This window comes from Pelodiscus sinensis, chromosome 3, assembly GCF_049634645.1.
Source record: "Pelodiscus sinensis isolate JC-2024 chromosome 3, ASM4963464v1, whole genome shotgun sequence".
Lineage (NCBI taxonomy): Eukaryota > Metazoa > Chordata > Testudines > Trionychidae > Pelodiscus > Pelodiscus sinensis.
This window is the reverse complement of record NC_134713.1, coordinates 62631532-62919889: the sequence shown is the minus strand read 5'-3', so window position 1 is coordinate 62919889 and position 288358 is coordinate 62631532. Positions and strand designations below refer to the sequence as shown.

Genomic DNA, 288358 nt, shown 5'->3' with positions numbered 1-288358 from the left:
CAGTTGTGTGCACATGCAGTGGGGAGAGAAGCAGTCACTCTTCTCCCCTCACCACAAAACCCTAGGTCTGTTCCCATTCTCCTTGGCTGCCCCTTTCTTCCTCCCACTGTGTGGAAGAGAAGGGCTGGTACGCTGGAAACTGATGCTGTGAATGTGGTGTGAGATGTGCCATGCTTGGCAGAACTGCAGGAGGCACAGCTGTTCTCATGACGATGCTCAAGGGTGAGCAAAGGAGGACTCACATGTACATCACACCCTGCCCCAATCACAGGAGAACTAGGAGTCAGTCAATGGCATTGATATCATACACATTTGGAGCACGGCAGAGGAAGCTGTTCCTTATACAATACATTTATCATTGCAGAAGGACACAGACTCATATAGTGCTGCTGGATCTTTCAGAGTGTTCGATAATTCTAACTCAAAAATAGCTACATGCATTCTTACCTCAATTTCCCCAAAATCCATCTCTGGCCTGCAAACAAAGAGAAACCAGTTAGCATTTTTCCCATTGGAGGGTGGGGAGGGGAGAGTTAGAAGCACCTGAAAATAGAGGCTTAGAAACCAAACACTTTGTCAGCTAGCTATAATATCACTGCCAGCTCCAGTAATAAAAGAGAAGATAAAAATGAGGGAGTTTGTAGCCTATAGTGTGGCTTTTATAGCTACTCCTGCATTAGAGGGGTATGAAACTTAACACTTCAATAGCACTAGTGAAAGAAAAAACATTGAGGAGTCAGTAGCACCTTAAAGACTAACAAATTTATGAGGGCATTAGGGCATAAGTTTTCATGAGATATAACTCACTTCCTCGGATATTTGAAGAGAAAAGGAAAAAAAGGAAGAGATACAGAGATGGGAGTGTGGCATCCATGCTAATTAAATCAGAGTGGTTGTGGCTCATCTCCAATAGTGATGAGAAGGTGAAGTACCTGAAGGCGAAATTACCTACTGTACTGTGAGAATCATTTCATGTTTCTATTTAAGCCTCTTTGCAGGATGCCAAATCTGCATATGAATTCCAGCTCAGCAATTTCTCATTGCAGTCTATTTTTTCTCTATGGAGGACAGAGAGGCAGAGTATGCCTGGAGGACCTTGGAAGAGGTACCTACTAGAGCAGTAACTTCTATACCCTTCTAAAATAATTTTTTTTCCTGAAACATACATGGTAATACACAGCACATGGAGGCTGCATCTAGACTGGTAAGTTTTTCCGCAAAAGCAAGTGATTTTGCGGAAAAACTTGCCAGCTGTCTACACTGGCCGCTTGAATTTCCGGAAAAGCACTGACAATCTCATGTAAGATCGTCAGTGCTTTTCCGGAAATACTATGCTGCTCCCGTTCGGGCAAAAGTCTTTTTCCGAAAGACTTTTGCGCAAAAGGGCCAGTGTAGACAGCACAGTACTGTTTTCCGCAAAAAAGCCCCGATCGCGAAAATGGCGATCAGGGCTTTTTTGCGGAAAACCGTGTCTAGATTGGCCACGGACGCTTTTCCGCAAAAAGTGCTTTTGCAGAAAAGCATCCTGCCAATCTAGACGTGCTTTTCCGAAAATTCTTTTAACGGAAAACTTTTCCGTTAAAAGCATTTCCGGAAAATCATGCCAGTGTAGACGTAGCCGGAATGTCTGGACTTAAGGTTTTACCAGTGTTAGCTTGAAATAACCTGACTAGCTCACTTTTTGCTTTAATAGCCATGAAAAATAGAGGTCAACCCAAACCAATGCCAAATAAAGCCTCATGTTTCAACACTATGTCTGATATAGGGCCAGTATGTTAACTGGAATAAATCTGTGTCGCTCTATTAACTAGCATTTGGTCCTCCATATACAGTTATTCTATATTTATTGAGCTATCTATGGTATTATTGTAAAAGTAATCATGACTGTTTTTCCTTGTACACTGGAGATGATGCTACAAATTCTGTAAGAGTTATGTTTATGAAAAGCCCCTCCCAAAAAATAGCCAGAAGGAAAAATACTGAGATTAGCGGTGCCAGCAACACTTACTCGTAGTAAAATCTACAAACTGTATGCACCATTTCAAATCTCAATTGTTCTATTAATACAACTTTCTATACACTTGTTAATCTACAGTGAGTAAAAAGTGAACGTAGTCCCATTAAAACTTCAAGCAGCCAAACCCACAAGAGGGTGAAAGCATAATTACCAAGAGGAGAAGTGAAATGCTTTTCTGACAGCCAATTTCTTTTATTTGTCACACCTGTTCTCCTTGGAGTTATATGCTCTGTACTGAAAATATATCACCACCAAATCAGGCAGAGAAGTGATATGGACAGGCAAAAGAGGTAGAAGAGTTATAAATTAGCCAGATCAGAACACAAATAGCAGCAAGATCTACTTAGAGCTCAATAAATGTTTTTGAAATGGCCAGCAAAGTGCATGACAGAAACAAGGTTCTTACAGGCAACTTTTGAAGACAAATTATGCAGCAGAGCTAGGCTATCCGCTGTTTTGAAGATGACAGTTCTTCAAAGAAATAGCAGCATGACATTTTGGGGATCCAAAAAGTAATTTTAAAAGGTTACATTGAATTTCTTTTCATTAGACATTATACTAGGTAGAATCTGTATAAGAAAATCAGAGTAGTGGATGACTGACCTTTACTCTGACAAAAAAAATTTTTTTTTAAAGAGAAGCCACCCTATTGATGGAAGTTAAATCAGCTGTTGAAACAGAATTACATATAGAGACAAAACAGTTTCTGATTGGCTGGATCCTCTAAGACTATAATTCAGCAAAATACTTAAGCACATACTTAATTCCATCCCTATTCAGCAAAGTGCTTGTTTAACTTTAAGCATATGCTTAAGTCCCATTAAAATGAATTAAACTTAAGCTCTCATGTGGAAAGTGTTTTGCTGAATAGGTCTGGGAAGTGTTTGTATGGTTAGGGACATATTTAAGTAACATAAGAACATAAGAATGGCCATACTGGGTCAGACCAAAGGTCTGTCTAGCCCAGTACCCTGTCTGCCGATAGTGGGAGTGAATTGAACAGGTAATGATCAAGCCATCTCTCTCCTGCAATCCATCTCCACCCTCTGACAAACAGAGGCTAGGAACACCATTCCTTACCCGTACTGGCTAAAAGCCATTTATGGACTTAGCCTCCATGAATTTATCTAGCTCTCTTTTAAACTTATCTAGTTCTCTTTTAAACAAGTAGTTTCCTGAAATACAGCCAGAATACAAAAAAGCTAATTGCTATCAACTTGGTATAGCAGAAATAAGATTACTGTAATGACTTCTTTTCAAATAAAGTAATTCAGCCCAGCATTTTTTTACCATAATAAACAAGAAGGAAATTGAATTTACAGGTTATATAACTTGTGCTATTCATTTATTGGGTTATTTTTTTAGAATGGGTAAATATACACAGAGGCCAAGCCTGGTTTTCTAGAACAAAAATATTTTGAATGTATATAAGAACAAAAAACATCTGAACTGTCCAAACTATGTTTTACTTGTCTTACTCAACAATACTGCAGTGTTAAAATTCAATCCCAGTACAAGGTTTTCTGAGTCAGTTACAACATGAAAGGATTTTTTTTTCTTGTGAAGAGACAAAGGAGGCTCCTGAAAATGGAAAACTATAAGGATTCTGTCTGCCAAACCTTAAATATATTAACACTAGCAAACAGAACTAAAATATATGTTTTACTAAGGGACCTTGAAGATATCACAGTCACCATGAATAAGAACAAATCTTAAATGCTTTATGTAGAAACCTGAGTTTTCAACACACTCTTAGAATGAATATACGTCATTCAAATAATGCCTGATGCACTTATTTTATTTCTGAAGTTTTTCATGGAAGTTCATAAACTTTTCAGGGGGAACATGGATTTTGGAAGGCCAGGACTGCTACACGTGAGCAATCCTAGGTGGAATTTCCTACATGAGGAAACAAGGTGTTTGATGAGTCAAGTGAAGTCTGACTGACTTGCTAAGCTTAAGGAACAGACAATATGGAGAACTGTCTGATCTAGTACTTCAAATTCAGCACCTGGGAAGTATGGCTGTGGAGCCACCATCATCAGGAAACACAACTGTCAAATGGATTCTTCAGTGAGATACTTCATAGCAGGGGTGGGGAATCTAAGGCCTGGAGGCCAGATGCAGCCTCCAGCTTGCCTAGAACTGGCCCCCCAGGGTCAGTGTTCACCTCCCACTATCTGCCCCACAGGGTTGGAGCACACAAAATCTACATGACCCAGTTTTTAAGTTCTAAGGTTTCAGTATAACCTTTTCTACATTTCAGTGCACAAATCAGAACACAATCTCCTCCGATCTTTCTCAGAGATGATTACTGTGATCACAGTTTATAGTGTGTGTCATCTGAACTTTTCTGCACTTGAGAAATGGCCACTTCTTTGGGTGAAACAATCACTTTTTGCCTAAAATAAAGTACCAAAATTCATATTTAGGTGCTTGAATAAAGGACTTATTGGCCCTTGGAAAATGGCACCATCTTAGTCCTTGAAAATACTTGAAAACTTTGTCAGCATTCCAGTCCTTGGGTTAATAGTTGACTGGGCCTCTCAGTTGCTAGTGAACAGAAATCTGTAAGCTGTATCCAAAGTGCTACACAGACTGAGATCAGCATATGAAACATCTATTTCCTGGTTCTTTATTAAGCTCTCAGGCTATAAGGCACTGCCGTTCCCGCATAAGTCCAGCTATGTCAGAAGACAAGAATTCACAAACCTTCCCCTCACTAAGTTATCCTATTCTTTCTCCTTTCACTGGGACAGAAATTCCAATTTGCACCATCCAGCTGATCACTGGTGGCCTTAGACATGAGGGAGGAGGGCTGCTTCCCAGGGCAATGTGCTGATGGAGGTGCATATGAATAGTCTCCTCTTATCTTACCTGGGGCCAGCCAGCCAAAAAGGAAGGGAAACACAGCAGCCAGCTCAGCCAGGGCCAGGGAGGACAGAGGCACGCACTTGTCTCAGGTAACTTCTCTGCTCTGCTGGGAGCAGCAGCAGGGTGGGTGCCCGGGGAGAGGGGACAGAGGGTCCCCTGTAGAAGCCATGTGGGAACAGGGAGCAGGTTGGGCGGGAAGAGGCTCAGAGTGGGCAGCTGAGTTTGGTGGGGGTTGAAGGGGAGTGTGTGTCTGTTCCCATCCCATCCCTTCCCTGCAGAGAGGTGACACATGGGGGGACATGCACTGCATTGGCTCACATTACCCACACCCAGTTTTCTGCTAGGGTCTGCCTGCCCAGCTCTCCCTCCCCGCCTCTTCTGCTTGCTGGAGGCAGCCTGGGGCCAGGAGAGGAGAGAGAAACAAGTATCATGTGCACCAAATAGCTGAGACTGGAGTAGTAGGGAGGAGGGAAGGCTGCTGCGTCAGCTGTACCTGAGTGAGGTTACGTAAGGGAGAAAGGAACAGTTGTTTTCCCATAGGACAGTGGTTTTCAACTTGTTTCAGTCCACAGACCACCAGGCCAATCAAAAAAATTTTGTGGACCACCTCCTTTTTGAGACATGATAAAAAAGAGCAGACAACGAACATTTTGGTTTGAAATTTATTTCTTACTAACAGATTTTTGGATTCTCTTCTCACTGACAAGCTTTTCAATGTTTGGAGTGGTACTTGATAATGCACAATGAATATCGCTTTCCACTGCAAGCCAATTCCTCTGTTTGGACTTAATGCGCAACAAACACGAAAATCCAGTCTCACACATATAAGTTGATGCAAATGGCAAAAGAAATCTGACTATGTGTGCTGACAGATTTGGGTAACTCCGGGTCATGCTGGCCCAAAATTTCTCTATGGTAGGCTGCTGGTACACGTCTTGAGCTGCAAAATTAATTTTTAAGATCCAAGAATTCCTCCTGCAGATCTTCTGGAACACTATTAACATCTGTTGTAAATGGATTCCTGATGAAAGATAATCCATCCCTTGTCCTGTCCACCTCCGGAAAGTATCGTTGGAATTCATCTCGTAGCTTCCGTAAATGATCGAGAATTTGCATCCGAATGGCTTCCTTTTCCCCAAGCATGCCATCCACATATGGAAATTGAACCAAATTATTGCCTTTGACTCTTACGATCCAGAGTTCCAATTTGTCAAGAAAAGCCTTGATGATGCTTTGGTGAGAGAACGGATTTCCACCTTTCCCTTACAGCTGAAGATTCAGTTTGTTCAAGATTCCAAAAATATCGACAAGATACGCAAGTTCTAAATTTGACTGCGTCAGCACATTTTGGAATTCCTCTTTCCCTTGAGCCTGGAGAAATAAATCCAACTCCTCTCTCAACTGAAAAACTCTGTTGAGTATGTTCCCTGCTGATAACCACTGTACAGAAGTGTAGAACAGCAACACATCAAAGTCGGAACCCTTGTCCAGGCAAAATCTTTTGAACAGCCTGATGTTCAGAGTTGATGATTTGATGTGATTCACCACTTTCACCAACCCTTTGAAACGGCGTTCAGTTGATCAGGCAATGTTTTTGATGCCAAAGCTTCCTTATGAATGAAGCAATGAACTTCGGTTACCATTGGAGCGCGCTGTTTCACCAGCGTTTGGAAGCCCAATCTTGAGCCCAGCATGGCAGGTGCACCATCAGTGGTGGCACCCACAAGATTTACCCAATCCAAACCATGTACTTCAAAGAAATTGTTAACAATTTCCATCACATCCTGAGCCTTTGTAGTGGTATCAAGAGTCTTACAAAAAAGAAACTCATCTTTGAAGTCTCCCTCAACCGTGTATCATGCGAACACCAATAGCTGAGAGCACAATGTGACGTTGATCGATTCATCCAATTGTATGGCAAACAATGGAGACTTCTTTATTTCATCCACAACTTGTTCATTGATGTTCTTTGATATCTCATTTATTCGTCTTGATACTGTGTTGTTAGAGACGGACATATCATTCAGCTTCCTTGCTGCTTCCTTGCCAAGAACAAGCCACACCATTTCTTTTGCACAGGGGAGCACAAGTTGCTCTACAATGGTATGAGGCTTCTTGGCCTGTGCAACTTTGTATGCAACAATGCAGGAAGCGTGCACTGCATTGCTTGTCTTATTGTAGAATGCACTTGTTGGGTCAAGGCGCTGCCGTTTCAGACCTGATAACAGCCGCTCAAAATAATTTTCATCCTTTTGCAACAAGTTGGGGATGACACTTTTCGAGATGGAGTTTCAGCTTAGCCAGCTTCATTGAGTCATTCCCCAAGACCTGGAAACAAATAACACATTGTGGCAAATCCATACCTTCTTTTTCTTGACAAGTGAAGCCGAATTTGATGTAGTCTCCGAATACTTGCACTTGACATTTCTTCCTGTCGTTGCCATTTTAAACAAGCTACACCACACCCGTAAAACAGCACATATAGGACAAACGACACAATAACCACTCAGCACGACGGCAGTAGCTACACTGATACTCAGAGCCTCAGACAGAAGTTACTGGCAACACAACGTGGTTGCATCCTAGGTGACGCTATAGATGATGTGCTGTGTGCTTGTGAACACGGCATAAAACAGCCTAAGGGCGGTGCCTGCTCATGCCATGTGACTTTGGACAATGTTCCTGTGGACCACCGAAAAAGTCACCATGGATCACCAGTGGTCCATGGACCACCAGTTGAGAACCACAGCCATAGGAAAACTGAGGGGGAAGGGCTTAGCCAAAGGACTGTCATAACAATTCTCTTTGCAAGGGGCTGAGACAATAGCAGGGCCTGCACTCAGTGGAGTAAAGGACTGAGCAGCTTCCTTCGTGTGCTCCAAGGACTTGCCTTATCCCTTAATCTCCTGAGACTCCAATTCCAGCCCCTGTCAGTGGAGAATGCCATGACTCACAATCTCAGCTTGTCACAAGCAATGTCAACAGTTTGCAGCAACAAACACATTTTGCTGAACAACATTTTGTATTTGTTCCTGTTCATTAGCTTAGTGTTTAGTTCAATGTTTCGTTTCTGGCACGTCATTATTTTAATAAAATTGAATCAAATTTTGTGTCTTTTTTAGTAAATTTATGAAAACTTTTGAGATTACCTTATTTCTGAAATTTTCACTAATGCTACTACATACTTAAACTGAAGGGGCGCCAAAATGCAAGTTCGCCCATTTTCCCTAAGGCTGACCCTGCAGCTGATGGTAAGTGCCACAGGATCTGGAGCTTGGAGGGCAACCAATATTTCTCCTTACCCCCAGCTCTCTCTCCAGGTCCATTAAACACACTCCTGTGAACCAACTGTTATTCTAATGGAGGGGTTCCCTGTAAATAAAGCTAGAGTAGCACTAAGAGAACCAGCAGGGGTGGCCCGTGAGCCTAGGCGAGCTAGGCAGCTGCCCAGGGCACCGCTGGCTCAGGCGCCTGATGATGACGTCACCACGGGGTGCCGGGGCACCCTGTGATGACATCACGGCCATTGACGGCCATGCAGGCAGGGGTGTCGATTGTGCCGCCCCACCTAGGGTGCCAGCTGCTGCAGCTGGCCTCGGGCCGCTCCTGAGAACCAGCCCTCACATAGACATACGTCTTGATTCTGCATCAGTCAGATGCTGAGTCCATAAGACTAGCTTTGAGTCCTGTATTTGATGATGTATTCTATCATCTCCCCCACCCACAACACCACCTTTGCATTCTAACAGGCTCAGCTCTCAAAGCGTACATTGCCAACCATGAAAACTTGCAACCCAGCCTCAGAAATAGCTCTCAAGCACATCTAGTATCTGCCACACCCTGTTCAGGACACTTCTGGGTCCTTCCAGTTGAATAGCTCTACCTTGCTTTCTGGGGGTGTGCAAAGACACAGAGTATCTGACTCAGCTCCATGTCTCCTCCCCACAGCTTCTCTTCTACTCATGAGGCAAAACAAAGTCAAACATTCCAGCTTAAAACATGTGGGCTATATAAAAAATTGAAAAAACACAAATTTCTCTTTTAAAATGAATTTTTTTCCACAGAAAATAATCCCTTTTGCCAACCTAGCAGTGAAGGTGAGTCTCATTTTGGTTGTGCATCTGCAAATGTCATTGAAAAATTGGGCACTCTGTTTCCACTGGTTCCAAACTCTAAGGTACTCAGTACCTCCAGTTTCCACTGGGTTCAGTGGGCGTTGAGAGTGCACCGCATTGTTTGGGATGAACCAGATTTAAACAAATGGAAGAGTTGACTAAATTAAGCAAAGAACTGGCTTGAGGGAATACATAATGTAAGAGGAACCTTAGCCATACATGGTTGTGCTTCTAAGATGTGACTATGTAAAGAAAGAAATTCTGCAAGCATATGATGGCTACATTCCATTTCAGGCAGTTTCAAGGAGTATCAATTCCCTTCTGGGTTAGATGAAGTTGTAATGCAGAGACCATTATGAAGCTCTTTTAAGTGATTATGGAATGTCACTCAGGCTTCGTATGTAGGCTGTGATGCTAAAAATACTATCTTAGACCTAGCTAGTAACAGACTTAATATTTCAAATACCAATAGTCTATAAATGCTATTCCTTGGAGAAATATTATATATTTGTTTTCTTTTGGATCTACAGCTGGGAGAGCAAACTCTGCAGAATTTTATGACCTAGCCAGTTTTGTCTCCCTTCTGGGAGCTATGGATTTTACCGTGTTGACAGCTGTGCTCAACCTCAAAATTAGAAATCATTTTGGGGAAAAAAGGCATTTCATTCTCTTCATTTTGTTAAAAAATAGTAGACTCTAAAGATACAGGCACAGTTTTAGAAGTAAATTGAAGACAAAAGCTGACAGTTTTTCAGACACATAAAACCAAAATCACTGTTCTCTTCAAATGGTCTAGTTCTTTTGATAATCTGGCAATATAACTTGCAAGGAAACTAAATACTAATGAACACTGAGCTTAAATTATTTTTTAAGTATGTATGTAGTGCAAAGAGCTATGTAATCTGGTGATCTAAGCACAAGTTTAGGAAATAAGCTCCTGGGATCTATTTTCAGTTCTGTCACTGAATAGGTTGTGTGGCTTGGAGCCAAAGTTTTCAAACTTGGATGCCTAAACCTAGCAGGCTCTACCATTTATTCTGTGGGGAGGAACAAACCTTCCATTTGCCTGACAGAATGATCAGGAAGATCCTTGAAGGAGAGCCTTGCCAAGAAATCTTTCAAATTCCAATTATTTTACCACAAGAGGTTATCATTCAAGCATCTAAATTCACGACCCAATTTTAAATCTTCCAAACACCAAACTTCTTCCCAGAATTGTGAATGCTTACAATCTCAGGGGAAAAGGGGTGATTTCAGTCACTTATTCCAATGCCCAAATGTGAATGTTGGTGCCTAACTTTAGACAGCAAGGGATTATCTATGGCTCCATTATCTAGGTGCTTAACTGCCATTGACTTTCAGTAGGAGTTGGCATTTAACTGCCATTTGTGCCTCTGAAAATCTCTTCCCAACTATGAGAGTTTTGGCCCCAACTTCCAACCCTGAGTTTCCACATCCATAATAAATAGGAGGACAGTCATAAGCACAGGGATATTGTGAGGATTTATCAGTCAGCTGTAGTAAAGGACTTTATAGATCATAATACAGTGATGACCTCCATGGCTAATTTCACAGGGAATGAACAAGCCAAATGTGGGATCACTGTCTTGATCATCCCAAAATACAGTATCCTTATCAACAGATTGATGAGTGTATGCATGAATCGGCATGTATTTCCTGTGAGCATAGACACACTGCTTTCGTCACTCAGCCCACTGTATGACTAGCACAGCCTTTAAAAAGAAACCACCTTTTTTCCACACGCACAAATATTGTATGTGCGTGCCTTACACATAAGGCATTGGCCAAATGGCTTGCCCACACAGTTCTGAAATGTACCCTTTTTAAGTCTTTTGGTGCCAAGGAAATGTTATTGACTACAAATGGTGATAAAGAAAATTGTACAACCCAGTCCATACCTATAAAAACCAGCAGCTGAGCGTAAGTGTCTATTTGAAGGAATACAGATGAATCAGTAATGATATTAGAGTGATTAGCCAACTGTCTTAATTGATATGTACAAAACCATATGTGCTTATAAGCTTACAAATGCTAACTCACACTTATCACCATCTGTCCAAAAAAGCCACAGTAAATTTCCTTTTCCTAAATGCAAGTTTGTTCATTTTAAAAAGAGATGTGGGGGGAAGTATTGTTAGCCAGTGATGTACTGTATCCTTCACCACAGGCATATGGTTCTCTTTCAGAAGGAATTTGTTTCAGGAAAAGCAACTTTAAGGGCAAATCATCATCCAGACTAGTGCAAATGTGCTCAGAGAACTTCAAAAACTGTAATTCCAGAAACTAAAATAAAATCAGGTTCTCCTACCATACTCATCATCGTAATATTGAGCAACATTCTGGTTGTACATCAATTCTATCATCCTCTCCACCATAGGAAGCAGAGTGTGCAGCAGAATATCTTGTTTGGTAGGGTTGGATTTTTTAAATATACATGTTAGTATATATTTACATTAGCAAATGCGAGCTCAAAGACACATGTCTTGGGTTTGGAGTGGAAGGTGATAAGGTGCTTGGGGTGGGGGGGGAAACAAACAAAGAAAAAGATCATTAACACCAGCTCCCTTTATCAACTGTTTTCTCCACACTGTGGGTGTGTCTAGACTACATGCCTCCTTCGACGGAGGCATGTAGATTAGCCAGATCGGCAGAGGGAAATGAAGCCGCGATTAAAATAATCGCGGCTTCATTTAAATTTAAATGGCTGCCCCGCTCTGCCGATCAGCTGTTTGTCGGCAGATCTGGGCAGTCTGGACGCGACGCGCCGACAAAGAAGCCTTTCTTCATCGGCACAGGTAAACCTGGTTTCACGAGGCTTACCTGTGCCGATCAAGAAAGGCTTCTTTGTCGGCGCGTCGCGTCCAGACTGCCCCGATCTGCCGACAAACAGCTGATCGGCAGAGCGGGGCAGCCATTTAAATTTAAATGAAGCCGCGATTATTTTAATCGCGGCTTCATTTCCCTCTGCCGATCTGGCTAATCTACATGCCTCCGTCGAAGGAGGCATGTAGTCTAGACACACCCTATGTACAGACCTTTGTGGATGTATATCAAAAACAACAACAAAACGATGGTGAAAATTTCAGAGGCCCCAGAGTCACATAGGAGCCTAACACAAAGCTTGACACTTTAAAGTTGTACTGACATAGCAATGTTAGTTAGTGGAGCGATTCTGTGTCTGCATGTGTTTGGCTGTTGTCAGTATAATTCTTAATTCCCTCACAGAACCAGTAGCAGCTATATCTCGAAAAGCAATTTTTGGCTGGTATAACTTGTACCTACACTATTAGGCTGTATCTAGACTGGCAAGTTTTTCCGCAAAAGCAGCTGCTTTTGCAGAAAAACTTGCCAGCTGTCTACACTGGCCACTTGAATTTCCGCAAGAACACTGACTTCCTACTGTCTGAAATCAGTGCTTCTTGCGGAAACACTATGCTGCTCCCGTTCGGGCAAAAGTCCTTTTGCGCAAAAGGGCCAGTGTAGACAGCTCAGATTTGTTTTGCGCACCAAAGCCCCGATCGCGAAAATGGCAATCGGGGCTTTTTTGCGGAAAAGTGCTTTTGCAGAAAAGCGTCCATGCCAATCTAGACGCTCTTTTCTGCAAATGCTTTTAACGGAAAACTTTTCCTTTAAAAGCATTTGCGGAAAATCATGCCAGTCTAGACGTAGCCTTAAGGTTTTGCCTGTACGCCAGCAAAGATTTTAGGTGCAAACAAGTTCTAAGTCCCATTTTCAAAAATGGTGTTTGAAAGCAGGCGCCTGACTCCCACTAACTTTGAAAGAGAGAGATGCTCCTAAATCACTTGGGAAAATGCCCTTGTTTAATTGTTTGTTTACCCTATTGGTCTGCAAAGGGAGAATAATTGAGTTCCACTGTGCTTTAGTCTGGTAACTTTGGCACAGAGCTTCAGGGGACAGAAATTTAAAGTTTGAAAAATGTATAAGGATTCTCCAGACTCTTCTGAAACATGGAGGACACCTTCAGTAGGCGGTGAGACAGAGGAGTTATTTAACTTTCAGAAACACTGACAACATTGTGCATTAGCAGCACCATAAAGATTGTATCTGTGCTGCAGGAGGAAGCAGATAACTGACATTGCATTGTGTCTAGATGACATGTAGACCTGATGTAATAGTAATGGCAGCTCGTCATGTTCCTTCAGTGACATTAAAGTCAAAGCATCTGATGGGGATCTGCTCTAATCATGTTAGACAATACTCATTTTCCACCAAAGGAAAGAGGATGTGGACAGGTGGAAGCATAAGAACAGGAACATTATTAGTCAGGCCCAGTAGCTCTCAGATGACAATGGATGCTAGGATGCCTGCTATAAGTGTCACTCATTGCCAATTTAACAAGTGTATCTGGACTAACCCATCACTGAGAAAAAACAATGAGGGGTCCTGTGGCACCTTAAAGACCAACAAATGTATATAACCATCTGCCAAGTGGAACCAGCAGCAGCCAGGCTCAGGTTCAGTATCTGAAGTTCTTCTCTATCCATCCAACACAGAACTGGCTCAAACCCCCACACAGTAACCTGGAAAATTCACACAAACCTCTAGGTGCCTCTGGGAGGAAATGCTTCCCCACTCGCAAGTACAGAGTCTGGGTATGTCTACACTTGCTCCCTATTTCGAACTAGGGATGCAAATGTAGCCGACCAAAACTGCTAATGAAGCGGGGATTTAAATATCCCACGCTTCATTAGCATAATCTCGCCCACGCGCTCGCCAGCTGATTGGAACCAGGAATTGCGCTCCGGGACGTGTCTGTTCGAATCAAACCCCTTGGTTTGAACTAACATTACATTATGTTAGTTCAAACCAAGGAGTTTGATTCAAACTAACGCATCCTGGAGCGCACTTCCTTGTTCCAATCAGCTGGCGAGCGGAATAGAGTGCGGGCGAGATTATGCTAACGAAGTGTGGGATATTTAAATCCCCGCTTCATTAGCAATTTCAGTTGGCTACATTTGCATCCCTAGTTCAAACTAGGGAGCAAGTGTAGACGTACCCTCTGAGTGTAGGAAAGAAACTTTTAATAAAAGGGAGGGAAGTAATTTGGGAAGACACCACAAACAGGGTTCCTAAACAGCTCCCTCTAAACTGTGCAGCAGTACAGCTTAATAAGTGATTAATCAGCCCACCCAGTCAGAGGCTCAGGGCTCCATGCACAGAACTGACTGACTGGGCTGATGAAACTGTGCTGCCACCCAGTTTAGCGGGAACACTGTTCATAAACAAAAACCATGAGTAACAGTCCCGCTCCATGTAGATTGGGCAGTGTCCTTTGCTTCTGAGGTTCTTAATTCCAGCAATCTAAATGCCCTCTTCACATGCCTAACTCTTCTCTGTACCTCACTCACAGTTGCTGCCCTTGCTCAGGGCAGACTCAGGGTTGACAGGTGCACCCGCAGAGTTCACCTCCCAGCCTGCGTGGGGGCTGATAAAGAGGCATCTTACACACTTTGCTGGTCACTGCCTGCTCATTGCTCTCTGCTGCTGGCCTGCTGGGCATTCATTACACCTCCGTCACCCTGCTAGCCACGCATTACAGCTTTCCACCTGCTGGGTGCTCATCATGCTGCTGCTGCTATGCAGCCATTTGTCACATTATGCTGCCATCAGTCTCAAATGATTTCAGCTCCCAGTGATTTCAACTCTTAGCAGGCAGGGAAGAAGAAGCACATCTTCAATACCATTAATATAAGAAAAGAGGTACCTAATGATACCTATTTAGCTCTGTTCTTTGAACAGTGGGGGGAACTGGTCAAACCAGTCCAGGCAGGAGAAGCCATATAGCATCTTGACCAGAATAACCTTTCCTTACCTGCATAGGGCTCTGACAGTTGAGTCATTTGCAAGAATCTGTCTGCTGTGAGCCCTTTCCTTTGGAACAATTTAGCACAGTCCTACTTTTTCTGTATTCTCACAAAATTGCAAACATTGGTAACAATATTTTATCTATCCCTGCATAAAATACAAACATAGCTGATGCTGGGTCACAAATTAAGTTGATTACAATGAGCAAAATACCACTCCATCTGCTGAAATCTAATACATATAAGCAAAGCAGGAGCACACTGTATTTACATTGACATACCCAGGCTATGTCTCCACTGCCCCAGGTTAGCACAAGAAATATGCAAATGAGGCAAAGCGTGGAATATTGCAGCACCTCATTTGTATAATTAATGAGGCTCCGTTTTTGCACAAAACCTCCCTCTTGTGCAAGAACCATTCTTCCACATTTTTTTTCAGGAAGAACGGCTCTTGTGCAAGGGGGGCTTTCGCGCAAAAGCCTCTTGCATAAAAATGGAGCCTCAAATTATGCAAATGAGGAGCAGCGATATTCCACACTTTGCCTCATTTGCATATTTCTTGCACAAAACGGGCGCAGTATAGACATAACCCCAGGGTATCTCCACACTTCCAGATAACTGAAAGTGATTCATTCCTTCAGTTCCTGCTTACAACTATTCTAGCTTTCACGGGCTGAAACCCAAATAATTTATGCCCAGATAAATTGGTTAGTCTTTAAGATGCCACAGGATTCTTCGTTATTTTTACTGAAACCAACTAACAAGGCTACCCCACTGAAACTTGTCAACACCGAGGGCTTGTCTCTACTACCTGGTGGACTGACACTGTAGCGATAATCCACCAGCAGATAATTTATTGTGTCTGCTTTATTGCCTTTGCAATTTTATCTGCCACTGGAATGGAATTAAAGAGCAATTTTCAGCATAGCTAGTAATGATGAAGCTCCGAAATTATTCTTTACGTTCAGTGTCTTAAATGTGAAAGTGTATGAATTAGTTTCATACAATAAAATGCAGCTGTAACTGTTTTTAATATATTCAGATACAAATAATAAAAGTGCAGTTACAGTGCAATCAAAGTGCCATTTCTGTTCATTTTAAATGCCACTGTAATTAAACTGAAAAGACAGTAACATTTATAAACCTGTATGATTTCCTATGAATTTTTGTTTATGTTATCAATGTAATATTTCCAAGGCTGCCTTTTAGAAGAAAAACCTCAACTTCTGATATCTGATTTACTGGGACGCATGTCTGTCATCAGAAGTGCTCCTATGACTTAATTCTAGTGCACCCTCATTTTTCTCCTATAAATATTCAGGAACTAAAAGATAAAGAGATTCGGCAATAGGTCGTAGATACCATGATTTCCTTGAATCTACTAACACATATTACCTGTTGTCATTCCCAAGCACCATCCAATAAGAATATTTTAACAGTAGGCGTCAAAGTAATTTACAAAGGTGGGTCAATATCATTATCCCTGTCATACATTAGGAGCTGAGAGTGATGGCAAGAACAAAGCAACAGCCCTAACTCTGATTTTCTGTTTTTCTCAATGACAATTATATCTGTGGGGTTAAATTCTGCACTGGCACACACTTACATGGAATATATGGGCTAGTCTACAGTACAACAGACACATTTATGCCAACAGAGCCCCATGGAGACAAGGCAGCTCATAATGGCAAAATAAATAATTTTGACAATTTATTTATACCATGTTCTCAAAAACAGAAGAGAGGCTCCTTTACTGGTGAAGCTGCATCTACAAATTGGTTTTTTCCAGCAAGGCCATGTTGGTCAGAGACTTGGGTTTTTTTTACACCACCAACTGACATAATTATACCCACAAAACTTTGTGGTATAGACCCAGCCTAAATTGTCACAGAATTTACCTACCGGAAGGCGGAATTTTCTTATTTACCCTCTGCTGAAGTTAACAGGTGTATATTAATATAAGGTTATGTTTTTACATTTGGTGATCATCTTATCAGAACTTCATTTTTAAGTTAACATATGTATGCACAACAGGTTCACCTTCAAGTAGCATTTCAGCACCCTAACCTGGTTTGCAGCATTACAACATTTTCACAGCTTGCCTGTCTTATTGATCACCCATACACTTTTATAGAAATAGCATTTAATACAGCTCTACTGTCTTAGTACAGCCTCCTGTCCCACTGGAGTTCCATATGGTGGCTTGCACAGGCCCTTTTGAATACCATGCAGTGAGGAATTAACTCCCTGCTTAGAACTTGTGTACAAGGTGGACTAATGAAGCAGGGCTTGGGAATGAAGGATCTGAACCCTATAAAGGCAGCTATCTGATGGCCAAAGGAAAGAGCAGAAGCCAGGTTTCCTAATCTTCTGTTGAAGGGCTGGTGTGTAGCTTGAGCCAGGCTTTTTGTGTTGAAGGGAAAAATCTTTTGTTTTTTTAGTTATAAACTGGGCACCTTAAACCCCAAGGCTGTGTCTACACTGCACCCCTTTTCTGGAAAAGGGATGCAGATGAGACAAGTCGGAATTGCAAATGAAGCAGGGGATTTAAATATCCCTGCTTCATTTGTATAAACATGGCTGCCGCTTTTTTCCGGCTCGGGGCTTTGCCGGAGAAAAGCACCAGTCTAGACGGGATCTTTCGGAAAATAAAGCCTTTTCCGAAAGATCCCTTATTCCTCTTAAAATCTGAAATAAGGGATCTTTCGGAAAAGGCTTTATTTTCCAAAAGATCCCGTCTAGACTGGCTCTTTTCTCTGGCAAAGCCCCGAGCCGGAAAAAAGCGGTAGCCATGTTTATACAAATGAAGCAGGGATATTTAAATCCCCCACTTCATTTGCGATTCCGACTTGTCTCATCTGCATCCCTTTTCCAGAAAAGGGGTGCAGTGTATACACAGCCCTAAGAGGGAGGGGAGACTTTCTGGACAAGAAACTGTCCTCCTGTTGCTGAATCAGGCAGCTCGCTTCATCAGCTTGAAACACAATAGGTCCTGCATGAAATCTGGGGTGTGTGCACTCTTAAGATGTTCAAAGGGTTAACAAACAAAAATAGTCATAACAACAAGCTCATAGACTTCAGCCCTTGTTCTGCTGTAATCCCCAAACTTGGTAGCCGGCCTTTGTGTAGGTTATTATCATCTGAATGTTGTACTATATAGGGCAGTGGTCACCAGCCAGTAGATTGGGATCTACTGGTAGATCTTGGAGCCTCTGACAGATGATCCTAACTGGTTTGGCCAAGAGGCTATTATCAAGTGCCTGCACTTCAGCTGCCTCTCCCCCCACTGCTGTGCATCTCCTGTCCTTTGCCTTGGAGCTGTCCCCTCACGAGCCTCCTGCTTGTTGTGCAGGGCAGGGGAGGGACAAGAGGGGAGCTGATCATAGAATCACAGAACACTAGAACTGGAAGGGCCCTTGAGAGGTCATCGAGTCCAGTCCCCTGTCCTCACAGCAGGACCCAGAACTGTCTAGACCAGGGGTCTCCAAACTACGGCCCGGGGGCCGGATGCGGCCCGCGAGGCCCTCTCATCCGGCCCGTGGAGACCTTTTTGGATTCAAAGGCAGAAGAAGTGAGATTGTTTCAAAACCCATTTGAAGCAGATGTGGCCAGTTGCCCAGATGAACTGCAGCTGGAAGTCATTGAGTTGCAAGCAAATGACCTCCTTAGGGACAAGTTCAAAATAGGACTGGTGGGTTTTTACCAGTTTTTGCCCAAGGAAGACTTTCCTAATGTCAAAACTTTTGCATCAAAGTACCTTTCAATCTTTGGAACAACATACCTGTGTGAACAAACATTTTCAAGAATGAAATACGTGAAGAACAATTTGAGAACAAACTTGTCCGATGATAATCTCAGGTCACTGTTGATGTTAGGGACAACAAATCTAAAGCCAGAAATGTCTGCTATTTTGGCATCCAGGAAACAATTTCACCATTCACACTAATACAGGTGTTCATGTGTAGTGTATGAATGTGTTATTAAATAATAACTGAATAAAATAATATTAAATAAATAATTAAAAACAACATCCATGTTTTGATTGTTTTTTATTTGGACCTCAAGTGTGTAGTCGGCCCCCGAACTGCTGTTTGATAGTTAATGCGGCCCTCGGGCTGAAAAGTTTGGAGACCCCTGGTCTAGACCATCCCTGATGTCAAGGTGACTCCTCTCCTGCTTTGTATCCTATCCCCACAGAGCAGGGAGGAGACACAACAGGACTTAGGATGGAGTTTGCTGGCTGCTTTTGGCAGTGGTGCAGGACCAGGACAAGAGTGAGCCTGCATTAGCCCCACTGGCCCACCACCCAGGAGCCACCTGAGGTAAACAGTGCCCAGCTGGGTCCACATCCTGAAACCCTACCCCAGTCATGAACCCCCTCCTAGACCTCTAGCCCCAAACACCCCTGCATCCAAATGCCCTCCTAGAGCCTGCACCTCAAATCCCCTCCAGCACCCCAACTGCCTGCAGCTCACAGCCCCTCTCACACTCCAAATCCCTTAATCCAAGGCCAGAGCCTGCACCCCAACCCTCTGCCCCAGCCTAGTGAAAAGGAGGGAGGATGGAGGGAGCAGGGGCTGGGCCTCAGAGAAGGGGCACAAAGAAGACAGGGCAAGGGTATTTGGATTTCAGGTAGATCTTGGGTTGCACTTAAATTCAAAAAGTAATCTCAAGCATAAAGAGGTTGGAGATCACTGAGGCTCTGTGTAGACTGCAGGCTTCTTTCAGAAGAAACTTTTCCAGAAGAGATCTTCTGAAAAAGCTTTTTCCAAAAGAGAGCGTCTGCACAGCAAAATGCATCTGCATCTGCTTTTTTGAAAGATAGCGTCCACACTGAATGAACGCTATCTCGCATTTCAGCTGTGATTACTATGGACGGAGTGCCCACCAGGGCACCTATGCTTTTTCCTCTTTCCTCTTCTTTCCAAAGAACTCCCTCTTCCCCATCCATACACGCCTTTTTCCAAGAGCTCTTTTGGAAAATGGCTTTTTCCTCATAGGAAGAGGTTTACCAATGTCGGAAAAACTCATGTTCTTTCGATTTTTTCCCAAAAGAGCATGATTGCAGTGTGGACATAAGTGAAGCTTTTTTTAAAAAATGGCCATTTTCCAAAAAAACTCTGCAGTGTAGACATACCCTGATATAGGAGGACTAGTCTTGGATACTTTCTTGCATCCATGACTCCCTCAGTTTGATAGCATGAGCAAAGTGTTCCACTACATCAGGCTTCTTGCAGATTGATAAGATTTTGAGAGCAGCTCTATGCAACAGTGCCTGAAAAACACAGGAAGAGGTATAAAACAAATTTTATGAAGCTGGACTGACACGCGCTGAAGGAAATGCCAGTTTTTATGGACTAAAGTGAAATACTTCAGGGAAATAATTCTTTGCAGTATAAATAAAGAACACACATCCTCCTACCATAACAGCTACCTGTGAAATAGCTCTACCAACACTTTATAACATTAGGCTATTTTTTATTATCTTGCTTCACTCTGTAGTAATGCCACAGGGGAAAAACCATATAGACAAACAAGTGTCTAAAAACATTTTCTCTTAAGACCACTGGATACCAAAACCTTTTTCAAAATTAATAAAGAATGATTGAAGTCATAGACTGCTCCTGCACTGAGATTTTGAACTTCCTTTCAGTCTCAGTACTTATGTCTCTGATCTTGGCATAGGACTGTGGTTAATTTAGATGTGTCCAAAAGGAGATAGCTCAATAATTGCTTATGCAAAGAAAACGTTATCTGCTTCTGAGCATAAAGTCTGTTGGAAAAAAACCTTAAAATTTCAGAGAAAATATATTGCACCCTTCTTTGGACTCCTTTAAGCTGGTTATTCTTTTGCTTTGAAAATGCAGCTCTTAAAACTGCTAATCATCTCAGAGAAATTAAAATTGAACCAAACAAAGAGGAAGTAAAAAGGTATTATTCATGCCCAGGCCCAGTCGCTTTTTGGGGGGAGAGACGAGAGAAGTGTTGCTTTCTGACTTGAAAGCTTATCTGGACTGAAAAAGTCATATGGCTCAAGGAGATCCATAGCAAAGGTGTCCTTCATGGCTGAAGAAGTAGAATACACATGCGCCAGTTGGATAGTTTGCCCTTTAAATTATGTATAAGTAATGTGGAGAGATAAAACATCATTAGAGTGTCTGAATGTCAAGCTTATTTCACCATCAATTGTGTGAAGTACATTTATTAGCTGCTTCAAATTAAATTGCAAAATTGATATTCTAACACAAACCCACCAAAATAAGGACATTCAGATTTAAAGCCGAATGTCACTCTTTTTATCTCCTTAGTGATTTTAAAAGCAAAATCTCTATGGACCAGATGTGCACAGAAAACGCAAGGGTCAGACCTAATCACAATCATTGCTAGTGGGTATAAGAGATGAAGGGATGCTAAGCCTTCCCAAACAGCTAGCCTGCCACCTTTGGGGCACGCTGCTGCCAGAAGGGGGGTACGTCTACACTACAGCGCTAGTTCGAACTAACTTAGTTCGAATTAGTTAATTCGAACTAAGCTAGTTCGAACTAACGCATCTAGAACTAAAAACTAGTTCGAACTAGCGTTTTGCTAGTTCGAACTAGTAAGTCCACATTGAGTGGACTCTGAACAGGGCTTAAGGATGGCCGGAAGCAGTGCCGGCAGGGCATAAAAGGAGGACTTAGAGCATGGAGATGCTGTCTCAGGCTAGCCGAGGGCTGCGCTTAAAGGGTCCCGACCCCCACCCCGGACACACAGTTCTAAGGGGTGCCCCGCTTGCAAAGAAGTTCTGGCTTGGAGTGCCCGGAGTACCCACACTGGGCACATCACACCACTCGGCCATCAGCCCGGCTGCACTTGCCGCAGGCTGCCATCTGGGGAGAGGGAGTAATTGGGGGGCTGCAGGAGAGCTTCCACCCCCAGAAGCCCGCAGAGCCAGCCCAGTCCTCCCCATCGGGGGCTCGTACCCCATTCCTCCCTCACCTCCTTCCACTTACCCTTCCCTAGCCCCCCTTCTTATTGATGTACAAAATAAAGATAACGTTTCTTCCAACATTGACTCTGTCTTTATTGAACAAAACTGGGGGAGACTGGGAAAAGGAGGTGGGAGAGGGGAAGAGAAAGGCTGGGAGAGGGGAGGACAACTAACATGATCAGGGGTTGGGAACAGGTCCCAGATGAAGAAAGGCTACAGAGACTGGGACTGTTCAGCTTAGAAAAGAGGAGACGGAGAGGGGACAGGCTAGAGGTCTCTAAAAGCAGGGGTTGGGTGGAGAGGGTGCATTCAGAAAAGTTCTTCCTGAGTTCCCATAAAGAAGGACTAGAGGACACCAAAGGAAAGGAATGGGTAGCAGGCTTCAAACTAGTAAGAGAAAGTTGTTCTTGACAAAGCAAATAGTTAACCTGTGGAACTCCTTGCTGCAGGAGGCTGTGAAGGCTACAACTAGAACAGAGTTTAAAGGGAAGTGAGATCAAGTCATGGAGGTTGCGTCCATGGAGTCCTATTAGCCAGAGGGTAGGAGTGGTGTCCCTGCCCAAAGTTTGTGGAAGGCTGGAGAGGGATGGCACGAGACAAATGGCTTGGTCACTGTCTTCGGTCCATCCCCTCCAGGGTCCCTAGGGTTGGCCGCTGTCGGCAGACAGGCTACGGGGCTAGATGGACCTTTGGTCTGACCCAGGACGGCCATTGTAAGCTCAGGGCTCAGTGTCAGGGGTCTCAGTGGACCCCTTTGATTTTCATGCACACCTGGTCCTGGGTGGCCAGGCTGGCAGCTCTCCTGCCCTAGACGGCCACTTTCCTGTGCCTAGTGCGGAGATCGTGGACGAGGTCCACAATGTCCGCACTAGCCCAGGAAGGTGCCCGCCTCTTGCGGTCCAGGGCAAGCTCCCGGGAGCCGCCAGCCTGGTCCCGGCAAGAGGGGGTGGGCTGGGGGGCATCGGGTGGGTGGCTCTGTGCCGTGCCAGGTGCAGGGTCTGCTGGCTGGGTGCTGGCAGGCTTGCACCTGGCACGGGCACCGTAGCCAGCCCGTGCCCCTTTAAGGGGTCTGGGGCCGGGAGGGGGGCATAGAGTTTCCCTGGTGTTGGCCAGAGTGGCCACCAGGGAAACCTGGGGAGGGCTAGCCTCCCACTAGTTCGAACTAAAGGGCTACACAGCCCTTAGTTCGAACTAGCTAGTTCGAACTAGGCGTTAGTCCTCGTAAAATGAGGTTTACCTAATTCGAACTAAGCGCTCCGCTAGTTCGATTCAAATTCGAACTAGCGGAGCGCTAGTGTAGCACCTATTAAAGTTAGTTCGAACTAACGTCCGTTAGTTCGAACTAACTTTGTAGTGTAGACATACCCGGGTAGAGTAGGGTTCTCGGGGAGGACACTGAGCGCCATGGTCTGGGCTCAAATAGTCTTCCCAAATGGAGCATTCACATTCTGCCTATGATCACAGTCTCTCCTAACACTTGCAAAGGCAAACTCAGCCCAAAAGGGCAAGGGGTGGGGAGAGAGAAAGTGAGACTATGGTGGGATCTCCCTCAAACCAACCAGGAAAAGGGATGGGTCCAGCAGGCACACTCCCTTTAAACAGCAGGGAATTCTGTGACTCTGGGCTGCATAGCGCTTCCCAACCTCTTGGAACCCCACGGGAATCAAGCAATTCTGCACCAATACAAGCTGATTCCTCACGTGAATCTGGCCTATGCTGTTTAGAGAGCCCTGTGGCAGTATTGTATACCTGAACAGGGGCGGATGAGAGTGCCGCAGGGCCTCGGGCAGCACAATTTCGTGGCCCCCCCCCCCTCCTTTGACACACCGCATGCGCGGGGCTTCTGCAAGCGCGGGGGTTGGGGCAGCCGCCCCGTTCGCCCTGCCCCAAATCCGCCACTGCACCTGAAGAGAAACACGGGGTCTGTGTCTACACTGGCCACTTATTCCGGAAAAGCAGCCGCTTTTCTGGAATAACTTGCCAGCTGTCTACACTGGCCACTTGCTTTTCCGGAAAAGCAATGACGATCTAATGTAAAATCGTCATTGTTTTTCCGGAAAAACTATGCTGCTCCCGTTCGGGCAAAAGTCCTTTTCCGGAAAAACTGTTCCGGAAAAGGGCCAGTGTAGACAGCACAGTAGTCTTTTCTGCAAAAAAGCCCCGATCACGAAAATGGCGATCGGGGCTTTTTTGCGGAAAAGCGCGTCTACATCGGCCACGGATGCTTTTCTGGAAAAAGTGCTTTTCCGGAAAAGCATCCTGCCAATGTAGATGCGCTTTTTCCGGAAATACTTATAATGGAAAACTGTTCCGTTTTAAGCATTTCCGGAAAAGGGTGCCAGTGTAGACGTAGCTGGGGTGTATAATAGGCACGTGAGTAGTGACAGTTCCAGATACTGTGCGCATCCATGTTTTCTTTATCCTGACTCAATACTATTGTTAGCATGACAGCCCCCTTCACAAAACCCATTGGCTCGTCCCCTGAAGCCAATGATAAAACTTTCACTGAGTTCAACAGAAACTGCCTTTCACTGAAAATCTCCCCATACAAGCTTAACATTATGGATGTCCAAAAATAAACATGTTAATTTTTAACTTAGATCAGTGGTGGCCATATACTGGCCCACGGGCCAGAACTGGTTTGCAAGGGTTAGCCTCTGGCAGGTTGCCACTGCTGTATTTACCTGCACTTCTGCAGGAATGGACAACTGCAGCTCCCATTGGCCATGGTGTGTTGCTGACAGGCTGCTAGGGGTTAGAGTTGCTGAAGGAAGGTTGTGGCTACACACAGATATTCCGTATGAGACCTCATGCTGTTTGGCTAGCTGTGAATGACCCACGTTGAGAACTTCACCAGCAAAGCATTATGAGGTACCTCAGGTTGCAAGACAGGTGGTGATTCTCTCACTGGTCTGGATTGCATCCTGGGATGTCATAGACAGTACCTGCTCTGAGAGCTTAGCATAGACTATGAGTTATTGACAACTTATATGACACAGCCTACATACTGTTCATGCCTTGCCCAGGCTGCTTGATAGATCATCATCATAGGAGGTTTCTCCTGCAAAGAAGCATGTTCCTCTTTTTCACCTATTTTAACTTACATTTTTCTATTCAACTTTGCCTGCTAGATATTTCTAAAACCTTAAAATTCTTGCTTTGGAGGAAACAAAAAAGTGCTTCTCTTTGAAAACAAGGTAAAGAGCCCACCTATTGCATGGGGCACTGAAAAGGTTTTAATTGCAAAGGAAATATTTGTCTTGTGACAAAGTGTTTAAAAGATGGCAACTTGCCCCATCAGGGTTTTTGTTGCTTCCAGCAGTCTTTTGGCAACACTGTTCATGGTTTTAGATACAATACTACACAAGCGTCTCTGAAAAAATAACTTATTGGACAATATATCAAATACCATGTTCTGAGTTACACCATCATCAGTTTGTGATAAAACTCAACGTTTAAAGGAGTTAGATTCATACCAGAACATAAGAAAGTTTGAAACACCTGCTTCTCTTTCTGACCCTGCACTAGCATGACTAGCATTATCTATGCCAGTTCTTCCCAAACTTTTCAGGGTCATAGAATCGTTGATTCATAGAACTGGTAGGGACATCAAGAGGTCAAGTCCAGTTCCCTGCACTCATGGCAGGACTAAGCACCATCTAGATCATCCCTGACAGATATTTGTCTAGCCTGCTCTTAAAAATCTCCAATTATCAAGCCCCCCTTTACCTTGTTCGTACTCCCACCTCTCCTGAGCTGGGGCCAGGAACATTTGGGAGGGGGCATGGCTGGGACCACAGCTGTGGGAGGGCCTGGGACTGGGAGTGGGGCTGGGATCCAGAATAGAGTGGTAGAGATTGAGACTAGGGGAGGGGGTAGGAGCAAAGCTGCAGCCAGGCTACAGTGGGGGCCCACAGCCAGGTGTTGCTCTGCTCCTAGCCCCACCCTCTCCTTCAGCCTCAGCCTGGGAGCTGGAACAGAGCCACAGCAAGGCTGTGTCTACACTGTACCCCTTTTCCGGAAAAGGGATGCAGATGAGACAAGTCGGAATTGCAAATGAAGCGGGGGATTTAAATTTTCCCCGCTTCATTTGTATAAACATGGCTGCCGCTTTTTTCCGGCTCGGGACTTTGCCGGAAAAAAGCGCCAGTCTAGACGGGGATCTTTCAGAAAATAAAGCCTTTTCCGAAAGGTCCCTTATTCCTCTTAAAATCAGGAATAAGGGACCTTTCGGAAAAGGCTTTATTTTCTGAAAGATCCCCGTCTAGACTGGCGCTTTTTTCCAGCAAAGCCCCGAGCCGGAAAAAAGCGGCAGCCATGTTTATACAAATGAAGTGGGGGATATTTAAATCCCCCGCTTCATTTGCAATTCCGACTTGTCTCATCTGCATCCCTTTTCCGGAAAAGGGGTGCAGTGTAGACACAGCCCAAGGGTCTAAGGCTGGGGGTAGGAGTGAGACTACAGTCAGGCCCCAATGGGGGCTGTAAGCCAAGTCCACGTCCCGGTGCGGAATCGCGCCAAGGACAGGAACAAGCATAGGGATAGGGACAGGCATCGGGCTGGATAGTGGGGCCTTAGCAGAACTGGAGGCAGGTTTGAGCTGGGTGGCGCTCCCTCTCCACCTTCCATGGAACTGGCCAAGGCCCAGTGTACTCCCCTGAATATTTCAACCCACAGTTTGGGGACCTCTGATCTATGTAGTTGTGCTGTAGGTATATTGGTCCCAGGATATTGGAGAAGCATGCGAGTGAAGTAACATATCTTTTATTAGATTTATTTCTTTTGCTGAGAGACACACGCTTTTGAGCTTACACAGACTTGAAAAGAGCCATATGTAGCTCAAAAGTTTGTCTCACCAACAGAAGTTGGTCCAACTAGAAACAATGAGATCAGATGGAATAAAAGAAGAGTAAGAGATACATGCTTGGAATCAAGCAGCAAATTATTAATATCTGAAGAAGGGGGTCTCAGTACTGTGAAAGAGCTCGAAGCTACTTGAAAGCATAGGCGCTGGCACTAGCAGTGCTGGGATCTACTGCACTGCGTTGTTTGAAGTGGTTTCCAGCATATACAGAGTTTACAGTTTGGTTCAATGGCTCTCACCACCCACATTATCCAAATTGTTCCAGCGCCCCTGTTTGAAAGCACAGATATACAAAATTCTGCTGTAAACCAGATCCAACAACTGTGCAGTAACTGCACTGCCTCTCTCTGGTACTTGCCAATATTTGATGCTTCATAGAAAAGCACATTTAAAAATCCCCAAATGCAATGTTTCTGGCCAATTGCTCATTACTGTTTCTGGAGGGGAAAGTTCTTCTCTGATCCCTGTGGTAATGAATTTATAACGTGAAACGTCCTCTATTTTAGCAATCAGAGCCATAATGTTCCCTCTAGCCTCTTGTAAAATCCAGTCTTATTTTTCTTATGACATCCCATGGTTTTAAACTACTGTGTCACTCTGCTGATTTCAGTAGAATTACACCTAATTTATACCGGTGTAAATAAGATTAGAATCAGGCCCCCATTATTTTATTGCTTAATATCAGTACTATGTATGTCATTTTCATCATTTACCTAGCATATGATGCAGCAGGCAGTTGAGAAAAATAATGTCTAGGGTCTAAAATTACTTGACTTCCAAATGATGTTTGTTTTGATATACCAAATAATCCTATTTTATGTGTGCACACGTGCATCTATGAAAGATGGAAGAAACAATATCCTTTATCAGAAAGGCATGAATCAGGATAAATGTAAAAACATTCAACTTCAGATGGCTATCATTGCGTAGCCGATGTGTGATACCATCAGATCTTTAATATTTCATCTTTTTAATCTTGCTTGACCCTGACTAGATAAAGTCAATCTGAAAGTGATGGCTACTTTATAGACATTATAGCCCTGGGACTGGCTGTTTGCTAACACAATCTCCATTAAGTGGTGGCTATGTTGAATAAAAGGTTTTATTGAGACCAATAAAGTCAAGGTTGGGCCTCATTAAACACATTTGTATTTATTACCCCCTTAGTATAGGAAACAAATACAATTACCTCTCCTTTTCAGAAGATTTAACTGACAAAAAAAGCCTGCTGTGATTTTTAAAATGTAAGAATGGCCATACTGGGTCAGACTAATGGTCCCTCTATCCCAATATCCTGTCTTCCAACAGAAGCTAGAGTCTGATGCTTCAGAGGAAATGAACAAAACAGGGCAATTTCAGGTGTTGTCTATTCCCAGCTTCTGGCAATTAGAGGTTTAGGGACTCTCAGTGCATGGGGTTGCAGCATCCCGGACCACTTTGACTAACAGCTATTGATAGACCTAACCCCCTCCATGAACTTACCTAATTCTCTTATGAACTCAGTTATACTTTTGTGGTGGTTCCTTTTAGGAGCCTTGGAGTACATGTTCAGAATGCTACATACTATGTACACATGTGCAAGTGAGGCATTGTGCATCTGTTTCTGTGCATTAACTGCTACAGGAAAAGTTAAAACCACATAAATGCGCAAGAGTGCATTGATTTCTATACACAACACATTAGGCACCAGTGGGGAAATATCAGAAGGATGGAAAATGCATGCCTACTAGCATCTATGATGCACAAAGCACTTTGTCCTTTCAGGAATGTCTGAGAAGTTACTGACACTTTGTGGGTGCTGTTCCATTCACAGAGAGTAAAGCTAAATGCAGATTAAGTTGAATCAGTGGAAGTTTATTAACCTCTGTGTACAACTCTGTCCACGTGACTACATTGCTTCCTCCCAGCCTATTTCTCTGTTCCCCTCTTTCTGTTGTCCCATTAATAATAGTCCTTCCAGATAACATGGGCCCTTTGACTGTCATTCTGCTTATCCTGATACAGTAGCTACCAGAAACAAATAATAGCCAAATTTGTTTTCCTTCTGATATTTCCTTTCCATTTCACTCTCTCCTCAGTCAAATCTCTTCTTGAGATACACACCTTCCAAAAACCTCTTCAAAGATAAACCATTAAAAATAGCATTACCCTTTTTTCCATATTAGTCCAGTTTTGAGAGTGAACTTTCATCTGATTGCATTGTTATATTTGCATGTCTGTACTGAGCAATACGTTTAATTTAGAACATAAATCCTTGTAGACATGAAACATCTCATCTTCTAATACAGCATAGCGCCACACAGAATGATAATACTTAAATAATCCATTGTCATCTCATGAGCATATAGGACCTCTAGCCCATCAGATAGATAGATAGATAGATAGATAGATAGATAGATAGATAGATAGATAGATAGATAGATAGATAGATAGATAGATAGATAGATAGATAGATAGATAGATAGATAGATAGATAGATAGATGATGGGCTAGAGGTCCTATATCCCCTTCGTCATGAACACACTGGCTTTAGGATTGATAGCAGGGAAAGAATTATTATCTAAAATATGCAGGCCCCTCCCACTTCAGCTAACGGGAAATCTTCAAAAGTCCTAATTGAGTCTGATGACCTCCAGGCACATTGTCAAATTTGGCATTTTCTTCTACTCATTCAAATACTGAGGTGATGACAGAGAAAGTTGTAAAGGTGGGGAACTGGTGGAATAGAAGAGGCATACAAGTTTTTAATTGTCTAGCTCACTGGTTGTAGTTTAAAATCTAGTACAAATAATTAATATTCTAAGTGCAGCAATACCATTTTAGTTACAACAAGGGCACCTAGGATGTATGAACAGGAACCTCTTCTATAACTTTTATGCACAGAAGTGCAGTAGCAGTATTAAGGCTGGCAGACTCTCTTGGCCCACCACAAGAGGGCAATATAACCAAGCACACCCTTGAATAGCTCTGACCTTCTAGTCAGAATATAAAAAATTGCGTGGTTCAATCCTGCAAGGTGCTGAGTGCGCACTCTGACCCTGATTCAGAAAAGCCCCTAAGCTCATGCAGAACTTTAGGTGTGTGACCAGTTCCACTGAAGCCAATGAGACTACTCATGTACTTAAAATTGCACATTTTCTTACAGAGCCATGGGACGGTTTACGGCAGCTGCCCCAAGCTGGCGCTTTAGAGAGCCCTGTGGCATTCACCTCAACCTTCCTATAGACAAGGCCCAGGGCAGCCAGGGAATTACTGAGGGGTGTAGCACAGGGCCCACCCCCTCTCACATACTCACTGAGCTGGAGGGAGCCAGAGTGACCTGGTATGCTGCTCTGCTCAGCCCCACCCTGCCACTGCATTCCACTTTACTGCAACAGCAGGAAGCAGAGCACCCTAGCCCCAGGGCTAGGAGGAAGTAGAGCAGAGTGGAGCAGGCTGCCAGGTTGCTCCCACCACTATGCTGAGTACTGGAGAGGGGACTGACGCATGCTGCCACCCCATGCCAGTCCCTCCCTCCCCCACCGATAATCCCCAGGTTCATGTTGCTCAGCGGAGGGTCCTTGAGCAAGGAGGCAGAGCAGGGGCAGGAAGGGATGGGGCAGTTAGAGCAGAGGTAGGCTTGAGGCAAGGGGTGAAACAGAGGCAGGATGGGGGTGGAGCAGATGCTTGGGGGTGCCACAGGCCCGCACTCCCTAGGGACAGCTCTGGATGCTTAAGTAGACTCTTTTCTGAGGGAGATGTAGGCACCCATCTGTCGCCCTGACATGACATCTCTGGAAGTATGCTCCCTGAGAAATTGTTGAGAATTATCTGACCCTCTGACTACTACCCCATGCTACTCATCCATGTGGGCACTAATGATACTGCAAGGTGTGCCCTTGAGCAGATCAAGAGTGACCACAGGGCTCTGGGAGTACGGGTGAAGGAGTTTGGAGCAGGTGGTGTTCTCCTCAGTCCTTCCTGCCAAAGGTAGAGGCCCAGGCAGAGACAGGTGCATCCTGGAGGTGAACGTCTGGCTGTCAAGATGGTGTTGCCAGGAGGGTTTTGGCTTCCTTGATCGTGGCATGCTGTTTCAAGAAGGATCATGGGATGCTGTTCCATGCTAAGCAGGGAGGGGGTTCACCTTTAAACTAGGTTTGATGGGAGCAAGTGATCAAAGCCCACAGTAAGTGAAAAACATGGAGACCTGGGAAATGGGTCAGAAATGAGAGGGAGCATGGGCTATAATAGCAGAGATAAAGGAGGGACAAGGCAGAACTGCAGGGCAAAATCAAATTAGTATCTTAGATGCTGTATACAAATGCAAGAAGTATGGGTAATAAGCAGGAAGAACTTGAAGTGCTAATAAATAAATACAGCAATGACATAGCTTCAACTATTCAGACATATGTTGGGAAACTAATACAGCATGGCATGGACTGTCAAGTAAGTTCTTGGACTGCATTGGAGATAATTTTTTTTATTTCAGAAGGTTGAAAAAGGTACTAAGGGGGAAGCCGTTCTAAATTTGATTTTAACAAATACGGAGGAACTGGTTGAACATGTGAAATTGGAAGGCAGCTTGGAAATATAGAAAGTATGGCAAGAGACCACCTTGGCTTAACTGGAAGATCTTACAGGAGCTATAAATAAAAAAGGAGTCACATAAAAAGTGGAAATTAGATCAAATTACAAAGCGTGAATGTAAGCAAATAATACAAATATCAAGGGCAAGATTAGAAAAGCAAAGGCACAAAATGAGCTCAGTCTAGCTAAAGACATAAAGGGTAACAAAAAGACATTCTATAACTATATTAAAACCAAGAGAAAGACCAAGGACAGTGTAGGCCCATTGCTCAGTGAAGAGGGAGAAACAATAACAGGAAACTTGGAAATGGCAGAGGTGCTTAATGATTTCTTTGTTTTGGTTTTCACCAAGAAGATTGATGGTGATGGGATGCCTAACATAGTGAATGCTAGTGGAAATGGGGTAGGTTTAGAAGTTACAATAAAAAAAGAACAAGTTAAAAATTACTTAGAAATGTCTTAAAGTCACCAGAGCCTGATGAAATGCATCTTAGAATACTCAAGGAGCTGACAGAGGAAGTATCTGAGACTTTAGCTATCATATTTGAAAAGTCATGGAAATTGGGAGAGATTCCAGAAGACTGGAAAAGGGCAAATATAGTGCCCATCTATAAAAAGGGAAATAAGAACAACCCAGGAAACTACAGACCAATCAGCAGGGGCAGATGAGAGTGCTGCAGGGCCCAGGGCAGTGCCACGGGGCCCCGGGCAACGAAATTTCGCGGGGTCCCCCCTTTGACACGGCGCATGCACCGGGCCTCGGGAAGCGCGGGGACCGGGGCAACCGCCCCACTCTCCCTGCCCTAAATCCACCGCTGCCAATCAGTTTAACTTCTGTGCCAGTGAAGATAATGGAGCAAGTAATTAAGGAATTCACCTGCAAACATCTGGAAGATAATAAGGTGATAGGTAACAGACAGCATGGATTTGCAAAGAACAAATCATGCCACATCAGTCTGATAGCTTTCTTCAATAGGCTAACAAGTCTTGTGGATAAGGGAGAAGCAGTGGATGTGATATACCTAGACTTTAGTAAAGCATTTGATATGTTCTAGCATGAACTTCTTATCTATAAACAAGGAAAATACAACCTAGATGGAGCTACTATAAGGTGGGTGCATAACTGGCTGGATAACAATTCTCAGAGAGTAGTTATTAATGGTTCACAATCACGTTGGAAGGGCATAACAAATGGGGTTCTGCAGGGGTCTGTTTTGGGGCCAGCTCAATTCAGTATCTTCATCAATGATTTAGATGATGGCATAGAGAGTACACTTATTAAGTTTGCAGGTGATACCAAGCTGGGAGGGGTTGCAATTACTTTGGAGAATAGGGTCATAAATGATCTGGACAAACTGGAGAAATGGTCTGAGGTAAATCAGATGAAGTTTAATAAGGACAAATGCAAAGTGCTCCACTTAGGAAGGAACAATCCATTTCACACATACAGAATGGGAAGTGACTATCTAGGAAGGAGAACTACAGAAAAGGATCTAGGGGTCACAGTGGACAACAAGCTAAATGAGTCAACAGTGTGACACTGTTGCAAAAATAGCAAACATGATTCTGGGATACATTAACAGGAGTGTTGTAAGCAAGATACAAGAAGTAATTCTTCTGTTCTACCCTGTGCTGATTAGGTCTCAGTTGGAGTATTGTGTCCAGGTCTGGGCACCACATTTCAAGAAAGATGTAGAGAAATTGGAGAAGGCCCAGAGCAGAGCAACAAAAATGATTAAAGGTCTAAAGAACATGACCTATGAGGGAAGACTGAGAGAACTGGGCTTGTTTAGTTCAGAAAAGAGAAGACCGAGAGGGGACATGATAGGGGTTTTCAAGTATCTAAATGGGTGTTACAAGGAGAAGGGAGAAAAATTGTTCTTGCCCTCTGATGATAGGACAAGAAGCAATGGGCTTAAACTGTAGCAAATGTGGTTTAGGTTCGACATTAGGAAAAACTTCCTAACAGTCAAGGTGGTTAAACACTGGAGATATTTAAGAGCATGTTGGATATACATCTAGCAGGGATGTTCTGGACAGTGTGTAAGGGCAGGGGACTGGACTTGATGATCTCTCAAGGTCCCTAATTTTTTTTAAGTACATCACTGAATCAGAGTCATACATGTTAATCTAGACATTAAAAACAAGACAATGTGAGTATGTATGCAGTGCTGGTGTAGCTGTGGTGGCCTTGGAATATTAGAGAGACAAGGTAGGTGAGGTAATGTCCTTTATTGCAGCTGTTCTCAACCTTTTTCTTTCTGAGGCTCCCACCAGCATGCTATAAAATCTCCACAGAGCCCATCTGTGCCACAATAACTGGTTTTCTGCATATAAAAGCCAGGCCAGCATCTGGGGTAGCAAGCAGGACAACCGCCCAGAGCCCCACCCCTCAGGGGCCCCACAACGCTACATTGCTCAAGCTTCGGCTTCAGCTTTGGATGGTAAGGGCCCTGAGCTCTAGTCCCATGTGATGGGCCTTTGACTTTGTTCCCTCGGCTCCAGCAAGTCTAAAGCCTTTTCTACATTACAAGATAAAGTCAAATTTATTAAGATTGATTTTTTAGCACCTGATTTTGTAAAATCAAAGGTGCATGTACGCAATGTACATCATCAGCATCTCATAATGCACTCATCTCCTTCCTCCCCCCTGCTAGAAAGCAATGGCAAGCAATCTTTTTGCTCCCTTTTTTTCTTGGTTATCTGTGCAGGTTTACTAAAGTCTAGCAGGGCAAGCATGGACTCTGCTCAGCTGCAAATGGCAGTGGTAATCACAGCAAACACCTCACACCTTATGTTGCAGTGTGTCCAGAGCATCACAAGGAGCCACCGGAGTGGCAAGGAAGACTGTGAGGAGGCCTTGAACAGACACTTGTGTGAAGCACTTGAGTGGAGCAATTGGCAGATGCTGGTGGCAGTTGATCCTGTTGAGCAGTGCCATGAGACAAGCACAGATGGGTGGGACCACATCGTTATGCAGCTATGGAGTGATCAGCAGTGGCTGCAAAATATTCGCATGTGTAAGGCTACTTCTTATGGAAGTTTGCAAATTGCTTTCCCCCACCCTGAAGTGCAAGAATACCAGAATGAGACCTGCTCTGACAGTGGAGAAGCAAGTGGCAATAGCTTTATGGAAGCCTGCAACTCCAGACAGCTACCGGTCCATTGGGGATCAAAATACAGTAGGGAAATCTACAGGGGGAGCTGCTGTGATCTAGATAGCCCAGGCAATCAATGCCCTTGTGCTTGAAGGTAGTGACTCTGATAAACCTGCAGGACTTAGTGGAGGGCTTTGCCACAATGGGGTTCCTTATCTGTGGCAGGGTGCTAGGTGGAACACATACCCCTATCTTGGCACCCAACCACCTTGTCAAAGAGTACATAAACTGCAAGGGGTATTTCTCAATGGTGTTCACTGCTTTTCCCATAGCTTCATAACCACGTGGGTCCACCAGTCTGTGCTTGTCTCACGGCACCAGAACCAGCATTCCAGTGTGCTAGCTGCCATCAGCATCTGCCAATTGCTCCACACACGTGTCTCATACATGTCTGTGTTCATGGCCTCCTCGCATTCTTCCTTGCTCCAGCAGATCCTGGCTAGGCTCTGGACATACCACAGCATAAGAGATGAGGTGTTTTCTATGATTACCACAGCACTTTGCAGCTGAATGGGGTTCATGCCTGCCCTGCTATAGCATCTGCATGGACAACCAGGGAAAAAAGGACATGAAAAGATTGTTTGCTGCTGCTGTCAAGTGTGTGTAGAGGGGGTGATAAGTGCACTGTGCCAGGCTGACAGTAAGTACAGTATCTAGAACCATCTGCTGCACTGTTTTTGTCCCATCAGGCACTGAGAGCCTAACCCAGAATGCAAAGGGGCAGCAGAAACTGTGGGATAGCTACCCACAGTGCATCGCTGTCTAAGTCAACAGTAGCCACCCTACCGAGGATGCACTACATCGAACTGTTGTGCACCTTCAACTTTGCAAAATTGGGTGCTAAAAACTGACCTTAATAAATGTGACTAATCTTGTAGCCTAAGCTTCTTGTCCATGTCCTCAGAGGTTAACAAGAACAATATTAACCCCTCCTCCTTGCAAGAACTTTTATGTACTTGAAAATGGTTATATCATGTCCTCTCTCAGACTTCTTTTCTCCAGGCTAAACAAAACCATTTTTTTTCAGTCTGCCTGGGGTGGGAGGGTGGACACGAGGCCCAGGGAAGCTTGGGACACTAACAAGGGACCAGTTGCCACAACAGGGGTCAGGTCTGCCCCTGCATTCACTGGCTGCAGCAGGGAGCAACCCAGCCCCAACCCTCTCCACAGCCCTGGCTCCCAGCCGTGTCCCTCAAGGAGTGGATTTGGGGGAAGGAGTGGGACTGCCCTCCTGCACTCACAGGAGGTGGGAAGTGGAGCGATGTGGCTGGGACCCATCAGAGTGGAGTGGGCTGGGATGGGGTCACTGCTTCTCCCGGCCATTGAGTGCAGGGCTAGGCCTGACCCCAGTTATCAGTGCCAGGCACCCCACTAGATTCCTAGACCACATCACTCAGAGGAGGGAGTCTGGGGGAAGGGATAGAGTTGGGGTGGGGCACAGCAATAGTGGGAAAAGGTGGGTGGCACGGAAGAGGGACTGGGATTTGCAGGAAGGCATGAAGTGGGTAGGACAGGGGCAGAGCAGGGGAGGGAAGAGGCAGTATCAGGAGTGGATGGGGGGGGAAGGGGGTTGTTGTCCTTGGCCCGACACGCCTTTAGGGATGGCTTTGGTAATGAACAATTATAAGTATAACAGCACATAGGAAGACCTAGGATAAAGGGCACTGAAAGATGTATGGGGCTGACAAGGCAATTCCGAGCCCAGATCTGTCCTGTCCATACAACAGACTGGGGCAACTGCCATGGGCCCTGCACTTTGGGGTCACACCTGTTCCCCTTGCCTTCCTCCTCCCCCTCGGACCAGATGTTTACTTCTTTTGCTTGCCTGATAGGTGCAGGTTGCTGAAGTCTTTGCAGCAGATGACCCGCCACACTGCTGCCCTTGGCCAGCTCCCAGAGTCACCTGCTGGCTATCATAGTAGCTGCCTATATGGTGGCCTATGTGTAACAAGCTAATGGCCTCGGTCAAATGTCTATTCTCATCAAAATTTGCACTGGTTCATTTTCACAGCAAAGACTGAGGGTTAAACGACCATGCACGGATCTTAGTACTCCCTGTGATCCCATCCACTAAGTGCCACTCCAGCAACCTCCACAGGGCAGGCTAACCCTGCTCTTTACCTTCCAGGCTTCCGACTGGGAAAGACAGACAGAACTTCCCTTTTCTTGGGGTGGGACCCTGTACCAGCACAGCCCCACTGTACAGGGGCCTCTTCCTAGCACAGGTGAGTGCCAGGCCAGCCAGTCTCCATCCATGTCCCTCGCCCATCACCAGATACTGCTGTCCCCCCAGTGCCCTAGACCTCTCCCTTCCCTCTCTCAGCACTGGCTGGGATGTTCTTGCTATGAGGGGAGCCAGCCCTTATCACCTTCCCCCTACCACCCCCCCCCCCCCAGCAGAGTTCTCCTTGCCTTTTTTCAGCTCTCAAGCAGCAGGCTCCAATCTTGGGGTTTACCTCCCTGCAGTACTAGGACCTAGGTTCCCACAACTCCCCAACCACCCATCAAGGCTGGCAAATTACAGAAAAACAGCAGAGGGTTTCATTGACTCCCACCATTTTGAGCTTTAAATTAAAACTCAACCTTTCTAAGTGCTCTAAATCCTGTATGGTTATTCTGATTGCTTGCAAATCTGCCTCCTGGGGGATGCAGAGTCACTAATCATCCAAATTTGGAGTCATTTGACCAAGGCCCCCCCACCTCCGGAATAACTTATTCCCCCCCCCCCCCCAAAAAAAAAACAACAACCCTGTTCCCTTCTGTATTCCAGACAGTGAGATACTAAATGCCTGGATGAATCACAGACAGACCTCATTGTCTTCATTGAGACAGACGATGTGAACTCACCCCACCCTCAGTTAACATAACTAAGGATAAGTCAATCTCAACCCCATCAGACAAAAGGTGTTTTGGAAGAGATGCCTGCTGGAGAGTGCAGCAATTTGTGAGTCATGGGTGGTGGCAATTTGACTTTGATGAGCTTGTCTTTATGGGGGCAGGCAGGAATTAGGCATGGGAATGCTCCCTGGGCAAGGAGCAGTATGGAGGGGCGGGGTGGAGATACACTGGGAGGAATATATACCCCAAGTCAAAGGAAAATCTAGTAACAATGGCTCAGCTCAACTTCCTGCAGCTCTGGGATCTGTCCCAGAAGTCCTAGTGCTGCACACTAGTGAATGCAGCACCAGTGAGGACATAGCAGCTTGAGTGGTAATTTGCAATGTGGCCACTCTTACTTCTGTTAGGCTAACTGGAGAGGAGTGTCTTAAATTAATTTTGTCTACAGTGAAGTCACACCCAAAATTATACACGGCACTCCTGGGGCCATGATTACTCCCTTAGTACAGCATAAACTTAAAAAACAACCCAAAGTCTGGTAGCACTTTATAGACTAACAAAACATGTAGATGGTATCATGAGTTTTCGTGGGCACAGCCCTCTTCTTCAGATGACCGGAGAAGCTCCTTTAGTACAGTGAAGGGAGTTAAGGAGGGAAGCTCCATCCAATAAGCTGATTTCAGGGAAAGTCAGTATAAACTGTGTACAATCTCAAAGCATGAGTACCATATGGTAGTGCCCATTCAAACTAGCTCTGAAAGATGCTTGAGCAATGCGTTCTTAGAGTGGTTGTGTGTTATGACACTCTAGGCCTATCATGTAGGCTCACGAGGAATGTGTCATGGCAGGTGTGGAGAGGATGAATTAACATGCATGTTCATTTCTTTTACTTCAGCACAGTCTGTAGAGAAGTGGAATTAGGAGGCACTGGATAGCTTCTTCCTTGTTTTTAGAATTCACATAGAGTGATTTTAAATAATTAAATAAGCAGAAATAATTATTCGTGCAGATACTACATTAAAATAATGAAATTGCATAACGTTCTTTGTGGCAACCCTTGCCTGCAGCGGTACTGCAAATTTCAGATAAACATAGCAGACACTGCAACCATCTCTTGGAGGTTAATCAAAACCTCTAACACAACAATAAAATATTCTCACAGCTAGAGCTAGAGAACTGTATTAATATTTACTAACAGAGATGAGTATATTTACATAAAAGAAAAGAGAAGACTTTTTAGAAGGCAATTAAGGCATAAACATGGGCTGGAAAGAAAATAAGATAAATGTTTTATATACTGATACCTGCACTAATATACTAGCCTATATAAATGTACATTCAAGGACAATAATGGAAGGCAAGGCTCAAGTGTGGGGTCAACATTTTTTAACATGAATGTATTCTGTAAACTAAGTTTCTTGGTTAGGATTTGTGATGTGGCACACAGACATTGGGGCAGCAGTGGGACTCTATTGGTGTGAACTGCTGGATGAAAAATTACTTTGAAAATAAGCAGGGAATGTGGAGATAATGCCCCATAAATCTATTGCCAAGCTTTAAGTGGTGGGGCTTCAATCTGGAAGAAGCAACAATAACAAATGGTGATGGATTTCTACATGAGATCTTGTAGAGCCTGCAAACTATTAGACCATTTGGGGATGGTCAGAAGTTGAATGGAAGACCTCCAAAGTAAGCCTCTGTGTTATAGGAAATGGTGTTGGTACATATGATCTCTCTTCCATGCATATACTCTGGGTTTACATTGATTTAGGTTTGGTCTACACTAGGAAATTGGGTTGGTATAATGATGTCATTTGAGGCTGTGAAAAATTCCAACCCCTAAGTGACTTAACTTAAAACAATTTAACCCCTGGTGTAGACAGCATTGCCTCAACAGGAAAATTCTGCCATAGACCTAGACACTGTCCTTCAGGGACATGGATTACCTATGCTGATGGAAAAACTCCTCCTATTTATCAACATAAGTGGCATCTTTCTGAATCCTGAAGCACTACAGTTGCACCACTGCAGTGTTTTAAGTTCAGACAAGCCCTTAGATTGCCCCTAATCCAGTGTAGGCAGAGTTAAACCTACATAGAGCATCCAAACACAGGGTTACACTAGTTTAACTAACATCACTCCTTCAATGAAACTAGTACAATGTTGTGTCTAGGTCAGGTAATATATTTGTAACTGCTAATGTAGCTCCTTTTCCCAGGATGTACAAGCTTCTTACTCACCTTAGGAATAGTCACATGCTCAAAATTAAACTTGTACTTAAGAACTTTTCTGGATCAGGGTCTTAACTGTATTGTAACTGTGCCTTCACAGGGCATAGCTGAGAATTCCAAGTTCAGGACAAAGCACTGAGAAATAGGGCAAATACATCCCAAAATGCTGCTGATTAATCTCCCATGAGATATACCAAACCAGTCTCAAAAATAAACTTTTGTCTCACTACAATGCCTAATAAGAACTCATAAAAGCAGTTTCCTGAGGAATTCCCATCTTTGTATCACCGCCAGAAACACCGGATTTAGAGGTGAGTGATTCTTTACAATCAGTCTGATCCCAAAGAACCAGCCACATGCTCAGGTCAATATGTAAACTTATTTCTGGAAAATGTGACTTATAGGTACTTTTACTTATTCAAAAATCATTCTGGCTACATCTAGACTGCACTCTAAAATCGAAAAAAGATAAGCAATTTGCGCTATGCAAATTAGGTATATTTTTTCAATGTATTTTGAAATTTGGTGTTGTGTAGATGCGCCAAATTTCAAAATAGTCTCTTTCGAAATTAAAGTGCTCTTTCAAGCCATCCTGTATTCCTTGTAGAACGAGATTTACAGGGATGGCAAAAGAGCATGTACATTATTTTGAGAAAAAAATCGAAAAGAAAGAAAGAACGAAAGAAAAAACTGAAATTGATTAAAGCAATAATTGCAAAGTTATTGGTGCAAGCTTGTAGCAGTGAGGAAATAAATTTCTGGCTTAAGTTTCTGGTAGCTTCCAAATCCTTGGAAGGACCACAGTCTCTTTGTTAGAACTCTTCCATTAGTAGTAGGAAAGAGGCAAAATGGAGGTGTTTCTAGGGCTATTATATCCCTCTTACTGTGGAAAATTACAGTAACAAGATGGAGTATGTATGGAGTCCCATGGGCAAATCACATGTCCGTGACTAATTCAACTTAGTCACAGTAGCAGCCATTATCTATACTTCAGTTGGAATGACAATATTATTTTGTGGTATAATAGCATCTAGATGGCCCAAACCAAAACAAACTGAGGGTAGAAGAAAGGAAATATTATTATTCATTCTTTGAAAACTCACTAGTGTACATTCTCTGTGTCTTGGAAAGTTTCCTCTATCAAAAACAGAGATCACACTACTGTCAAACTATAGTATTGTGTCTACTGTTAGGGGGACACTATGAAGTTAAAAATCCTATATACTGTAAACAAACAAGTTTGCTTAGAAATGTTAACTAATAACATTGGTTATTAAATATGACAGCATTTTCAAAAATCCGGTGTGTATGATGTATGTTGCTCTCATCTTGGATTAATGAAAAGTCATCAAAGACGCTTTGCTTTTTTGGCGTCACTCTCACTTTCAAAAGGATCTTGGTGCTCCAACATTTGGTTTGCTTTTGCCAATGCTGTAGGAGGATGTTTATTGCTTCAAACACAATTGTTTCCACTGGGTTTCAAGAAGTATGTCTAATGAGGAAAGTTTTCATAGATGGTTTTAGTTGTGTGTCTTTTTTTTAAACAAAATCTAAGGTTGGGACTAGATTTGAGATGACGGTATCTCTTCAATTTTCTTATTGGATGTGGAGACTAACAAGCTAATTTGCAGCAGTCTTATCTGTGAAGTATCCCTTCAATAACAAGTATTCTCTGTGCAGTGGAAGAAAGGAGTTTCAGAACTATCAACTATCTAACCAGTCTATACTTAAAGTTGTCCCTGAAGTTAAAGAAAACCACTAGACAAGACTTCAGGTCATGGAGTCTCCTCTACCCTGTTAACAGCATCAGCCCCAATTAGAATACATGGAGTTGCCTGATTCTCATTTCAGAGTGCAGCTTAAGGTTGTTTTTCATATTCAAAACATTTTGTTATTCAAACCGAAGGTGCTAATTTTGTTTCAAATGTAAGAAACAAAATTAGCATCCTTGAAAAGCATTTAGCAGCTTTCTGTGTAGGGAGGATACAAGCCAGAGGACAAAAGATTGACCATACCTCTAAAGAGCTGAAGGAAAAGAGCAAGTTTGGAATTATTTTTACCTATTCTTTCCTATCTTCCTGACCAGCACTGCGTAAAAGTACCTATAAGTCACGTTTTCCAGAAATAAGTCAGAGGAAAACAGAGAAGATAAGAAACAGAGAAGTACACCACCATGGAGTAGCATGCAGATAACAAAAATAAGCTGTAACTTATATACAAAGAGGAATTAAGAAAACGGACATGTTTTATAGGCAGAAAGATGTTGGGGAAGGATAAGGAAAACAGAACCATTTCTTTCAGGTTAAGATACACAAAGTCACATCCTGCTCCTAGTACACAGTCCAAATAACCATGTTCTATGCTGGGGATTTTCCATGAGGTTCAGAATCAGAACTCTCCCCCACCCTTCATGGAAGAGAAGCAGAATCTCTCCCTCATTGCTACTATAGCTTCAGGCCTAGAGTAGATCTCAGAGTCACTGAAACCCTTTCTGTAGAAAGAGAGGATTTGTGGATGCTCATGATCCACCAGCTAGCCTTCACTTCCCTCTCTAATTCATCTAATGAAGTGGGTTCTACCCAGGAAAGCTTTTGCCCTAATAAATCTGTTCATCTAAGGTACCACAGGACTCCTCGTTTTTCTACTCCCTAAGTTGTCCTGCATATCCAAGCACAGATAACCCCTATGAAGCACAGAGGATGCACATTCCCAGTGTGAAATGCACTGGACCATTCTACACGAGAGATCCACTTCCTGGACACCACCGTACAAATCAACAATGGAAAATTAGACACCACTCTCTACAGAAAACCCACCGACTCATACAGTTACCTACATGCATCCAGCTCCCATCCAGAACACACCACACGATCCATCGTCTATAGCCAAGCCCTTCGATACAACCGCATCTGCTCTAACCCCACTGACAGAGACCAGAAGCTTCAGGATCTCTACCAAGCATTTATAAATCTCAACTACCCACCCAGAGAAATAAAAAAGCAAATTGAAAGAGCCAGACGAATACCTAGAAACCATCTACTTCAAGACAGACCCAAGAAAACCAACAATAGAACACCACTTGTCATCACCTACAACCCCCAACTTAAACCTGTCCAACACATTATCAATAAACTACAGCCTATATTGGAACAGGATACCATACTCAAAGAGGCTCTGGGAGACAGACCCATAGTCTCCTATAGACAACCACCTAACCTCAAGATGATTCTTACCAACCACCACAGGACATACCACACTAATACCAACCCTGGTACCTTCCCTTGCAACAAACCCCGTTGCCAGCTTTGTCCACATATTCATTCTCCTGATACCATTATTGGACCTAACCAAGTGAGTTATAAGATCAAGAACACATATTCCTGCGCATCCAGAAATATAATCTATGCTATCATGTGCCGAAAGTGTCCATCTGCTATGTACATTGGACAAACATCTCAGACACTTCGCCAAAGGATTAATGCCCACAAAACAGATATCAGACAAGATCACAAAGAGAAAACAGTTTCTTGCCACTTTAACCAGAAAGGACACTCTCTAAATGACTTAGCCACCTGCATTCTGCTACAAAGACCTTTTACATCTGCACTTGAAAGGGAATCCTCTGAACTGTCATTCATGTTAAAATTCGACACTTGCCAACAAGGACTTAACAAGTCTTTGAACTTTCTCACCCATTACCAAGACAGTTTCCCCAATTATCACCTGTAATACCATTAACTCACAAACATCCCACTCTCCCTACCTTTAATATCAGCAATTCACAGACACTTACCTTCCTTCCTCCCCCTTCCCACCCCCCCGCATCCCCCTTCTGTTCTGCAATGTGATTTGTCCTTTTCATATTTGTTCATTTTTTTTAATTGTATCCTTTGGTATATATGGTTGTGACTACTTTCTTCCACTATTTGATCTGAGGAAGTGGGTCTGGCCCACGAAAGCTCATCATCTAATAAACCATCTTGTTAGTCTTTAAAGTGCTACATTGTCCTGCATTTTGCTTCAACTACCCCAGACTAACACGGCTACATTTCTGTCACTATTCCCAGTGTGGGGAGCCAGGAAGCCAGCCTGTCAGTAGGTGCAGTTCTGCTGTAGTCAGCGCTATGGATGTAAATGAGTAACTGGTTAACCAATGCCTGACTTGGTCAGAGCAGCCTCCCGCCCACCACTGGCCAGAGCAATCCCTCACCTGCGCTGCAGTGCAGTGGCCTCAGCCTGGCCTGATGAGAGCCGCCTCCTGCCATGCCATGCTGTAGTGGGGGACTACTCCAGCCCAGCCAGGCCCATCAGTCCGCACCACAAGCAGGAGACTGCTCCAACGCACACGTGCACACCCATCCACCCACACACACGACACAATGGGTGGTTAATATTTTAAATGCTATTTTACATCCCTAGTCAGGACCTTCCACATCTGGAGGATGGTGAATGGGAGCAGAGTTTGCCTCAGAAAGAATAAACAACTCGCAAATACTGCTCATGAGCAAACAAGTCACCTGGGCTAAGCTTACAGCCATTTGCAATCACTTTCTGGGAACATTCATGGGATACATTTCACAAGCATGAGTTTTGCAAAAAGCAAATTCTTCACCCACATTAAAAAAAAAATCATTCAGGCTAAAAGTTGGGAAAAGCATAATGGCTCTATGAAGAAAGGCACCTTAAAACATGCTCTCTATAAACTGAAGATTCCCTTGGCATGGGAAGCATGCACCTTTTAAAGTCTTCTACATAGTTACATGTGCCTGACAACTGCTTTTTGTTCTTTCCTGAAGTCAGCACTTAGAGCAGAAAAAGAAAGGCAGTATCAGCCGAGCAAATAAGCCACTATTGCTATTGACAAGAATTTGAAAGCTGGCATTGCAGGCTAGAGTGGATGTGGATGTCATGTTTGGAATCCGTTCACCAGCTGCAAGGACAGAATTCATAGTGACATAATTTGGATTGGGCAATCAGTCACAGAACAAAGGCATTAGCTATGCAGCTACTCTACACATTCGCACTGTTTACTTTGCCCAGTGCCTAGGTTTATTTAAGCTCTGTCTGGGATGTGAAGTCAGCAAACATGTTCAAACCACACTTCAGACAGATTTTCCAGTTGTTTTCTATGTCAGGGAGGGATATATGATTAAAGATCTGTTTACATTTCAAAACCACCATTTTGCAATGGGTGGACATAGGATAGTCATATTACTTTTGACCAGTGCTTCAACTGGTGTTCTGTCTCTCATAGCGGTCAAGAAGAAGGTGTATGAAATGCCAATTTATAATCATGGAATAACTTGCTCATTTATTACCTGAGTTGTAAGGATTTATATTCCTCTTACATGTTTAATTTTATGTAATGTAACTTTGTACACTAAGCTCTTCATCTCAATGATATTTCATAGCAATGAGTACCATGGGTTAAATTTATATCATCTTAAAGTATTTTCTTTCAGTTTAAAGTGTTTAAAACTAAGGCTATGTCTACACTGCAGAGCTTTTCCAGCGTACTGGAGGTATCCTGAAAAAGCTCTGCCGCATCCAAGGAACACGTCCACTTTTCGGGACAGTTTCTGAAAAAGCAGACGTGTTCTTTCGGCATCCCTGTATTCCTCATTGTATGAGGAATAAGGGATGTTCCGAAAGAGGAGGTTTTCCCGAAATTTGGCCTCGTGTAGATGGGCCAAATTTCAGAAAAGCCTCTTCCGAAATTAAAAAAAAGCGGAAAAAGATATGCAAATTGCTGTTTGCAATTTGCATATCTTTTTCCGATATAACTCTGCAGTCTAGATATAGCCTAGGAGAAGACCATTATGAGGAATTGTATCTCAAAGAGATTGTTCTTATATATTCAACAACCCCTATATATGCTTCTAAAGGCATATCTATTTGGGACCTTATTTGTGCCTGGATTACACTAAAGGGAAACAAGGATATCCTATTTTCCCAACAGATTTGTTTCCTTGCCCCTGTCCTGACCCTATTAGATTACTAACGGGAAGCTTCACACTCAGCTGCAGGGAGTTTCCCAAATTGTGATTGCATCATCGGTTGCTTGAGTTTGGACCAGATTTTTCTAAATCATTGTAACTATGTAACTTCAGGGCTCCTGACAAATAACTGCATAGACCCTGGAAGGGGCAAGCCACCAGAGATTTACTGCGGGAATTCATCAGGCACTGTTGACAACAGTAGCACCAGTCAGCAGGTTCTGACTAGAACAGTTAACAAAAATACCTCAGATAAAATTGATCACTACAATCCCATGCCCGACCTTTCTCCCCTCAGGATGCTCTGGCATATTACAGTGTCTGGTTGCATCCTGGCCCCAGCCAGGCCTGCTTTCAGGGAGCTAGCAGAAGCTATCTGCTCTCTCTCAGCTGAGCTGGTTCTCTTCTTTCAGAACACTCTGCCTGGCCCTGGCCAAGCCTGACCTCTCTTTCAGGTGAAGCAGGATAAGCCTGACTGAGGCCACAGCAATTCACTGACCCTTCACTAGCCAATGTGGGGAAGCAAACGGTGATGGTCTTCATCTGATTCCCAGTCACTAGAGAACATATGAAGAGATCTGGAAACAAAGAATTCTAATAGGGGGCAGAGGGGAAGGGGAGAAGTAGTTGGGCCAGGTCAGAGAAAAGATCTGCTCTGGCCTAAAAGACTTTACCTGAAACAAAAACTAGGATGAGAAATTATTATTTGTGACAATTTCTCTTAGTGTATTAGGCTTAACTGTCGTGTTTTATTTATTTTAGCTTAGTAGCTTCCTTTGACTTGTCTGTGAGCACTTGCAACTATTTTAATCATACTTTTTATATTTAATAAAATCTCTTTTGTTTATTATCAAACCCAGCGTAGATAATTGTTACCGGAGGAGAGGACAAAGAGAGAGGAACTGTGCATCTCTCTCATTCATTGAATAAGGAGAGCAAACTTTATGAGCTCTCTCTTTCTGTAAAACTCGTATACAGAATAAGATGGATTTATTTGGGGGTTTGGTCTTTTTGGGGGCTGAGCTCCTCAGTGCTGTCAAGTCTCTGTAACTGAGCATTCCCAGAGCTGAGCTGTTCTCAGCATCTGTGTTATTCTGCTGAGGGGCTGTTACCCTAACTCTGTGCCTTGGCTGGGGGAGACGAGAGCTTCTGGCCCAACAGGACAGGACAGTGGGGCACCCCAGAGGGCAAGTAGGCGGGCTTAGTGGTATGACCAGCCCATTAAGTGACAGTCTCAAGGTGATTTCTGTGATCCCACCAATCACACTCCCTCTTAGCTATTATCTTCCATTCATTTTCAATACGTTGACTCCCACCTTTGATCAGCCCAGGATGCTTCCCTGGCCCATCTATTAAATCTTGAAACAAGCACCTCTGTCCCTTGCTGTCCCACACACTGTGGGAGTTCCCCCTAAACATCCACAAAGCTACCTCATTATATTCCTTCAAATCCCTCCTTAAAAAACTCTTTTGCCATGGTGCCCACAAAAACTTGGATAGCAGTTAGACTGCTGGTACGCTGAATCCACCGCCTCTCATGCTGACCAATATTGGTTGGGTTTTTTTAAAACTGTTCCCCTGTTGGTCAGTCTATCTCCATCAAGTGTTTTCTCTAAAAATTGTAAGCTCTCTGGAACAGGAACTTGGTTATTTTGGCTGTGTATTAGTCTCATGGCTAGGGCTCTGTGGTGCTACAGTAATTTAAATAATTAACAAATAATTAAGGCCTGTGCAGGCCAGTGTAGATGGACCCTTGAAGCATTGCTGTGGACACTGGTTGTCTACTTCAGAGCCTTTCAGTGATTCAACAGCCAGGAATCATCTTCTAGCAATACACCTCCTTACTGAAAAGTTATGTAAATTAACATAGTCTAACTTCCAGCAAGAGGGCCCCACATGGTGCCGCACAGTAAGGTCACTTTTCATCACAAAAAGAGCAGACAGATAACTGGTAATTTACATAATGCTTGACTTCCTTCAATGATTTGATGCTCCCACTATGCAGAAGTTGCCTATTCTCTTAGAAGCTCTACATCTCTTTCATTTACTTAGGAACTATAGCTTTCTAACAGAAGCATATAGAGGATTTACAGGACCTTGTCTGAAGTAGTTTTCATCCCATACACACACTTCTGCTATGGCTTAAACAATATTGGGCAAGAGAGACCAGTTCCTGGTCTCCACAAGGGACCTTTTACTACTGCTGGTGGGGTTAAACCAATGGTAGGAAGTAAGTCTATGTTAGACACAGCCAAAACCTAAGATTAAGTCGGTGAGATAATTGAACCAGCTTCTGCTAGTGAAAGAAACAAGCTTTCAAGCTTGCATGGAGCTCATTCTGAAGAAGAGCTCTGTGAAATCTCAAAAGCTTCTCTCTCTTTCACCAACAGAAGTTGCTCTAATAAAGTGTATTACCGCACCCACCTTGGCACGCTCTCTCTTGCACCCTGTGACCAACACAGCTACAACAATACTGCATACAGCTAAAAACTGTTGACATTTAAAAACCTTTCCTGCCATCAGTGTCATACTAGGGTGTGCATTGCTCTTGTTTCACTTCTCTGGTATTTGAACATCTTGTCACGACTTATTGTTAGTAGCAGGAACTTATAGAAAACTTTCTACCACCCAAGATGAGTAACAACCTATAACGTACACTCAGTTGTAACTTAATAAGGGCTCAGGAGAACTGAAGTTGGGAGAGTGCACCGGGGAGGAGCCGGGCTGTTCTGCTTCCTGCTGCCATGGGACTGACCCTGCTGCCAGTGCCAGACCTCCACTAATCCCTTGGGCCTTGTTCCTCAGAGAGAGGGCTTGAGGGAAGGGTGGAGTGGGGGTGGGGCAGAATGGAATGGGGGCAGAAAGTGGCGGGGCAGGGCCTCGGAAAAAAGTCGGGATTGCCCTGGGCCCTGCACCCCACTGGGAACAGTGCTGGCCATACCACTGCAGCTGCACCAGTGAAGCACTTCAGTGTAGTCATTACCTACATCAACAGATCGAAGTATGTAATCCACCTCCTCAAGACACGACAGCTAGGTCAGAAGAAGAATCTTCTATCAGTCTACCAATGTGTATACAGGGGTTAGGTCAGTTTAACTACACTGCTTGGGGGTGGGATTTTTCACACCCCTGGCCCTGAGCAACATAATGTAGAACAGGCCGCAGATTTAAAAAGTTAAATTAAATTTTACAATATCACATATCAAAATGTGCAAAGTACATATCCTTAATCACATTGAATTATTCCTCAGGCAGCATTTTGCTTACTTTGCCTATCTGTAAATTTGAATGACTATCAACGGAAATATTTTTCTTCAGTTTGTATGTGTATTGTAAACCAATATTTACTGATAGAAAGCAAATCCTTCCTAGCCTAACTAGAACAAATCATTCTTTGTCTACTTTTCCCTTAAAAAAGAAAACTCATTTCATGCTATTTAAAAACTAAAGCTTTTTTCAGGTCCACAAACAGCTTTTTTATTTTCTAGGATTTCTAGCCTGAAATATTTTACAATTGTGCTTTTTAAATGCACACACACATGCACAGACACACACGCACACACAAAGTAGTTTGATAAACAGAAGAAGTTTGCTCTCTAGTGGCTGAATTTTTAAGTGGCTCTGGGAATAACAGGCTGTTTTAGAGAGAAAAGGTTTTCATCAAAATTATATTTCATTACTTAGCCCTTGTGCATACGAACCCAAATATTTGCTCTTAGCTTCTATTTTATGCCGAAGAACTGTCAGGCACAGTGTGTAATTTTAACGGTAGAGTCCTAGGGATTTTCTGTATGGAAGAGGGTCATTTGGGACTTCAGAAGATTCATATTGGGAAGGGGATTAATCTGGACCTGAGGAGATTCACAATTAACTAGGTGATTAACTAATGTTGGAAGAAATTGCTGCATCAGCCAGTTAACAGGTGGTAAGATAGATCACAGGGGCCTAGGACCTCACCAGGGGTTTCTTGTTTTCACATGACCTTAGAATATGTGTAAGCAGTCAGCCAAGGTGGGGGGCCAGCTCTGCACTCCCAGAAGGAGCCAGGCCTGAGGTGGAACGGGCAGAGCTGGGGACAGCTAGCCCTCAGTGCCACCCCAAGCACACCGCGCTGCACCCTGGTCTCTCCAGCCAGCCCTTAGCATTGTTTGGAGTGTGCCACGAGGCATTCTTATCAGTGATTTATGCCAATGCTGTGACGGCGGCCATGAGTTCTTGGCTCTTTTGTATCACCAGGCTCTAGGGGAATTGTCCCCTTTACTTCCCCTTCCCCCCGCATCTGTGGGCCTGTGTAAGGCCAGCTTCATGTTAGATCACTGGAAACAACTCCAGAAATGATTTTCATAATTGTCTTTATTTTTAAGGTTTTGCCTTAAAATATACATTTTTCCTTTGCTTCTTGTTTAGGTTCTAGGCCCCAACCACCTGGTACCTCAGGGTGGACCAGCCTTTGCCACTAACATCACCCAGGACATTTCACAGCTTACTTGTCTGTTATTGCGACGAGGAGTCCTGTGGCACCTTATAGACTAACTGAAGTGTAGGAGCATAAGCTTTCGTGGGCAAAGACCCACTTCGTCAGATGCATGACATGCATCTGATGAAGTGGGTCTTTGCCCACGAAAGCTTATGCTCCTACACTTCAGTTAGTCTATAGGGTGCCACAGGACTCCTCGTTGCTTTTGCAGATTCAGACTAACACGGCTACCCCTCTGATACTTGTCTGTTATTATGATTCAGTATTGGTAGCACCTAGCAGCCCCAACAAGACAGACAAAGGCATGGAGAGGAAACAGATGCAGAGAAGTGAAGTGATCTGCCCAACACCAGATTGGTGACAAATTGGTGATGGGGCGGGGAGGGAAGAGGAAAGAAGGGGCAGCCGCCCCAGGGCCTGGAAGTTTTAAAGGGTTTGGGGGTCCTGGCTACTGCTGCCAGTACTGCAGCAATGGCAGTGTTCGGAGCCATAGGTGCTTTAAATCTCTGCCGGAGTCCTACACAGAGCACTCTGGCACCCTGAAGGGCTGGCTGGGGGAGGCTAGCTCCAGCCCCACCCCTTCTGCCTGAGGCTCTGCCCCTTCTCAGTGCACAGAGCCCTGCCCCTTCCAACCTTGCCCAAGGGACCAGCAAGTCTCTCCGCAGGCCCTGCTGTTCTGTATTTGTACTGAAAGGGAATGTGGCCTGATTCCTGTGTGCTGATTAACTTAATGAGTGCAAGCGATTCTGAGCTGGCAACATGTTATGCTCACTTTGCCCAGGGGTGCGTGTCTACACAGGGTGTGTAAGGAATCAGACCAAGCAGAGCTATACCAGTGTGAGAGGAAAACCAAACACAGAGTTAAGAGGATAGACAGAAAAGATCCAATATCTCTCCACTCTCCCTGCCACCCAGCTACTGCTGCTCTCCCTTTTCTAACTAAAAAGAACAATACTAAATCCCCAGAATTGCTATGGAAGCTGCTCGGACCCGTTGGGTTCATGGGCAGCACCTTCATATTAAAGATGAGGTCAATGGCAGGCCACACTTCTACCACCCTTGTTTTATTGCTTTTGGTTAGAGCATGTATTGCAAGTTGAGCTGAAAACAAGCCTTTAGTGTCACAGGGTGAGCCGTAGAGCTAAAAAGAATCAGAGAATATTAACAATTACTAAGAACAAACTCCCAAGCAAGTCCAATATCATGGAGTTTTTTTTCCCCCTCTTCCATTTTTTAATAGGAAAGGCTACAAGTTTAAATGATTCTTTATCAGCCAGCTAGAGAACGGAAGAAGATACATGCGAGACGGCAAAATCTCCCAAGTCTCACCTGCTCCCAAGGTCTAGTCCCGAACATAGTTGCTATTCAGCAACACATTCCTTCCTAATTAAACTGTTATTAGCTAGTGGTTGGCTGGGGGAGGAGGTTAAATCCCCATGCATCAACTGTGAGGCAGAATGGCATAGAGATAAGAGGGGTTTAGTCAGCACCTGCTGGAATCAGTGAGTGCTTTGCCATTTGTCTAAGACAGGGTAGGAATAGGGCCAGCAGGAGTATTAACTAATAATCTTTGAGCCAAAATCTGCTCTCGTGCTAGTGTCCATCTGGAGTAACCCCTCTAAGATGCTTTCCCACTGCTCTCTTGCTCCTTTTGGGGTGCTATTCACCCCAGTGGAATGGTCCTGGTGTACACTTAAAATTTAGATAGGCCAAGGTACGTTGCTCAGGGTTAACATAGTTAAGCCAACCTAACCCCCAGTAGAGTTGTAGCTAAATCAATAGGAAAATTTCCATAATGTCACAGGTGGTGGGTATCAGAGACCAGCTAAACTTCCCCTGACCCAGGCTGCAGCACCACTCACAGTCCACCTGAGACCCCACCCTTGCTCCTCCTCTCCTCTGAAGCCAGCAGGAACTCAGCTCCAGCTGCCAGCCTGACACTCTGGGTAGAGACACTGCAGCTCAAAGCTCTGATTGGTCTCTCCCCTCCACCTGCATCTGATTTGTACCTTACAGCCAACAGGTCCCACCCACTGAGGTTCTAGCTCCCAGCTCTGGGGAGGGGCATAACCACTCAGGGAGATACTGAACGACAGCTGACATTGTGTGCTGGTCTGCACCAGCTGCTCTGCCACCACGACAGGGAGTAATACTGCTCCCTACTGCAAGAGTGAGGCCTTAAGTACCCACAGATGCCCTCCCCAACACCACAAACCCCTCCAGAAACCCCAGGACATACACATACCTTTCAGCCTTTGACCTTCAGCACCTCACCAGGTACACACGCGCACACACACACACACACACACACACTTCCAGCATCCGCCCAGAGTTTGTTTGGGAAGCTGAGTTTTTAGTAGCACTGATCACCAGTACCACAGTCTGACCCTTAAGGGTTAGTTCATTGACAGCACAGTAGACTGAAGATTCTCAAAGATATTTAGACACCTTACACTCCATGACTTCAATGGAAGCCAGGCACCTAAATATTTTGGAGGAGCTGGACCTTAGTGTATGAAGCTATGGGTAATTTCTCACCACTTCTGTACTCACCTTTACTGCTCCTATTTCTAGTCAGCTGCTCATTTCTCATACTGTCCTGAGTTGGCCCCACCCAAGCAGTGGACCAGAGACCCTAAGTTTGGCTTATTTTCATTATGACCTGCTACTGCTGCAGTGTGTGTCTGATTGTTGCCAACTCCCACACTATTAATTATCATAAGTCTCATGCTTGTAGGTTATTAGTGTCTCACATTCTCCTGACAGAGTCTAGAGGGGAGGAAGGAGAGAAGAGAAGGGAGGAAAGGGAGAGAGGCAGACAAGTGACTAGGGAAAAGGAGGAGAAGGGGAAAGAATCAGGTTCTCCACCCCTGGAGCCAGGAGAGTCTATATGGAGGTGTTTCTTTACACGCAGAGGAAACATCCATCTTTAAGGCTGAATTTTTATCTTGAAGCAACTCACACCCCAATTTGGGCATGGAAGCAGACCACTTACAGCTCCAAAGGCAGGCTATAGAGTTAGTAAGTTTTGTGGGTACTAACTCTTTGTTTAAAATGTTTGAGGTTGACAGTATGGTTACTGGGAAATGAAGAAGCAGCTTTGGAAACTGTTTCTGGGATGTTGTTTAATCAGCCTACTGGAGATAAGGAAGTGACACAATCACTTTCTGTGACTGTCTCCAGCACCCATTGTTGCCCATTACGGGCTAGCTCAAAGAAGAACAGTCTTGGCTCAGCCCCAGAAGAGGCCACTGGTTCATTCTTCTGGCAGGAGGTGGGGATAATATTACAAGTAATGGGATCTCTAATAGTGTCTCAGACCAAACAAACAAGAGACATCACTGGTATTTGTAAATCTGAAAGTTCTTCTTCAGTGAGGATAGTTATTTCAAACAGCTTCAAAAGAAAATTTACAGGCTCACCCCAGCCCACATTGCTCCCAGAAGATCATCAGCACGTCCCAGAAGCCTCAGATCTCTCTGCCTCTTGCGGAAGGGTTACTATTTATACACTCCTGTTATTTCCCATCAAGGCTTGCCAGCAGCTAGGCCTACAAGTATGGCTGCAAAATGATAGACTATGTTTCCCAGCCGGCCTTGTTCCCCTGGTATAGGCACCATCTCCGTGGGAGCACCCACAGAAAAAAATTAGCAGGTGCTTATCACTCATTGCAGGTGGGCAGGAGCAAGTTCCCACTGATCCCCAGCACTTCCTGCCCACCACAAGCAGCCGTGCTAATCATCTTAGCTTTCTTATTGCACAAAGCCAAACACCCTTGCCCCATCTCCTGACCTGCCTCTTATCTGAGGCTCTGCCACTGCTCACTTCATCCCCCCTCCCTCCACCGCTCACTGTCCCCCACTCTCTCTCACTCACTCACTTTCACCAGGCTGGAGTAGGGGGTTGGATGCAGGAGGAAGTGAGGGCTCCGGCTTGAGGTGCAGGCTCTGGGAAGCTGCTGGAGATGAGAGGTTTGGGGTGCAAGTGGGGGCTTTGGACTGGGGCAGGAGGGGACTCAGAACTGGGACAGTGCTTTGGTTTGGACCGCAGGAGAGACTTGTGGTATGGGAGGAAGGTCCAACCTGGAGCAGAGGGTTGAGGTGATGGAGATGGTTTGGGGTGTGGATTCAGGGAGGTGCTTATCTCAGGCTGCTCCTGGAAGCAGCCAACATGTCCTCTCCTAGGCAAAGAAACCAAGGGATCTGCTTCATGCTGCCTGCACTCGCAGGTACCACTCCCGCAGCTCCCATTGGCTGTGGTACCTTGCCAACGGGAGCTGCAGAGTCTGCACTCAGGATGGGGGCAGTGGGCAGAGACCACATGGCTGTCCCTACTCTTTGGAGCTACACATGCAGGCTGCTTCTGAGAGCCGCACGCAGCCAGGGCAGCCAGGAAGGGAGCCTGTCTTAGCCCTGCTGCACCAACTATCAGACTTTTAGTAGCCATGTCAGCAGTGCTCATGGGAGCCACTAGGATCGATTTTCAGCAGGCGTTCCAGTTGAAAACTTACATCCAGTCTCCCCCTTGCCCTCAGGAACTCCTGCCCAACATAGCTGTTCTGCAGTGTGCAGGAGACACTAGAAGGGAGGGTAAGAAGCAGGGACAGGGTGCGCTCGGAGGAGGGGGTGAGAAGAGGTGGAGTGGAGCAGGTCCAGAAAAAGGCATGGAGGCTCAGGGAAGGAGTGGAGTGTGGGCAGGGCCTTGGGTGGGCAGGGGTAGGAAGAGGCAGTGCTTGGAGGAAGGGATGGAGTTGGGGTGGGCCTGGGCAGAAGGGGCAGACAAGCATTCTTCCAGGTAGAGAGGAAGTCAGCACCTATGCCCTTTGGTTCATGCCAAAGGGAACCATTGTGATCATCTAGTTTGGCCTACTTAACATGGGATCATAGGATTTTCTGGTATTAATTCCTGTTTGAACTAGTGCATATATTTTAGAACAACATCCAAATATCCAATGGTGATTTAAACATCCCCATGATGGAGAATTGTTCAAAAGATTAATTACCCTTACTAATAAATGTGTTCTTTATTTCCAGCCTGAATTTGAGTAGGTTCAACTTCCAGTCATTGTTATATCCTTGACTATTAGACTGAAAAGCCCTCTGTCATACTTCTGTCCCTTAGGTAGATACTTACAATCTGTGATCAAATCACCCCTTAACTTTTTCTTTATAAGCTAAATAGATTGAGCTACATCAGTCTGTCACTCTAAGGCACATTTTCCAATCTTTTAATCTTTCTTGTGGCTCTTCTCTGAACTCTCTACAGTTTTTCCCAAATCCTTAATCAAACTATAGGCACCAGAACTCAACACAGTACTCCACTACTGATGACACCAGAGTCAACTATGGATGTAATATAACTTCTTATGCCTACTCCAGATTCTGCTGTTTATACAGCTAAAGATCATAACCATGACCTTTAATGCCTCTTCAGTCACTGCTTCTAAGGATAGACTCCTTCATTATGTATGTCCCATGATCTTTGATCCTAGATATATAGCGTTATATTTGGCCTTATTTAAATGTGTATTGTTTGCTTTGGCCATTTACCCATGATCCAGGTCACTTTCTGTGACCTGTCCTCGTCCTTGTTTACCACACCCTCAATCTTTGTAGCATTTGCAAACTTTATGCATGATGATTTTGTTTCCTCCCAAGTCATAGACAGTGTAGGGCCAAGAATTGACCCCTTTGGAACCCCACTAGAAACACGCTCACTCAATATGATTCCCCATTTCTGATTACATTTTGGCCTGATATATGTCTCAGAGATAGACAGTCTGGAACCACCAAGAGTCAGTCTGATCCCTTGCCAATGAAGGAAGAGGACAATTCTTGCCCTCCCACAGGTAGAAACCTGGCCCTTACACCAGAATATGCAGCATGGGACCCTTTAAAAACAGACCTTTTCTTCATGACTACTTTCTACCCCACAAATGTTTTAGAAAGCAATCCTTGAACAGGGTAATGTAGTCTCTGGAGAGTTCCCCTCAAATGCCTTAAAGAACTTGCTGATGAAACATGAAAGCATCCCAGGTGATGAAATGTCTTTCATATAGCTTCAGTTTCTTAAGAAGGCTGGCAGATATAGTAAACAGAAGTGTGCATGCATGAGTGAGTGGGAGAGAAGAAGGAGGCAGAAGTGGAAAACATCTAAGACCAGGCTCTGATGCCTGAAGAAGTCCCTGAAATGTGCTGGAAAGATCCTCTCCTATTTCCTGCCCAGGATTTCTAAGCAACTGAATGAAATACTGCCCACAGATAATCTATTCCAAGTTTTACATAAGAGATAATGAATCCTGAATGGGACACATTGTAAGTTTACACCTGCAGCATAACTAGAAATATTCAAGAAAGCTGCTAATTCTCTACCTCTGTTGCATATGAATTAACACATTAAAGGCTTCCAAGACATAACAAAAAAAATTACAAATCCCGGGAAGGAGGTGAAGGGGGGGGGGAGAACTAGGGGCCAATTTTTTCTCTCACACCCTGGCTGTCACTGATGTAATAAGAATAGGATTTGGCCCTATTTATGTAGGCATATTTCTTCAGATGAGCTTTTCTTAAGTAAATTTTGACATTTCATTGTGAACCAGAAGGATTACCTGGATTTGCTTGGGTCCTTAACTCAAATAAGTTTTGTTTTTCTCCATTTAAATCATTGTTCTGGGGTGCAGCTGGGAATGAGAGGTTCAGTATGCAGGCTTCCCCAGGGAGAGAGCAGAACCCCAACTCTCTTTCACTGCAGCAGCTTGAGGCCAGGTGAGAAGCACCTGTCCATGGCCACTGCAGCTACAGAAGGCACAATCAGGGGAGGTGTGCATGTCCCCCAGCTGGGGGACAGAGACGTACCAACAGGCAAACTCTCTGCAATATATAGTAGATAGCTGTCCCTTTTTCCATCCCTGTCCCCTGCTGGCCCAATGGGATTATAGCTGTCCTGGGCCCCATCTCTGGCCACTTGCTGTCCCACCCCATGTTCATTCTTCAGTATAACTTCCTCCTACCAGTCTCCTCCCTGTCCATTTCATGAGAAACAATCAAATTCCAGGCACATCCCATTTTCCTGACACAACCAAACCCTGACCTTGTTTTAATTTATGATACCAGAAAGCATCATACCAAATTTGGTGGTCCTACCTTTTACTGTTTAAGAGGAGTCTTGAACAAACGCACTCACAGAACGATGGACAGACAGACTGACACACATTTCTAAAATATGTAGTAAGACATTGATTGTGAACCAAAATCCTTATTCCTCCCTCCCCTCCCACCCTCAATATACAGCTTTAGCTTTCTATAGACCTAAATCAAAGAGTTGATCAAGATGCATAAAAAAGCAGGTTAAAAGTAAGATTGCTGAACTTTTCCAGGTCATGGTGCATGTCATCAATTCATACTCAAGGGAAGACTGGAGATTTCAGATAGATGTGCCTGGTAGGAAGATAGTGGCTTAGTACAGTGTGTAGGTGACACTGCATTTATTTGGTCTCTTTTTGCCCCCCTAACAGCCAAAGTAGCTATTCAGAAGAATGCCTGACTTTATTACTGTGAATGACTAAACACCAATTGAAACATTGCCCTTGATGAAGATATTCTTTTTACTGTACGGGTTGCTAAGGAAACGGGATTTCTGCCCATATGCTATGCATACTTATCCCAGTTTGTCTTTGTCTTTGAGTGCCTCTAGGAAATAATAAAGAAGGGAGATAGGGAGGTAGAACTTTCCAAAACATAATAAGCATCACTTTGAAATGAAAATGATTGTTAATGAGAAAGAAAGGGTGATGGGATATACAGCCTCTCAACTCTAAGCCATGGCTTAGAATTCAGTCCAAGTTGGTAGTGACTGAAAGATGCTGCAATTTGATAGGCATTCAGTAGCCGTTATGTAGCATGTTCAATGCTCTCCATCATTAGCATCACAGGCTCTGATTGCCATCTTTGATGCTCATCTCAGCAGAAAAGCTAAAGGTACGTGGACATTGGAGACTTGCCACTCTCATTCTTGGTTGGTTCTTCCACAGCAAGGCTGAGACACATTTGCAGAGTGCTGAGGTGGGGTAAGGAAAGGACTTCAGTCCAGGCTATGAACTCCACCCAGCAGCTTGCACACAGAAGATCTAAACTAACATGTCTTCCTGCAATTACATAGCTGATGTAATAAAATTACTGAAATTGTCTGCAGTAGGATGTTCAGCATCAGGCCCAGAATCTAATTTCCTTCAACTGAAATGGAGTGCAATGACTATATGCCAAGACAGAGCATAGGGGAAAATGGGGAAACACATTGCATGTGTTAGATGTTGAGTATCTGAGCCCTGGTTAGGGCTGTCCCCCTTCTTGGCTGAGTTGAATGTAGACAAGTAATTAGGATGCTAGCCTGGAACTCAAGTGAGCTTGGCTTAATTTCCTGCAGTTATAGATTTCTGTGACCTTGAGATAAACACCACTTTCTTAGCTCAGGGCGGATAATTCTGTTAAAGCAGTGGTTCCCAAACTTTTTGGCATCACGCCCCCCCCTTTTTGATGTTTGAGAAACCCTCATGTCCCCCCTCCCAAAAAAATAGCAGCAAAACTTGGGGTGGGATTGATGGGGGGGTATGTGTAGCTGGGTCACCTCGTGTCTCCCCTGGAATTTCTTCATGACCCCCAGGGGGGCATGCCCACCAGTTTGGGAACCCATGTGTTAAAGATTGCAAAGCACTCAGCCTGGTAATGAAGAGCATATAACAACCCAAGATATACTACCTTTTTGATTAAAATGCTGTAATTGTGGATAGCATTCTTCTGCCCATCTTCCCCTGCCCCACAAACAAAAAAATCACCCAAACATTAACATCCATTCTTCTTATTGTGCTTCTAGGTTGCTTTGGATGGTCACCACAGCTAGGGTGCCACCTACCCAAAAAGGACCTCCACCCCTTCAATGAGCCCATCCACTGACAAAACAATCATCTGCAAAGTGCTCAGTTATCTCACAGGGGTGAGTCAAGGAAGCCTGTGAAAGATAAAAATAAAATAAAGACAGAAACAAAGGGGGAAGAAATATAGGCGAGAGACACACAGGAGCCGGACGTAGAAAAGGTAAAAGACAAACATTATGAGAGAAGGGGCTGGTTTACACTGGGATGCTCAGCCCCTGGTACAGCTGCATGAATGGAGCTGTATGCCAGTATGGACCTTCTTAATGTAGATGTGCTGCACTGGTGTAACTGTGATTTATGCTGCAAAGCATCAGTGCAAGGTATGATTTAAAATAATTTCAGCATGAGTGCCGGGGGTTTGCAATGATACAACTAAAATCCTGATGTACACAAGGCCAAAACATGTGAAGGAACAGAGAACTATGTTTACTCTTCATATATACCCGTCACCTTCTGCCCCCACTTTATTAAACATTTATATTTCCCCATGTCAGGGTCATATTACACTGCAGAAGCCCTCATCAAGAACTATATACAAATATATTTAAACAAATATTATTCAGTCTAGTCCATGTTTCATAGCTTGTGGGTCTGTTTGGCCTGTAGTTTTTCAGTTTAACAAGCTCCTGACCCTACGAACACTTAAGGTGAAATCCTGTTCCCGTGGAAGCTAAGGGGCTTTTTTTTCATTGATTGCAGTGGGCCCAGGTTTTCACTCTTTATGCTTACTCCTTGCCTACATCCACTGATATCAGGGGGACTACTCATGCTGTGTAAGCACTATGACTGGCAGCAATGTTTGCAAAATCAGATCCTCAGATGGGAAATGACTAACCAGATGATGAAAAGCCAAGAGGAACTTGACACTAACAATCAAATAGAACTTTCTGCACTTTTCTATTTTTATAAAAGTGTTCCCTTGTTTCAATTAAATTCCCCTTAGACCTGCACCAAGATAATTCAAGGTATGGATGTTTTTAAACACATTTCATTAAAATAGTGTAAAATCCATTGTAGCAGCTCTTATTGTGGTGCCAGAGGGCTTTATATTGATTTAGTTTCAATTTATTTCCAACCAACTTAAACTAAATACAAATAAATCACTCAAACTGAGATAGGAGTTGTTATGAAGGTTCTCATGTGAGTTTAGTGAATCCATTTTTAAACTGATATAATTCAACTGGTACACATATATCATATGGATGAACCCTCAGTGACAACTGTTGGGGCAAATTTAGCCTGCAGAATCCCAAAGGTTGATTTTGATCTTGACTGTGTATGCTTAGGAATTATCGTGCAGTGGAATTATCTTGGATATGTAACCATTCAAAAGTTTAATGTTTTACAACATTCAGAATAGAATCTGAAAGTGCTACACATTTTCCTGTCTCTTAAATGAGTATTTTCCCTGCAACTTTCCCTTGTCCTGTCCATGAAAGGATGGGGGTGTTAATATTGAAGAGAAGTCATTCTATTTTGTTAATTAAGGAAACTAAGTTCATGTGTGATGCTAAAAGTCAGCTCTGGAACTCTGACTATTCAGTGGCATTTACTCTACTGTTTAATGACAGGATAATTTTTCTAGCCCTTTTAAAATCATGAGTACATAGTCCTTAATGTTAAGCAAATGTCAACCTCTAATTTGCTAATTCTGAATGTTTGAGCAGATGGATGTGAATTTCTCTTAGACTATTAGGAGCTGAAGGTCACGTCATACTGTATGGTATTTAATTTCCCTTAAATTTCCAATAACATCTTGATTTGAACTATAATCTCTTGTATTTGACCTATAAGCTTGAACAGTCAGATGTTAACATTACCTACTGAGTTATGACAGTATGCTTTAGGGGTTGAATTAGTAAGAAAATAAAGCATAGTCATCATCTGCTCATAGAGAAAGCTCCACTTGTTTGAAGTGCAACATTTTTCATAGTATAGCCAAAGACTATAACTCAGCACTAACCAGGATCAAATAACCTGTTAAACGCAATCCTTATCTACTCCTATTGATAAATATAATAGTTAAAATACGCTAGCTAATTCATAATCTATTATTACCCCTTGTTGGAGCAAGGGAGGAAATTCCTAGATGACCCAGAAGTAAAGGTCCTGGTCACTGGAAGATGAAATGAAAATGCATGCTTGAAAATAATCACAGATCTCAATGAAATTACCTTTTGTAAAGAAGACCTATGTGCTGCAAATACAAACCATAGCTGTAAGACAGGCTGGACACGCTAAAATTGTTCCTTTGGAAACAGTGGTGCTGTATACACATGGTTAATTGTTGCAATGACAAGCAAGGCAGCCATTTCATGCAGGTGATTTCCTCCTGAGGATTTATCTGACACTGTAAAACCAATTGTGACGGGCAACCCAACTATAACTCCTTTGTCTTCTGGCATAGCCGAACTACCATTTGGAACTGAAGTGTAGATGGTATCAAATTATATTTTAACGGTGCCCTTAAGACCTCTGCTGTAGCATTAAAACAGGAATGGGGAACTTTTTTGGGGTCAAGGGCTGCTGGCCCACAGAAAAACCAGTCAGGAGCCACACACAAATGGGAAGCAAAAAAACCCCCAAACCTCTCACTAACGTGGCCCCCAACTGAGAAAGAGAAAGATACTCTCCACATTCCCCAGAGTCTGGGGTGGAAGAAGAAGGGAAGGGGCAGGCTAGTAGATTTTGCGTGCTCCAGCCCCTGGCCTTAGGTTCCCCACTGCTGCATTAGGGGATGCAGTTCAAGTATGGTTCATTTCATCTGCACTGCAACATCAAATAGTGTTTTGTACATGATAGGAGCCACCCATGTTTTAAGTGCATTTCCTGGCATAGATAGTTCTACTGGATGGGCACTGAATTGCCACCTATTGAGTCTCCAGTGTAATGCTATAGCTATAGTATAGGTCTGGCTGCACTGCACTCTGTAGCCAAGCATTGTATAGCAACACTTGAGGGAAAAGAGAGTTTTACACCCATCATTCATTGTAAATGCAATTGCCACTGTTGCAACAATTGGGAAACAAAAGGACAATGTTTTAGCTAACCTTGAGCGTTTGTGCCTTCTATTTCTGTTGCTTGCTGCAACTGTTAGCATTTAAGTGCCCCAATTAAGCACTGAAGATAATACCTCTATGAGAAGAATGAAGTGGGATGGGTAGTACTGTACAAAGGTTAGAAGGACTTTGGTCAGCCGTTACCTAGCTGGAAACTGTGTTCTGCATAGCCAGATTAACCAGTAATAGTATATATTGCAACTGCAGTGAATGGGATAAAAAAATCTAACTACTGTAGTTTGTAAATGGAATTGGAAATGGAAATGCTACAGAAATCAGCAAAAATCTCTGAGAGGCTATAAATTTGAGATCTGTGATTATTTTCAAACATGCAATTTCATTTCATTTTCCATTGAGTAAGATATTGACTTCTGGGTCATCTAGGAATTCCCTCCCCTACGCCAACAAATATATAGGTTAGAAAAAAGGAGGAAAGAAGGCTGATAATTCTAAGGTCTTCGTTAGTAAAGGAAGAATAGCCTGTAAACCACATGCAAAAAACAAGACACAGTCCAGAAAAAACTCATATCAAAGAGCAAACTGATCTTGTGCACAGACATGCTAAAACCACCATCTAAAGAAATTTTCACAATAACATTATTTCAAGGAGCACTAAGTCCATACTTCAAAGCTTTTTGTTTTTGTTTTAAGAACCCTAGACTTATAAACTGGAATCTTGTAAGGACTGGAATTAAGTAAGGACTTAATATCTTGGAGCCCAGCACCTGCTCACCATGGCCTGTGGGAGAGGGGAGCCCCTGGTGCGGCCCCATGGTGCAGCAGGTAGTGGGGCAAAACTTTCGGGGCGGGTGGTGGGGTTGTTGCCCCCGCGGCACCTGCAGCCCTGGGCACGAGCTGGGCCATCCCGCCAACCCTAGGTCCCGTGCTCGCCCTCTCCCACCCGCTCCTCACACGGGGCATCCCCAGCAGGACCTCACCGCCCGCCCCGAGCAATGCCGGGTAACTCCAGCTAGTTTACTTAAATTTAAGCATATGCTTAAGTGTCCTGAAGCATCAGGGCTCCAAACCTCATAGAATCATCGAATATTAAAACTTAAAGGAACCTTGAGAGGTCATTAAATCCTGTCCCCTACCCTCATGGCAGGACCAAGGACCATCTCTAGACCATCTCTGACAGGTGTTTGTCTAACCTGCATTTAAATAGACTTAAAAAACAACAAACCGTCCCTGTTACAGACTAACACAGCTACCCCTCTGCTGAATTTAAGTATCTCCAGTGATGAATCTGTAACCTGACCTAGCTCCATCCACTTCAGTGACTCTTCCAGTTGATGCAGAATTGTTGGAGTTGTATTGGTCCCAGGATATTAGACACAAGATGGCTGAGGTAATACCTTTATAGGACCAAATTCTTCTGGTGAAAAGGAGAAGCTTTCAAGCACTGAGTGTATCACATAAGAACGGCCATAATAGGACAAACCAAAGATCCATCTAGCCTAGTATTCTGTCTTCGGACAGTAGCCAAAGTCAGGTGCTTCAGAGGGAATGAACAGAACAGGTCATGTGATCCATCCCCTGTCAATATCTACTCCCAGCTTCTGGTAATTAGAGGCTAGAGGATAAATTAAATGAAAGGTGGAACAGATTGTTTAGCATAAGTAGTTCACACATATTTCAAGGGACTATTCAGGGTGAAGTGGCCCATTAATCCCTCTCAAAGGGGCTGGGAGGAAGTACAGGGGTGATTTGTGAGTTATAGATGCTTGTAATCAGCCATAAATCCAGTGTCTATTCCAGTGGTGGGCAACCTGTGGCCCCCATGTACTGCATGCAGCCCATCATGGTTCTTTGTGTGACCTGAGAGACATTTTGTTTACTGTTGCCCTCGCGCAGGATTGTCAGGTTCCACTGGTTTCTGTCCATCATTTTTTTTTTCTACCAGTATTACCTAAGTGTCTCACACATCCAGAAAGGGCACATGAAGTGGGATCCAGGCTGAGTGCATACAACCTTGACTATGACTGCCGTGTGCCCTTTCTGCATCCAACCAGAGCGCTGCTACGGTTCAGTCGTCATACCCCACAAATTCTAGCTACGCAAGTGCAGTTAGCTAAACTACCCTAACCAGGGAGACCTTCTTGATTATAACAAATGGTCTGGTAGCACTTTATAGGCTAACAAAACATGTAGATTAGTGATAGAGATGCAGCCGTGTTAGTCTGGTCTAGCTGAAACAAAAGACAGAACTATGTAGCACTTTAAAGACTAACAAGATAGTTTATCAGGTGATGAGCTTTCGTGGGTCAGACCCACTTCCTCAGATCAATTTGTGGAAGAAAATTGGCACAACCATATATACCAAAGGATACAATCAAAAAAATGAACACATATGACATCAAATCAAATTTTAGAACAGAGTGGGAGTGAGGAGGGAAGGTTAGTGTCTGTGAGGTAATGACATTAGGGGTGATAATTGGGGAAGCTATCTTTGTAATGGGTGAGATAATTAGAATCTTTGTTGAGACCCATACATAAAGGCAATGTCTACACTGGCATGATTTTCCGGAAATGCTTTTAACGGAAAAGTTTTCTGTTAAAAGCATTTTCGGAAAAGCGCGTCTAGATTGGCAGGACGCTTTTCCGGAAAAGCACTTTTTCCGGAAAAGCGTCCATGGCCGATCTAGATGCGCTTTTCCACAAAAAAGCCCCGATCGCCTTTTTCGCGATCGGGGCTTTTTTGCGGAAAACACTACTGTGCTGTCTATACTGGCCCTTTTCTGGAACAGTTTTCCGGAAAAAGACTTTTGCCCGAACGGGAGCAGCATAGTTTTTCTGGAAAAGCATTGATGATTTTACATTAGATCATCAGTGCTTTTCCGGAAATTCTAGCGGCCAGTGTAGACAGCTGGCAAGTTTTTCCGGAAAAGCGGCTGATTTTCCGGAATAATTTGCCAGTGTAGACACAGCCAAAGTGTCAAATTTAAGCATGAATAACAATTCTGAAGCTTCTCTTTGAAGTCTGGAGTTAAAATCTCTTTGAAGCAATATGCATGTTTTAAGGTGATTGAGGGAATGCTCAGTCTGGCTGAAATGGCAAGCAACAGCTTTCTCTCTGTGAGAGAGTCTTATGTCTGTTTTGTGTGCATTGAGGGTACGTCTAGACTTCATGCCTCTGACGACAGAGGCATGTAGATTAGACTACCTAGCATAGGAAAATGAAGCGGCGATTTAAATAATCGCCGCTTCATTTAAGTTTAAATGGCTGCCATGCTGAGCCGATCAGCTGTTTGTCGGCTCAGCGTGGCAGCCATTTAAATTTAAATGAAGCAGCGATTATTTAAATCGCCGCTTCATTTTCCTATGCCGGGTAGTCTAATCTACATGCCTCTGTTGCCAGAGGCATGTAGTCTAGATGTACCCTGATTCTTTGGTGAAATGTCTGAAATGTTTGTCCAATGTACATAGTAGACAGACACTTTAGGCACATGATGGCATACATTATATTTCTGGATGAACAGGAACATGTGTTCTTGATCTTGTAACTGGAATGGTTAGGTCCAATAACCATGGTGACAGCAGAGTAACTATGTGGACAAAGTTGGCACCGGGGTTTGTTGCAAGGGAAAGTTCCAGGGTTGGTATTAGTGTGGTATGTCCTGTAGTTGTAGGTAAGAATCATCCTGAAGTTAGGTGGTTGTCTATAGGAGACTATGGGTCTGTCTCCCAGAGCCTCTCGGAGGGTAGTATCTTGTTCCATTATAGGTTATAGTTTATTGATAATGCATTGGACGGGTTTAAGTTGGGGGCTATAGATGATGACAAGTGGTGTTCTATAGTTGATTTTCTTGGGTCTGTCTTGAAGTAGATGGTTTCTAGGTATTCGTCTGGCTCTTTCAATTTGTTTTTTTATTTCTCCAGGTGGGTAATTGAGGTTTATAAATGCTTGGTAGAGATCCTGAAGTTTCTGGTCTTTGTCAGTGGAATTAGAGCAGATGTGATTGTATCTAAGGGCTTGGCTATAGACGATGGATCGTATGGTGTGTCCTGGATGGGAGCTGGAGGCATGTAGGTAACTGTATGAGTCGGTGGGTTTTCTATAGAAAGTGTTGTCTAATTTACCATTGGTGATTTATACTGTAGTGTCCAGGAAATGGATCTCTCGTGTAGAATGGTCCAGGCTGAGATTGATGGTGGGGTGTAGGTTGTTAAAGTCTCTGTGGAATGCATCCAGTGTTTCTTGGCCATGGATCCAGATCATAAAGATGACATCGATGTAGCGTAAGTAGAGAAGGCGTAAAAGGGGACGGGATCTGAGGAAACGTTGTTCTAAGTCAGCCATAAAGATGTTAGTGTACTGTGGGACCATACGGGTATCCATGGAGATGGTACTTTACAGACTAACAAAACATGTTGTAGATGGTATCATGAGCTTTCGTGGGCACAACACACTTCTTCAGACTCCGGTCATCTGTAGAAGTGGGCTGTGCCCACGAAAGCTCATGATACCATCTACAACATGTTTTGTTAGTCTGTAAACTGCTACCAGACCATTTGTTGTTTTTTAAGTTTATCCTGTACAGACTAATTTGGTTACCCCCTGAAGCTTCTTGATTATGACATCTTGCAACTTACTGAGATTAAGAAGGATAGTCATGCAGCCCACTCACTAGCCTATGTTGCCCATCACTGCTCTAGTCAGTCCATGATTTTTAGGCAATTGTCTACACTAGTACTTTTGTTGGTCAGTCAGGGATGTGCAAAGAAACACAGATACACAGGTTTCACTGAGAAAAGTGCCAATGTGGACAATGCTATGTCAGCAGGTGATGTCCTCCCACAGACATAGCTACCACGACTCATTAGGATGAGTTAATTATGCTGACATGAGAGCTCTTGGCATAGAGCCACTATACTGGAGAATCTACAGGGTACAGCTGTGTTGTTGTAAAGTCTGGAGTACAGACATAGCCTTCATGTCTAGCAAAATTGTGGATTTAGGCTCTTGTCCTTTGAAGGTGTTTGTGCAGGTTTGCTTTGAGGATGTGAACTGAAAGATCAAATGTAATATGGTCACTTTGTAAAAAGTGTTTGTGCAACAGGTAATGTGGTATTTTTGTCTTTGTGTGTGTGTGGGTGGGTGTGGGTGTGGGTGACTGAGTGTGTGAGTGAGTGAGTGAGAGAGAGAGAGAGAGAGAGAGAGAGAGATTTCATTTAATAGTGTATTGATTGTCTCTTTCACCCATATAGTTGTTATTGGGGGTATTTAGTGGCTTACTGGGGTATGCCATATGATGTATTCCAATCTAAAACAACTGAGACCTGCCCCTATAGAAACCCCCATTCTGCCAAATATTAAATTCAGAGCTCAATCCAAAGCTGACAGCTTAGGCTGTTTCAGTTTGAAACTCACTATTTTGATTTTGAGTGTGGTGAAAGAAAGCGTCAAAGTAGCAAGGCCAAGAAGCAGCTTCCCAAACACACTGAGGTTTAGAACAAAAGTCACCAAAAAGCAAAGCATTTCCAGGAAGGGGCCCTAACTGCATCATTCACTCTTGACACAGCTATGCAGTTGTTGCTCAAGCCAGTCCTTGTCATGCCAAAGCAGCCTGATAGTATCAGGAACTACACACACATTTGTCAAGCAGGATGACATCTAGAGATAGCTTTGAACCCAAGGGGAAGGAATTTAAAAGAAAACAAATCACCATGGTTACAGTGTATGAGAAGTACAACTCTGTAGTATTTCTTAAATGTAGAAATTTGACGTTGGAGACCTTCATTAATATGGATTACCTCTAAAACAGAAACAATTTTACAAATCTAGTGAAATGAAAAAAAAATCTCACATCAGCTGAATCCCAAGAAACAGTACAGAGGCTTTTTAATACTTAAGGGTAGGTGAAAAGAGCTGCTTTGAGTCAGAAAACTCTTAATTTAATAATGCAGTTAATAATTTTGCTTATGGCGTCACAAGTTCCCAGTGTGATCAAAGCATTAACGGATAGATTCTAACTTTGTGTATGCAAATGGCGGGCATGGAGTGTGGGGACAGCTTTGCTCCTCCTTGCACCAGTCCTTTCTGCAAACTACCCAGCTACGTGCCGGAGTAAGGGGCTTCTGCACACCCTCTGCTGCCCCCTGAAGGCAGGAGGTTGGAATCATGTTTCTGCCACCTTTCACAACGCACTCACCTAGGCTGCGGGGGGGTGTCTCACACATCATTGGATCATGACCCCCTTCTGTCAACAAAAGTTACTACATGACCTCGGGGAGACGACAACAAAGCCTGAGTCTGCCCCAGGTTGGGGGGGGGGGTAAAGCTGAAGCCCAAGCTTTACCAAAGCCTGAGCCCTGCTGTCTATGGCCTAGCAGTGCAGAGGTGCACACAGCTATCTTTGTCCTCTGTTTTCTTTCATCTGCATCCTGCACTGACTGCAGATCTGACGGCCACAAAGATCTGGATGGTAGTCACTGTCGAGAGATGACTGAGTACTAAACAAAATTAGGGATCCATGGGGGTGCGCCATATTTCCAAAACTCTCTTGAGTAATGTGGTTAAAAGATGAATGTTTAGTAGGATTACCATATTTCAAGTTCTCTATCAGGCTACGTTTACACTACCAGGTTATTTCAAAATAAGTTATTTCGAAATAGTAACTCCAGAAATAACTTTCAAAAGAAACTCATTCCTCTTCACAAGCAAGAGTTATTATTTCCAAATAACAAACCCATTACTTTAAAACAACAGGCTTGGTAGTGTGGACACTCGCCTTGTCATTTCAAAATAAAGGGAAATGCAGGACAATGTAGCACTTTAAAGACTAACAAGATGGTTTATTAGATGATGAGCTTTCGTGGGACAGACCCACTTCCTCAGATCAAATAGTGGAAGAAAATAGTCACAACCATATATACCAAAGGATACAATTAAAAAATGATAAAAAATTGTATCATTTAATTGTATCCTTTGGTATATATGGTTGTGACTATTTTCTTCCACTATTTGATCTGAGGAAGTGGGTCTGGCCCACAAAAGCTCATCATCTAATAAACCATCTTGTTAGTCTTTAAAGTGCTACATTGTCCTGCATTTTGCTTCAGCTACCCCAGACTAACACAGCTACATTTCTATCAAAATAAAGGGAGTTATTCTGAAATAACTTCCCAGTGTAGACATGCCTTCAGAGGGCACTAACAAGGAGAAAGAGTGCTGAAGAGGCAACTGGATGCAGTTTCATACCATATCATGCCACCCTTACATCTGCACTGCTGTTGGCAATGGTGCTGCCTTCTGGGTGCCTGGCCAGCAGTCACTGCTCTCCTGCCATCCAGCTTTAAAGGCAGTGCTGCCGCCAGCAGCAATGCTGAAGTAAGGTGGCAAATATAGTAAATATGGACACCACTGTTAGGGCATGCTGGGAATTGCAGATCTGTGCGAATCCATGTTGGGAAAAGGATGAGCAAGGACAAATCATGAAAATTTGTTCATCTTTCAAAAATCGGCCAGGACTGCAGTTGGAGGACCTAAAAACAGGTTATGTCCAAGAAAACCCAAAAACATGGTAACCCTAATTTAATGCCTTGAAATCTTTAAAAAAAAAGTCATTCCAAGTATATTATCTCCCCAAAATTTCATTTGGTAGTCTTGCTGGTGAAGGGCTTCTCTCCCAAGCTAGAGTTTATAACTGGGGCAGGGACTGTTCTTGTTTTTGTTCTGCTTTGGTATAGCACCTAGCACAAGTCCCTGACTGGGGTTCTAAGGTGCTATGATAATACAAATAAATAGTAATTTGAATAAGAGAATCGCTTCTATGTGAAACCACACTTCATAAAGGGCTAGCCAAAAACTCAAAAAGAAATAACAAAATGTTTTTTAAGTACATTAGAAGCAGGAAGCCTGATAAAAAACCTGTAGGTCCCCTAGATGATCGAGCTATAAAAGGAGCAATCAAGGACGATAAAGCCATTGCAGAGAAACTAAATGATTTCTTTGCTTCAGTCTTCACGGCTGAGGACGTTGGGGAGATTCCTGAATCTGCACCATCCTTTGTGGATGATGAATCTGAGGAACTGTCCCGGATTGAAGTGTCATTAGAGGAGGTTTTGGAACAAATAGAAAAACTTAATGTTAACAAATCTCCGGGACCGGATGGCATTCATCCAAGGGTTCTAAAAGAACTCAAATGGGAAATTGCTGAGCTATTATCTGTGGTTTGTAACCTATCCTTTAAATCGGCTTCCGTACCTAATGACTGGAAGGTAGCCAACGTGACACCAATATTTAAAAAGGGCTCTAGAGGCGATCCTGGCAATTACAGACCGGTAAGTCTAACTTCAGTACCAGGCAAATTAGTCGAAACAATAGTAAAGAATAAAATTGTGAAGCATGTAGAAGAACATAATTTATTGGACAAAAGTCAACATGGTTTCTGTAAAGGGAAATCCTGTCTTACTAATCTGTTAGAGTTCTTTGAAGGGGTTAACAAACATGCGGACAAGGGGGATCCAGTAGATATAGTATACTTGGATTTTCAGAAAGCCTTTGATAAGGTCCCTCACCAAAGGCTCTTGTGTAAATTACATGGCCATGGGATAAGAGGGAAGGTCCTTTCTTGGATTCAGAACCGGTTAAAAGACAGGAAACAAAGGGTAGGAATAAATGGTACATTTTCAGATTGGAGAGGGGTAACTAGTGGTGTACCCCAAGGGTCAGTCCTGGGACCAATCCTTTTCAACTTATTCATAAATGATCTGAAGAAAGGGGTAAGCAGTGAGGTAGTAAAGTTTGCGGATGATACAAAACTGTTTAGGATAGTCAAGACAGAAGCAGACTGTGAGGGACTCCAAGAAGATATCACCAAACTGAGTGATTGGGCAACAAAATGGCAAATGAAATTTAATGTGGATAAGTGTAAAGTAATGCACATCGGGAAAAATAACCCCAACTATAGGAACAGTATGATGGGGGCTAATTTGGCTACGACAAATCAGGAAAGAGATCTTGGAGTTATCGTGGACAGTTCTCTGAAAACTTCCACACAGTGTGCAGCGGCGGTCAAAAAGGCAAATAGGATGCTAGGAATTATTAAGAAAGGGATAGAAAATAAGACCCAGAATATCTTACTGCCCCTGTATAAAACTATGGTACGCCCACATCTTGAATACTGTGTACAGATCTGGTCTCCTCACCTCAAAAAATATATTTTGGCCTTGGAAAGGGTTCAGAAAAGGGCAACTAAAATGATTAGGGGTTTGGAATGGGTCCCATATGAGAAGAGGTTAAAGCGACTGGGACGTTTCAGTTTAGAAAAGAGGAGACTGAGGGGGGATATGATAGAGGTCTATAAATTCATGAGTGGTGTGGAGAGGGCCGATAAAGAAAAGTTATTTATTAGTTCCCTAAATAGAAGAACTAGAGGACACCAAATGAAATTAATGGATAGCAGGTTTAAAACTAACAAAAGAAAGTTCTTCACACAGCGTGTAGTCAGCCTGTGGAACTCCTTGCCAGAGGAGGCTGTGAAGGCTAGGACTATAATAGAGTTTAAAGAGAAGCTAGATAATTTCAGGGAGGTTAGGTCCATAAAAGGCTATTAGCCCGGGGATAAAATGGTGTCCTTGGCCTCTGTTTGTCAGAGGCTGGAGAGGGATGGCAGGAGACAAATTGCTTGATCATTGTCTTCGGTCCACCCTCTCTGGGGCACCTGGTGCTGGCCACTGTCGGTAGCCAGGATACTGGGCTAGATGGACCTTTGGTCTGACCCAGTACGGCCGTTCTTATGTTCTTATACAATCAGAGTGTGGTCAGACTGTGAGAGTCTTTTGTGGTGAAGAATCTTTATAATATGATACTGTGCTAGGTAACTCTCGTGGGTGGGAGTTCCATGGAAACAACAAAGCTGGAAATCTCCATTTCCTGCTTGCTCAAACAGTATCAATTCAACTCAGCTGAATTCATCGTTGACTCTCTATGTCTGTCCTAATTTTTCTACTAAGCTTATGATCCCCTCATACATTACTTCTAAGACAATATTTCATTCAAATTATACTGGAGTTGCACCCAAAAGTAATATGCCCTGTATACAGAAAGCAGGGATAAAGTTGTTATACAGTGTCAGAAAGTTAAAAGCAGTATCTTGCACTTCTATCATCCATTTTGTCTGAGGATGTCAAAGAACTTTTCAGATAGGATTATAATGACATTTGTGTTATAAATAAACTGGCGGGCACCTGTAGAAGATACACAGGTTGGTATAATTGTGACAGCAGAGCTAGCTACAATTCCTCCCTCCTCTTTTCCCGAACACTCCTTTATTTTTCTGTCCTCTCATTCCTTCTTCACCTCCACCTGCTCTTTCTGCTGTTACCCTATGAAAAACTCCTGGTTGAGTGGTGCAATTAAGAATATAAGAACATAAGAACGGCCATACTGGGTTAGACCAAAGGTCCATTTAGCCCAGTATCCTGTCTGCCGACAGTGGCCAGCACCAGGTCCCCCCAAGGGGGTGTACCGAAGACAATGATCAAGCAATTTGTCTCCTGCCATCCTTCTCCAGCCTTTGACAAACAGAGGCCAGGAGCACCATTCCTTACCCCGTGGCTAATAGCCTTTTATGGATCTAACCTCCATGAATTTATCTAGCTCTTTTTTAAACTCTGTTATAGTCCTAGCCTTCACAGCCTCCTCTGGCAAGGAGTTCCACAGGTTGACTGTGTGCTGTGTGAAGAAGAACTTTCTTTTGTTAGTTTTAAACCTGCTACCCATTAATTTCAATTGGTGTTTTCTAGTTCTGAGGGGTTTTTCTGACAGCGGTAAACCTCTTTCTACAAGGAAGAAGCCTTTTTCCATAACCCCTCTCCTCTTCAGCCCACCCTCAGAGCCGCCCAGAGCATGCCACACAGTGTCCCAGCGGCAACTGAAAGGGCCCAGGGCTCTTCTGTGGTAATGGCAGTAGTGTCCAGAAGCCTCAATCCCTTTTGAATTGCTGGGCCCAAGAGCAACTTCCCTCTTTTGCCCCACCTATTGGCAGGCCTAGCCCAGGATATTATTTCTCCAAAATGATAATTAGTTAAGTTAAATACGTGTTACCAAAACCCAGAATGTTTAATAATCTGACTATAATATCCTTAGCTGTCATGCTTGATTTTTCTGCTATCACTAGTTCTCCAGCCACTGCAGAATCTATCAGGACCTCAATTTCTAATGTAATTAGAAGCAGAAAATTAAAAAGTAAAATAAAAACAAGACTTTTCAGACCTATATTTTGAAAGAACTGTATATATGGGTGTGACTAAAGCTAGAAAGCTCTTTGGGTTACTTGTAACCACTGGTCATCATTTATTCCCCCAAATTTGTTTACCAATATAGCACAGTTTTGTTGGTTTTTATACCATAATATTGCAACATCTTAGCAAACCCTAATGATGTAAGGCAAATCTCAAGATAACTTGTCAGAACTATTTACAATTGGTAGGAAATGCACAGGGACTAGATGGGAATTTAAATTAACTGAAACTCTAAACAAAAATTGGAAGGAAAATTAGATTCCAAAAACCTTCCAGTCTCTATTAGTGACATAATGAATGCTCTTGATTTGAGTTTCTTGATAAAGAGCAAAAATTCCATGATAAATTAATGTAGCTCCTGGGATAAATAGAATCAATACTGTAATACCACTGAGTTAATTCCTAGATGACATTGATTGAGAATGACTGCATAGAATTTGAGGTCTCTTTCCATGCATAAACAGATATTGGTAAATGCAAGACAGATTTCCAATTAAATGTTATTTCAATGCAGACTAAAACTAAATAATGTGTGATGAAGGGAGTAAGCCAAAAGTTATTTATATCGAAGACTGCTATGCATGTAGTTTAGGATTCTTGAATAGAAATATTTGAAGAACTTAATAAGGGTACGTCTACACAGCAGCATTATTTCGGAATAATGGACATTATTCTGAAATAATTTTGCAAGTGTCTATACAGCTTATTCTGGATTCTGTAAACCTCATTCCAAAAGAAATAATGCCTATTCCAAAATAGCTATTTCCAAATAGTGTGTGTGTAGACAGGGCAGATATAGTTATTTCAAAATAAGGCACTTCCAGGAAATCCCACAGGTGCCCTGCTGGCCGCTCCATCCACATTCATCAAAACTCTATAGTTTCCTTCCACTGCAGCCCTTAAAGCTGCAGGCAGAAGGGAAAGGGCTTGTGGCAGGCATCTGGCCCTGACAGCACTGAGCCACCCAGCAGCTGCCACTGCTTAGCATTTGGGCAAAATGAGTGACTCTGTTACTTCCACTGAGCCCTCCACTGCTCCCAGGGAGCAGTCAGCCAGCTCCCAGAACCCTGCCAGGTAACGTAAGAGGTGTGCACCTTCCTGGTCTGGTGTGGAGATCCTGGCCCCCATTGAGGTCTGGGGTGAGGAGGAAAACTTCCAGGATCTCCGCACTAGACACAGGAAGGTGGACGTCTATGGCTGTATGGCCCAGAGCCTGGCCATAAAGGGCCACATCCGCACCCAGGAGCAGGTGTGGATGAAGGTAAAGGATCTCTGCCAGGCCCATGCCAAAGCCAAGGAGCACAGCTCCCACTTTGGGGCTGAACCCTACACCTGCCCCTACTACTTTGACCTGCACTGTTTCCTAGGGGGTGGGTCAGTCTCTTTCCCCTGGTAGTAGACTCAGGGCTGGAGACGCCTGTCATCGCCCTCCTGGGGACAGAGACACAGCGGCAGAGGAGGAGGGGGAAGAGGAGAAGCCGGATGAGGCCAGCACTAGTACCATGCTCACCCTGGAGCTGGTACCCCACACCATGAATGTCTCCTAGGCATTGTCCAAGGCCAGGGAAGGCACGTCAGGAGATTGTCGATACTTTCCTATATGCACAAGGTGGAGGTGGTGGGTGGCAAGGGGCTGGGGCATGCTCCTTGCTCCGCCTTCTCAGCATGACATCGTGCCCCCTTCTCCTCCAGCAGGCAGGGATACAAGTTCTCTCCCCGTGAGATGCCACCACTGCCAGACCCAGCATGTGCGCGGCATGGAGGGAAACCCAGCCACCCCCTAGCCCACCTCCCACCCGTGGGCTCCCAGTCTGGCTGGAACCTTCCCATGCCTGCTTGTTCCTGGGATATGGTAATAGTGAAGCTCTGCACTTGGACATTGTGCCCCTGCAGGAAAGGACCAGCTGTTCAGGCCAGTGTTCCCTGTAAGCTGCGGGGCAGCACAGCTTCACAGGTGATTAATCAGCCCTGCCCAGTTAGAGGCTCAGGGCTCCCTGCATGGAGCTGACTGACTGGGTGGGGCTGATAAATCACCTGTGAAGTTGTGCTGCCTCAGGTGGCCTTGCTCCAAGCACTTTGCCTTCATCTGAGCTGAGAACTGTTGGTCTCAACTCACAGTTGAGGGCAAAGCTTCAGGCACAGTGTCTCCAGGGACGACTGACTTTTTCTCTGTTCTCCACAGCTGGACCAGCTACAAGAGGGGGACGGCTGACACCACCCAGGGCAGCTTCCCAATTCCAAGTGACCCATCAGTGTGCAGGAGAACCCAAGAGGAATTCTAGTGGGAGCACATCTCTGCACTGTGAGCCCTGCAGGACACCGCGGACCGGAGACTGGAGGAGGACATCCAGCTGCAGTGAGAGATGCTGAAGCAGGGCTGCAACATCTGCCCGGCTGTATAAGCACTCATCGCTGGCATGGTGCCTGCCATAGTGCCTGCTGCTGCTTCTGCCCCAGCTCCTGCTTCTGCTCTTAACTCCTCACGTGACCTCCAGAGCCAGGCGCCACTCCCATCCTCAGCCTTGCTCCTCTCCCTGCCTCCTTCCCTTCCCTTCCACCTCTCTCTTAGTTTCTTTCCCCAGTTCCTCCCCGGTTACTTCTACCCCAAATAAAAAAACAAAGAGTTTATTTTTTCCAAAAAGTATGTTTTATTGTCTCTGGGGTGCAGGAGGGGTGTGGGGTAAGTGAGGGGTGTGGAAGGAAAGGCAAAGAGAGGCAAAGCACAGGCCCCCAGTGGGGAGGCCCAGGGGAGAGTGTCACTGGGGTCCTTGTGAGACACTGTCCCCCAGGGCCTCCCAGATGTGCACCCCCACCTCATGGGCCTGCCGGATGGCGCCCTTGAGCAGCTGCTTGAAGGCTCTGCTAAGCCAGCCAGCCTCTGCCTCCCACCCAGGCAGGAACATCTCCCTCTTCCTTTCACATATATTGTGAAGGACACAGCACGCAGCCACCACTTGCAGGATGTTCCGCTTCCCAACAATCAGTCGGGTGAGGAGGCAGCGGAACCTCACCTTTAGACGCCTGAAGGCGCCCTCCACCACTATCTGGACCCTGCCGAGCCTGGCATTGAAGCGTTTCTTGGTGTGGACAAGGTGTCCAGTGTAGGGCTTCATTAGCCAGGGCAACAGAGGGTAGGCTGCATTCCCCACAATTTACAATGGCATGTCCACAAATAGGGTTGCCAGGGGTCCAATACTGACCCGGACCGTCCGGTAGTTTCGCCTCCTGTCCAGTAAAAAAATTCAGAAAATACCAGACACCTAAAATGTCTGTTTTCTGGGTTTTTTCCCTTCCCAGCCCCTGGCTCCCTGGGCCCGGTCCCCGGCCCCCTGCTTACCTGGTGCCACAGGGAAGCGGCTTTTCGGCTTGACCAAGAAAACAAGATGGCCTCCGGCAAAAAGCCTAAAGACCCCAAGCAAGGGGAAGCAACGTCTTCCCTGGGTCTTAGTGCTCAACCTTTCCCTATCCCTATTTTGAATCTGCACACAGTTAAAGGGGCCATGCTGTTATAATGCTGTTTTATTTTTTATGTATTTATTTTTTGCTTAATAACTCTTGGGGTCCTTTTTTTTTCCTTTGCTCAATAACTTTGGTCTCCCCCTTTTTTTTCCCCCTCCACAGAATTTTTCTCCAGTGGTTTTTATTTTGGGAGGGGGGGTCAGTATTTTTGGTTAAACCATCAGGCAACCCTATCCACATCCCTGACCCTGATCATGCAGTGAGGGAAAAAAGTTCCAGTGTGAAAAAAGTGGAGTTGCAGAAGACGCGGACATCATGCATCTTCCCTGACCACCCAACATAGATGTTGATGAACTGGCCATGGTGGTCCATGATGGCCTGCAGGAACATCGAAAAGTATCCCTTCTGGTTGATGTATACAGTGGTCTGGGGCCGGTGGTCTGGGGCCTGAATGGGGATGTGGGTGCTGTCAATAGCTCCTCTGCAGTTGGGAAAGCCAATGCCAGCAATGAAAGGATCCACATTGCCCAGGACGATGACCCTGCGCAGCAGGACAGTGTTGATGGCCCTCACCTCCTGTAGAAGGAGACAAACAGAGAATCACAGAGTTGCCAGAGCCCTTAGGAAGTCCCCGAGTCCCCTCCCCTTTCCCCCCCACACACACCAGGAGCAACCCACTAGTTACCCCATTCCCCAGCAGGGCTTTGTGAGGGCAGGACTGAGAAACCTCCTGGGGAGGGGGCTTCCACTACCACCACCAACAACCCACTCTTTCCCTTGGGTATCCCTTTCCAGCCCTTCACCACCATCCTGGGACAATAGCCCAAGAGAGCCATACCTGCATGACCAGACCCCAACGGTCAATCTCCCCACGCCAAAGTGGTTCCCAATAGATCGGTAATTGTCTGGTGTGATGAGCTTCCAGACGGAGATGGTGACCCGCTTCTGGAAGGGAATGGGGGTCGCATCTGGGTGTCCCAGCACCTGAGGGTAGGGCGAGCTACTCACACAGCTCCAGAAAGGTCTCCTTCCTCTTTCCGAAATTCTGGAACCATTGTTTGTCATCCCATTGCGCCATAATGAGCCAGTCCCACCAATCAGAACTGGTGTCCTGATACCAGAAGCAGCAGGGCACAGTGGAGTTCAGCTGCATGAGCTGTGCCTGAAGAGAGATGACGAGGATCTCCATAAGGAGCTGGGGGTTGTGTTCCTGCAGGGCAAGGAGAGCAGCCTGAGGAAACTGCTGCAGTAGCTGCAGCACGACAGATAAGAGCTGTCGAGTGCTTAGAGGTAGTTCTGGCCCCATGGCTGGAGAGCTGAGGTGTCTGTGAGGGCAACCACAGCAGGCAAAGGAATGGGTTTGCTGTCCCTCAAGGAGGTAGGCAAAGGAGAGGAGCCTGAGACACAGCTGTACAGAAGGTCCCTTTAACCTCAGGCCTCAGATAGCCTCAAGCAGCAGCTCCAGGAAGAAAGTGCTGCCCTGATGCCCTGACTGAAGTTCTCCTGGGTAGCCTTAAATGTGATTCAGTGTCCAATGAGTATGGATGCTCTATTTTGAAATAGCTCAGCACTATTTTGATGGGCATTTGCTGTGTACACATGCTATTTTGAAATAAGCTATTTTGGAGTATTTGTCCTGAAACAGCTTATTCCAAAATAAGTGTGCAGTGTAGATGTAGCCTAAATGTCCTCAGAAGAGTTGATCTTCTATGATATATGAGTTGATCTTCAATAGCTATGTTAATGGAAGAAGCCCTCCCGTCGACATGGTGCAGTCTACACTGGGACTTCAGTTGGTATAACTGTCACTCAGGCAGAGCCATAGGACAGTTTGGGATGGCTACCCCAGGCACCAGGCTTTGGGGGGCCCCACAGCAGCTGCCTTGACCAACCTATGAACAGAACCTGTGGGGCCCAGAGCAGCTTGAGGGGCTTGGCATGGGGCAGCAGCAGGGGTCAGCCCTGCTGCACTCACTGCGGTGATGGGAGATGGAGTAACGCCTGTCTGCTCCGCCCTGTCACCCGTCTCCCAGTCCTTTGTGCTCTACTTTACCGCAGCAGCATGAAGTGGAGCACAAGCCCTGAAGAAGAGCTATATGTAAGCTTGAAAGTTGGTCTGTCTCTGACGAACAGAAGTTGCTCCAATAAAAGATATTGCTTCATCCACTTTGTCTCTCCAATACAGCCGTGTAAGAGTGAGTTGAATTCTAGTTCGGGTACATGGGTAGATTTACTGAGTTTTGACTGGTGATGTGCAAGCTAGAAAGTAGATCTGGTAAGGTACTTTTTAACAAAACCATTTTTCACTGAGACCAAGCTGTTTGTGGGAACATACTAAAGTTATATCAGGTCCAGAATGAAATTTCTGGTCTAAACCAGAGAAAGCAAGAGTGCAGTGCCCCCGAAATGCCAATAGCTGTGGCCACTTGGCCAGAGAAATTGGTTCAAATCTTTACCCTACATGAGGCAGAGCAGGGACATAAACACTGGCTCCCACATCTGCAGTGAAAGCTTTGAAAGGTCTCACTTTTCTCATTGTTCAGAGGATGGGGAAATTGTTTCCCACTCAACTGAGCTTTCAGACCAGGTTGGGTTCATAAAACTGAGAGAGAAATGTACATCTTATTACTTACAAACTGAGCAAATTCGATCTAGAGTTGTTGAGAAACAATAGGTAGGGAACCCTATGATGTCATTTATTATATACAGTCATTTTTCAGACTAGATTTGCACTTTGAAGTCTTTCCACTGACTTTAATGGGAGTTGTATTGAGATGTAAGTGACTTGCCCAGACTTACTCAGGAAGCCTGTGCAGGGCCAGAAATACAACCCAGATTTCTTCATTCCTAGTGCTGCACTTAAAACTCAAAATCATCTCTCCCCTTCTCCAGATGTGAGACAAACAGCAGCTCGATTCCTTCTCTGATGAAAAATTGAGACATACACACACATATATTACTGCTCCACTTTCAAAGAAGATCTTTTCAGAAGCACTGTTCCTTCCCTAAGTTGCTCCGGAGTGGCATAGCTATTCATCACTAGGCACAGTCTATGTGCATTCACAGTATAAGTGTCTGCACTGTGTAAATCATTTTATTAACTAATCATCAATAATATACATTTCCATATATCTTTCAAATATACAGTTCAGCTTCTATATAAATACATCATATTTATTTGGGGATTTTACACTCCAATCCCTTAATCTAGTTCCTGCTAAAAAAATGGATTTGGTTTTTTTTGGTCATTGATTTCAGTGGGAATAAGACTGAGCATGCATTGGTCTGTAGAGTTCTATGCCAGACATTAATAGAATCATAGAATACTAGGACTGGAAGGGACCTCGAGTGATCATCGTGTCCAGTCCCCTGCCCTCATGGCAGGACCAAATACTGTCTAGAACTTCCCTGATAGACATTTATCTAACCTACTCTTAAATATCTCCAGAGATGGACATTCCACAACCTTCCTGGGCAATTTATTCCAGTGTTTAACTACCCTGACAGTTAGGAACTTTTTCCTAATGTTCAACCTCCCTTGCTGCAGTTTAAGCCCACTGCTTCTTATTCTATCCTCAGAGACCAAGATGAACAAGTTTTCTCCCTCCTCTTTATGACACCCTTTTAGATACCTGAAAACTGCTATCTTCTTTTTTCTAAACTAAACAAACCCAATTCTTTTAGCCTTCCTTCATAGGTCATGTTCTCTAGACCTTTAATCATTCTCGTTGCTTTTCTCTGGACCCTCTCCAATTTATCCACATCCTTCTTGAAATGCGGTGCCCAGAACTGGACACAATACTCCAACTGAGGCCTAACTAGCGCAGAGTAGAGCAGAAGAATGACTTCTCGTGTCTTGCTCACAACCCACTTGTTAATGCATCCCAGAATCATGTTTGCTTTTTTAGAAACAGCATCACACTGCTGACTCATATTCAGCTTGTGGTCCACTATACCCCCTAGATTCCTTTCTGCTATACTCCTTCCTAGACAGTCGCTTCCCATTCTGTATGTATGAAACTGATTGTTCCTTCCTAAGTGGAGCACTTTGCATTTCTCTTTGTTAAACTTCATCCAGTTTACCTCAGACCATTTCTCCAATTTGTCCAGATCATTTTGAATTATGACCCTAACCTCCAAAGCAGTCACAACCCCTCCCAGCTTGGTATCATCTGCAAACTTAATAAGCGTACTTTTTATGCCAATATCTAAATCATTGATGAAGATATTGAACAGAGACGGTTCCAAAACAGACCCCTGTGGAACCCCACTTGTTATACCTTTCCAGCAGGATTGTGAACCATTAATAACTACTCTTTGAGTACGGTTATCCAGCCAGTTATGCATCCATCTTATAGTAGCCCCATCTAAGTTGTATTTGCCTAGTTTATTGATAAGAATATCATGCGAGACCGTATAAAACGCCTTACTAAAGTCTAGGTATACCACATCCACCGCTTCTCCCTTATCCACCAGACTTGTTATCCTATTAAAGAAAGCTATCAGATTGGTTTGACATGATTTGTTCTTTACAAATCCATGCTGGCTGTTCCCTATCATCTTGCCACCTTCCAAGTGTTTACAGATATTTCCTTAATTACCTGCTCCATTATCTTCCCTGGCACAGAAGTTAAACTAACTGGTCTGTAGTTTCCTGGGTTGTTCTTATTTCCCTTTTTATAAATGGGCACTATATTTTCCCTTTTCCAGGCTTATGGACTCTCTCCTGTCTCCTATGATTTTCCAAAGATGATAACTAGGGGCTCAGATACCTCCTTTATCAGCTCCTTGAGTATTCTAGGATGCATTTCATCAGGCCCTGGTGACTTGCAGGCATCTAACTTTTCTAGGTGATTTTTAACTTGTTCTCTTTTTATTTTATCTTCTAAACCTACCAGCTTCCCACTAGCATTCACTATGTTAGACATTCCTTCAGAGTTCTCGGTGAAGACCGAAACAAAGAAGTCATTAAGCATCTCTGCCATTTCCAAGTTTCCTGTTACTGTTTCTCCCTTCTCACTGACCAGTGGGCCTACTGTGTCCTTGGTCTTCCTCTTGCTTCTAATGTATTTATAAAAAGTCTTCTTGTTTCCCTTTATTCTCGTAGCTAGTTTGAACTCATTTTGTGTCTTTGCCTTTCTAATCTTGCCCCTTCATTCCTGTGTTGTTTGCCTATATTCATCCTTCGTAATTTGTCCTACTTTCCATTTTTATATGACTCCTTTTTTTATTTTTAGATCATGCAAGATCTCGTGGTTAAGCCAAGGCGGTCTTTTGCCATATTTTCTATCTTTCTGACACAGTGGAATAGCTTGCTTTTGGGCCCTTAATAATGTCCCTTTGAAAAACTGTCAACTCTCCTCAGCTGTTTTTCCCTTCAGTCTTGATTCCCATGGGACCTTACCTATCAGCTCTCTGAGCTTACCAAAATCCGCCTTCGTGAAATCCATTGTCTCTATTTTGCTGTTCTCCGTTCTACCCTTTCTTAGAATTGTGAACTCTATGATTTCATGATCATTTTCACCCAAGCTACCTTCCACTTTCCATTCTCATAAGCAGACTAGGGAATGTGGGCTAGATGCAGTTACTCTAAGGTAAATGGGCAATTTGTTGGAAGACCATGCTTAAAGAATAATTATCAGTGGTTTGCAGTCTAATGAAGAGGATGTATCTAGTGAGGTCCCACAGGTACTACTCAATGTTTTCATTAATGACTAGGATAATGAAGAGGAGAGTGTACTTATAAAATCTGCAGATGACACCAAGCTTGGAGGGGTTGCAAGCACTTTTGAGGATGGCATTAGAATTCAGAACAATCTTCCTGAATGGGAGAATGGTTTGAAATCAGCATGATGAAATTCAATCAAGAGAAGTGCAAAGTACTTCACGTTGGAGAAAAAAAACAAATGGATAACTATAAAATAGGGGAATAACTAGCTGGGTGGTAATACTGCTGAAGAGGATCTGGGGGTTATGGTGGATCACAAATTGAATGAGTCTAAATATGATGCAGTTGCAAAAATAGCTAATATTTTGGGGTGCATTAACTGCAGTGCTGAATGCAAGACCTGGAAGATAACTGTCCTGCTCTACTCAGCACAGGTGAGGTTTTATTTGAAGACATGCACCCAGTTCTGAGCACCACACTTTAGGGAAAATTATGGATAGATTGTGACAGTCCAAAGAAGATGAAAAAATGATAAAAAGGTGAGAAAACCTGACCTGTGAAGAAAGGTTAAAAAAAATGGGTCTGTTTAACCTTGACAAAAGAAGACAGAGGGGAGGAGACCTGATAGTTATCATCAAATATGTTAAAGGATGTTTTTAAAAGAATGGTGTGAATTGTTGACCACATCCACTGAAGGAAGAATAAGAAGTAACTGGCTTAATCTGAAGCAAAGGAGATTTAGGTTAGACATTAGGGAAATTTTTTGAACTATATGGGTAGTTACGCTCCAGAATAGGCTTCCAGTGAAGGGATTCCACAGCATCCCATGGACATTGCAAAGAACAGGCTGGACAAACACCTCTCAGGAACGGTGTAGGTTTCCTTGATCCTGCCTCAGCACAGGGGGCTGGACTTGATGACTTCTCCAGATACTTTCTATCCCCACATCTCTATGATCTTGCTTTCTAATTGTTATGCCTGCTGTTTCTGTCTGCAAGGAGGGAAGGAAGCTGCTACTGTAAGAATATCACACAGGGATGAGGGAGACCACCCATATTCATGAGTATTATACAAAAGAATCAGGAGTTATTTGGCCACCATGTGATTCATTCAACTTCTCTAACAAAAGTAAAACATCTAATTCACTTGTTATAGTCAGCTGCCCATAAAAGCTCTTCTCAGTCCAAATAACTAACATGGATAGATGATCACAAATAGTTTAGAAAAAAGTTTGATGTCAAAGTAAAATAATTAAGGGTTAAAATGACATATTGGCATGGGCCTTTAGTGAATCTAAATTGATCTGTTTATTGTTGGTCATTGGTTCAAATTCAGTTCATAAGCTTATCTCCAAATTTCATTTTATATGGTACCATAAACAACCTCCCACTCAGCCTGATCAAAAGCTTTTCCGGCATTGAGAGACTAAGCAACAATCCATTCCCTTGTTCATTTAGCCAAGTCAATGTTCTTAATCAGTATAAAAACATTAGAAGCCAAATAGTGGTTTTTAATAAAAATGGTTTGATCAGGTTCCAAGTTGGTGGCTGCAGTTTAAGCAAAGAAACATGCTCCGAAAAATTGAAGGCAGACATTGAAAACTGCAGGACTATGCGAAAGCCACGTAGCCTATTGAGGGCTGCCCTTCCTACCCTAGGAAAAGAGATTTACCATAGCCTTTCATTCTAATCCATCACAAACACTGAACACTTTCTAGTTCCATACTGCTGAGCTCTCATTTGTCTCAGCTCCTTCCATTAGAAAATAATCAAGCCCCTGGGCTTTGCTAGAGATCAAAGTAATGATTGCTTCAATTGTCTCAGTTTAAAAATCTATCATTTCCTTTAACTTAATTGCTGCTGCTTATTCAGGCAAGGCAGTTTTATGGAGAAAAGAAAGTCCACAGCAACTGAGAATTATGGACAAGAAGGGCTTTTTGAAGTTACTCAGAAAGCATAGCATCTGCCTTTCTAGACATTTATATCCCTCAGGAGTCTCATCACTACTGCACTCAAGTGGAGGCAGGTAAAATGCTTTCAGGGGCACTGCAGGGAGCATGTTCATGACACTTAACACCTGCAGAACAGTCATAGCATGCACTCTTCTCTGTGCAGGCCCCCAGTCACCAGGCAGGAAATAGTGGCCAAGCCCTTCTGCCACCCAGACATATTCCCTATCAACAGGTTGGTAATAGAAGGGTGGATAACTGGGATACTGGTAAAGCAGGTGCCAGCTCTTGCCAAGTCTAGGTGACAGCTGAGCACTGACAAATTCACAGCTGGAAACCAGACCAGATCACCTGTCGGGTAATATTGTTCAAGAGAAGTGTTAGACTTGTAAGGATGAGTTTAGGTTCTATAAAATGCTTGTATGTTGCTGCATGGATTTGTAACGCCAGCTCTGGAGCTTAGAAAATGAGCCTCTAGCACAGCAGTGGGAAACCTTTTTTGGGTCGGGGGCCAATGGCCCACAGAAAAAAGTGAGAGGAAAAAACCTCACTGATGTTGCCCCTGGCTGAGAAGGAGAAAAACACTCCCCACATTCCCCTCACACACCAGTGCCTTGGGAAACGGGGGAAGAGAGGGCAGCCTAGTAGATTTTGTGTGCTCCATCCCTGCGGTGGGGCAGCAGGGAGGCTGGATTGCCAGCATCAGCTCCCCAATGCTGGGTGGGGGCTCTGAGACTTGGGGGCCAGATCCAGTCAAGATGGGGGCCTCCTGTAGCCCCCAGACCTGAGGTGATGCCCCCCCCCCCCCATTCTACCACATGAGCTAAAAGCCAGATGGCTCTCAGCTAAGGCAGCAGAGCAGACTCATTCTTCTCTCTGTAAGCAGTCTCAGGGCCTCTAGATGGGAGAATGAACCACACCCAGAAGGAGTGTGGGTTACATGTTTACCTTGTCTGTAATGTTCTGAACATACGAACTTGAACAGGAAGAGTGGCTTCCCACACCCATCCAGGAGCACTAGCAAAGCGAAGTGGGCCACTGTAGGACAAGAGCTTTGTTGGTTGCGACGGCTGCATCCCTTTGGTTGGAGTTCTGGAAGAAGGAAGTAAAGAGCTGACATCAAGATTTTTCATGTCTTTGTTGTTTGGACTCTCACAAGGGCTGGAGCGAAGTAACAAAATGCAGAGATCCCCAGGGGGTGGATCTGGGTGAAGCACTGAGAAGACATTTAATGCTGGCATCAGAGCTGTTCCATCCATTGGACAGTTCAGAGCAGCCACCCTGGGCTCGGTGCTTTGGGAGGTCCTACAAGACTCAGAGCAGCCTGGGAACTAGCATCTGTAAGGTCAAGCGTTGACACTGGCCCTTTCTCAATGCAGTCGGAACATGGATCCGCCCAACAGGCTTACAAAGAGTGCTGCCTCCTGCAGATCAGTAATCTGGCCTGATATGCAGAGCTGGGTATGGTAGCAGCCATTCTCCTCTCACCTCAATGGGGCCTGGTGCTGACAGCAGCGGTCGGACTTGCCCCTGTACTCACTGGAGTGGCAGGAAGCAAAGCAACATGGCCCCAGCCCCTTCCGCTCCCCCATGCAATGTGGCTGGCAGCCAGCAGAGCAGAGTGAGCCGGGGCCAGGTCACTCGGCTTCCTGCCATCGCAGGCACCAGGCCCCTCACTAGTCCCCTGGGTCATGTCACTTCGGGAATGGGGTTGGAGAAGGGATGCAATGAGGGTGAGGAGGAGGCAGAGAAGGGGTAGGAAGAGGCAAAGAAGAGCAGGGCAGATCTTGGGGGAAGGAGTAGAGTAGGGGCAGGAAGAGGTGGGGTGGGGATGGGGCCTGGGAAGAGGCAGTGTGTGTGTGAGAGCGGGGGAAGGATCTGCACAGCCCTATGGACAGCCCCGGCTGGCATTATTGCTACTTGGTTTTCATCTTTTAGAACAACAGACTGAACTCATATATGCACATATACTGCCTGCTTTAGCCTGGTAAACAACTCCCATTTCTTGTTCCTAGTTAAAATAAATCCTTTATTTGTTTACTATAGGACTGACTATCAGCACTGTCTTTGGTGGGAGAGCTAAAGTACAAACTGATCTGGTGTAAGTGACTGGTCTCTTGGGACTGGAAGCAACTTGAATATTTCATGATCTTTGGTGTCAGTGACCATTTATCACTAAGTCCAGGTTGCCTGGGTGGCAAGACAGACTGGAGAGCCTAAGGGGACTGTCTGTGACCTGATGGTAAGACTACTACCATCTAGGGCAGGGGTGTCCAAACTTTTTTCAAAGAGGGCCAGATTTGATGAAGTGAACATGCGTGAGGGCCGACCATTTTGCCTGACATTCTTTGAACCGTTAAAATTAAATGCAAATTAACTATTTTATGCAAAGTTTATTGCAAACGGCATACTTTTCATTTCATCACATGGATGACAAATCTAAACAGGTGTTAAATCACTCTGCCTTTCATATCTGAAGGCCAGATGAAAAAAAAATCCAGGAAGCTGAAATATGTCAGGAACATTGTAAAGTACATTACATATTATTGGTAATAAAGGTTGTCTGTAACTTTTAAGTTCAAAAAATATGAACAGGAACATAACACCAAGTATACATGTTGTGTCCAAATATATTTGTAACTGATTTAGACCAACTGACATTAACTGAGATTTTACAATGTATTCATCTCAATACATATGGATTAGTTGGGGGCCATAAAAGATAGATATTGCCAAATTACCTGTGGGGCCGTATTAAACCGGAACACGGGCCGCAATTGGCCCGCGGGCCGGACTTTGGACATGCCTGATCTAGGGAGTTCACATTTGTTACTGAGTTGTCATTATAGTGAAATCTAACTATAGAACATCCAGCCATTTCGGGGTATCTGCCCTGTTTCTGAAAATCTGCCCTGCGGCTGGTACTCACAGTTGTGAACCACACCAGACAGCATGACAATGATTTCTTCCCTTGAGCTCCTGCACTATAAGCAACCAAATTATATCTGCTTCCTGAATGGAAGAGTAGCAGAGAGTGGGCAGAGGAGATCCTTTAATCCCTCTTTCCCACCTCAGTCCACCCATGATAGAGCAGCCATAGGTTTGGCACATTTTATTCTTGGTTACTTCAGTTGAGAAGTCAATGGTCCTGATTACAACAGAAAATCAGTTGTACCAGAGTTCATCGGGCAATGCAATGCAGATGGTACCTAACCATGTTTTAGCCATGACCCCTAATTAGGGATGTAAAAAGAATTTTAAAATAGTAACCATGTAACCAATCAAAATTCCATCAGTTACACGGTTAAACAGGCTCTGCGGGCGGCTGATGCCTCAGGCTCCTGGCCCCGCTGGCCACGTGGACTCCCGGCCCCATGGTCTCCCGGTCCTTCTGACTCCCACTGCCAGCTGTTGGCCCTGTGGGCTCCCAGTCCCACAGACTCCCATCCCTACTGATTGCTGGCCCTGACAGCCCCACTGGCCTCCCACTGCCAACCCTGTGGGTTCCCAGCCTCACAAGCTCCCAGCCTTGCCAGCCCTGCTGGCTCCCAGCTACAGGCCCCGTGCTCCCTAGTAGAATTTAATAATGAACAGGAACAGATAAGCATCAGCTTATCAGTTAACCTTTTACATCCCTACCCCAAATAGTGTTAAAGCTCCCAAGTTCTTAGCATGACTTGGAGAAGCAGTCAAGAATCGCATCTGTATTACAAAATGGAACTATATTTTAATAGAGCCTGAGGGCAGCCGTGTTGTAACTAGGTCTCCCGGTAGCCTCCCAATGTGGATGATTTTGCATTATTGTCAGGATCAATACTGGAAATGGTATTCAGTTTGCTAGAATATTGGCTGCCAGAACCCATTTTACTATGAGAAGCCTACCTCAGCTCTGGGCTTCTATAGAGCTGTAATAAAGAACAATCATCAAACAGAAAGCATTGTCTGTTGAGCCGGGAATGAGAACCAGTAGGGAAAATGAGGACAGTAATGAGATAGAATTACTTTTTTTATTAACTCTTGATTTATAAAACATTTAGGACCAGTTAACTTAATGCGAATTAAATTTAGACCCAGGTAATTAAGCATCATTCTGTTCGTGATAAATGAAGGTAAAAAGACAGTGATGTCGTTTTAGTTTCTCACACTAGGAAAAATTAATGTAGATTAGAGCACTTTTGTATTCATTGTCTTCTCTCCTCTTTTAAAAATGCAATACAAAGAAGTTGGAGATAAGGCCATTACCTTCAGCAAGCTGGTTCCCTGATTCCACCTATTCTAATATACATGTCAGCAAAACACACAGAGACAAAGTGGATAAAGTAATGTCTTTTATCGGACCAGTTTCTATACGTGAGAGAGACAAGCTTTTGAGTTACACAGACCAACAAGGCTACAACACTGCAACATGGGAAATCTTTCAAACATAGCAGGAAGACCCTTTTCTCCCACCACTGAAACAGTCTGTAGGAAAAATCCTACCTGCCACCATCAGTTTTGTCAAATAGATCCCTCCTCCAAATAAGGTAAAATCTCTGGCTTTGAACCCTTTTGAGAACCATTTGGGCAGATCCTTATATCTGTGCAAAGCCTCAATGGTGGGTTTTGTAGGGGTACACGGATATGACTATATGTTGGTCAATTCAGGGCTTAATGGGACCTTGTGTGACAGACAAGTAGGGCTATAATGTCCGCTAGGAAGCTGGAGACATGAGGAAGGACCCAACTAACAGATTTATGCCAATATGGATATTCAGTTTAGGCCTACTTATACCTTGGGGGTTCAAATGTGTGTGAATGGGGGGTTTTGTTCTAACAATATCAAGTAAAAGGCCAGAAAGGTATCTGCTCCTTCATGCTATCATTAACTGGCTTCTACTGCACTGTTCCACTTTCCTGCCAATTCACACATAGAGCATGATCCAGCAAAACCTTTTGCAGATGTCACTCTATGGGAGGTCCTTACTTTGGATGTGCAGCCCTCCCTGATCCAACCTGTGCACACCAGAGAATAGGAGAGGACAGCAGGCTGAAGGAAGTTTTAAGCTGCTCAGTACTTTTGAAAAATCAATCCACTTACCTAGGTGCCTACAGATGGACTAAAGACCCCAATTTGCTTTAAGCACGCATGTTTGAAAGTCTTGGCTGATTGTCTGGAGATGATGTGTCAGGAACTCATGCCTTCAGCTCCCTGAACAACAGTGTTGCCTCTGTTTGCAGGGCCTGTCTTGGTGTCATTACCAGTTTTATAGAAAACAGTGTTTTGCCCTGCTTTTTGCAGACCTTTACAGATAGGCTGCCTAATGAAGCCTCAATTGAGCTGGTGAAATTGATGAGACCTAGACAGAACACATGTGCCCTGAAAGATCCCACCCCAATGGGTCTGTCGCTTGCTGCTCTCTCTCTAAACCTTCTGCCCTGTGAGTCATGAAGCCAGCTCTCCTCCACCCATACAGTTAAATCCACAGGGAAAGAATAGCCAATTTATTTGGCTGAGGAAAGGGAAAAGAGGCACCGTTTTCTCTCACTTTTCTCTGAACATCTCCCCAAGGCCCATTAAAACTATCTCCTGTAGATGCTCCAACCTTCCCTCGTCTCCCACCTGTTGCAGCAGACATCTCAGTTCTTCACTTTGGAAATCTCATCTCTCTTTCCATGCCACATACAGTCAGACTATATCCAACACCATGTCTGTCTATCCATTTGTGGACCCACAGAGTATGGTACAACCCAGGTCACTCCTTCAGCATCCATTAATCCTATTAACCAGCTAGCATGATTTCAGGGTCAGAGTTGAAGTGCATTGGAATTCACTGACCACCATTCACACAGTGTAAGGTTTGAGTAAGGAAATTTCTAATAATCCATACATTGTCCTTGTGCTGCTGAGCTGTCTTTCTCTGCCAGTTATGATTTATGGATGTAATGAATCCAATAAAAATATATTCTTCAGCAACACCTATCAGAAGTCTGGATAGTAGGGGCACATCACCCAGCAACCTGCAAAGAATGTTGTATGTATTCCCCTAGTCTGTTGTAATATGATCTACTCTACTGCGTGTATGTGCAATATTTTTTCACATGTTTTTTCTGTACATTGTACCTGACTGCACAGCTGAAAACACTGATGCAGGGCAGCTCTAGGATCATCAGTCCCCAATATACCACGACCTAAGAAGGGATCCACAGAGAAAGCTGGTTGCTTCGAAATGGTAGCTATCGACTTGCTGTCATTTCCAATATATTGATCGCCTTCTTTACTAGATAATTAAGGGCTTGCTCCTCTACTATCAAAAGCAATACAAGTCTGGCTATTGACTTTGGAAGAAGCAAGGGTAGGGTCTTGTTTCTTTTCCTGCTTTTATTTCACCCAATAAAGGGAATTAAGAGGCAAGATGATGAAATAGCAAATTAGGCTGAAGACAGACGCTAACAGATAGTTCATAGGCTTGAAAGAAATTTTCACTGTTTCATAGTTATCTACCACAGAACTTCTTGCATTGTTCTTTGAAGCAGTAAATATTGGCTCCTGGCTGAGACCAGACGGCATAGAGATCCCTGTGTTCCCATAGATCTTTTCCAGTGAGGACAAGGTATGTCAGATCTGTGCCTCAGTGAAATTGTTGTGACCAGCAACCTTTTCTCTATCAAAGCTGCATTGATATGACAGCAGCTGTGCAGGGAGGAGGCAGTTGGAGGAATATGACAGAATGACCTCCTCTGAGTAAGTTGATACACTTTTCTCTTGTAATTTTATGTTAACTTTACACTGTGTCAATAATTTTAGCAGCTGTGTGGGCATTTTTTAAACTTAGTTAACTTAGCTTTTTTTCTTTCATTCAAGGACAGAGAAACCACTGAGAGAGACAGCTTGAGAAACAGGAAAAAATTTTAATTCTGAAGGCCTGTTTGAGTAAAACTTTGGCCCTGATATTGCGAATCCTTATGAACATAATTTGTATACATTCAATAGGAGACACCCACATGCATAGAGTTACTCTGTCATGTAACTGTATGCAGTATCGGGGCAAAGATTAGAATACACGGTCAAGATTTTTACAAGTAGTAACTTGGGGGCCTAACTTGAGACACCTTCAGATTTTCAGGAAGTGCTTTAAAAATCAGACTGCTTAAAAATGTTTCACTTTGGGAACTCAAAGTTGCAGCGAGATGAGAAACCATTTTCCAGCTGACAAAAACATTCCTACCTGGCTGGCATCATGACAAACCTGGGGCCTTTCACATTTTGACCTAGGTTGACATCCCTGCGGTGTCTAATCCTGAGCTAGAGAAGCGAACCTGGGATTCCCTACCCCTTCGCTGTGTGCCCTAACCTCTGGGCTCTTGGCTACTCTCAGATAGGAGCCAACACTTGCTGCTTCGAAGGACAATGCACATTTTAATCAGAAAGTCCATTCTGGGCCCGAGAAGCCTTTTTGACAAATCAGCAATTTCCAATAAGCAAATCCCCTTTCCTGAGCAGCTGCATCCAAACATCATTAGACACTTTGGGAAATCCTCACACTGTTTCCAGTGGTTTTTAGGAACCCATGTAAAAACTACCAGTTTATTCTTCCTTCATTCAATCTGTTTTTCTCAAATACAGCTATTTCATTCCAGGTCTGTGTTTTGAGGTGCTCATTGTTGCTCCTCTCAGCTCCTTTTTTGTGAGTGTAGGGAGGCAGCATGTGGAAGGGCTTAGAGAGGCATATTGAGCAGGATGAGGAAGAAGAGAAGAGGAACCTGATTATCCACCTGCCGCCCACCATAATTATGTACACTTGGATAAAGTAGATGTAAAATGCTGTCATCACAGAGTGGAGAAATCTGATTTGAGAGCTAGGAGAAGCAGGCTGAATAGAAAGAGGGAACAAAAAGAGGACCAGGATGTATTCACATAGGGTATGTCTACACTGCCACCCTAGTTCAAACTAGGGTGGCTAATGTAGGCATTCGAAGTTGCAAATGAAGCCTGGGATTTAAATATCCCGGGCTTCATTTGCATCTTGCCGGGCGCCGCCATTTTTAAATCCCCCTTAGTGCGGACTCGGTGCCCGCAGCTACATGTGGCACGGAATAGGTAGTTCGAATTAGGCTCTCCAATTCGAACTACCGTTACTCCTCGTGGAACAAGGTGTACCGGTAGTTCAAACTGGAGAGCCTAATTCGAACTACCTACTCGGTGCCACGTGTAGCCGCAGGCACGGAGTCTGCACTAAGGGGGATTTAAAAATGGCGGCGCCCGGCAAGATGCAAATGAAGCCCAGGATATTTAAATCCCGGGCTTCATTTGCAACTTTGAATGCCTACATTAGCAACCCTAGTTTGAACTAGGGTGGCAGTGTAGACATCCCCATAGTTACTTGGCTACAGTACTGTTAAATACTATTCAGAAATTTTGCTACAGGTTGTACCTCCCTTAACCTGGACTCCCTTGTCCAGCAACATCCGTGGTCTGACATGGGCCACGGGTGTTCCTGGACCACAGAGCCCAGGTATAGGGAGATCTGGCAGCGGGGCAGGAACGCCATATAAGGGGCACCGGCGACTCAGCCAGGAGCCCAGTAGTGGGGGAGGGGAGGATAGGTGGCATGGCAGGGAGTTCTGGCCCCAGCAGAGCTCCCTGACCCCAGTGGCCAGTGTTAGCCTGGGGAACTTCAGCCCCAGCAGCAGCCAGGGAGCTCTGGCCTAGGCTACAAAGCTGCATCCCCGTCCCTCTGCCCCAGCTGCAGAGCTCCAGCCCCAGCTGTGGAGCCAGGCAGCTGCGGAGCTCTGCCCTAACTGTGCAGCTCTGGCCATGGCACTCCAGCCCTGGCAGTAGCGGGGCCAGGGAAAGCTCTGAGTTGCTGCTGGGAGAGATGCTGAGGCAGCAGCAGGGGCAGGCTGGAGCCCAAGCTCGGTGACAGCACAGCCATGAGGGGAGGGACCTTCCCTGGTCCGGAAAATCCCCTCGTCCAGGACCAGTCAGGTCACCAGGGTGCTGGACCTGTGAGGTCCAACCTGTAGTTTGGGCTGTTGTAATATGAATCAGGCAAAACTGTCAGATGTGCACAGATCAGTTGCACGGTGGGGAATTGTCACAGGAGGGCCTGGCATCCTCTCTGTCATGCTGCTGGGGAGAGGGGCAGACCAGACTTAAATGCAGTGACCCCTGCACAAAGTCACAGCACCCAGAACGAGGAGCCAGGCCCAGCTCCATGGGACAAAAGCTACTGCTGTGGCACAGTGCAGTGCTGACTGCTCTCTAGCCACCACCAGATGACCCCTCTGTGGTAATTTTTTGGGGAAGAATGGGGGGAAGGATGTCTCTGTTTTTCATCCTCCAAAATTTCTGTATGGCCCTGAATGCAGGAGCATCCAAACTTTTCCCAAATGAAGTCTACAATGGCTGCTTGCCAGGAATGTAACTCCTATAAAATGGAGTTTGTTATAGCAACCCACACCTTCAATAAAGGGTTGCGACCTATAAGTCTTTGTTTAGAATTGTTTCACAACTTTATCAAATGTTAACTATTTGAACTACATTTTTCCATGATAGGGGGTGGGAAAAATTAGCCAAAATAGTTCAGCTGTATCTGAAAATGATGCTAACAGTAATACAGTCCCAATGCTTTGGAGCAGGGACTTGAAATCTGACATGCAGAGTAGGGGCCTTTGTGTCAGGGCTGTGCCTTTTGCCATCCCCATGAAAATCGGCCCAAGATTAGCCAGCCAATAAGACTTTGAAACTTTACAGTTGGCATTTGCTCATTTGAGACTTTCAGTTTTAGTAGCTGCCAATCCTGAAGATTCCATCTTCACTGAGTATGCTCAAGCCTGGTCCCTGTTTGTAGTGCTGGCCATATTGCACGTGCACCATCCCCACAGAGCAACTAAGCATGGGGCTGGGGACTGGAGATGAGGAAGGCAGGCTGGAACTGGTTGAACAAGGAATCTGGAATAAGGAGCCAGGTGGGTAGAGTAGGACTGGGAACCAGTCAGGGAAACAGAAGGGTCTAGGAACCAGTTGGCTGGCCTAAGGGGACCTGCAATCAGATCAGGAACTAGGGGAAGAGGAGTAGACTGTCACGTGCTGGACAAGGAGGCAGGGACTAAGAACCAATGATGGGGGAAATGAATGGGCAGGAAGAGATCTGACAAGGAATTAGGTTATGAGGAGAGGTAGAACTGGAAGAAGCTGGGCAAGGATACTGGAAGTGGGTGTGAGGAATGGGAGAGACATATTGGAAGAGACTTGAACTCAGTGGGCCTAGAGCAGGAGACTAGCTTTCTTTGTTAATGCTCCCTTTCTGATAGGAGTGCTGCTGAGTTTCTTAGCACCCAGGACACCAAGACAGAAAGAATGGGGTTTACAGTGCCACAGGAGGTTAAAAACATCTTGTTTTGGACTGAACACTGAGAAAAATGTATATGGACCCTCTGAATGAGATTAACTATATGAAAGCTAAGATGTCATTTTAATCATAATCCTGTTCGTGAACACATTTTAAACTTCTCACAGGATTATGATAAGGGGTTGCTCATCATTTTTATAAATGACAAAGTGTTCCCTCTTTATCAACCCCTAGCAGTGTACAAATTAGCAAGTTAAAACATAAAAATGTACACTGCATTCAGAACACTCCTCCACCCGCATGAAGTACCATTTGTACCCTTGATAAAAATGATGAACGATTCCTAACAGCTGCGCTAAATACTTTAACCTAACAAGGGAAAGACTGAGGGAACATTATTTCAAGAGCCCTACCAATTGAAACAAAGGTTCTCCAGCAAATTTCCAAACCTGTTAAAGTACCACAGAACTCCACCCATTAGAGAGAGAGCTGTGGAGCCAGTGAATCATTACCACTGTGCAATAATTTCAACCATTAACACGCTGGCCTCACAATGATCTCTTCTTCCTCATTGCCCACATGTCTTTGGTTTCTGACACCCTGATCTAGATGAAGAGAAAGGGTAGAAACTCAAATGCTGAGAGCAGAAAGCAAAGGCTTATACAAACAGGATGAAACATTAATTCCTCATGTCAATGTGGAGGCCACATTGTATAGCAAGAGAATCTTCTGTTCCACCCTCCACTGATGCTGCAAAACCTCCCCCGCAAAAGCTATCCAGGGCGGTAAGCCACCTCATTAACCCTGAGTGCCTACAAGCTGCGTCAGAACTGAGCCATGAGTGCTCCAAAGAATTATCACCCCACTTCGCTAAAAAGTTCACATACATGCATGAATCCACTCTGCTTGGGCCCACCTGCCTCCCTGGAGTTCAATACGTACAATCATCAAGAAGTTTTGGACAGCCTACATGGATTTTCAACTCTTGACTTATGAATTTGATCCAGGCCGTTCCTGGCTTTGGAAAGACAGTCATGATCCTCGGGTGCTACTCCTGGCTGAAAGAGCCAGTGCTTCACTCAGAGGGGGAATCTTTTCTCTCTCCTTGAAACATGCAATAGTCTGACCACCAATGAAAGAATCCACCCTGGATACTTCAGTTCTCACCAATTACTGCCCCATGTGAATGCCCCCTTTCCTAAACAAGCTCCTGGCAAAAGGCCAACTACAAGCTCATCTAATTGAAGCTAATGTTCTAGACCTGGTACAATCTGGATTGAGGCCAGTACATGCCACTTAATCCACTTTAGTGGCACAGATGAATGATCTCTTGCTGTCGATGGATAGAGTAAAGATATCCATTCTCATCCTCCTGGACCTCTCTGCAGCATTCAACATGTGACCATGAGACACTGAACTCTCGACCTGAGGGGGGGTGGCTGAGGTCCAGGGTAGCGCACTAAAATGACTTGACTCCTTCCTGGAGGGATGAACCCAACAAATGGCGACAGAAAACTGCACCTCCATCACTAGACATCTCCCTCAAGGTTGAGTTCTCTCCCCAGTCCTTTTCAACAGCTACATGCACCCTCTAGGCTGGGTGAACTGGCCAGATTACATGGATCGAGTGCCAACTTCCCCATAAGCTGGGAGGTGGCTCAACCTCCCATCCCCACCTTGTCGCCTCCACCACTCCACTTCTTCCTCCAAGCTCCCCACCTGACCTCTTCCTGCCTCTGCTCCGCCTCTCCCCACCACCATCCTACCCCTTCCCCCCAAGTCTTTGCCTCTTCACCCAAGCATGCTGCATCTCTGATCCTTTGCCCTTCCCCCAGAGCATCCTGAATGCTGCAAACCAAGTGTTTCATGTCAGGCAGGAAGTGCTGGGAAGGAGAGGGAGGAGATGGTCAGCGGGGCTGCTGGAAGGCAAGAGGCACTAGGGGAAGGCAGTAGAGAGGGAGCTTGGCTGCCAGTGGGCTCTGAGCATCTGCTAATTTTTCCCAATGGGTGCTGCATCCCTGGAGCACCCACAAAGTTGGAAGCAATGAAGTGGCAGCAACGTGAAGATGATACTCAGCTCTCCCTGTCCCTCATGTAACCATATGTAATCACACCATTATCATCAATATGGCCCCATGCTTGGATGAGATCAGCATATGGATAAACAGCTGAGAGAAGCTAAACCCAAGCAAAACAGAAATGATCCTGGTGGGCAGAGGACAACATTATAATGTTCACAGCCACTGTCCAGTGTCTTTTGGTGGAAGTTACTCACCCACAACTGGTCCGTTCAGTCTGAAGTGTAAGCGTATTCTTGGATTTGTCACAGATGCTAAAAGCATGTAGCAACATCCCCAAGTAATGCGTTCTACCATCTTCAGCTGTAGGATGCAGCTCAGTTATTCATGCCTTTATCACCTCTTGGTGAAATTACAAGAATGTGGAATACCTGGATATGAAGCCTTTTGCCCCTAAACTCCAACTAGTGCAAAATACTGCAACATTTTTCCTCAACAGTGCAAGCTACTACAAGTAGATCACATCTGTCCTCTGCTTTCCACACTTATTTCTCTTAGAGTATAAAATCTAGCTCAAGATCTTGGTCTTATCAGCCATGTCTACACGAGGACATTATTTTGAAATTACTAAATTCGACTTAAGAACCTCCAATTTAATAAATTCAAATTTGCGTGTCCTCACTATGGGGAAGCATCGAATTTCGTTTGAGGCAGGGTCTGTTAATGTGGAAGCCCTACCTCGAACTCAGAGCCCCAGGAAGCACTCTGGGGAGCTATGGGAGGCCTTCTGAAGGCCAATTAGTTCGAATTAGTGGCACTGGAGCGTCCACACTAACATTATTTCAGACTAACAAGTTTGGAATTAACTTTATTCCTGATGAAAAGCAGGAGTACAGAGTTTGAATTCCATGGCCATTATTCCAAAATAACAGGCTTGGTAGTGTAGACGCACCACTTACTCATTCAAACTTGAAGGGGGGGGTGTATTTCAGACTAAGGTCCTAGTGTAGACCAGAGCATCTTTACTTCAAGATGCTCCATTACCTGAGTCCAGCACACCTAAAACACCACCTAAAACTCCAGGATGAAGACTGTGATTGTCAGCTTTGCAAAATGGAACTTTCCACAATAAGGATAAATCTTATCTGCACAAAAGAGAAAACTTTCTGTGGTCAGCTCAGACAACTCCTAGAGAAATTAAGGACCATCACAAACCTCACCGCCTTCCATTCCAAGTGCAATGGGCATTTCTTTACCCTTGCTTTCACTAATACATACAGCAAGACACTCTACTGCCTGCTTGGGGAGAGGGTGAGACACCAAGTAACATGTGATAGTCCCAGATGCATAGTCACATTGCTTAATGCACTTCCAAAAGGTACAACGGTATACAACGATGAGCAACGTAGGAGAGCCCACACAGAATAGAGTAGGGGAAATTCTCTGTCTTTCATGAATCATAGTCTCTCTGACACTCTTACTTTCCCAGTGACATGGTAACAATTTGTGCACATTGCTCTAGTCAACTACATGGGTAGTTTAAGTAGCTTTTCGCCCTTGTACAAACCAATGTTCTTGTTCCTTTAAACCCTTTTAAAGTTTGGTTCCTGTTTCTACATAGACAGGACGTGCACAGGGAAGCGAGAGTGACTATTTTGTTTCACTTCACTGCTCTGTGCAGCATGTCTTAAAACTTTAAAATTGTGAAAGGACACCAATATATCCTATGAATTAGTGAACCTCTTTTCAATTTGGAGCAAAAGAGATCCTTAAAAATGCAATTAACCCCTAAGTGCAAAATTACACACAAACACACACCTGTCTGCAATTGGAATTTGCTCTGATTTTAACAACTGATGGCCAACAATTGGTGTAATGTAACCAGTGTAGACCCCATCTGCAGAAAGGAAAGTCACAATTTTTATCAGGAGAGCTCACCTTGTAGGCCAATAAATAAACAAATAAACGGACCATGTTTAGTTGGCTCTTTTGTAGGGCCCTGCTTGTATGGAGAATCTTTGCTCCTGAGGCTTTCAGAGATAGTGATGGGGTTAGTGTTATGTAGCTGTTTTAAGTGCTGCAGGGTGCTGTTCCTTTTCTGGCCTCTTTTCATTGAGAAGTGAGAAACACCTGGATGACTTCTTCCTTCATCTAAGATCCCAACTACATAACTTCAAGACTTTAGTATGACTCTGCTATGGAAACAAAATGAGTATGTACTTTTAAAAAAAATTGTAATAATATACAAAGGCAACCAGAAAGCTTATTTCCCTCTAAGGGAAGAGGAGGAAAGTGGGGGAAGGTGCTGGCTTGCATTTTAATTTAAAAATAAGATTATGTCTATCACTTGACATCTATGGAGAACTGATAGGCTTCTGATCTCTCTTGGGACTGAAAGTTTAGCATTTGAGGGTGGTAGGACACTCAGTGAGACTGTTTAAAAATTTTGGGGTTTTGTTTAACATATTTAATGTGAATGTCTAATAAACATTTAGGAGAATGGTGCACTTTGCTAAAAAGTGATAATTCAGCCCCTTCATTGGAATTGGGGGATCAGAAAACTCACATTTAATAGCTCCACAAGCCTTCTAGCAGAACTAGGGAAAATCAGATTGATATTCCTAAATTAAAAGCTAAACATATCTCCACACTAATTCTCTTCAAGACACTTCTTTATACATCATAAAGTAGCAAAAAGGGGTACAACCCCCTTTTATGTTCTGCACATTACTTCTATATATTATTGATTATCTGTATTACCATAGCACCTAGAAAACATAGTTGTGGACCAGGACTCCATTGTGCTAGGCATTGTACAAACAAAAAGCAAAAATCATAGAATCCTAGGGCTGGAAGAGACTTCAGGAGGTCGTCAAGTCCAAACCTTAGCCCCAAACTGGACCAACCCCAACTAAATCATCCCAGCCAGGGCTTTGTCAAACTGGGACTTAAAAATCTCTAGGGATGGAGATTCTACCACCTTCCTAGGTAACCCATTCCAGTGCTTCACCACCCTCCTAGTGAAATAGTTTTTCCTAATATCCAACTTGGACCTCCCCCACTGCAACTTGAGACCATTGCTCCTTGTTCTGCCATCTGTCACTAATGAGAACAGCCTCTTTGGACAAGTAGTTAAAGGCTGCTATCAAATCCCCCTCACTCCTTCTCTTTTGTAGACTAAACAAGCCCAAATTCCTCAGTTTCTCCTTGTAAGCCATGTGCTCCAGACCCCTAAACATGTTGGTTGTCCTCTGCTGGACTTTCTGCAATATGTCCACATCCCTTCTGTAATGGGAGGTCCAGAATTGGATGCAATACTTCAGGGCTGTGTCTAGACTGCATCCCTTTTCCGTAAAAGGGATGCAAATTAGACATATCGCAATTGCAAATGAAACGGGGATTTAAATCCCCCCCGCTTCATTAGCATAAAAATGGCTGCCGCTTTTTTCCGGCTCGGAGCTTTGCCGGAAACAAGCGCCAGTCTAGACGCGGATCTTTCGGAAAATAAAGCCTTTTCCGAAAGATCCCTTATCCCTTATTTTAAGAGGGATAAGGGATCTTTCAGAAAAGGCTTTATTTTCAAAAAGATCCACATCTAGACTGGCGCTTTTTTCCGGCAAAGCTCCGAGCCGGAAAAAAGTGGCAGCCATTTTTATGCTAATGAAGCGGGGGGGGGGGGGGGGTTAAATCCCCGCTTCATTTGCAATTGCGATATGTCTAATTTGCATCCCTTTTTCCGAAAAAGGGATGCAGTCTAGACACAGCCCTCATGCAACCTCACCAGTGTCAAATAAAGATGATCTCTTCCCCAAAAGCTTGCAATTTAAATATAAAAGCTTGTCTCTCCTCTTCCTTTCTTTTTATCACATGGCATCTCTTAGGCTGTGTCTAGACTACATGCCTCTGTCGGCAGAGGCATGTAGATTAGACAGATCAGCAAAGGCAAATGAAGCCGCGATTTAAATGATCGCGGCTTCATTTACATTTACATGGCTGCCGCGCTGAGCCGACAAACAGCTGATCAGCTGTTTGTCGGCTCGCCACTAGTCTGGACGTTCCCCCTGTCGACATCAAAGCCCTTTGTCGGCAGCCCCATTATTCCTCGTGGAATGAGGTTTCCCGGGGCTGCCGACAAAGGGCTTTGATGTCGACAGGGGGAACGTCCAGACTAGCAGCGAGCCGACAAACAGCTGATCAGCTGTTTGTCGGCTCAGCGCGGCAGCCATGTAAATGTAAATGAAGCCGCGATCATTTAAATCGCGGCTTCATTTACCTTTGCTGAACAAACAAATCTACATGCCTCTGCCAACAGAGGCATGTAGTTTAGACGTACCCTTAGAGTCATGTGGCTTGGCAAGAGGCAGAAAGAAGCCAGATGATTATGATTATTTATTTAGCTCCTAAGAGCATGCTAGGAATTGTTGAGAATTGTGGGAGGAGCTGACAATGGATACATTGTGCATCCATTCCTTAAAAAAATCTACTAAGAAAAGATAAAGGGCCATCCACCCTTTTGTGTATTCATATCATGCAATCTAACAAGAAATAAATATCAGACATGAAGCAACTGGTTTTCCACACCCTCTTCTACTTCACTGACATCCTTCTGTGTCTCAAAGCAAAGATTAGGTATACAGAATAAATTATTTACTATGTCATCTGTCACTTGAGCTCACACATACACAAAGGGTACAACTAGGCTTCATCAAACCTCTTGGGTTTGTTTAAAAAAGGATTCCAAAGGTAATAATTCTGATTTCCTTCACCAAAAGTACTAGCAATATGACAGAAATATGATGTTATCATTGAAGCAGGGTGTTCCTTAGGTTCTAAGCCAAGGTAATTGGCCTAGTCATATCCTTCTTTACCAGATTACCTCAGGGTAATTGACATGTTGGAAGCCTAAACATTGATGAGTCAAAGCATGAAAACCAGAAATATTATTCTGAGTCGGACATGGGCCTGACAATCTCTCACCCACAAATTAATTGCTGGTGGTTGGAGCGGTCCACAGATTTAACTAAGCCTTTTCCTTCCTCCTAAGGTGATCAAACCTAGAGGCTTCCAGATTGGGAATCTTTTCCTTCAAATAGGTTGCTAGGAGAAAATCCTTCAGGAACTAGGTATAGAAAGCTCTTGGGCCAGCAGGGTAGGCTTTCATTTTTGGACTTTCAACAATTTCATCTAGATTTCTTCAATGAGACAACTGCTCTGCCGCATTATAAATATGTCACTTTGAAGGCAATGGCTCCTTCTGATCTTCCACAGATGAAGTTCTTAGACTGAACTCTGAAGAAAGACAAATAAGGAGGCAACTTACTTTCCCCTGGGCACAAAACATAACCTTCTCTCATTAGTTAGAGATTATGGCCCTACCATAAAGAGGTACAACTTGCATTGGTATGAATACTTCGGTAATTTACACCAGGGCTGAATTTGACTTTATAGTTCATGTGAGAAATATTCCCCAGATCCACTCTCAGAATGCATTTTTACCATGACAAAATTAACAAAGACCCAAAAGATTGTCTGTAATTCAGGAACAAGCTTTGCTTTGCTATTTCCCTGAATAAACATCCTCAGTATTTATAAATTTCCTTCTACCCTTCTACACCCTCCCCCCATCATGTTCACCATTAAAAGGTTACATAAAATCCACCCTAAAGCTTTAAAAAAACATACTTCAGTTCAGGGACATCCTCAGGAAGTCTACGTTTCGATTTTGACACAAAAAGAGGCAATCATTCAGTATTCCTTCAAAGCAGCTACCATCATGCCACATTCAAACAGATACTTTTTCTCCTTAAGTTTTATGACTTCACAGTATATAAAATAAAGTTTTTTGCTTCTAAATTAAAACAGAAATGCCAGTTACAAAGCAGCTAATGCCAAATCAACCCTCTTTTCTGTAGGTTTCCATTTTCATTTTTTAAAACTATCTCCATATTTGCTCTCTCATAAAGATGACAAAGCAGCATTCATCTGTTTGACAGTAAGATTTACATAAAGTCTTTAGTAGCAACAAGTTGCCTTAAAAGGCAGCCCTCATTATTCTGATACTTGCTCTTCATCTTCAGAATATAATTTACAAATAGTGTTTTGGTACTTTCTGCACATGTAATAGCTATATCAGATTTAACAGATGTCTGTCATTCCATCAACAATATTCCACAATCCAGTGATGGCAACCTAGACTAGTGAGTGGGTCACATGAGTGGCTCTCCATCTCAGGGGGCTGCAAGAATGTTGTAACCAAAACTGTCTCCCATGATAGGGTAGTTTTGCTAATTGTGCTTGTGTGCCTCGAATTTGCGAGGTGTGCCGATTGAACCATACCAGTGCTTTGATTGGAAGCAGAGGGAGTGCATGGCTCTGACTGTCAGTGTTGTGTGTGATCAGCTCACACTTCATTTCACATGCCCTTGCTTTACATGGATGTCACTTTAATAATACCAGTAGGAAAAAAATGACATGGACGGAAACCATCGGAATCTGGCAACCTTGCATGTAGACAACAGTAAACAAAATGTCTCATGAGCCACACATAGAACCCTGATGGGCCATGCAGCCTGTGGGCCATAGGTTGCCCACCACTGTTATAATCAGACACTTATAAATCAGCACAAGCATCTCAAAGCTGGCCTGCTTTTTTGCACAGACATTTTGTGGTTAGACGTGTTATACATCTATATGTCCTACCTGTATATTAAAACCCACATACAGCCGTTTATTCACATTTGCATATATACAGTCATTATCTGTGAATAAATCTATGATACTTCCGTATGAATTCATATGAATTTTGAATAGCATTGGTCATACAAGTTCATAAAACTGTACAACTGTACAATCATTACAGTCTAAATAAGCAAATACAAATTAACTACTCTGTGGCTTTTAGTATATGATATAGGGAGAGTCTGTGGATATGATAGGGCTGGAATAAAGAAAATGTCATTCAGATGCAAACAAAGACTACAGAAAGAAAAAAAAATCATATAGTAAAACGTAGCTTCTGTGAATGGCAAGAGGGGGTCACTCATATTGTACTCAAGTTAAAACAATCTTTGATATCACAAACAATCCAGTAAATAAGACACAGATTATACTCTGCAGAAACTGATTTTTCTGAGTCTTGGGGAGGTACAGTATATCCAACAGTAATGAACCAAGAATGGTTAGAATGCAGTCCGGAGAAATCTGCACTCCAGATCCACGGCAAGAAATCAAATGCCTGGCAGCCCTGCAGATTCTATTTCTTTGATCCACAACAAAAAGGGATAAGAAGACTACGTGTACTCCTCTAGTTTTCACTCTCTTCAGTGGAAGAAGTCATGCTGATTCTGGGCTCTAAGCAAGAGCCCTTGGGAATTTTGTTCTTATGCTTCCCACATAACAGAGCTCTACTTTAAAACAAGTCCTCAAGATTTTCTGTCACTTTCCTTAATCTAATTAATTACATTAATTCACATATCTTTGGTCTCATTCCCGAAGTATCCTTATTCCTTAGCATTGTGGATCTTTTCTCATTTCATAGTTGAATTTCAAAGGAGTCCGTTCTGGCCTTAAACCCTTTGTTTACTTCAGCATCTCTTTGAACAAGTTGTACTCCTCTGAATTTGCTGCAAGGGCAAAATATTTCCTTTAGTCATCAAAATACTTATTCTGAAATGTCTCAAACTTATGATCAAGTACAGAAATAAAATTCCGAAGCCCATCTGTTCTCCTTTTAATAGCATCACTGCTGGTCATTCATTTCAGATTTCATTTAGCTACCTAAAATTACATGTTGAAGATAACAACACAGAAAAATGATGCTGAATATTTGCGTATGTTATCTCGCTTACAGCCAAGAGAAGCTGATATTGTATTTTACTTGGGAGTGACTTATAAGGATCAAACTTTCAATTAGGCCAACCACCAACCACAATTAGGCCAACCACAAATATTTCTGCCACTCTCTTTTCAACAGGGGTTGACTGCTGTAAAGGATATAATCCCTCAGATGCTTTGGATCTGCTCAGCAGAAGAAGTTGGTGTGCTTCTTCCCATCTTTAATTCCTAACAAGTGGGGTTCTGCAGCAGACCGTTTTGGGACCGGTTCTGTTCAATATCTTCATCAACGATTTAGATATTGGCATAGAAAGTACACTTATTAAGTTTTCAGATGATACCAAGCTGGGAGGGGTTGTGACTGCTTTGGAGGATAGGGTCATAATTCAAAAAGATCTGGACAAACTAGAGAAATGGTCTGAGGTAAAGAGGATGAAGTTTAATAAGGACACTGCAAAATGCTCCACTTAGGAAGAAGCAATCAGTCTCACACATACAGAATGGGAAGCACCTATCTAGTAATGAGTACTCCAGAAAGGGATATAGGGGTCATAGTGGACCACAAGCTAAATACAAGTCAACAGAGTGACACTGTTGCCAAAAAAGCAAACATGATTCAGGGATGCATTAACAGGAGTGTTGTGAGCTAGACACGATAAGTCTTTCTTCTGCTCTATTCTGCATTGATTAGCCCTCAGTGGAGTATTGTGTCCAGTTCTGGGCACCACATTTCAAGAAAAATGTGGAGAAATTGGAGAAAGTTCAGTGAAGAGCAACAAAAATGATTAAAGGTTTAGAAAACATGAGCTATGAAGCAAGGCTGAAGGAATTGGGCTTGTTTATTTTGGAAAAGAGAAGACTGAGAGGGGACGATAGCAGTTTTCAGGTATCTAAAAGGGTATCACAGGAAGGAGGGGGGAAAATTGTCCTCCTTGATCTCTGGTGATAGGACAAGAAGCCATGAGCTTAAATTGCAGCAGAGGATGTTTAGGATGAACATAAGGAAAAGTTTCCTAAAGGTCAAGGTGGCTAAACACTGGAATAAATTGCCTAGGTGGACTGTGAAATCTTCATCACTGGAAGATATTTCTGGAGATATTTAAGAGCAGGTTAGACATACATCTATCATAGGTGATATAGACCATGCTTGGTCCTGCTATGGGGGCAGGGGACTGGACTTGACCTCTCAAGGTTCCTTCCAGTTCTAGTGTTCTATGATTCCTCATCACTTTCACCATCATCACCTGTGGCCATCATTCCAGCACTTTTTTCTCCTACCATCCCTAGGCTGGAATGCCACTTTTATCATATGTTACGCTGACATTGTTATGTTTGATGAATATTCAGTAGGGCATGTTTCCTTTTTCCTTATTTGTATTTCCTCACTTTATTAACGGCAAAGTGTCTTTTTCCAATAGGTCAGTATATCATTGATGTCAACTTATTATCATATGTATCAGTTCATTACCATGGGCCTTTTGTGGTTGTCTATCACATATATTATTTCTGTCCTACCCAATTATTCAGTCTGGTCTCAACTGGTTATTTCAGATTTTTCTAAGTAATGATGTAGCTGCTCAGTTTGAGGGTATTCTTGGAAGCACCTATGTCATGGAAAGTCACTCTATCTCACCACTCTCTAATCTAGGTGAAAGGTCCGTGGGAATGTCTATACTGCAGTGTTATTTTGAAATAACAATATGAGCATCTACACAGCAAGCCTGTTATTTCAAAATCATTTCAAAATAAAGGCTTCTTATTCCGGAATAATAAACCTTCATTTCACAAGGAATAACACCTACTCTGAAATAGTTATTTCAAAATAGGGGGTGTGTAGACAGCGCAGCTGTGGTTATTTCTAAATAAGTGGCGTGCGGGGCTTCTCACAGCTGCCTTGGTGGCCACTCTGCCACTCTCGCTAGAACTCTATAATTCCCCTTCCCCTGCAGCCTTTAAAACTGCAGCCACAGGGGAAAGGGCTTGTGGCACCATGTGAGCCCTGCTAGCACCATGCCAGACAGCAGCGCCCTGCTCTGCCTTCCCTGCTACCATGGCAGACACCAGCACTCCATCTGAGCCCCGCAAGGCTGCCAGCCTAGCTGCAGGCAGCTCCCAAGCCCCTGGCTGGGGGCGAAAGAAGAGGGTCCCATCCTGGTCTGTGCAGAGATCCTGGATCTCATTGAGGTCTGGGGAGAGGAGGCAAACGTCCAGGATCTCCACACCATACACAGGAACACGGACATTTACACCTGGATGGCTGACAGCCTGGGCCAGACTAGATTCACAAAAGGGTTGTCTCATCAACCTCCTCTCCAGGGTGAGATGGGGATTAACTACATAAAAGCCCCATCTGTCACTGTAGCAAGTATCTACACCAGGGCTACTCAACATGTGGCCCGTGGGCAGCCCGTAGTGCAGTTTGGGCTTACGTGAGGCTCAACATGCAGCCGGGGAGCTGAAACAAAACAGTAGTCAATATAATGGTCTTCTGTTGATATGCGTTTTAGTAGTTAAATTCCTGAACTGTCATTGCTCATTAAAAGTGCTGTCATATGGGTGGAAATCAGGTAAATATTGCATTGTATTAATATCAGCAGAACTGACTTAAATGGGGCCTGCGTATTATGTAGTCTTGCCTTCATTTTGTATTCAGGCCTGTCACTGTGAAATAAGTTATTTGCATATATATTTGAATGTATATGCAACCACACTTAAGCTGCGGCCCTCGGAATGTGCTGTGATTGTGAATGGTATATCATTGTGGCCCCCGGAGCTTCCAAAGTTGAGTAGCCCCGATCTACACCATTGCAGAACAATGGCACAGTTGCAGCACTGTAGCTGTACCACTGTCACATTCATAGTGTACACTAACCCTGAGCGGTAAGGAAAGGAAAGGCTTGGGTTGAACAATTTGTGTGGGAGCAAAGACAGAACAGGCAAAGACTAGGATTGCCAGATGATTTCAACAAAAATACTGGACACACTTGACATTACATCACAATCTACATTACATCTTATTTAGAAAATACTGGACATTAATATTTTCTCATTTATATTTTTTCAATTTGTTTCCCGAGCAGAAAGCTCAAATACTGGACTGTCTGGTTCAAAACCAGACACCTGGCAACCCTAAGAAAGACAGAAAGGCAGGAACAACACTGCGCAGGGCTTTGAAGGTGGGGACAGAAGATTTAACCTGCTGGAGAATGCAACTAATACCCAGGGAAATGATTAGAACAGGAGAGTGACATAGCCTGACAACAGACACCATTTTAGCAAATGAATGGTTGATGAACAAATGGGGCAAAATGATTATCGGAGAGGAGACAAAAGGTTACATGTTTCATAGATATACTGCTTTGAGATACTGTGATACAAGGGCCTACAGAAGCATAACATAATAGCCGAGGCAGAAGATGACCTAGAGGTTTGGATCAGAGCTTGGTAGTAAGGGAGAAAAACAGGCAGGAGTAAGGTGTTGTACGAATAAGTAACAGGTTTGGCAGCAGCTTACATATAGTGGGAGAAAAGGAGTTACATGTGTCACCATATACAGTTTAGTGATGGGGAGGAGAAGGACAGAATTATCAACAATGATAAAGAAGGGAGGAAGAATTAAAAAGCAAAGACTGTAAGGCAGAGTAATACGCTGTATGGGACGTCAGAGGCATGCATAAATGTGGGCCTGAACAGTGAGGGAAAGACAGAGGTGGAGAAGTAATTTCAGGAGTCATTGACATGATGGTACTGGTAGTGACAGCCGTAAAGCACACAAGGAACCCAGGGATAGGGTGTAGAGAGAAAAGAGGATCCTGAAACTAAAGCCCTCTGGGATACCAGAAAACAACAGCAGCAGCAATAAAGGAGATCAGGAGGAAGATGGTGGGGCACACGGAAAGAGCAGTCAAAAAGACAAAAACAGAACCAGGAGAACACAGAATCATGAAAGTCCACAGTTCTTACTTGCTCATTGTAGTCAAGTTGGTTCAATAAAGGGCTAAGTTTTCAGCTCTATTGTGTTTACATGCAAATGTGTCTATACAGACAATAAATTTGCACACACAAATATATGTGTATTTCTCCTATTTGCACACACAAATATGGTTTTCTGTGAATAAGCAAAAGTTAGGCTGCCTGAAAGTTTGATGTTTAAAGAAATGTCTGTCATTAACAGCCAGTCATTGATTTAAATTGTGTTTATATTCTCAGATGTGACAGTAAACCACAGTGGAATTTCTTTGTTAATAAACTATTTTTCTAACTGCCAATACTGCAAACCCAGTCTAAGGTCTGAGTGTGTTTTCTCCTTTACGCATCACAGATAACAGTTATGGCATATGAGATACTACCCCTCTCCTTAACAGTAGCCTTCTACTCTTTGACTTGTAGAAATAGTTGAAATCCATAGTTTTCACTGCATCTTAGCCCTTTAACTAGCTGCACAAATTTGCTCAGGGACTTCTGTGAGACTGCTTGTGTGCTTAAAATTATGGATTTGATCAAGTGCTTTGCTGGATCAGTCCATTCGCCTTTAATTTTGCCATCAGTCTAGTTTAATTTTGGATGTCTCTGTTCCACACTCTGAATATTAAGCTGTGCTGTACAGTTCCCTTAGCTTATTGGAAATGGTGTCTGCAAAAAGTGAACACATACTCCTTTGGAAGCTCATGCACAAAAGGATTTGTTTCCCTTTATGCTAAGAAGTTTAATTGTTTCAGCTTCAAAGACTAGCGCCAATTTGAAGTTTAGTGTAGTGTTTCTCAAGTTTTTAAGGTGGAAGGCCCCTTACATGAAGTCAAAAATGGTCACTACCCTTCTTACACTTACATATTGACTTTTACTTGTATATTATCATGCTAATAAGGAAAAGCATGCTACATAAGGAAAAGTATGTGTGCTTGTGTTTCAAAGAGGTTGACAAAGAACATTTGACCTTGAAGGGTAAGGGTGTGGCCCCAATCCCAGTGCTCCGATGCACTGGGTGACCAGCCCTACAGCACTAGATGACGCAGCCACAACACTCCCAACCCTCGTGCTCTGGGTGTCACGGTTGTAGAGCTCCCATGCTCTGGTGTGCTGCGTGGCATGGTCGGAGCACCAGATGGGCAACATGACCCAGCACCAGCTGACCCAGTCCATGCTGGAAGACAAGCTGGCAACAACCTCAGCCAGCCTGTACTAGGGCAGGGCACCGTAGGCAGGGGCCTGTCAAAGTGGCAGAGCATGGGCAGTGCCATGCCAGGCTGTTTGGGGAGGCACAGCCTGCCTCTTCCTACAATCAACTGAGTGATTGGGCAACAAAATGGCACATGATATTTAATGTGGATAAGATGTAAAACATAAATTGAGAAATGCACAGGATTACCCCCAATTCAAACCTATCACTGCAGTAAAGCTTTGACTTGTTCTTATTAGCTCATGGAATGGTTTGTTTTATTGTTTAAGTCAGTTATACGCCATATGAAGCTTTGTCTACATGAAGAAATCTATCAGCATACTATCCAGGCATAATTATACCAAAATAGTTACACTGGTATAACTTCCACCATGGGCTTATCTAATTTAGCTTACTTCGCAAATAAAGCTAATCTGAAAAAAAGGTTAGTTATCCTTAATAACAATGTCCTTCTTGAGAAGAATAATTGTAACAGTATAATTACTGTATATTGGAATATTATTGCTGGTATTTTTTCTCATGTAGACAAATCCTTAGTCACATAGTGCCTTGTTTTACATGTTCACTTGATTGAAGAAAGACTTGTCAGAGTCCACCTTAATGAAAAAATGTTTTGACTAATCCAGTCAGTCCATAAGAAAAGACAACAGTAAGATGAACTAGTTTGCTACCAGCTTTAGTTACTGTTAGGTTTGTGCAAACCACGAAAACCCTTTTCTGGTTATGGAAACCCTATTCTAGTTATTCCAGACCTAATGTGCTCTTGTTTTCAGAGAAAGTTACTTATTACTTACTATTTATTCATATTGCAAAAGTGCCCATAAGTACAATCAGGATCAGCCCCATAGTGCTAGGAACTGTGCCGACATGTTGTCATTGGGATATTTAAGTGTCTATTTAGACTGATATGACCGTCTTTTGATTTAAAAGACATTATTTATACATTAATGTTGGCCTGTTAAACTAAGATTTACTTCCAGATGATGGTTTTATTCTGACTTCTAGTCACATCCTTTAAAGAACTGTTTGTTTGATTTGTTAAAAATAAGATGAAATCCAAACCTAAGTAATTCATGAAAGGGACTATTTTTCTATTCTCTAAAAATGTTACTAATTTACCAAGGATATACTGTATCTTTATCTTTTGTTGCTAATAGTAGTTAAATAAAAGCTGAGATAGATAATTAAAAGCTGAAGATTATTAATATTTTTAGGCCTATCAACTGGTATATTTTGCACAGTGGTAAATTGCAATTCATTGTGATTATGAAGTGGAATATTTTGTTTTTCCACAGAAAACAGTTTTTAAAACTATTCCCCTACCCTCCATTAGTTTCTTTCTACAAGTTAGCTATGTAAATAATTGTAAGAATATTACTTTATCATTCTGAAAAAGCAAATTTTCAATTAAGGCCTTTCCCCATTATTAGTTTAGGACATACACCTGTGTTCTTTTTTTTTCCTATTCACACATTATTGCACTTGTGGATATACTGACACTAAAAGTTTTGAGACCACAAATTTTACTTAAGAGTTTTTGTGCAGTATATTTTAGTTGTTGTAAAGCACTTGTAATATCATACAGAAATGCTTTTTGTGCAGCACCCAAGCAGGAATGCCATTATATATAAAATCACTATTACTGCTGAGAACAGGTAACACTCTTCTCCCCAATCCCAATCCTAGATTGCCAGCCCCAACCACATTTATAGGGCCTTTTTTCTTTACATTTCTTATCTTCCTGATCAGCTTTGTGTTCCAGGAAATCTTGACACATGAACTTGCCCCTCCCCCTAAGCATGAGGCCCATTTTCCTGGGTGCAAGTGTGTTTTATTCTCTCAGGACTAAAGCTCCCCTTGCATGCTTGAATGCTATTTATCTACTTTCTGTGCTAGAGACCTAGAAGGCTACCACGCTCAATCACTTGTCCTTTAACCTGCATCTCACACTACGGCCTCTGTGGGATTTAAATTCTACCCCGGAAGCTAGGGCTCCGTCGCGCTGCACGGCGGGAAGTGTCGTTCACCCCGCTTTTGCATCGTGCCGGGAAAGCCGGTAAAAAACCACAAGTCCCCTGAGCCTTTGCGGCGGCCACCGCCCTGCTACGCAGCCGCAGTGAAGAGGGCTGGTTTTTGAATCAGCGGCGTTGTTATTGACGCCATATTGCTGGTGTGGGAGAGTCACAGAGGGAAGCGTCGGTGCCGCCGCTGCCATCGCTTTTCATCGGCGGCCCCTGGCCGGCGAGCCGAGCCCCGCGCCGCACCTACCGGCCCAGCTGCCGTCCCGGGAACGGCCGGGGGCGGAATTCGCGAGGACGGGCCGGGCGCAGAGCGAATCCGCCGGCGAAGGAGCCGCCGGGGGGGCCGGAGCCGCTCCCGGGAGAGGGCGATAGGGAGGAGGCGGAGGCCCTGACGCAGCTCCCCTCCCCCCATCCGCCCCAGACGGTGGGGAAGGCGTCTCTAGGCTGGGCCGGCTGCTGCCGTCTCCCCCACCCCTCGCACCGAGCCCCGTCCCCCCGCTCTCCCCGGCCCGGCCCGCCGCCCCCCAGCCATGGCTTGCGGCGCCACATTGAAAAGGACTCTGGATTTCGACCCTCTGCTGAGCCCGGCCTCCCCGAAGCGGAGGCGATGTGCGCCATTGTCAGCCCCGGCCTCCTCGGCCGCCGCCTCCTCCTTCGCCGCCGCCTCGCCGCAGAAATACCTGCGCATGGAGCCCTCTCCCTTCGGGGAGGTGTCCTCCCGCCTCACCACAGGTGGGTGCCGGGGACGGGGCGCAGTTTGGGCGGAGGGGGGGGGGGGGTCTCGGCCCTGCCTGGGAGTGCGCCAGGCGGGGGATGGAGCGGAGGGGGGCAGCTGGGTGGGTCTTGAGCCTCCTCCAGCCATTTTCTCTCGGGCCGCGGGACTGGCAGCGGCTCAGACGGGCCGAGTCCGTCTCTGCTTGGCATCGCCACGGAGACGACACAATAGAAATGGCCGTTTGCAGCAAAGGGGGAGGGGGCGAGCTGGGCTAATGCCGGGCGGCGGCGGGGGGTGGGGAAGGGTGCAGGCTGAGGCGGCAGGTCGGGGACGGGCTGGGCTGGGGGATGGGAAAGGACTCATTCTAGGCGGGGGAGCCGGCGTGTTGGGTTCCCATGGGCCGCAGGATGCGGCTGGGGAGCCGCAGGGGCGAGTCAAACTGCGGAAATCCCGGGGGCGTAGGAGGTGAACATGTACGAAGGGGCGTGGAGGAGGCGCAATCACACCCAGGAAAGGTGCTTGGGCTCGAGGCCCCTCTCTCTGGCCCCCCTGATCGATTTGTTGCAGCCATTAGCGCCGGGAGAGAGTGGTGGTGCCTTGTGAGGCAGGCGGCGACACCTCCTGCTGTTCAGATATTGGCTGGGAGGGAGGTGGGGAGGGCACGTCCTGTCATCAATCACCTGCAAAACGCCACTTGGGCAAAAGCGAAAGCGGATACAACAAAGGGAAAATGTCGCGTAGTATGTGGCACGGACCCCTCAGTCTGTGGTGTCTTTAAAGTTTCATGGAAAAAAATCAAGTGGTGCAAACGATTCTTTTTTTTAAACGCTTAAGTTGCCTTCGGGGCGAAATAAAATGTAAGCAGCGAGTCTCCTCGCATCGCAAAGATGTTGAAGGATATAAACCCTTTCATGCTCTTCACAAAGTAAGAGAAGATTCAACTGGTGTCCCTAAGACTTAGCTCTGGGCATGTTTGTGCAGTTGTTTCAATTTAAAAAGCAACTAGATCAATTTCACAAACAAATCTAGGAGAAAATGAATTTTGGCTGGTTGTGCAGTCTTGCAGACTTCTGTCTGTTTAGCCTGCAGCTTCCAGTAATACACTAAACAGCGTTTGTCATCTGCTTGCAGTCAGTCATGAGGGTTGTTTTTTGTGTGGTGTAAATCCTTTGTGTACAGAAAAAAGTCTTTTCTAAATTGTCACTAACTCAAGTCCTTTATTAAATGTTACCCCTTTTGATAAGAATTGCTGAATTCCTATACTTCTGGTGCTAAATTGTAGTTTTAATTGTGTATTTTGAGTTTTGTTACTAGAACAGTTTTGATTTACTGTAACTTGCCCTGATTAAATAGTCCTGATTCTACAGACTTTAGTCAAACACTGAAAAAATCAAGTTTAAGGGATCATGATATTATGGTATTGTATAAAATCTACCATTTTGAATTTGGTGACTGATTATATTTTATTTCTTTAATATAAATATTTAGGGCCTTGAAATGGATCATCAGGCAGCTTTGTAAGGATGACCCTACAGTAAAACATTTACATGTCTGTGTGTAATCATTAAGAACAAGCTGAGTTCACTTATCATTTTAAAATATGAGTTTCTGTTTAAATACTATCATTTTAGTTGAATAATTTCTAAGGGGAGTAGGAGGATCCCTGCTATGAATAATTAATGTAAATGTGATTTTAAAAAAAAGCTGGTTAGGGTACTGCACTGTAATAGAGTAATGCATCCTACTCAAGGGGAGAAGAGTATAAATACAATTTCGACGCTTGGGCCTAAAATCATTTTCTATCTTAATAATATATGGTCTTTAGAGGGCTTTAGAGACTAAGATTTATTATTGGCTGATAATGTTGAGCATATGTAGTTGGTTTGTCTTGGGTCCTTCATCTTTCTTTTGAAAAAAAAAAGGATAATTTAAATTCATAAATGATTCTACAATGGCAAGAATATGCATAATCCAGTAAATGTTTCTGAAGAGAACAATTTCTTAAATTTGTTCAATTAGGAAAGATTTCAACGCACTGGTTATTGGAGAGGAAATGTCAATCTAAGTGATTTGTACAGCTGATCCATATTCATATCCGCTTTTACTTATGGATATTTGTATCCATGCACTAATTTTTACACTGCATCGTTAAGATAAAACTTGAGAGAAATTTGCTATGAACAGTTTCTCAATTTTAATATCAAATCTTGAATAATAATTCAAGCATTGTAATTGCATCTTTTTTTTTACTTTCCAAGCAGAAATAAAAACAAGTAGTTCTTAAACTATGTTTTCCACTATTAGACTCTAAATTATGATTTCTGGTACAGAATAGTTGGTTCTAGTTTGAAAAGGAAACTGGTTTATCAGAGTAATTATGGTGACTTTGTGAATTACAATGTAGTAAAAGATAAGGTACAAATGAATAAAAATGTTCATGAGTTACTGACTGGTCTTGAACAATCTTGCTCAATTTAATTGGGATCTATGCATGCTCACACACATGGGTGTGCTCTGACATAAGATTGCTGTAATAATGTTGTGAAATGGGAGCTTTTGCTTTGCATATCTCTTTAATGTTTACTGAGAATATTGAAATTCCCCCTAATTTTATGCTTTTGACTGAACATACTAATAGTAACATTTCTAAGTGCATTATTATCCTGATCTTATTTGCCAATACATTATTTGAAAACGAGAGGCTTCCATTTGAAAGGCATGCTGTAAAGAACGGAGTGCCTGTAGGTTATAAAACATAGAATGTTCCTAAAATAAATAAGTAACAAAAATTACAATTAAATTTTTGTACTTACTGACAAATACTCACAATAGGTGGACTTTAGTGCTGAACTGTTTAGGTTTTCAACACTCTCAGCCAAATTTGTTTTAAATTTTAATGGAAATATTTGTAGTAATTTGAAGCCTAAATTATGTGTGTGAAACAACTTGTTGCTGCTGTTTAAATCAAGATGGTGTTTTATACCACAAGTACATAGTTCTTCCTTTTATTGCTTCAGGGGGTAGCCCAGTTAGTCTGTACAGGATAAACTTAAAAAACAACAAATAGTCTGGTAGCACTTTATAGACTAACAATACATGTGGATGGTGGCATGAGCTTTCGTGGGTACATCTGAAGAAGTGGGCTGTGCCCACTAAAGCTCATGATACCATCTACGTGTTTTGTTAGTCTGTACAGGACAAACTTAAACAACGAAGTCTGGTAGCACTTTATAGACTAACTTGGCTATCCCCTGCAGCAGTAAAAGGAAGAACTATGTACTTGTGGTATAAAGTGCTACCAGACTATTTGTTGTTTTTTAAGCTCTTCCTTTTACTGTCAGTGCTGTGCTTTTTAACTCCAGTTTATGGGTTGTGCATGAAGTATGTCAATGCTTCATTCATCTTTTCAGAAACAAATGTGTTATCTGGAAACAAAATGTAAGTTGAATGGCAATAGTTCTGCAGGAATTCACATTGTGTGCTAGTTAGAGGAGACACCAGCTGTCTTAAGTATAACATACTCATAGGCAAATAAATGATGTGTCTGTTTGGGAGAGGGATGACTTAGGGTGAAATTTATATCTAACAGGAGATGTGTTTTAATATTTTGTGATGTTAGTACAGCTCTTACGTCCTTTTTAGTTTCTCAGTGGGTTTGGCAGATGAATTGTGTTTTGTGGTTTCTCATCTATACCCCATATAAATTTTATATATGGTACTATTATGACTGTTCTCAATCATTCTTCTCTTCTATATCATTAAGTGTGTTGCCTCTGAAAGGAGTTATTTATCTTAAGCTTTTAAATCAAGGTTAATTTATGTTCATTATTTGTAGTGTGCAGATAATATTACTTACAACTATTCTGGAAGGGAACTAGTGTTATCTTAATGTAAGTAAGATTCCCCCCCCCCCCCTTCTGAACAGATTAGGTCTTTGTTCTTCTAGTGTTTCTCTGTATACACAAAATATTCTTTCTTAATCAAATCTTAGCTAGAATATATGTAACAAGGGATTTCAGGCAAGTAGAAGTACAGAACACACTTTAAATTATTTATTTTTAAATTCTTTGAAGGGCTAACATTAAACAAAAAAATCAGCAGTGGTGCTCACTTTCTTTTATCTGGAGGATTTCCCTGTCAACTTGGGTTAAAATAATATATGCTTTATTGTGGTACCTCCAACAGATTAGGTGGTGGCTCTTATTAATGTGGGTGATTTTAGTTATTCTGAAAATAAAGCATATAAATGGTAGTGTCTTGAGTCTTTTTTATAGAGTGAGACCCAGGGTTGTTTTTTTTTAAAGAGACAGCCATTTTTGCCATTTTTTTGTAGTGGGTTTTGTGTTTTGGGCGCACAATGAAGATGAGTCCACCAAGTTCAAAGTCATTTGTGATCTGGGCATAACTTAAACTTAGGTGTTCCTTGGTAGCTTGCTGTACTGTATCCCCCACCTGTGAAACTTTAAGCTACTGTCAGGTTTTTTTTTTCAATCTGATAAATTTAAGTGGTGGGAGGAATGATGTATTATTTTATTATTTTAGATGTCAGTACAGGTTTATCTTTGGTTAGGTTTGTTGAGGAGAGTAACATATTAAGGGCAAAAATAATAATAATTTACTAATTGACAATTCTAGGATTTTGTTTATAATTAAAAGGGACGTTATATTGTTCTGGCTACAGGCATTTCTGAAACTGGAGTTTTTAGGCATGTAGGGTGTTGTCCAAATAAATGAAAATGTAGTGCTGATCTGTTGTCACTGCTATTGAAAATCTCCTTGACATAGTAACTTCAGATGACTTTTCTGCATCTTTGCTCCAGATGGCATATTGTTCCTTTAAACAAACTCATTTCAGGAGTGTTCTTCAATGAAAATGGCTTAATTTCAAAGGTTAAATGGCATCTAATATCTTACAAAATCATGCAAAATATTGTATTTAGAAATAGCCTGAAAAATCTCTTAAAAATGCATGAGCAAGATTGTTGAGTTCATTGATATTTGCAGGTTTTTTTCCATCTGAAGTAATCATTCTTGTGAACATTTCCCTGGTTATTTATTGATTCACAAACAAAAATTATGCAGGAAGAATTGGGAGTATAGGGCCTTTCATTTCAGATGTCATTGGTTCAAATCCAAGCAAAGATTAGTAGCAAAGAAAACTAAACTAGTTCAACTTTCCACATACCCACATCACAAACCACAGTCTCGAAATACACCTTTATTGGAAGTCTTGGCAGAGAGGCCTCTAATTGAATAGGTTTATAAAAAATGAATCTTTAACTCTAATTCAGGGTTGAGGCACATTGGTTTATGAGTTTGAAGGCTATAGCACTTTACCATGCTGTACCTTTTCTCATCCTTGTTATGAGTACTAAATTATTCAAAAATGGGATTTAACTTTCTTTCGCCTCACATTTATTTTGAATTCTTAAGAAATGCAGACTTCTGTTTTTATGTATATGTCCCTAGCAATTGTGGCAAATATGGAAAAGGAAAATGGGCTTAGTTATTCCTTGAGGTGGTATTGAATTTTCATGTACAGATTTTAGTATAAGACTTTGCCATTCAATATGTTCTTACAGCAGATTTTTCTGTGAAATATTTAAATCCAGTGGAAAACTATGCAAGAAAAAAATTGGCATACTTAGAAAAATAACTGTGGAATCTTCCAGTAAGCTCTCTTTTTCCTTTGACCTGGGAGTTAACCTTGTCAAGAAACCTGCTTCTTCTGTCTGAAGCCTAGCAGGCAGTGGCCAACTACAAGTTTGAGTACCAAGACTAGCAAGACTTGAAGGCCTAAAAAGGACATCTACCATGTTGTTTCTAGAAGTAAACAGAATTTAAATAGAAAAACAATCTTGTGCACATACTCATTAGGAGGACAATTTCCCCTTGTATTATCATGGCAACATACCAGTGTTTTCAGAATTCCTATGTATCATAGAACTGTGTTCCTTGAATTAAAATACACTATGTAAGAATGTGGATTAACCAGTGGGGGTTAGCCTTAATGTATGTTGCTTACTGGTTCATTTCACCAGTGGGGGCTGGATCATCTCTCCCCCTGCTGTGGGCAGAGGGCTGCTGCAGCACTGCTGGGCCCTTGGTGGACAGGGTCGTTCCAGAGCATCCCTTGTCCATGCCGGGCCCTAGTGTGGTCTCCCTCCCCCCCTCCCCCAATTGATTAACTGGCTAAACACTGTTTAACTGGTTAATTAAATGGGAGATATCCCCTCTATTTGAACTTGTTAAATCATTTTTGCCTAATTTTGAAAGATGATTTTAAATCCAAAGGTGCATAAAGTGATTAATAGGCTGAACATCAAGTGCAGCTTACACTTTGATTATCCTGAATTTTTTACTTTGACACACAAAATTATGGTGATCATAGAATAATACAGAATTGCCAGTAGCCTTGGCATATTTTACACCGCCTGTTCTATTATTTTTCATTCCTTAAGACCCCTCCCTGCCCCAGGGATCTGGAATTTTCCGAAATGTCACTATATTATGAAATGTACTAATGCTAATGTGAAGGCCAAACGTGGAGCAGAACCTTCATTAATTTGTGGTCCTGGATAATGGGATCTCATAAGCGTCAGCTCTGCACCTCTTGAAAGGTTCTGCTGCTGGTCCTGTAAATGTGGGCACTTGAGTTAGAAGTGCCAAACAATAAAATGCGCTGATAGTGGTGCAGTCTAGCCTTTAAGACAAATATTTTTATAGTCAGTCGACTGCAAAAACCAACAGGTATGGTGGGAATATGACTGTGACTAAAACGAGTGTGCCAAATGTCTGGATCTCTCTGAAATGCACGTCTTGATTAACTTTTTTCTTGAGAGAGCTCAGTTGGGTTGACTGGTTCAGAGTGTAGGTGTGTTACTGAGTGAAAAATAGTGGAGCTCAAATGATACCCTTCTGTTCTCCCAATACAGATTTCTTGATGGTTAAATAGTATAACAGCTCATGGAAGAATACTTGTCTGGTGAGCCTGGAATCAGAGGTGTAGTTGCACCAAATCAAAGGCATATTGAACAAGAGGGATAGATCTCGGCGAGTGAAAAAGCTTGTAAATAATTGAGATAGTAATAATTAGGAATTACTGAACTGTGAAAAAGTTCATTTTAAAAGGAACTGGGGTCCTTGATTATATAAAATGACATCATGGAAGTTTTCTACTTGTCTCCTTCATGAAAATCTTATAATTGATTAGGTTTTGAATATTGGTTTAAAAAAGTCAGATATTTTAAAACACAAATTTATTAGAATGTTAGCAAAAGACTAAGACTTTGATCTCTGATAGGCTTTGCCGACAGCAACTCATATCATCTTGCATAATTGAAGATTGTTGAGACATTTAATAAAAGGGGTCCATCAAATAAGACAAGGATACTCAAAATGATGCTGATACTTCTGTTTTTGAAAAAAAATTGAGGAATGCTTTTTTCATTTTTGATGTGATGAGAAAGTTGTCAATTTTTAATATATGACCAATGAAAAATAGCATAATAGGGCAGCACATCCATAATACCAGAGGTGGTTTGGATACTCATCAAAAAAGCCCAAGCAGCTTTCACATGTATAAAAATAGATTTCAATTAAAAACTTGTTTAGTTCACTTTAGGTTTCAGATACTTCACTTTTTCAGAGCACATGGTATTAGCATGCATGCAATAAAATGAGTGATCAAGATATTTAAGTAGGTTTCCTAGCAGGTAGCACAATGATGCAATCAAACCTAGGCCATCACCTGCCGTGGAGTATTCTAGCTGGGATATTCGACCATGGACAAATAATCAGTTGTCAGTTACATTATTTGACTAGCTTGCCAAGCTTAGTTCTTAAGAATTCTTTGATTTGGCTCTAAAGGAATACATTGGAAGGTGACATTGCAAACTGAAACAAGCTTCAAGTTCTAGTTGAAGGCTGGGAAAGCTGTCACTTGTATTTCAAGCTTCCGAATAACTGTCTTATCATTTTGCTAGAGTGTCCTTCAGCTAATTGAGGGAAGCCAGGAATCAAGATTTGTAAACTTGCTAATATAAAAAGCAAACCTCCCACCCTCTACCCCCCCCCCCCCCAAAAAAAAGAGGTGGGGCACCTGACAGTAACTAAACTTCATATTGGGAATAGCGAAATGTTTCCTTCCCTAAATGTGTGCCTTTTTAGTTAAAAGCAAATTGCAGTTGCAGTTTTAAATAATTTCTCAGTAACTATTGGCCAGGATGGGATGAGTGACTGGCAAGAACTCTACATTAATACAAAACTTTTGTGTACTCTTAATCATGCATTAAAGGAAAAGCAGAGTGATGCTTACCGGGTACTGATAAACCAGTGCCCAGGAGCAGCCCCCCAGAGCTGGGAGTTTCCTGCTTCACCTGCCTAGTATGCACACACAAAGTAAAATGAAGTAATTTTGTATGTTACCCACCTTCAGTGCAATGTGGAAGTTGGAAGAAGCAATTTAATATGATCTGACAGCTGGGCAGATCACCGAGTGCTCTGCAGACCAATTTGAGAACCTCTGGTTTACACAAAAATATGAACCAAGTGCTGATTAGGGATCTTAGAATTTAACTTATAAGCTAATGCTTATTGGTTAATGGTATTGGTTGAACTCAGCCGGCTCCTGGCTTAATACTGCAGAGCCTGTAGTGCATGTAACCACTAAGATTTTTAGTGGTTACACGATTAGTGTATTAAATGATTTTTGCATCCCTGATATGCATGCTCAGGGCTCGACAAATCACTGAATCTACTTGCCTGTGACGAGTAGATTTCAGCTGGTCGCCTCATTTGCTGGCGGCGTGCGCATGGGCAATGCAGGTGTTGTGCATGCGCAGTGCGGGGCTGGCGAGTAGGTTTTGCCGCCGTTTGTCAAGCCCTGTACATGCATATTGCCTGTTTTGCTGGTGTAATGTTTTTTAGTGACCTAGTGCAGTCTAGCTTTTTTTATTCCAATTATTGTGTGCCTGCTTTTTAGATTTTATCCAGTGCTTTGAGTCATACAAGCATGAGGGTTTTCTCAGCTACTTAGTAGTGAACAGGAAGAAGTGACACTATTTTGGTTGAGATGGCTTCAGAAATTTCAGAAATTCAGAAATTCTTTTTTAATAAGGCCAAGGGTATTCCCATTGTTACACTCTGTTGCAGTTGAAAGTTTGAATACATCTCGTATTTGTGCAAAACTGCAGATAAATACTTTTGTTGTTGTTTTGTCATGTTTGAAGTTTAATTGATGGCTGTAGAGTTGATCAACTAGGTTCTTTTTTAAAAGTACTTGACATGGACTAGACAGTGCAATGTAGATCTGGTGCCATGCACTTGGAACTTAAGATATAGGGAGCTTGTCTGCATGAACTCCTAGATCAGAGGTGGCCAACCATTAAGAGACTTAAGAGCCAAAATAGCTGTGGATAGTAGTGCAAAGAGCCACATACTATATATTTATTTTTATATATCTATAACCCTAAGGCACCTCCAGCCTCCCTGCTCTAACCCAATCCCCTTCCCCAGAATGAGGCAGCCCCAATCCCCCCCCTTCCTGCTCTAACCCAATGCCCCTCCCCAAAAGCCAGGCAGCCCCAGAATCTTTTATTCTTTTAACAACACCCTGGGTGTCTCAGGAGCTGCTGCAGCCACACGCTTTTCCCTCCAGGCACTGGGGCGCATGCGCAGAGTGACTGTGAACTGTCCAGGTGCACGGCTCTGAAAGACAGTCGAATGTTCCCTTGAAGGCAGGTACCTCCACTCCGTCGCTGAATCCTGGACATTTTTTGTGTTTTTAAAAAAGCCGGACAGCAGTTTAACATGGGAAAACAAGGACATGTCCGGGGGAAAAATGGATGAACGGTAACCCTAGTAAGAGTCACATTTCTATGAGCAAAGAGGAGCTGCGGGTTGGCCACCTCTGTCCTAGACTGTGGTAAGCTGGGGTGGGAGTCTATCCTGCGCTAGCCTGCTGAGATCTAAATGTCCATGTGGTCTTTACTGACACGTTAATAGTTAATAGGGATGTTAAAATGTGTTTAAACATGTAACTGCTGAAAATTCCAGTAGTCACACATTTACACACAGAGGGGGAGGGGTGCAGGCCACTTCCCGGGAGTGGATGTGCATAGGGAGCTGGCTTTTAAGCTGGCGGCCTCCATGCATCAGCTCCTGCCTGCACCTCCCCCGCCTTATTGTTGCCTCTTTATGGTGGAGAGGAGGCTGCCTGTAACTTTCTCATCCCTAATAATTAATGCACTTTGATCTTGTCCTTTCTGAAATATATAAAAACTAGTATGCATATTTTTAATAACATGGAACGCTTCAATGTGGAACCAGCTGTCCTCCATTTCACAATCACATAACATTTCTGTATGGACTGCAGCACTTGTATAGAAAGTGATATCAAGAAAATTATTTAACTCTGAATGTAACTTAGAAGCTGGAAATGTGACCTCAGCACCATGGTGGACAGGAAGTGCTTCCTGGATCACAATTTGAGAGCTTCTGTTGTACATGCACTCTTATAAATAGATTAGAAAGCTTAATTTATCATGTCCCTTGCTTTCATTGTACCTTTTTCCTTTGTGGCTTCATTTGAGTTTTTTTAATATTTTGTGCTATAAGGCTTAAATTGCAACAAGGGAGGTTTAGGTTGGACATTAGGAAAAATTTCAGAACTGTCAAGGTGGTTAAACACTGGAATAAATTGCCAAGGGAGGCTGTGAAATCTCCATCACTGGTGATATTTAAGAGCAGGATGGATAGGCATTTATCAGGGGTGCTTGGTCCTGCTGTGATGGCAGGGGACTGGACTTGATGATCTTTGCGGTCCCTTCCAGTTCTAGTATTCTATGATACCTAATGGTGTATAATTCAAGTGAGAAGACACCTTGCTGAACTTGAAGGGATGATACTGTTGCTGTCAAGATTCCCTGTCATTTGTAATCTAGCACTAGGAGGTATCTATCATTTCAGAGGTATTGAAATTTGAGAAGGATAGTTCTGTGGTTAAATCTCTGGACGAGGGATAGTTCTGCGGTTAAATCTCTGGACCAGGAATATGAGAGATCTGTTTCCTGCTACTGGCTGTGCCACAACCTTATGTGTTTTTGGACAAGTCACTTTAAGCTTCTATGTCTCAGTTTACCTATTTGACAGGAGTGTTAAATTAATCCATTATGCATGCTCAGACACTGTTGCCCACAGGATTCTAGAGCAGAACCATTTTGCAGTTTGGCAAAACACAAAGGAGCAGCTGGGATGATACTGACTGAATTGTCTTCAGATTCAGGGAGACAGCTTCAATTACTTTCTGTTTAGTTGACATTTGGAAAGATATCTTTGCCTTAAGGACTAGAAACTTAATTTTGTAAAATGAAAATTGAATTATACATAAACTAATGTTCATCATCTTTGCTATGAACAGAAATTTTTTTAAAACCATGGTTGGATCTACAGAGATCTGAAAAATGCCTGTGGGAGAGGGGTGCCAGCAAGCATCATGAGGCCTTTCTTAAAGAGCAGAAAGCCTGTAAAGATTTTTCTTTTAATTCTTTGAAGCTTTTTGATGTGTCCTGTGAAACTGAGAAGGGAGGAAAGTTCTTCTGTATTATGTTGTCTACATTAGGTGCTGATTGATGCTCATGGTAGCAAAAACTGTAAAAGTTGCTACAGGTAACTGTTTAATTGCAGAGAGAACAACATAGGAATGTCTTGTGGGGAGGCAAAGGGAAGTGATGTCTAAATTATACTTTGAACATGTTTCTAGAAATTATTAGATGCCAGATTTTGAAATAAAAGTCAAACTTTTAAAACATGAGAATTTTTATTTTCTTATTGTGGAGTAGTATTTTGGGGGTAATAGAAATTAACGGTTAATGTTACTTTAAATTAACTCTTTAAAAATATGTAGCCACTGAAAGAATTGATTTGGTAAAATTGTGAAATTTCAGTATGTATCTTGCATATTAATTTCTTAAGTTTAGAAAAACACATACTAGTAACAACCTAACTGGCTACAGTAACACCTAACATGATGATCATTGAGATTCTTACACTTGAAATTTATTGAGATTAGTTATTCAGGGTACTTCAAATTTTACATATAGTGGTAATATTTAACACCATATTGTCCTTCAAAAGAGAGCAAAAATTGATCCAGGAAATACTATTTGTCTGGACCATGGTCCAGACAGCTGCTGATCCTGAAAGTTTTTTTTTTTTTTTTTTTAAATACTGATTTGCCTTGTAGAGTAGTTCCGGCAGGTCTCAAGATACAATCTCACTATACAATTATATTATTCTGATTATGCTCTTGTTTTCTTCCCTCCTGCAACATGTCATCAGCATCTCTGGGAGGGGAAAAAGAAAATAGGGTAAAATATTGGTTTCTATCTGTAGCCCTGGAGTCTCTGCTTTTAAATGGCTGGTTTCTAATTATGGAGGTGTTTAGATATTACCTTTTAATGAAGATGAGATTTAAGGGTGGGGTCAGAGGGAATCCTAAGAATTGTATTTAAATCAGATGTGTCAACAGAAGGTGGAGAGTGCTAGTAGGATGGGAAGGCTGAAATTCCCAGGTTTCCAAAGCTATATGTTGTTTACTTCTAACTGTGATGACTCATGACTATAAAGGTGTCACTAATTCCTCACCCTAGCAGGTGATGCTGCTCTTGTACCTCAGACCAGTATAACTTTTGTCATTTGAATCTTCATCTTTTAATGTGAATATTATGGAATGAACTTCTTTAAATGTCACATTCTTAATTTATATTTGCATTTTATACATGAATGTAACTGATAAAATAGCCCCTTTAGTGGGTTGCAGACTTATACCTCGCTTAAAAAATAGCTTTAGGAATTATTATTGATATCAGTTAATTATCCTGGATGCTTGATATCTGAAATGGAAATGTAATTGAGGGATACTGTAAAATAGTCATTATTAGGTTAACTTTTTTTAACTTATCTTTTAGAACAAATTCTGTACAACATAAAACAGGAGTACAAACGCATGCAGAAGAGGAGACACTTAGAAAATAGCTTCCAGCAGACAGATCCATGTTGTTCTACTGATGCACAGCCACATGCATTTCTTCTTACTGGACCAGCTTTGCCAGGTATCTAACACAACTCTGTAACTTTGATATAAACATGGGCAGGTAAATTTTCTCAACTTCTCTGATTCCAGTCTCTTGCTCAGGCATATCATTATTGTCAGTGGAGCTGCATTAATTATGGGCATTTAACATCTTGGCAGATTCCAGTTTTTGATTAGAAGAATTAAAAAAGCACACTCTGCTAAGCTTTTGTTTGCTCATTCCTAGTGAATCATCAAACTTTTTCTAGTCCGTTGAGCAGCAGATGTTTTAAGAGAAAGATTAGCTGATACTTTATAAAAGGATGTAATTTTACTTAGTATTAATGTCTAGGATCCTTAATGAAGACTGTAAGATAAGTCTTGTCTTTGCTGTAATAGACATTTTTGCGTGTAGTAAATGACACTTAATAATTTTTTTTTGAGTATTTGATTATCCTTGGAGTAGGGATGTCAATGTGTAGATGACCACATAAGTTAACAGATAAGTCTGGGCTTATCAGTCAATCGTGTCGACTAACCTGCCCTGCTCTCTGCCCCACCCCTCGGCTGCCTCTGTATCAGGGAGAGGGGGGAAGGCGAGAGCTGGTGCCTGTGAGTACTAGATCCCGTGGAGTCACTTGGCTCCCCGTCACTGCTTCTGGGGGCAGGAGCTGGTACACTGGCTTTTAAACTGGCTGCCAGCACTAGGGATGTAAGCAGCTAGTTGAGTACCCAATAAGCAAAGGCCTATTGGGTAGTTGAGTGAGTACTCGACTGTCTTCCCCTGCAGCACCATCTCCAGGGAAGGGGAGGTGGGGAGGCAGAGCCACCCCAGGGAGCTAATCCTGCTGCTGCTCTGCACTTCAAATATAGTAAGAGCCCAGTGGGCTCTTGCTACATATAAATGCAAAACTGCAGCAGGAAGGTCCCCCCCCCCCAATCAATTAATTGAATAGTAACATTCCCGGTGTGGGGGAGGGGGCAAGTGAGAGCCGGTACATGTGGGTGCTGGCTCCATGGAGCCGCCTGCCGCCCTCCCCTCCCCTTTGTTGCTTCCCACAGAGGCAGCAGCATGTGGTGGGGGAGGCTGCTGCAGGGCAGCCTCCATCTGCAGCAGGCCGTGGCACACCATGGACGGAAGCTGCTTCATGGATACTGGCACAGCCTCTGTCCACAGGCCCCACAGGAGTTGTTGCTGCCCCACGCTGCTGCCTCTGTATCGGAGGCAGCAGCATGGGGCGGCAGGTGGAAGTCTGTCTGTGTGAGGAGCCTGTTTTAAAACCAGCTTCCCTCAGGGACTGGCTCCTGCCTACTACCCTGCGCTGCTGCCTCTGATAGAAGCAGCAGCGTTGGATGATAGGGAGCTCCCCAGGAGTGCATTGGCTGCCCCCCTCCAGGGGCTGTTGAATAGTTGTGTAACTGCTAAAATTTGATGTGTTCACATGACTATTCAATTACACACTAACGTAACTACTTTGGAGCAGACTGAAATGAAAGCCAAATTTTAGGTTATTTCCCCTCAAAGTGATGGTTTAAAATATTTACAGGATCAATAATTGGGAAGTATCCAAAAAGTAAAGCAAAATTTTGCCAAATGTTTTGTTTGGCGAACACATTTATTGTTAAAGAAGTGCTGCAGGTGGTTGGAAAGTGAGTGATAACTGAATAACTTCTGGGTAAATATTATTTAATTATAGGTACTTCATCTGCAGCATCATCACCATTGAAAAAAGAACAGCCCCTGTTTACTCTTAGACAAGTTGGAATGATCTGTGAACGTTTGCTGAAAGAACGTGAAGAAAAAATCCGTGAGGAGTATGAAGAAATTTTGACCACAAAGCTTGCAGGTGTGTTTGAATTAAATGTTACATAAAAAATGGATTACAGGTTGAACTTCTCTAGTCTGGCACCCACGGGATCTGACTGGTGTTGAATCAGAGAATTTGCTGACCCAATATTGTTTAGCATGGGGATAGGCAGCCAGGAATGGTGGGTGGGCTGTATGAGTGGCCCTCTTTCACATCAGTGGGCCACAGCAGTCCAAGGCCCACTGGGGCTCTGCATGCAGCCCCCTGCCTGCTCCCCCCTCTCACATGTGCCTCTTGAGCACAGGGGCACCGAAGCCCTGCACTAATCTATTTCTGCCTCTGCCAGGCTCTTTCTCCACTCCTCCCTCTCTGAGCTGGAATGACAGGGATGGAGCACGAATAAGGCAGTTCGTGGCACCTCCAAAACTGCTGGGAGACGGGAAGGAGCAGGAATGCAGGTTTCTGGTGACCCTGTGCGTGAGGGGAATGTGTGGAAGGCCACTACTGGGGGCCCGCAGGCTGCAGGTTTTCCACCACTAGCCTAGCAGCATTACCAATGCTTCTACCGCATAGTGGGCTGTTAGAAGACATTTAAGGGTTAATTAGCACTAAATAACAGCACAGAACATTTGAGAGCCAAGATTGGTGCTGTTAAACTTATGGGATTGTGAGAAACGTGAAATATGAGTGATAACTGGACATCTGGCTAACTAAAATCATGCTGGACAATGGATGTTGCTGTATCAGAGTGTTCCAGACTAGAGAGGTTCAATCTGTAATATTTGGCAACCACAGTAATTTCTGTAACTAATGTTATGTCCGCTGTGTATCTAACCTGGCATTGGCTAAGAAATTAAATGCCCAAGTTGAAAATTTTAAGTATTTATCTTTGAACAGTTGTAACTTAGTTTTCTGCTATCTGATCCGCCTTCTGTGCTGCTCCAGGAAGAAGTTGTAACACATGGGTATTTCTATACCATTGGTTTGTGGAAAATTTCTCTTGTTGGCATATTTGAGGTGACCAACTCCTCCCTATTTTCTGTCTCCCCAGAAAAAATGGCTTCCTTTTGCCTTTCCTAAGAACCGTTTGCAAGGAATTCTTTCCCCTTTGGGGAAGGGCTTTTTCCTTTATTTTTATACAAGTTTTGCATTTGACAGAGGGAGGACAGTCTAGGGATGTGAACAGGGTAACCTGTTCCCCGGGAGCAGCCTGCTGTGGATGGAAGGCTGCTCCAGCCCTGACTGGCCCCCGTGTGAGATTGCTAGCTGACAGCCCACCCTGCGCTAGACTAGGAGTGGGAGACCCATAGTCTGGGGGCTCTCCACAGTTCACCAGTTAAATGTTAGGTTAGCCTAATATTTAACCGGTTGACTGATCTGGATTTTACATCTCAAGATAGTACATGGGGCAGATACCTTTAGCACTAAGTGTTTCCCATGTAGCAGCCCTGATTGATCCCAGAAAACTAGCAGCGTGCGCTTACTACTAATGTGCTTTTTCCAATCAGTGGCAAAGTTTTTTCCTATTTACTACACTCTGGCCTGCCTGTTTCCTCTGCACCTGAACCCCTCATCATTGTGGTCAGTTGCATTCATTCGATGCTCTTCATGCTGGATTGCTGGCTTACTGATACACAGTTCAGTTAGTGGAGGCGAAGAACTTTGACTGAACTTGTGGATGGGCACTCCACAGATCTGTCTTTGCTTTAAACTTAAGGACATTCAGATCTGTGTGTAAAAAATATACAGGTAACTAGTAATTTTTCTACCTTTATTCACCTTTAAGGGGCCTCAATATTCCTATATACCTGTGTTAAGTAGATGGTTTCTCACTGTTGTTGGTACCTGTGTCTTTCCCTCAGATCATCAGGTGCATACCTCCTTAAGTGTTCTTTGTGTACTATGGTATGATTATAAGAGCTCAGTTGAAGACCAGGTTTGCTTACACGTTCATGTTCTGGATAACTACAAGTTTCCAGCCTAGGGTGGGTGGCTGCATGACGGGTACTTCCTGGAAAATCTCTAGTCTAGTAGACACTTCCTCAGAGTTTCAGTGGAGACTAGTTTTTGGAAAAGAGAGTCTATATGGTGATTAGGGTTCTTTTAGGGCAGAGGTTACCAAAAAGAGCTGTTATAAATGCTATGGGGTTATTTTTACCTCATTCATATAGGGAGTAGTAACAAGTGCTCACATGGAAACTTTTGAGGAGGGAGTGCTACTTAGGGTCCCTCTTAGAGTCCTTCAGTAAGAGACCAGTTGTGTTTTACCACCACAGTGGTTGTATCCTCTTATAATATACCTGTCTTTCCATGGTGATAGCTAATCTGTATGAAAGGATAAATCAGTTAGGCTTCTAGTCCTGGAAATACTCTTAACATATTTTAACCAAATGGCTTTCTCCCCCTAAGCTAACTTGTTGGTATTTTTCAAAGTTCAGAGATTGTTCTTGCTTCTGCAGGTATTATGGTTTTTATATAGAATCATAGTACCATAGAGCTGGAAGAGACCTCAGAAGGTCATCAAGTCCAGCCCCCTGCTCTAGGCAGGACCAATCCCAACTAAATTAACCCGGCCAGGGCTTTGTCAAGCTGAGACTTAAACACCTCTAAGGATGGAGACTCCACTACTTCCCTAGGTAACCCATTCCAGTGCTTCACTACCCTCCTAGTGAAATAGATTTTCCTAATATCCAACCTGGACCTCTCCCACCACAACTTGAGACCATTGCTCCTTGTTCTGCCATCTGTCACTACTGAGAACAGCCTCTCCCCATCCTCTTTGGAACCTCCCTTCAGGAAGTTGAAGGCTTCTATCAAATCCCCCCCTCACTCTTCGCTTCTGCAGACTAAACAGACCCAACTCCCTCAGCCTCTCCTCATAGGTCATATGCTCCAGCCCTCTAATCATTTTGGTTGCCCTCCGCTGGACCCTCTCCAATGTGTCCACATCCTTTTTGTAGTGGCGGGGGAGGGAGGGGGACCCAGAACTGGACACAATACTCCAGATGTTGCCTCACCAGAGCCGAATAAAGGGGAATAATGACATCTCTGGATCTGCTGGCAGTGCTCCTTTTAATGCAACCTAATATGCCATTAGCCTTCTTGGCTACAAGGGCACACTGTTGACTCATATCCAGCTTCTCATCCACTGCAACCCCCAGGTCCTTTTCTGCAGAACTACTACTTAATTTGTTGGTCCCCAGCTTGTAACTATGCTTCGGATTCTTCTGTCCCAAGTGCAGGACTCTACACTTGTCCTTGTTGAACCTCATCAGATTTCTTGTGGCCCAATCCTCCAATTTGTCTAAGTCACTCTGGATCCTATCTCTGCCCTTAAGCGTATCTACCTCTCCCCCTAACTTAGTGCCATCTGCAGACTTGCTGAGGGTGCAATCCACCCCCTCATCCAGGTCATTAATAAAGATATTGAACAAAACTGGTCCTAGAACCGAACCTTGGGGCGCTCCGCTAGAAACCGACCGCCATCCTGACATCGAGCCATTGATCACTACCTGCTGGGCCCAGCCTTCTAGCCATCTTTCTATCCATCTTACTGTCTATTTATCCAATCCACATTCCCTTAACTTGCTGGCAAGAATATTGTGGGAGACTATCAGAAGCCTTGCTAAAGTCAAGGTATATCACATCCACTGACTTTCCCACGTCCACAGAGCCAGTTACCTTATCATAGAAGCCAATCAGATTGGTCAGGCACGACTTTCCCTTTGTGAATCCATGCTGACTATTCCTAATCACTTTCCTTTCTTCCAAGTGCCTCAAAATGGATTCCTTAAGGATCCTTTCCATGATTTTTCCAGGAACCGAGGTAAGACTGACTGGCCTATAGTTCCCTGGATCATCCTTCTTCCCTTTTTTGAAGATGGGCACTACATTTGCCTTTTTCCAGTCATCCGGGATTTCTCCCGATCTCTACGACTTTTCAAAGATAATGGCCAAAGTTTCCTGGAAAGCTTCTTTTTTCCATCTTCTATTATGTATAGATGTCTGACAAACAGTGGAACCTCCAAATAGTGAACCTAGTGCAGTGAACTTTCCTTGGTTCTTTATCTCCAATACCTCAACTTCTTGCCTGGAACTTTAATTAGCATCCATTTACTTTAGAATAATTAGAGAGTCTAGTCACAGTAGAGCACTAGCTAACACCTTCTGCGCCCTGTGAAAGTTTATCTGGAATTCCCTATATAAAAGTGTTTTTGCAGGTCTAAGAAGGTTAGTTAGGGTTAAGTCACAGGGTACTGGCATATTCTAATGGTATCTGCTGTATTTTTATGCAGCAGCCTGGCATTTCTCATTCCATTGTGGTGGTTCTGGTTACCTACTTTTAAGGCAACCTGGAAAAACCCAGAGTTCTAATGTTATGGCGATATACCTCTCATATAGAGCTGGAAGGGACCTTGAGAGGTCATCGAGTCCAATCCCCTGCCCTCAGGGCAGGACCAGGTACCACCCCTGACAGATTTTCCCCTGATCCCTAAATGGCCCCCTCAAGGTTTGAAGTCACAACCCTGGGTTTAGCAGGCCAATGCTCAAACCACTGAGCTATCCCTCTCCCCCATAAGGCCTTATTAAAACTAATTTCAAACATCCAGTTGTGGATTTGTCCCTTTCTTGTGATGTACAGTTTGGTGGGAAGGATAAGCAAATACAAATCTCTATTTCATTTGTAGACCTGCATTTTGAACACTAGAAAATAGTATGCAAATCAGTGCTGTACTGAGACATTTAAATTTGCAAAGAGAACTGAAGAAGTGAGGTGACTCTCTAGTGTTTAATACATTGTTTTTCTAAGAATTCTAAAATTATGTTGCCTAATGTTGGTGAATATTGTTTCTAGGCAACTGGTCGATCCTTCAGTGTTTTGTCATTATGTCCACACTGCAATTAAAAACCCACAACCTGACCAGCCATCTCGGGTTCAGATGAAGGGGCTGTTTAATTACAGTGTAGATGCTCAGTCTTGGAGCATGGACCTTCAAGGTGGGAAGGTCCTAGAAAGCCAAAGCTTCTATACTGTAGTCAAACAGACTCTTAGCTTGAGCGCAGTGAACCTGAGTCAACTGGCATGGACCTGGTGTAGGTGGTCTAATTGCAGTATAGACATACTCATTGTGTTACTTCAGTATTTTGGCTAGCATCCTCATGTGACTGAGGAAGAGTTGGCTGAATCTTAATTCCTTTAAGTCAGGTTTTGCTTGAGAAGAGAGGGAAACATCTTTAAGGAACTGGTTGCCATAGTATGGGACCATTCCAGTCAAAGGTTGAATGCCTACAGGTCAAGACAGTTCACATTTTGGAGTTCTTTTGTACTGCTTGCTGATTATTGATTCATTGTTTACTTTGCTCATCTTTGCAGGAGGAGGAGACTTGGGGGCGTGGTGACCCCTCACATTGAGACTGTTTCCTAATTCTGAAAGTTTATACCATGTTGGGCACAATATTAGAATATGAAAAAATATGTTCTGTATGTGGTGTATAGAAATTCTTTCTGGGAAGTACTAATTTTGAGTTCAGAGTGAACTTAATATTCTTTATAGCATCATTTTAATCTTAGAATTTAATTTGAGGGATTTCTCACTAGTTGTTTTTATTAAAACCCATCATCTCCTGTTCCCTGTTGAGTGTTTTTTGTTTTTGTTTTTGCGCTTTGTTTTTTATCCTGTAGTTACCTGTTACTTTGTTCAACATTCTGGCAATCAATGAAATTCTTTGTAATAAAATCCCTCTTCTATTCTTCTCTGCTGTCTTTTCTCAGACACACAAATTCTTTTTATAAACACATTCAGTGGTTAGAGGACGGGAACTGGGTTTTACTTCCAGCTCTGCAACTAGCACTGTGGGCTTCCATTATGCATCTGTAAAGGTCACATTATGCCAATTTTAGGCATTATGTGAGAACTTTGTGGGGGAGGGATAGCTCAGTGATTTGAGCATTGGCCTGCTTAAATCCAGGGTTGTGAGTTCAATCCTTGAGAGGGCCATTTAGAGATCTGGGGCAAATCTGTCAGGGATGGTACTTGGTCCTACTGTGAGGGCAGGGGGACTGGACTTGACCTCTCATGGTCCCTTCCAGTTCTATTATATTATATTATAGTATATTATAGTATAGTATAGTATAGTATAGTATATTATAGTATATTATAGTATAGTATATTATAGTATAGTATATTATAGTATATTATATTAATTATAGTATATTATATTAGTGTTTAAAGTGCTTTGAAATCCTCTTTAAGTTCAGTGTATGCTTTTGCCAAATTCTTCTGTTATCTTACTCTGCTGTAGTTATCTTGTAAAATGAAAGACAATTGATTGCTGACTTGATTTAAAAGAGGGTGGCTTTTTTTAGGCTGGACATGAGATGGCTGTTTTGAATAAACCATATGTGACCCCAATAGACTCTGTCAACCTTTAATTGACATAGTTTTTGGGCAATGCAAACTAAGCCTTGACTTTTTTATGCTTAGTTAAACTTGGTACACTCACGTCTAATGTTAATGTTTGCAGAACAATACGACGCATTTGTGAAGTTCACGCATGATCAGATCATGCGACGATATGGAGAACAGCCTGCTAGTTGTGAGTATCTCAAGCTTCTTTAACATCCAGTAGAAACACTCTCTTAAAATGGACAGTAGTACCACTGTTTTTGTCTAGATTTCAACTGAAAAGCTCTGAGTTAAAAGATTTAAATTCATGATGCTGTGGAGAACTTGAGGTGAAAAGAAAATGTGCTCTGTAAAATGCAATATATGTGCATCACGTAACTTTGCTTCCTGTAAACTATTGGAGACTTATATTTTAAAGTGATTTTTGCTGCTGTTTTGATTTATATTCTATTTGGATTCAGTTATTTTGTCACTAACCTTTTCTTTTTTCCCCCTCTTTTCAGATGTTTCATGAATCATGTTTTCTGCATATGTGGGCTGCCCTATACACCCTAATTGTTGCAAGCTGTCCCGGTAAAGACTTGCAGCAATGCCATATTTTCCCCCAACCCCGCCTCCCCGTGAACACAGGTTATTTCAAGCTTTTGTCAGTGGCAACCACTCTTATGCAGCAACTGGTTTTGGAGTGCTCCCTGATGTCAGTACCACCTGGATGTGGACCTTTGCTACCTGTAATAATTAATACCAGTGGCCTCATTTGCTGTATCATTACAATTTGGCTTCTTATGTTAATAAGTTTGAAAAAGTAAAGGATTAAAGCTGGTGTTCTAGAACTTGCCCTTCACTGGTTGTGTAAATAAAAATGTAGAATGACACTTCTGACTGAAGTTAGTGTGGTTTTCATAACTGTGCACTACAACAAAACTGTAATCACAGTTAAATTAGAATGTAATCCCAGGACAATTTTAAGCAAAATAGCCCACAGTACTGCCTGTGAAATAGTGAAGGAGGGCATTTCTGTATTCCATGACTTTTTTGGGGGTTAAGAATGGGTTTATATGATTTCTCATTTTTGTAGTTTTTATTTATTCTATCAGTCTTTAACAAATGTTTATTGCTGCAATTTTTCAGTGTATCATTGTTTTACTGCCCTTGTAGTACTGGAATTTAGTTGGAAGAATAAAACATTTACTTCTAATCTCTTTGTTTTTAATATGCAGGTGGCACTTCTGTGTATAAATAAAAATCCATGTTTAAATAAAGCATTAATTTACTAGCAACTGAAGTAGGTGAGAGTTTAGTTTAGAAGAGGGAAATAGATGGAAATATTGAGTAATTCTGCAGAGCCCAGGAAATCATTCTTCTATTAAATTTAGATCAGCTGCTTCATGTGGAAGCCTATCTTTTTATATAACTGACCACAATCTTCTCAATTAATATTACTAATCTACTCAGCATCTATTCATTTTTCACCCCCAGATTTCAGTGATATCAATGAGTAAGACAGACCAGGCAATTTTTCCCACTGTGGGACTACAAGATGGTTTTTTTGGATTAAGCTGCGGCAACCACATGTGTCTATATGCAGGGATTGACAAACCGTAGATTTCAGCCAGTTGCTCTGAGCGCCCCATTCACCAGTGCTTCGCGCATGCGCAGTGCGGGGCTGGTGAGTGGCTCTCACCAGAGTTTGCCAAGCCCCGTCTATATGAATGTTCTATATGAATGTTAGAATTTGACATCCCACCAATGCTATTGTATTGGGAAACGTTTATTTTGTCTTATTTTGGTATTTAAAGTTGAACTGACATGGCTAAAGACTCAGTTCCAGTGTGGAGATATGAACTGTTGCCTCCTGTTTGACAAACAGGCTCTAAGCAATCTTTACAACATCCATTTTTGGAAAGGTGCTCTTATTTCAGTTCCTCACAAACCCATATGTACTGGAATAGTGATGTCACTAATACCAAAGAGATGCATATAGCTCTACTTGTAACCTGAATTTCTGTGGACTGGACACAATTTACTCCTACTGAGTGTGCTTGGACTGTTGAGGTTGGAAGATGAGTATAGTAGACAAGCAAACCCATTTAGAGTTTCCCTTATGCTTCTTGAGGTACAAGGACAAATATTCAGGTTCCTTTCAAAATCCAAAGCAGGGAATATGAATTGTCACCACTGACATGCTTGCAATCTGCTTCTTAACCCTTCTCCACTACTTTTGAATGCACCATTGAGCTGTGAATGTGGGGAAGATGGCTGCTGTGTCAGAATGGAATTGTAGCTAAACACCAGCATCCTAATATACTGCATTGTTTTTCAGAGCATCCCTCCTCCTAAATTGATAGGTAGGTGGTATCCACTTGAGTGAATTTTATCAAGCACACCATCTATACATTTCTTAATATGCTCTGATGATCGGGCATCGTTGAACAGGGCTAAGCTTGAAGTGGAAGGATAGTTTATGTACATAACACATGCTGTCTCACTACTAGTCATGCTTATGCAGGCCCTCCATCTCCACAACATATGTTCTAAGTATAGATTGCTTGATGCCTGTTTGAAAATTTAGCATGAAGCAGATGGATGGAAAAAATGCTTATAGTTGATACCTGAAAAACTCTAGGTAACCTTAGCCAAATTCAAGGTTTTAAAAAAATTGATAATAGATGGTTGGTTTTTAAACATTTTGTTACTGTCTCTTATTGATTACTTAAAGCATTATTATGATTGATAAAACAAATGTCAAAGCAAAGTAAGCATCTTTAAATCAAACTCTGTCCCCAACCAGCATTTTTCTTTCTTGGCCTACGTACCTTTTGATTATCAATGGAAATATTTTAATTGAAGTGTACACAGGAAAGTTGACATTTACTGATAAATTAATCCTTTCAAGCTTGGCTATAGACTATTTAGCTACTGCTTTTATTTTGGCCCCCTCAAACTCAGGACATTTATTGTGCATTTCTAGCATGTGAAGGCTCTGATGGCAGAGGGCGTAGCCTAAGCATGATGGGTTTTTGTAGTCTTTTCTCATACTTGAGAGCTATTCCTTGAAGGGACTAACTATACTGACCTCTTGTTTAAAAATAAAAGTCATTGGAGAAAAACCTGTAAGTTACAATTCACTTATTGAATTTTCTGTAGTTCTTACCAACTGTCTCTAACAAGAGGAAAGATGCATTGGTTTAAAACAGGTGACTGGTATGTCTTACTAGTTCTTTTCCTCAAGCTGTAGCGCATGGGCATTTTTAGCCTACTGTAAACAATGTTAGGTAAAATTTACCAAGGGTCATAGTGAATTCTCCCTTGCTGACCATTTTAAATCAGATTAGGTGCTTTTAAAAAGCTATGCTGTAGGGCTTATTTTGAGGAAGTTCTATGGTTCATGTTGTACAGGAGATGCAGATCAGTAATCTTTCGGAATCTAGGACTGTGGTTTTGTTTGAACACTTTTTTTCCTTTCATTTTAAATCCCTTTAGTGCAAAGTTTCTTTCTTTCTTTTCGGTGCTTTTGGAGTAGGCACAGAAGATGACAGTGTGATGTGGGAAGCCTGTTAGAACAAGGGTGGGTAAGATAGGGTCCGCACCCATCCTGGCAAGAGACTGGTCCACAGCCACCTTGTCACTCCCGCACCTCCAGGCCAATCAAGGCCTCGGGGGAATGCATAATGTCTCATCCCTCCTCCCTTCAGGGATGGCCTGCAACCACTCCCAAAATTTGTGAAAGTCCCCTGCCCCCTCCCTGGTAAAAATGTAAAAAATTATTGCCCACCCGTGTGTTAGAGCCACCATATTTCTATAGATGGGCTTGTGGCAGAGTATTCTGCTTAGGTATTATGTAAAATTCGTTCCTTGCAGTTGGATTGTTGCATTTCTTCCATTGACTTGGGATCTGCATGGATGTAGCACTTGAGTGATATTTTTTGCCAGTCTTGTGAAAAGCTACATGTAACCTACAATCCAAAAGCAAAAAGCAGTTGCATGCAGTTAACATTTTTTTCATTTAATAAAATTACAATACAGCTTTAACACATTCCTGAAATCTGAAATTTCACTGTTGCATTTGTACAGATTCTGACCCAAAAAGCAGTTGTGGCATGGTTGTGAAGTTATTGGGAGGTGTGCAGTGAGAGTTGTGATACTGATACCCAACTCAGAAGGCAGCACTGCTGCAAGCTGCAGTGCAGAAGGGTGGCCGGAAGGCTGTGGGTTCTGTTCCCACAAAGAGAGAGGGGCAATTCTTGGTTTATCCTAAGTGGAGCACAAGATCTGGGCCAAGAAATGAATGTAGTGGAACGGCTTGGTAATAACAACCCAAATAAATTAAATAGTATGAGAAGGGGGGGTGGAAGACATCAAAGCAGCCTACCACAGTAGCATTTAATTTTAGAAAGGGAACTACACAAAAATGAGTAAGCTAGTTAAATGGAAATTAGAGTGCAGTCACAAAATGATATGCCCACATGCTGCATGGAAACTTGAAAAAAAAATCCCAAATGTATTCTTAGGGGGGAAAAAAGTACCACTGTGGCTAAATAAAGCGAAAAGCAGAGGCAAAAAGGCATTGTTCAAAAATGGTTCACTGGTGCTTAACACTTTTTTTTAAACCGTTAGGGCTTTTTGAAGGGATAGATGTACAGTGCCAATGAAAGTAAAATACATCTGATGGACAGGCAGTGACACTTCTAAGCGTCAAATCTTCAATTTACAGCCATTGATTTGACCTTTGGGAGAACTAAGACAAGAGGTCATAACACTTGGAAAGGAAAGCCTATCATTTCACAAGCTAGGACAATTAATTGCTGGGTTTGAATATATCACTTCTATAGAAGTGGGCACACTTTCTATGCTTTACTTCTCATTAACTAATAGTCCAGATCATTTTACAATATCTTTCATCACTGTTCTGTGTCCATTCAATCCTGTTTTATTCTCTAGTCCAGTGTTTCCCAATTGGTGCTCTGCAGAACCCTGGGCTGGAGCAGGTCCCGAGCGCACGCCCCCCTTCCCCCCCCTGCGCACGTGTCCTCCCACCCCAGCCCCAAAGCGTCTCTCCCCCGCCCCTGCTTGTTGCAACCTTCCCTGAGCTCCCCCTGGCTGGCTGCTGCTGCCCTGCGCAGCATGCTCCAACCAGTGGGTGGAGAGATGCCCAGACGTAACGTCATGGCCTGGGATTTTAAACTTGCTGGGCACTGTGATGCGCCACATGGCTGAGTTGCGGGTTCGGAGTCGGGGGACAAAGTGCAGACTCCGGCCCCGCGAAGTGGAAGGCAGGAGGTACGGGGGAGAGGGAGGGAAGGGAAGGGAAGGGGCTTGTGCAGAGGGGAAGGGTTGGGAAAGCAAGGTGCTTGTGCGGAGGCGAAGGGGAAGGCAAAGGGACGGGTGCAGGAGAGACAAATGCCAGGGGGCCAAGCGCAGACAATGAGGAAAAGGGCAGGAGGGGAGGTGTCAGTGGGAGGGGGACAAGGTGATGCTGGGAGGGGAGAGGGTAAGGGCATTGGGGGCTAGAAGGGTGAGGGGAGGTGCTAGGTGAAGGCTTGAAAGAAGGGGTGGGCATGAGGAAGGCTGGGATGGAGCAAGTCATGAGAGAGGGCACGGGCATGAGGGTGGTGAGGGGTGGGCATCAGGGAAAAATGGAGCAAAGGGGGCAGGAGAAGTGAGGGAAGGGGGAGGCACCAGGAGTAAGGGAACGTGCAGGTTCCAGGAGATTCTGGGGGTGAAGCAGAAAGGCAGACACCTGTAGTAGAGGGACCATCAGAGGAGAGAGGCAGGGCGGGTTTGTAGAGGGAGGTGTTAGAAGAGGGGATGAGGAGGGGTAGCTCACATGATCAGAGTGGGGCTACTGGAGAAGTGGGCACAAGGAGGAGAGAAGGGCTGGTGGAGGGGGGCAGGTCGCAGGAGGGCTGAGGGCAGTGAGAAGAGCAGGAGTCAGGACAGCAGAGGAGGGTGAGGAGTCGGGGGGCAGCAGGCACCAGGGGAGCTGACGTGGCAGCAGAGGGAAAAGGTAGTGGTTTAAAAATATTTATTAATAACTTGGGTGGCACATCCAAACAAGCCACATGAACTCAATACTGGTGCACAACACAAAATACATTTTGCTCATGTGAGGAAACTGTTAGGCTATGTCTACACTGGTTGTTTCTTGCGCAAGAACACATCCACTCTTCCATGTATGAGCTGTGCTTTTGCACAAGAGCATCTATGGCAGTGTGGATGTACCACTTGCCCAAGAAAGTGCAGGTGGCCATTTTAGCCATAGGGCTTTCTTGCTTAAGAAATTCATGTTATCTATCTACACTGGCCTCTTGTGCAAGAATAGTTGCTCAAAAGGGCTTATCTCTGAGTGGGAGCATCATAGTTCTTGCGGAAGAAGCCCTGATTTCATACATGAGAACGTTAGTTTACTTGCGCAAGAACACACGGCCAGTGTAGACAGCAAATTTTTGCACAAGATTGTGCTAGTGTAGACACAGCCAAGGGGAGGGAGGAAGGCAGGGGCAGGGAATCAGCACTGGCTCAGCATGTCTACATGGTTTGGGGGAAGGTGCAGGGAAACTGAGCTCAGCTGGGTTGCAGAGAGAGGGTAAGTTTAGAAGATAGGATACACAAAGAACAAGTTAAAAATCACTTAGGAAAGTTAGATGTCAGCAAGTCACCAGGTCCTGATGAAATGCATCCCAGGATACTCAAGGAGCTGATAGAGGAGGTATCTGAGCCTTTAGCTATGATCTTTGAAAAATCATGGCAGACAGGGGAGATTCCAGAAGACTGGAAAAGGGCAAATATTGTGCCCATCTATAAAAAGGGGAATAAGAACAACCCAGGAAACTACAGACCGGTCAGTTTAACGTCTGTCCCAGGGAAGATAATGGAGCAGGTAATTAAGGAAATCATATGCAAACACTTGGAAGGTAATAAAGTGATAGGGAATAGCCAGCATGGGTTTGTGAAGAACAAGTCATGCCAAACTAATCTGATAGCTTTCTTTGATAAGATAATGAGCCTTGTGGATAAGGGAGAAGCGGTGGATGTCATATACCTAGACTTTAGTAAGGCATTTGATACGGTCTCGCATGATATTCTTATTGATAAACTAAGCAAATATAACTTAGATAGGGCCACGATAAGGTGGGTGCATAATTGGCTGGATAACCGTAGTCAGAGAGTTGTTGTTAACTGTTCTAAATCCTGCTGGAAAGGGATAACAAGTGGAGTTTCTCAAGGGTCTGTTTTGGGACCCGTACTGTTCAATATCTTCATCAATGATGTAGATATTGGGATAGAGAGTACGCTTATTAAGTTTGCAGATGATACCAAACTGGGTGGGGTTGCAACTTCTTTGGAGGATAGGGACATAATTCAAAATGACCGTAGCAAGTTAGAGAAATGGTCAGAGGTAAACAGGATGAGGTTTAATAAAGAGAAATGCAAAGTGCTCCACTTAGGAAGGAACAATCAGTTCCATACATACAAGATGGGAAGCGACTGTCTAGGAAGGAGCATGGCGGAAAGGGATCTAGGGGTCATAGTGGACCACAAGTTGAATATGACTCAACAGTGTGATGCTGTTGCAAAAAAAGCAAATATGATTCTAGGTTGTATCAACAGGTGTGTTGTAAGCAAAACTCGTGAAGTTATTCTGCCGCTCTACTCTGCACTAGTTAGGCCTCAGCTGGAGTACTGTGTCCAGTTCTGGGCGCCACATTTCAAGAAAGATGTGGAGAAATTGGAAAGGGTACAGAGAAGAGCGACAAGAATGATTAAAGGTTTAGAGAACATGACCTATGAAGCCAGGCTTCGTGAACTGGGCTTGTTTAGTTTGGAAAAAAGAAGATTAAGGGGGGACATGATAGCGGTTTTCAAATATCTAAAAGGGTGTCACAAGGAGGAAGGAGAAAATTTGTTCCTCTTGGTTTCTGAGGACAGGACAAGGAGTAATGGGCTTAAAGTGCAGCAAGGGAGGTTTAGATTGGACATTAGGAAAAAATTCCTAACTGTCAGGGTGGTCAAATATTGGAATAAATTGCCAAGGGAGGTGGTGGAATCTCCCTCTCTGGAGATATTTAAGAACAGGTTGGATAGACATTTGTCAGGGATGGTGTAGACGGAGCTTGGTCCTGCCTTGAGGGCGGGGGGCTGGACTCGATGACCTCTTGAGGTCCCTTCCAGTCCTATGATTCTATGCAGAGTGGGGAGCTGGGCTGTGAGGTGGGTTGGTGTGGGGGGGGGGACCCCTCAGAGCTCAGTTTGACTGCAGGAGGAGGGAGGTGCTGGGAACCGGGGCTAGACTCAACGGGGGTGAGGGTGGGGGAAGAACAGGGAATCGGCTCTTGGCTCAGCAGTTTTGTGGGGCTTGGAGGAGGTGCAGGGAAATTGGGCTCAGCTGTGCTGTGGGGGAAGCGTGCAGTGCTCAGCTGGGCTGAGGTGGATGGGGGAGGGCATACAGAACAGACTGGCAGCTCAGCTGGGCTGTGAGGGCCTGCAGGGAACTGGTGCTGCACTCCCTTGGATTGTGGGGGATGGTTTTGGGGGAAGTGCAGGGAACCAGCAGGGGTGGGCAGCTTAGTTCAGTTGCAGAGGATAGAGGTGCAAAGAAGCCTAGTGTGGAGGGGGGGGGGGGAACCAGGAGCCCTGAAATGACCTCCCCTGGTCCAAAAATTCCCCATCTGGGACCAGTCAGGTCTAGAGGGTGCCAGATCAGGGAGGTCCAACTCCTACCCAAGTCCCCTCCTCGCACCCTCCCTCGTAGCCAGATACCCTACATCCAGCCTGCTTCTGCACCCTACCTACCACCCAGACCTTGTCTCCTTCCGCCCCCCAGCTCCCTCCCAGATCCTGCACCCCATCCCTATCCCGCTCCTTTGCAGTCCTGCCATCCACCCTAGTACCGCCCTGGCCCCAGCACCTTGCTTCACACCCCAGGACTCAGCACCGCCCCGGCCCCGGCCCCAGCACTCTGCCATCCACGCTAGCACCCAGCAGCACCCTGTTCCTTGTCCCAGCACCCTGCCAGTCACCCTAGTGCCCAGCAGGACCATGTCCCTGACCCCAGCACTATGCCACCTGCCTGCCCCAGCACCTTGCCCCAGCACCCTGCCACCTGGGCCAGCATCCTTCCACCCAGCAGCACCCTCTCTCCAGCCCCAGCACCCACCAGCACATCTGGGACCACATTAGTGAGGCTTGGGGTTTTTTTGGAGGAGCTTTTTTTTTTTTTTTTGCATCTCACTTGTGTGGCCCCAACTGACTTTTCTGTGGGTCAGTGACCTTTGACTCATAACAGGTTCCTCACCCCTCTCACATATAAAGACAATGCTAAAACCTTTTGAGTTTGACATATTTTATTTAAAAATGAAGCCAGGCCAACAAGACCCCAATTGGGACCAAACCCCCATTTCACTGCAGCATCATAACACTCGTGCACCACCTGACCCCAAGTCTGAGCCTATCATACACTGGAACCCCCTGTCCTGAGCCTCTTACATCCCCAAACTCCTGCATCCCCACATCCTCAGTCTTCTGCCACAACATTCCTCCACCATCCACACATCACAAATCTTTGCGCTCGCCCATCATACTCACAAACTTCTTGTCCTGAGTCCTTCATATCCAGCCCAAACTCCTGCACCCTCACATCCACAAGCCCTGGCTTGCTCAGCACCCCAACCTTCCACCTGAACCCAACACTCCCCAGCCTAGAGCCCCCTCCCTGAGCCAACATCCCCTTCTCCTGCATCCAAATTCCCTCCCAGAGCTTGTACTTCTCACCCCTTCCCACACCCAAATCCCTCATTCCCACCCCATACCTCACTCTCACTAGGTTGAGACAGGTATAAGGGCTGGGGATAGCAAGTGATGGAGAGGAGGGGAACAGAGCGGATGAGGCCTCACAGAAGGGAGATGGGGGTGGAGTGGGGGGGGGGTTTGGGGAAGGAATGTGATTTTCATGAATTGGTGGGTCCCTCTCTCCTCCCCCACCTCCTACTTTTTTTTTTTTTTTTTTTTTTGCGCTTTACAAGCCATGGGGTTCCTTGTAATTCTAAAAAGCTGAAAAGGGTTCCTTGGCCAAATAAAATTGGGAAACACTGCTCTAGTCAAATAGTATGAAGGTTCTCTAGAGCCATGGTCCCCAACACGGTGCCCGCGGCATTTGCATGCGCCCGCCAGGTGCTCGGGGCTGGCCTGGCCCCGGGCACCTGGCGCGCGGCGCTTGGCGGGGGGAGCGCCGGCCCCGGGCACTTGCGGGGGGAGGGTGGGGGGAGCGCCAGGCCCGGGCGCATGGCGCTTGGAGGGGGCCCCGCCCCCGGGCATGCGGCTATGGGGGGGGCTGCCCCCGGGCGCCCGGCAGGCGAACGGCCACGCCCCCTGGCGCCCGGCAGGCGAACGGCCACACCCCCTGGCACCCGGCAACCTGAAAAGGTTGGGGACCACTGCTCTAGAGCCTAGAACTAAACAATTGAGCTGTAATTGCTTTGAAACACCATCTTAAATTATTTCTAGTTCACATTTCTAAGTAGTGAGGGTGTTAAGACAGCATTGGTAACTAGTATTTTACAGTTAAAGGCTAATGATGTTCTAGGCTGGGACCTCGTATTCAGTTTCTTAGTTTTACTAGAACTGAGCCAATCATGCAAAACCACTTGCGTAACAAGAAGCTTCAGTTATTTGTGCCTTTTCACAAACTTTGTAGCAATTGAGTTTTACTAAAGTCTAATCTACTTGGATTATTCCGAGTACAAGTATCCTCAAGCAGAAACTCAATTTATTATTGTCAGCTCTTTTTGGCAAGGAAAGACAATTATCAGCTTACTCCATTTTCTTTGAACTCCTGCTGACTGACACATACACACGATGCTTCTACTGTTACCTGAAAGGGCAGATGAAATGACTTAAGTTACCATTTTGCTGTAATTTGATAAATCTATATATTTCTGTTTCAACTTCAGTTGCAGCCTGTACACGTCTGCTGGATTTCAGTCTGACCAAGTTCAAATTTAATCAAAATACAGAGTTTAAGGGGGGATGGGTATATTGAGATGTTCTGTCTGCTCAGTTTCATCTGTTGTAAATTTTTTTCCATTTTGTCTTGTTTTGAAATTTGCACATAGGGTTTTAGTCAATTAGTAAACAGCACTGTGGGGGTTTCCTCTCAGCAGTAGCATCAGATGCTTAGATGTTTACATTTCCTTGTGTTAATTTCCCCAGAAGTTTGACCTTAATATTCAGGAGTTGTGTATTTCAGCACTTTCCTTGCTGGATGTGACATCTCTTGGCTTACCCAATTCTTGTTCTGCCTATGCCAATATCAACTTGTGAATGATGCATCTTAAAATCCATCATCTCTGAGCACCGCCCATTTTTTTTTCCAATCCCAGTTTGTCTCAACATTTTCTTCTGGCAGTGCCTCAAATCTGTTCCTTAAAGTTAGAAATCCTCATAATACATTTTTTTAATTTTATACTGCTTTTCTTTAGCACTTAAACTGATGAATTGCAGTGTAGCAATGCAGCTTCTGTGGTCACTGCTTACATCTTGAACAGATTATTTAACTCAAGGCAATGCAAATGTGGTTAATCCCCTCCTCCCCCCAAAAATCTGGTGAATTACATGTTTGTGTGTGAGGGAATGGGGCAGCGGTGGGCAAAAGGGCCTCTACAGGATGGATTCGGCCTAAGTGGGTGATCTGGCCTGTGGAGGCCCTGCTTCTGCCCCAGGAGGGGGGGGGGGGGGGGGGGGGGATGGATAGGACAGAGCAGAGAAGGCTTTGCATGCTTCCCTGCCCCCAGGAGCATGTGGTGCTTTGAAGTGCCATGTGCTGCTGGGTGGGGGGAGGAGACTTCATGCACTGCTCTGCCATCAGGGCCAGGAGGCAGGGGAGAGGCATGAAGCTTCCCTGCCCCAGAGCCTGTAGCATGTCAAAACACCATATGCTCCTCACAGGGTGGGATGAGACTTCCTGTGCTCTCCCATCCCCAGGCACTGATTAGCCTGGGGGTAAGGGAGCGTGCCAAGCCTCTTTCAGGGCATGGGTGCCTAATGGGAAGGGGAGGGGGCAAAGAGGCTCTTCCACCCCCAGACTAATCAAAAATTTTTGAAGTGCCCTCTGGGCAAAAATTGCCCATCCCTGGAATACAGCCAGTCCCCGAGTTATGTACCAAACACTACGTCGTAACTTGATCTGTTCGTAAATTGGATTACATTCACTTACGTACGGCCATGCTGTTTGTAAGTGTGGATTTCGTTTGTAACTTGGGGACCGGCTGTATAGGAGGTTGGCCGTAAATATGAATAGTTGTAAGCTGATGTGTTCGTAACCCGGTAGCTGGCTGTATAGGGCATTTCTAAGAGTTAGGTCAGATACTTAGCACTGTTAAATTGTCTTACCATTTTGGTTGATAGTTCCCAACACATGCTTTCCCTAGTTGCTCTTTCTAGTCCTTGATTCTGACATTCTTGTTGCCAAGAACAAGGATTAAGTCATGGTTAGCTATTGTCAGTCCCATTTTGGAGGGAACTGCATAACTTTATCCTCATTAGTTTGTTCCTTTGTCAGAACATAGTGCTATATGATTGACATCTTATGATGGGTTAAGGTTCCCAGTTGACTGATCTCCTACCCTCCCTCCCCAATCTGTCAATGAGCATGACTGCCTGTTACAATGGCCAGAGTAAATGAGATTTCTTCTCTTGCTTGAAGCATGTGCCTAGATCAGTATGTTTTCACAAGGCTCAACCTTTCCCATTTTATCCAGTCTTGGGCATAACAGCCATTGCCAGATGCATCAGGCTCAGGAGAGCTTATGTACATCAGATACCCTCAAAAGAATGTATTTATTGTATAGAAGGGCAAGTTCTATTTTTTTCTGACAAGACTTGACAGTTCACAGGGATACACTGTGGAATATTCTGCAGTACAACATCATTCTATTCAAAAACATCAAGGTCACAGGACCAGATGGGAAATGTTCTCCAAGGCTAACCAGCCCGTGTGGTTCAGTGTGGATGTCGGCATGAAACAGGGCTACATATTTGACACTGCCATAACCCAGATTATGAATTATTTAGAAACAAGCACCAATATATCATGATAGATGAGACATGTAGATGTTTTCACCCTGTGTGCCAACAGTGGTGTAGAATGAAGATAAGAATTGCAGACAATTTAGAAAAAATAGGCCCTTGCAAGGCTCAAAATTAGTTTTGCTAAAACAAACATCCTTAAAACACAGATGTGAAGCAATAGCATTTAGAAGGCAAAAATATTGAAGTATAGTTCATTTACATGAGTAGCATATGAGTCAATTATGATCTCAAAGCAACATCAAGGATAGGAAAGGGAGTTACAGCATTTATTAAACAATGCATAGAAATAACTGGCACTTTAACAAAACAAATATGCAAACTTGAGGGAAATGTACAGCAGAAAAGGATAAATATAGCTAGGGATCTATTAAAAAACAGACAAAACTATACACCACAGAAAACAAGCACATACAAAAATATTCTGGTCATTGGAAAATCACATTTTGTTTCTTCCCAATTCAAATGATGCTGGACAAACTTGGGATATGTAATCTAGCTGCCCACACCCAGCCTCCCACATGAAGCTGTCAAATAGAAACACTTGTGAAACAAGTAGTGCATGCAAGAGAAACTGTAGCAGGGAGGCAGAATCATCAATATCGAATCCTAAGCCAGAAGGGACCACTGTCATCCAGTCTAACCTGTATAACAGGCTATAGGACTTCCCCAAAGTAACTTCTAGATTCTCTCTTACTTAAGTGGAAGCAGTGAAATGATAGAAAGGAATCATTTTTACCATGTGTGTCAACACTAGGAAGGGTATAAGTAATTACTTGTGTATGGGATATCTCATCTCCAGGAAATGCACTGGCTTCACCTACATTCAAACCTTACATCTTTCTGGTCATCACTACTGATAAGAACTATTGTTGGATTCAAGTCAAACTATATGAACAAGACTTCCTACAATAAGCAATATTGCCATGAATTGTGTTAACTAACATGTCTGAGTACATCTTGTGTATATTCTATCACAGAAATGTAAACATGCCATTTTTCACATTTAGCACTCTGCCTATACAGATCTATCCAGCTTCTCATTACTCAAGCATGGAATATTAAAACACAGCTACTAAGCACGTATGAACTTCAGTTGTTCAAGAGGGAAAAAAATGCCAAGAACGAGTAGATCATTAAGTACTTCCAAGGATAAACAGAGATTTGTTAAAGTAACTTTAGAGTGTAGTAATAGAGTAAGTGCAGAACAAAAACTAGGTAAAAAGAGGCACAATATAATCAAAACAAATGAGCAGAATTTATTTTTTCCTACATGGAAGGGGGTGCTTCAGGAATGCAATTATTCAGAAAGCAAGACAACCTAAGGAATTTAGTTTTTTTGAAGAAAATATGGGGAAAGTAGTCTTGGACAGCATGCAATTACCAGACAAAATTTCCATTAGTTGGGCTTCAGGAATAACTGCTAACCCTTGAGCAATGCAGCTCTTAGTAATGGTAGTAAGGTACTTTGGGCTGAAATCTGCACATAGCACACTGAGAATATAGCTAAGTACTATTCATCAGCTAATACCATGTGCTAAAATCACTTCAGAATGAAAGAAAATAAAACTTTGGTCCTTGCTTTAAAGTAGGCTAGTTTGTCCACACTATTGCATCATGAGATCTTCAATCTAACTTTAAAAAAGGTCCAACACACTGTACATAATCACTGTTTTTCCCCCCTGCCCAGGAAGTTACTTCAACAATAATCACAAGAGATTACTGTATGAGGATAATCTGCTTTGCAAGTTTTTAGAGCTGAAAAAATAATGTAGACTTGGTTTAGGAGCCCAATTTGTACCTCCACCCTGGTGGCACTTTACACACAATTCAGAATTGCTAGGGTTTTACTCTAGTTGTTCTGTCTTCATATCTACATGTCAGTAGGATGGCCTCATGATTAAACTTGCTTCATTGATTGTCCAGGGCACAAATAGTTTGAAACATTCTGTCTAGCGAGTGATGTCAGTGGCGGGACAGCTGTCATAACAGCATGTAAACAGTTGTATTAGGCCCATGCAGCTGTTTTCCTTGCTTGTCCCAGCACACAATAAAAATCTTGAGGGCAAGAATGCAAGGAGAAACAGGAATAAAGGGGTATTTTTTATTACCTTCCTTCAACATTAATAACTACTCAACATTCACTATTTTCTCCTATGCCAATAAGGAAATCTGACCGATAACAGGTTAACTAAAGGAGTATTTTTAAAAGGCTTATTTACCATCCAGCTGTAATGTTTTCAAATAGCACAGTATAGATGGCGACTGTCCCTTCAGGAATACTTTTCCTTCATTTTCCTTCATCCTTCATTACAGAAGTGTGGTTTTCTTCTGTTTATAGACAAGTCTTCCCAGAACACCATCACCAGGCTCATCAAATAGTTCTGCTCAGCCCACAGCAGCTGGTAGGGCAGTGCTCAGTGGGTGCTGGTGACAGACTTGCTATTGAATTTCTCAGAAAATCATATAGGCTTTTTGAAAATATGCAGTATCTGGAGGACATTTCATAACATCACTACTTAAATATTCATAGTTTATACATCTAAAAGAAAACGTCAACAAATTTCATTCTGGGCTCCTGGCTCTTCACCACCACTATGATCTAACATATATGTTATGTTACAAAAAAGGAAAACTAATACAGAACTGGTCAGAATTTTGCAATTTTAAGTGAATATTAAATTATGTACTAAAACTGACCCCTTGTCCATACAAAATGAAGTATAGAAAAGAGGTAGTATTTTGTTGGCAATTAGAATATAGTACATAAGTCAAATTCATCCTTAGTTAACTCAACATCAGTAGTTACAGCAGCGATTAATTTTTCCTAGCGGCTGTGCTGTTCTCCATGTGCTGTAATGAACCTTCACATGTAGACTTTTGTTCTATCATTTAACAGCCTCCCCAGGTGAGCCTTGCCACGTGATCGGTTTTCTGCTTGCTAGGCTTTATGAATCCTAAAAGTTCCAGTTCTGAAACAGCTCTAATAAAACGAGCACTGGAGGCTCTGGTAAAGGAAATCAACATGTGTAAATGTCATGATCAAAATAGCCAAATCGAATCAAGTCATCACTTAAATTTCTTTCTAGCATGGGAGGGAATTATTGGAGCACAGTAAGTACTGCTTCAGCAAGGTGAGGGCACAAATTCATTTAAATCAAGGCAACATGAATTCAGGCCTACAGAATATTTATTTTATAAACTCAAAATATTTAGAATTTTGTTTGTACACTCTGAGACAACAAAACTGGAATAAGGCAGGGAAGGACCCCATCCAACTGAATGAAACCTATCTGGTTGAAAAAAAATGCCATAGCTTTTGACTGCAATTCAAGCATTAATTATTTGTACTTGCATCATAAGTGAAGCGATGCCTTCAGTAGACTTGTTTGTGCCAGTCTCTCCACAACACCTAGATACAGTTGATTTTAAATGCAGATTTAATTTCCCCAGAAATATTAAATGGAAGTTGACACTTTAAAAGGAAACCTATAATAGACTATGGAACAATTAAATTAGGGCATATATTATACAAACAATATTCTGTGGCACATGGGACCTCATCTTGCCCAACCCTAAAAGAATTAAAGTATTGAAAAAATGTGTTCTATGACAAACGGTCAACCCTCCTTTATTTTGTATTGTTTAAAAAAAATAAAAAAAATAATTCAGCCCTCTTTCAGTCAGTTCTCAGTGAATGGGGAAGCTGCATTTGTAAAACTTTGGTTCATCCATGAGAAAAAGGCCACTGGCTTGCATGTAAGTGAACGTTAAAAAATAAATTCAGGAACAAAATAAAGGATACTGAATAATTTCATCCATCTGGTCTGTGGCCGTTGAATCTAAGTCTTTTCCTTCAACTGCAGTTACTACAGTTGAAAAAGCCTAAAGGGGAAAAAAAGCAGGTAAGATATATAACTCTCTCAACCACACATACCTCAGAGACCATACTTGCATTACACTTTCCTGTGAACACACACATCAGCAAAAATTAAAAGTCTAGAGGAAAAAGGTAGCTTTGTAAAGCATAACATCTGGTTTGCATGCAACATAAATAAGATACAAGCTGCAACAAGGAGTTTCAATGTGAGAGAGCAGTGCTGGTAATAAAAATGATTCCCAGCACTGGCAGGGGAGGTTGAATGGGATGGTGATTTGTGGGCATTACACATACTAGCAGAGACTGGAGTCAATATAATATGAGAAGACTTTGGCTTTCAAAAGTGGTGACATTGGAGAGAAACAAAAATCCATGCAAAAGTATCAAAATCTAGAGTCTTCACACACATATAGTCTTTGTTTTCATCTTCACGTACCTCTAACCAGTCAACAAGATTTATTAATCTGCCACACTCCAAATGAAGTTTATATGCTATGCATATGTCAGGAGCAGTGTTAGAAATGCATCCTACATCACTTTTCAAAGTTTGATTCTATAAAAAATAGAAAATGAGGGCAGTTATCACACCACAATTCGTTATCTTTAAACATCTCTAGTGTTGAAAGAAAATATGATCAACCTCACATAACTCAGGAAGTTAGCACTGTTGCCATTTTTTTCATATTTTTTGTCGCTGCCTTTAGAAGTATGGTGTGAAGTACCAACAAAACCAAAACCCCAACCTAAAACAAAAACAAAACCCTTCCCTCCACAAATCCACTGTGGATGCAAGAAATCTTAACATATCATCTGGTTTGCAAAAAGACATTATTCATCTTGTGCAATAACAATGGCCATTCAACACATGTCCCTATGAGTGAGTACTCCACTTTGGATGTACTTGCAGCCCTGCACTGCTGATTGGAGAACTTTGATAGCAGTGTCTATTAGGTCTGCACATGAGTTCTTTCTCCTTGTGCCCTACCATCAGTGTGCATGGGCTAATCCTGTCAATATTTCCTCTACCACAGAGTAACAGAAAAGAACTCTGAAGTAGAGGGGAAGAGGGTGAGTTGTGGAGCACTCATTGGGACCTCATCTCAAAGTGCAGTAATGATGGCTCAAACTAACTTCTTTTTCTCTTTGAAAGCGTCCCTATAGTCAGTGTTCCCTCTAAGCAGTGGGGCAGCACAGCTTCATGGGTGATTAATCAATCCTGCCCAGTCAGAGGCTCAGGGCTCCCTGAGCAGAGCTGACTAATTGGGTGGGCCTGATTAATCTCACCTGTGAAGCTCTGCTGCCCCACTGCTTAGAGGGAACACTGACTATGGGTGCTCCACTATAAATGGCTCCCAAGGTAAAAGGCTGGGACTTTGGAGATGAGTTAGTCACAGATCACAGTACTGTGGTGCCACAGATGGCATCGAAGGCTGAGTCCTTGTTGGCCATAATGTTCTGAAAAGATGTGGACTAATGCCCATACCACTGATCTACAAATCTCAGAGACAGGGACATTTCTGAAGAAGGCGATGGTTGGGGAGACTGACCTCGTGGAGTGTGTGCACATACTATATGGCGGGGTTGTGTTGCAAACTTGATAATGTTGTCTAATACAGTTCGAGACCTATTTGGAGAGTCTTTGGGCAGATACTGCAGAGAGCGTTGGACCTTTCTGCAATAGAGACAAAGCACTTAGACTTCCTGAAAGGCTTTGTCCTATCCAGGTAAAAGGCAAGGGCTCTCCAGGCATCTAGTGGATGTAGTGAAGCCTCTCTGTCTCAACAGACGGTGAATCAATTGATTCATATGCAATGGAGAGGTTAGCTTAAGAGATGAATTTTGGATGTGGCCTGAGCATAACCTTGTCCCAAAAGAATACAGTGTTCTAGGGATGTGCTATCAGAATGGCTATTTCTCCTATTCTCTTATAGGAGGTGATTGCTTACATACCTCTCAATGAAAGTGGCTTTACTGATGGCCTGATACACCAGCCACTAAAAGGTTTATCAGCACTGAATATCACTTTGCTTGTTAGGAGAAGATTGCTATTGTCACTATGTGGACTCAAAAGCTGAGAGATAATCTTTGTAGGGTCAGTATGCAGTCTAGGATCTTAGGAATAGCAAAGGATGTTGGGGAAACTTGTTGGGAAGTACACCAAAACCGAACCTGGACCATTTTTGCAGGTTAAGTATGGTATGCAGAGGACTGTCTCTTGTGTAGTTAATACATCTTGTACCTCCTTTGAGCAGGAGTTCTCTAGGTGCTGAAACCACAAAGTCATGCCTTGAAGTGAAGATTAGGATGTAGGGTGTGTCCTTTTTTCTGCAAGAGGAGGTATGGAGCGGACTGGAGACATTGTTGGATGTATCATAAGCTGTGACATGTAACGGTCCCAGGTCTCCCTCAGCCAAATAGGAGCAGTTGGTATGACATGTGTTCTCTTTCTTTTTAGCAGGATTTTTGACAATAGGAGGAAAGGCATAGAGGACCCTTTCCCTGGTGAGAAAGAGAGCGTTGCCCATGGAGTGTTATCTGATCCCTGCTCTGAAGCAGTAGCTGGGATATTTCTTGTTCAGGTAAGTGGCAAACTTATCTGTGGTTAGTCCCCCCCACTGCAAGAATATGTTGTGAAGAACAGTTGGTTTATCTCCCACTCGTGGTCCTGTGTGATTTGTGTTAAGACTGACCACTATCAAGTTTTGTCTGCCCAGGAGATAAGCCACTGACAGTATGAGGTCGTGGGAGATAGACCAGTTTGCACAGTGGAAAGGCAACCTAGCTCCCCCTGGTAGATTACTGTAGTCTCTTACAAGGATACCCTTTGCAGGAGAGGCACTTCTCAAAGTAGTGAGCCAGATATATCCTCTTGGGGGCAGGGTCTCCAATGGAAAAAAAAGGGGGGGGGGGGAGAAAAATGAAGGCATCAACTCACTCCCATGTCTTAAAAAAAAAAAAAAGAAAATTGGAAAAAAAAACCCCCTACAACTGGGGAGACTAGCTAGCTATAGAAATCTCAGAGGGGTAGTTGTATTAGTCTGTAACTAAAAAACAACTTAAAAAAATGGTCCTGTAGCACCTTAGAGACTATCCAAAAAATATAGAAAGTATAATGAGCTTTCATGGGCACAACCCACTTCTTCAGATGACAAATATGTAAGCTAAGGTAATGGCTGTAATTGACTGCCAACAGCTCCATCTCTAACTGGGGCAGCGGAGAGGGAAATGAGGAGGGTTAACTTGCATACGCTGGCTAGCCTTGTGGCAAGACACAGTGCATGTGTAGGCCTAATGGACATGGCTATAAAAGTTCTCCAATCAGTAGCTCAGGGATGCCAGCACACTTATACTGACACACCCACAGGGACACTACTCAAATCAGCAGCATGGCTACTTTACTGCTGTCTTTATTTTGACTGACAGCAGGTATTTTATTAAGTTTATTTTTGTTCTCTTTTGCTTGTTCTATTTTGTACACCACAGTAAGGAATATTTAATTATATGGATCAATGAAGATAAATTAATGAGGACAGAGACAAAGTGCTCATCATCTAATAAACAGATGTCAGATCTCTTTAGGGAGGGAAGCAATACAAGCATAAATATGTCTGCATACATTAACAAGCTTACTTGTTTTTCTTATAGGTTTATCTTCAACATGTATAAACCACCACCTCTTTAACTTCAGTTAGGTTGCATTATCTAAGAGCAAAAGTCTTCTGTGCTACTGTTGTGATCCATAGCACTGTAACATTAGCTCATAAATTTATCTATAGTACTTTACCTACATTAAATAGGTCAGGATCTTTTGCTGTGAACAACACCATTGATTCTGAGGCTATCAGCTGCTAATAATGGGGCTAAAACCCATACTTAAACATCTGGTTGTTATACAGAAAATACATTTTAAAAATGCCTAGCACGGATATCACCATAAGCAAAGGTTTTACAAAACAAAGAAAAATATTAACAGGAAATGAAGATAATTCCTTGCCTGATTTAAATTTCTAAATTTGCCTTTTACAACTGAGTCTTCTCATTTGTGAGCTTTAAATCCAGTCCAGTTGGTTTCAGTTTAAACAATGTGACAATTAAGTAACTGAGTTGATGTCTAGATTGCTGAATTGTACTGTAGCACTGCTGAGCCAGTCAGAAATCCAGGAAAATACTATCATTCATTTCCTATGCTACCATTTAACTAACCAGTAAAACCACTTTGATTTGGTTTGAAATCAAATAGATGTGTAACACAGGGCAAGTCTCAATTTGTACATTTGGACTATACATAGGAAACAAGGAACTAATCAAGGAAGAATACTACTGATCAGCAATGCATGGTCAATGCCTGAGTTTGGAGAATGGCAGCTTGCTGACGATTTTTAGGCCAGGTCTTTACAGCAGTAGTGCTCATGGAAACCTCAGCTTCCTGAGGCAACAACAGATAGTATATAGTTATTTCCTGGCAGAGACAGCCTAAGAATAAGCAGGAAGTTATGCTAGAATGCAATCATAAATGAAAAGGGGGACTTTAAACACCAAGGGTGCGTCTAGACTGGCAAGATTTTGCACAAAAGGGGCTGCTTTTGCGCAAAAACTTGCCAGCTCTCTACACTGGCCGCTTGAATTTGCGCAAGAGCACTGACATTCTAATGTAAGAATTCAGTGCTTCTTGCGTAAATACTTTGATGCTCCTGCTCAGGGATAAGCCTTCTTGCGCAAGAATACTTGTGCAAGAGGGTCAGTGTAGACAGGCACCTTAATTTTTTGCGCAAGAAAGCCCAATGGCTAAAATGGCCATTGGAGCTTTCTTGCGCAAAAGCGCATCTATACTGGGCACGGATGCTTTTGTACAAAAGCACTTTTTGCGCAAAAGCATCCATGCCAATCTAGACGCTCATTTGTGGAAATACTTTTAACGGAAAAGTTTTTCCATTAAAAGTATTTCCACAAAATCATGCCAGTCTAGACGCAGCCCAAGACTACATTTAATTGATAACTACTACTGCTTCAAAGTAAAAAGCATAAGCAGATGTTTAGGAACATGTTAAAAACTTGGCTGTGCATTTTGAGGGGAGCAGATAGATGAAAAATATTCCCTTTATCAAGGGCCTTATATCAAAGTAGCCTTTTTTTTTTTTTTTGGAAAGGAAAAGAGCTTCATGCATTTTTTTTTTTTAAACACTGCTCCAAATATCTTGGTGGGATGGGAGTTATTACTCAAGTCTGGTATGAAAATCTCCCTCCCTGCAAGATTAAACATGATGCCTGCATGGTTTTCTAAGTTCTACTGACATAAGGCCAAGCACTTCTTAGCTGTGGTATTTTGAACTGCCAGTAGTTGGGTTTCCAACCAAACCAACAGGACAGAATTACAATTCTTTTTACATACATTTCTGTCAGGCTAAATGCCAACCCAGCTCACATTTTGCTGAGGTAAGACCTGGCTTAGAGTCCCATGAGAAAGGGCATCGTATCATTAATCGCCTGATGGTACTTTCCAGTGGCAGATTCTTTCCTGCCTGCACCTTTTGGTAGGAACAGCTCTGCATTCCTAGATCTCTATTAGAGGACTTTTGCTCTGGAAAATACAAACTGTGCAGAATTTATAGACACCGTTGGAGAAATGATTTCTTCCATTCAAACATATTAAAATGGTAATGAACTGCAGTAGTCAGTATTCCTACTAGACACAGAGTTAGATATCCAACAAGCATAAGAAATGCATCAAAAATGCAAAAGAATAACTAGGCCTTTTATATTTCTGTAGATTTAAAGAATTAGCTGGCTCTCCTAATCTAAGCCTTTTGTGTTTTAATAACCAGATATAATTGTTAAGGAGTACATGAATAAGCACACAGACAAACCCAGCACACACTAGATCACAGAATTCAAACATTTATCCAGTCTGGTTGGTTCCTGCTAATCAGGTCTTAGGTTTGACTCAGGCAGCATGCAAACATCCAGGAATGGCAGTAACTTCACTTTTCTTCTCATAATGGCCACATTTTTAAAGGAAAAACTCAGATACAGGGATGGTTTGGTTGGGCATCAGAGAACCGTGCCTGGAAGTGGGAAAGAAAAAAAGAATGCCTACTCTTGCCTCTCCTCAGCCTAAAAGCCCCTTTCCTCCCACATCTTGTCCTTCTGCCACACTACAGACCTGACTCTGTGCACAAGAGGACTGCTTCTGTTCAAGAACTCCTGAGGAGGTGGTATGTGTATCATTAAAAGTATGGAACAAGAAGGGGGGAGGGCATCACTATGTGATAGGTATGAGAAACAAAAGGTCTAAGACTTCTTCTATACAACCTGTCCTCAATTTCACCAGCTTAGCTGACCAGCAACTCCATCAGGCAACCCATTTATATGAATTTACAAAAACAAAACACCAAAAAACAACACACACATAGGACAATTCTTTCCTCCAGTTTTTGTACAATGAACAAAGACTATAGGGCCAGCCAGGCCTGATAACTGGAGGAGGACTTTTCAGACACACAGGGTCACCCAGTCGAAGTGGATGGTGAGAAAGTCTGCTTATTGCTGGAGAGACAAGGCTGTTAAAAATGGAGCTCTGGAAATTGCCTTCCCATCCAAAACTCTTCATGAAGCAGCATCAGCTTTCTTCTGCGTCAGGCAGATTCTTTGGCTCTCAGTCAGTTACCCAGCTGCTTCATAAAGGGCTACTTGCTAGTTCCTTGTGACAAAACCTACTGTGCGCCAAATTTTATGAAAACAGCAACTCTAAAATATACACAATAGCCTCTCACAGGCTGTGCATGAACTATATACACAATTACAAACAAGTCACACAATTGTCTATTTCTTACTTTCAGGTAGCAATAGGGGTTGTTCAGAGCTGTGTGAAGAGCAATCCGTGGGGCAGCATTCAAGTGCTCACGGAGGGTGTTAGCTGTGTTGAAATACACCACCTCATTCAGGGTCTGCATCTCTGCAGGAGTAAGGTAACTTCTGAAAGAACAACAACATGTGTTGTATGAAAAAGACACCTCTTTAACTGAAAGGACACTACAAAACCCCACTGGAAAGCTGCACCTTCAAAGAGATAGCAAGAACATGCATTTCACAACAGACATGAACAGAAAACCTCTGAAAAATAAGATACTACAATACTTAGAAACACCTTCTAAATAAAATGAGAATTTTAACAATTATCAAATCAGCCTCCAACTTGAAACATTTGTTAATTAGAAACTACCTGCATCAGGGCAAAACTCATCCAACAATGCTGACACCAGCCATCTGCCTTGCTCATTACTCCTACATCACCCACACCATCTTTAAACCCTTTCACTGGCTTCCTCTCACCTTTGTTTTCAAATTCAAGCTCCTTGTCTTGGCTTCCATAGCCCTGCACAATCTAACTTTTGCCAACTTCTCTGCCCTAGCTCCTTTTGGCTCCACACTTTTCATCCTTCCCTCTACTAAAAATGCACAATTGACCACTGCCTTCATATTCTTTGCTAATCCCGGTCTTCATTTTCTTCCTTGTGGGTGCTTCTACTTAGAACTGCGCCTCTGACCCCATCTGCCGTGGCTTGCAGTTGTGATTTCCATTTTCACTAGCCTAGCCTATACAATGCAAAGAAGAAATAGTGGATAAACCAATACTGATTATGATGTGGGACATTTTAACCTTGACTTATCAATTTTTCCCCCCCACATTCTGCAGCAACAGGAATGAATTGCATAATTTGTGTTTCTGCCTCCTTACAGCATTCTATAGAAAAGAGGCATTTTCAAAGCCTCATTCAGAGAGAGTTGGCTGCAAGGACACCCAACAGCAACATTTCATGGAAATAAGAGTTGAAAGGACACGTCTCATATTGTAGGATCACAGCTGTGATTTTTGACAGCAGTTTTTCCCAAGTCTGCATTGTTTGGTAAACTGTTGTTCTGTACATGCATGCATGCATATATTTTTGTATGGCAGTATTTTATAAAAAGAACAGGAAAGCTCACCTTACGAGACTTTCTATAAAGTCAACAACTTCGAACCGGAGCATTTCAAACTTGGTTAATTTCTTAGACCTTTTTGATTCTTTCAATTCCAGCAAAGTCTAAGAGAAAAAAAATGCATGGCCAAGTCACTCTTAATGGCAAACTCATTCATCTGGCACAGAAGTGGGGAACCTTTATTGGGTCAGGGGCTGCTGACCCACAGTAGAAATTAGTTGGGGGCTGCATATAAGTGAGACAGGGGGGAGGGGAAGGGAGACCAGATAAACGCTCGCTGACGTGGCCCTGAACATGAAAAATGATTGCCATGGCTACTCTAGGTAACACATACTAATCTAAATAGAAATAAAGTTAGACTGACAAGATTGTATTCCCTGTTCAAATACAATCTTGCAAAATGTATACAAGTATCTGCCTGCTTAAGAACGGAAATGTGTTTTCATTGTGAGAGTCTGTTTTATTAAGATGGAGCTGACACTAATCCTGAAATTAATGTCCTGAGGCTAGGAAAATAAAATTTCAGATTACTCTCTCTCTCTCGTCTTAAAATTAACATACATTATGGAGTTGTAAAAAGGAAAGGGAAAATTGTCTCTTGGTCAGAGCCATGTACTGAAACACAGGGAATTTGGATTCTAGTCTCAGTTCTGTTTCTGATTTGCTGTATGACTTTGGACATGTCACTTAGCTTTCCAGTGCCTCCATTTCCACATCCATAAAATGTGGATAATAATATGTACCAATCTCACAAGGAGTGTGTGCAGATTAAAAGTCTGTTAAATTCTCAGATGCATGGTGCTATCAAAGTGCTAACTGGCATTATTATATGAGTATGTTAGATGCAATGAAGTCTGACAACATCTGGAGTTAAAAATATAAATAAAAAGTCCTTAAATGTTGAAATAGATATTGATGTACCACTTGCCAATTTAGCTACTTGCCAATTTAGCTACAACAAAATAATGGTGGAGAGAAATATTGAATTATACATTAGAACACTTCACAGTTGTACTGCATACACACCTTATTTTCCCAGGCTGCTACAGGCTTGAAAAAGTAATCTGAAATTTTATTTTCCTAGCCTCAGGACAGTAACTTGCCTATGGCAACCAGAAGTTTTAGTCTGAAAGGCTAGAGAGCTTCTGGCGCTTTCTTTGCAGTACTGTTTGCCATTTTATCAGGGAGGTATACAGAGCCAATGAGATTAAAAAAAAAAAAAAAAAGAATGGGGTAGAAGAAGACAAGAAACTCCTGCGTTGATACAGAAAGGGGTGGAACAGGAGCAGACAACCCAGATGTAGAAGATGCCCCTAGAGGCTGAGATTCTCTGCATGTTCAGAAAGGCAACAGTAGCATCTGTGAAAAAGTTCTATAAAGAGGTAGAGGGTTAAGATCAGAACTGATTCTTAGGGGAGGGAAGAAGTGGGGTACAAAAAATGAATAAAAGTGATTTATTCTTTATGGGGGGGGGGGAGTCTATTTACTGGATGACTCAACACATGTCAATGTGAATTAAACATGCATGAGACTGTATGTTGCAGGCTTTTTAAATCAAAGCCAGTATGCTTAGTCAGAAAGCTAAGAGTCAAAGAAATTCTTCAGATTTGCAGCTTTTTATCTGACATTTGAATTGGGCATGATGTTAAATTTTTAAGTCACTCGCAGAATATGATTTGTTCAAAGCTACGCCACTAGTAATTCACTCAACAATGTAGCACTTTAAAGACTAACAAGATGGTTTATTAGATGATGAGCTTTCGTGGGCTAGACCCACTTCCTCCTGCATTTTGCTTCAGCTACCCCAGACTAACACAGCTACATTTCTATCACACACACACACACACACACACACACACACACACACACTTTGAAACTAGTTTGTAAAAAGTAAAACTGGCCTGACCTTCTGAAGATGATAGAGGTCGGTCTTCTTCTGAAGTTCATTTTGTGATGACACAGACACATCTTGTATATCATTTGTTTCTGCTACTGGAACAAAACCAACTTTCAACATACACGGCAAACTCCTTCTAATACCTACATATACCCATTGACCCAGGCCAAACTGAAACAGGATCAATGGGTACTCTCATGTTGGATAAGGACCAAAACCCAATTAGTTATTCAATTTTTCTCCTGGCAAACAAAGGTCAACAACACTTCATTGCGTAATTCATATTGATATCAGTTATCAAAAACAGAAAATTCAGCCTTGTGTAGGGGGCCTGTACAAGGCTTATGCACCACTTCTGTTCTTTTTAAAATCTCTGGACCATGTCCTTAACTGATATGAATTGACAAAGCTCCACTGATCTCAATGAAGAAGTCACTTAATTAGCTTTTAGAACTCTTCCCAATACAAAGATTTTAGATGTGAAAAAATATGAATTTAAAGAGAAAAATAGGTTCTAATTCACAATTCCCAAACACCATAACTGGGATTTACTGAAATGAGAGTAAAGTGAAAAATAGAACATACTGAAACATTTGACTAACTATATTTATCTTAGCCAAAATTCAAGCATAAGTTTTCTGAGCCTTGAAGTTTGTATATGAATAATTAGCAGGTTTTGCTTTAAAATAAAACCCATCATCAGAATTAAGTCTCAATTTTGCTTTATTTTAAAACAAACTTCCTATAACAATAACAGCTAATAAAAGTCAAAGCAACATACTGTTAGGATATTGGCATTGCTTATAGGGTTGACACCTGCAGGCCACAGGCTGAGGTCAGTTATAGCTGGTTGGTGGCTTACATGAAATGAGTTGGTAGTTTCAGTGCAATTTAAGGCCATGTCTATACATACTGTGCCAGAGCTCGATCTTCTGGCATTCAATTTAGCGGATCTAGTTAAGACCCACTAAATTGAACATTGAGGGCAGTGCCAGTCAGCGCCATTACTCCTTGCAGTTACAAGGAGTAAGGGAAGCTGATGGGAGTGTTTGCTCCTGTCAGCCTCCCTCTGTGAAAACAACACTAATCTCAGCTTAAGATAAGTCAGCTCCAGCTATGTATTTTACGTAGTTGTAATTGTGTACCTTGACCTGACCTTAGTGGGCAAGTATCAACATCTTAAAATTCATCATCACAGTTTTCTGTCAGTATCAGCAAAGACCAAAGATTCAATAGGCATGGACATTATACTACTCTCTCACCCTAGAGTTTATCAAAATCAGGGTGAGGTACATTAATGAGCACAGGGAAGGCTATAGATGGGCTGCCTATTTTCAGTGTTGCTGACTCCTGCAATTTAATCTGAAGACAACTGGTTAATTCAGTTTTCAATTACATGTAAGGAAGTAAGATTCTACCCCTCAAGGTAGCAGACAAGAGCCTGAAAATGAAGCAAGTGCGCTGAAGATTCTGAAACTTAAGGCAAACAAAGCCCAAAGATATTTTTAGCATCTCTTTTTTAAAGCCACTCATGATTTTAAATGCTTGGGGTTGGCTATATTCAGTCCCTGTGCTGTGGGTTGAAAAGCAGCTGTTAGCATAGGACCTTTCACCATCACTATATACACTTTTAAAAGAAAGAAGCAGAAACTAGCTCATTAGTGAAATTCTAAACTTAAAACAAATGGAAACAAGTTTCAAAAGATCCCCACATATGTGAATGAAAGAAAGACTGAAAGAAGATGTAGTAAATATCCTGAAAGTAAAAAAAACAAACAAACTGATCCCTGATGGTTTGTATCCACTCTAGATACAAGATTTCAAACTGAGGCGGTCCTCTCTCCCCTCGTTATTACAATAACTTGTTAAACTTGAGCAGGTTTTCTCAATGTTCCCTCAACTCAACGTAGGCTCTACAGAACAAAGGTTTGCGCTCTCAAGCTCCATGTTTTGACTCTCCCAATTCACTAGAAAAGAATTGGGAAGATGTGGGCCTCTCCCCTGGCCCTGGAGCCTCCTGCTGCCAGTGAGGAGAGAAGGGCCCTATCCCTCAGAGCACCACGTTGTCTGTGCCATAAGTACCTCTTAAATTCCTTTTATTTTTCCCTGGTTATCTTAAAAAAGGAGTATTATTTTATTGTAGAAGTAGACTTTGTTTTAGTTACACTGGAACTATCGGATAGTTGCATAAATACAAAGATTTCATGCAATTACGCAACTATTCAATTAGCCAATATCTAACATCCCTAGTATCTAGGTTCCACAGAAAGGAAGGACTCCCACAGGGCAGTACCCAAAGGAAGGGGCACCGTGGTCTGGGAGGAATGTGGATCCCAACGTGGTACAGAGTGTGAAGGCATAGGTAATAGCAGATGAGACACTAACTGGAAGAAGATGCTTCTGGATAGTGATAGCTAATTCCCAGGACTGGCCAGCAGAGGCACCATTCAGCGAGTTAAACTTCCTACACAGAAGATGACAGATGCTTTCACTTTTACATTGGATGTGAAGGCTGCAGTGGTTTCTCTCAATCCAGGGATGATGGAGCATGACTGTTTCTATGGGCTGAATCTCCTAAAGACAGAAGGATGATATTGAGCTGCACTATTGAACTCTACATGTTGCCACTGACTGTTCCCACTGCAATCTACCCATCCTGACCTGAACAATCCATCTCTTACTTGGATCTGACTGGACTGAGTTGCACATCTTTATGACTGGCATGATAATGAGTCCAAATGTATGTGTAAAGGAGTTAGCGCTAGTATTAATCTTTCAAGCTTTTGACTTATTCATGAAATGATTTTGGAAGCTGTAAAGCACTTGAAAGACCTGAAGAAAAATGTGTCTATTAAGAGTAATTTATTATCCACTCCCTTCAATCTTTCCAGTTTTTGTCTCACACTCAGAGCCTATCCTGTCCATAGGATGCAGGGGGATGCAGACGCATGGGGACAAAGGGATTAGCAGGAAGACTTGTGCTGGCAGCAGAGATTGAGCCCACCCCTGCACTCACCAGTTCCAGCCTGCTCTGTCAGCACTCAGCATTGCTCAGAGGAGGGGACTTGGGGTGAAGGGTTGGAATGGACATGGAGACAGGGCAGAGGAGGAATGAGGGCAGAAAGAGGCAGAGTGGGCAGGTAGTTGTCCTGGACCCCGTACCGACATATTGATGGCCCTGCTCACACCATTCTTCCATTTTATGAAGGATGGGCCCAATCAGCAGTAACATGACAATCATTTTTGAAAAGATGTACTCTATGTCAAAATTGCTTGGCATACTGATAATCTTAGATGGAGAAATTTCTGGGTTTGATTAACAGGCAGTGAATTCATCAGAATCCAGATTCTCTGAGGCCATTTTATACCATTGATACTGAACGATTTGGCAGAATATTACATGCTCACCTTCCAGATTTTGAAATCGTGTCAGGAACTCCTCCATTTTCTCTATCGTGTTGCTAAACTGTTTTCCAGAAGATGATGTAAAAATCTCCACACATTTTTGAAGTATGGCCACCAACTCAGCCTTAGCCAACATCCTGAAAAACAGAATCAAATAGCAAAACAGGGAAAGCATTTGCTGAAGTACTTAAGCACAATGTTCAATATGGTATTTTATTTGAAAAAAGAATCCCCACGTTCTCTAATTTAAAAGCTATCCGTTTTCTTGTAAAGTTGATTTTCTAAAGAATGAATTAAGACTGTTTTAGTTCCAGTGTTTTTATATTGAGAGCTTGACATTTAAAAAGGGCTAAGGAATTGACTGAGCTAGAAGATTATATCCTTCAGTTTCCCCTCCCAGAGTAGATGGAGAATAGTCTAATATAATCTAAAGGTAAAAGCACTTTTGTATTTCTTCCCTCTAAGATCTGATTCAGAGGTGAGAATTAGGACTTAAAGCTTGTCAGAGGATCATGATTCCTGCGTTTGAATGATGCAAACCAGAATATCCTCACCTGGCATTTCAACATTACAAAACTCATTACATTCTGGGATCCAAAAGGAACTTGTAACAGAGTCAAAGTTTGTTTTACATATTTAATTAATATAAACCCACCACACCTCTTTGCATGAAATAGCACTTATCTTTTGATCCCAGAATTTTATAAAGATGACTAAGTAGAATGAAAATACTGAGGCTGAACAATAATTTACATTTATATTTAATTTGATAAGTATAATATTGCAGGATCGTCTCTTAACTGTGTCACTTTGAAGCCTAGAGTATCTGAGTCAGCGTAAAACAATGGAAACAACTACAAGCATGGCTGAGAGCTCTTTATTCAGAATATCACCAGGTTCACCATCTGTTACTGTTCAATGTTTAAGTTCTATTCCATTTTCATTTTACAAATTACATTTTGCAACAGCAAGGCCTAGTGATCCAAGCCATTAATATCTCTTTAGAACTATGGCATTGTCTGTCTCAAGAACCATGGCTCTGGCAGCAAAGTCTGAGGTGTATAGCTAGCTATGTTGCTACAGAGATATAGGCACTGGCTTTGAGGGCTTAAATGCTCAAATGGGTCACCCCTGAAGTATGCCACTCTGATTTTAAATTAGAGTTTTTGCTTCTTGCTCTGGCAAACCCTTTTATGTTTAGACAGTAAAAAGTCACTGTAAATAGACCCTTTGTACACCTAAAAACAGCAGAAGTAATTTATAAGCCAAAACCAAGTGCAGAGGATCATAATGTAATGTAAACAGGCTCTCACACATTCATGAAACAGCCCGTCACTCCCATTCAATTCTTTCAATTAAGGAAAGTCAAAGAAATTAGTCCTTAATTTAAAACATTACAAAAGGAAAATAAAAATATTGTAAGAATCTGACAGCAGGATATTCCCTTTGAAAACAAATCAGGGAACTGATTAACTACTAATTAATTACTTTTGGAGAAATGCTATCTCCTATCCAAAAATAGTTTTTGCTGGTGGTACTGGGATTTCTTTTTCAGATAGCAGCAGCAGTAAAGCACTTAAAGCTCTAGCAAATCTTTCACTAGCCACCATTTTCAGGGACTGAGGAAAGGATCAATTCATTAAAATTAAAAGTTGGTATTTGCCAATAGCAAATTGTGATCTTCTAATTCTCACAATCTTAATGGCTTTTAGAATAACTTATAACTTGCAAGGTGATTGTCTGAAGAGAAATAAAATTATTTAAAATCGACGAGGAGTCCTGTGGCACCTTATAGACTAACTGAAGTGTAGGAGCATAAGCTTTCGTGGGCAAGGACCCACTTCGTCAGATGCATGACATGCATCTGACGAAGTGGGTCCTTGCCCACAAAAGCTTATGCTCCTACACTTTAGTTAGTCTATAAGGTGCCACAGGACTCCTCGTCGCTTTTGCAGATTCAGACTAACATGGCTACCCCTCTGAAAATTATTTAAAGCACCTTCTATGGCAAACCAGTGACTCCCAACATAAGAACATGAAAACAGATACATACCTACAATCCTTGAACAACCATATATGCAAGATGCATTAGTATGTAGTAGGGGTTAGAACTGGCCTATTTTAATAAAATTATAAAAATAGGAAAGTTAAACCAAGTCTTGCTGTTTTCATATAAGTTATCAGGAGCCTAGTTGCTGCCAAAGGTGGTTAAAATCATATCACCTTATTAACAAGCTGATTTACCTGTACATAAGATTCAAGTGAATAAAGTTTTACAACTTTAATTGATTAGCATGGTATCAGGAAAAAGGACCCCTTCTTGTATGTGTCCAGCAATTTAAAACCTTCAGAGGCCAAGTCAGATCAAGCACTGAGGAAAAAAGCTGTTTGTCCTATTCAGCAGTTTGAACGTCCTCACAATTTGATGCAAGCCAAGGCCTTTAGAGCAATTGGTCTGCAGAATGCACAGTATTTAGCCAGCCACCTGCCTCCAGACTCTTGAACTCGAGTATTTGACTCACACAGTAAGAAAAACAGTTCCTAACCTTCCATAATGGTTATTCTTTGAGATGTGTTGCTCATGTCCATTCTACATTAGTTGTGTGTGCTTGCCACAGGCACAGGTGCCAGAAGCATTTCTCTCAGTGGTATCCATACGGGACCAGCTCTAGGACCCTCTGGAGTGGTGCACATGTGTGCCAGCATAAGGGGTACTGCCGGCTTCCTCCTCCCTCAATTATTTCTTGCTGGAACTCTGACAGTGGAAAGGGGGTGAGAGGGATGTCATGGAATGGACACGAGCAACACATCTCAAAGAACGCCTTACGGAAGGTTAGCAGCTGTTTTTACAGGGGTGCCATTTCAGATTTTGGCATAGGGAGGGAGGGTGACCCATGCAAGCTGTGATTGGGGAAGGGAGGAAGAGTAAGAACACAATGAGGTGGGGGCACCAGACTGACAGCAGCTTCAGCAGTGTTACTGAAAATGCTCAGTACAAATCAAGCAGTAAATTGGAAGAGAAGAGTGGGGGACTGACCCCCTCCACTCCCCCCCCCCCCCCCCCCCCACACCACTTCTTTCCAGGAGCTAAGGCACTGGAAAACTCTAGGGTTTTTTGGACAGATAACTTAGCAGTTAGTTGCCAGAAGTAGTATATCTAATTCCTATACAAAAGAAAATTAAATAAATATTAGATCCATTCATATCTAATACCAGCATACTCTTGATCTTATGTAAAGTCACTTAAGGGAAACTGACTAGCTTTAAAAATTCTGTATATTATATTTATATACATATATTCTGACTTTGTTACTAACTCTGTGGCGTGAGAGAGAGAGAGAGTGCGTGAGCATGCCTAGGAATCCTGAGTATCTCAGTTCTAGGAGAGTAGTGGGATCTAGTGGGTCAGCAGGGGGAAGATACATTTGGCCTCTACATAAGAACATCAAAATGGCCACCCTGGGTCAGACCAATGGCCCATCTAGTCCAGTATCCTGTCTTCCAACAGTGGCCAATGTCCAGTGTGTCAGAAGGCATGAACAGAAAAGGCAATCATCATATGATCCATCTCCCTGTGACCCATTACCAGTTTCTGGCAAACAGAAGCTAGAGACACCATCCCTGCCAGTAGCCATTGATGTAGCTAACCTTCTGCAACTTATTTTGTTCTTATTGGAAACCTGTTATAGTTTGGGCCTTTCCACCGTCCCTTGGCAGAGTTCCACAGGCTGACCGTGAAATTATTTCTTTTGTTTGCTTTAAATCTGGTGCCTATGAATGTAATTGTCTGACCTTCTTGTGTTGTTAGTGAAGGAATAAAATGTTTCCTTATTCAATTTCCCCATATCATTCATGATTGTCTAGACCTGTGAAATATCCCCCAATCCTTTAGTGATTTCTCTTCCAAGCTGAAAAGTTCATCTTTTAAAATCTCTCCTCATATGCAAGCTGTCACCTGCCTGCCTGGTGCGAAGGTTGCGGATTTCTTGAGGCTTCTAGATAGACTTATGTGTAGTGCTAGGGAGGAGCCGGTTGTCGTGGAACAGGAGGTGTGCACCAGTAGGAGGGAAGGGGCAGTTCAAGAGCTACACTTGATAACTTCTTGGCCAAACCAGTCAGGATCACCTGTTAGATGCTCCAAGATCTACCGGTAGATCCCAATCTATTGGCTGATGACCACTGATCTACAAATTTTGCCACCTCTCTACTTACTCAAGAAACCTTGGAAAAGGGGTAAGTTTAACAGCAGAGGTCCAAGAGCACACTACTGTTTATTACTACTCTTTTCCCCCCCTTTTATTTGGAACACCAACAATGTTTTCATGATCATCTTCAGTAATGATTCTTCAATTACTTGAATGACAAGTCTTTTGTCATCATGATCACCCTGCCTCCCTTCGATTATAAACAAACTCCCTGCTCCAAAAGGCAAAGCTAGGAGCAGCACAACCTCTGTAGCAGTTAAGAGCTGTGTCTGGGGCTAGGGCATGCACTTTAAGCCAGGGGTGTCCAAACTTTTTTCAAAGAGGGCCAGATTTGATGAAGTGAACATGCGTGAGGGCCGACCATTTTGCCTGACATTCTTTGAACCATTAAAATTAAATGCAAATTAACTATTTTATGCAAAGTTTATTGCAAACGGCATACTTTTCATTTAGTCACATGGATGACAAATCTAAACAGGTGTTAAATCACTCTGCCTTTCATATCTGATGAAAAAAAAAATCCAGGAAGCTGAAATATATGTCAGGAACATTGTAAAGTACATTACATATTATTGGTAATAAAGGTTGTCTGTCAACTTTTAAGTTCAAAAAATATGAACAGGAACATAACACCAAGTATACATGTTGTGTCCAAATATATTTATAACTGATTTAGACCAACTGACATTAACTGAGATTTTACAATGTATTCATCTCAATACATATGGATTCGTTGGGGGCCATAAAAGATAGATTTGCCAAATTACCTGTGGGGCCGTATTAAACCGGAACACGGGCCGCAATTGGCCCGCGGGCCGGACTTTGGACATGCCTGCAGTTTAAGCAGACCTCAGCTATGAAATCTCTGCTCCACCACCCTACCAGGTGCCAGCTTTGCTACCCTCTTAACTCCTTACTCCAACTCTACACTGGTGTCTTGCTCTTCCTAAGTCTATCTCCTGCTCGAATCCTTTAGTTGACTTTGGACTCTGCCTCAAGCTCCAACCCTTGGCTCCAGATCCTGGCTCCCAACTGACTACTAGGAATGACCATCAATGCTCAATACCCACAGTAACTATTAGTAATAAGCTAACTAACTTGTGAACATGAAAAAAAAAATCCATTCAGTTCTTTTCAGGGGCAGAAAAGGAATGCACAGAGAGAAATGACGACATCATCCTAGCGAGAGCATGCTCTTTCACCATCCGTCCCCCCCTCTAAAGACATGGCTTTTCTATGCAGTGTCACACTTCAGTGTCAGAGGTGCCAAATCCCATATTTAGAAATATAGACCCCCTCAAAGAATTCCCCATTACTCCAACTCTGTGCCTATCTGGATCATTTCTTGTATGCCAACAGCAACATTAAATCCTATTATCTTAGCATTTCATGACACCTGCCATCATAGGGCACATTTACACAAATCTTGTAACTGTAAAGTAGCAACCACATCATATCTTTTTAAATACTTTCTTTTTTTTCTATTTTAAAACACTGAGTCAATATAAAACTTGATTTGGTGGAACCTTTATTGAAGTTACAATGCTAAAGAAATAATGTACGGGCCATCCTAAGGATGAAATGCAAATCTGGGAAGCATTTTATACAGAAAAAAACAACAACAAAAGAGTATCACCAAAGGATTCAACAATTGTATCAAATTATGATGATCTAATAAATATTAAAAACAAATACGATCATTTAAACAAGTACAGGTAGTCCCCGGGTTACGTACAAGATAGGGACTGTAGGTTTGTTCTTAAGTTGACTCTGTATGCAAGTCGGAACTGGCATCCAGATTCAGCCGCTGCTGAAACTGAACGCCAATTCTGACTTACATACAGATTCAACTTAAGAACCCCAAGTCAGCTGCTGCTGAAACTGATCAGCCGCTGATTCCAGGAAGCCCGGGGCAGAGCAACTCTGCCTCGGGCTTCCTGTAGTCAGCGCTGGTCAGTTTCAGCAACGGCTGACTTGGGGACGCCTGGGGCAGAGCAGCTGGGGTGCTGCTGGGTTGCTCCAGTAGCGCGGCTCCTTGGCGCCACTGGACCAACCCAGCAGCACCCCAGCTGCTCTGCCCCAGGCGTCCTGATTCAGCCGCTGCTGAAACTGACCAGCAGCGGCTGAATCAGGACGCCTGGGGCAGAGGGCTGGGGTGCTGCCGGGTTGGTCCAGTAGTGCGCTGAGCGGTGCTGCGGGACCAACCGGCAGCGCCCCAGCTGCTCTGCCCCAGGGTCCACAACAAAAGCCTGGTCTGCTGTGGGGGGGCACACTAGCTGCGCCCCCTCCCCCCCAGCAGACCAGGGACACGGGGAGCAAAGCCGCAGCGGCGGGGTGCCTCGCCTCTGAGGCTTTGCTCTGGCGCGGGACCCGCTTTGCTCACGGTGCCCCTGGTCTGCTGGGGACCGTCTCCAGCAGACCAGGGGCACCGCGAGCAAACCCGCCGGGGCTGCTGCTTTGCTCCCGATGCCCCTGGTCTGCTGGAGACGGTCCCCAGCAGACCAGGGGCACCGGGAGCAGCTTTTCTCGCCCCGGAGGTCAAGGTGGCTGACCGCTGCCTGTGAGCTCCGGGGCGAAAAAGCCCCGTTCGTAAGTGCGGATCCGACATAAGTCGGATCCGCGTAAGTCGGGGACTGCCTGTATTCCAAACAAATTACCGAAGATCAGATTCTGATACTCTCATTCATGTTTAAAGGAGTCCTACTGAAATCATTGAGTCCACTCAGGAAGTAAACAGCATGAGAGAAAATGTCAGAATCTAGCCTCAAATAGCTTCTGGCAGTTCCACTGAAAAGAGTAGGCATGCAAATTTAAAGTGACAGCCAATTTTATTTTCAATCAATCAGTAACATAGTCCATTGCAATACTTGTCAAGCAGCATTCTAAGTATAAAGTTCTAAAGAAACAGAGGGCAGATGTTCTATAGGTCTAAAACAAAAAAAACCCCACAAAAATGGAAAGTTGAAAGATTACCTCATTAACTGAACAGCTGACCCATATTCTTCTGTTTCCCATACTCTCTTTCCCAAACATGCACAGTGCAGCTCTCTGATCTGTAAACCAGTACACAAGTAAAGGGAACAAAAATGTTTTACAAAACAAGTAATTAGTTTTATATTCACTTTTCAAAACAAAGACTGACTGACTGACTATCAGAGTAATCCTGTGAGGAGCTGTGTTTTCTCAACTTTCACTAATTGCAATTTGAAATGAGAGCCTTCAGCATCTCATGAGACTAGGTCCTCAGTGGTGTCAAGATGTGTTTGCCGTGAAGCACTATGTTTTAATGCGGTCCATTCAGATGACAGGAATGCAGCGATTAGGAATGAACCTGAATAAAAACCCCCGATGTAAACATTCCACACTCTCAAACATTAGGAAAGTCCAGAGTGAATTCACAGCTAAGATCCATATCTAATAACAAAGTATCTGGTACATCTAGAATCATTGGGGAAATGCACATCATGGAATGTTCTGTAGCATTAACAAGAGCATGTGAGGCAAAAATAACTGCATGTTATGGGAAACTGAGTTTGGTTGTACCAGAGCTCTGGTACAAGTCAAAATACAACTAAGAGTATACATGACTGTCCCATCACTGCTATGTTGTTTCTGATGCAAGCATGTTAATTCTCATCTGAATCTAACCATTAGTAACTAGTTGACTGATGGCAGAAAGAATGGAAAATTGTCTGTACCACATATGAGAAACAGGATGTATAAAAGCCTAATCACAGAGGCAATGGGTGTTCTATGCATCTCCTTCTCCCCTAGCAGCCCTCTGCTGTTTACTTACAAGAATATGAGAGAAACTGTTAAAGAAACAATGTGCTGTTCCTCTTAGTCCATAATAAAGACATAAAATATCTGGCTGCATGTAGGAAGGACATGGAGGGAGGAGGGGAAAGGAAAGGAGAAGGTGGGCTTCAAATCTGTAAAGATGTCAAGCCATGAAACACAAGAAGTCCAGGGAATGATACTTCACCTGTTTGCCCAAAGGATACTTTGGAAGAGAACTTGTGAAAACATGAAGGCATCTCAGAACTGGAAAATAATTCTCATGGTAACTATTCAAGTCTTCCAATAATGTCTGTGTAACCTCCTAAAATGACAGAACAACAAATTCAATATCCACCAGAACAAAGGAGAATGAAACATTCACCAAATATAATTTAAAAAACATATAAATAAAATATTGTAATGGAACACTGAAATTCTGACAAACCACGAAGAACTGATTTAAATCAAATTGATTTTAATAATGACTTAAACCACCTTGCAGGAAATCTTGACTTTAAACTGATCTCAGTCTTGTTTCACATTTGTAATTTCTTAGGTTCATTTTCCAAAAAAAGATTCATTTTCATTGGTTGATACAACATGTTGATTTGCAACTAAACGTGGTCTTTACACTAGAGTTGGTACTTCTTTTTGCTAACCAGCAAGACATATTGTAACTACATACAATTATTTAAGAATTATATGGCTCAGCATACATTTATTCAGATTCGCAATTTCAGATTTTTATTAAGTTAAGAAATACATCATTCACCGGTTTCTATTTACTAGATAATGTCTTAATCATGATGTGTGTCTAGCTGCACTTGCATGGATATTGGAATTCAATTAAAAATTAACAAAAAAATTTAATTTAAAATTGATTAATAACAAATGAAATATTACATGCAGCTAATGATGTGACACACTGAAAACTTGGCCCATAGTAACCAGAAAACAAGAGTACTTAGAGACCATAAGGTATTTCCAAAAGTCCCTGAGCAGTTTTCATGCCTAATTACCACAGAAATCAATGAGAGTTAGGCAGTGGACCTATTTAAGCACTCTGGAAAAATCCCATTAGGAGTCCATATGTATTTTTAGGTTCTTACATGCCTTTCAATAAAAACCAGCTGAAGGGGATGAGATCTATTCATTCTAAAAACTTGAAGCATATAGGATAGATTTTTCATAGACTAGAAGAGCTCTTCCAACTCTTGAAAATGGATTCACAACTTTGAACCAACTAGTCCAAATTAAAAAGCATACATTATCCCTGTACTTCTAGTTCAACTGTAATCAACAGTAACCAAGGCAAAAGCTTTTTTGCACAACAAAAAACTTTAAGTACTCACATTTCGAAAAACTTAAAACAGCAGCATTCACTCTATTGTAAAGACTGAAAATATATAGATAACTTATTTGTGGCATTTGACATGTCAAGTACTTTAATCAAGGTGAGAAGTCCTTTCCATTATATGGGTATTTGTATTATGTGGTTTTACTTTATGGAATGGCCACCCAGAACATTGAATGGATGGGGTACTTAGGCTTTTATAAATAAAAGTATTTTCACCTGTTCTTATATATTTACTTCAGGTTATTTGAAATACATTTCAAAAATCCAGTTCAAACATGGGTGATACTAATGCAATAAAACTGGGCAAAGTTATGTGTTGCATGTAGTTCCATGATGATTTTTATCAAATGACTGTAATATAAAGCAAATCCCTTCTCTAACATTCCATTGTAAAACTCTGCCCCTAAATAATTTGTATGTCAGTCAAATTTGGGGTGGTATCACTTTGAGATATTTATTTCATAAATATATTTCCCAACTCTCAACCACATCATAAACAGCTTTTGGTGTCTGTATAAATTACAGTTTCACTAGGTTGGCCTAAGGGTAAGCCTCAACACAATGCAGCTTAGAATCTCCACAGTGCTGTACATTGTAACATTGTCCCTAACATGCTTGTCCTGCCAACACATGCCCTGTGCTACAGCTTGCAAAGAAGTCCTTGGACGGCAGACTCATGGAAATCTGTGGCACAGGAATCCTCCCCTGTGTACACAGAGCTTTTAGGGTCCCCTTTATTCTGCTTTGGCCCTTTTATCTGGCATAAAAGAGCCACATCAGGGCTCAGGATCTCAACCACAGTGTAAACCTATAACTACTCTCTCAACATCTATCTTAGACCCTAAGTAGACAGGGGACAAGTAAAACCAGATCAAGTATCTTAGGATGACCAGGAATCAATTATGTCTATCCTAACACAAAGAGGATCACTTCACCACCTCTCCTTTAAAAAGGCTCATTAAAGGCAGTCTCATTCCATAAATATGTGCCCTTATATTTTGATGATTATAAAAGATCTCTCTGTTAGACATGCAGGTTTAAAACGGATAGACTGCGTCTACACTGGCATGATTTTTCACAAATACTTTTAATGGAAAAGTTTTTCCGTTAAAAGTATTTGCGCAAGAGAGCATCTATACTGGCATGTGCCTTTGAGCAAAATATTTGCTTTTGTGCAAAAGCATCCGTGCCAGTGTAGACGCTCTCTTACGCAAGAAAGCTCCGATGGCCATTTTAGCCATTGGGCTTTCTTGTGCAAGAAATTAACGTTGCTGTCTACACTGGCCCTCTTGTGCAAGAAAACTTGCGCAAGAGGGCTTATCCCTGAGTGGGAGCAGCAGAGTATTTGCGCAAGAAGCACTGATTTCATACAGTAGAACATCAGTGTTCTTGCGCAAAACTCGCAGCCAGTGTAGACAGGTGGCAAGATTTTGTGCAAAAGCAATTGCTTTTGCGCAAAATCTTGCCAATGTAGACACATCCATAGTGTAGATGGCTAACAAAATTCCCAATGCAAAAATCACAGAAAATTTAACATATTAAGATATTTTCAAAGTTCTGTTCCAAGTTTACAGAAGTTTACATACAATTCCCATTCCTTTACATCGGGGTGTCCAAACTTTTTTCAAAGAGGGCCAGATTTGAAGAAGTGAACTTGCGTGAGGGCCGTCCCCGCACTCTCAGCCCCAAGGCGGAGGGCCCGCAGGGTCGGAGGTGGGCGGAGAGCGCAGGGCACGCCGGCCTCACGCCGGCCCGGGGGCAGGGCGAACCCGCAGCCGAGTGGGGGAGCGGGGCTGCGGACGTGCCCTACAGGGCAGGCTCTAGGACCGCGGAGGCCATGGGCGGCGGCGGCGGCGACGGCGCGGCCGGAAGCGGCGCGCTGGGTGCACCAGTTCAAAAGAGCGCCGGGGAGCCAGGAGAGGGGGAGGAAGCGGGGGCCATATTAAATCGGAACACGGGCAGCAATTGGCCCGCGGGCCGGACTTTGGACATGCCTGCTTTACATAAACAGTACACTTCTACAGAGATGGAAAAGCATTTCTGTAATTCAATTGCAAATTAAATCAGTTCTGAATGATATATACAAAGGAAATGCATTTCTGGGAAACAGTAAACACTGCCAAATGAAGTATCGGGTGCATATAAGAATACTCACATACATTATAGAGGACTTACTGACTAAGGGCCAGTTTCTACCACCTTTACAGTGAGTTGGACCTTACTCTAAGCCAGGGGTGGGCAAGATCCAGCCCGCCAAGCCTTTCAATCCAATCCGCCAAGCCACCCCACTGGACCCATAGGCAGGGAGCAGACATAAGGGCTCAGAAATTATTGCCCACCCCTAGCTTAAGCCCTGGTCTACTATGGAGTTATTTCAAAATAGCATTAGTGTGGATGCTCTGGTGCTGCTAATTCAAAATAATTGGCCTCCAGAGGACTCTCTCAGTGCAGTTCTGACCACTCCAACCACACCTGGCATTTCCAGTGTTCCCCTTCTCCTGTGGAGCTTAAACTCCTGGCAGCAGAAGGACTTCTTGCATGTCGGCAGTTTTGCAAGCCCCTATGTGAGACAATAGCCAGTGAGGGAGCCATGAACACCCCCTAATTCTCGCTCAGTCTCCCATGGCTCCATCACTTCTGCTCCCTGGAAAGTGACAGCCAAGGAGGGACACAGTAGAGCTCCAGCCTCATCAAAGTCTGGAAGGAGACCACCAACCTTCAGGATCTCCATACCAGAAAGAGGAATGATTAGGTCTATGGCCAGATTGTCGGCCAGGCTGGCCGACAAAGTACGCACCCGGATGCTGGACTAGGTCCACATGAAAGTGAAAGAACTTTGTCAGGCCTACAAAAAGGCCAAGGAGCAGAGCAGAGCAGAACAGATGCTGCTGGGTGGCACCACACAGCTGCCACTATTATGAACAGCTGGATGCCATCCTGGGAGGGGGGGGGGGTTTGGCTGCCTCCCCCTATCATTGTGGCAATCAGGCCCACCAGCCAAGACCTGCTCCTCACTCTGGAGCCAGTCCTCCACACCCAGGATGTCTCCCAGGCTTTGGGCAAACACAGGGAGGGCACTTCAGGTGAGTTCTATAACTTTTCCTATCTACATGCAGGGGCAGGTGGTGGACTGCAAGGGGCTGCATGCTCCTCTCTTAGCCTACTTGGTCTGGGGGCTGAAAAACAGCCTGTACACAGGGAGTACCAGTCTGGAGCATTCAGTTGGACGATGCTCTCAGCTCCATGATGCTCTCATACAGGAACCCCTTGGTCCTTCTCACAAGGTTCCTGGAGAGGCCTGCCTTACTCCAGCTTCCATAGTGGGACACCTTCCTGCAACAAGCCACCACTAAGGAGGCTGGGGTCATGGAACCACACGACAGTGCCACACCACAACACAGAATCATACCTGCACTCAGGCAGAATTTGCTCCCAATCAATTGCGGAGATGCGGAGGAGACTGATCTCATATATGGAAATCTGCAAGGGAAGGAGGGGGGCAGGGGAGGAGACCCAGTAGCACTCTCTCTGGCAAGCAGCATCTGCCCCCAACACTCTCCCCACTCCAGTGGACAGGGATAGAAGTTCTCTCTCTGCGAGACTCTACCAGTGCTGGACCTGGTGTGTGCAGGATGCCACCCATTTCCCCCCTCCCACCTGCAGGCTCCTGATCTGGCTGGCACCTTCCCATGCCTGCTTGTCCCTAGGCCATGGGTGAAGCGATGCTCCCCTGGGACATCGCTGCCCCTGCTAGGAAGTGCACGTTGTCTAGGCAACATATGGCCTTGCTCGAAGCACAGCGCCATCATCTGAACTGAGACCTTTGGTGTTAGCTCAGAGTTAGGTCTAGGTTTCATGCACAGTGTCTCCTGTGATGACTGCCCTTTGCACTTGTCCCACAGCTGGGCCAGCTAAGGACTTGGTGCGCCCCCCACCTCCCTCGCTATCAGCATGACTCCACGGGATCCACAGGAGGAAAAGAACCTGCAAGGAAATGATGTAGGAGCTGATGGCCTGTCTGCAGTCCCTTGTCCAGAGGCTTGAAAAAGAGTGCCAGGAATGGACTGTCAACCGGGAGGAGCACTGGGCCAACTGGGAACAATAGAAGGACACCTGGGACCAGTCCACAGGTCAGCATGCCGCCATGTGCTCCTCCCTCACCTTGGTGATGGAGTGCAGAGCGTCGTGCATTGAGCAGGCCACCAGCCACCTCCTACCCCTCATTGCTTCCTCTCCCAGCTTACCCCCTCCCCAGGGGCCACCAGGGCCCAAAACAAGAGGCAATGGGAACTCTCAGGCACCAGTCCCAGCCCCATCCCTGAGCTCCCCATCTCCATTCCAGGTTCTTTCCCCAGAGCCTCCCCTGCCTATGCTCCGCCCCCCTCGCCCCCAAATCAACAGCCCTGTTTTTTTCAATAAAGAAGGCTTTATTATTTGCTCTGAAGAGGAGGGGGAGATGTGAGGGGGGAGGAAAAGCACAAAAAGGGAATGTAGAGGCCCTTTGTGGAGAGGAACAGGGGAGAGTCTCAGAACTGGCCTTGCACAAAACTCGGTTCAAGGCCTCCCTGATGAGCACAGCCCCTTGATGTGTTTTTCTGATAGCGCTAGTGTCCAGCTGCCCAAATTCCCTGGCCAGCCGTTCAGCCTCTGCCCCCCACCCTGGCAGAAAAAAGTCCCCACCCCCCTTTCTGTCACAGAGGTTGCGGAGTACACAACAAGCTGCTACCACAAAGGCAATGTTGTGCTCACGGAGGTCCAGATGGGTGAGGAGACTTCTGAACTCTTCTTTACATGGCTGCAAACACATTCGACCACCTTGCTGCACCTGCTCAGCCTGGCGTTGAAGTGCTCCTTGGCGGGGTCCAAGCTGCCCGTGTAAGGCTTCATGAGCTTGAGGAATAAGGCGTAGGCTGCATCGCCCAGGATCATTATCGGCACGTCCACCTCCTTGACTTGGATGGTGCAGTCAGGGAAAAAAGTGCTGGCGTGCATCTTTCGGAACAGGCAGGCATTCCGGATGATGTGGGTGTCATGCATCTTTCCTGACCAGCTGATGCTGATGTCAGCAAAGCGTCCCTTGTGATCCACAAGGGCCTGCAGCACCATAGAGAAGCACCCTTTCTTGATGACGTAGTCTGAGGCACAGTGGTTGGGGCCAGGTGAGGAAGTACATGCAGTCTATGGGCCCCCCACAGTTGGGGTAGTCCATGGTGGCAACTCTGCTGTCCATATTGCCCAGAGTGACCACCCTCCGTAGCAATACCTGGTTGATGCCCTTGGCTACCTGCAGGAGCAGGGCCCCAACAATTTTCCCATGCCAACAGAGTGGTGGCCATTGCCCTTGGATGCTCATCATACTGGACAGCCATGCGCTTCCACACAGGGATGGCGGGTTTCACGGGGGGGGGGGGGGGAGGAGGTGGGGGGGGTGTCCTGTCACTTGAGGGCAGGGGCGAGCCACTTGCAGAGCTCAAAGAAGGTGGCCTTCCACATGCAGGAGTTCTGCAGCCACTTCTGGTTGTCCCATCGCTGCAGGACAAAGCAGACCCATCAGTGTGAACTAGTCTCCCGCCACCAGAAGCTGTGTTCAACGACATCCACAGGACTGAAGGGCATTTGCAGCAGCAGAAGCACCAGGACCTGGGTGATCAGGGTCTTCGGTCCACACTGGGATTTGTCCTGCAGGTCTTGGTCCTCATCCTGCTGAAGCAACATGGAAGCAGTCTGGACAAACTATGCCATGAAGCCCATGAGCCTGGCATTACTTTGCAGAAGCTCTGGCTCCATGCTTTGTGTGTTGTGGCATCCATAAGAGCAAACAGAGCACACTGTCTCCCTTGTGTCTTGTGAGAGGGGAGGCAGTGGAGGAGTGGCATGTAAGATGCAGCTGTACAGAGAAGCCCCTGAAAACATGTGTCACAGCTTGCCAGCCACAGGACATATCTGTCCTCCTGGCTTCCCCACAGTGATTCTGTTCTGTTCTCTCTTAGCAAATTATATATATGCATGCAATTTCAAAATAATTCTAATTTTGATGCTTCCCCTTAGTGGGGACATGCTATTTTGATTTTGTTAAATTGGGAGCTAGATGTCAATTTTTACTTATTTCAAAATAATTTCCTAGCATAGACATGCCCTCAGTCTTAAGGACTAATAAGTCCCATGCAGATACCAAAAGCTGACCCTACACAATAGTGGCAGAGTTCTATTTGATAAATAAAGGCTCTGCTGTTGTTATTGTTACAACAACTTTAGAACTATTAATAGCAGGTTGAACCTCTCTAGTCCCGAACTCACTGGTCCAGCACAACTTTACTTAGCTGGATTGGATGTCCACTTTTCTTGAGTATGGCCAAGTTTCCCCGCAGTCCCATAAGTTTGTTTACAGCCACCAAGCCTGGCTCTCAGTCTCCTGTGATGTTATTTAGCTCTAATTTACCCCTAAATGTCCTCTAACAGCCCAGTAAGCAGTGGAAGTGTTGGTAATGCTGCAAGACAATACTGACATCCCATGGTCTGGAAAACTCTGGTTCAGAACTGGTCAAGTCCTGAAGGTGTCAGACTAGAGAGGTTCATCCTGTATTATTCTCTTAAGACTAAGCAATTTAACACTGATGATGGGAGCCTAAGAGGAAGAATTAAATATCATAGATTCAAACATCTCTGAATTCTGGAAAAGACTTGATCAGTTCTAAACTATGTCACTGGGTCTTAGAGCCACAAACAACATTGAACCAATACAGGGTGATAATTTTAACACTGAGGTTTTCAGTAATTGTTCTGTTTTCATTCAAATTTTCAAAAATGGACTTCAATCTTGGGCTCTATCCTACATATCAAAGTTACATACTTGGGTAAGAGAAGTCAACAATGTAGATGAAAAAACGTCTAACAGTAGATTTTGAGTTTTCCTCCTTAGTGCCACATAGCTCCTTGGCATAGCTACTACTTTATCAAGAAGTGCCTTTTGGCTGATAGACCTAAAACTAAATCCTTTCCTTCTGATACATTTTACTTGATGGGTAATAAGGTCATCATAGCCTTTCTGTTATAAAGGAAACAGTGCAACTGAAGCAATTACTGGACCGAGATTAAATATTTGCATTACTGTGACTATGATGGCTATTTTCTTAGTACATAGACAAGGAAGCTGGCATTTCCTTAGCAGACATCTTAAAACAAAATAGTTTAATTCCACTCTATTCTGGAAGGACTATCTAGTATGAGATCATATCCTTGGCTAGCATAAACATTTAATATTGGAGATCTCCTCTTCCTGTGACACACCACGAAAGAGAATCTGAAAATGTGTATGTTTAGCAGAGATCATTTAAATGCACTGATTTGCCCTACCTGATACGGCTGTCAGAACGTAACAAAACAAAAAACAAAACACACTATTAAGTGGAATTGGAAATCAATCTTTAAATAAAATAAGATGCTGCCCAAATAAAGAGTGTTGGGTCTAATTGTATGTATGCATGCTTTAGATTTTGTAAGATGGGGATACAGTAGGAAAAGTATTGATGAATTGTGTTCAGCACCACAACCTTCTAGAAGAGGTAATAGTTACTATGAAATCTATTTACAGAAGAGAAAGATGAACTTAAATCATTGCAGACATGAAGAAGGTTTTGATTTTGTAAAAGTTTTAAATCCCAAGATGGTGAAATGGTGTTACTGATAAAACTAAGTTTAAGTCTTTTTGGACATTCAGTATTAAAATAGATTGAAAAGCAAAAGATAAAGGAAGCATCAATTTGTAGAATGCTCAAATGGGACATGAGCAAAATATAAAACCTTATTTGAAGGGCACAAAAGATAGTTCTGTCAGCTAGACCAAGATAAAGACCATAGGGGGGGATTTATTGTTTTAACTCCTCTACGGATTGTAAAAAAAAAAAAAAAAAAAAAAAAAAACAACCCCTTTCACTTGGCTTCACACAGGTTTTACAGATCCTTTTTTGGCTGACTGCGGAGTAAGTAATATTCTATCAGAGAATTTATGTTTAGATTTCTCCTCTCAGCAACAGCCCATCTGCAAAACAGGTTATTACTGTAATGGCTGGCTATTTTACTGGGGGAGTGGAGGGAAGAGCTGTTGGAAAGATGAATTTAACAGTAACAATTCAGTGTCTTCTAGGTCTGCGTGGGACTACAGAAGCAGTTTTTCAAACTGTCTTAGTTTGAGATCTTAGTATTAGTAGTACAGAAAGACATCAATCAGAACAACATCTTCATGACTTCTGAAGGATAGCTTATCAGAAACCGTTTTGGTTGGAATTAAATGTAGTGGCAAACAGATCTGTGACAGATGAAACATCTGATCAGAGACTGGTTGTTTCAATTCCTACTCATGAAGGCAGACCTTTATCATTTCAAGGACTTTTGCTTGGCATTTCATGGCTCCTAGAATATGGATTGTTGTCAAATGGCTATCACTTGCTTGGAAGTACAGGTTGAATCTCTCTAGTTCAGCACTCTCAGGACATGACTGGTGTCAAGCCAGAAAATTTGCTGAACCACAGAAGGTCAATATTGTGTAGCAGCAATTACCAACACTTCCACTGCATACTGGGCTCTTAGGAGACATTTAGGAGTAAATTAAAGCTAAATAAGAGCACAGAATACACTTACAGCCAGGACTGGTGGCTGTAAACAAACTTTAAGGGACTTGGCAATATCCATGGTACGTGGACATCTGGCTATCTAAATTCATCCTGGACCACAGATGTTGCCGGATCACAGAGATTCAACCTGTACTGCCCAAGTTCTTAGGTTTCAAGCAACAGACTTGTGATCTGCTACCTTTTGGTTTGTTTACCAAGAAAACATCCTGTCTTATTCCACTGCAGAAATACTAACAGATTACAATAAAATGTGAAATAATTATAAATAAATATAGTTTAATTCTGTCTGCCTTAAGAATTTATTCTTCAGAGATAGCTGGCAAGCTAATTTTAATTCTGTATTCTATGACTGCATTCAGAATACATGATATACCTCTTCTGGCTCTATGAAAGCGCGCACACACACACGCGCACACAGATTTCTATTATCTCTCATGAAATTTTCAGGGAAAGTGACAGTAATGAAAATCAGATTTTATAAATCCAGGGAGACCTATATGAAACCACAGAGATACTCCACAGACTTCCAAGCAAGTAATTTGGAAACAGGAATGGCTGTAATGAATCAAACCAGTGGTCCACCTAATTCAGAATCTTGTCTAACAATGGCTGGTGCCTGATGTGTCAAAGGAAGATACAAGAAATTCCAGAGTGGATAACCTACCACAAAAGAAATGTATTAACTCTTAGGTAGTTTATGCTTAAGAGTTTCTCTAGCTTTATATCAGAGGGGTAGCCGTGTTAGTCTGAATCTGCAAAAGCGGCGAGGAGTTCTGTGGCACCTTATAGACTAACTGAAGTGTAGGAGCATAAGCTTTCGTGGGCAAAGACCCACTTAGTCAGACCCACTTTTGCCCACGAAAGCTTATGCTCCTACACTTCAGTTAGTCTATAAGGTGCCACAGGACTCCTACCTGCTTTTCTAGTTTTATAATCCTCTCTAATACCATGTGGATGTTTTCATAACCCATAAAAACTTCAAAACACTTTTCCAGCTATATTTGTGGCAATGATTTTCACAGGTTAGTTATGTATTCTGTAAAGATATATTGTATATACTCGTTCACTAGCCTGTTCATTTATAAGCCAACCCCCCCGCCCAAGATTAAAAGCATTTTGTCATATTCATCTATGATCCTTTCATAAGCCGACCCTATATTTTAGTGGTTGGCAAACTTCAGTTCCTACCTCATCAAGATCAGCTGCTAGAGCTTTGGGATATTTTGTTTACCTAGAGCATCTGCATGCCATTCAGACATGCCAGGTACAGAAGACACTCTGGCACGCCAGCAGCTTACTCTGATGGTTGGGAACTAAGTTTACCAACCCCTGAACTATAATGACGATGTAGATCAATTGATAAGCCAGCCCTGCTCTTTGATGGGTCACTTTTATACCCTCCCCCCCAAATCGCCTTATGAAGGAATATAGAGGATATTTCTTATCAATTTTTAAATGTATTGCTTTTAATTTAACTGGCCATCCCTCTGCTCTGATGGTATGGAAAAGGATAAAAAGGAGTGAATGATTTATCTTTTCAAACCACTGGTTGTTCCTCCCCCTCCCCCCCCCCCCCATGACCTCTCTAATCCAACCCTACTCTAAAACAAACAGCAACAGCATTTTCAATCTCTCTTCAGGAGGAACTGTTTCAAAAGCAACAATCATTTTTATTGCTTTCCTCCAAACCACTGCTGTGTTTTTTCACATGGGATAACCACAGCTATCGCATGGGATAATATAAAATATTGCCATCACTTGAAATACTGTGTATCAGGGATGAAGCACTTATAGCCCACGAGTTGGATGTTGCACATGGCTTGCCTTGATCTGGCCTGTGAGGCTTACCTCCTCCCCACGCTGCATGGTTGGAGTGCCAGCACTAGTTCCCAGCTGCAGGGAGGTAGACCCCACCCATGCAGGCCAAATCAAAGCAAGTTGCATGCAGTATCTGATCCATGGACTCTGCCTAGCAGGGGGAAGGAAGCAGCTCTGCTGTGGTCAGTCCTTGCAGGGCAGTGCAGAACCACTCCTGCTCCTGGTGCCAAATACATACTACAATTCCCTGTCTCCTCCCACCCATACATCACACCATTATCTTCAACCTGCTCCACCTGCACCCTAACTCCCATCCAGACCCTGCACCCTCAGCCTGCTCCTGCAACCTACCTCCCACTCAGACCCTGCTCTGCCCTCAGCCAGCTCTCTAGCAACTCCTGCCTACACCCTGAACCCCTTATTTTTGGTCCCACCCTAGATCCAAGACAGCTCTCACCAAAAAAAAAAAAAAAAAAAAAAAAATCTATTAGCCCTGGACCCCAGAAGAATTAATCCAGTTCATCTGAGCCTCAGCACCCTTCCCACTTTGGGAATAGAGCGTGAGGGGAATGAGGGGAGTGTGTCTTTTTTTCCCTGCTTCTCAGTTGCAGGCCCTGTCTGAGAATTTTGTTTTCTCCTTCTTGCTCATTGGCCAGGTCACAGCCGATTTTTCTTTCCTTATTTGTGTGTGGCCTCCGATCCAAAAAAAATTCCCCACCCTTGTTTATATAAAGTCATAATATTTTAACTTACTCACGATCCCATTCTTTGTACATCTCTTCCCTTTTTTTTTTTTTTTTTAAAACCACAGCTGCACACAGAGAAACAGACTTCCCCCTTCTACACCCAAGTGGCTGCAGTTGATTTGGAACTCAATAATATGCATAAATAATTCAATGACTGCTTCTGATGTGCACTTACATTTATCAATACTGAATTTCATCAGCCATCATGCTATCCATTCACAAACCTTTGTTAGGCCTCACTGTATTTACACTCAGTCTTCTATAGTCTCAATGAAAGTAAATAATGTGATAGTTTCATGCTTCATTGATCATAATGCATTAAATACTGTTCCTAGTACTTAGAAAAGCCTCTCCAAGACAGGGAGCTCTGCCTGGAAGACTCTTAACTGCTTTGATTCAGTTACAGTAGCAGATTTCACCCGACATGAGCTATACTTGGAATAAATCCAGTGGTGAAAGTAAGTGAATAGACTTACTGGTATGCGGCTTGCCTCCCGGGGAGGAGGCTTCACTACAGTAGCAAAGCCTCCCTCCTGGCATCTGGGTCGGCAAGGACTGGTGGCCTCAGTTCCAGGGAGGCTTCCCTGTGGGTTCTGCAGTATAAATCTAAGCTTTATACTTCAGAGCCTGTGTAAATTGCTGAAAATCTTAGCACTTACACGATTACCTTTTACACAATTTTTAATATCCCTACTGGAAACTAAAAAAGCAATTTACCGAAATGCTAATACTAGGGATTTTATGGAAGCCTAGGTGCTGTCTTGATGGGAAAAGACCATGCTGAAAACAAGTACAGGATAAGTTTGGTTTCTTGTGTTAACTTTTCTCTATAAAACAAATTTTCATGTGCATGGCAGCTTCAGAGTCATGGCTCACTTGCAATAGCTGTAATATTCACTTACACTGTACCACTTGTAGCTAGCTCATTTTATAAAATATTTGTCATTGACAACATTCTTTGCATTTGTATTGGATATGCATCTGAAGGTTTTAAAAGTTTTTAAAAGTAAAGGCCCCAGTCCTGGAATCCTGTTTAGTGTGAGCACACACTCTGTGTCCATAGGGAGCCTGACTGATTTTAAGGGAGATCCACTGAAGGTACAGAAGTCCATATATATGGAGCAGCATGCAGGATTAATAATTCAGGCCTTATTCAGATAAGCATTCCATTGATTTTAATTTTTTTGCCTGAATAAGAATTAAGAATGAATCCTAAATATCACAACATCCCTGGTAATTATTTTATCCATTTTACAAACGGCAAATACAGTGCACAGAAAGACTGTGTGACCAACACTACACATAGTAAAATCAGAACTAGCATGCAGATCTAAAGCTCGCCTCTTAAATTATTAGACATTTTGGGATATCTACAAAATGAAAGATTCTGCACAGAACCATGTTCTACCCCAGTTTTCTATTCTTTTCCATGCAAAATAATGGGGGGGGGGGGGGGAGGGGAGAAGGGTTGGAAAGCTGTTTAGCTTCCAATTTTTTTTTTTTTATAAACACACACTTTACCTTCAAAAAATTGTCCTCAGTCAGCAGTGCAATCTGTTTTTCTGAGACTTGACTTTCCACATATCTGAAGTAAAAACCAAACAAAGATATCTGTACAACATATAAATTACACAATACATATTTTTAAAATGGTCATGCTAAGGAGTCAGTTGTGTCTGGTGTTACTACAAAAATCCTTCAGTTTAAGCCCTGGGTCTGCTTCTTAATTGATTAGATCATTTGTCAAAAAATGTGTTTTTCTACACAAAGAACAAAAGGAAAAAAATGGATCTTTTAAGTGACATTTTAAAGCAGGTTATCTTATACAAAATAAAGAACTGTATTCTTTAGACAAGAGATAAAAGAATTTCAGAAATAATTCACAACCATCTGTTTTGTATAACATGCACATATACTTGCACGTTTCACAATGCTGTATTTACAAGGCATTTAAAAAGAATGATTGACTATAGGACTATTCAAAGTATGTATTTCTCCTTTACCTTCTAAAAGATGGCAGACTTCGAATATTTTCACACTGATTGTGTGATAAAGAATTTATTCTCTTCTTAGCTTCCTGGAGCTGGCAGCACAACACACTAAGGGGCTGGGAATAAAAATGCTCCACAACTGACAGCTGAAAGAGACAATGCAGTAAACACGTGTAATAACTATGCAATTCTCTTTCCTTGCTAGGTCTTAGCTTTTAAATAAGCTAGGTAATTTATTAATGATGACTAAAATGACATTCATTTAAAAATTGTATTACAGCTAATTAAGCCAACACATCAGATTACATTAATAATTTTCTACTTTCCATAGCCACTAGAGGTAGTTGATTATTATTCAATGAATAATATAGGCAACCTAATTTTGCCACTTGCTGCTGCTCATATCATTCAGTCAACTGCTTTCTGCTTTATACAATGAGATATATAGCTGATCAATTATTAGTTGATTTATTCTTGGAATAATAGCAAAACCCAGCAATTACAATAGTTATTACACAATTTGTGGGGTTATGTGACCAAGTCTAACCTCATAAATGCCAAAGTGGTAACTAATTAGCGTTTAAGACAGAATATGCACTAAACAAAACAATGGAACATGACAAGAACTCATTTTACATACCTGAAATCATACTGTTAGGGCCTGATTCTATAAACATTTACACATGTGCTCAACTATACTACTCTGAGTTAGAAGCATGTTTTCTACTGCACTGAAAGGCCCCAGACCTGCAAATACTCACACAACTGAAGTCAATGGTGCAACTCAATGATTTTTTTTTTTCCCTGAAAAACTGTACCACAGTCATTCTTAAAAAACAAACAAAAAAATAAACTGGGCTGGTATACTGGGATGAAAAGCCTTTTCCCATCAAAGTTATTTATATAGTTGAGGGTTTGGTTTTTTTTTTTTTTGTAACAGTAGGCAAAATTGAAAGGAATCAAAGAATAGCTATTCAATTAATACATAGAACATTTATTTTTACCCTTTCACATAGATTCTCTTTTTTGTTTCTAATGTTATTTATATTCTGTGGCACAAGTCATAAGCTGTTTCTAAACTGCCTCCCTCCATTTCTGGCTAGCTTCCTAATAGCTTTCCCATTTACAAGACAGACAATCTCAATTATAGTATTCAATGGGAATTCAGCCATTGATTTCAATGGGAATAAAATCAGGCCCTAAAAAACTAAGTAAGTAAATCTGCCACCATGAAGAAATTCTATTGCATTTTCACCACTATCTGTAACTGAAATTCTTCTTACTGCTTGCTTACCTGAAATCCTTTAATAAAATTCTGCACAGAGAAATCATGGTATAAAAATATGTTGATTAGAACTTGCAACACTTTCTCACTTAGTTTAAAGGGAAACTGAGTTGTCAGAAGGAGCTGCAGGAGACAAAGGGAAAAATATTTCCTTGCTAAATGTTCTCAGAATAAATTACATTTCAAAGTAAATGTAACTGCTAGTAGAAATTATTATAATGTTCCTTTTTAAATATGTAAATAACAAAGTGATTACATCTGCATTTGGTTCAACTCTCAAATTGTGCTAAAATTAAACTATAATTGATTAACACATGGGTAGACACCTTCCAAACAGCATTCATTTCCATTGCTGCAAACACACACACACACAGTTATTTAAAGCTTTGATTCCACCACATCCTGAACTTTATATTGTCTGATTTTAGTTGTGTTTAAACTTCACATTAATTTTACCTTTTTTTCAAATTATGAATATTATAGCAGGCATCAGAACAAAAACTATTTTGTGTAAGCATACACAATCGTTCTGCAGGTACTCTAGAGATTTACTCTACTGAAATCACAAGCAAAACATCTGCATGATCGGATCTTATATTTGGATAATTCTACTCATTTTCAAGGAGCTGAAGAATTCACATCAGGCTGCATTGAGTGCAAATGTAAGCTATGTGAAACCATCCACATTTCAAACGAAGTGATACTCCGTTCAAAGAAGCTCTATAATAAAGGGGGGAGGGGGAGAAGAAATGAAAACCAGATAATAGGGTGAACGCATGTGCATGAATGCAAACAAGAAGTGACAGTATATGTGCTGAATAATTTCTGAATCATTTCCAGTAGGGATATTAAAATACATTTAAATAAACAAAGGAGTGGGGGCAGGTGGCTCCCCAGGAGCTGGTGCATTCAGGGAGCTGGCTTTTAAGTCAGCTCCCCATGTGTACCAGGAGCCCACATATAACCATGAAGGTTAACTGCTGAGCCCAGGCTCACCTGTTAACTTTGTACACAGTTCACCTTCACATTCCTAGTCTTCAACATTGAAAATTTCCTTTTCACACAATGTAAGTAAGTGAACTTAAAGACATGGTACACAGAGGAAAATATTCTGAACATATAGCTCTCAAGAACAGATCCCTAGAGCCCTGAAAATCTGTGGATAGCTACATCCATGGATGCCCACAGATATCTGTGGCTCATTTTTGTGGATACGGATACAAATCTGGTATCTGTGCAGGGCTCTACAGTTCCTACTTTAAAAGCTTTACAGACTAGTATCCCCCATATAAAGCGATACAATCTTAAATCATAAGATGCTGTGTACACATGCACCAGTCCCATAAACATCGACTCCCCATTCATTTATTTAGAAATGGATTTACCTTGTCAATTACTGTAGCCATGTGCTCTTTGCAGGAAAGAGACTGGAAAAGTTCTATACACAGCAGAGAAGAAACAGAGTGAGGAAGTAACCTGTGGATGATCATTGGAGACGTGGCAATTCCAAAAATGAGTACAAGAGGGATTTCATGTATGTGCTGACTAGACCACAAAGTGGGGAAGGAAAAAGAAAACATAATAGTTATGTAGATTTCCCTAGCACTGTATGAAACAACCACAAGGGAACACAGTGTATTCCCAATACAGCACTAATTTCAAAAGAATTAGTAGCACAAAGGAACAATGTAAACAGACTGCTACAATTGGAAAAAGAGGAGTTCTGATCTGGGAAGAAATGAAAAGAATAGAGCAGAAGTTATAAGCACACAAGAAGAAAACAAATCATACAGTTTCCCAAAGGTCTAGTCTTCAGGAATAAACTTGCAAATCATCTGCTTTAATGTTATATAGGAAGGGCTCTTCCAGTGTTAGTTTTATCTAGCTGAAAATTTCAAAATTCAGTCTTCCAAATATGTCTTGAAAATATTTTCACTTCTAACTAACAATTTAAAAAATACAATTGAAAGGCTCAAATGGATAAAAAAAACTGAGACAAATGAAATTATTATTATTTAGTATTTGACTTGTAATAGGACATAAGGGCCCCAATCACAGATCAAGGCCTGCTGCCAGACACTCCATAAATCACAAAAAACAAATGAACAAAATCCCCAAGACTTATTAAAAAAAAAAAAAAAAAAAAAAAGTATTGCAGTTTGCTAAACACACATATAAAGCAAGACATTTAGAATTAAACTTAAAACCCATCATTCTAGAGAGTTTTGTGTTTGGCTCACTATATGTCAAAGAGTCTATATTCCTACTGGGATGAAATCCTGTCTCCCTTGACTTCACTGGGGCCAGGATCTCCTTATGTTTTATCCTAGCATATCTGTGAATGTTCTTCTTATTCATATATCATAGTATATTTACTACACACACCTCTTTCTAAAAATCTATCATTTATTTTCACCATTTATCAAGCTGCACATGTGTTGAGGAAAAGAAAATTAGAATGCCCAAATGGTGCTATCTATATATACCATAAGTTATATATTTACTTATTTCTGCTAAAAACAAACAATCCTACACCTCTAAATTTCTCATTTTGAAGTGTTCCATTTCTCTTATTGCTTATTTTCTCATTTTATCATGTAATTGTATAATAAATAATTTGAAATACAAATATTGAACTTACATTTCAGTGTATTGTATAAAGAGCAGTATAAGCAAGTTACTGTATGAAACTTGCCTTCTCTGGATCTTTTCTATTTCTAGTACATTTTTTTCTGACGTGATGAACAAAACTAAGCACTGTGTTCTAAGGGAAGGTTTAATTTAGAGAGATGTAGCTTCTTTCCATTTTTAGTTTCAGGTTACCCCCAAATTTTGCTCCTTACTATTTAACATCTTCAACTTAAAGATAATATATTAAATAATACTGGGGCTGAGCCTCCACCTCACTGCATTTGCCAAGTCCCCTCTTGTGGGGGATAGGCAACCCTGGCTCTTCCTCTCCTGGCCACCGGGGAGGGCCAGGCTGTGGCCTCACCAGCCCAGGCCCCTTCTCTCTCCACCACACCAGCCTGGGCCCCCTCTTTCCTCTCCCAGCCAGACCGAGCATCCCTTCTCCCACTCCATGAATCAGGATTCCTTCTCCCTCCCACCTCCGCTAGCCAGAGTCCCTTCTCTGCTCCCCCCCACCACACTAAACCCCTCTGTCCAAGCCACAGGGTGCACCAGGCCTGTCTCTAACCCCAGCCATTGGGGGGGGAGGGGGAAGAGAGGGAGGAGGCAGGCGGGACAGAGTGACATGATGAAATCATTCTGTCGTATCACAGAGTTGTCCAGGGTTTTTTTCGGGAAAAATCCCTTTCCAAAAAAAAGTGTAAACCTCATTTTTTAAGGAAGAGCATTTTTTCGAAAAAGGTGTTTTTTCCCCCCAAACAAACAAAAAACCCCCACACAAACAAAACAAAACAAAAACATGCTCTAAAGAGAAGCTAGATAAATTCATGGAGGTTAGGTCCATAAAAGGCTTTTAGTCAGGGGGTAGGAATGGTGTCCCTAGCCTCTGTTTGTCAGAGGCTGGAGATGAATGGCACGAGACAAATCGCTTGATCATTGTCTTGGGTCCACCCCCTCCAAGGCACCTGGTGCTGGCCACTGTTGGCAGACAGGCTACTGGGCTAGATGGAGCTTTGGTCTGACCCAGTACGGCCATTCTTACGTTCTTATGTTCAGAATACTTTCACTTTGAAAGCAAGATGAGAAGAAGTTATGTAAACTCCCACGGAATCTGCATATCCTCTTTCAAAAATAGAGCATAGTCTAGACATGGTCAGAGAGAGAAAGTGAGACTAGCCTCATTACATATCCTTGTGGCACCACACTTTCTTCCATGACGAAAAATGACTATTTCTTCTTTTTGTTCTCAAACTCTTAAGCCAGGTTAACCCAAAACAGAGCTTCAACTCTAAACTCATGACTACTTTGTTTCCTTAGCCACTTATTAGGAGGGATTTTGTTGAATAATCTGTCCCTTATGTATGAGTCTATGGGCTTCCTCTCATAATTCTAACAGATTGGAGAAGTAGAATGATATTAAAAAAAAAAATTCAGCACAATATTAACTCCCTCTTTAGCATCAGCTAAATTAATTGTAATAAAAAGTCAAGTGCATCTGTCCAATTCCCAGGGACATCCCTAGCACCTTCTTTAAAAGATAATGCATAACACTGACCAACCTTTAGCCTAGCAGTATAGTACCTGATTTTAAGGAAGACAACTTTTAATTGTGTATGGATTGGACAGATTCTAGGCTTATACCACCTAGAAGACCTCTGTGTAGAACATCAACTCATCTAGATACTTGCCTAGTTTTACAACAGCTATATAAAAAGCACTAGCAAAGTCAGTACAAACTAAAATCTCATACAGTAACTTGCTTATAAAGATCTATAAACAGCACACTAAAATAGGGGTGGGGAACCTCCTTTGGGTTGGGGGCTGCTGACCCACAGGGGAAAAAAAAAAAAAGCCACCAGTCAGGGACCACGCACGAGAAGCAAAAAAACCTCCTAACTGGCGTGGCCCTGACTGAGAAGGAAAACACATTCCCCACATTTCCCTAGCAGACCAGACTCAAGGGGAGCCCAGGCTAGTAGATTGTGTTCGCTCCAGTCCTGCAGTGGGATGGAAGACCAGCATGGAATCCTCAATGCTGGGGGGGGGGGGCCCTAAGTCTCAGGGGCCAGACCCAAACAAGCAAGAGGCTGCCTCCAGGCCTGAGGTTCCCCACCCCTGCACTAAAATATAAATAAAATATTTATATTTCAAATGATTTATTGTACAATATATGATAACAATGAGAAAATAAGCAATTTTCCTGTAAGAGAGCTGTGACATTAACCTTTTTATATCTGATTTTAGAAACAAATAGTTTTTAAATGAGGTGCAACTTGGAGTACACAAAACAAATCAGACTTCCAGAAAGAGTACAGTAGTCTGGAACAGTTGAGAGCTGATGCTCTAATAATCACAGGAAAAGCATCCAAACTTATTTTCCATTCAACTTCAACGTGTATTCAACTTCCAGCTATTCCTGGTGAGCTATGCACCACGACAAAAACCACCCCTTCAAGACTTCAGAATACTGGGAATTAGGTGACAGTATAACAGTTAAAAATAAAAACAAAACCTATCATTTCTACTGCCAACAGTGCTTGTTTTCCCACTGTCCATTCACCTGCACCATTATTGCTATCCTCAAAAATTTCTGATTCGGTTTTCTACTCTTTCCATGCCCTTGTAGAGAGATAGCATGTATCCCAAGATTTTATAGTCCAAAAGGGGAATACTGTCATTCCAGAGTTACCTTGGGTGCTTCATGTGGTCTGAGCACCCATATTTACCTAAGCCTGGATCTCAGCAGCTGTACTGAGAAGCCATACAAAAATTACTGTAGTCTTATTGGTGCTGTACTCACTACGTTGCTAAGACTTCCTTGGATATGCTCTCAGGTCTTCTGTGCTGCAGTAAACTTCAGTAAACTTAGTCTATAATTCTCTCTCAGTGAACTGTGGAGACCTTGTGGGCATATGGGGAGAAACACAGGAAGCACTGGGAATCATCAGCACTCGAATGCTTTGGCTTGCATTCTTGTGGAAAATTAGGCAGATTACCACCACAAGCAAAAGTGACATCTAGCACCCACCTTTAATTTGTAGCAACAACTGAAAAAGCGGAAGGGAGTAAAAGGACACCAATCCAAAACCTCGGGGCACCTTACCTGCTGATAACAATGAAGTCCTGAAGTACTTTCGTTGTGAAGCTTTCCATGTCCTTGAAGATAACCACAATTGGAGGAGATTGCCAGTGCCTGGAAGAGGAAGTTCTTTTTTTGCTTGACGTTTCAAAGCCTGATTTCTTCAAAGCCATTGCCCATATATTATAAAAAGAGAAGTTGGGAAAGGATAAAAAGTAACTTTGTTTCCCATGTTATAACACACTTCTCTGTATACAGGAGCACAGTTCTACTCCTATGACAGAAATGAAACAGCTATGATAACAGAATAGGTTAGAAAACAATTTTTCAATAAGGACCAATCCTGTCCTTACCTCTGCAGAGCCTGCTGGTATGGTTACATCGGGCAAGGGAAGGACTATTTGGGGTAGGCACACAACTGTGCACCGCTTCTTATGAAAATCATAGTACAGTAAAACTCCATTGGTCTGGCATCTGACGGTCCGGCACTCCTGATGATCCGGCAACATCAGGAACCTGGAAGCGCTCCGGGCAGCCAGACCATTGGAGCCACTCTGCCCCCGGCTTTCCCGCTTCAGCCGCTGCTGAAACTGACCAGCGGCTGAATCGGGGAAGCTGGGGGCAGAGCAGCTGGAGTGCTGCTGGTAGGTCCCATAGCGCTGCCCTTTGGCGCTACCGGACCAACCCGGCAGCACCCCAACTGCTCTACCCCAGGCGTCCCCAAGAGCAACTGGGGTGCTGCCAGGTCGGTCCCGCAGCGCCAAGGGGTGGCACTACCGGACCAACCCGGCAGCATCCCAGCTACTCTGCTGCAGGCGTCCCGATTCAGCTGCTGCTGAAACTGACCAGCAGTGGCTTAATCGGAGGGGCTTATCAGAAGGGGGGGCTATGAGGGGTCTGGGGTGGCATCCCCCCCACACCACCCGAGACCCCTCATAGCCCCCCTTCTGGTAGTCTAGCATATCTGATAATCCAGCACCCCCGGGTCATAAAGGTGCCGGGTTATTGGAAGTTTACTGTAGCAAGTTAGGCATGTCTGGGAACTGAAAAGGGATGAAGCATCCTCAGTTGCACAGATTCTCTAGTACTCTACTTGAGAGGCGGGGGAGTTGCATTAAGGCCTAAATGCTTTTCCACAGTAAGTTAAAGCAGCTGTTGCACTTGGGAGTAGAGTAGGATCCCCCCCCCTTTTGTCCCTCAACAGAGCTCTCCTTTATCTCAGCTGAGATACTCAAGCTACTCTGAATGGTTTCAGAAAGAGGATGATCATTTATGTCTCTATTTAGCAGAGATTTAAGCACATGTTTAAATCCATTTCTATTCAGCAAAGCAATAGGGCTGTCAATTGACCTGCGTTAATGCCTGCAATTAATGCAGGACAGGATTAACGCGTTACAAAAATTAACATTAATGCTGCATTGCCTGTTTGAAGTGCTGCTCCTGCACCTCAAAGGGGCAGAGCTGAGCAGAGCTGGGGATCGGCTGGAGTCCCCAGATGATCTCTGGCTCCTAATGCACTTCCCCTTCAAAGCACCAATACGGCACTTCAAAGGGAACAGCACAAGCAGATCCCAGACTCCAGCTGATCCCCAGCTCCATTTGCGCTGCCTCTTTGAAGTGCCGCTCCGGCGCCTTAAAGGGGCAGCACTGCATGGAGCCCAGGAATGTTAAATATCACTCGACTATTCAGTTAACTAACTTCGTGAACTGTTATCAGTTAGTCAGCTAGTCTGTAGTCCGCAGGGGTGGGGCCGGCAGCCACTGTATCAGAGGCAGCAGCGTGGGGTGCCAGGTAGAAGCTGGTCTGTGAGGGGAGCTAGTTTAAAAACCAGCTTCCCTTTCGGACCAGCCACCTGTCACCCTGTGCTGCTGCTTCTGAGAGACAGGCAGCAGTGCAGGGTGGCTAGGCTGTCTGCCTGCCCAGCTCCCAATACACTTTATATGCAGAGCCTCAAAAGGGGTAGATCTCAGACCCGTCGCAAGCCAGCACCGAGCCAGGCTGTTGGCCAGCTTTCTAAAAAGGTTACTGGCAGGGAGAGGGAAATGCGTGTCATCTATAGCATTAATCTACATGCTTTTACTTATCGGTTAATCAACTACACTATTACATCTCCAGGTTCCGCCTGGTGATGCCCTTTGGAAACACCATGGCAGCGCTTCATGAAGCCTGGGGTCAGCTGGGAACTCTAGCTGATCCCAGGCTCCATGCAGCACTGCCCTGTTGAAACGCTGCCACAGCATTTCAAAGGGGAGTTGCATGTGATTAATCATGTAATCAAAATGTTTAATTGCTTGACAACCCTGCAAAGCACATAAATACCACTAGCATCACTGTAATAAGGAAGAAGATCCTTAACTTTTTTGTCCACTTATTAGCCAGCAGAAAACCAGAGGAGGCCTTCAGAGTCTCAATAATTTTAGCATAATATTGGTGTTCCTAATTATTAGTTTTCAATAGTGAGAAAACATAAAACATTTCAAAGGCTTTGTTTTCTTGTTAATGTCTACGCAGTGCAGGCTACAGATGGGTGAGCATAAAAAGCCCACTTAACCTGAGGGAGGACACATGATCAGTGTTATCTGTTCTTATAAGACTAAGATATGCAATTAAAATTTTAAGAGTGTTAAAAGCCAAATACTTTGTAAGGTGACAATACAAAGGCCTACCTTTGTCACATCCTTGTACCATTGGGAAAGAGAAGCCATAGAACAGCGCATCTTTTTCTGGGAAATGTTAACACATTCCTCCTCTTCAGAGTCATCCACATCTACATAGCAGTTCATTAGCTGTCCCATCAACTTCTGCAGCAGGTGTTTTATGCCTTTACAACATACAGATACAATTCTAGGTAATTAGAGAAGTGTCTTCATTGTGTAATCCCAAAACCCTACTTTCTCTCCCCTAAAATCATCCCATTTGTTTTTTCTTCTCCTTCCTCACCAAACACACCCTCTCTGCAGAGCATTATCCTCAATATCCTCAAGTAGTTCCCAAACCTCCGTAGGTAGGATTGCTGTGTAAAACAATAATTAACACTTGTCTGGTGAGGGAGAGAGGATATCAAGAGTCATATACTGATCCTACCTCTCCCCCAGGCATGAGCACTGCACTTTTAGTGCACTACTGGATTAACCGTCCTGAAGTTAGACTACTAATCAAGAGATCTTGTGAATATTTCATTAGTCTTGAATTTACAAAAAGCATACACTTGGAAGAAAATGTTATTCCAGTTATTCCCAATTTCAGTAAAACAGGTTTTATTTATACAGTGAAGTGTGTGTGTGTGTGTATTTATAAAGGTTTTAATAAATGTTTTAATGGAAATAGATATGTTGGTTGTACAATATAAACATGTATCTGTTAGGCCCTTTTGTGGCATTCAGAAAAAACTGAATAGTATTTTTCTGAAATTATGTAAAACTAAAAAAAGAAATCCTGTGCAATTCTCATTGTCAAAAGGTCTCAGAAACATGAAGTTGGTGGCTGAATAAGAGGAGAGTAGGATTTGCAGATGGAGATTTCAGTTTATTTTTTCTGAGACTGATATTGCAACACCATGCCTTAAACTTTGGGGATCACTTACCGAAATGTATGAATTGTTTATATAAGTTTGTGTTCTACTCTAAGAGGGTTACCACAACTTCTCCAGAAAACTAAAAAAAAAGTGTATTAAGGAAGGTGATCAAGGTGAGTCACTGTAACTTAACTCCTCTAGAGTGACTCAAAGAAAAACTTCAGAGGGTAGTTGAGTTAGTCTGTACGGGTAAACTGAAGTTGCTTTTGGTATGAAAAGCTGAGCTTGAACTGAACAAAGGTTCCTTTTGACCGTGAAGAAGGGTTAGCCAAAAAAAATTTTTTTTCCTAGGGTCCCATAAGACTGGCAGATGACTCCTGGTGTTTGTTCTGTGTTTAAATCCATTTATTGGGGCTCTCTCACATGCATGCAGCTTTTTCCCTAAGAATGAATGTACTTGCTTAGAAAGAGTTGTCTGGATTATTGGTATATCCCACTTGGAGAGAAAGACAAGCCTAGGTGCTGGCCTTAAGGCTTGTGAGGGATGTCACACTGGAACTATGGTGCTTGGGCAGCTGAAAACCCCTGGTCAGAAGGGAGCATGATAGAGGTGCCTTCCCAGGCACAAGTAATGACTGGATGCCTGACACCTGATTGGGTAATGATGGGGACCATGGAGGGAAGAACATCAGTGCAGTTACCCTGAATCTATGACCATTTTTGCACCTGCTTCTTCCTGAGGCTTAGCTTTTATTTCAAATTGAACAGGATAACAAAGTTTGAATAGTTTCCCATAAGACATGGTAGAATCCTTATTGTATTAGACAAAACTGGACATAATTAGAAAATGTATTGAAGAGAACAAGCCTGCACTGTCAGGAAATTAGATTAGATGGCCCAAGGTCTTTCCCATCCATAATTTTTACTATTCTAATTATTATTTTTTTAAAATAGACAGGTTGTTAAAGCTATTAGAATATATACCTGGGCATTCTTTGGCTTGCAGTGAGACTACATAAGGAGTAATGCTATCCTGCAGAACTTCTGAGAGACTCTTAAATGTCAAGTCATGATCTGTAACATTTACACCTAGAAGGAAGAAAAAATAAATATGATCAGAATCACCAACAGAGAAAGATGTCCCAAACAGACAAGAAAGAGAACAATGAAAAATTAGATCTCATAAGGTATTTAAAAAAAAAGTATATTCCATATTTGTGATGGCTGATTAAAAGCAACAGTATCACACAAAGTAATCTGTCTATGGAGAGCAGCAAAAATATCCCTCAAATTCCTTCCAGGAAGAAAGGTGGTAACAGGCACTTGAGACCTGAATATCTCCCTGGGATTTTTTTTTTTTTTTTTTTAAACAGCTATTCTGCATTGGAGTGCACTTAAACTGTCAAGAATACTGGCAATAACAAGAATGAGGAAAAGCCAGTTCTTTTGTTTTTATCTAGAATTTGAGGGATGGAGAAAGAAAATGAATTAATCTTATAATATTACAATAGTGCGGCTCTCAGAACTTAAGCAGATTTTATTAATTTTTTTGTTATTGTGGGGAGAGAGAAAGATTAGTAATGTACACAGATTTTTAAAGGGGCAACAAACAGTTGCTTAATTGCTTCCAAATTCCATTCCTTCCCCCTTGAAAGTAGGGCTAAAGGAAGATGTGAGTTCAATTAGCAACTCTACCACAGACTCCCTGGATTCTTCGACAATGGAGACATTTTGTAGCCCACTGCAGAATAGTTTCAGATAAATCAATTTAAAAAACACAGAGAGAACCACAGCACAGACCTAGTTTTAGGAGGGCCTGGAAAGTGGAGTGGAGGAGGACCCAAAACCTGGGCTCCAGTCTGAGAATCTACACTGCCATTTTACAGCCTCAGCAATATGCTGGCCCACTGAAGCCAACTGCAAAATAAAATCATTGTTCAGGGAGAGTGATAGCTGAGTGATACAGATGACCTTGCAGTTTAACAGATTACTCGCATTCCGCAGAAGGGGACTACTCAAAAAATTCAAAGTAATTTGGGCTGACATTGTAGAGATCTAGAATTACAGTAGCTCCATAAGACAAATATGTTGCTTCTCCTCCCCTATTTAATTTAGCTTCTTTAGAGTATTATGATAAGTTTGATATTTTGGCATATTTGTAATATTTGAAAAAAATTATGAATAAAAATAAGGACAAAATTTGTCTGTCTCAAAGGAGGACTGAGACAATAAACTCCATACACGAGACTGTCATGCTAATTGGGAAAAAAAAAAAAAAAAAAAAAAAAAAGAGATAATCAGACAAGCCACACCGCAAGTCAGCGAATGCAAATGGGAATAGAATCCAAATGTTCGAAAGCCTAAGGCAAAAATCTATGGAGGAGATGCTTTCACACTGTGCCTTCATACATACGGGAAAAACAAGAGGAGAATTAAAACAGATACAGCTTTCCTATGATTTTTGTCTGTTAATGTTTGTAAAGTTCATGCTGCTTACTCCAATAGCTGGAAGGCTCCAACTCAATACCTTCAACCTTTAAACTAATGTAGATATTTGACAGATGTGTCACAAAGTGTCTAAAAATCGAAAAAGTTACCTAGGACAAGAGCTGCAGTAGGAATTTCACTGGACTTCATCCGACACATCCATTCTGTACTCTCTGTTTGGAATTCAGAGTGAGACTGTCTCAGAAAATTTATTAGGTTATCAAATAACTGTTTATTCAGTTCATCTTGTATTTTCTAGAAAACAAACACATTAAACTATTACACACAGGCAAGGAGACACTGGGGTCTCCCACTTCTCCCCATCATCTAACTACCAGTAAAGAACCACACAGCAAATTATCCAGTATCCAAATTATCCATATTCTGTAAGTTATACACTCTGGTCATAATTGATTAGGTGACAGAAACATAAGTTTTGCTTCCTGTTTTACCTTGATGCTATCTGATTAATTCAGGGATTCTGTATCTTTGTTTGTGTGTGTTGCTACATGACAGATTGAACAGTAATCTTAAAAGCGATTCAGGTATAGAGTCCAAAAATGTATTTAGCTATGAAAAAGCAAAAAAAAAAAAAAAAAAAAGTGACCTCTGGATGTACAAAAGGGTGCAATTATTTTCTGGTAGGATGTCCATTCCTGCTCCTTTTATTCCCTATTTTCTTATAGAAGGCTTGCAAGCATTTTCTGTTTCAATTCTACAGTTATAAAAAGAGAGTCAACATTCAATTCCTTTAAATTGAAACAAAGAAATCAACTAAAGAAAGTATTAGGCCTAAATGATGAAAAAAAAAAAATGTATCTTCAGCCACACACATCTTTTGTCACCATCTCTTTTACTCCCTTTTGTCCTTGAAAGATGATTTTCATATAGGGATCAATATGGAAAAATATTAAAAAATAAAATCAATAGACACGATACACTTTGGCATTATTTTTTTTAAACTTCCTTTGGTTATCAAATGTGTTTATTTATGGCTCTCTCAATCCTGCCCAAAATATTCCTTCAGCTAGAATAGACAGGGAAGTTGTAATCCTGTTTAGGAATATCAGAAAACTTAATAGGAAGATGGTTGCATCTCTATTAACCAAAATATAAATCACATACTACTTACAAAAGCGACGAGGAGTCCTGTGGCACCTTATAGACTAACAGAAGTGTAGGAGCATAAGCTTTCGTGGGCAAAGACCCACTTCGTCAGATGCATGTAGTGGAAATTTCCAGAGGCAGGAATAAATATGCAGGCCAGGATCAGGCTGGAGATGATGAGGTGATCCAATCAAGGAGGATGAGGCCCACTTCTAGCAGCTGATCTGGAGGTGTGAATTCCAAGAGAATAGAAGCTGCTTTTGTAGTTAGCAAGCCATTCACAGTCTTTGTTTAATCCAGAGTTGATTGTGTCAAACTTAAAGATGAACTGTAGCTCAGCAGTTTCTCTTTGAAGTCTGGTCCTGAAGTTTTTTTGCTGCAGGATGGCTACTTTTAGATCTGCAATTGTGTGTCCAGGAAGATTGAAGTGTTCCCCTACAGGTTTTTGTATGTTGCCATTCCTAATATCAGATTTGTGTCCATTGATTCTTTTACGTAGGGACTGTCCTGTTTGGCCGATGTATATAGCAGTGGGGCATTGTTGGCACATGATGGCATATATTACGTTGGTGGATGTGCAGGAGAATGTACCAGTGACAGTATGGCTGATCTGGTTAGGTCCTGTGATGGTGTTGCTGGTGTATATATGTGGGCAGAGTTGGCACCGAGGTTTGTTGCAAGGATTGGTTCCTGAGTTCGAGTTATTATGGTGCGGTGTGTAGTTGCTGGTGAGAATATGCTTCAGGTTGGCGGGTTGTCTGTGGGCAAGGACCGGCCTACCTCCCAAGGCCTGTGAGAGCGAGGGATCATTGTCCAGGATGGGCTGAAGATCGCTAATGATGCGTTGGAGAGGTTTTAGCTGGGGACTATAGGTGATGGCCAGTGGTGTTCAGAAACCAACAGAACACCACTGGCCATCACCTATAGTCCCCAGCTAAAACCTCTCCAACGCATCATTAGCGATCTTCAGCCCATCCTGGACAATGATCCCTCGCTCTCACAGGCCTTGGGAGGTAGGCCGGTCCTTGCCCACAGACAACCCGCCAACCTGAAGCATATTCTCACCAGCAACTACACACCGCACCATAATAACTCGAACTCAGGAACCAATCCTTGCAACAAACCTCGGTGCCAACTCTGCCCACATATATACACCAGCAACACCATCACAGGACCTAACCAGATCAGCCATACTGTCACTGGTACATTCTCCTGCACATCCACCAACGTAATATATGCCATCATGTGCCAACAATGCCCCACTGCTATATACATCGGCCAAACAGGACAGTCCCTACGTAAAAGAATCAATGGACACAAATCTGATATTAGGAATGGCAACATACAAAAACCTGTAGGGGAACACTTCAATCTTCCTGGACACACAATTGCAGATCTAAAAGTAGCCATCCTGCAGCAAAAAAACTTCAGGACCAGACTTCAAAGAGAAACTGCTGAGCTACAGTTCATCTTTAAGTTTGACACAATCAACTCTGGATTAAACAAAGACTGTGAATGGCTTGCTAACTACAAAAGCAGCTTCTATTCTCTTGGAATTCACACCTCCAGATCAGCTGCTAGAAGTGGGCCTCATCCTCCTTGATTGGATCACCTCATCATCTCCAGCCTGATCCTGGCCTGCATATTTATTCCTGCCTCTGGAAATTTCCACTACATGCATCTGACGAAGTGGGTCTTTGCCCACGAAAGCTTATGCTCCTACACTTCAGTTAGTCTATAAGGTGCCACAGGACTCCTCGTCGCTTTTGCAGATTCAGACTAACACGGCTACCCCTCTGATACTTGATACTACTTACAAACATTTCTTATGGGGTTAGCTTTAGGGGCTGTGACCACCAGTCAACTACTACCTCCTGTGAGCCATAGGTATCCTAACATTTTTTTTCCCTTTTATGACCACTACTGTACATTGAGTACGATTGCACTGAGCTGTTCTATCAAGACTCTAGATCTTTACTAGAGTTGAGCAAATAGTGTATTTTTTGATTCAGCATACAATTAAAAAAATCCACTTCCCAAAATTTGCTTTGTTTCAAACCAAAGCCTGAATTTTTTTTAATTGTTTCCTCTCTGAAAATGGGGGAGGGGGGAAAAAAATCTTCTGATTGAATGAAACATTTCAAACATCTCAAAATGAAAAGAAAAAACGATTTGTTTAGAAAACGTCAAAACAAATTATTCTGATTTTCCAAAAATTTCCTCATTTTTTTGTACTCCAAATCTTTCACTGAAATTGACCTGAATATTGTTAATAATGAGCTGCATGAGGACAAGTCCTAATTTAAACATTACATCTTTGTTAAACGCATCCAGAAAAAGTATAAGTCACACTACTGATCAGTATCTAATTCAAGGATATTTAGTAAGTTTTTAAGTCAGTTACATTAAATTCACCATAGGGTGCAAGCTCTTCTTTAAATGAGGGGAAAAATAGGTAAGGAAGGAAGGCTAGTAGGCACAATATCTTCTAGGACTGCTTTCCCTCAAAAACACAAAGGCCATAAGAAAAATCTTTCTTTATCTGTTCCATCCTGCAACGTTAACCATCTTTAAAATCTTTTGGTCTCCTGAATATGGGCTACTTACTTTCACAAGGCATCAAGTAACCAAGAGGTTGAAGAAACATTTTTTTTGTTCTCTAAAATACTCTGTTTAATTTGAGATATTATTAATTATTATTATTATTACAGGACTTCTCACTGGTATATAAAAGACTGTTTACACCAGTTCACCAAACTAAGCACTCAGGCAATTAGCACATGTCCATCTCCCATTCACCAGTATGCATTCTAATCTGATGTTGGGATGCCCTACACAACTGAGATTTAGAGCAGTCTAAACTTCACTGTCGGTTAGAAGACATACAACTGAATCAGAAGGAGACAGAGGCAATGCACCAGGATACTGCAAAGTGGACAATAAGTAAGATAAGAAGGGAAAGCTTCTGCATCAGAATTGGTATGCATGCCATGGCTGGAAATAGTGTACCAGTGATGTTTATGTGTTCCCCATGGAGATTTCACTTTCTCCCTGCCTCACATCATTGATCTTGTCAGCAGGTAAAGGAAATCACTCAGAAAAATAAGAACAAAACAAAAAGACCAGAATTGATTTAAATTGTAAAAACGTATAGTTAGTATAAAGTAGCAGGCCCCACCTCCATTTCAGAATTGATCTGCTTCCATAACAACTGGCAAGTAGCAAATCGTAGACCACTGTCCTCTGAATCATTTTTTCCTTCGCTAAAATAATCACCTGGAAAAATACAAATAAAAGACAATGATGTTTTTAATAAAAAACAGCAACATTTTTTTTTTCAGAAGAAAAACTATACAAGGGCTGTAAAGAAGCATGTATCCTTATTCATGTAGATGAGCAAACAAGCCATTATTTATCTATTAAACTGCATGTAGCTCTAGAAGGTAGACAGAATAAGTGAGGGAAGTATTCAGAAGCTGTTGTCAGGAAGAGCTGATGAATGGAGCTGGCTTTTATCACTGGTCCCATATTGAGACTAGGGATCTAAGACTGTAGCCATGTAAGTGGATAATCGATAAGCATGAGCTTATTATTTACCCAAATGGCTGTACATGGCTCCTGGTCTGGTTCCCAAGAAGCCACTTGCCATGCCATTCCTGTATCAGAGGCAGCAGTGTGGGGCAGCAGCTGGTATACCCAGGGAGCTGGCTTAAAAGCCACAGATCTCAAAGCAGTTTACAAAGGATGTCAACAGCATTATCACCATCTCTAAAATGCAGATCATAAAAGCACAGAGACAAGTGACTTGCCCAAAGGCAGCCAGCAGGTCAGACACAGAATCAAAACTAGAACCCAAGTCTCCTGAATCTTTGTCTAATGCTCTTTCCACTAGGTCACCCTGATCGACAACCATCAGCATGCCGTCTTGCAGTTAGATAATCTAGCAACTATCTCTCCTGTTATAAATATCTGGTCACCTTCTATTATATTCCATAGTAACATCAGGTCTGTACTACAAAGTCTTTGCCTGTATAGCAGTACGAGTAACCTCCCAGGGGAGGTGCAGTCTATACCAGAAGAAACTAAAGAACTTGTGTAGAGATTGTCGTGTTATGTGTTTTTCCTACAATGTCTAGCTCAATGGGGTTCTGGGTCCATGATCAGGACTCCTAAAGAGTGGCATAATACAAATAATAACTTTTGTCAACAGATCTTATTCCAGTTCCCCAAAGAAAATAAACTATACCAGAAAAAGCTCATTTGTGGGGGTACAGTATGGTATGTACATATGCCAACATACTTATGCATACTTATGTCAGTTGGAGACAGGATCCTCCCCCTCTCCCCCCCCACCTGCCCCGGTCAAAAAACAAAACACAACACAACACAACACATACACACACGCAGGCAAACTTAAGTGTAGACTAGGTCTAATTTTCTGGTCCTCATTGCCAACCTTCCCTCACCTTCACGTTGGCTCTTTATGAGAAGAAGCTGAAGAACAACATATCAGGGCCTGAACTTGAAAGTTAAAGAACACTACTTAAATATTAGACCCTTTTTATTAGCAGTATCCTGGCATCTTTCTGCTGAGAAATTCTGCACTCAGCTTCCTAAGTGCTGATTTGCTTTAAAATCTCTAAATCAAACCTTGCCTTCAGCTGCGAAGTAGAGGCAAAGCTGGAAGGAGAAACTGAAAAACGCATTTGAAAATTAAGTAATTTTTCAATTAAAAAATCCCTCAAAACTACAATTAGGGTGTGTCTAGACTACAAGGTTTTGTTGACAAAAGTCCACTTTTGTCGACAAAGCTATACCTGTGTCTACACTACCGCTGAGTTCTGTTGACAGAACGCGTTATTGCGTCTACACTGATGTCAACAAAGCGGCTTGCTTTGTTGACAGAACTGGATGTAGTCTAGACGCTCTTTGTCGACAGAAGCTTTGTCGACAGTATCTATCGACATAGCCTCTGTCGACAAAAGCCTGTAGTCTAGAGACGTGCTCTTAGTTCATGTAGAATTCTACTTTTAAAAACGTGTGTGCAGAGTATGTAACTATCTTTAACTCTAACAAATGCACATCAGTCAGCATGACTTCCAGTATCTTAGAGAATACTTAACACTCCCAGGAAGGATACAACAGTTGAAGGTTAGATAATCCTGGGAGAAATTCCTCAATTGTTGCATTTGGAGCCAGAGTAAAATTACAGAATTCTCCCAGGACAGTTAACTGTCAAGGCAATGCAGGATTTAATACGATTATTTTTCCCCCCTCTTTGCTACTATAAAGACATGAAAACAAAAATAATGTTACTCCAGAACTGTACATTCTCTTTATTAATCAGGTACTAGGCAATCTAGTCTCTAAACAGGAATTAGCTGGTGCGCCTGCAAATTATTCACTTTTAGTGATCAATGAACCTCCATCAAACATCTCATAGTTTACCTACAATAATACAGCCACCTAAATGGCACCAGGATCCTTTGGTCTTACAGGACTACTTTTTTATTCAATAAAAGCAACAGAAACTACCATATTTGTGTGATCATGCAAAATATTTTCTTGTTTTTATGCTTTCAAAACTCTACATAGCAGATGCTAGATGCAAGTGTGCATAGGGGTCTGGTCTCAAGAGGTGTAGAGAAGCAGAGATTCTAGCTGAAGTTAATGGGATTTGAAAGTATCAAGCATGTTTCAGGACTAGGCCAAAAAGTTGGACATACACATAAGCCTATTTTAGGCCTTAATAGAAGTCTGTGCATATGGAAGGCCATTTCTCACACATACAAATGCATACCTGGAGTCTATTTTGTGAATGACCAAAAATAAAAGTAAACAAAATCAGCATTTGGACTGAGGGACAGACTTACAGGTATGTAAGTGCCTAAGAATGCATCCTATTGGGATTTTCAAATTAGATTTTAAAATGATTCTAAGTCCCAGTGGGCATTAGATGTGTAGGCACTTCTGGAAACTCCATCTAAACACCATTAAAAATCTAGTAGGTGGTGGAAGAAGAAGATGTGCCTATACACGCATGCAGTGATTGGCCAATATTTTTAACAATGGCCAGATAAACAAGATACACAAATCAGCTCTGTATTGTTTAGATGTGCATTTGGTGGCTTCCAGATTCTTTTTTCTTCAGCACAACGCCTACACAATTAAGAGCATCTATTTAATCTGAGAATGTCACCTCCCCATGGGAAGTGGTAATTAACTAAATATTTTACTTAATCCAGTAGCATGCTAAATCTCCCCCCCAAAAAAAGATATGTAAAAGATTTTCAGCATTGACTTGTTTACAATAGCCAAATTAGTTAACATTTGTATTAAATCTCACTGAATTACTCCCAAAGATAGTGATATCACATATTGGCTGCTAAATTGGAACATCTGCTTCAGCAAGATTAATTTAGCAGGATGTTGACACAAAGCTTCAGGGGGCGGGGGAGCAGGGGAAAAAACACACAAAAAACAAAACCCACTTCTACTGTGATGTCCCAAGCCTAGCCCATGATCAAATTAAATTACTGCATTATTTATGCAGTATAGGTTGCATGTCTATAAACTGGGGCTCATTGGTCCAGCAACATCAAACCAGAGCATTGCAGGGGGGCTAGGAGCACAGCGCAATGCGGGGGGGGGGGGGGGGGGAAGAGGGAGGTAGGAGCTGGCATGTGGCTCAGCCGGCCTGCAGGGGAAGGAGCTGGGGCACGGCTCAGCTAGGCTGCAGGGTGCTGAATTGCTAACATGGACAGGGAGGGGAGGGGAGGGGGAGGGCCAGGAAGTGAGGTGGGGGCTGTAAGGCAAGGGGTGGGGCTGGCAGCTGGGAGGGGGGCAAAAATGACTTCCCCTGGTTCAGTAAAGTCCCTCATATAGAACCAGACAGGTCCCGAGGGTACCAGATCAGGAAGATCCAACCTGTAGTACTCTGAACTGAGAAAACCTAGGTGAGACTACCCAATCTCAGACTTCTGGGGTTTGAAATGCCAGACATGGGGGAAAGAGTCTGAAGGGTTTTTTCCCCTGTTAGATTTTAAATCTAGCTCAACTTTTCTTCCCCCACCCCCCCACTCTTCATTCAAAATGTGGTCACTTTTGACAACTTGGGAGTTAGGTGGGACGAGAAGTAAGGATGGATGTCACTTTAGTTCATCTCAACAGGAAATGAGCAGCATTCTTCATATGGAATTGGTCCTATCAGTTCTTTTCAGATGGTAAATACACCATAGGGGCTGAAGGATTGGAAGCATAAATGATGGGGAACAAAGGACACAAAAAGCTTTTTCCTAAACCTCTTCACCAAAACCAGCAAAATATGATCAACATGCTGGATGACATATTTCTGATTAGGGAAGAATATTCATTTCTTGTTCTTTGTTTTATCAGGCACTGTTTACCTATTTGATAATGTTTAAGACACCAAGGAAAAAAACTTTTATTGAAAAATGTTTCTTTAAAGATCATAAGGCAATGAAGGCAGAGCACTGGAGATAAAGAAATTTCATACCAGTTAATAACTTAACTGAAGAGATGACAGCTCTTCAATTCTGTGCTGGCATTGGAGAGTAATTAAATCAGAACTCAGGCTTATGGGATCAAGTGAACCTTTTGAAAGTATAGCAATATATCAAAATGTACTCACCTGTTGAAGAGATTCTTCTTTTCTTGGAATTTGGTTTGAACACAAAGCAGCCCTAGAGAGTAGCAAGCAAAATGTGAACTTCAGAATGATTTTCATCTCATCAGGATTCTTGAGGCACGCAGGAAGTAAGCAGAAAAAGACAAATATCTCAATGTTCCAATAAACAACATTTGTTAATCCTGAACTGTCCTGTCAGTGACAAAGGGAACGTCTAGACTGCAGGGACTTTTCGGGATACCGAAGGTATCTCGAAAAAACTCCACCGTGTCCAGGGAACACATTTGCTCTTCTGCTTTTTTCCACGGAAGAGCAGACACGCTCTTTCGGAAGCCCTGTCCTTCTCGTTCTACTGTAGATGGGCCAAATTTCGGAAAACCCTCTTCCGAAAAAAGGAACAAAAAACCACAACCGGAAACAAGTACACAAATTGTGGAGCACATTTTGCGTATCTTTTTCCGAAAAAAAGTTGTAGTCTGGACATAGCCTAAGATGCTGTGATTCCAGGTGGGCTAATTTTTCCCCCTTTTGCACTTTTACTTCTTTCTAGCCAAGTAACCTATGGAAAGCAGTGCTCTCTCTTCATTCTTTTCAGAGCCCAACGCATCATCTCTGAAGTGTGAGCTGGAGTTTTCTACTTTTCCATAGTTTTTAACTCCATCTACCAAACAGAATATTGTGACATGAAATGTGAGTAAAGCACAATAGATAAACTGGAGAAACAAAAACAAAACAACTATCTTAATTATGAAAGAGCTCCTCTAACATTTTAAAAACAAACCTAAGTATACTCAGACTAAGCACTAAAATTATATTATATACAAAGAAGAGTGTGGTACAAAATACAGATATTGAAATAAGGCAGAAATCAACAGAGACAGGCAAAGCTGAATTGCTAACATGAAGCTTAAAGATTGATTTTTTTCAGTGGCACTACTGAGATTTGAGAGACTCAAATATTTTTATTAAGTTATCAAAACATTTAACACCTATAGCTATGACATTTCTGCACAATCCCATCTTCACCTCAACCCCTGTACTTCCCTCCCACCTGCAACCCCAAGTTCAGCCCTGCCTTGCCAGTGTGCCTACCACATTGCCTCCCTGCCCAGTATCACCTAACACTTATGCCAGTGGTTCTCAAGAGTTTGACCTGCGGCTCACCTGACTCAATGCAAACCTTCCAATGGAACACCAGTTGCTAATGGAAAGTCGCCATTAATGACATAATTATGCTCGAGCCATTTTGCTAGAGCTGCAGCTAGGGAGAAGGGTTTAATTTAACCAGTAAGAAAAGAAATATTAATTAAAATTATTAAACAGACTACACTTTAACTTTCTCATGTTAGTTTACCAAACTTCATTTTAAATAAAGTCAAATATTAATTTATGTCCATCACAAAAGATGTCAATTTTGTTTATGGCAGGGATGGGGAACCATTTCTCCATCAGGGGCCACTGGCCCACAGAAAAGTAAGTTGGGGGCCACACAAGTGAGAACCCACAACACCCCCCTCCAAAACCCTCTAACTCTCACTGATGTGGCCCCCAACTGAGACAGTTCACCTCAACCCCTGTACTTCCCTCCCACCTGCAACCCCATCTGCATTTGGGACCCCAGGCTTCATGCAGTGCTGTGCTGCTGCTTTTAAGCACCGCAGCTGGCATTTCAAAGGGGCAGTGCTGCACAGCTGATCCTGGGTTTCCTACGGCGCTGCCCTTTTGAAATACGGCAGTGGCATTTCAAAGGGGCTGTGCTTTAAAAGCTGCCACAGTGTTTCAAAACAGCTGCTCCACATGGAGCCCAGGGTCAGCTGGGGAGTCCCCAGCTGATCCTGGGCTCCATGTGGCACTGCCCCTTTGAAATACTGCAGCAGCATTTCAAAGGGAAAGAGCCACACTATCGACTAATTGATGCAAAAATGCATCAACTATTCAATTAGCCAATTACACTATACTTAGCATCCTTACTTTAAACAGAAGCAGTTGAAAGGGCTTGTGCATCCTGGCAAAGCACTAGCAACACTGGGAGCCCTTTTGACTACTTCTATTTAAAGGGCTCACACCTGCTGGGCAACTGCATTGCTTGGCAGCCACCCAGCAGGAGCAAGCCCTTTAAACAGAAGCAACTGAAAGAGCTCGCAGCTCCCGGCCCCATGCTAGCCTGTTGCCTGGGAGCCAGGGACTCGTGAGCCCTTTCAACTGCTTCTGTTTAAAGGATTTGCGCTTTCCCTGTGGCTGTCAGGTAACAACCCCAGGGAAGACATGTGTCTTTCAAACAGAAGCAGTTGAAAGGGCTCTAGTGTTCCCCGCTTTCAGGCAACACACTAGCAGCGAGCCCTTTAAATAGCAGGAATTGAAAGGGCTGGCAGCTATTGTCCCTCACTAACTGTCTGGGAGCTGCAGGGAGGCACAAGCCCTTTCAACTCCTGCTATTTAAAGGCCTGTCTCTTCCGCCTGAGGACTTGCCCCTTCCGGGGCAGCTTGTGACCCCTTCAAAAAATTCTGAAGTGGCCCTAATTCAAAACGTATTGCCCACCCCAGTCTACAATCTGCTGTTGACCAATATAGTGAGCAGTTATGAAGGCTTTCACAACCTTCTCCATCATTTTGATATTTTCAGTTCAATAAGCAAACAAAAGTTATTGGGCTCAAAGGTAAATGGGTAAAGTTTAAATAGACCATGGTCTACAAGAGGCCAGACTAGATGATCTACTGGTCTCTTCTGGTTTTAAACTATATAGATTTACTCATCTTTAAATACTTTTATATATGTTCACTGGCATTTTCCATCTTCTCACACATACTAACGACTACTGAAAAGAGTAGTTGGACAAAAAACAAAGAAACAAAAAAACCCCCACAAACCCACACCATGCAAACTTGTGATTATTCAGACTATTCACTTACAATTACACCTCAATTAGTAATGCAGTATACTATAAGCCAATAGGATATTGCCCAGAGTAGTAATTTATGCAGTGGGTCTGGTCAGGTCACGTCAGGAGCACATTATGCTTAAGTGGATTATTCAATTTAACAGTGTGAATTTAAGTGCAACATCATATCTTTCTTTTGGATGGTTTCCAAAGTGTTTTGGAAACAGAAGAAATCTTTAATTCAGTTACCATGTACTCATGCTAAGGTGAATCATGACACAGAGCAAATAGTACAGAGCAAAATGACATCAGTTTAGGAGGACAAGCGAGGAATATCACATCTAACTGAAATGCCAAAGGAAATAAAAAGTTTTAACAACTCCAACTGGGCCAATCCAACACTCTTAACAACAATGGTGAGGATCAGTCGTTTGTGTCTCACCTGAAAGATAAAGTCAGCTGAGGTCCAATGTCTCCTAAATGTAGACACTCTTCTCAAACCCTTCATAACCAATACCCCCAGCTATCTCCGAGACACTACTGACTTCCTAAGGAAACTACAAAACATCGATAACCTCCCCAATAATACCATCCTTGCCACCATGGATGTAGAAGCTCTATATACCAACATCCCACATGAAGACGGATTACAAGCAATTAGAAACACTATCCCAGAGGACACTACTGCCAACCTGATAGCAGACCTATGTAACTTTGTTCTCACCCACAATTATTTCCAGTTTGAGAACAACTTATACCTCCAGATCAGCGGCACAGCCGTGGGTACACGCATGGCCCCACAGTAAGCTAACATCTTTATGGCTGACCTAGAACAACGTTTCCTCAACTCCCGTCCCCTTTCACCCCTCCTCTACCTACGGTACATTGATGACATCTTTATGATCTGGACGCATGGCCAAGAAACACTGGAGATATTCTACAGAGATTTCAACAATCTACACCCCATCATCAACCTCAGCCTGGACCATTCTACACGAGAGATCCACTTCCTGGACACCACAGTACAAATCAACAGTGGAAAATTAGACACCACTCTCTACAGAAAACCCACCGACTCATACAGTTACCTACATGCTTCCAGCTCCCATCCAGAACACACCACACGATCCATCGTCTATAGCCAAGCCCTTCGATACAACCGCATCTGCTCTAATCCCACTGACAGAGACCAGAAGCTTCAGGATCTCTACCAGACAAATACCTAGAAACCATCTACTTCAAGACAGACCCAAGAAAACCAACAATAGAACACCACTTGTCATCACCTACAACCCCCAACTTAAACCTGTCCAACACATTATCAATAAATTACAGCCTATACTGGAACAGGATACCATACTCAAAGAGGCTCTGGGAGACAGACCCATAGTCTCCTATAGACAACCACCTAACCTCAAGATGATTCTTACCAACCACCACAGGACATACCACACTAATACCAACCCTGGTACCTTCCCTTGCAACAAACCCCGTTGCCAGCTTTGTCCACATATTCATTCTGCTGATACCATTATTGAACCTAACCAAGTGAGTTATAAGATCAAGAACACATATTCCTGCGCATCCAGAAATATAATCTATGCTATCATGTGCCGAAAGTGTCCGTCTGCTATGTACATTTGAAAAACATCTCAGACACTTCGCCAAAGGATTAATGCCCACAAAACAGATATCAGACAAGATCACAAAGAAAAAACAGTTTCTTGCCATTTTAACCAGAAAGGACACTCTCAATGACTTAACCACCTGCATTCTGCTACAAAGACCTTTTACATCTGCACTTGAAAGGGAATCCTCTGAACTGTCATTCATGTTAAAATTCGACACTTTCCAAAAAGGACTCAACAAACACTTGAACTATCTCACCCATTACCAAGATAGTTTCCCCAATTATCACCTCTAATACCATTAACTCACAAACATCCCACTCTCCCTACCTCTAATATCATCAATTCACAGACACTTACCTTCCTTCCTCCCCCCCCCCCCCCGCATCCCCCTTCTGTTCTGCAATGTGATTTGTCCTTTTCATATTTGTTCATTTTTTTAATTGTATCCTTTGGTATATATGGTTGTGACTACTTTCTTCCACTATTTGATCTGAGGAAGTGGGTCTGGCCCACGAAAGCTCATCATCTAATAAACCATCTTGTTAGTCTTTAAAGTGCTACATTGTCCTGCTTTTTGCTTCTCCTAAAATCATGCAAGAGTCACACATTCAGTGCTGACCCAGGGGAAGAATATTACCTACTGAATTTACCAATACAATTTTCTGCAGTACCTACATTTTCCCTTTAAGGTTTCCACTCTAAGTACTTGCTTATCACTCTGATGCCATCGAATTTTGTAAGCCAAGCAGAGTTGAAGTAGCAAGGATACTGCATGTGTGTGTGAAAAGATGACAAGACACAGTTAAAACTGGAAATCCTAATTTGTTTTGTTTCAAAACATCTTTAGTGGGGGAAAATTATGTCCTATTTTGGAAAAATGTCTTTTTCTAACTACAGGTTGGGCCTCTCTTAACTGGGACTTCCTGGTCCTGCAACATTCCTGGTCCAGCAGGCCCACGGATATCTCAGGACCAGAGGGTCCTGGTGCAGGGCTGGCGACTGGGAGCCCTACAGCAGGGCTAGAGCCCAGTAATGGGGCTGCCCTGTGGCAGTGAAAACTGGAGCCCAGCAGTAGGGCTACTGCCCAGTGCCAACACTGCAGGGGGGCAGGAGAGGGCAGAAAGCAGTGGGCCTGGAGCCCAGCAGCAAAAATGATCAGTGAGACTGGGAGGCAGCAGGGCACTCCAGTAAGACAACCAGCAGCCTGGCAGCCCTTCTACCACCAAGTGACTTAGCTGCCCAGCAGGACTGGGAGGCAATGCAGCTGCCCCATGAGGCTGGGAGCCTGACTGCAGGGTTGCCTGATGGTAGGGCCAGAAACCTGGGAGTGGAGCTGCCCAGCAGCACAGCAAAAAGTCCGGTAACCCCACTACCACCTGGCAGAGCTGCTTGGTCAGGCCAGGAGGCAGTGGGGCTGCGCAGCGAGGCTGAAGCCCAAGTGGGACTTGTCACCCAGTGGCACAACTGGACCTCAGCAGGGGGGCTGCCCTGTGGGGACGGAGCCTGGCACTGAGGCTGTGCACGCCAGCAGCAGTGCTTCCACGGTGGGGCCAGGAGCCCTGCACGAAAAGCGGCAGGAAGCGGGGGGGGGGGAGAAGCCAGCTAGGAGGCTGGCAGTGAGGCCATGGCTGGGGAGGGGTGGGCCCAAAAATGACCTCCCCAGCTCTGGCAAAATCCCTCATCTGGGACCAGTTAAGTCCCGAGGGTGCCAGACCAAGGAGGTCCAACCTGTACAATATGGGGCAACAAGTGGTTTCACAAAGGAGGGAACATACTTTCAAAATAACATGCATGGTTTCAAAATGTATTAAAAAAACCCTATTTGTTAAAAAGAAAAAAGTAGGACATCAAAATATAATCAGACATCGTATTTCAAAATAAACTGCAAAATGTAACTTGAAAGGTAATTTCTGCTGATATTGCTGGATGGGAACAAACATGATAACCATGAAAAGCATTGTGGGGGAGTTGCAACGTTATTATAGGGAGGGTTGCAGTATTGCTACTCTTACTTCTGCACAGCTGCTGGCGATGGCACTGCATTCAGAACTGGGTAATTGTAGAGATGTCGTCAAAAAAGTATTAAAGTAACCATGTAACCATTAAAAATCTTAGAAGTTATATGTGCTGTGAGATGTGTTTTGTACCAGCCTTAAACTGCACATTGGTATTCTGTAGTATAAGGTTGTGAATAAATAACCCGTGCCTTATATCCACCTGCTCACTGTTACACAGCCTTTATAAATCTATTATTCCAATATTATGCACTACTGCTGTGCAGCCTAATACAACCTATACTGCCCTGTGTTTGTGTACATATTACCATACTACTTCCTAGTAAAATATCCCCACTGTCTCTATCCCACTCCTTCCTGCATCAGCACACAGTATTGGTACATACTTCTTCTGCTATATACCACACATCACCACTGCTAGGTATAAGAAACAGAGCCTGCCAGCACTTATGCATACATTTAACTTGCCACTGTAAATAAAGACTTGCAGGTGCTTAAGAGTCTGGAAGTCGACTTGGATGTATGGTCAGCACTCACTCCCTGTGCATGTGTATTAAGGCTGTAAAAGCAGTCAACTACCTGCTTCCCCCACCCCTTGCAAGGGGGAGAGAAAGCAGGAGCCAGCTTAAAAGCCAGTTCCCCCCAAGCATTGTCTCTGCAGTGTGTGTGGGGGGAGCAGCAGAGGTCAAGACACGAGAGGACTGAGCAGTCCCAGGGCTCATGTCAAGTCCCGGACCTACCCACTCCAGCTCAGCAGTTTAAATAGAGCAGGAGCGCCGGTGCCTATGCACCTGGCTCCTACTACATTTAAACCGCAGAGCTACAGCGGGCCCCTTATGGACTAACCATGTACTCGATACAAACTGCACCGAGTACACGATTATCTGCTTCGCAGTCTCCTTAAGGTGTACGGGCAGCGTGAGGGAAAACCAAAGGCGGGACTGCTATACGCGGACATAACAAAGGGAGTCAAGTAGCTCGCTCGTACCCTGAGGGCGAGCAAGGCCACGGGGAACGTGCAGAGTCCCTAGGGGACGGGGATGCGCAAACAGGCCCCACATCCCCGCCGTGCCACACCTGCTCCTTCCCCGCCCGCCCAGCAGCCCCACGGCTCCGCGCCAGCCTCCTGCCCCCCCGCGCCAACTGCTCTCTCCAGCCCTTCCTGGGGCCGCCGTGGGGGGAGCCCCCCAGCACCCTGAGCCGACAGGCGGGGAGCGGACCCGAGTGTCCAGCCCCCGGCCTCCAAGGAGCGGCGCGGGAGCCGCTCGGACACCACTGAGCGGGCCCGACCCGCGAGCTAGCACAGGCCCCCCGCGGGGTGTCGTTGAACGTTCCTCACCCACCTTAGAGACGGAGCACGTGCTCATGCTGCCCCCGCGCGCCCCTGAGTCCCGCGGTAACGGCACCCCTTGTCCCCAGTCCAGAGCGCGACAAGACTGACGCATGCGCAGTGTACTCCGAGACCAGGCCAGGTTTTTCTAGTCGTGGAGTTCAGAACCTACTTCTCTCCTTTATCCACCTCCCCTCTCATACAGTGGGCGCGCCCAACCCCCCCGGCGGTTCCTCCCTGTGAGCGGCCCGCCTCAAACTCCAGGCGAGGGAGAATAGCTAGCTCCTTACACCCCCGAGAATGGTACAATCCTCCTCCCCCTCTACTGCAGCGGCGGAAGTGAATGGCTCCTCCCCCTGTGGGCTAGTCTATGCGTGGAGGGGGGTAGAGGTGTATGCTTGTCGCTGTTCGCTGTGAGCCATGGCGGCTTGTCCCTTTCGGAGGAGCATCGCCTGTCAGGTAGCGTGTCCCTTTGCGCAGAGGCCGCTGCGACCCGCCCAACCTCGGTGACTGGAACCGTCCGTCTGCCTGTCCCCCACCCCCAGCGCACGAGTTCCTCCCCTCCCCCCACGGCCTTGTCCCTCCCCCCGAGTGCCCTGGGCTAAGTCTGTGCCGTGTAACTGACTTTCCTCACGTGCCCGAGTCCTCGCGGCCGGGGCCAGAGCCAAAGTTCCCTCGAATCTTTTCCACCCGCGTGCGGATTTCCCCCCCTCTCTCTGTGCGGAATCAGCTCTGTGCAGCGAGGCTTGTGCCCATGTGCACCACCAACAGAGACACGAAACTAGCTGTGGGCGCTCTGCCTGTCAGCGGGGCGGCGGGCAGGAGCGCACAGCTTACAGGGAAGGGGCTGTCAGAGCCCAGGCCACCCGCGCAGGGTGAGGGAAAACCTGGTCAATTAAATAGGAAATCCCTATTCAGTTTGTCAGGCATGTGTCATTGAAGATTAAGCTAGATGGGACCCGCCCCTCCTTGCACTGGCCGTGCCACTTCTTTGGCACGCCTGCCTCTCCCTGAGCAAATCCCTTGTAAATTGGTGCACTAGCAGCTCACCCGCCTCTCACCGGTAGCGTTTCATCCCTTAGTCCTATGCTGAATTTGTCACGTTTCAATTTCCAGCCCTTGGCTTTTAGACTGAAAAGTCCATTCTCCAGTATTTCCGTTTCTCTTTAGCAGATTAAAGGGAGCATGATTTTCCGGAAATGCTTTTAACGGAAAAGTTTTCCGTTAAAAGCATTTTTGGAAAAGCGCATCTAGATTGGCAGGACGCTTTTCCGCAAAAGCACTTTTTGCGGAAAAGCGTCTGTGGCCAATCTAGACGCGCTTTTCCTTAAAAAAGCCCCGATCGCCATTTTCGCAATCAGGGCTTTTTTGTGGAAAACAAATCTGCTGTCTACACTGGCCCTTTTGCGCAAAAGTTTTTCGGAAAAAGACTTTTGCCCAAACGGGAGCAGCATAGTATTTCCGCAAAAGCACTGACAATCTTACATGAGATCGTCAGTGCTTTTGCAGAAATTCAAGCGACCAGTGTAGACAGCTGGCAAGTTTTTCTGCAAAAGCAGATAATTTTGTGGAAAAACTTGCCAGTCTAGACACAGCCTCGGTGTAAAGCTCGAAAAGATGCTTGTAAACCAAAATAAGAGCAGTGACTGGTCATTTCATAGAATCAAAGAAAACGAGAACGGGAAGGGACCTTGAGAGGTCATCGAGTCCAGTCCCCTGCCCACATGGCAGGACCAAGCACTGTCTAGATCAGGGCTGGGCAAAGTATGGCCCGTGGACCACTCTGCCAGGACCCTTAGGCACACAGCTATGGCTTAAAGCACAGGCCATGCTGCTCTCTGCTCTGCAAGGTGGGGGAAACTTTGTGTGATCTCCAGGCTCCCAGCCCAATCCTCATATCCTATAGGTTGGAAATAATTGGCCAGTAGGAATTGACCCCAGCCAATCTCTCAGCTCCTATTGCCTGGAAACAACCAGTCAATAGGAACTGAGAGATTGGCTCAGTGGGGTATAGGGACAATACAAGCCTCTTTCCCTTTCCAGAGCTGAGAGCTACCTGGAGGTAACAAGCCTGTAGTTTAAAGTGATCTGGGGCTACAGCAGATGGGGAGCCCAGCCTGTCTTAGAGGTGCTGCAGGGCTGTTGGTTTAGGTAAGAGCCTCCTAGTCAGAGCTTGCCTCTGGCACCTCTGCCCCTCCCACACCCCAACTCCCTCACCCAGGTCACCATCCAAACACTCTGCATTCCTCTGCCCCAGGTCACAACTCCCTCTCAGACCTTGTACTCCCCCACCCTCCTCCCTCAGACAAGAATCCTCTCCTGCACCCAAACATCCTCCTAGACCCTGCAACCCAATCCTCTGCCCAAAGTTACCACCCATACCCTCTACAGCCTGCACCCACATTTCCCCTTCTCCCAGATCACAATTCCCTTATAGACTTTGCCCCCTCCCACAGCCAGAATCCTCTTCTGTACCCATACTCCCTAACTGAGCTTACACCCCAATCTCCTGACACAGGTCACAACCCACCCCTTCACCCAAACTCCCCTTCAGACCTTACACCATCTCCTGCACCCCAGTCCCTTACCTTGTGTGCCCTTCTGCACCCAACCTCCACTCTAGACCCTACATATCCTTCACAGAAAAGTGAGGTCCTTGACTACTTTCCAAAATCTGGAGTGCCCACCCCCTCACCAAAAATCTTTGCCCACCCAGGTCTAGATCATCCCTGATAGATGTCTGTCCAACCTGCTCTTAAATATAGCCAGTGATGGCGATTCCACAACCTCCCTTGGCAATTTATTCCAGTGTTTAGGAAAAACTTCCTAACAGTCAGGGTAATTAAATGTTCAACCTAAATCTCCCTTGCTGAAATTTAAGCCCATTGCCTCTTGTCCTATCTTGTGCTCTACCAGAGGCAGCTGCGTGCAGGTGTAGGTGGATCCAGTACTTCCGAGGAGCCTGCTTAAAGCTAGCTCCTCATGGGCACTGGCTCCCATTCCGCCTCCCCTTGCTGCCTCTGATACAGAGACAACAAAGGGGGGCAGTGCATGTAGTCATTAATATTAACCAATAAGACAAGGCTTATTAGTTAATCATGTAGTGGACTACACATTGACATCCCTAGTTTGAACTCCAACACAACTCTACACACCTAAGTAGTGCCTCCTTCCAGCTTCACTGCTGGTTTTTTAGCAGCATTGTGTCTTGCGGCTGGAGTCTTTCCCTATTGTGGATTAAAGCTGTGGCGGAGAGAATAGTGACCCTAGCAGACTGCCAGAGCCTGCCATAATGAAAGACTAGCAGCATGAAAAGGTTCCAGCAGTATAAGGTTAGATAGGTGTATATAAAGAGTTTAATTAGTTTGTCTAAATAATATATATATGCTTCATAGTTTGTGTAAAATACAGATGCTTAGCAGTTGTGGGGAAGCCTTGAAAGGTGCTTTGCTTAATTGAAAATACTAGCCTTGGAATGTGGCTTCATTGAAAAGTACTGATAAGATAGAAAAGCCCCAATTATCAAGGTGGCTCTGACTGATTTTAGTACAGAAATGAATTCAAGACGCAAAGACCTTAATCATGTAGATTCCCATAATAAGGTATAAATGAGTAAAGTTTTCAGATTTTCTTACTAGTACCTGCTGTCCAGTTGGAACCAGCCATCATAAGTTTGAGCACCCTAGGCCCAGTCCTGTTATAAATATCTGATCAATGCTTGTAATTGCATGCTGCTGTAGAGGTGTAATTATTGCTTAGGCACTTAAGTCATGTTTGGATTAGGGCTGTAAGTGACTAGTCGAGTTACTACTTGACTACTCGACTTCCCCTGCCCCCTTGCTGCCTCTCTGTATGAGGCAGCAAGGGGATGGGGGGAAGTAGAAGCTGGTGCTGGAAGAAGCTTGCTTAAAAGTTAGTTTGCCCCAGCACCATCTCAGCAGGACAAGGGATGGGGGACATGGGAGGCAGAAGAGACAAGAGGCTCAGCGGTTTGGGACCCACCACGAGCCGGGACTGCTCAGTCCCAGTTTGCACCAGGTCCCAGACCCAATCCTGCTTCAGCTCTGCATTTTAAACTTAGTAACAGCCGTGTTGCCTGCGGACCCGGCTCCTACTACATTTAAACTGCAGAGCCACAGCAGAGGTAATTCCTGGATCTGGAATGATCCGAGACAGAGCACCTTCTCTTATCAACTAATCGTGTAATTGATACAAATTGTGTTGACTACACAATTGATTGTTTATCTTAACAACCTTAGTTTGGATAAATACCATTCATCCTTTGAATTTAATAAAGCTTTTTATCATAATGAGAATGTGGTGATATCCTGGATTGACAATAATAATTCCAACAGGCAGCTCCCAGATCTGTGTAGCTACTCAGATTGTCACTGTGGTGTGCATACTTCTATCTATAGTAAGAATTAGCCTTAGTAACCCTAAGAGTTGGTATTTAGTTACTGTAACAGTAATACTAGCTGCACCAAGATCATATGTCAAACTGTGTATGAGAATCCATTCTGAAAACGTGAATGAAATACTTAGGAAGAAAACCATGAACACCAGTTCTCCTTTTTCTTAAGGACATCTGGGGTGAAATAACTAGCGCTATTCTGAAAAAACTTAGTCTACATCTACGCAGCAGGCAGTTATTTCAAAATAGTGTCAAAATTCTGTCAAGCTGGAGGACTTCTTACTCCAACTCCTGTAAACCTCATTGTACGAGGAGTAAGGGAAGTCAGAGAAAGAGTGCTCTATTTCGAAATAAGTGCTGTGTAGATGCTCCCTATTTTGAAATAAGCTATTTTGAAATAAGATAAGCAATTGACATAGCTCAATTTGTGTAGCTTATTTAGAGTTAAGCCCTGCAGTGTAGATGCACCCCTGGATTGCTGCGGACAAAAGTAACTCCTGACCAACTAATTATATGTCATTGAAAGCCAGTAAGGACAGGTTCAAGATAGAAGCTCTTCCTTAGTAGCTGAGTAGGCCACTGAGAAAGAAACTGCATTGAGAACATAAAGTGGCTTTGTGCTTGGAAGGTCATTGTTATTTAGAGCCGGATTAGTTTGTGGTGATCAGCTTCTGCTGGGATCATGATTTATAGTCATTTAATTTTGAAAAAGTAGTGTTAACCACTGGAATGAGTGGGTGCTGTTGAGGGTTGTCTGACCTCCAGGTTGCCCTGGGAATCTTCAGCAATTAAAGATTAATTTTTAATTAAAGATTATGTATTAAACCTTCCAGGAAGACATCCAAGCAAAGTTGCAACCCTAATGTTGTCTCCTGTCGTTTGACGTGTGACTTTGTAACAGATCCAGGTCTATAATAAAAGTAGCCTCTGAGTAAGGGTCCAAGATCCATGACATCATGGTAGAAGTCCAGACAGTGGTGGCATCTTCCCTGAGTAGTGTGGCCCCTCATTGTACTTAAGTCCTCTGGTCTAGTTAGCCCCATGGCTGTTAGGTATGTGGTAGTTTTTAAGCCCTATGTATGAGGGAGTGTGAGAGATTGACTAGATAAATTAGGAAAAATAGGGCCTTGAGAGAATAGAGAGGGAATGAATAAAAGAAAAGTTATTGTAAACAACACAGGAAAAGATATTATAGAAAAGAAGAGAGGGGAAATGGAGTGATGCCAGGAAGGGAAAACATGAAACAAAAGCAAAACGGGGTTAATGCTTGTCTATACATGAAAGCTAAAGCAGAATAAGCCAAAGGGGTGGATTAACTATATCTGAGTAACTGCATGTGGACAGTCTTATTCCAGAATGAAAGTATGTTATTCCAAATCATTTTAATCCATTTTGGAAGTAGATTAGGTTTAGCTATTCTGGAATAATTCCCCATGTAGAGAATCCTATTGTAAGTTATTTTTAAAAAGTTGATGTTTTAAAGTTAAATATAGTGCATTAAAAGTAAATTGTTTAATCATTTTACATTTGCAGGGAATGTGGTCTCAGGGACATTGGTGGCATGCATTTTTCACTTTGACAAGCACATTCAGTTTTCAGGCTAGTAAGTGTAGAGTTAATTTTTCAAGCACTATGCTTATATAATACCATAAACACAGTGTCTTATACCACTACTATACTATACAAGATAATATCGTATAGTATAACAACAGTTCATATTTACTGGAAGACAACCACCCATCCTTCAGGAGGAAGTAGCTTGATGACCAGTGGTCATCAACTAGTAGGTCGGGATCTACCAGTAGATCTTGGAGACTCTGACAGGTGATCCTGTTTGGCCAGGAAGCTATCAAGTACTGGCACTTCAGTTGCTCCTCCATCCACTGTCATGCTGCTTCTGCCCTCTGCCTTGGAGATACCCTCGTGGGGTATCTCACAGAGAGAAGGGGCTAGAGGGACCTTGGCAATGCAAATCTCTGTCACTCTCACACGCAGTGTGTGTATCTATCATTCTCACAAACACACATAGTGCTTTACTCTCATCCAACATATAATTGGGTTGTTGTTTCTTCTTTTACTGCTTGCAAAATGTTTAATTTTTGGTTTTTGACAGGTCTGTGTATTTCATAATTTTCATTTCTCTCTTATGCTTAAATTTTAATTTTTTGAGTAGTGAGTTCTAAAATGCGTAATCTGTCATGGCTGGAATAATTTTCTCTGTAGTAATTGCTGCTCCTGTAAGTGGCTGGCATGTACCTGCAGCCAATGAGAAAGGCAGAGCAGGGGGTCTCCACATACTGTCCTTGTCTGCAGACACCATTCCTGCAGCTCCTATTGATCAATAACAGGGAGCCACGGCCCATAGAAGCTGTGGGCTCAGTGCCTAGGGTTGCCAGGTGTCCGGTATTTTCTCCTCCTGTCCAGTAAAAAAGTTCAGAAAATACCAGACACCTAAAATGTCTGGTATTTTCTGAGTTTTTCCCCCTGCCACGAGGCGAAAATACTGGACAACTGGCAACCCTACAGCACAGTTGTATTTTATTTATTTATTTATTTGCTTAATAACCCTTGGGGTTTTGCTCATCAATTTTGGTCTCCCCCTTTTCCCCTCTCCTCCCAACAGAATTTTTTCCCCAGTGGTTTTTTTGGGGGGTTGAAGTGGGGGGTATTTTTGGTTAAACCATCTGGCAACCCTATTCAGTATTTTTGGTTAAACCATCTGGCAACCCTATCAGTGCCTGTAGATGAGGGGCAGCACATGGTGCCATGGAGCCATTGCTGTACATGCCAGCTGCTTTCAGGAGTGGTGCAGTGCCAGGGCAGGAGTAAGCCTGCCTTAACCCCACTGTTCCATCACCCGGAAGCCATCTCAGTTAAACAGTGCCCAGAGCCTGCTTCCTGAACCCCTGTCCCAGTCTTGAACCTCCTCCTGCCCCAGACATGAGTTCCCCTGCATCCAAACTCCTTCCTAGAGCTTGCACCATGACCCCCCTCCTGGACTCCAGTACCCCACCCTGGGCTAAGCTGGGAGCACCTCCCATACTCCAAACCCCTTGGCCCAAGACTAGAGCCTGCACTCCAACCCCTACACAGCCTAGTGCAAGTGAATGAGGATGGGGGAGGAAGTGGGATGGAGTGAGCAGGGCGAGGCCTCGGAGAAGGGGTGGAAGGAAGTGGGACAAGGGTATTTGGGTTTGAGGGTAGCTTTTACGTTGCACTTAAATTTAAAAAGTGATCTTGTAGTTAAAAAGGTTGGAGGCCACTGTATTAGACTGATGACTTTTTTTGTGATCTCTGATTCAGTATGTTGGCTGACAGTTTAGGGATGTGAATGGTCAACTGATTAATGGGTAGGGGTTGGAGCATCTCCCTGCCTACCACAGACAGGGGCTGCTCCAGCTGGGGCAACCACTGCCTGTGGGGGGAAGGGGAGGTGCTCTAGCCCAGTGGCAGGCAGGGGGGCTGCTGCAGTTGCGCTATAGCACTCCCCCCTCTTAATCAGTTAAACAATATGTTTAACTGGTTAACCAATTAAATGGGATTTTACATTTACATTTTTTACTCCTGTAATTATAAAGAAGAAATGTAACAGATTTCAAAAGTATAATTTAAGCAAACGATTTAATGTGAGATTTGATAAGAGATGTAAAGTTGATAAGTTATTGGAAGTCTACTCAGAACAGCAGAAGATAAAGCTCTGGTTTTTGTGTAAGAAGAGCAAACAAGGTAATGCTAAAAAGGCAGAATGAGCACTCAATAGAGTAAGGAACAAGGACAGCAAGGAAGATTGGAGAAGTTAGTTAAGACTTAAATTAAATTATTATGATCAAAAATAAAAACTTGTGTCACAAGAATATTATTTATTTTTAGGGGTTTTTGTTTTGTACCAAAAGGATTCTGATTTTCTAATGATATAGCTTCCCAAATTATGTCTGTTGCACTTGTCTCAGCCACTCTCGGTTGGCATGTTTTTTGCAGGGTATTTTACACCATGGGCCAAGTTCATCCTTAGTAACTGCAGCTCCATTGACTTTGGTAGAATTGCATCTGCTTCCACTAGGGCTAAATATAACCCTGAATGATGGAAGGTACCATTTATTCAGTTACTGTTATGAACAATGTCTTAAGTTGAGACAACAGTTTATCATCATTTATCTCCCAAGCATTAAATAGTGTATATTAAAATAAAATGTTTCTCTTCCATTCCAATAAACAAGTCTCTACAGTCTTCCTTCCATAAATATAAGGGGTTTGAAGCTGCAAGTTTTGATTAGTTAGGCTTTCTCTAGGGCACCTTCTATATTTAATCATTGTTTGTGCTTTTAACAAGTTTTTTAAAAACTGTTCTTAAGATATCTTCAGCTAACACATTTTGCCATCAATCTGGATGGTAATAAATTTATAAAAATGTATGTCATTCACATTAGCGCCTAAACAAGAAATATCTTTACTGAAAATCCTTTCTTATTATATTTTAATCTTTGTTTTAAATCTAGCTTTCAAGAGTTTTGAACCTGCCAGCAGAACATTTGATAAAGTCAATATCTGCAGTCCCTGTCTCTAAAAACCGGTAAAGTGTTTGTTTTATATTCTAATAAATTATTTTTATGGTGCTTAATACTGTAGAATCTCAGGACTTATCTTCACAGAAGATTGATGCTGCTGTGATCGATCTTCTGGAGTTTGATTTAGTGAGTCTAGTCAAAACTTTCTAAATTGAACTCAGAGGGTGCCCCCTCTTGCATCTGGTACTCCTGCTTTTGTGAGTAGTAAGGGAAGCTGATGGAAGCATTTGTTCCTGTTGGTCTTCCACTGTGGTGACCCCTCCTAGCTTGGCTTAAGGTATGCCGACTCTAGCTACACATTCTTCATAGCAGGAGTTTTGTACCTTAAGCTTAGCTGCCAGGTCTAATGTAGACCTGGCCTCAGTGAGGGTTTTAGGGAAATATTAATACAAAAAAAAATCAAACAATACTGGCTAATATGAAGATTATCTACTATATATTTGAGAAGGTTTATATGTCCTGTCTGGTCAGTTGGTCTGTTTGTTCAAGAGATCCTCCTAAACATTAAGAGCTAGGACCACCAAATTTTGTATAAAGCTTCCTCTTATCATAACTTAAAAAGCAAGGTAAAAGTTTGGTTGTGCCAGGAAAATGGAATGTGCTTCGAATGGGATTGCTTCTTATAAAACCATAGAGAAAAGAAACAGCATCACTAGGTAGGTGAAAGGGGTGGCTGGGGGTGCTCCCTCCTCCCCGTTTGAGACTGCTCTAGCCTTGAGCTTCCCACTCCCTAGGTGTCCTTTAGAGGAGGCGGAGAGGGCTGAAGTTCCCACTCACACCAATTCATCTGGGAACATTATTGGCTGTTTCCCTTTGCCAGGGAGAGAAGGACAAGTGTACAGTTTGCTGCATTTCTCACTCTGGCTGGGGGGCAGACAAACCTGGACTTGCCCCAGCTGAGGGACATATACCCCTTCCCTAGTTGTGCCCGCTGGAGCTGCAGTGGCCATAGAGAGGCACTTCTCACCAGGCCCCAAGGTGCTGCTGTGCGAGAGGGCTGGGATAGTCCTCTCTCCCTGGGCCAGCCTGCATACGGAACCTTTCATCCCCATTTCTACTCCAGAGCAATGATTTAAATGACGCATGTACATTTTCATTTTATTTTCCAAAAACCAAAAATAAATTGAATTAAGGACCCGAGTAATGCCGAATATATGTAGTAATTTATATTTATCCCAATCATAGAGGGACACTTCAATACGGCTCACCATTTAATATTTTTTTAAAACAAGCTTTTAGGAACATCAAAACCAGCAGAGTCAGTTTGATATTAAAAAATACATATGAAATAAATATCCCACTGTAGTGCCTGAAAGGCAAATATTATAGCACTAAAAATCTGAAAGTGAAATTGATTAGTAATAAAAGTGACATTCATATTGATTGATTTTCATTCTCGTGTTTGAGAGATGCAAAAAGTAAATTGGATTTTATTGCAAGTGAAAGAATTCTTAATATAAAATGTTATGCTCTTAATTCATATACAAGGTGAATGCAGTAATTAGGGGGAAATGTACCCATGCACCACTATAGATTGGGCCATTCAATAGCCAGGCACATGTTCAATATTATCAATCTAGACAGATCCTAGAATTCTCCCTGCACTGTGTTCTTCATCCTACAGATGCCTACTCGCTGGTATAGAATTGGGTAATCTCATTGATGTCAATGGAGCTATTTAAATCTTTAAAATTAGCCATGTTTTTAAGTATTTTGCTGCATCTTTTTATAGGATCAGAACCCAAATAAAACCGCATCACCAATATGCAGCCACTGCTGGAACAGAGGACTATAAACCATGATCACATAGTATGCAGCACAGCAGTTGAGGATGGGGGAGCCTACTACCATTTTCTTAACCTGCACAGTTTGCCTGACAAAACAAGCTAATCAAATAATTCCAGCTATTCTCCAACTGCTCTGCAAGTAGGGAAATAATATATGTGCAGTCTGTGTGATTGCATTAGTGAATATTTTTTTCCTTAGCCAGACATCATAAATGTTCAATTTTGTCCTTACTCCTTTGAACTGACCAGGAAAAGCCCCATACCCTTTATGCTTCTGTAGATTACATACAGTGGTCATCAGCTGACTCCAGTATCATTTAGCTTTTCACTTGTCTACCTAATAAATAATGTTATTCCTTTTAATCAAATACTGAAATTAACAAGTGGTTATTGGAAAACATCTATTAAAGTTGCATTATTACTCATATGAAAGTGTAATATGTTCTTGTGGTTCTTCTAGAAGGATTTGGAAAACTAACAAAAACATGTTTGTTTGATGCTTTTTTGTTATTTGATATGAAGACTTTGAATGCCTAAATGGAGTTATTCCATGCCAAACTGGACTGTTACCAGTTAGTGAATTATACATTTTAGTAATAGCAAATTCTGTTTTTTCCCCCATCTCAATTTTTTATGTCTTTCTTCAGGCCAGGTGCTGATTTCCAGCTATTTGTGGGTTCTGTGGTAGAGAATAAGTCTAGTGATTGCTCAAAGCCAGATCTTCAGCTTCAAACTCAGAGGCTAGCAGAGAAGGTACACTGGCACAGTAAGCTTCTTTATTTGATACAATAACAAGCTTATTAGGTAAAGGAAATGTAGCTAATTCCTTAGAGAAATGGTATTTATGCACAAACTGCTCCTACTGATTCCATTGACATCTGTGCCCTGTTGAGTGAGTATAGACTAACAGCAGCTATTTGGCTCAATTGCACATAACATCTTCATTGGAAATGAGAGAAACAGGGTTAGATAACCGTACTATAAAATCATGTCACAGTTTGACTTAAAAATAATTTGGGAGCAATTAATTATTAATTGTTCAGTGTGACATTGGAAGGTGACTTTAGTGTGTACAGAGGCCATTCTGAATCCATACTATTCAGTATTTTTCTTAATGGTTTAGAGACTGTCAAATCTGTGGATGATACAAAACTGATAAGTATCACAATACTTTGGCAAATAGGATTATACTGTAACAGGATGTGATCTAAATACATTGGGAAATGGCTTTACCATGAAAAAATGAGATTCACTAAAGATGAATATAAACTAATATGCAAAAATAGGAATAATCAAATATACTAGCATAGAAAGATGTGCATAAATATTGCAGAAGGATGGCATTATTAGTATCTGTAATGAAGATTGTGGAAGTCACAGTGATTTTCTGTGACCTCCATTACTTCTGCAGTAGCCATTGTGGATGATCCTAGGGCTGCCCAAGCAGCTGACTCCAGGGATAGCTGCTAAGGAGGCTTCAGAGATAGCCACACTGACCACTGCTGGGGCAGCTCAGCAGCCAACCACTTGAACAGCCCCACAGCCAGTCACACCGGTCCTGTGGAGCATCTCACCAGAGCAGAACCCTGTCTAGAATCTTTCACAACAACACCCCCCCCCACACACACACTTTGTTCTAAGATTTAGTCAGGAATATTTATAGTAAAATTCACAGGCAGGTTACAGCCATATTTTTTATTGCTCATGACCTGTCCATGACTTTTACTAAAAATACCTGTGATTAAATCATAGCCTTAGTTGTGCAAGACTGAAAACATTGTCCATGCAGTTTTGTCACAAAATGGGTAAATGCTCAGAATGAGTTATACTGACAGAGAAGCATCACTTGTAAAAACAGCTGAAGTAATGATTGAGTACTGGTTAGGCTTTATTACAATATTGTGTTTGGCTTTGACACTACACTTCCAACGGACTTGAGAGAGGTTAAGAAAAACAGCAAACAAAAGGGTTGGCAAGTGAGACTCCAAGAGAAGAAGGTGAGGAGACAAAGGCATAGAGCCTGTTCTGATTTACACTGGCTGTCAGTGGTCCCACGGAAGCAAGGCACCAGCTGAGAGTAAAGGAGCCCACCCTTTATTGATGGCCAACAAAAGGTCAGTGTAGGAACCAATATCCTTGCTGTGCACTACCAAGGAATAGCGCCTATACATGGAGAATCCTCCGTTGGCCAGCTAAAATCATTTTAAGGCAGTCAGACTGAGACATTTGTTAAATAGATCAGTAACACAACAGTATCTGTGTATGTAAGGAGGATAGAATGCAAATGACAACTGAACTAGAACAGGGATGGGATAAGAATACAGAGATATATGTTCTGTAAAATCAGAAGAGTGTCAGAATAAGGGAGTAGATAATAAAGGTACTAGTCAAGACTATAAATGTCTGTATCCTAACATAAGAAGTTTAGAAGCAAAAATCAGTGAAAAAAACAGTGTTTCAGTCAGCAATGATCTTAATTGGCATTATGTGGAATGATAAAAAACAATAGAGATATTGTAATACCTGGTTTTGAGATGTAATAGTGGAAATGTGTTAATGGTTAACTGATGAGCCCGGGCTCATTGGTTAACCTTCACGGTTACACACAGACATCTCCCCTCTGCCTCCTGCCCTGCTGTCGCCTCTGTATCAGAGGCAGCAATGCAGGGCAGGGGGAGGGTGGCAGACGGGAGCCAGTGTAAAGCAGGCTGCCCAAAAGCACCAGCTCTTAGGGAGCTGCCTGCCTCCCCAAGAGCGGGAGTGGCAGGTGGGCGCCAGTACACTTGGGGAGCCAGCTTTTAAGCCAGTTCCCCACACATACTAGCTCCCACAGGAGCTGTCCCTCCCACCCCCATGTAAATGTGTAACTGCTGAAAATTTCATTGATTATACATTTACTAAAATACACACATTTTAACATCCCTAGTTAAAATGTGTATATTTTATTAAATGTGTAATCAATCAAAAACTATACAGGATGGACCAACTAGGCCAAAGAAGTTAGAGAATAAAGCTGTATCTCAAGGATTGAATAGATTATAGTGAGATAAAAATGCTGAGAGGTCCACACAGTTGAATTTCTATGGATATAATTCCTAAACTGTAAAAATATAAATATATTAGTAGGACAGTCCTACTAATCTCCAGATCAAGAATAAGAAATTGAGGACACAAAGTTGAGATGCACCAAAGGGGCAGTAAAAGCTAACAAAATGAGAATGGGCGAGGCTTCAGCTGCCCCCATATTAACTGGTCCAATGACACAGCAAGATAAAGTTCAAAGAAACAATATCTTGACTCTTTGAAACACTTATTGGAACAGCTAGATCTAGAGCAACAAGAGATTATTCTCGATTTAGTTTTAAGTAACATCCAAGAGCTAATTTAAGAAGTAAAAGTAGCTGGGCTATTAAGTAAGAGAGATCACAATATAAGTAAGATTCAGCATCCAAGGGTAAGGTAAAGCCCCGCACAAATGACCTAATGAAAAGGAGATTTCAGTTAGTTGAGGAAGCTTGGCAAAAAGGCCCTATAAAAAGTAAAGGAAGTAAAATTCGTAGAGATGGCATGGTAGATACCTTAAAAGTAGCATCTCAGAAGGCATGCATGGTGCCGAGCAAAAACAGAACCTGCATGTCAAGGAATCAACCAAACTGACTAACTGATAAAGGTTTGAGAGTCTGAACCATACAGAAAGCCTTCAAATTTGGAAGTCTGATCCTAGTGAGGCCATTAAACAGACACATGAATTAAGCATGCATATAGTAAGAAATTATCAGGGCCAAAATTAATTTCAAAGCACAAATAGCCAAAGGTGCTGAGATGTTGAGGAGATCCTAACCACAGCCCTTTTCTGGTAATAAAGATGAAGTGCTCTCTAAGATTGAGGTAACAGAAAAATAGCTGTTGGAGCATTTTGATTTCTTAAAATGCAATCACTAGACCTAAATGGCACCTTCTTGATTTCTGAAAGAGCAATGACTAAGTCTACATGATTTCTGAAAGAGCATAAATGTGATGCAGCTGAGTTGTTAACAAAAATAGGTATTTTCTCATTTTAAAACAGCTACTATTCCGGATTATTAGAGAGTAGCAAATGCTGTACAGGCAGTCCCCAGGTTATATACAAGATAGGGACTGTAGGTTTGTTCTTAAGTTGAATCTGTATGTAAGTCGGAACTGGCGTCCAGATTCAGCCGCTGCTGAAACTGATCAGTTTCAACAGCGGCTGAATCTGGACGCCAGTTCTGACTTACATACAGATTCAACTTAAGAACCAAAGGCATCCCCAAGTCAGCTGCTGCTGAAACTGATCAGCGGATGATTCCAGGAAGCCCGGGGCAGGAGCTTCCTGTAGTCAGCCGCTGGTCAGTTTCAGCAGCGGCTGACTTGGGGACACCTGGGGCAGAGCAGCTGGGGTGCTGCTGGGTTGGTCCAGTAGCGCCGCCGCTCCTCGGCGCTACTGGACCAACCCAGCAGCACCCAAGCTGCTCTGCCCCAGGCGTCCTGATTCAGCCGCTGCTGAAACTGACCAGCAGTGGCTGAATCAGGACGCCTGGGGCAGAGCAGCTGGGGTGCTGCCGGGTTGGTCCAGTAGCGCCCAGAGCGGCGCTACGGGACCAACCGGCAGCGCCCCAGCTGCTGTACCACAGGCGTCCGGAGCAAAGCCGCGGAGCACGGGGGCAGCGGGACAGCCCAGATGCGCCGTGGCTGTCCTGCTGCCCTCGGGCTCCGCGGCTTTGCTCTGCTTTGCTCCCCGTCTCCCTGGTCTGCAGACCAGGGGGACGGGGAGCAAAGCGACAGAACACGTGGGCAGCGGACAGCCCGGACGCGGGAGACGGGGAGCGAAGCAGAGCAAAGCCGCGGAGCACGCGTCTGGGCTGTCCGCTGCCCGCGTGTTCCGCGGCTTTGCTCCCCGTCCCCCTGGTCTGCAGACCAGGGGGACGGGGAGCAAAGCAGAGCAAAGCCGCGGAGCACGCGGGTAGCGGACAGCTCAGACGCGTCTGGGCTGTCCGCTGCCCGTGTGCTCCTCCGCTTTGCTTCCTCTCCCTGGTCTGCTGGAGACCAGGGAGACGGGCCCCGTTCGTAACTGCGGATCCGACATAAGTCGGATCCGTGTAACTCGGGGACTGCCTTTACCTATATTTTAAGATGATGTTGATGTGATGCAGGGAATTTACAGACCATTATGCCTTTTATCTGTTCCTGGCAAATTGGTTGAAATTTTTACTGCAAAGAGAATAACAATATCCCTGGCAGATCATAATGTGATAGGGTCTATCCAACACTGCTCCTGTAAAGGAAAATAATATTTCAGTTAAACTCTTAAAAGTCTTTGAATATCTCAACAATGTAGTTGATAAAGAACAGGTTGACATAATTTATTTAGACTTCCAAAAGGCCTTTGACAATGTCCTACAGAGGGCTACTAAAGAAATTAAGTAATCACGGTGAAAGTGGCAAAATACTGTCATGGATCAAAAACTAGAAGATGGAAAGGAAAGAGCAGGATAAAATTGTCTATTCTCGTCATGGCAAAAGATTAACAGCAGGTACCATGCCTCAAAGTTCCATAATGATCTGGAAAGTGGGTTTAGTAGTGAGCTAGTAAAATTTGCAAATGTCACAGTTAGTTAGAAAAGCTGAAGTTATTTAAAAAATCGGAGGAAGAGCTCTGTGGAGCTCAAAAGCTTGTCTCTTTCACTAACAGAAGTTGGTCTAGTAAAAGATATTACCTCACTTACCTTGTCTCTTTCAGTTCTTTAGGTTAGTCAGGACCAGAGAGGGCTGTGAAGAACTTCAGAAAAACCTAAACAAGCTAGGTGAATGGGTAACACAATGGCAAATGAAGTTCAGTGTTGATAAATGAAAAATAATGCACATTAGAGCAAAAATTTTAAACTATTCAGTGATCTATCGGGTTCTGAATTAAATATACAAACTCAAGAGAGAGATGTTGGTGTCACTGTAGATAGCTCAATAAAGGCCCTTGCTTAATGTTCAGTTATAATCAAAACTAACAATGTTAGGATGAATAAGAAATGTGATAGCGATCAATGCAAAGTATTATGATGGCTTTATATAAATCAGTGGTAAAGTCTCATTTGCAATATTACTCTCTCCCCATTTCAAAAAGGATGTTGCAGAACTAGAGGGATTAAGAGAATAGCAATGTCAACAATCAGAGGCCTGGAAAACCTTTCATATATAAATCATAGAAGATTAGGGTTGGAAGAGAGCTCAGTAGGCCATCTAGTTCAATCTCCTGCTCAAAGCAGAATCAACCCCAACACATTCATTCCAGCCAGAGCTTTGTCAAGCCTGACTTTAAAAACTTATATGGATGGAGATTCTATCACCTCCCTAGGTAACCCATTGCAGTGCTTCATCCTCCTTCTATAGGTTGGACCCCGCCCCCCTTCCTCCTTCCAAGCACCCACAGGACCTGATCCATCCTGGATGAGGGATTTTGTCGGACTAGGGTGTGGTCACTTCTGGCCCCAGTCCACCAGCCCTCTCCAGTCCTGGTTCGACCACTGCCCTCCCAACTGGCTCCCCCCCTCACTGGTCCTGCTGCCCTGTCAACCCCCTCTGCTCTACCAGACAGCCCCGCCACTGCTGCACACCAGGGTCCTGCTATAGCACCCAGCATCTGCTGTTGTGCCGGAAAGCCCAGCCACCTATGTGCATGCTGGACACCTGTTGCAGAGCCCTGCAGCCCTGCTGCCTTTGTGCACTGGGTTCCTGCAGCAGAGTTGGGCTTCCTCTGCTGCTCTGAGCAGCCCCAAAGCCTCTGTGCCGGGCTCCCGCTGCTGCACTTAGTGCTCCCACAGCCATGACAAGAAGCCCCGCTGCCACACGTGGGGATCCTGCAGCCGCATGTGGGGCTTCTGCTGCTATGGCACTAGCCCTCCACTGGGACTCTATTCCTGGAACATCTGTGGCCCTGCCAGACCACAGATGTTGCTGGACCAGAGAGTCCCAGTTAAGAGAGTTTCAACCTGTAGTCAAGTATCAGAGGGGTAGCCGTGTAGTCTGAATCTGCAAAAGCGACGAGGAGTCCTGTGGCACCTTCTAGACTAACTGAAGTGTAGGAGCATAAGCTTTCGTGGGCAAAGAAATCTGCACGCATCTGACGAAGTGGGTCTTTGCCCACGAAAGCTTATGCTCCTACACTTCAGTTAGTCTATAAGGTGCCACAGGATTCCTCGTCGCTCAACCTGTAGTGTAATAGTTTTTCCTAATAATCAGCTTAGACCTTCCCCATTGCAACTTAGGACCATTGCTTCTTGTTGTGTCACCACTGAGAATACCTTAGCTCCATCCTCTTTGAAATACCCCTTCAGATAAGGCTGCTTTACCCTGGATTCTCCATACCCTCAAATGCGTTAGGTCCAGTCCCATGCACTTTTACATGTCTAGCATTTTAAAATAGTCCTTAAGCTGTTCCTTCACTACAGAGGGCTGCTCACATCCTCCCCATACTGTGCTGCCCAGTGCAGCAGTCTGGGAGCTGACCTTGTTTATGAAGACCAAGGCAACACAAACACTGAGTACTTCAGCTTTTTCCACATCTGTTACTAGGTTGCGTTCCCCATTCAGTAAGGATCCCACACTTTCTCTGATCACTGTCGTGTTGCTAACATACCTGCAAAAACCCTTCTTGTATTCCATCACATCCCTTGGTAGCTGAAATTCCAGTTGCACTTTTGCCTTCCTGATTATTTCCACTTTGATCTACAAAAATGAAAGCTGCATGCAAATGGGATAATCATATGTAGTAGTAGATAACCTTTCCAGTGATATCTCACATGAACTATCTTGCATAAAGCATATCCTAGTTATGCCATATTTATATTTACAAGCATGCTCCTATAAAGAATATGGAATGCCCCATCATACTGAGGATTTGTAAAATCAGGTCTCTTATTTAGGAACCTATATAAGGATTTTGGTGCCTAACGTTAGGGTCCCGTTTTTTAAGATATTGATGATTGACATTATAAACACTGCCATGTGTCATGCAAGCTGTCACATGCTTCTCAATACATATCTCTGTCAATATGAAAATCAACTCTTTCTTTCCGTTTAAATGATAGAAATGGATTAGATCAAAAGAAGAGAAAGTACAATAGCTGAAGCTCAACTAGATATTAATCTGTGGGAGATGGCTTTGAAATAATAAATGTAACTTAACTATCTTTCTATGGGGGGGAAAGGGGTGAATTAGATGCCCCTGTGTGAGTCCCTTTCACCATAAAAGATTCTATCCAATATCAATATTACCTGTTTAATGAAAAAAATGATTTATTCACCTGTTTCTGTGTGTGTGTGTTTTGTTTTTGTTATTTTTTAGCTAAAATGTGATTCGGTAGTGAGCGAAATCAGCACTGGTCCAGGAACAGTGAATTTTACAGTAAATAGGGAATTATTAGCAAAGGTAAGTGTATTAATGCATTCAAAATATTAACAGTAAGGACAAATTAGCCCCTTTACATAGAAATGAAAAACATCTACTATAATGTTTGTTTTGAATGTAAAGTTCTACACTTTCTGGCTGTGTCTACGTTGGCACGATCTTGCGCAAAAGCTTGCTGCCTGTCTACACTGGCTGCGAGTTCTTGTGCAAGGACACTGATGTTCTAATGTATGAAATCAGTGCTTCTTGTGCAAGAACTATGATGCTCCTGCTCAATAAGAAGCACTCTTGCACAACTGTTCTTGCGCAAGAGGTCAGTGTAGACAGGCAACATGAATTTCTTGCACAAGAAAGCCCTATGTTAAAATGGCCATCAGAGCTTTCTTGCGCAAGAGAGCGTCTACACTGGCAAGGATGATCTTGCGCAAAGGCACATCTCTTGCGCAAAAGCACATGCCAGTGTAGATGCTCTCTTCTGGAAGAGTTTTTGCACAAGAACTCTTCCGCAAAAGAGTTCTTGCGCAAGATCATGACAATGTAGACGTAGCCTGTTTTTTTGTTTGTAACCCATATACTCCTCTCCAGGGATTAACTAAACAGCTGCCTTTTGTTATGCATGCTGAGAATTTGGAACTGGGTTCATAAGGATCTCTCCTTTAACAATATAAGGAAGCAATTTCTCTGACACTGTATGATAATTCTGACTTTTCTTCTCCTCTTCATTTTAAAGGCCAAATTTGGCCTATGATTTAGGTTCTGGTCCCAAAATGTGCAAATCAAAAATTTAATCTTTGTTTCTTGTGATCTAGAATAATGATCTTTGCTCTTTAGATTTTACCATATGATGGTTTATTACAAAACAGGATTGTCTCTTCTTTAAAGTCTGGTGGCTGATTGAAATAGACAGTTTTAAATGTTAAACCAAGAATTTGCTAGAGGAAAGTTGGTCATTCACCTTCATCATGGCTAGTATTATCCCAAAATAGGCCTTGATTTCTGGGCCCTTGTTTCAAAATCCTTAGGAAGATAAGTGAATGATTGGTACAGGTAGACCCAAAAGTCCTTTTGTAGGTTGGTTATTCAGCTTGTTGAGCTAGGTGTACCATATAGTTCTGGAAGTCTAAACCAGAGATTAAGCAGTGGATTTGACAGATTGTCTTGGAAGACTGCCTGTCTGTTTCCTGGGGACATGAAAATTCTGATCTATATTGGTGAGGCCCAAGAAGTTATCTTTTCCTGTAAAGACTTTTATATTATGGTCATCAATTTACATGTAACAAAAATTAAGGATACTGTCTGCTTCTTAGGTGTGCACATAGCACTAATAGCTAATAATTGGACCTTTTTGTATTTCTTATCTTATCCTACAAAAACATTAACATAGTTAAAAAGCTATAAAATTATCATTTAATTTTAAACTGGTTGTTTATTATCCACCTTAGTAATATGAGAATTTAGTGTGACTGGTCTATCATGTTTTTATTGGCTCTTGTTTTAGAGTTGATTTATGTGCACAATTTGGCCAAATTGTCAATTAAGTCACAAGTTTCTTCTCCTTGGGCACTGTTCAGCACTTCTTATTCAAACACAATGTGCACTGGCAGACTGACTTCATGGTGAGTTTTTCCAGACTCGGCACAGGATTGGGGCATGATTATAAGGGAGAGACAAGGTTATGAGGGAGAGACAAGTTTGCTGAAGAGACAGAGGAGAACATGGGGGAAAAAAAGACAGACCCATATCTCTTTAAATAAAATACCACTGACGTATTATAATTTTGCTTATCTAATGGAATTGACCCAGATACTGTAGGTGCCATAATAAGAGAATATAAAAATTCTGAAGATCAATTCTGTTTCTGCATTTCTGCACTAGTGGCCTTTAAGCCTTTCTGTAGAATCCTTGTATTCTTTGTGAAACTCTTTGTTCTTCATGGATATGTCATTTCATATGGGTAAGGCACCATATACTCTTCACTAAGCCCTCCCTCCCTCTTTAGCCCAACATGCTACATTTTGTGGAACACAGAAATTTCTATCACAGACAAGTATATACAAAAACAGATGTTTATTGTATTAATAGAATCCCAATAATACAATCAGTACAGTATTCCTTTTTTATATATTGCACTAGAAGATTTACCCAGCATTGCTTGGGTCCTTAACTCAAATAAGTTTTGTTTTTCTTCATTTAAATCATTTGTTTTGGGAGTGGGTCTGGGGTGAAGGTTTCAGTATGCAGGCTACTCCAGGTAGAGAAGACAACCCCAGCTTTCTCTCAGTGCAGCAGCTGGGAGCCAGGTGAGAAGCACCTGTCCAGGGCCACTGCAGCTCTTGCCCAGCTGGAGAATAGACACAATGTCAAACAGTCTCACACTCTGAAATACATAGTATATAACTGTCCCTTCTTCCACCTCTGTCCTCAACTGTCTTGGTCCCCCTCTCTGGCCCCGTGTGGTCATTCTGCAATATTACTTTCTCCTATCAGACCCCTTCCATTTTATGAGAAACAATCAAATTCTAGACACATCCTGTTACCTTGGCACCACCAAACTCTTACCTTGCTTCAAGTTATGATAAATTTGATAGTCCTAGCTCTTACCGTTTAGGAGGAGTTCTTGAACAGACAGACTCACAGACTGACAGACAGAGATACACCCACCTTCCTAAAATATATACAGGAAGCCCCCGACTTGCGACACAGTTGGTTCCAGAGGAAGCGTCATAAGTCGAGGGCGTTGTAACTCAAACCTGCATTTATGGGAGGTGCCATACGCCATCATAAATGCGGGCTGAGAATGTAAATCGGGGGTTTCTGGCCCCTTCCACATTTACAAAAATGTAAGTGCGGGGGGTCAGAACTCAGGCGGTCGCATCTCAGGGGCCTCCTATAGTAAAATTAAATGAAAACTTCAATTTTTAATGTTTTTCAGTATATTTTAGCCAGCCTTTATAATTCCAAGGGCAAAAATGTTGTGGGGTGAGTGGTCCACTAATTCTAACCTAACCCTACCTCTGAAGTTTCTTCTTTAGCCCGCTAACCTGTATGACAAATGGTAATATTATTGGAAATTAGTTTTTTCTGCTTTTCTGATTTTTTTTTCACCAAAGTCTGTGGGATTTTGCCTATTGGTACCTAGAACATTCCCTGAAATTTTGAAATTGATGGGATGCAGCTTTCAAAAATTGGTGTGTTACAGACATATACAGGCAGTCCCCGGGTTACGTACAAGATAGGGACTGTAAGTTTGTTCTTAAGTTGAATTTGTATGTAAGTCGGAACTGGTACATATTGTAGGGGAAACTCTAGCCAAACATTTCTCCAGAGCTCAGTTTTATTCTCCCACACCTCACTTCCCTCAGTCCTTTATTCTCAAGCTGAGGTGTCTGCTGAGAAAAGCCGCTCCGCGTCTCCCTGGTCTGCTGGGGGGGGGGGGGGGGGAACGCTAGCTTCGCGTCTCCCTGGTCTGCTGGGGGGAAGCAGCTAGTGTGGGGTTGCCTCCCCCCATTTGTAAGTAGGGATCCGATGTAAGTCGGATCCATGTAACCCGGGGACTGCCTGTATTCCAAAATACCCTTTTGTTGAGTGTGGGCCGGGGCCTTGCTTTGCATAATCAACTATGCATATAACCCACAGTGAAATTGCCTACATGTATAAGTGCTGCAGGATTAAGCTCTCAGACAATTAGTAAAACATTAAAAATCTTTCCTGTTTGCTTTTTTCTGTTCATGAAGAACATTTTCTAGCCATTTTTTCTTGCTTTTTAGACTGTGTTGCAGCAGGTATTTAAAGATGGCTCAGAATATGGAATAAAAAGTGAGGTTTTCTCTACTCTGACCAGAAAAAAGATAGTGATTGAGTTTAGGTGAGTACATGGGTCAAGTCCTTTTACAAGAACTAATAAAATGCCTTATGTTCTTTGATAACCAAGGTGATATTGCTGCATTGTCACATGTATGGTATTCAGCTACATTAGTACATGAGTAACTTATTCCCAGATATAACATATATCATTTTGGAGGCTTTTTATTCCTTAGAACTGCTAAGTACCTCTTCACTATTTAGTGTGATGGTTCAAGCTTTCATTTGTCCCTCATGGAGAATGGTAGTCTTTTGTGTTTTAATTAATTCTGTTATAAAGAAACTAGCAAGAACTGAATTTTCAGCCTTGAGTCTCCAATATTTAGGTTTTAACTGACCTTCAATTATTATGGGTGATGTTTTGCATGCACAGTTATTTGAACCTGCAGTTTACATCATTTGATGCTTACATTTGAGATTTTCAGGAGCAATAAGCATTTGACTCTGGACACAAAACCATTTGTGCAAAATTGTGTCACCAGTTAATTTGTTCTTGAAGAAATAGATATGTGGTTAAGACACTTTATTTCAGGATATCTGCACTGTACTCTGGTTTATTTTTCATTATTATTCATTTGTGCATCGTCTGCCAGCTGGTTAGGTTGGCAACTGAACAGCAAAGACACTGTCAGGTCAGAAATAAGTAGTTGGCTTTTTTAAATTTTGTGCTGGATGTTCAGACCCTGGCACAAATAATTGTGAGCACAATTTTGTGTCTACAAAAATGGATTTCTGTCTCTGATAATCAGCTCAAAATTATAAAAAGGCCCATTTACCTTAGTCTTTGCTGTGCTGTGACATGGTCAACCTGCCAGCAGAGGGAGCACAAGAGAACTAGCAAATCAGGAGAAGCAAACTTGAAATGCCCAGAGGTTCCTTACTAAATTATTCTGATTTTCAGAAGTAAATGAAACCACTTTGGCTTGTTTTCACTGGGGGGAGGAAGATGGGATGTGGCACAGGCATGAAAACATTTCCCAGATTTCTGCTCTGTTCTGGTGGGGTTCTGTTGAATTGAATCCCTGCAGATAGTAATACTTGATTGCAGTTATTTGGGGTTGGTGCTTGAAAGCGAGTGTGTCCTGAAGGGCATACGTACTGAGTAGGGATTTGTATGACAGCCTTACATTCTTAGAGTCAATGTGACTCCGCTGCAAGTGACTAGTTGAGTCTCTACTCGACTAGTTGCTTCCCCCCACTTGCTGCCTCTCTGTTAGAGGGAGCAAAGGGGAAGCAGGAGCTGGTGCTGGAGGGAGCCATCTTAAAACTAGTTCCTCCCCAGCACTGTCTGTGGAGGGCCAGGGGAGGCAGAAGCGCAGCAGAGGACCGGGTGCGAGCTGGGAATCAGCTGTCCCAGCTTACACCCAGTTCCAGATGTGTGCCTCTGCCACCTGGCTCTTACTCTATTTAAAAAGCATTTAAAAGTGTCTGGGACCAGGCACAAGCCAGGACAGCTGATTCCCAGCTCACGCCTGGTCCCCTGCTGCACCTATGTCTTTTAAATGGAGCAAGAGCCAGGTGGCTCTTACTATATTTAAAAGGCAGGGCCACAGTTGGGTTAGCTCCGGGGGCCATGAGCTAATAATCCCTCTGTGGCTCTGAAGTTTCCGTCCTTATCAACAAATTGCATTTAATAGGCTAATCGAGTAGTGAATGGAATTTCCATCAACTACTTGATTAAACTTCCCTAATTTACTCCTAGGAAAGGAGGTATCTTATAAAAGTAAAGGTCTGTTTGGAAAAATCCATACTTAACGTAATTTTTATAGATATCAGGTGCAAATACTTTATCTAGTTAGGATTCTGTCTGAGAAGTTATTTGTACTGTAATTTGGAAGGCATTGTTTTGGATGCTTCGCCTTCTGAAACAAAATTGGGACCTGGATCTCAGCTCATAATTAGACTAACCTGGGATTTTTATTGTACAGGATGGTTACTGTGTGTTTCTTCAGCACTTTTCAGGACTTGGAAAGAGTGTAGCAACTGTTTGGATATTTGTTAGGGGAGACAAATGGTTTGGCAGTTCTGTTTTGTACAGTGAACTAATGTTAACTGTGGGTATTTATTGCAGTTCACCCAATATTGCCAAAAAGTTTCATGTAGGACACTTACGTTCCACAATAATAGGTAAGTACACATTTAATTCTGTCCTAGAAAGTCTTTTGTACCTCCTCTAAGGAGTTCAATAGGAAATCCTACTGAATTTCATTTCTGTAGTGGAGAGCTCATGTCAGGCCAAGCTTATGTTTAATAAGAACCTCCTACTAATTAAACAGTGAAGAAAGAGCGTAAACAACAAAAACTCACCATCTGTCAATGACAGGTTTATTGAGTACATTACTTAGTTTAAGTACTATGAGCATTAAATGAGGAAATCCTAAATTAGAGATTTAAAATGGAATTCTAGAAAGACACTGATAGAAGGCTTTGTTGATATGTTTTGAGTCCTTTTATGGCTAATTTTCATTTCCAGTTTGTCCAGTTGTTTTAGACTAGGGGTGGGCATGATATGGCCCACCAAGCCATTTGATCTGGCCCATGGTTCGCCTGGGCAAGGGGAGGCAGGGGGAAAGATTTTGTGCACTTCCCTGCCCCCCAGCCCTGATTAGCTTGGGGGCAGGACAACATAAGGAGTCTTCCCCCTCGCCCCCACCAGAGGCTAGACGAAGTCACCAGCTGTTCAAAACAGCTGACGGTTTCCTCTACACACCATGCGCCTCTAGTGGGGGGTGGGAGGGAGGGGGATTTTGCACACTTCCCAGTCCCCAGGCCAATCATCACAGCAGGGGGCAGGGGAGCGCACAAACTCTCTCACCCCCTGCCAGGGTTGCGTGGTACATAGAGGGAACCACCAGCTGTTCTGAACAGCTGGTGACTCAGTCTGTGCGCCACACGCCCCTAGTGGGGAGCAAGAGATTTTGCGCACTCCCCTGCCTCCAGCTGCGATGATTGGCCTGCGGACAGTGGAGAGTGCAAAGTCTTCTCCCTTCCCTCCCCCTCCCTCTCACCCCTGGCGCCAGGGGCGCAGGGTGCATAAAGGGAGCTACTAGCTATTCAAAACAGGTGGCAGTTCCCTCTATGCACTGTGTGACTCTGGCAGGGGGCGAGAGACTTCGCACACTTCCTCATCCCAGGAACTGATTGGCCTGGGGCAGCATACATGAAGTCTCTTGCCCCCCAAGGACATGTGACCCTGAGCAGTACATGGAAGGAACACATGTGACTGGGGCTTCTGCAAGATGGTGCCTGCCTCAGACCCTGTTAGACTGCTAGCTGGGAGCCTCCTAAGGGAAATGACTCGCAGCCAAAGCCTGCCTCCAGCCCTTCAGCCCCTGCCTCTTGCACCCCAACCACTCCCCCATCCTATCTCCCTGCCTCAGGTCATCATTGTCCTCTGCCCCAGGTCACCACCCAAATCCTCTGTACACTGCCCCAGATCACACTTCCCACCCAGACTCTGCACCCCTCTGTTACACCCTTCTCCCAGGGCAAAATCCACTTCTGCACCCCTGCTCCCTCCCAGACCCTGCACCCTAATTCCCTGCCCAAGGTCACCACCCCTTACTTCACCTACACTCCCTCTCAGACCCCACCTCTGCTCCTGCACCTCAATCCCCTATCCCGAGCTTCCTTTTACACACAACCTCCATCCCAGTTCCCTCACCCTCTCCATAAAGAAGTGCTGCCCTTGACTGCTTTTCAAAATCTTGGCATGGCCCCCGATCAGAAATTATTGCTCACCCCGTCTTAGAGGTTGTCTGACAACAGGTTTGTTTGCAATACGTTGACTGCTATATGTCAGTATTGTCATTGTGATTGTGGGCCCAGTTCTGCCATCAAATATATGGGATGAAATGCTCAGTAACTCCTGTACATGACTGAATAGTTGTGCGTTAGCTTACTGCTCAACATTACAATGGCACTGAAGCTATTTGGCTTCATTGGGTTTCTCCCAGTATTTCCCCATATCGGTGTATAAAGTGCTACATTACTGATAAAGATAACTGTCTGCACTACTGTAGCATCTGTTGAGTTAATACAGGTTGGACCTCTGTGGTCTGGCACCCTCAGGACCTGACCAGTCCCAAATGAGGGGATTTGCCAGACTAGGAGAGGTCCCTCCCCTCCTGATCTGTGCTAAGCCACTGCCGCAACCCCTGGCCCACACCATGCTGCTAGGGCTCCAGTCAGCCATTGCTCCCTGGGCCAGAGCTCTCCAGCTCCCACTGGCCAGAGCTGTATGCGTGGAGCTCCGTGGCCACCACTGGTTTTGGGGCCACTGCCAGCCCCCTGTTACTGCCCAGCTGTGGGGGCCAGATCTCCCCACTGTGGCATTTCCCCCCCCCATACCCCCCACACACACTGCTGAGTTGCTGGCTGAGTTGCCGGCCTTCCTACTGCACTCCTGTCCCATGGCCAGACCTTCCTATACCTGGACTCTGTCATCCAGAAACATCTGTAGTCTTGCTGGACCATGTATGTTGCCAGACCAGAGAGTCCCAGTTAAGGGAGGTACAACCTGTGCAGCCAATCATCCTGTAAGAATGTAATAGCTAAGTGGTTCACAGCGTCTTAGCGCCTCCTTTTTATATCATCTCCTGTGGGGAGGATGATTGGCTTCATAGAATGAAATACAGGCAGTTCCCGACTTACGCGGATCCGACTTATGTCGGATCCGCAGTTATGAACGGGGCTGCCCCAGAGTACACGGACTGCGGGACCTCGCGGTCCTGCCGCCCATGTACTCTGGGGCTTTCTCTGCGTCTCCCTGGTCTGCAGACCAGGAAGACGCAGAGCAAAGCCGCGGGGGGGCTCGGGCAGCGAGACAGCCCAGGCGCGCCTGGACTGCTCCGCTGCCGGCTTCCCCGCGGCTTTGCAAAGCTGCGGGGGGAGGGGGGCCTCGGGTAGCGAGGCAGCCCAGGCGCGCCTGGACTGCTCCGCTGCCGGCTTCCCCGAGGCTTTGCGAAGCCGCGGGGGAAGCCGGCAGCGGGACAGCCCAGACGCCCCGCGGCTGTCCCGCTGCCGGCGTCCTCAGAGGCTTTGCTCCCCGTCTCCCTGGTCTGCTGGTCTCCAGCAGACCAGGGAGACTGGGAGCAAAGCCGCGGAGGACCCAGGCGGCGGGACCGCGGTGCGTCTCGGTCCGCCGCCCGTGTCTTCCTGGTCTGCTGGGGTGGGAGGGGGCGCAGCTAGTACGCCCCCCCTCCCCCCCCCCCCAGCAGACTAGGCTTTACTCCGGACACCTGTGGCAGAGCAGCTGGGGTGCTGCCGGTTGGTCCCGCAGCGCCACTCTGGGCGCTACTGGTCCAACCCAGCAGCACCGCAGCTGCTCTGGTCCTGATTTAGCCGCTGCTGAAACTGACCAGCGCTGACTACAGGAAGCCCGAGGCAGAGTTGCTCTGCTCTGGGCTTCCTGGAATCAGCTGCTGATCAGTTTCAGCAGCAGCTGACTTGGGGACACTTGGGGTTTTTAAGTTGATTCTGTATGTAAGTCAGAACTGGCGGTCAGTTTCAGCAGCGGCTGAATCTGGATGCCAGTTCCGACTTACATACAGATTCAACTTAAGAACAAACCTACAGTCCCTATCTTGTACGTAACCCGGGGACTGCCTGTAAACTGAATAGAATGAGTTAATCTAATAGAAAATAATGGTTGGATGCTGTAACATGATGTCAGGGTAAAGGTTCCAAGAGAAAACCAGAGCTTTGCAGCTGAGTCACGCTGATATCAGACCATTTGGGCCTTTTTTTAGTTCTACATCACAACTAGAAGAATTTAAACCCCTTTAAAACAGGAGAAATCAGGGGCAGGAACACCAAAGTTAAGCACGGAAAAATCCTAAGAGTCCAGCTCCGGAGAAGAATAAGATTGATGGTGTTGGGTTGTTTTGTTTTTTTAATTTTTATTTTATTTTAATTAAAATAATATTAAAAGCAAGCTCCAGGAAAGAATTAAGTCTGGAACCTGTCTCCTGGTTATAACATGTTAAGAGCAAAGTTGAAATGCAGCCTGTTTATAGATACTGTGATGGTTCAAGCATGGGACTGGAAATCATGAGGTTTTAGTTCTTTTTCTCAGCTTTGCCACTAACATGCTTAGTGAATTGGGAAATCACTTAACTTCTTTGTGTCTATTTGCCTTTCTGAAAATTGAGAGTGGAGGACTGATGCATCCTCACAACACCTCGGTAGAATGTATCAAAGTTTGAAAAGCATTTTATGATATTCAGATGAAGAGGACTGTATAAACACACACAAAAATATTTTCTGTGTAACTATGAAAATATACAGTCTCTTTCAAGTGCACAACCCCCACCCCCACAAAGCCTGAAGGGATTAATAATCTGACATTCATTTCAACACAAAATTTGGTGGAACAGTACATTTTATTGAAGTTTTAATGAGGAAGGATTACAGATTGTGCCAAAACAAAACTGGTATTAAGAATAAGTGGGTGGGTGAGATTCTGTGGCCTGCATTGTGCAGGGGGTCAGACTAGATGATCAAAATAGTCCCTTCTGACCTTAAAGTTTAAAGTCTATAAGAGAGCATTTACTGTTTTGTGTAATAATCAATTTGATTGATTATCAGGGAATTTTGTAGCAAACCTCAAAGAAGCACTTGGACATGAAGTAACAAGGATAAATTACCTTGGAGACTGGGGCATGCAATTTGGTATGTTTATTTTCTCATTCACAAATAACATTATCTAGGTTTATAAGTTTCTTGCTGCCTCACTGGATTTGGTTATAGCAACGATTAATAATTGGACAGGCTCATGCCACTAAAGCAAGTTATAGACGATAAGGGGCATCCTCACGGTAAGGTGGTGGGCGGGTTCCTGCGTGGCCTAGGGGATAGGGTGAAGAAGCAGGCTGAGGAGGGTGGGGTCTGGAAGGAAAGGTGCAACAACAAGGGAGAGTGCAGGAGGGTACAGGGTCTTGGCAGGAGGGAGTGTGTGTGTGAGGGGAATGAGAGTGCAGCATCTGGGCATGAGGCAAATGGGGAGGCACTTACCTGGCTTCATGCCTCTTGCTGCTCCCAGGCACCACTTCCCGCTGCTCCCATTGGCTGTGTTTCCAGCCAATGGGAGCAGCAGGAAAAGCCTCCAGAGTCCGTGTGCTGCTCTTCCCCTAGCCAGGGAAGAGGGAGCAGCAGAGTGCAGAGCCACTTACTTCCCCCAGAAGCTGGATTTAGCAGCAAAGCTTGGGGAGTCCTCTTTCCCCCCTGTGGGAAGCTGGCACTGGCACTTTAACCTCACGGGGGAGATGGGAACTGGGGCGCCAGCTCTGCAGATGGGTATGGCGGCTGATCTACAGCAAAACTGGTAGGAAATTTTTCTGAGCTACTACTTTTAACTGTCCCTTTTAAAACAGATGTTCTCTTATATTGGCCTGTTCAGTCCAGATCTTTAACAGCTTTTATGAAGGATGTGACAATGGTTCACAAAATTATAGCTCAAGAATTTTATTATAATGGTACTTCCCAGAAGTACCCCTGTAGTTAATGAGCCGTCAGCATTTCCATTATAGCCACCATTTACAAAGAGTTTATAACTTAGCCATCTAAACTGTATCAAACTGAAACGTGGCAGATTTTTAAAATATAAAACTGAATTTAAATGGTATTAGCCCTTTTTATTTCTTTCCAGAATATTCTCTGGCCTCCCTTATTACATACCGCATAGGGCCTCTATTGTGATCTTTGTGCTTCCAACAGGAATGGGACAAGACTCTTCTGAAGCAATTCCTTTATCAGCTGCAAAGATTATTCCAAAGTGGTACGCACACTCCCTCTTTAGGATATATGTACCATCTGCACTGCAGTCCTAGTCTTTGACAGTTCAGTGGGAATATGGATTTAAAATCAACCCCATCTCTCCTGGATGGTTGTGGAGGCATTTGGACAAGTTCTTTTGATTTAGAAATGCAGAAAGAACTCGAATTTCTCAGCCTTTGAGATGATCTTTGGAAGGTTTAAAGCTTTCTAGTTCAAACATGAATTAATTCAGGGAAGTCCTGTGGCCTGTGTTTGTAGAGGAGGCCAGATTAGATGATCACAATTGTTCCTTCTTACTTATAAAATATGAATGTTTGGGCAATTGTCATGCCCAACTAGAGACATTTAAAGAAATAATCAAGTCATGCAACTTTACCGGTTTGATTTCACGCTACGGTCTGTGGTGACTACACACAACTGAGCAAATAGGTGAGAGCCTCAGGTAAGAGAAGGCCCTCGTAGAAGAAGGGTTGCAGCAGTGCAGAATGCCTGCAGGCTATTGGTCTTTCAAGACTGCTATTTTCCTTAAACTTCTGAAGTAATTGGTACTGGCAAGAGAGGGAGCATAACCAGCAACCTTGGAGATAATGCTCCTCATTAAGCATTCTGTGGTGCCCTGGCTGCGATTTAATTCAGGCCTTCCCCAGTAAATAATTGGGGGTGGTGGTAGTGAAAACACTGCTTGCTGCTCCCCAGTGAATGCTCTTTTGGATTCCACAGCTACATGTGCAGCAATATTTGGGCATGCTAATTAGTTCAGTTTCCTTGATTTTATTGGGCTCAGGCAGACTCTTCATGTCATTTTGCTATAGAAGCTGTTACATTTGAATGCTAATGTGTGGTTTGTTTTTTAAATGAACCTACTTGTTTTGCTTTACTCCCCTTACAATATTGTAAGGCCTGGGTTATAATCAACTGGGGCTTGAAAAATCCATTTATTTACTCACAACTTGTGGAAATAAGAAACTTTCCCTGGAGAATGGGGGAAACAAATTATTGAACCTTTGATCAACCTCTGCAGAATGGAAGAATTAATTTTTAAAATACAAATGGTTCACTGATATTCTATGCCTGCTTTGCAGCACTAAATCTGACTGAATTGGTTGATTCAGATGAGTTTGCAGCAGTTTTGTGTCTCTAAAACAGCAGCTGCAGATGAGTATTGACCTTGGTCCTAAGTTTTTACCCTTGTAGCTCCATAGGACACTTTCCAAACATTAAGTGAATGTCCTCTTCATTCTGTAGACAGGTAGCCTCAGTGTTTATTCTGTGGCTCATATTTTTCCTAAGCTACATAGACCTGAAAGCTGACAAGTGTCTAATTTGCTTTCACTGTTATCTTTGGGCACTGAAGAAACTGATAGTAGGGCTACGTCTAGACTGGCATGATTTACCGCGAATGCTTTTAACGGAAAATGTTTCCGTTAAAAGCATTTGCGGAAAAGGACGTCTAGATTGGCATGGACTTTTGGCGGAAAAGCGTCTGTGCCAATCTAGACGCGCTTTTGCACAAAAAAGCCCTGATCGCCATTTTCGCCATCGGGGCTTTTTTTCACAAAACAAATCTGAGCTGTCTACACTGGCCCTTTTGTGCAAAAGCTTTTGCGCAAAAGGACTTTTGCCCGAACAGGAGCAGCATAGTATTTCCGTAAGAAGCACTGATTTCTTACATGAGCTCGTCAGTGTTCTTGCGGAAATTCAAGCGGCCAGTGTAGATAGCTGACAAGTTTTTCTGCAAAAGCAATTGCTTTTGCGGAAAAACTTGCCAGTCTAGACACAGCCTAGGAGAAGTGGACACAGCTGCTATTCCCTGAGAAAGAAGAGCCAAAACAAAAGTAGAGAAGTGGAGATGAGACACTTGGAATGGACCAGAAACTGGCGGAGGAGTAGTCATGGCAGTAAGATTACTTTGGTGTGAGAAATGGGGAAGCACCTTTTTTCCCATCAGACATAAGGGATTGGTGTGTGGGCGTCAGATTTCTGGCAACTTCTAGCTAAATGTTGATGTGAAAGACGGATCCATGAATTAGGGTACATCTACACTACAACACTATTCCGAAATAAGTAGCGCTATTCCGAAATAACATAGTCCGCGTCTACACAGCAGGCAGCTATTTCAAAATAGTGTCAAAATACTGTCAAGCTGGAGGACTTCTTATTCCGACTCCTGTAACTCTCATTGTGCGAGGAATAAGGGAAGTCAGAGGAAGAGTGCTCTATTTCGAAATAAAATATGCAATTGACATAGCTCAATTTGCGTAGCTTATTTCGAGTAAAACCCTGCAGTGTAGATGCACCCTTAGAGTCCAGGAATACAAATTCCAGCAGCTGTGATGTTCAGAGGGATTTCTCAATAGAAGAATCACCCCTATCTTTCATACCAGTCTTTCCTTATTATGGTTTTTCAAGCACTAGAATAATCAATTTCTTGTCTGTTATGGCACACAAAATTATGTTTTAGAAATATTTTGGTGTGTTTTACTTTCATTACTTATAATGCTGCAGATTTGATTGTACAGTGCTTTTAATCCAGATACAATACACACTGGTCTGTTTTTTAATATCCCATTTTATTAATCATTATGTATTCTAGGTTTACTGGGAGCTGGGTTCCAACAGTTTGGCAATGAAAAAGAGCTAAAATCCAATCCTTTACAACACCTTTTTGAAGTAAGTATATTCAAAAGTTATGAAATAATAGTAGCACAATTCTTTCAACATAGTTATTTGTACTTCTATGTATGAAATCATACCTCTTCAAAATGTAAATTCTTAACACTGATTGCTTAATGTATATTATGATCTACTAAGAAAAACAGCATTTATAATTCTAAAATACCTTATTCTTAAGAACTGCCATACTGGGCTATACCAATAGTCTGTCTAGCCCTGTATCCTGTCTATGGCTCATAGCCATTGATGAACATACCCTCCAGGAACCTACCTAATTGATTGTTGAACTCAGTTATATTTCTGGCCATCACAACATCCCATGGCAACAAGTTCCACAGGTTAGTTGTGCATTGTGAAAAAAAGTATTTCCTCTTGTTTGTATTAAACCTGCTAGATATTAACTTCATTGGGTGATCCCAATGTATTGTGTTTGTGTATTTTGGATAAGTAACACTTCTGTATTCACTTTTTGCTCACCATTCATGGTTTCATAGACCTTTGTCATGTTCTCCTTAGTCACCTCTTTTTTAAACTGAACAGTCCCATCTATTGTAGTCTCTTCTTGTATGGAGGCTCCTCCAAACCTTTGATAATTTTTGTTCCCCTTCACTGAATCTTGTACGGTTCTACTCTGTCCTTTTTTGTTTTAAGAAAGAGATCGAAACTAACATTCTCTTAGCCCCTTTTGCCTGCTGCTGTCCACTGAGTTGAAGTTTTCAGAGAACTATTCATGATGACTCCAAGATCTCTTAACCTAGTGGTAACAGTTAATCTAGACCTCATCATTATTTATGTGTAGTTAGCATTAGTGTTTCAAATGTGCATTACTTTGTACTTACCAATTGTGAATTTCATGTGTTATTTTGTTGTCAAGTCACCCAGTTTTGTGAAATCTCCCTTTCACTGTTCAGTCACCTTAGTACTTAACTATTTTGAATAACTGTATATCCTCTGCAAGCTTTGCAACTTTAATGTTGACTCCTTTTTCCAGATCTATTTTCCAGGCTTCCTGCTTCTCATGTATTTAAAACAATTCTTACTGTTAGTATTGTCTTTAGCCAGTTGCTTCTAGCTGGGAGGTGTCTGTGTGTCCCAGGCCAGCACTATTACCTAATGATGAGTGTCCAAGCCCACATTGCCTGGTAGCTACAGTTCACAGCAATGTCACCCAGTGGTGAGATTGGAGGGCTATACTGTCTAGCAGCTATGGTCTGTGGTAGTGCTGCCCCATGGCAAGAATAAAGGGCCACTGTGCCTAGCAGCTTTAATCCTAAGCATGGGGTAGAGGAACTGGCCCCACTTGACAACAAATTCAGACCCAGAGCCCTTCAAAGCAGTAGGTCATATACAAAGCTTAGGGTTTGACTTACCACACCCTGGGTCACTACCTACTACTGTTTCCTTTACCTCAAAAGGTGCCATGGTTCTGTCTTGGGATCCCTCATAGCTTTCTCCCAGGTTTGTCTCTGGAGCCCCTTTCTCTGGCGGTAGCAAGCTGTCATCCTCAACTGCTGCAGTTAGCAGTCTTCCAGCAGTTTGGCTAGGAGGTTGGTCTGAATGGCTTGGAGTCCTAGCAGCTTCTCAGGTAGGGACTGCTGCACCCGACTGCTGTTCTGCCTGAGTCAACCTAGTCCGAGCTGAGGTGCTGCCTTTTGAATGCTCTTGCCAGTGGGAACATGCCAGCAGAGGCAAGGAGGTGTAGGTGCCAGCTTGATCAGCACCCTGCAGCCACAGCTGTTTAGAAGCATCCCAATCAGTGTTCCCTGAAAGCTGAGCACTTGTACAGCTGCTCAGGAGAGATTTCAGTGCCACCCAGTTGGTTAGCGGAGCGCCCGTAGACGTAAGTTTTGTTTCCCTTGGCGGTGCACATTCTTATGCCTTGGTGCACCTAACAATTCTGCACGTGGATGGACAAGATCCACACATTGATGAAAAAGATTATTTGGAACATTGTTCCCAATCACTATTTGGCAGTGTTCCCAATTAGCTGATTGGGAGCGCTGCTAAACAGGTGTTTGGCAGCTATGGGAGGGCTTTAAGAGAGGGTGGAGAGCAACGAGTGGATGGGGCCTCAGGAACAAGGCAGAGCAAGGGTAGGGCATTGGGCTGCAGGGAAGAGTTCTCCCCGATCCACGGCCTCACCCTCAAGATGGGGACAGAAGGAGGTGGAGTGATAGCAGAGCCAAGGGAATTCAGTGAGGATGAGTGGAGCACCCGTGAGGAAAAGAAAAGCTCAGCCCATATGTGAAGGGACATGGCTTCCTGCTTCCAGAGCAGCTCTTTAACTCTCACCTCACTAGTGTGGGGTATTTCACAGTCAGTATGTATTATTGTCAGGTGTTGATTATTATTTTTCTACTGCCATACTCTTATTATTCAAGTATGAATTTCCTGTTCATAGAGATTCTATGGTGCAGTTTGATTCAAGTAGTAAAATTTTTCCCTTGTTTGGCTCCATGCTTTCTTTAACATATAATGCCACTTCCTCACTGGCCTACTGTGATTTCATGCCTGTGTATCAGCAGTAGGGATGTAAAATCCCATTTAATTGATTAACCAGTTAAACATGTGGTTTAAACAGTTAATCTGTTAAAGAGGGGTGAATGGGAGACAGGGCGGTCCAGCTTGGCTGGGCTTGAGTGCCCCCCCCCCCTCCCACCACAGACAGGGGCTCTTCAGCCTGGACAAAGCAGCCCCTGCCTGCAGCATGCTGTGGTGCTCTGTTCCTGGCATCAGGGTGGGGAGGCTTTGCACTTTGCCCCCGCCCCCCAGCAAAATATTTCAGCTGCTATTGTCTTAAAGGGTTTCTGCTTTGAGCAGCTTGGAGTTGCTGGCAGGCAGGGAGTCTGCTTCAGGATCCTGCAGGGCTGCTGATCAGGAGCCACCCAAGTAAGTACCTCCTGGCCACAGCCTGCCTCTGACATACACACACACCAGCTACCTCATCCAGCTCACCACCCAAGCCCTCTGTATCTCCCCTCCCCAGGTCACAACTCTCTCCCATACTCTGCACCCCCACCTACACTCCTCCCACAGGCTAGAATCCTCTCTGGCATCCGTATCCCCTTCCAGAACCTGCACCCCAAGCCTCTGCCCCAAATCACAACCGTCTTCTTCACTCAAACTCCCTTTCAGACGCCACACCCTTTCCTGTTCCCCAGTCCCATGCCCCAAGCTCCCTGCTGCGTCCAAGCCCCATTCCCACACCCACTCCATAGAAAAGTATGGACCTTGACCAAAATGTTGAGTGGCCCTCCCATCAAAAATTATTGCACATCCCTGATCTGAGGCATTTAGCAGAACAATTCCGATCATTATGGAGATGGGCAGGCACAAATTTTGAATTGTAAAAAGTTCTGTAAAGTTAAATATACAAAACGTATGGTGCTCTTCAACAACTCGTGATATGGAGTTGTGTATATCATAGAGAATGTATGATCTAATAAAAGAAACTGAACTATGCTTCCATCTGCACTGGGCTGAAGATGGCAGCTGCTGATAATCTGAACATTTTAGAAGACTAACCCAGACGTTATGTCATGGGATGATGATTTTAAGTAAATCATTACTGGCTCAGACATAAGTGTGTTTGAGTATTCCAGTGAACTCCACCCAACCGTGTGTTATGTGCACAATAGAAGAATGGTCTTGGCTTCCAGGCCATTCACCTCCTTTGATTTTTAACAATACATGTAGGTTTTCTCTTTCTCTGTGGGTTCCCTCAGTACAATTGATAAACCATGTACTTGGAATTATTTAGGAGTTGAAGGACTAACTTCAAGGTCCAGCAGTTAGAGATAACATGCATGACTGCTACCTTTACTTTGAATTTCTCTCAATCAACATAAATGGTGGCACTTTTTCTTTCTTCTCTTTGCAGTTTTCCAAATAATTTGTTATGTGGTTTCTACTGATACCTTCTTAGATTTACACATTAGGTAATGATGTTACTTGTATACATTTGGGGTTTTAGTATTCAAAATTAGGTTAAAAGTCTGAGAGGAGTAGCTGTGTTAATCTGTAACTTTAAAAAAACAATGAGCAGTCCTAACGCACCATAGAGACTAACATATATATCTCACAAACTTTTGTGGGCAAAACCCACTTCTTCAGATGAGTGGAGAAAAAAGGAAAAAGGTGCTTTAAATTGGGAGGTTTTTCCTTTTTTCTTCACTCATCTGAAGAAGTGGATTTTGCCCATAAAAGCTTGTGATACTATGTGTGTGTGTGTATGTATATATATATATATATATGTATATATATATATATATATGTATATATATATATATATGTATATATATGCGAATCTCTAAAATTAAGTTATTTGAATCTGATATAAGATAGGCATTGCAACTTTAAAATATCTTTGCTTGATAATGCTTTTTCCTTGATTACTGAATTAAAAACCTAGGCTTTTATGACTCCAAATCACCTTCAATGTGAAGTAGTTTTTTTATTAAACCAAAAGACAATTTCTCAAATACTTACCATGTTTGACTGCTATAAATGTTTAACTATGCTTGTGATTTATATCTGTTATTGATGCAGGTTTGTATTGTATTATGGTTCCTTTCTAATATGTATTGAAATGTTGTATATGATACATCGGGCTGGTCTTTTCTGCTGTTATTTAAAAGGAAAAGCTCATTGGTAGGATTTTTATGTTATTAAGCATATAAGTGAGTGTGTCTAGTCATAGCTGCACCTTAAATTATGGTTGGGAGTCAGATGTGGTTAGGCATTCACATCTGCAGTTATTGTTTTCTCTATAAAATCATCAGAAAGAAGGGGAAAAGTGGATGCATTCAGTTACTGTCCTTTCTTAGAAAGGATTAACTCTTCTCTGATCTTAAATTCCATTGTCTGTGGCTAGGTTGCGGAAATCTTCATCTGCTCTCAGATTTGAGGCTTGTTAGTAATATTGTCTGGTTGATTCAGTATCTCTGAAATTTAAGACACATAAAGGGAAGGGGAAAAGTTCAAAAATGTTTAGTTGATGAGAGCATTTTTACAGGCTAAGGCTACTACAGCAAGATACTTTGGCTAACCTCATGGAATTATTCAAACAGAACTCTTGTAAATTGCATTGTTAATGCCTCACTAATGTTGCAATAATTTAATAGCCTAACAGGGTTAATTTATAAAACCTGTCATAGTGGGAAGGTATTCCATCAGTGATGACCTGCATGGGTCAAAATACAAAATTAACAGTCATGCTAAGTTTTGTATAGCATTTTTATAATTTTGCTTTCAAAACTTTGACTCCCATTTTCTAAATGCTAGAGAAAAAAAATCACTTTGAACGTAGTCTACTTCTGAGCTTTAACAACTAAAGGAATACTGTATCCACCCAGGGGAGCCAGCATCTATATATGCTAGCATTGTTGAATGCAACTAGCTCTTCTAGAAAATTGGCATGGGCTCCCTCCATTAGACAGCATGCCAAACTTTTCCTTTGGGATTTAATTGATGTGTGCCAATGGCGTGATCTGCAACCTGAAATGTGTTCTGATTTAAGACTGTCTTCGATTCCTTTAGATACAAGTGAATTCTTCCATATTATGTTGCTTTGGGTGCTCCAAGGCTGGGATAGTAACAGAAGCAGCATCAGTTGCAGTTGTGGGATTACAATCTGGGTTTTGGAAAATCCCACAGATGAGTCTAAACTGGGCGGCCAAGACAATATTCCAGCCCTTAAAAATAAGTTGTGTGTGTTCCTAATGTCACTGCTGTGCTGTTCCTGTAGACCTTCCTGTGTTTTCCACTTTTTTTTTCCTTTGAAGGGAAAATCGTATTTACTGTACATTTTCCATAACATTGTATTTTAGGTATATGTACAGGTTAACAAAGCAGCAGAAGAAGATGAAAGCATAAAGAACCTGGCACAGGATTTCTTTAGAAAACTGGAGGCACGTGATGAGCAGACACTGTCAATGTGGCAACATTTTAGAGACTTCAGTATTGAAGAGTATGTCCGGATTTACAAGGTGCAAACCTTTGTCATTTGTCTCTGTGCAATCCTGGGATACTCTCCTTTCCTCCACTGTTCCATGACATCAATAATTGACATCTATGTAACAGTTTTTCAACCCTAAAATTTGTTCAAGAAATCACACCCTCGATACATATTCTGCTGAAATTTAGTCACCTTTGGAATGGAAGGAGCCACCAGGAGCTCAGACATTCCACCTTTTTACAGTATGCTTTACAACAGTAGGGAAAGGGGAAAACCTTTCCATATATGCTAAGGCAAACACTTTTCTTTTGCCAAAAGTGCCATAGTTTATGTAATAACCAGGCAGATCATGGTGATCTTAGTTGTGAATAGGGATGTAAGAACTAATTTAACCAGTTACACCAATAAGCAGTTGCTTATTGATTATGTCATGGTTAAATTCTTCTGTCCCGCAGACGTGTGCCAGCTCTCGGCTGCCGGACCTCCTCCTGGGGAGCCAGCTGCACTGCAGGCTCTGAAGTATAAGCCTTATATTGCAGAGCCTATAGTGCGGGGCGGCAGATTGCGCCACGGGAGCACCCCTCCAGCATCCTTCCCTCCCTGGTCCCACCTGGCCATAAACAGTTAACCATGTAACCACTAGGATTTTTAATAGTTATATGGTTACTGTTTTTAAATCTTTTTAACATCCCTAGTTGCAAAGCTCTTAGATATATGGGGACTTCACAAAACAAATCTAAGTAGACATTCAAGTTTCCATTCACATATTTATAGAATCCAAGATAAGGGTGCTGAATGACAAAGCAAATTTAAGCCTATGTAATCTATCTATATATTTTAGAAATGTGCATCTGTCTTTGAGTTGGTTTGTTCAGGAACTCATCTCTGAAAGAGCTAGAGCCACCAAATTTGGCATGCAACTTCCTCTAATCCTAACTTAAGAAAGGTCAGGGTTTGGTTGTGCCAAGAAAATGGGAGGTTCTGGGTATGGGACTGTTTTCCATAATCTGAAAAAGGATGGGGCAGAGAGAGGAGGGGCGTAAAAGGGAGGGACACAGTACTAAGAGTGGCTCACTGGGTGCTGCGAACACAGAGAGAGCCATATGCAGGAGTGGCCACTGGAGGCAACCACGCCACCAAGAGAGTGGCCAGCAGGGCTGGGGCTCCACTATCGTGCCTGCCACTAGACTGGGTAAGTAGCCTCCAGCCCCAAAACCTTCCACCCCACCCTGGGTTGAAAGAAAAGGTTACACTAGATGGGGGGGAGAGAGAGAGAGAGAGAGAGAGCCCTACTGGATGATAGCCCCCCCCACTCTCTCTCACCCCCCACACTCCCAGCCTCTTGCTCTGTCCCCTCCCCCCGATCCCCAAGGCCCTCCCCTAACTCCTGCCCCCGCCCTTCTCCTGCCTGCCCCCTGTCTTGAAAGACCCAGGCAATGCTGGGTAAGTCCTTTAGTGCATCTTTAATAAATTCCAACCCACTAAATTAAAATTCTAACCCATTTCATAAATTGCATAGGTGAATTGTTTTGTTTTAGCTTAGATTAATCTAACTTTATTATACAGAACAGCAAACATTGCAGATTCAATTGACCATGAGAAGTTACAATAACTGGAAGTAATAATAATCAGTACAAAAGCTATCTGCAGATAGCTAACAGTTAAAGTGAAATCCTCTCTCACCAACTGACATACAAGTAATACTAATTTTCATTATTTTATGGGAGAACTTGTGTTTTATTTTCATTTATAATAAATACTTAGGAAAGAACCTGTATCAGGTAAGGCAGATGCCTTTGCTCTGAAGTAAAATAAAATTGTGGCTACACGTCACCCTAAAACCAATGTGTAATGAACCTGAGATTAAATTAAAACCCAGCATCCCTTCCTTTGATAACTAATAATAAGTGTTCATGACTAAAATCCATCTTCACTCTCCCCATCTACGTGGCCTATAACACAGACCCATCATCTGACTTACAGCAAATTTAAGGACTTGAAGAAAGTCTAAATCTCATCCTAACAGTGTTTTCCTTTCTGTTCCTGGAAACTTTCAGCGTCTAGGGGTGCATTTTGATGACTATTCGGGAGAATCATTTTATCAAGAGAAGTCCCAGGAAGTTCTGAAGATGTTAGATTCTAAAGGACTCCTTCACAAAACAATGTAGGAAAGGTTCTTTTGTTTTCATTATAACAATTTTGATTTTTTTTAACTCTTTGCTATTGTTGCTGTGGGGGACATATATATCAAAATAAATATGTAGCTCAATATTGATGTTGTTTTCCTTTATTATGTGGGAGAACCTAATCTTCTCCAAGTACAGTCCTTGTGGGTGCTCCACTCAAGTATCGATGCGTCCTCACGTTGGTGATTGGAGAATTTTGCTTAGCAGTGCCTTCCCATGTCACGCACACACAGGATCCATCTCACACTGTTTTCGTCCATTGGCTGCACATGCGGCACGGGTCCCCTCAGTTCCTTTTCTGCTGTCTTCAGCAGAAGATGGAGTCTCCAAGCAGTGCCTTTCTGACTGAAAAGAAAAGGAAAGATTAGTTTGTTAGCATTGTTAGGGATTTTAGTAGTTCTTAGTTAGTTGTTACTTAGTTCTAGTTCATTTAAAAAAAAAAAAAGTTCTGCCCCGTTTTTTTCTTTTTTTCTCATCTAAGTTCTTCGGATCCCAGTTTTTCTTCTCATCGTGCCAGGTTCCTCCAGCTTTAAGAAGTGTGACTCCTGCAGGGACTTGATGCCCTTTTTTGACGGGCATACTTTCAGAATAAAATGTCTGGGTGAGGATCATGTGGTGCAGAAATGCCCACATTCCCAAAACATGACAGCCAGAGTGAGAAAGGGCTGGGAGACGAGGCTTAAAAACCTCCTATAGAAGAAATCCCTTCAGCCGCTGGAGTCAAAGTCTAGCAAACCTTTGCAACCACCAACTCCGGACAAAACGGCCAATACATCTCCTATAAGGGACTCCCTCAGGTTCCAGGGCTCTCCGGCTTGGTCCTTGCCTTCAGCATCTCTTGCCGGGCATTCACTGGTGCTGTCTATCTCCAGCACTGTGGAAAAGCAAACAATGGTACCTCCAAAAAGGTGGAGACAGAGCCAAAGAGAAAATCCAGCTTCTCCACACCATCCGGGATGGCTTCTCGCCTAGCACCGACCAAGGCAGTCATGCTGCCACCGCTAGTGTCGATGGATGCATCAGCACCAGTGCAACCTTCTGACTACTGCTGTCCACCAGCACATAAACATATACCAGCACCAGAAGCAAAGCAGTCTTACCAGAAAAAGATCCGCACGCAGTACCAAACACCACAGCATCAGTTCACCTCCCCACTCTCCTATAATTGTGGAATTAGACCCACACCAAAGCTCTTCAGAGAATGTTTCTTTCTCGCCTAAACCATTGTCTCTGGGCACCGTACATGGCACCGCTCATGGGAGCAGATTCTCCTCCCAGCACCCTTCTCCAACAGGTTCAGTGGCATCGTACCATTCTACTAGGAACTATCCAACACACCATCTGCCACAGTACCCGGGATTTAACTACTGTTGGCCATATCCACCACAACTGTTCCAACCCCAGTGGCCACCTTGGTAACCCTGGAAACAATATCACACCCACTCCTCACATTCATCGTTCACATGAATCAGCAGTGGCAACCCAGGCACACTCACATTCTCCTGCCACCTCCACACAATCTTCCCTGTCCCACCATCCGTGCTCACCTTCTGTGGCCACTCAAGCAGATCCTGTGGATGAGGATGATGACTTGCCTCACTCGGACTCTGATAGCCAATATCCAGTCTCTGTCTTCTTCATCTCCGGACAAAGCTGTTTTCCCCTCATCTTTCTCCTTCTACAGATGATATGAAACAATTTCAGGACTTATTCAAAAGGGTGGCACAATCCCAAGACAGTGCACTGCAGGAGGTACAAGAAAAACAACACAAGTTACTAAAAATTCTACAACCTACCACATCCTTCAAAATAGCTTTACCAATAGATGAAGCCATCATGGAACCCCATCAGAGCCAATATGGCAAACATCGGCCTCTATTCCTCCCCCTAATTGCAGGACGGATAGAAAATACTTTGTCCCAGCTAAGGGGATGGATTTTTTTTTCTCCCACCCCTATTCTAATTCGTTGGTGGTGAACTTGGTCCATCATCACTCTAGGCAGCCACAATTTAAATCCATGCCCCAAGACAAGAAGCATAAGCAGCTGGACATTTTTGGGAGAAAAGTATTCTCCTCTGCCACTTTGCAATTCTGCATCTCCAACTAAACTGCCCTCCATACAAATTATACCAGACTTCAGGAGCTCTTAAATAACCTCCCTAAGCAAAAGATGTCCCAGCTCCAGTCCGTAATGAAGGAGGGCCAGTCAATAGCACGAATAGTGCTGCAGGCATCCAGGGATGTAGCAGGTATGGCACCTAGAACCATGGTGACAGCAATAGTTATGCACTGCACATTGTGGCTGCAATCATCTGGCATCCCATGGGAGATACAAAGGTAGAGGACCTCCCGTTTGACAGAAACCAACTCTTTGTTGCGAAAATGGACAGAGTCCCTCGCTCAGTGAAGCACCCACGCACTAACCTTTGCACATTAGGCATGTACACACCACCTGATAAGAGAAGAAGGTACACTCCCTACCAGAGACCGAGGGATACCTCCTACCATAGAAAACAGCAAAGATCATTCGATCATAGGTCTGAACAACAGCTGAACAGAAGAAGAGCGCAGCACAACCAGTCATCTGCCCCTCAGCTGCGGACAGCAAAGCAGCAAATTTGAAAATGTGGTCAAAGGTCTAAGCGACCACCCCATGAAACCAGTTCATGCTACTTGCATCTTTTACCACTACCTGAGGCCCTTTTCCCACCAATGGGACCTTATTACTATGGACCAATGGATCCTCAAAATCATCAAAACAGGCTATACTATCTCCTTCCACACACCCCTCCCTGTCCCTTTTCAGGGACCCCTTTCATGAGTTCCTTCTACAAACGGAGGTACAAAAACTACTCAGCTTGGGGGCAATAGAGATGATCCCTACTGAATTCCACGGAAGCGGGTTTTATTCCACCTATTTCCTCAATTCCAAAAAGACAGGAGGTTGGAGGCCCATTTTAGATCTCAAAGCTTAACAGGTTCCCCGCAACCACAAATCCAGGATAGTGACTTTAGGAACCATTATACTGCACTAGACAAGGAGGACTGGTTCTTAGCCCTCAACCTTCAAGATGCATACTTCCACATAACTATCCACCCTTCATGCAGGAGGTTTCTCAGGGTTGCAGTAGGCACAGTCACCACCTGAATCAAGTCCTTCCCTTTGGACTATCCACAACACTGCGCATATTTTCCAAAACTCTGGCCATAGCGATTGCATTCCTAAGAAGGCAGGGGGTCATCATGTTCCCCTACTTCAATGATAGTTTAATCAAAGGTACTTCATGACAACAAACTCTAATCATGACAAACATGACCAAGGACGTTTTCTCCCACGTAGGCCTACTCATAAACATTCAGAAGTGCACCTTTGAGCCTACTCAGAAAATAAAGTTTATTGGGGCATCCCTGAATAGCCTGATGGCCAGAGCCTCTCTTCCCCTATATTGCTTCCAAACCTCATGCAACCTCTTACACAGTGTGCTCCATGCCCCTTTTACAACCACTCACACATGCTTTCAGATCCGGGGTCACATGGCAGCTACCGCCCTTGTGGTACAGCTTGGCTGTGTCCAGACTCAGGGTTTTTTTCGGGAAAAGTAGCCTTTTTCCGAAAAAACTTCACCTGCGTCTAGACTGCAGCCGCGTTCTTTCGAAATTAAATCGAAAGAATGCAGCTTTTCTTTCGACGGCGGTAAACCTCATTGCACGAGGAAGAACGCCTTCTTTCGAAAGTGCTCTTTCGAAAGAAGGCGTTCTTTAATGTAAATAGGGCTTCTTCAAAAGAGAGCATCCAGACTCACTGGGTGCTTTCTTTCGAAAAAGCGGCTTGCTTTTTCGAAAGTTCCGCATGCAGTCTAGACGCTCTCTTTCGAAAGAGTATCTTTCGAAAGAGGCTTGCAGTCTAGACATAGCCCTTGCGAGACTATGCATGCACTGCCTACAGACATGGCTAGCATCATTTACATTCCCAATCAACACAGCCTTGCCAAACATCTCACACTTCTGCCATTAGTGCTGACATCACTGCAATGGTGGACTCTCCACACAATTTCCTCACTGGAATGCCTTTCATCGCCTGGATCCATCAAGGGTAATTACTACAGAAGCATCCCTAATAGGGTGGGATGCCCAATGTAGGAAACAGACAGTCCAGGGCAGATGGTCACACCACAGGGAAATGAGGCTTCACATCAACATATTAGAACTCAGGGCGGGTCACAACACATGCATGCATTTCCTTCCACTCATCTGAGGCCAGACCATACGTGTCCTCACGGACAACTCACCATGTATGTTCTATAACAGTCGGCAGGGGGTGTCCAATCACGCTCACTATGTGACGAGGCAATAAAGATCTGGAACTGGTGCACGAAGACCCAACATTACACCAATGGCAATGTACACACCAGATCTGTAGAACATCACGGCAGACAAAGTGAGCAAACACTTCTCCAAACAGCATGAGTGGGAGCTCAGCTTGAAGACTATCCTGTTTTTATTTCAGCACTGGGGATTCCCTATCATAGATCTTTTTGCGACAGCATCCAGTTGCAAGTGCCACCATTTTTGCTCCAGAGCGGGTCAGGGCAAGTGCTCAGAAGGTGATACCTTTACTATATCATGGACAGCTCTGCTCTTATACACATTTCCACCGATTCCCCTGTCTCCAGGGTGATCAACAAGATTCGCGCGGACCGTGCAACGGTCCTCATGATTGCTCCTTATTGGCCAAGACAACCATGGTTTCCATACCTCTACCATCTCTCGATTGCCTAAATGATTTCCCTCCCCATCACTCCCCACTTGCTGACCCAACATCAAGGGAAAACTCATCACTGCAAGCACTCAAGATCACCACATGGCTTTTCCCTGGTTCCAAAATGAAGAACTTACCTGTTCCGAGAGAATAAAGTAGATCCTCCTCAATAGCCGATGTCCTTCAACAAGGTATACCTACCAAAAATAAACGGAGATGATTTCAGGAATGGTGCAAGCAACGTCAACTACAACCACATACCACCCCGATACCTGCCATGTTAGAATACTTGATGGACCTCTTTGACGAAGGTGTCTCTCTGTTCCCTATGGGTCCACCTTTCCGCCATCACCATCTTCCACAGTTTGGTGAATGAATTATCTGTGTTTGCCCATCCAATCACAAAGTGTTTCCTGGCAGGTTTATGAAAGAAACACCCGCACTTACACCCTCCCATACTGCACTGGGATTTGAACCTTGTGCTGGGCACATTAACAAGACCACTTTTTGAGCCACTGGCAACTGCTGCCTCACAACAGCTGGTCATGAAAGTGGCCTTTATTGTTGTGATCACATCCGCCAGGCTGGTAAGTGAAATCGCAGGTTTTATGGTGGACCTCCCATGTACCATTTTCACCAAGAATAAGGTTATCCTCAGGCCTCATCCAAAATTTCTACCAAAAGTTAGATCTGAATTCCATAACAACAAACCCATCCATTTACCTGCCTACTATCCCAAACCTCTGAGTTCTCCCAGGGAAGCGATGCCACACACCTTGTCTGCAAGGCGAGCACTTATGTTCTATATAGACGGGACCAAGAAATTCAGATGATCAAGGAGACTTTTTATTTCTATGTCCGGTCCCCACAAGGAAACAGCAGTCTCTGCACAATGTATTTCAAAGTGGATTGCAAACTGTATATATATTTCGTACCAACTTCAGAATAAGGACCCACCTCAGACAATCACCGTACACTCCACGTAGGCAACAGCCACATCAACTGCTTTTTTGCATAATGTGTTCCTTGCTGACATCTGCAGGGTGGCCACATGGTTCTTACATCACTCCTTTGCACAAAATTATGCGCTACGGTAAGGACCAATACCTATCACTTTCGTAGCTGGCGCATTCCTTGCCTCTTCTCATCTATAACTCAAAACCCACCTCTGCAAGCAGCCGGTATTGCTCTGTAGTCACCTGAGTGGAGCACCAACAGGGACGCTACTTGACAGAGAAGTTACTCGTCTTGTGCAAGTAATGATAGTTCTTTGAGATGTGTGTCCCTGTGAGTGCTCCACTACCCTCCCTCCCTCCCTGTTATTTTGGAGTCCGTTATAGGAGTTCTGGTAGAAAAGAAATGGAGGGGGCCCATGTTGTGCATGCAGCCAACAGATGAAAATAGTGTGAGATGGTGACATTGCATGCATGACGCAGGAAGACATTCCTAGGCAAAAATCTCCAATCACCAGCACAAGGATGCATCAGCACCTGAGTAGAGCACCCACAGGGACATATATCTCAAAGAACCATTGTTTTACTACACAAGGTGAGTGACTTCTTCTTCCTCTTCCTCCCAGCTAATGTAGAAGTGGAGTTGCAGCAAAAATTAGGCACAGTGAAAGAGTTTCATATTGGGATGGAAAATGGTTTTCTAGACTAATTACTGGAATCACTATGGCCGGTTATGATGTTTATTAGACATATAATACCTAGTGGTATATGCTACTTAATACAGTAAAACTCCATTGGTCCGGCATCTGACGGTCCGGCACTCCTGATGGTCCGGCACCATCAGGAACCCGGAAGTGCTCTGCAGCCGGACCATTGGAGCTGCTCTGCCTCCAGCTTCCCCTATTCAGCCGCTGCTAAAACTGACCAGCAGCTGAATCGGGGAAGCCGAAGGCAGAGCAGCTGGGGCGCTGCAGGGTAGGTCCCCTAGCGCTGCCCTTGGGGGCTGCGGGACCAACCCGGCAGCACCCCAGGCGTCCCCGATTCAGCCGCTGCTGAAATTGACCAGCGGCTGATTCCGGGAAGCCCGGGGCAGAGCTGCTCTGCCTCAGGCTTCCTGGAGTCAGCTCTTGGTCAATTTCAGCAGCGGCTGACTTGGGGACGCTTGAGGCAGAGCAGCTGGGGTGCTGCTGGGTTGGTCCCTCACCGCCGCTCCTCGGCGCTACTGGATCAACCCGGCAGCACCCCAGCTGCTCTGCCCCAGGCGTCCCCAAGTCAGCCGCTGCTGAAATTGATCAAGAGCTGACTCCGGGAAGCCCAGGGCAGAGCTGCTCTGCCTCAGGCTTCCTGGAGACAGCTCTTGATCAATTTCAGCAGCAGCTGACTTGGGGACGCCTGGGGCAGAGAAGCTGGGGTGCTGCAGGGTTGATCCAGTAGTGCCGAGGAGCGGCGGTGCGGAACCAACCCAGCAGCACCCCAGCTGCTCTGCCCCAGGCGTCCCCAAGAGCAGCTGGGGTGCTGCCTGGTTGGTCTCGCCGCGCCAAGGGTCGGCGTTACCCCGACCAACCTGGCAGCACTCCAGCTGCTCTGCCCCAGGCGGCTCCGATTCAGCCGCTGCTGGTCAGTTTCAGCAGCAGCTGAATCAGGGATGCTTGGGGCAGAGCCGGACTATCAGAAGGGGGGGCTATGAGGGGTTTAGGGTGGCACCCCCCCACCACCAAGACCCCTCATAGCTCCCCTTTCCGATAGTCCGGCATATCTGATAATCCGGCACCCCCTGGGTCCCAAAGGTGCCGGATTATCGGAAGTTTACTGTACATTGTCAATACTTCAGGTCAAGGATACATCTAATTCAATCTTAACTTTTGTGGAACCAACACTCATAATGGATGAGCCACAAGATCGAGAACACGCAATTCTCTGCTATCAGCAATTGAAGGCAAGGTGAAAAAAGTGGTTATGAAAGAGATGTAAAGGTGTAGAAGAAACTTCCTCTGTGCACAAGAGGAGTGAGATTGTTCCAAGAATAGTGGGCAGCAGGAAGAGAGAGATTCTTTTTCCTGGATTCTGTATTTCCGTTCTGGTTTGTAGTTATTTCAAATGATGGGAATTGTTTTATTTGTTTTTAATTTTCAGCAAAGGAACAAAAGTAGTGGATCTTTCTGAAAAAAGAGACCTCTCATTGTGTTCCACTGTAATGCGTAGTGATGGGACATCTCTTTATATAACAAGGCAAGTGTGTGTTTGTGCTAGACTTTGGATTTAGTTCAGTGGTAGACTCTTGTGTAATTCACATTAATAGTCGTTTTTAGGGACTTAAACACTGGAAACTTTGTATTTCAGGATCACTATAAGATGTTCACCAGTCAATAATCAGAATAATTTTTGAAGGTTACAATGACAATATAACTATGGAGAGAGAGAGAAAGTTACTTTTAAAAAATGAAACCTTGTTTTTCTAGACGTAAGGCCATGTCTTCACTTTCTGTGCTGGAGATCAATTTTCTGGCAGTTGAGTTAGTGGATCTAGTTAAGACCTGCTAAATCAAATGCAGAACATGGAAAAACCTCTATAATGCACATGTTCATTTTTACAGTTCTCTCCCTATCCATAGTGTTAAAGAATTTTCCCAGCAGGCAACCCATTCTGCGTAAAAAGATATATTAATTTGATTGATAGTTTCTCATCTCTTCCAGAGATATTGCAGCTGCTATAGACCGAATGAATAAATATAACTGTGACACTATGATTTATGTGGTAAGTAATTTTAGTTCCATAGATATCTTTGAATTGAACTCTTCTATTAATGCAGAGCCTTTTTTGTTCTCAGTATCACCATGGCACATAGTATGTGGCATCACAGTAGACATTTACAATAGGTACATTGTGCAGAGCAAAAGTCGAATTAAGATACACAACTTCAGCTATCTCAGTTGCGTATCTGAAGCTGAAATAGCTTAATTCAGCTTTTGGCGCTGTCTACACAGCGGGAAGTTGAAGGAAGATCACTCTTCCTTTGACTTCCCTTACTCCTCGTGAAATGAGGGTTGCAGGAGCCAGAGTAAGAAGTCCTCAAGCTCTCCATTATTTTGAAATAAAGGCTTGTAGTGTAAACATGCTCCCAGATGGCCTCATTGTACAATAGCAATTCCTCAGTGTCAGACAGTGAGTCTCAATCCTATTTTGGTTCATGACCCACCAAATGGCTGAAAAATCATGTGAGACTCATCCTTTTGAAAATTAATTGTAATTTGCTTAAAAATAGCTTTTACTCAATCAGCACATTTTCCAGATAAATATTGTTATTAAATATTTAATCACATTAAAAGTTTATTTTTACAATTGTTTTTAGTATAGAGAAGAATTTAAAATAAGCTATTAAAGTCATGTTCTAAAATCCATTTACATAGCGCTTTAATTTAAGGTTCCAATATATTGTCACAAATGTGAATTTTTTAGTTTTGTTTATAATAAATCAGTTTCTGTATTGTTGGTTCACTTAGAATTGCACATCAAGAGCCATTTAATCCATCTGGGCAATGCAGTAGCAGACTGGAAGCATTTTAACTGTGTGCTATTTTTTAACATGACTTCAGTAATATTAGTAATGGATAGATCCGTTGTGTAAAGCTTCTTAGTTTCAGCAATTGTAAAGATTCAGACTGTAATGCCTTTTAAGGTTTTTTCAGAGATCAAGGTAACCTTTTGAAAATCACTTTTTGTTATATGGGGTCAGTTAACATCCTCCGGGAAGCAAATGTACAGGTTTCTTGGCATGCTTCTTATGATATGTCTGGAGGTGTACAATGTGGTTGGTATCATACTGTCATTAACCAGTATAATGTTACATAATACGCCTTTGAAAGACTTATTGGATCCAGTAACTGTAAAACCAAACCAGACCTTTTTAGCTTTTCATTGTCTAAATTTCCATTAGCTTGACTTCCCTATTGTGACATGGGAATAATGTCTTTACCACCAAAGCATGCAGCATTCCTTGTCATCAAGGAGCTGCATGCCCAAAGAGAAAGCAGTGCTCCGGAAGTTATGGACATTGTTTCTAATGTAGAAGTAGCTGATGTGTGCATTGTTCACCTGCATTTGCTCCTGTGATTGCCATGAGTTATAAGAAAGGGACAAAGTTGCAATAACAAAACACTTTGCACCAAAATAGAATGTAGGCTGAAATTGATAGAGAGATGGACCAGTGCAGGGTCAGTGCCATATTGTAGCATGAGAAAGAGAAGCAAACACCTCAATTTTAGTAATTGTTCAGTCCTTATGTCTCAGTTTCTTAGTCTCTCTGGCCTAATCCTTATGTACTTGAAACAAAAGCTAGAACCTGCAAGGTAGCTAGTATGACCATTGAAATAACAGTGTCTCCGAGAAGTTAGAAATGAAAATCACCTACCAAGTCACCTAATCCAGCTCTCATCTGTCCTCTTGTATGATAACAGATGCATGGAATTACTAAGGGGTTTGGATACTTCTACTAATCCTTTCTGGCAGTTCTCTCTCTTTTTTTGGCTGAAATTAATGTTAATAAAAATTGATTATTAATAGCTGTTGTTATGCAAACTGTGGGTAGACCTTGTCCAGTCATCCTCACGCAGCTTTGTCAGTGACCTGATTGATCCCAGATCTCTTAGAAGTAGGATGTTCAATGTCACTGATTTGTACCAGATTACATGATAGTGTTTTTTAATGTCCATCAAATTCAGTGCTTCATGTGGCCCATCAAATCCAATGATGGATTTGACTCTAGGTTACCTGAAGTTAGACCTCTATGAACCTAACGTAAATACAGATGATTTCTACCCTATGTTTGATAGATATTCAGTTATTTTATACACACATATTTTGAGTTCTAGTGGTTATTCATACTGAGGCAGCCAGGGGGGGTGGGCTTATTGGATAGCCAAATACTCGACTACTCACTTACATCCCTACTGCACATTTAGCAGATGTTTTCAAGAACTGTCCACAGGGACTCCAAGATCTTGTTCTTGAGTAGTAACAGCTCTTTTAGGTCCCGTCATTTTGTAGGTGATGTTGGGATTATATTTTTCCAATGTGCATTAATTTGCATTTTTCAGTGTTGAATTTCATTTGCTGTTTCGTTTGCCAAGTCCCCCCTCTCATTCTTCACAGTCACCTTTGGACTTTAACCATCTTGAATAATTTTGTATCATCTGCAAACTTTGCCACTTCACCATTCATTTCCATTTCCTGCTCATTAATGAATACATTGAATGGCACAGTTCCCAGTATCCCAAGGGAACCTTGCTGTTTATTTCTCTCCATTGTGAAAACTGACCATTTATACCTACCCTTTGTTTCCTGCTTTTAACCAGTTACTAATCCATGAAAAGACCTTCCCTCTAACCTATGACAGCTTAATTTGCTTGAGACACTTTGACAAAGACTTCCTGAAAGTCCAACTGGATAACCCTTGTACCTGTATGTGTTTGGCTCCCTCAAAAGATTCTAGTTGAGGGACATGATTTCCCTGTACAATAGCCATGTTGACTCTTCCCTAACAAATCATGTTAATTTGAGTGTATGATAATTCTGTTAGTATGGTTTCAACCAGATCGCCTGGTATTGAAGTGAAGCTTAGTGGCCTATAATTGCCAGGATTGCATCTGAAGCCTTTTTTACAGACACTCTTGGTGGATGTCAGTTCTGGAGAGGCAGATGATTTAGCCCACACCAAGGAACTGCCTTGTGGCTATCAGTGGAAACCTTTCAGCCAGTTCTGGTATATCATTTATAGGCTTTTATGGGGTTCTTTCAATATTTGTATTGATGATGTAAATCAAGTGCCAATGGCAGGGCTTCAAGGTTCAGCACTGACTGTGAATGCATCCTTTCTGATGTGAGATTTGACAAATGTATGAATTCAAAGGTGAAAATTATAGTGGATTAATTGAAAGGCCTGTACAATAATTATACAGTTGTTTTTTTAAAAAATATAAAGTATTTTATCAGTAGTAAGATGATAGAACATGTTGATGTCAACATACTTACACTATTATATCTTTCAACATTCTGTTTTGTTAGATCTAAGTTCTGCTGACTCCTTATCTAAGCAAATGTGTCTTCTAAAATGCACCCATTTCCTCCCAAAGACAGATAAAAGTCAATTTACTCACTTTGAACATCTGTTCCAAATACTGAAGCTCATGGGCTATGAATGGGCAGAAAGGTAGGTGTGGGTGTCATAGTTGCTACTTTTTAGGGGGAGGTGAGATATATTAAAAAGGATAAACAGCAATGATCATCAGAAATCCTTTAATATGCCCCTTGAAACTTCTTGGTATGAGAAGTAGGGTACATAAAAGCAAGAAAGGATGACATATTGCTTATCAAAGACATTGCACCTCAGTATCTATAGTAGAGTGTAGTCGAATAGTAATCATAAGAACTAATATACTTTTACGTGTGTGACATTTTTAAATCCTGCCTCTTTAACTATTGTACTGAGTCTTCCATATTAAAACCTACCATAGCTGCTAGAAATTACCAGTCTCCCAAGAGTGTATGAATGACCAGGTTTTCATATTCTTGGTCCTTTCCGTCTAATTATGAGATGTGCATGGAGATGTGTTATTTGAAGTGAGGTAATGATGTTGTTGCTGAGCTATCTGTATTGAATGATGTTTGTTCAGCTGTTACTACTACATCCTGGTTCAGGGCCATGCCTGGACAAACATTGCAGTCATTTCTGTTGATTAAAATATGATTTGAAATAGCTTGCTGTTTGCAATGCAGGTGTCAGCATCTGTCGTTTGGTCTAGTGCAGGGGATGAAGACAAGAAAAGGAGAGGTGGTTTTTCTGGAAGACGTTTTAAATGAAGCTTGCTCAAGGATGTTACAAAACATGGCTTCTGCAAAAAGTAAGTTGATTTAGGTCTTACTCATTTCTCTTGAAATATTCCCATGCAGAATACAATACTTTTTTCTTCTCTACCCCATCACGCACACCAGGCCCAGTAATTCAGAGCAATAAGCTCTGATCTATGTCTTTTCACCACCTGTGATGATATAAATAATGTAGTAGTAACATTTCCTCTTCCATAGCTAGAATCTCAAATAACTTTCCCAAACAATGGGTGGCCATACAGCTTGTAAAACATGGAAAGAACTTTGCCTCATAGCAATACTACCATATAGGGAAGCTATTGCATGGCCATCAAGACAAATCACTTTTATCCTAAAATAAGAATCCAGGAATGAATGACACTCAAGCACCTAAATCACTTGAAAATGGAACTTAATCTCTTCACTCTCACAGGCATCTCTGAAAGTTTTACCCACTACTCTTCATCTTGCTCTGCCTCACTTCCCTCATTGTACAATGGTAATAGCTTCCTAACACAAAGGGGTGTATGCATCTCATTAATGTGTGAGGTGCTCAGATATGGTGGGTGGGTGGGGGTGAGAGGTGGGGAAGGCCAAAGGTACCTACCTGCCATTTGTTGCTTTGAAAACCTGGTAGTAATCTGGATTATTTAAGTGTCAGTCAAAAACTCATCATTCTTACTGTTAAAACTCCACATAACTGTATGCAGCCTACATTTTCATTCTTGTATCTGTTAACACCTTCTGACAAGCCCCATCTTCTGTGGAATACTTTTTCCTTAATGCTCTTTGTGTTCCCTTAGTGCTATCTTCCCTGCTTACTCCTGGGGGAATTCTGTGCCAAAAAGTTAAATATTTTAACTTTATAATATTTTATACACAGCATTTTAAAACTCTGAATAGTTTATATGACATAACACGATTTAATCACACCAGTTTCAATTATTTTGGTAATTTATTTCAAAATACTGGTCAACAGGTTTTTGCCAATAACAATACAAACAACAAGAAAGATTCCCTCAGGAGTAGAAAGTTAAAGAAACCTACTTGACAAACCAGTTTCTGTTTCTTTGTTATGCTTTTGTCAGGTGCCTCAATCTGAGTGTGTCACATATGCCAGCTGGGCACAATTTAGAGGAAAAATCTGTGTTCCTGGTTTTTTAGTACATTTTGGGGTTATTTGCCCAACCCCCGTAGGGTTACCATATTTCAGGTTCCCAAATAGAGGACATTGCCAGGGGGTGTTGAAAGGAGGGCATATGGTTGGGGGGCATTTGGGGGAGATGCTGGAATAGTGTGTGTATTTGGAGGGGTCTGCGTGAGAACCCAGACGCCCTCATCTTTCCTTCCCTGAGTGCAGTTGCAGGCTGTGTCCTGTACATTTTTATCCCCTCAGTCAGAGAGAGCCTGTAGCTGCTGATGAGGCACAATGTAAAGATTAGGCCATTCTGGGAACAGTTTGAGTCATCTCTCCCTCCGTAAACCCCCACCCTTTTCAGTCTCCCTTTGTGGAAAACAGCGGTCACTCCTTGCAGATCCTACTTGTTGTTTCTGCCTCTCCCTGCAGGGTGCAGCTCACTGGCTCCAGCAGCTGCAGGGCAGGGAGGGGGTCCAACTGCACCATGTGACTAAGCAGGGCTGGCAAATTTGAGAACCACAACCCACTGAGGTAACCTCCTGCATAGGTCCACTATGAGCTGGGGATCCAGAGACCATAACAGCTGCCAGAAGGTCTGCAGCACCAATTGTGCACTGAACATGAATTCTGTGTAACTTTTGCATTACGAGTGGTACAGAATTCCCCCCAGGAGTATCTTAATGTGCCTCTGGATATTTTTCTTGCTGTATCGGCCCCTTTTTTCCTGTGCAACAAACATCCACTGTCCTCTCCTTTCAATATTTCCTTATTATTTCTGCATAGTCTTTCATGATTGGTTGATCTCAACTGTGACTGTATCTACCCAATCTTTCTTGAATTGTATGCATCCTAATTTGCCTGTAAACTCCTGGTGGCAGGCACCTCTCTCAGCTGTATTTTGTAACACAGTCTATAAACTTAGGATACTATTGAGCAATCTTACTATATATTTTTAAAATGTGCATCTGTCTGTGAGTCTGTTTGTTCAAGAGCTCCTCCTAAATGGTAAGAAGTAGGATCACCAAATGTGGTATGCAGCTTCTTCTTATAACTTAAAGCAAGGTAGGGGTTAGATTGTGCCAAGATAATGGGATGTGCATGGAATTCAATTTTCTCATAAAATGGGAAGGGAAGGGTCTGGTACGAGGGAGTTATACTGTAGAATGACTATAGAAGGCAGCAAAGGGCCAGAGATGGGGAGGTCAGGACAACTATCACTCCATTAGGCCAGAGGGGGGCAGGTGTGGAGAAAGGAACAGTTATCTACTATATATTTGAGAGTTTGTTTGTGTGTCTCTGTCCCCCAGCCAGGGGACATGCATTCTTCCCCCAGCTGTGTCCAGTGGAGCTGCAGCAGCCATAGTGAGGCACTTCTCATCTTGCCCCAAGCTGCTGCCATGAGAAAGGGCTGGGGTTGACCCCTTTCCCCGGGACAGCCTGCATACTGAACCCCCTCATCCTCAGCCCCACTTCTGAAAAATTATTTAAATGAGGAAAACAAAACTTACTTGAGTTAAGGACCTAAGCAATGCCAGGCAAATCTTTGAGTGCATAATAATTTCAATTGTCAGATTCTGTGGGATTTGAATACATTTAATTTTACTACCAGCTAATGAGGGGAGGCTGGATCAATGGCAAGCCCTTTAGTACAGAACCAGGGAATTAATGGGTTTTCAGAAAAATGTGCTTCAGTGCTCCAGATTCCTATAAATGCACCAGGACAGTGTGTGAGAGTTATCTTTTCAATGTCATGGCATCAAACTCAGGATTACTTTGAGAGAAATTTTCAGAAAATGAAGGTGCACAGTTCTCATTTACACAGTCATTTCAGTTGCATGTGCAAAGGGCAGAGATCAGTTCTAAATGTGTGCTGTATAATAGTTTCCCACCAAGTGATGTGTTTAGACTTTACATAAGGGCCATATTCTCCCCTCTGTCTGTGGGCAAATCATCCACTGTTATCACTGGGAGATCAACTGTTGATGGAGAGCAGCATACATCTGTGACTATTTATAGACTTAGCCCATGGACCAGAATCAAAATGAGTGTGATGACCTGGCTTACAGGAAACTGCACTAGGATCCTCCTGAAAATAGGAGGAAGATACTTAGAAATCAAATATGACCTGAGTTTAAAAATGGAATGTTTTAAATAGACCAACATTTAAAGTGTCTGGGCTGAGAAAGAATGAGTCTAAACACAAGGGCTATGTCTACATTGGCACCCTTTTCTGGAAAAGGGATGCTAATGAGACACTTCGGAATTGCAAATGCCGCGGGGGATTTAAATATCCCCCGCGGTATTTGCATGAACATGGCTGCCTCTTTTTTCTGGCTCGGGGCTTTGCTGGAGAAAAGCGTCAGTCTAGACGGGATCTTTCGGAAAATAAAGCCTTTTCCGGAAGATCCCTTATTCCTGATTTTAAGAGGAATAAGGGATCTTCCGGAAAAGGCTTTATTTTCCGAAAGATCCCGTCTAGACTGGCGCTTTTCTCCAGCAAAGCCCCGAGCCGGAAAAAAGCGGTAGCCATGTTCATGCAAATGCCGCGGGGGGTAATTTAAATCCACCGCGGCATTTGCAATTCCGAAGTGTCTCATTAGCATCCCTTTTCCGGAAAAGGGTGTCAATGTAGACACAGCCATGGAATATATTGCCTGCAGATGTGGGCTGGTGCACCTGCAGCTGACATCCTTTCCAAAATGTTGGTGATGTGTACACAGTCTGTTAATGCCTGTGTGAAGGGTGCTGTGATCTCAGCCTACCTCTGTGTGCTCCCACCTCTGGGGGGATAGAAGAGGAAATAGGAATAAAATAGTCTCTTCAGTGGATTGCTGAAGAGGTGAGAAAGCTGTTATTCACCACAGAATTGTTGGTTAAAGCAGTCATAAAATAACTTTCCTGCCAAGGATCTTACAACAGCTGCAGTGAAAAGAGATATCATTTGTTAGCATATTTATCAGTGATGTTCAAAGGCAGATAGATAAATTACAGTGAAAGACTTAAGTTCTGACTAGTTAGCTCATCCAAGAGAAGGCTGAGCGGGGATTTGACTACAGTCCATAAGTACTCATATGGGAGATGATGATGACATCTGATAGTAGAGGGCTCTTTAATCAAGCAGGCACAGATGTAATAAAATCCAAGGATTGGAAGCTGGAGCTAGACAAATTCAGACTGGAAATAAGGTCCATATTGGAACAGTTTACCTTGGGATGTGCTGGATTCTCCATCACTTGAGAACTCTATGGATGTCTTTCTAAAAGATATGCTGTAGCTCAGTCAGAAGTTAGGGACTTGAGGCAGGAATTATAGGGTGAAAATCAATAGCCTGTGTTACACAGTAAAACAGACTAGACTGTTCTCTTTGCCTCTAGTCTATAATCACATTGTCTGTAAGTACATCAGAAACACCATAGTAGGTCAGACAAAAACTCCATCTAGCCCAGTATTCTATCTTTCTACATCAGCCAATGCTAGATGCCCCAGAGGGAATGAACAGAAACAGGTAATCATCAAGTGATCCATCACCTGCTGCCTATTCCCAGGCTAGTGAAACCATCCGTGCCCATCCTGGCTAATAGCCATTGATGGACATATCCATGAATGTATCTGTCTCTTTTTTTAAACTTTGTTAGAGGCTTGGCCTTCACAACATCCTCTGGCAAGGAGTTCCATAGGTTGACTGTGCATTGTGTGACTGAATACTTATTTTTATTTGTTTTAAACCTGCTGCCTATTAATTTAATTTGGAAACCCCTAGTTCTTGTAAAGAAAGACAGCCTAAATCTAAAAGGTTTTACATGCAGACTCTTGTCAGCCCTTGCATCCTGACTGTTTTATCCAGGGTATAAATTTTAATCAAATCTGCTCTGCCACCAGCTGTTCTGATTCTAACCCATGACCAGTTACACTATTGTAATTCAATCTATTTTTGCTTGTATTTGTTCAGCAACCAAAGAACTGGAAAACCCTCTTGAGACTGCAGAAAAGATTGGGCTTGCAGCACTCATAATTCAGGTCTGTTTAAACTGCCTTCTGATTATTCCTTCTGCGAGAGAATATAAATTGGTGCTGGTGATACTAGCTTACTTGATGCTTCATAATAACTGGTATCATTTTAGGATTTCAGGGGTCTGCTATCATCTGATTATAAGTTTAGCTGGGATCGGGTTCTCCAAAGTCGGGGAGACACAGGCGTATTCCTGCAGTACACACATGCTAGACTCCACAGGTAAGAAGAACATTCCAAAGTGGAGAATTTTTCTGTTTCTATTAACACCTATTTAACTGCATGTCTGAGTAACATTTATGATAAAGCCTTTCCTAAAGAGTCAACTTTTTCATCCATTTAGTTGAGACCTCACAAGCAAACTAAGGAAAATGAAACTTGCATGCCCTTTCCCTCTGGACTAAGGGGCCTAACCAAGCCGTGTCTATGTCCTAATAATTCTTGGCTGCTCTAACAGCCTTTTGTGATAGCTGGTGCAAATCAGTGAATGGCCCCAGGATCAGTGGTCCTCTGTTATAACCAAGGAATCTGGCTTGGGAGTCCTCTGTATATGTTAAATACACCTTGCTGTAAAATTTAAACTGAGATTTGACTGAACTCCCATTAGCTGCAGTTACTGACTCTAGTCTTAATTATATTCTTTTGTGATCACCCAAAACTGTATTGTAGGGAATTTTAAAAATCCATAGATAAACCACTTGGGCAGACTGTCAAGATAGGCATTATGTGTCATACTACTGAATTGATTTTTTTACAGTTTCAAAAAGGTCAAACTTGACAGTGCCCTTTTCAACTGTCATGTTCTTTCAGGGTATCGTAGTTACCGATGTGTATATTCAGTGCTGGCTTAAGTAAAACAGCTTTTTGTCTTGGATTTCGATTGCCATGGATTTAACTCAGTCTACATCACGTGTTGCAGTCAGGTTGCAAACAATGTACAGGCAGTCCCCGACTTACGCGGATCCGACTTATGTCGGATCCGCACTTACGAACAGGGCTTTCTCGCCCCGGAGGTCGAGGTGGCGGATTGCTACCTGCGAGCTCCGGGGCGAGAAAGCCCCGTTCGTAAGCTGCTCCCGGTGCCCCTGGTCTGCTGGAGACCGTCTCCAGCAGACCAGGGGCACCGGGACTGAAGCCGCAGCAGCGGCGGGGTCCCTCGCCTCTGAGACTTTGCCAGAGCAAAGCCTCAGAGGCGCGGCACCCCGCTGCCGCTGCCGCTGCCGCTGCGGCTCTGCTCCCTGTGTCCCTGGTCTGCTGGGAGGGGGGTGCAGCTAGTGTGCCCCCCCCAGCAGACCAGGCTTTTGTTGTGGACCCTGGGGCAGAGCACTGGGGCGCTGCCGATTGGTCCTGCAGCGCCGCTCTGGGCACTACTGGACCAACCCGGCAGCACCCCAGCTGCTCTGCCCCAGGCCCTGATTCAGCCGCTGCTGGTCAGTTTCAGCAGTGGCTGAATCAGTACACCTGGGGCAGAGCAGCTGGGGTGCTGCTGGGTTGGTCCAGTAGCGCCAAGGAGCGAGGAGCGGTGCTACTGGAGCAACCCAGCAGCACCCCAGCTGCTCTGCCCCAGGCGTCCCCAAGTCAGCCGCTGCTGAAACTGACCAGCGCTGACTACAGGAAGCCCGAGGCAGAGTTGTCTGCCCCAGGCTTCCTGGAATCAGCCGCTGATCAGTTTCAGCAGCAGCTGACTTGGGGTTCTTAAGTTGAATCTGTATGTAAGTCAGAACTGGCGGTCAGTTTCAGCAGCGGCTGAATCTGGACGCCAGTTCCGACTTACATACAGATTCAACTTAAGAACAAACCTACAGTCCCTATCTTGTACGTAACCCGGGGACTGCCTGTATCTAGTTAAACAAGATTCAAACTGTGTTTTCCTTTAAGTGCACATGGCTTTAATTCTTATGCAGATTTGCTGGTGAGGTTTTTAAATTTATTTTGAGAAGCATTTTTCTCATACTGGGCTCTTCTGTTTTCTAGTTTAGAGCAGATGTGTGGGAATGGGAAACTGACTGACATTAATACAGCTTGTTTACAAGATCCACAGGCCATCTCCATCCTACAGCATCTTCTCAGGTATTTACTGTTTGTCTTTTCAAGAAGCAGATGCCTGCATGCTAAGTAAGTTATTAGTTACATGGTAATGAAAGAGTAGAAATCTCTATATATTAAAAAAAACTTTTCCTGCGGGATTACAAAGTGATGTCATCATGTGACACTGTGTCCACAGGCACCACCCCCACTAGCTAATCTTGTCCTTGCTTAGGTGGGGAAAGTTGAAGGAGTTTGGGGAGGTGGAGGCAGGAAGCTTCGGCAGGGAGGGGAGCCACGAGTCGGGGGGAATGACAAGGGAGGAGATTGTTGTCCTGAGAGAGGCAGTGGCTGTGGAGCCAGAGCTTTCAGGAGTCCCTGTGTGCAGTGTGGGCTGGAGTGCCCAGAGGAGCAGGCTCCAGTCAATCCCACCTGCTGGCAAGGTTGGGGAGGCAGGGCCACGGATTTCCTCTTGGAGCCCCCCTGCCTGCAGTCCGGCCACCCCCCTTTGGCTGTGCGACCTCCTCATGAGGATGTATAGACAGGCCTGAGGCATGGGGGCAAGAAGCGAGGGGCAGCTGGCGGGCTGAAGAGGCAGGGCAGAGCCCATGTGGCAGGGGCCAGCGTTGGCTTCCAGAGGCAAGGGGAGGGGAAAAAGCCCTGAGGCTGTCTGTGTGCTCCCACTTCCCTTCCACCTCCTCCAGCTGGGGGAACAGCAGCACAGGGACATACTCCAAGGCGGCTTTTCCTGCTGCTCAGCAGGGCTCTGAGTGAAGGGGGTGGGGGAACAGGGTTTTGGTTTGAGGGGGGCAGGCTAGAACACCCTGCCAAGACCCTGCACTCAGACACTATCCTGCCATCATCCCACACCACTTGTCCCCTCAGTCATCACCCTGCCGAGACCTGCGCCCCCAGTCTGCTTGCTCACCGTCCTGCTGAGAGCCCGCACTGCAAGCCCTCTCACTCACTGCCCTGCCAAGATCTCACCCCCCCACCCCACCCACTCATCGCCCTGCTGAGATCCCGCACTGCTAGCCCCTCACACCCCTTGTGCACCGAGACCCTGTGACCCCAGCTCCCCCTCACACCCTTTCTGCTGAGACCTTACACCCTCAGCTTCCTCACTCACCATCCTGCTGAGACCTCACACCACCAACCCCCTCAACATCTCCTCCACCAATACTCTGCACCACCAGCCCCCTCACACAACCTTCCACCGAGACCCCAAGCCCCCAGCTCACTCCTGCACCCTCCCCCCCCCAGGCAGACACTTACCCCCGGTGAGGTTTGGGTTGGGGAGCTTAGCTCTCACTCTCTGGCCATGAAAGCCACCAGAGAGAGGGGGGTAGTTTAGCATAGCAAGCAGGAGGCGCAGCCTCCTCGTGAATATTTAAGGCAATAACTTATTGAATATTGGGCTTTCTCTAGAAACCCTGTAATATGCATTTTTAGATGTAAATGAATGTTAACGTTTTTCATGCAGCTTCTAAAATCATGTGGAGAGAATACCTCTGAGGAAATGGGTAATAATTGGTAGTTACCCATAGTTGTTAATGAGTAAATGTCGGTACAATTCTTTAGAAAATGTAGCAAGCTATATAAGCACTGTCAACCTAGACATGGTGCCTGGGGTCTCTGGATCCCTTGTGAAAAAGGGGTGAGGGAATGCTCTCAGGAGGAGGAGGAGAATGGAATATCCACTCACTTCCAGGATCTATGAAGGGCACCTACATTCACAGACGATAGTGTGTATACTGTGCTTTTCACTGATGATTCTCACCCTTCTGACAAAACTGAACAAGCATGATAATCCTAGTTATCGATGTGGAATCTCAAGCACAGACAGGCGTGAGGACTTGTCTAACACCACACAGAAATGAATGGCAGAGCTGAATATAGAGCCCAGAACTCCCAGTTGAATGTCCTAACGCTACAGCATGCTACTTCTCTTCATATGATCTAGATGGTGCTTGGTCTTGCCGTGAGGCCGGGGACTGGACTTGATGACCTCTGGAGGTTCCTTCCAGTTCTAGGATTCTGTGATACCCAGCAGTCAAGAACAAAAGCCCTATGAAATTCTTCCATGTCACCCACATGCCTAGGTCGCCTTCTAACTCTGGCCTGGGAAATCTCAGGCCTAGGGGCCAGATGCGGCCCTCAGCTTGTCTAGATCCGACCCCCGAGCCTCAGCCCCCTCCTCAGCATTGGGGAGCCTAGGCTGGTGTTCAAGTCCCCTGCTGCGCCTCTGGGGACTGGAGCATTCAAAATCTACTAGGCTGGGGCCCCCCTAGGCTCCAGTGTGCAAGGGGAATGTGGGGAGTGTCTTTCTCCTTCTCAGTTGGGAGCCTCAGTGAGGGTTTTTTTCCGCTTTTCACTTGTGTTTTTTCTATGAGTCAGTGGTCCTCAACCCCAAAAAGGTTCCCCATCCCTTTCTAGCTACCTGTGTCCACTTGCATTGCTTTGATTGTGGTCTTTGCCAATATAACAACAACATGAGGCCTTTGAACTAGTCAGTGCTGTAGATCATTAACCCAGATCAGGGATTCTCAAACTGTGGGTTAGGACCCCAAAGCAGTTTGCAACCATTGTTCCCTGTCAGCTGTGCACTTGGGGAGCCGCTCAGGAGAAATTCAAATGCTGACCAACTGCTTAGCAGAATGTCCACAGCTATGTTATGTGTTTGTGAAGGTGCACATACAAATTTTATTCTGCATGTGGATGGAATAGGTTAGAGGGAATATTGGTTGCAACCCAGTAGGGTCACCAAGGCTTGTGTTGGCCTTGGCCCTGGCCCCGGCCCCCAGCAAATCTGAAGTTGAAGCCCAAGCCCTGCCGCCCAGGCTAAGGTTACGTGCCCCTTGGGCAGGCTCTGTCTTTGGTCCCTCCTCTCGGGTAGGGATGTAAGGGACTAATCGACTAGTCACTTCCCCCCCACTCCTTGCTGCCTCTATCAGAGAAAGACAGCATGGGGGTGGCAGGAGCTGGTGCTGTGGGGAGTCAGCTTAACAGCCAGTTCCCCCCAGCACCGTCTCCGTTGGGGTGGGGCAGGGACGCAGCAGGGATCTAGCAGCACTTCCACCTTTGAAATGTAGCAAAAGCAGAAGTGCCACGGGAGCAGGGGCGAGCGGGGGACTCAAGCAGTCCCCTCTCTGGCCCCATACTCCCCACGTGCGCTTTGCGGTAGAAATGTACAAGAGCCTTGGAGGGAGGTACCCTTATTGACCAATCAAATAGTTGATGCAATTTGCATCAACTGTTCAATTAGTTGATTAATCTAAATTTAACAGCCTTACTCCTGGGGTCGTGTGGGTAATTTTTGTTGTCAGAAAGAGGCCATGGTGCAAGGAAATTGGAGAATCTGTGACCTAGACGATGATGATGATTGTAGACCAATTAATCTTTTGGGATGGTAGAAATGTGGCAGCACATTTTCTTGCTGGCAGAATCTGACTTACTCCACTTAACATAAGAACAACCATTCTGCATCAGACCAAAGATCCATCTAGCCCAGCGTAGGGGAAACTGACCCCTACACCCAGAATTCTGGCTGTAGCAGCAGCAGATGTCAGTCCCATTAAAAATTCTATATACCCTAAAGGCCACATCCTTTAAGGTACTGCTTTCTGACAATACTTTAAGTGGTCATTTAAGTATCATAATGATCTGTAAGACTGAAAACAGAAGATAATATTCCAGGAGCAGTCATTGCTTTTATCATCTATGCTCTTAATCACTTGCTGTGAGCTCTGAAATTAAATATACTTCTGTATATTTGCAGATGATACCAAACTGGGTGGGGTTGCAACTTCTTTGGAGGATAGGGACATAATTCAAAATGACCTTAGCAAGTTAGAGAAATGGTCAGAGGTAAACAGGATGAAGTTTAATAAAGAGAAATGCAAAGTGCTCCACTTAGGAAGGAACAATCAGTTCCATACATACAAGATGGGAAGCGACTGTCTAGGAAGGAGCATGGCGGAAAGGGATCTAGGGGTCATAGTGGACCACAAGTTGAATATGAGTCAACAGTGTGATGCTGTTGCAAAAAAAGCAAATATGATTCTAGGTTGTATCAACAGGTGTGTTGTAAGCAAAACTCGTGAAGTCATTCTGCCGCTCTACTCTACACTAGTTAGGCCTCAGCTGGAGTACTGTGTCCAGTTCTGGGCGCCACATTTCAAGAAAGATGTGGAGAAATTGGAAAGGGTACAGAGAAGAGCGACAAGAATGATTAAAGGTTTAGAGAACATGACCTATGAAGCCAGGCTTCATGAACTGGGCTTGTTTAGTTTGGTAAAAAGAAGATTAAGGGGGGACATGATAGCGGTTTTCAAATATCTAAAAGGGTGTCACAAGGAGGAAGGAGAAAATTTGTTCCTCTTGGTTTCTAAGGACAGGACAAGGAGTAATGGGCTGAAAGTGCAGCAGGGGAGGTTTAGATTGGACATTAGGAAAAAATTCCTAACTGTCAGGGTGGTCAAATATTGGAATAAATTGCCAAGGGAGGTGGTGGAATCTCCCTCTCTGGAGATATTTAAGAACAGGTTAGATAGACATCTGTCAGGGATGGTGTAGACGGAGCTTGGTCCTGCCTTGAGGGTGGGGGGCTGGACGCGATTACCTCTCGATGTACCTTCCAGTCCTATGATTCTATGTATTATGATGATGCCATTCCCAGCAGCTGCAGTCACCTTCTTTATTCTTGTTTTAAGAACTTCAGTTTTTCTGGTGATTGCAAGCTGAGTTCTGAATTGTTCTTACCTCCTTCCCAGATATGATGAGGTCCTGTATAAATCCTCTGAAGATCTTCAGCCTAAGCACATTGTCAGCTACCTGCTAACACTCAGGTAAGGAAAGAACTAATTGCTATCGCTGAACACCTTTAAATCTGTTTCACTAGACTCAAACTGCAGGAACATCAGCACAGGCAGACCTAGAACTTCCAGGAGTTCCTTACTGGATCTGAACTCCACAACTGGCCCTTGTGGATAGAACTAACCCCCCAAATCTGAATCCCTTTGCATATGGGACAGCGCTGGACCTAGATCTAAATGTTGTGGCCCAGGCTCTTCTCTTGGAGGAAGGGAGAGGGAGAAACAAAGGAGACTAACTGAAGCAGGATAATTTGATCATTCAAATCAAATTTGTAATCACTGACACAGGAGTGTCCTCTTGGAAACTGCATGGTGCCTCAGCCAAAGTAAGCCTTTATATGCACTTCTGAAATCATATCTGTACCAGCCAGCAGAACTAGTCATTTCTTCTCTTACCAGGCAGCTGTGAGATATAAAACTCCTAATCCAGTCCTGAAAAAGACCCTTTTTTCCCTCAAAGCCCTTTATAAGTTGATCTGAGTCTGGTGGTTGGGAGGTGGATCTTCTAGCTCTACTACTTTCCACAGCCCATATAAGTGCCCTTCTTAAAGGAACTGTTGGTTCTAATGGACATTTTCTGTTTCAGCCATCTTGCTGCTGCGGCTCATAAAACACTCCCTGTGAAAGGCAGTGCCCCTGAACTAGCTCAGGTACTGTGCATTGTTGCTGTGCGACTATCATTCAGTGTTTCTGAACTGGGCATTCTAAGAGAAGCATAGTCTATGACAGGCATGTCCAAAGTCCGGCCCGCGGGCCAATTGCGGCCCGTGTTCCGGTTTAATACGGCCCCACAGGTAATTTGGCAATATCTATCTTTTATGGCCCCCAACGAATCCATATGTATTGAGATGAATACATCGTAAAATCTCAGTTAATGTCAGTTGGTCTAAATCAGTTATAAATATATTTGGACACAACATGTATACTTGGTGTTATGTTCCTGTTCGTATTTTTTTAACTTAAAAGTTGACAGACAACCTTTATTACCAATAATATGTAATGTACTTTACAATGTTCCTGACATATATTTCAGCTTCCTGGATTTTTTTTTCATCTGGCCTTCAGATATGAAAGGCAGAGTGATTTAACACCTGTTTAGATTGGTCATCCATGTGACGAAATGAAAAGTATGCCGTTTGCAATAAACGTTGCATATAATAGTTAATTTGCATTTAATGGTTCAAAGAATGTCAGGCAAAATGGTCGGCCCTCACGCATGTTCACTTAATCAAATCTGGCCCTCTTTGAAAAAAGTTTGGACACCCCTGGTCTATGAGCTTAGAAGAACACACATATTCACTCTCCGCCCAATTGAAACTAACAGATGCTCTTGGAAGCACTAACTATAGAGCTGGAGGGAGGCTGGTTCTGAGCTGCAGAATTGCCTTGTTTTGAAGGGAGGAGCAGGAACTCATGGTTGCAAGCCCACCCTGACTGTGATGGGTGCCCTCTGGAGCTCAACACTGTGACTCTGAGTACCGGTTAGCGGGAATTGCTTCAGAGCATTTGTTTCCTTTTGATCTGATTTTCTTCTCCCTAATATTCCTGAGAGTGTTTAACATTCTGGTTAGTTTCTGATGGTTTCCTTAGCTGTAAGTGGAAGGACAGAGATGTGAAGTGACTGAAACTCTCCCTAACTCCACCTACACAATACAAATTGTCTGTAGTGCTCTTCTACCAACAGATGCTGTCGAAGATGCAAATTAGAAGGCTGTGAATCTTTGGGGGAGAAATCTGATCCCTTAACTATTGAGTAAATGCTACTCTAATTACACCATCTTTTGTTCTCTCTGACTGATCTGAAAAGTAATTACTGATCTACCTTTGATAATGACTCTTCAGGGTTGAGCTTTGCAATATTCTGTTGTGAAAAATAACCATGAAAAGATTATAAAGAAAATATTTCACAGGGTTGAGCTTAAAGCTCCAGTGACTTTAAGGCACCTTTTAGGAAGTGTAACTTTTTTATAGAAGTGTGGTCAGATTCCTGATTCTGAACAGCAGCAAAAGTTAGGTCCTTCCCTTTGTTTCTTAACATAAGCTCCGTGACTTAATATTGTCATATTTCTTAAAGTGGTCATTCCAGAGGGCATGGCCAAAGAAGACATGTCTGTCTTTTGGCAACTTGCTCCATTTATCCTGAAAATAAATCCAACAAGCCATAGGACACACACATCTTCTCGGGACACTTTACAAAACAGCAACTTTTAAAAGGCGAGATGTTCCTTCAAAGAAGTGTTTGATATTGATCTCACCAACCTATACCTATAAAACCACATGCTTTATTGTCATGAAAAAATATGCAAGGCTCAAGGCTTGCCAACATTTTAATTGTGTGCAGTTGAGAATCACTAGTTGAGATGTGGGTTTACTGCTTTTTTTTTTTAAGCCACATCAATAGAATATGCAAGCAGACTCTTTTAATCTGACTCTGTCTCTCATTTCATTGGAGGTAAGAGGTTTGGGAGGACTCTAAAATATGAATGATGAATGTAGGCACACGCACACCCGCACATTTAGGTTTAATAAATGACTTTTAAAAATTGAGCTGTTAGATAGAAACTAAATATTCTGGAGCAGTACAGGAGGGAGGAACTAGTGCTCTGGAAAAAAATCAAACTTCTTTACTGTGTAATTTATCATCTTATGGTAATACTATGTTTGGGAAGGTAGAGGAGAAACCTCTATCAAAAGTATTTGAGGTTTCTTTGATCTACAGCTGGGGCTGGGACAGATAGAACATCAAGGTATTATCTTCTAATCTAGCCCTTTCCTTGAGGCTCTTCTCCTTGGTCATGTAAGTATAAACTGCTATTCAGATACAGAGACTGCATAAGTTGATTGTTATTTTTATTTTGCAGGCGAGACTCTGCCTCTTCCAAGCTGTACGCTCAGTTCTAGCTAATGGAATGAAACTTCTTGGAATCACGCCTGTAACCCAAATGTAACAAAAAAGCCTCCTGCAGTGTAAATTAAGCTTCTTAGTAAACGTTTTTTATGAGAATTCAGCCACTCTTATGACACTCATTGTTACTTCAGTCCTGCAGATTCTCTTCTTTGGGGTTCCTCTGTGCATCAAGCGCAAGGCAGTGTACTAACAGCTTCCTGTGGGATGGAACCCTATTGTCCATTTCCCTATTTCTCTGCCACTCAGTGTTATACCCTTCATAATGCTTCAAGCCATTTGAAATGGACTGTAATCCATTATCTATCAGGATGGTCATGTGTTTGCACAGGTACATCATCTTGGAGTGTTTGAATTTGTCCTTTTCAGAAGAAAAGCGCCATTGAACTGGATAACAATTTAACAAAAGCTCTCCACACTTGAGATTTACAATCCTAGTACTTCAATTTTCTGTCTGCACTTATCAGAGCTTTCAGTTACCAGATAGAAGTCTCCCCTTTTCTTTTCATACACCTTAGTCATCATGGAGATACATTTACATAAGGCATTTTTGGCATCTTCTGTAAGTCCCTAGTTCTCATTTATATCCAGTGAATCCGAGTGTGGATGGTATGCAAGATAGTAGGTGGGGTTTGTTTTTTTTTTGGAAGGGGCATGCTTTTGTCTTGACAGATGTTTCACTCACCTGTCCACGAGCATTTTGAGTCCCTACTCTTGCACTTGCTCTCACTAAAAACATCCTCCCTTTAGAAGCTTCACGGGGTAGCCGAGTTAAAGTGCTACCCGACCATTTGTTGTTTTTTAAGCGTATCCTGTACAGACTAACAAAATATGTAGATGATATCATGAGCTTTCATGGCCACAGCCCACTTCTTCAGATGACTGGAGGTTTTCATAGTTTGATATTACTTACTTGAAGTCTTTGTTTAGTAATTTAAATGTAAGTTTACCTAAGCCTAATAATGTACTTGGGATATGTTTGCTGCTTCTGCAGTTCAATTCACACAGGCACCAGCGTTTGGTATCTGACTGTTCTGGATTTCACATTGCTTTTGATGATCTTTCCTACTTCCACTAAATAGCTTGGACCAACTCCCAAACTCTTTCACCCTCTAAGAAGCTTCTCCCCGGTTTCAATATAAAAGATGGTGCTGAAGTTTTGGGGGATTTTTTAAAATGAAGAAACAGCACGCGTACCACATCTGAGGGTACAACCCGCTGTGCACAATATGCAGCCTTGGAGCAGATGTCATAAAACAATGATATACAGAAAGGGAAGGGAGCCTAACATATTACCCACACGCAATTTCATGACTAACAAGGAGAGAGGCCTTACATGAGTGTGAGTGTGTCCCCCCTGATAAAATCCAAGCCGTTGATCATGTGGAACACTAGTTCTGAGTATATCCTCCACCCGTACCAGATTAGAGTTTATGGCTCTTCTTAAAATAAATGGGGAGGAAAGGCTGACTCATGTAAAGTTACCCTCAAAAGGAAGAGGTATAGGAAAAAGGTCTCGTTTTATGGGACCACTAGTTTGTCACTAAATTTAATCAGTGTTGATATCACAGACAATGATGAAGAGGAACAAAGAAGCTAATATTGCCTTTTCTATCCTCCATTCTCATAACCAAGCTAACTAATTACATTAGGGTGTAGCATTGCCTAGGTTTTTACATGGCAGAAGGGGATTGTGGCCTGAGTCAGGGGACTGGGCTATTGGAGGGGGTAGGTTAGGGTAGAGGATTGGGGTGCAGGGTCTGGCAGGGGGTATGGGTGCAAGAGGGGGCAGAAGGTTTGGCTTATGGGGATAGAAGTGGAGGGGCAGAGGACTGGGGGGTGGGTCTGAGGTGCCAGAAGCAGGCTCTGGGCGGGAGACTTACCTGCGTGACTCCTGGCCAACAGGGTTCTCAAGCAAGTTCCTGGCCTACCCCACAGTGTTTCCTCTATGCTGAAGGAAAGCACAACTCCACAGGTGATTAATCAGCCTCCCACTGTCAGTGTGCTCCATGCATGGAGCCCTGAGCCTCTGACTGGGCAGGGATGCAGCAGCTTAGAGGGAACATTGCTGCCCTGCCCCTGCATAGGCCGCAGGGGCCAGATACAGTGGTGAATAAGAGCCTGAAGGGAGTGGTGTTTTGTGTACTGCCTGGTCTTCAAACAGGCAGTTGCCATTGGCCAGAAATCAGCCAATGGGATTGTGCTGAGGGCAGAAGAGCATGTGCAGCACCATTCCTCCAGGCTCACAGCTGATAATGAGAAACAGCTGCAGCAACCACTTTGAGCCATGTTGGGATGTGGGGCAAGTAGACAGTCTGCGGGAGGCTCTCTGCTGTGTCCACAGGCTGGATCCAGCTCCCTCAGACTGTATTTTGCCCCTATCATGCAGCATTAGGTAAACATCATGCCACAATCACTGCCACCAACTTTAATTCACAACCCAGTTGCTACTATTGCAGGCCAGGCCAGGCCCATGTTCTCTAAACTGTTCACTTGTGCAGCTGCTTAGGAAAGATTCCAATGCCACCCTCCTCAGTGGATCCACCTCAGAGCCTGGATATTGGCTTCTATCCTTTGGACAACCCTACCTGGGTCTTCCTAGTCTGCCCAAATAGCAGTGGCAAGATCTAGTTGCAGAGGCTGTTCCAAGACTGCTCTAAGTTGCCGTGCTTAATCAACCCAAGTCAGGTCCTTTGTGTACATTCAGTTTTGCTATTTCTTCTATAGAGTTAAGTTAAAACTTACTGGCTGTGTCTACACTGGCTCGATCTCGCGCAAAAGTGGCCGCTCTTGCACAAAAACTTGCTGCCTGTCTTCAGTGGCCGCGTGTTCTTGCGCAAGTAAACTGACATTCTAATCAGGGCTTCTTGCACCAGAACTCTGACGCTCCCGCTCAGGAATAAGCCCTCTTGTGCAAGAGCTCTTCCAGAAGAGGTCAGTGCAAACAGGGAACATGAATTTCTTGCACAAGAAAGCCCTATGGTTAAAATGGCCATCAGAGCTTTCTTGCACAAGAGAGCATCTACACTGGCATGGATGCTTTTGTGCAAAAGCACATGCCAGTGTAGACACTCTTCTGGAAGAGTTTTTGCGTGAGAACGCGCCAGTGTAGATGTAGCCACCTTGTTTAATGGGCTTTTTTCTTTATCATAGAGAATTTAAAAATAGGAAAGTG

At 43.3% G+C, this 288358-nt stretch overlaps 3 protein-coding genes and 2 long non-coding RNA genes across 13 annotated transcripts; 3 read left to right on the top strand and 2 right to left on the bottom strand.

Moving 5' to 3' along the window:
• Window positions 1–111764: 111764 nt before the first annotated feature.
• On the top strand, window positions 111765–134477 carry AKIRIN2 (akirin 2). The gene is made up of 5 exons (XM_075923863.1): window positions 111765–112374; window positions 125326–125469; window positions 127127–127276; window positions 133763–133834; window positions 134148–134477. Exons 1-5 carry the CDS (start codon window positions 112173–112175, stop codon window positions 134156–134158), a joined length of 579 nt encoding a protein of 192 aa, XP_075779978.1. The 5' UTR covers window positions 111765–112172; the 3' UTR covers window positions 134159–134477.
• Window positions 112673–124576, top strand: LOC142827828 (uncharacterized). The gene is made up of 2 exons (XR_012902595.1): window positions 112673–112872; window positions 113846–124576. It is a non-coding gene; the product is annotated as an uncharacterized LOC142827828 (long non-coding RNA).
• Window positions 134478–134641: 164 nt separating the features above from the next.
• Window positions 134642–145374, bottom strand: LOC142827827 (uncharacterized). The gene is made up of 2 exons (XR_012902594.1): window positions 144458–145374; window positions 134642–137600 (listed from the first exon to the last, which is right to left on the bottom strand). It is a non-coding gene; the product is annotated as an uncharacterized LOC142827827 (long non-coding RNA).
• A 1608-nt stretch (window positions 145375–146982) lies between these two features.
• Window positions 146983–216186, bottom strand: ORC3 (origin recognition complex subunit 3). Of its 7 annotated transcripts, none has more exons than XM_075923856.1 (20): window positions 216034–216186; window positions 208169–208276; window positions 203696–203793; window positions 199521–199665; window positions 197908–198012; window positions 196076–196230; window positions 193433–193569; window positions 189084–189243; window positions 187708–187821; window positions 186426–186559; window positions 185944–186007; window positions 172077–172193; window positions 171065–171144; window positions 163890–164023; window positions 160491–160576; window positions 158591–158688; window positions 157438–157579; window positions 151044–151160; window positions 150533–150612; window positions 146983–149725 (listed from the first exon to the last, which is right to left on the bottom strand). In XM_075923856.1, exons 3-20 carry the CDS (start codon window positions 203699–203701, stop codon window positions 149620–149622), a joined length of 1980 nt encoding a protein of 659 aa, XP_075779971.1. In that variant the 5' UTR covers window positions 203702–203793; window positions 208169–208276; window positions 216034–216186; the 3' UTR covers window positions 146983–149619. The 7 variants fall into 7 exon arrangements, with proteins under 7 accessions (XP_075779971.1, XP_075779968.1, XP_075779969.1 ...); XM_075923853.1 differs by having other exon boundaries at window positions 208169–208220; XM_075923854.1 differs by having other exon boundaries at window positions 160491–160573; window positions 208169–208220.
• Window positions 216187–216327: 141 nt separating this feature from the next.
• Window positions 216328–285291, top strand: RARS2 (arginyl-tRNA synthetase 2, mitochondrial). 3 transcript variants are annotated; one of them, XM_075923859.1, is made up of 20 exons: window positions 216328–216479; window positions 224931–225004; window positions 227434–227539; window positions 235143–235226; window positions 238973–239070; window positions 241138–241193; window positions 245655–245738; window positions 249436–249512; window positions 255344–255502; window positions 257529–257635; window positions 265504–265599; window positions 266065–266125; window positions 269500–269576; window positions 270143–270267; window positions 275320–275387; window positions 275492–275601; window positions 277354–277449; window positions 282177–282251; window positions 282865–282928; window positions 285140–285291. In XM_075923859.1, the coding sequence occupies exons 1-20, from the start codon at window positions 216441–216443 to the stop codon at window positions 285224–285226; spliced, it is 1743 nt and encodes a 580-aa protein (XP_075779974.1). In that variant the 5' UTR covers window positions 216328–216440; the 3' UTR covers window positions 285227–285291. The 3 variants fall into 3 exon arrangements, with proteins under 3 accessions (XP_075779974.1, XP_075779975.1, XP_075779976.1); XM_075923860.1 differs by lacking the exons at window positions 227434–227539; window positions 235143–235226 and adding an exon at window positions 218064–218171 and having other exon boundaries at window positions 216358–216479; XM_075923861.1 differs by lacking the exons at window positions 227434–227539; window positions 235143–235226 and having other exon boundaries at window positions 216415–216479.
• Window positions 285292–288358: the final 3067 nt, after the last annotated feature.

Excerpts from the sequence above, each read along its gene's own strand:
- AKIRIN2 (XM_075923863.1), top strand. The coding sequence starts at position 112,173 with ATGGCTTGCGGCGCCACATTGAAAAGGACTCTGGATTTCGACCCTCTG. Across the intron at positions 112,375-125,325 it reads GTCCTCCCGCCTCACCACAG|AACAAATTCTGTACAACATA; the intron begins GTGGGTGCCGGG and ends CTTATCTTTTAG. Across the intron at positions 125,470-127,126 it reads TACTGGACCAGCTTTGCCAG|GTACTTCATCTGCAGCATCA; the intron begins GTATCTAACACA and ends ATTTAATTATAG.
- ORC3 (XM_075923853.1), bottom strand. The coding sequence starts at position 216,135 with ATGCGTCAGTCTTGTCGCGCTCTGGACTGGGGACAAGGGGTGCCGTTA. Across the intron at positions 193,570-196,075 it reads GGTACAAGGATGTGACAAAG|AAATCAGGCTTTGAAACGTC; the intron begins GTAGGCCTTTGT and ends ATGGCTTTGAAG. Across the intron at positions 149,726-150,532 it reads CAGATGGATGAAATTATTCA|TGCTCGTTTTATTAGAGCTG; the intron begins GTATCCTTTATT and ends CAGAGCCTCCAG.
- RARS2 (XM_075923859.1), top strand. The coding sequence starts at position 216,441 with ATGGCGGCTTGTCCCTTTCGGAGGAGCATCGCCTGTCAG. Across the intron at positions 245,739-249,435 it reads AGACTGGGGCATGCAATTTG|GTTTACTGGGAGCTGGGTTC; the intron begins GTATGTTTATTT and ends TATGTATTCTAG. Across the intron at positions 270,268-275,319 it reads AAACATGGCTTCTGCAAAAA|CAACCAAAGAACTGGAAAAC; the intron begins GTAAGTTGATTT and ends GTATTTGTTCAG.